At 38.8% G+C, this 288,358-nt stretch overlaps 1 protein-coding gene across 1 annotated transcript; it reads right to left on the reverse strand.

Moving 5' to 3' along the window:
- Window positions 1-10,203: 10,203 nt before the first annotated feature.
- AR (androgen receptor) lies at window positions 10,204-186,310 on the reverse strand. Its single transcript, XM_045538910.1, has 8 exons — window positions 184,103-186,310; window positions 86,641-86,792; window positions 42,667-42,783; window positions 22,801-23,088; window positions 16,744-16,888; window positions 12,445-12,575; window positions 11,428-11,585; window positions 10,204-10,657 (listed from the first exon to the last, which is right to left on the reverse strand). Exons 1-8 carry the CDS (start codon window positions 185,608-185,610, stop codon window positions 10,502-10,504), a joined length of 2,655 nt encoding a protein of 884 aa, XP_045394866.1. The 5' UTR covers window positions 185,611-186,310; the 3' UTR covers window positions 10,204-10,501.
- Window positions 186,311-288,358: the final 102,048 nt, after the last annotated feature.

The following is a 288,358-nucleotide window of genomic DNA, read 5'->3' on the forward strand; positions in this document are numbered from 1 at the left end:
TTGCCTTCCCAGCTACCCTCTCCTTTTGTGGAATTTCATCTCACTATTCAAGGCTGGAGTCAGATGTTACCTCCTCTAGGAAGGTGGAATGCTGTCTCTTTTCCTCTAGCATTTTTTTCTGATTTCCTGTTTGGATGAATGATGAGGTCCCACACCCACTGAGCACCAATTTGGCTTGCTTCCCATAGCCTGCACTACTCTTTGAGGTTATGGTACTGCTCCTCTCTGGGGTCCTCTGTCTGCTGTTTGGTGGCCCTGTGCTAGTGAGTGTCACCTCAGGAAGGCCATGGCAGGTGCCGGTAGGATAGCAGGCAATGCAAGCTGTCACCACAGAGACATTTGAATACATTCCAAGAGTTGCATTGCCAGGTCCTGAGGTCTTTGATTAGTGTAACGTGAGGAGACTGAGACTGGAAATGAGGAGGCTCTAGGTTTCTGGTTTAGACTTACGGCTACCAATTATTCAGGAGCAGCCCTTGGGAAAATCACTTCATCTTGCTAAGCCTCAGTTTCCCTTTCTGCAAAATGGGCCTGATCCCTGATGTGTCTGTCTCCTCAGGATGTTATGAGGTTCAGATGAGATCATGTGCCTGACAGTGTTCTGGGAACTGAAATGCTGGCAATGGCTTCTATGGCTCCCCTTTATGCTTGGGATAAAAGCCAAACTCTTTAGTGTGACATGTAGGCCCCAGCTGGCTTTGCTTGTGCCTCCTTCTCTACTCTCATCTCTCATAGCCAAACCCTTCTTCCAACCCTTCCTTCAGGCTAAACTGTTTGCTGTTGCCCTTATAAGGCTGAAGTTTCATGCCTGAGGAAGAATGCCTTTTTTTCATCCCTCAGCTCCATCTTCATTCAACTTAGGTCACTGAATGGACTTCTCTAAGAAACCTTCCTTGACCTTCCCACTAGACTGGGCTAGGCAACCTTCCTTTGTACTCAAACAGAACACAGAACTTCCCTCACCATAGCACGTATTACATTATATCACAGTTGTCTGTGTCTTTGTCTGGCTCCCTCAGGAAAGTAGGAGCTCCTTGAGTGCAGAGACTATGCCTGTGTTGTTCCTATACAGGATACGGAATGGCTACACAAACAAATAGTTGTTGAATAAAGGAAAGAACAAATGGATGAGGGGAACACTAGATATGATGCCCCTGTGAGGAGTCCCTACAGCCTTTTGAGGCACTGTGGTTCTCCCCCAATATAGTCCAACACTGGAATTAACCACCCTTGGCACTGTGTACACACATCAAACAGGACTGCTTCCTCTGGGGACAAGTATCGCTGCCCAGGTAGTGGGTGATGTGTCTCCCACAGCATCTGTTTGCTCTGCTGGCCTGTTTTCTGGTCTGAGAACTGAAGTACTCCAATAAGGGTGGGGGGAGGGGTGTTTGCATAGAGTCTGGCTTAAACCAGCCTGTTTGGTATGCAGCCTTGCTGGCTAGCAGCCAGACTAAGTTCTCTTAATGGCCTTCTCCTCACTTGAAGCCTCCTGGGGAAGCAGCTAAGGGAAGAGGAGAAGTGTTCCGAAAAAATGATGCAGGATAATATGAGGGTTTTAATCATCTTCATCTGTCTATTAATTCAGAAAGCCAAGTTCTCATACCTCAGTGTCTTTTAAATGTTTCTCATTGCTTCTGCAGTCCCTATTCCAGCTCCCCCAACACTTCTCTCCTTCTCTCACTCTCACTTGCAGAGGCATGAAGAAAACCTCTGGGAGTGGGTGGTAGGTGAAGTAGGTGCTGTAGTTAGGGTAGAGATCCTTGGTTTGTATATGTGGGAGCCAGACAGCAGTATGTAGAGGTTCTCTCCCCAGGGCCCTGAACCTGCATGCAAGGGGATGGTAGAAATTCTCAAGTGGCCCATCACCATAATCACCGTGGCATGCTGCCTGCAGGCACATGAGGGTGCCATGAGGTGGGTCTTCTTTTTAGCCTGGCATCTTCATGTAAAGAATGAGAAGTTTGGGCTAGACAGTGTCTAATATCCCTTCTAGTTCCAAAGGCAGCAATTCTAAAGTAGAGGTTAGCCCAATCTCTTTGGAGGGAAAGATGTGGGAGGGTTGGGATGGGTATGATAGGTTGAAGTCCCAGACTGATCTGGCTCCAGGCATTTAAGACTGTAAACTCACTGAAGGCACAGACAGTACATGGATTAGGGCTTATTTCTTTAACTCCTACTTATCTCTGCCATTTATGAGATAATCTAAATGGTAAATAAATTATTTCACTTTGGAGCCTTTCCCCCATCTCAAGTGGTTGATAGCATCTACTACACAGGACTTAACTGTTGTTTTGACCCTCCACCCCCTGTTGTTCTATAAATGTTTGTTGAGTACAAATGCAAGATTCTAAAATTGTGTTCTGAGGGTAAAGGCCTTTTACTTTTCCCCTTATGTCATGATTAAGAAAGCAATTGCTGTAACTTGCAATAACCATGGTGTCTACACTGGAAGGGACTTCCCATCTCATCTAGTCCTACTCCACAGCTTCCAACACTCGCTCACTTCACAGAGGAGAAAACTGAGGTCCAGAAAAGAGAAGAGGACTGCCCAGTGTCATATAATGGATAAGCAGGCCAGAATCCTAGCTATCAACTAGTTGTGTGACCATGAGCAAGTCACATGTACAGGATTCTCATCTCTAGGCTCTTTGCAACTCATGAGGTGTCCTTTGTGCTTTCCTACTCCTTGGAAAACCTATGGTAGAAACTGACCACCTTGCTTTTTCAGGCAGTGGTGAGTGAAGCCAAGTAGGATGGCTGTTAGAGCATTCACTGTACATGCAAGAAAAGAGGACCTAAGCAGTGGTTGTCAGAGGGGCTCTGACTTATACACACAAACCACAAATAAACACACTGTCTCTTACTTAGACACACACAAGCACACATCCCAAGAATCTCTTGTTTTCTTCTCTTCTCCATCAAGCAGGAAGAGTTTGAGAAATCCATCCACTCTGAGGTGGTCAATGATAAACATGGCTCGATGTGGGATCCTTCTCAGGAGTTCTGGCATTTTAACAGGGAGCAAAGCCAGAGCAAATAGCCACCAGCTGTGTCACATATGTTCCCACTGAATCTCAAACTCAGCCCAGAAAGGAGGCATTGTGACAACTCTGATTACAGGTAAGGACACTGAAGCATAGAGAATTTTCTTATTATTAATATTTTTTGACATGCCTGTCACACCTCATTGATGGCTTGTATCTCCAGCCCAGAAATTCAATTTGGAATCTCATAAGTATTCACAGTGAGAGGCAACAGGAAGAGGCCTCGTTTGAACTGAAGAAACCAAAAGGTTGACTTAGATTATACCTGGGTGGTTGAGGATGGTATGGCCACTGAAAAACAGTGAGGATGTGAACGTGCCCATTCCTTATCTGAAGCTTGCTTAGAATTGGGCAGTGAGGCTGCCATTTTATGCTCCCACAAGGATAGGGATGGCAGGGTGAGCAGCTGGGCTTTGTGTGGCTTTCCCCTGGCTGACAAGCTTGGACTTTTTCATGAGAGGTTGTGATGGGCTGCCAATGTCCATCTGTGCTTTCTAGCTCAGATCCTTTGTTATTTTGGTGGTCCCAGGTCAACCTACGATAAGGCCAACACAGGGCAAATTTATAACCCTTGTGCGAAGATTTTAAAAAAATATATGAAAGTCAAAGTAGCATAAAAGGCCACTGGGCATGATACCAACTCTTGACTTCAATAAAGACAGCCAATAAAAGGAGCTAATTAAAAGAACTCTGATGACATTCATCTGAAATTTTAGATTGTTTTATGTTTTAACAAATTAACAACGGTGATAAGAGGACATTAGCAGCTTTTCTCGGGTCTCTTTGTTAATAATAACTTGAGCCTGCAGCCACAACAGGGGCTGTGGCCAAGTTTTAGCTGGCAGACCAGCAAGCCAGTATTTTACACGATGGATGACATTTCTGAAAGCAGAGGAAGAGACAAACCCAAAGTCACACATGTATTTCAACAAACAAGTTTCTGCCATTTTTTAATTGTATTTAGAGCAACAAAAGATTCCAAGATTACAAAAAGAGAACAGAACACTAGCGCTTGGGGCTGATCCTGTTGCCCAGTGGAGGCCAAGTGCCACTGTGAGAACTTAGCCCCTTCAAAAGAAGTTTCAAGCAAAATTAATTTGTTTCTTTTTAAAAAATCTTTGTATGATGCTTGCTTTCTTTCTCTCTTTTTTTCCTTAAAATCAAAAATTAATTCTTATCTCTGGTTACATAGTCTTCTCACTCCTGCTGCCAGATTAATCTCAAGGAGGACAGCACAAGAATGTCATGTCCGAGGCACTCCCTAATCAACGTTCCAGTCTAGGGGAAAGCAGAAAGGTGTCAATGGGTGGTGAGGGGACTCTTTTCTTTTGCTTGGGTCATCTTGATGGTGGCTGCTCTCAGCACTCAAGTGGCTTATGGGATAGGACAACCCCATAGGCACTTAGCTGCAGGACGGTTAGCACCAAGGGCTAAGGTTGTGAGAGAATGCAAGCCTGGCCTCTCTGCTCTGCAGTGTACAGGGACCCAAACTGTGAGGCAGCAGCCAGGGAGGGCACCACCAGAGAAGCAGCAACATTTCCAAATTGTCTTTCCTTTGGGGTATGAATATGTGTGTGTTCCAGTCTTTGGTGGGCAATGGAATCTGTGGCTACATGACGGTCTTCTTAAACAGCTTATATAGGAAGGATTTCAGGCCCCATGGGCCACCCATTCCATAGCTTCTCATTTATCCCATAAAAGCCTAAAAGAAAAGTGGAGCAAGGAAAAAATGTAGCACTCTGGTCTACTGAATTTGGATTGGAAACCAGTTAATCCATATTACCTACTTTCTGGCCAAATCAAACAAGGAAAAACCAAAGCTGAGTTGAAGCTGTTTTCACTCTAAAACTCTATCTGCTAAATTCAAATATCTACTACTTTTTCTGGGAGTGGTGGAATTCCAAATGATTTGTCACCTCAGCTGAGATATCTAAAGAGTAGTGACTAATGTGGATTTTTCTGCCTTCACCTAGAAATGGTTGAGGGTTGGGAGGCTCTGGTCAACAGACCCCAGTGTCAAACTCTTAATAAAAAAAAAAAATCCCTACCTGTGGGCAGAGATGGACCTGCACCTACAGAGATACAACTTCTAGCACACTGACAAGTTTTAGCAGAGGAAAACACATTTTCATTTGTCAAAATCTTTACAGAACATATCCACAACCAGAATTAGAGCACATAGACACCCAGTAGCAAGAGCACCTCAATCGCAGGTGAGTGAATTTGTATGAAAGATGGAGCACTTGCTCCAGGTTCCCAAGTACAGCAAATTGCCCTTCTCTCACAAGGATGGTGAAGACCAAAGAACAGCCCTCCTTCTCTCAATGGCTCAGGTCCCATTAGGGGCCACTGGCCAATCATTTAGGTGGGCTTTTGGCCCCAAGGCTGGGCTGGGCCTTCCATATGGTAAATCCCAGTTAGTTCCAATGAGTCTTCATCAACCTTTCCACATTCACCTGTCTTGGACTAGTAAAGTGCAATGCATCATGTTCCCTACCCTTTACCCTCCTGTGCCCCTTTGCAAGGCCTGTGAGTCAGGCCCAACAGGGGAACAATCTCTTAGTTATCTGATTGATACAGGTGTCTTGTCCGTTCTGAGAGAGGTTCCAAAATGTAACTGCAGCCTTACTCTCACAAGTACATGCCATCAGGTATGACGTGGAAACAAATACAAAGGTGCAGAGAAAGGTAAAGCTATCAGAACACATTATATCTATATATATAATTCAATTCTGAAACATGGATACAAATACTCATTTACAATATATTTCAACCTTCTGCCTTAAACCACAGAGAACTTTTTGTGCCGTCCAAAGTGGGCAGAAATGAGAATTTCTGCCTGCTGTCCTTCTAGTGCAAAATCTAGTCCTTTAAATGCTCCCCTTATCAGTAAGGGCTTCACATCTTCACATAAGCTAACATGAGCACTAGCAAACACAGTGGCCAACACCAGCTCCATTTCCAACCATGCAATGATGGAGCTTCAAGAATTAGCTCAGCAACTACTAGAGAAAAGGAAAGCAAGTTCTGCTTATAAAATCACTTAGTGAAGGACCCATAATCCCATTTTTCCCAAATTATCTTCAACTCTTCTAAATATGTATTAATATATTGTGAGGGGGGGGGAAAGCCCCACAAAACTCTTATAAGTCAGTCACCAGCAAAGTCCTTTAGTCTATCTTTGGATAGCTTACTGAAGAGGCACTAATGTTTGCTCCCTCCCTGCCCTTAAAAATTTTGGCATCTTAGCAGATACAATGTAATCTTTGGTTACATAATGTGATGCTTTCATCTCTCTTTTTTTTTTCCTTTTTGTAAAAACTGCTTTCAAAGATTTTCAAAGAGATTAATGGTAAGAATAAATCTGCCTATAAAGGCATTGGGGTAGAAACTTCCTTTTCCAAGAAATTGCACATATTAAATGGTTTATTTTGACTTTAAGTTTAGGGTTTGATCTGGTGCTTTAGCATTCCTGATTCCCATGACCCCCTATGGTAGGTCAAGCAAGAAAACCACTCCCTTGGCCCAGTGCCCTCTCACCTGGGCAACTGGCACAGGATAATTAGTAGTCAGCCTCTAGTTTTTCCAGGGCTATGTAGGGGCCATGCAGGGATAGTTACTGGGCTGTCTGGAGAGAGTCTCCTCAAGTACAGCACTGGTGCAGGGCTGGGAAGGGGCAGAGGGAGTGGCTTGGAACTTTGTGCCCTGCTGGGTATCAAGGGGGAAAAGGGGGCAAGGCCATGTCTGTTCTGTGCCTAATGAAACAAACACTTAGAAGCTACTTGAAGCTCAAAGTTAGTTCACTTGTGTCAGTATCATGTGGATGGTAGACATATCTTTTTTTAAAGTACAAATAGAATGCAACTTGTGATATATACCTATATGTATTTAGAAGTACAGTATGGACAGAGAGGGACTCTAGCATCAGCACATTATTTCTCAACCTGGATAGTTACCTCAGCAACTACCCAAAGGACAGAGTGAAGTTCCTTTTTTTTTTGTTTTTAGTGCCAGCAAACATACACAAAAATATACGTATTACTGATTTTCTCTTTTCAAAGATATATGACAGAATCCTTCAAAATATCCCTTTCTCAGAGTAAGGTAATTTAAAAAAATAATGAACTTTCCAAGAACAACAGTATTGCCTGTGGCATAGAAAAACTATGGAACAAAGGATCCAATCCCCATGTCAGCTCAGAGGCCAGGCCCAGGTGAGCTGCCCAGTTAATGAGAGCTGAAACTGCCACACGACTCTTTTCTTTGACCACAGAGTTCGTGACCCTGGCAGCTGTCTGCTGCCTAGCACAGATGGGGCTTTCTCCCTGGTGCTCCTTCTTTTTCTCTTCCTCATTCTCCATCCCCATCAAGTACTGCCAACTTCTTTGAAGATGGTCCCCATGACTTGTCTGGTGAGTGATCCTCGTCTTCTAGCTCACCAGGTGAGTGGGTCTGGGTGGCCAGTCCTTCATGGGTGAGCACAGTGTACCAATCACACCAACTCTGTTTGTAGAGCAGAGTGCATGCAAAATGAGACTTCTGTCTGGAACATCAATGGACAAATGGAAAAAAACATCCTCCCCCTTTTCATGTGCGAGAGAACAGAGCCAAGCTTAAATCTCCTTTGCTCACTCAAATCCCAGCGCAGAAGCAGCAGGCCTAAAGCCTTGTTTAGGCCATTGCTCCCCTGGTCGTGCCATTTGGAAATCTGGAGTAATCCAGTTGTTGCTTTTAATTACATGCTGTTTCACTGATTTGGGGCTTTTGCAAGTGAAAAACATATATATTCATAAAGACAAGAGTCACAATTGGGAAATCCATAAAGATGAAAAATTTGATAGAGAAATGGAAAGGAGATCCTCTAGTATTTACAAGGAGAGGTATTAGAATGATATAATCCAGTCCATGTACCACAAAAGATGAAAATTGTTTCAAAACAGATGCAAAGGACCTATTAAAATGTAACCTAGTTTAACTGAAAAGAGTGGTGAATATTTTTTTCTGTTTAAAACAGCTAAAAGTAATCCTGTACATAAGCCAGATGGTGCTGTAACAAAGAAAACCAGAATTTGTCTATTCTACCCCAGAAAGGGAACCTGTCAGCTGTAGTTTTGTCCAGCAGTCTTAGACTGGCGTATCATTCATCTTAGGTTCCCTTCTTCCTTGTTATTTAAAGAAGTCGTTTTGCAGGTTCATTTGGCTATTAATATCAACACAGAAATCAGGGGAGGAAACCCATGTGGATCATATCATGTCACTCATAAACTATCTTCTCAAGAAGCAGAGTGAACCAACTAAAATGGACAGGTTGGTAACTGGGCCCTGATTTCTTGAGTTCAACAGGTGAGGTTAATTGCTAAGTGAGGAGGCAGTGGCCAAGATGAGAAAGTAGGTGGACATTCCCCCTGCACTCAGGGTTGGGGAACAAAGTCAACAGAATACAGGTGTGCCAAAGGACTATATGAAACCAGTGTCCCAGGAGCACACCCTGAATTCATGGGTGGCAGCATATCAGAGCCACACCAACCAGACCTTTCCAAAGGAAGCCATGGTTCTGCTGAAAGTCTCAATGGCTCAGCCTCCTTGCGACTGAGAGGCAGCAACAATGGTAGGGAATCTGAGTGAGTATGGCCAATGTCAGAGCCCATTATCAGCAGCAGAGGATGATGATGAGTAAACTCACCAGATGGTGCCCATCTGGCTTTAGGATTTGCCTCTGAACACTTTAATTTAGTAGTCAGAGTTCTCTTGGTTTAGTCTCTCTTCTTCCCGTGACTTCTGCAGGTGGATATGTTAGGTGCCAAGAAGAGCACTTGCAGGGTTTCTGGTTCTAGCACCTTCATCCTTCTTGATTGCAGTTTTTGAACTAATTGAGTTTTCTCTTCAACTCTGATCTGGGTAGCTCCTTTAGCTGCCCTGAAGAAGGAAGTGGGCATTTTTCCACTTGGTGGGAGGGTATTATCTCTGGGGGACAAGGGCAAGACGCCCAGTTTGTCCAATCCCAATGATGCCTTCCTTCTAGTTTGTCTGAGGGCGTCAGAGATCTGACAGTTGATGAGAGATATCTGGTAAGAAGTCTTTGAGACTACTGGCATCTGGAGATAGATGTCAGGGCTGCTGGCCTGGTGGCCTTCTTGGTGGTGGGGGCTCTTAGCAGAGAGTCTGGGAGCATGTCCAAAGAGGTGAACAAGCTTTACCACCATGGCTGAAATGCAGTGTGGTGAGTTTCAGGCCCCCAAAACACTGAAGTGGGGGTGGAAGGAGCTTGTGGCCACATGAAGTCTGGCAGAAAACTTCATTTAGGTCTTTTTAAGGTAGGGAAAATGTGATGGCAGTGAGAGATCAACTATTTAGTGTCGTAAGCAGAAGAACAGCCAAGCCATCACTTCTTTCTCCTTTGACTCCAGCTGCAAGCTCCTCCTTGGCTCACATATGAGAAAGCTGACCTGGATCCAAATGAGGCCTTCTAAAGGGTCAGATCTCTCCTCTCCTTCTTCTCACTAGTCTGACTCTTCAGGGGAAGTGGCCAAGTTTTGGCTAAAGAGAACATTCAGTTCAAAGCTCTTAGAAAAACTATTGAAAGTCAACTTGAGAGTGGAGGCAGAGGGTGAGAGAGGAAAGGGTTTGGGATGGGGGAGGCGTTCACATGCAGACAAGTTTTCAAACAAGAAGCACATTTTCAGTAAAATGAATTGCACTGCAGTTGAGCAGTCTTGCCCCCAGGGGCCAAGGCAGGCACTAATGATTCGCCCTCCTTTTCCTCTCCTCTCTCTGTCCTTCCTCCCCAACTCAGCCCTGGGATCGCCCTGCCCTCTAATGGCAATTGCCACTGGCAGAAAATAAAGTCTCCCGGGGAGGAAGGGGATGAAAAAAAGCTGTGACTCCCCATGGGCCTGCAATTTTCACCTTTTTTAAGTCACTATTGGCCTCTTTGGGGATTTCTGTTTGTTTGTTTTTGTTTAGTTTTTTAAGCAAAAAACCCTAGCAAGGTTTTTTTGCTTTTTTGCTATTTTTTTTTTTGGTTTGTTTTGGTTTTTGCTTTTTTCCCAAATACTTTTAGCTCTCTAAACTTCCCGTGGCATAAGGTAAGTAAATGTTTGTGTGGCTGGCACACAGCACAGTGCTGTAAACAAGCATAAGTTGACACTGGGCCATGTGAGGATCATCACAGATTTAAAGAAATACAACACCATTCCAAACACAGTAGCCACGACAAGGAGCAGAATTGGAAGGTGCCATGGGAGGGTCAGATAGGGAAGGAAGAGGAAAAAGAAAAAAGGAAAAGAGAGAAAAAATCCCAGCAAATAGAACTCAGGAACATGTTCATGACAGACTGTACATCAATAGAGGAAATTCCCCAAGGCACTGCAGAGGAGTAGTGCAGAGTTATAACAGGCAGAAAACATCTGAAAAGGGGAGTGGGGCTGAGGGGAGAAGTGGGGGATTCCAATGCTTCACTGTGTGTGGAAATAGATGGGCTTGACTTTCCCAGAAAGGATCTTGGGCACTTGCACAGAGATGATCTCTGCCATCATTTCCGGGAAGTCCACGCTCACCATGTGGGACTTGATTAGCAGGTCAAAAGTGAACTGATGCAGCTCTCTGGCAATCTGCAGGGGATAATAAGAGAGAAAAAACAGGTTTGACAAGGAGTTGGCTTCTGCCAGACTCTGCCCCCACCTCTGATTTCTGGTCCTTTTAGCCTTTTGTTTCCTCCCCCCAACCTTCCCTGTCCTTGGTCCTCCCCGAAAAGGTCGTGTGTGTGTGTGTGTGTGTGTGTGTGTGTGTGTGTGTGAGAAATGGTCTCCAGGGAGTCACTGAGGGCTTCCAATAGCTCTTTTATACCGTCGCAAGCTCTTTGACTCAGGACAGGGTGTTCCTCTTCCCAGAACACACACACACACACACACTCTCTCTCTCTATTTCTCTGTCTCTGTCTCTGTCTCTCTCTCCCTCACACACACACACACACACACACTCTCTCTCTCTCTCTCTCTCTCTCTCTCACACACACACACACACACACACACACACACACACACACACACACAGAGATAAACTCACATGCACATGACTCAGGGAAGAGGGGAAAAACGTCCAGGTCTGTTTTGTCTGCCTAGAGAACTCATCTGCTCTAAGCCCCTTCCCTGAGTCCCTACTCCTCTGTTCGCAACTCCTCCACCCCTTTCCCAATAGCCAGCTGGGACACTGTGACCCTTGTTCTTTCTTCTCCACTGTATTTTCTTCCTGGACCACGCTCAAAGCCAGAGGGGGATGGAAGCACCTCCCAACAGGTGGTGCCAGACCCTAGAGGAGCAGATTATCACTTGGATTTATCAGGTTTCTCTCCCTGATAAAGCACCCTCCCTCGTTTGCTTACAGGCTGCACAGAGTCCAGGAGCTTGGTGAGCTGGTAGAAGCGCCTTGAACAGGATGTGGGATTTTTTCTTTTGCATGCAATGATACGATCGAGTTCCTTGATGTAGTTCATTCGAAGTTCATCAAAGAATTTTTGATTTTTCAGCCCATCCACTGGAACTGATGTGGGATGAAGACAGAATGGGGAGGGGAAGCAGGCCCACGAAGGGGCATTAGACAAAGCACTGAATTTTCTGACCACAAACTTGACCCCCACCCCCACGGGAACCAGCTACTTGGCTTCCTGTCAGTTGATGTCTGAGTGCCTGTGGCCTTCAGTCTGCCAGGGAGATCTCAGGGAAAAAGATAGCTGGACCCTAACTGATGGGAGTCAAGTAAATAAAATTTACTGAACGTTTCTTTTTTCTAGTCTTCTCATGTCTCCATTTCTTAGAAGCTAAGGACTGTCATTCACAGTCCAGCTCTGATTTAGAAAATTAAAGCATATGGCTTTGAATATCAAATTTTGCCTCATTTCTCCCTCACAGATGCAAAGACAGCACTCTGCTTAGAAGAGACATTAAAGAAAAGTTCCTTGGCTGCTAAACGAACCCTGAGTTGCTTATGTAGACCTCCTCTTGTTGGCAGAAGAGGAAATTCCTTCCAAGGAGCAATTCCTCCTGCTCTATTGCCCTGCAAGGCAAACAAGGTGGTCCATGGCTGTTTCTATAGCAAAAGCTGTGGAAAAATTCAGAGACCTGCTTCAACCAGCCAAAAAGGCCTTGTCCCAAATAGAGAGTGGGAGTAGGTGGGGATCTAATGGGGGCTTAATTGTAGTAAAGAAATTGGTCTCTAGTCATGAAATTGGTCCTTTTCAGGAAAAATGATGCTGAAGGAGAGTGGAGGGGGACAGGCAGGGGGAAAGAAGATGGGAAGTGTCTAGGAACTGGCTTCTCCTTGATAACCCCTTAATGGCAAAAGTTGTCCCTTCTGAGCCTCTGTGTCCCCCAGAGCATTCCCTGTGCCTCCAGGAACTTACTAATGCTGAAAAGTAGTAGTGCTTTCATGCACAGGAATTCCTGGGGTGTGATTTGGAGCCATCCAAACTCTTGAGAGAGGTGCCTCATTCGGACACACTGGCTGTACATCCGGGACTTGTGCATGCGGTACCTGGGAAGGAGACACAGAGAGGAAGAAGAAGAATGAGTAGAGGCTTACAAGCCCAGAAGGAATGTCTCTGGTTGCCCTCCCTCTCCAGGTTCTCTAAGAAGAACTTGCTGTTTCTTCTTCTTCAGTGACAAGGAACAAGATTGTTCTTTTTTCCAAAATCCTCACTTCCTGATAACTACTCATCTTCCCTGGCCAGGATATGGGTGAGTGCATGGAATTTCCAGGTCTCCGTGCCCCTTCTGTTTCCTGAGGCAGGGACAGGAAAGCCTAACCAAATGAACACAATGTAGCAGGCACATGGTCTCTCTGACTACAGCTCTAATATCCCGGCTCCAGCCAGAGCCAGAACCTGCCTCCCAGGTGCCCAACATGGAGGATTTCTAGGAGAGAGGCCCTAGAAATCAGCTCTTAACATCAGGACACCAGGATTCACAAGTAACCCAAGTGTTTGGTCATCCTGCTAACTCCTCTGTGTCTGGCCTGGATTACTAGAAATTTAATCATTTCTTTAAAAACTCCCAGTGAAGGAGATTCCACATTGTCCTTGGAAAATGAGTTTCAATGCTTTTCAAATGTGCCCCGCAGGGGTGGGGAACCTTCAGCCTTTTGATTTCAAGATTCTTCTTTTTTAAGCACCAAAGGAAGCAAGAAAAACTCCATATTTCTCTGTTGCATCCCTTTTAGTAAAATGATTTGTTCTGTAAAATTTGGATTCAGTCAAAAGGCCACACTTAAGGACCTAGAAGGCCACATGTAGTCTTTAGGATGCCGGTTCCCCACCCCTGGAGGGGGAGCCTAATCCCTCATATGCTAGAGGTTCTTTACTGCAGTTTGGGAGCTTTAAATATATGTGAGCTGCTTTTATTATAATGTCTTGTGAACAGATCATCACATTATCACCTACAAATTATATGGAGAAGTGGCCAAGGCTTGGACAGCTTCTTAGTGGGGAGCAACCTCTTCATTGCATGACTGGCCATGGCATGCCTCTAAGAGAAGACAGAGCATCCTCCTGCTGGCAGGCCTTCTGGTTTTCAGTACTTCAGAAATCAAGTGAGTGTGTGTGTGTGTGTGTGTGTGTGTGTGTGTGTGTGTGTATGTGTAAGACAGAAATTGATTGTGTAGCATGTGGAGAAAGGAAAGGGAATTTAACACTGACTTAAGTGGTGAGGACAAAGACCTCTCAGATGGAGCCTAAAGGCTGTGGTTTGACATTTTGGTCCCCACCCAAGCCACTAGACTCATCCACAGGCTGAGCAGGCCTGGTATTGTCTGGATGGAAGCTCAGCACACTATCTCAGAGAGATCTTGGCTGCTCTGGAAAAAGAGGAAAAGGGGCAGATGGTGTAGGATTATTCAACTCAGGCTGAAGCCCAACTGGAAAGAGGAAGTGTTTAGATGGTATCACAAGTCAATTGACCAGAACAGTGTTGCTCCAAGCTTTTACTGTAGAGAATTTTTGAGTAAGATCTGCTAGCCCTGTGGCCTGGCCTTGCTCTGGTCTCCAATGTACTTTCATATCTCTGTTGATGACAACACTATACTCTTCTTACCACTGAAATCATGGTCCTGGCATGGAGGATTCCTATAACATTGCTGGAGGCCCCAGGGACAGAGAAGGTGGAGAATGGAGGCTAGAGAAAGGAGAAAGGCAAGGGGAGGAATTCAGAGGGGATGGGAACAAGAAGTGGGGAGAAAGGGCAAAAAGAATAGGAAGAGAATCAAAGGAAAGGGAGAGGAAAGTGGAAGGTAGAACAGGAGGGGCAGGAATGAAATTTAGGAGGAGAGCAGGGATAGGTGCAAATAAACAAGAGTGGATAAGAAGGGAAATGAAGGTTGGAAAACACTGAGCAAAGTGCCTGACACATAGTAAGTGCTTAATAAATGACATGTAGGAAGGTGCTATTATGATACTATTCACCATTATACAGATGAGCTCAGAAAAACTCAGTAATTTGCCCAACGTCACAGAGCTAAGGTTCAAGCCCATTATCTTCACAACATGTGCTCTCCAAAAATAAGGAAGTAAAGAAAAGAACAGGGATGATCATAAGGTTTGGTGTCAGAGAGATCAGCAAATGGGTTGGTCCAGCTTGGACAAGTTCCTATCTCTCTCTTTGGGTCTCAGTCTCCCCATTAATACCTTGAGGAGGCTGGCAGCAACAAGTAGCTCGCAACTGGAGAGTACTGCCTCCTCAGTGGGCGTTAGAAATGTAGGGGGTCAGTTTGGGCTGTCAGAGTGACTGGAATCCTATTTAGTATTTAGTGGGCAGGTGCCAGGGACACTAAGCATATTCCAATATGTAGCAATGTCTTGCACAATGAAAAATTATTCCTACCAAAATGTCAACAGCAACCGTTTTGACAAACACTGGTCTAGATGTTTGTAGGGACCCTGAGAACTTTAACATAGTGGGTTCCTATAAAAGGAAGGGAGGGCCTCTTGTTTCAGGAGCCCTGGGGCTTGGTGGGTCTAGGCCTCTGTCCCTGTGAAGAGACCTGTGGAGCCTTTTGATGAGATGGATGGGACTGGGCCAGGAAGCTGAGATGGGGTGTCACATGCTTACTCAGAGGTAGAGAAGGAAATAAGGATTTAGAAAATAACCAATCACCATCTTGCAAAGCTTCAGAGGTCCCAGGACTCTCAGGAAGGTGGGGCAGGTGCTCATGGAGTTGAATCAATCATGCAAGGGCAGGAGAGTTTTGGGGATGGGAGATGAACAGTTAGGGGGCTTTTCAAGGCCTGCCCCAGAAGATGGCATCATAAGCAACTCTTTGGAGGTCTGGATATGACAAAGCAGGTCATGCCAAAATCCCAGGGGTTATTCTTAGCTTCTGGTTACCAGGCTGGTTGGGTTGCGAGAGGGCAGCTGGGGACACTCACTCTCCCTTGCATGGCCCTGCTGTACTGGAAGGAACCACTGGCCTGCAGATTTTATTTTAAGGCTCTTCTGGGTTAGAGGGCTGGAGGGGAGAGAAGGTCAATTCCTGCCCTGACTGAAAGTATTCTGTGTGGTGACACTTGCTTAAGGTCCTTGGGAAGATTTTTCTGGCGTGGTCCACTCACAGTGCCATTGAGGGACCTTAAGCAGCAGACACAGAGAAGCCCTCTAACCCAGAAGAGTTTCACTACTAGGGAAAGGGCAAATCAGAAAGGGATTTCTTTTTGTTTCTTGCCTCCTCGGGCCAGACATTCCACATCCATTAGTTTTCAATTGGCTATCATAACAAACCATTTATGAAGGTTCTATTATTACTGACAGATGAGGAAACCAAGGGTCAGGGACGTTAAGGGTCTTGCCCAAAGACAATGATGTAGAAAATAGTAGAATAGAGATCTTAGTAGAGAAAAATGTAATTCTAAAATCTGAGCCCTTGGCCAAATACATAAAGGATAAATTGAGCTTGTGGCACTACAGGTATTAATTAAACCTATTTAAGAGAAGTGAAATGGCAGGGCTCAGGTCACACAGATAGAGAGTGGTAGGGCTACTCCTCTCCATCAGTCACCACCATGAGGCAGGAGAAGATCTGGGAGTGACACAGACATATATTTGAATCTTGTCTTCAACATGCACTAGCTGTGTGACTTTGGGTGTGTCACTTTATTTTGCTGAGCCTGACTTTCGCCATAAACAAACCCCATAACAAACCCTACGATTATCTAGAAAAAGGGGAGATCAGGTCACCATGAGGACTCAAGAAGAAAAGATTTAGAAAGTAGCACAGTCCTGGCACAAAGTAGTTGCTCGACAAATGGTGACTGATAGTAGCCCTCAGTGGTAGCAAAGGGACTGAAGGAACTTCAGCCCTCACAACCAGTCTCTCTGCCCCTTCCATATGTTTCCCTGAGTGAAGGGGAGAGACCCTTACATGAGGTTCTGAGATAAGCTACAAAGCAGATCAGAAGCATGACCAATATACCAGGATTAGGTCTTGGGTGGGAAAGGGATGGCCTCAGAAACATCCCCCTTGCCTCCCACCAGTTGGGCTCTCAGCAAAGGGTAAAGCCACCTCAGACTGAGCTGGCTGGCTGGGGCCCCCACTGCCACACCTGCAGGTCAGCTGAGCTAACCTTCATTGTCACCCCCATCACCATCACCACCACCACCAACCAGGGCTGGCAGGCTGCTGTATTTAAGTGAGGTCTGGGCCCAGGAACACTTACTCATTGAAAACAAGATCAGGAGCAAAATAGAGCATCCTAGAGTTGACGTTGGTGAAGGATCGCCAGCCCATGGCAAACACCATGAGCCCCATCCATGAATATTGAATGACTGCCATCTGATCGTCCACATGCAAGTTGCGGAATCCTAGAGAAGAAGGAGCAGAGACAGGGTCAGTCCGGGTGCTGATAGGCTGAGTCAAGTCTGGGCCTCTGCTGGGCTGAGACTCTCTGGCACTCAGGAAGCCCCTGAGGAGCCCCAGGGACCATCAGTGCAGGCCACTGAGGATGAGGGGAAAAGAACAAACTATATCATGGGGATAATATTCCTTGCCCCTCCTACTTCACCGAGCTGCTCAATGAGATGATGATGGAGGCAAAAAGGGCATTGTCAGTTGGAAGAGAAAAACACTCTAACACCTACTGAGTACTTACAATGAGTGAACTCTTTTCTAAGCACTTTACTTATATTACTTCATTTAATGTCACAACAGTGAATAAAGTAGGTACTATTATTATCCCCATTCGGTGAACCAGTAAAAGTGAGTCAGAGAGGTTAAGTTCATGTCCAATATCATATGGCTAGTAATTGGCAGACCAACTTCCAAAGCCAAGCAATCAGATTCCAAAGCCCATGCTCCACCTTTCTGAAGATATAGTGTAATAATCATTCTTCCCACATGAACAGAAACTTTCACTTTACAAAGCTCATTTCAAGCTATAATATGACTTGACCCTTCTAATAACCCTGGGAGAGGGATATTCCTACATATCAGCATATGGGGGTATGCCTTGACAGCCACTCCCTTCTCCTCTCTTTCTCTGTCCCACTTTCTGTCCCATACTTCCTCTCCATTCTTTTCTACTCAACAGGTACCCTGACCATGCTAGTTTTCTATCCTACTGCCATCCTCACCTTAGTGCCATTATTATACAAAATAGGCCCTAAATTATGACCTGCTTCCCTAGACTAATTTCTTGCCACTTGTCTTCTTGTAATTTAGGTTCCAGCTATTCTGATAAACTTACACTTCGCTGAACACATCATGCTTTCCCATGCCTCTGTAGCTCTGTTATCTCTGCACAGGCAGTTGCTTTTGCCTAGAATGCATTCTCTATCCCCAGGCCTTCCAGCTGATAAACACATGCTCATCTTTCAAGTCTTCACTCTGTGAAGCCTTTCCAACTCATTCAAGCAGAAAGCTTAACGATTCTTCTTTTACCTTCTCACTGCACCTTTTGTAGCCCCACACAATTACAGCACTCATTACACAGCACTGGAATTTATCTGTGTACATACACATTTGTCCCTTGGAGCTTCTTGAAGATAAGGATATATCTTCCTCTTCATCTTTGCCTCCCTAGTATATAGCACAGTCTATGTATTTGAGTGGGCACTTGAAAAATATTAAACAAATGGACTAAGGACCCTCAATTTCTTTTTCCACTTTGTAAAATGAGAATCAGGTGATCTCCTAATCACCTCCTTTAAGCACAGAAAACAGAGGCTCCCACAATAACACATAGGTAGAACAGATAGGTCCACATTCTGCTGGAGGCTTCCAAACAGTTGGATGCTTAAACTTATGAGAGCATTATCTCAGAGCTCATCCCTACCAACATCCTCTTTCTCTTTTCCCCAACAAATTCAGAATTATTTGAAATTTTGTCTTGCTATTACTCATAAGGAATGGTTCCCCCAATTTATATCAAGCTTCTCACTTTCCTGTTGATGACCTTATTTAACCCTCACAATAGCCCTAAGAGAGTAGGTGATGTGACACTTATTTTACCAACAAGGAACCTGAGGGCCCAGAGAAGTTAACTGACTTGCCCAAGGTCATATAGTCTATATGTGGCCAAACTGGGACTAGAACTTAGGTGTTCTGATTCTCTTCTCTGGTGCTTTTTCCACTCCACTGCTGAAGTTCACAGCTCAGGAACTACCAAGGTCACCAACTTTCCTCAGCCATAGGCTCAGGTCTGAAGTCTACACTATCCAGACACATTGTTCTGCTTGGTTGGTCCTTGCCCACCCACACATCCCCATTTCTCTTTTCTTTTCTTTTAGGTCACAAGCCTCCCAGACATTGAGGACCCTTATAGCACCATCCTTGGCTGAAATCTTAGTTCCCAGGCCAGTACCTCCCATTTTCACTGTACTGACATATTGTCAGACTGGCCAGAGCCTCAGACCTCAGAGTATTTCCTCTCTGTAGCCCTTCTGCAGCATGGAATGGCTAAGACTGACCCACCCAGTCAGTCTGGGCTCCAAGCATGTAGCATCCAAGGTGTTCATGGGGAAAAGGCCCAGGAGCTTAAACCCTGAACCTCTGGAATAGGAGGCAGTGGGGAACAAGAAAAGTCTTTGGCTGGTGAGCCTTGATCTTCTGGTGGAGTGTGTGAATTTGAGGGTACATGGAGGGGTGAGGATTGAGCTGTACAAGTATCAAGGAAACTGTCCATACTGACGTTTTTTTCTTTCCCTGAGATGCTAGGGGACTAACAAAGAGGAGAGAAAAGGGGAAGCTTAGTTTGGCTATAATTTTAATAACACTCCTTAGTGAGAGCTGCTTAGCACTCAAGACTAGTGACTGTGTACATATCAGTAATATGGCCAGCTAATTTTCCTATAGGTCTAATCTGATTACAATACCTAACTCTGTTCTCTAGTGCCCAGCCTTTGAAGTAGCTTACATGGCTATCAAGGGATGACTTGAGGAAATGATAGCTTCAGCCCTACAGGTTTCCTTAGGCATAGATTCACTCAACACCTATTGGCCACCGTCTCAGACTATTCGGGAGAAATAGAGAGGAGCAGGAAGCAGAGGCAGTGTCCTTGCGACTGTTTTCTCATTAGAATCTAATAGACATTATTATTTTTTTAGCAATCTTCAGTGGAAACTTGTAGTCCTATGTCTAGTCTGGGAGAATAGGCTCAAAGAAAGGCGTTTGGAAATATTTGCTGCTTTAGTGCATATGCCAGGCAAAGTCTTCAAAGAAGACAATTCAACCTTGGGGAACATGTAGGAGCTTCTAAGCAAAGCTGGTGGTAGCTTAAATTGAGATCAGTGAAAGCCGTGGCTTAGTACTCAAGCCTCATAATGATAAGCCACCATTTGCACAGCACCTATTATATTTCAGTTACTGTACAAAGTGCTCTTAATACATAATCTCTTTGTTGATAACAATTTGTAAGATAGTGATTGTTCTATCATCTCTACAAATGAGGAAACAGAAGCACAAAGAAGACATGTGATTTGCTCAAGGTCACACAACTAGTGCATAGCTAGGATTCCAAAGCAGATACATTTGATTCTAAATATACTGTGCACTCACAATCTATTCACTCACCCCCAATTAATATTTATTATTTATTAATGTGCCAGGTACCCTACTAGTCAATTTCCATATATCATTACTGTCATAGAAAACTCACAACAAAATTCATCTAACTATGTGCCTAGCACAGTGCCTCATACAGGTCAGAAACTCAATCTGTTGAGTGAGTAAATTATCTGAACTAGTAGGTGATTATTGATAATATGAATAACAGTTCTTATGAGTGTGGTAATTGGCTTTTTTCCAAGCCTTTTCTTTTAAATGACTCAGTGTCAGAGGTCATTTACTCTGGCAAGCTAGACAGTGAACTGATACTGCCTTGCAGACTTGTTAATGTAAGGAGAAGGAGGCTTCCCATCCTGGGGGTTGGGCCAAGAAATGCCAGTGATCCCCAGTCATATAAATTCTGCCGCAGCGATTTGTACAAGTTTATTGTCAAGACCACTGAATTAGAAACTAGAGGGTCTGAGCTCAAGTTCTGGCTCCATTTGTTAGGTGACCAAATGGAGTAAGTTAGTTAACCTCTTTGAACCTTGGCATGTATAATGGAAATAATAGTCCCTATGATTCATAAGACTGTTGTGAAGATTAAGTGGGATCATATATATGAAAAGGCTCTGTATCCTATAAAATGAGACAAGTTAAGTGTTTGGAAACTGCTTGGGAAGATTAAACTTTGAATCTCTGTCAAACACATGATATCAAGACATCCAGCTGAAAATGTGATAAGAATTAAAGCAACTCTCTCTTTTTTCTGTTTTGTTTTTCCTCTCCACGTGAACCCTCTGTTTTGGCACAGTGCATGTCCAGTCAGAGTCCTTGGGCCTCCTTCCCAGTGATCATATTGGCTAGTCAACCTCAGCTTCCCAAGCTGGGAAGGCATTAGGGATGGTTAGGGCTGCAGCTGAGCCTTGTGAGTCGGAAATACAAAATAGAGGCTTGGCTGGGCACAGTGGCTCATGCCTGTAATCCCAGCACTTTGGGAGGCTGAGGTGGGAGGATTGCTTGAGTCTAGTTCAAGACCAGCCTGAGCAACATGGATCCTGTCTCTATAAAAAATAAAAAATATTAGTTGGATGTGGGGGCACATGCCTGCAGTCTCAGCTACTCGGTAGGCTGAGGCAGGACGATTGCTTAAGCCCAGAAGTTTAAGGTTGCAGTGAGCTATGATGAGACCATTGCACTCCACCTTGGGCAATAAAGAGAGACCCTGTCACAAACAAACAAACAAACATAAAAAACAAACAAACAAAACAGGGGCTTGATGGCCAACATGCAATGTCTTCAAATGCAGCAAGCTCACCATATGACCCAAGTGGCCTTTGATGAGGTCTTGGCCCCTCACAGTAAAGCCCAGGGCTACAGAACTGCAGAGGTCCTACAGACTACAGGTAGAGTGAAATTAGGAGGGGATTTGGAATCAGGAGAGGACCTGGGCTCAAGTTCTGGTTCTGCTACCCTTTGGCTATGTAACTGTAGGCCAATCACATCACTTCTCAAAGATTCAGTGTCTTCCTCTGTAAAATGGGGAAAGAACCCGTATTTTACCATATTCTTATGAGGATCAAATCAGGTAATACATTCAGAATTGCTCTGTTCAACATAAATTTCCACTTGAATGGCAATTATTATTGGAAGGCAGGTTAATCTGTGACTCCACAAGAGGGGGTTTGGTTGTTGATATTTTAAAAGAATCTTTGAATCATATAATCTTAGGATTAGGAGAATGTTTAAAGAGTATATGCTTCACTGGTTTTCAAACTGTGTTCCCTGGAGCCCTCTGATTTTGTAAAAGTGACCTGAGGCTTCCCTAAGATAGTGAGGAAGAGGCTGAGATGGTGAGGCCTAGGCCACAGACTCTGGCTTTAAATCAACCAGCTCCATTTGTATCTGTATAGAATGCTTTTGAGAACTAAAGCATTCGGCTGCTAAAGGAAAGTTTATGAATTCTTGGATAGAGGATCTCTAAATCTTCCTTAAGCTGTAATATTTTAATAACTAGACTTGTTTAAACAACAGATGGTTCAGGGAGGAAGTGAGTTCTCCATCACTGGAGGTATCCAAGCAGAAGTTAGACACTTAGGAATTCTTTCACTATCACCTAACCTTTCCTCTCACAACAATTCCTAAGGTAGTTTAAAGAGCACTAACTAAGCATTTTTTGAAGCAAAATTTGAAAGCCATCAATTTAGTCCAAACTACCCTTAACGGTTATACATATAGAGAAATTGAGACCCAGAAGGGGAGGGATCACACAATAAATTACCAGTAGAGCTAAGATTAGAATCCAAGTGTTCTGACTCCCAACCTCATATTCTTTCTACCATACCACCTGAAAGTAACACTGAAGACAGAATGTCAAGCAGGCTCAGGATTATCTTTGGGGTAAGCCTGTGTGTGCACATGTAGAAAAGCATCCTAAGGCATATGTGGGTATGACTATGTGATTTGTGATTATGGGAAATTTTGCTCACCTTGTCTGTGAGTTGAACATGAAAACATATGGGAAACTCTATAATGCTGCCCTTCTCTTCACTTTCTAAGTCTCAATTCCCTTATGTTTAAAGTGAGGATTATAATGATCCCTCCTCCTCAGAGTTACGATGAGGACTGCCTGAGTTAATGGGCCTGAAATCACCCGACACAGTGCCTGGCCCGTAGGAGCATTCACTATATGTGATCTCCTTTATCCCATGCCCCCACTTTCCTTTTCCTTACCAGGCAAGGCCTTGGCCCACTTGACCACGTGAACAAGCTGTCTCTCGCCCAGTTCATTGAGGCTAGAGAGCAAGGCTGCGAAAGAGTCAGGCTGGTTGTTGTCATGTCCAGCACACACCACGCCTGGCTCAATGGCTTCCAGGACATTCAGAAAGATGGGCTGACATTCATAGCCTTCAATGTGTGACACCGTCAGCTTCTGGCTGGACTCATCAGTGGGGCTGGTGGCACTGGAAGCCTCTCCTTCTTCCTGTAGCTTCAGATTTCCAAGTTTCTTCAGCTTCCGGGCTATAGGGAAGGAAGACAAACTTGAATTCATCACCAGTGGCCAAACACACACAGTGCAGTTACCCTGTTGGAAAAATTGCCTGAGCTAAGAAAATAAAGATGTTCATTCTCCTTGGTCACAGACTCTAAACTCCTTAAGGACAAGTGCTCATTCAACACCTGTTGAATGAATGATTCATCATCCCAAATCCCTCCTAAACCCAAACTTTAATATCTTACTTACTCCCCTGATCTCTGTGCGAGACCAATCTAATATATTCTTGCATTTGACTCTGCCTTCAGTATTCATACCTGGGTCCTTCAATTAACTCATTTACTAATGCATTCATGATGCATTCATTCACTCAACAGACATTCGTTGTTAGACCTTTGCTTCTGGGTGACAGAAAGGACACAGGCCCTGGCCAAGTCTGGTAGAGGAAAAATAAATGCCCATATACAATTCTAGAAAATATCAAACTGGTAAATGCTACAACAGAAACATCAACAAAAGAGGAAAACAATAATCTCTGCTTAGATGCAGTTAGAACATGCTTTATGTAGAAGGTGGCATTTGACCTAGAATTTGAAGATCGATGAGGATTTCACCAGGCAGAGATGGGTGGAAAGGGCATAAACAAAAGCATTAATGAGTGTTTAGGGCAAGAAGAACTAAAGACCAGTGTGGCTGAAGTGTATATTGCATATGTGGGGAGAGTGGCTCTTTATGAGGTTGAAAATAAAGATGGGGCCTGATTTTAAATGGGTATGCATATCATATTACAATGTTTGGGCTTTATCATACACGTGATAGACAAATACTTAGAGCTGTAAATCAAACGAGAGATGTACATGTGCCTATGTCTAGCATGTCTAGCAGATAGCTAGATAAAGAGACTAGAAAGGCAGACCTGCTGAAGGACTAGATTTTTCTTTGGGTTCTTTTGGGTACCAGAAATTATAGTGACTTGGTTTTTAGTATTCTCTCTCTTTCTCACTCTTTCTCTAAGAGCCCACGTGTACACACACACACACACACACACACACACACACACACATTTTGATAGTTAAAGCTCTCTGAAGACAGAAAGCTTGCCAGACACTCCTGTCACTGGAAATGATCAGAAACTAGATGCATAAAGTTAAGAATTCAGGCATCATATGGGAATTGGGTTTTAAAAAAATAGCCCTGAAGATCCATCCCTTCCATCTTCAGACTACCAAATTCTATCATCCCACTTTGGGCTGAATGAATGGGAATTTTCTGGTGTTCCATTTCCCACAGAACACTACGAACAGCCTGAGATGCTTTTAGAATTACACCCACAGTTGAACATGCACTGTAACACACATATTGATTTTCTTCTTTTTAGCAAAGGTAGGGGAGGTGAAAGGTTGAAATATCCAATAGTATCAAACAAATGACAGAATGTCTCTGCCTCTACCATCTGTTTGTAAACTGGGAACCATGCTAGGAGGCAGCCATTACACAGAATGATAGCAATAACATTATTTAAAACAATCACAATAATCCAAAACTCAAACTTTAAGAATCATCCTTCCCACATGCTCACATATACAAAATTTAGATGTCTTTGAGCATCTCAGTGTTTACTTTGTGCTATTTTCCTTAGTATTTATATTGACAGAAATAATTGAAAAGTTCATAACTCTGAGGTCTAGCATAGGCAGTTGCACTGTAAGGACCATAAACCACTTTAATCTTTTTAAAATAATAATAATAAATAAAAAGGTATAAAGCAGAGAATTTGATTGCTCAAATTAAATGGATAAATACAACAAAACTACTATTCATCTGTTTCTGGCTTCTGCAGAGAAAGATACACATCTGGAACTGACTTTCAGCTCTAATTAGAAAAATAAGTGGTTCAATGCAAACTCCAATCATAGTGTCACTCAGTAAATTGCTGCAAGAATGGATCACATGTTTGGAACTAGGGTAGGGAAGAGGAAAATGGTAGGGTCAGTGGTACAAGAGGAACATAGAGAAGAACTCAGTGGAAAATAACAGGGAAGCCTGGAAAACCAACCCTCAGTGCAAGATGACCTTGTCCAACAATCATTTCTGCAGGGAGTGGGCACAGCCAGTAATAAGGAGATATGCACACCCACTGCCAACTCCCACTTCCCACCAAGGGCACAGACTGGAAGGTATGATCTGGGCCAAGCCCATCTTATCCCAGGGCTAGAGGCCTGCCCGCAACAATATCTTGTTATCTGGTGAATCCATTGTGAACATGGGTTCTTGGACACAGCTCTAAAGACTGGTAGTGCCTACAGAATCTGCTCCCTGCTGCAGTTCCTACAGGAAGACTCTGCCTTCCCCATTACAGGTGCTTTCTGGCTTTGAGCTCAGAAGTTTTCAGACCATTTAGTCCCCTTTCCAGCCTGGGAGAGGAGAAGAGGTGTAATTAGCCGTATGGGTGAGTTAACTAAGAGAAATAAGGGTAACTACTATTTTTTCAAGGCCTTCACTTTATGAACACATTACATTATTTAAATCCACAATGATATTAGGAGGTTAAGGATGTTTTTTATCCCTGTTTTGCAAATGAGTAAACTGAGGTAACACAGCTATCAAGAAAGAAAGCCCAATCATCTAAACTTGGTCTGCTGACTACAAAGCCCATGTTCTCTCTATTATATCATGCTGCCTCCCCAAAGAGTTTGAAGCTTTGAACTCTACTTTTAATCTAAAAACAGAGCTGATGAGAGGGGCTGGAGTTATATCTTGCCTGCCTCCCTCCTTTAAACTTGACTACAAACTTCAGCAACTAGCATCAAATCCAGAAGGGAAGATACAGAGCTATGAGAATACTCCAGTCATCTCCTCAAGCTGAAACAGATTTGGGGCACTATAGTGGCTTAAGATTCATAGCATGACAAAACAGGACTGGTTCTTAGAAATCATCTTATCCAGGGGTGACAGACTCAAAAACTTTCAGGGTCTATATAGGTAATACAGCACGGTGTGCGTGTGTGCATGTATGTGTAGAAGAATAGTTGGTACTCTGGCAAACTGGAATGAATGGCACACTTCACCCCACACACACCCCTGGAAGACATTCGTAATTTTTTTTATTATTTATTTGTTTTTATTTCAGTATATTATGGGGGTACAAATGTTTAGGTTACATATATTGTCTTTGCCCCACCCATGTCAGAGCTTCAAGCATTTTAAAATCTTCCTGAAACTTGTGTATCCCCAAATTGAATTCAGTCCTTGTCCACCATTTCAGGACTTTCGACGTCAGTCCAACCTTTCAAGTCAAAGATGGGGAGGCAGAAGCCAGAGAAGGCAAGGTTACCTAGTGGCAGAGCTAAGATCAGAAACAGGGCTCATATTCCTAATTCAGAAGTCACTGTGCCACACTGGCTCTCTTTTTGACTAATTCTTTCCTGTTCTATCTCAGTACATGCCTCTCTGAGCTCCTTCTAGATTTGTACTGTAGCAATTTAAATTTAAATTAATTAAAATTAAAAATAAATTAAAAATGCAATCTATCAGTCTCAACTTGTCACATTTCCAGTGTTCAAAAGCCACATGTAGCTAGTGGCTGCATTATTGGACAACACAGATATAGAAGATTCCCATCATCTTAGAAAGCTCTATTTAATAGTGCTGTGAATACAGACTGCTCTCTAGGGCAGCTGTCCTATTTGCAACACCTTACTAAAGCTACTGATAAGAAATGAATGCAAATAAATTATATGCTGGTAAATCCATGGGCGTTTTCAAAAGGTGGAGAGACATACAGAGCGTGATCAGTGAGATATATAATCTGTCACCTTGATTTTCCCTCCAGTGACTCAGATCTCAGTGGGGTGATGACTCCTGGACCTAAGCAAACTCATTATAAGCAAGATCAATACGTACAGAGACTGTGGGGAGAATCCATCAAGATGAAATAATTCCCCCTTTTCTGCATAGTGGCAATGAGAACTTACTTGGCTGGTATGTTCGCATCCTCCTCCCTTAGACCTATATGGCATCTGCTCAAGGAAGAAAAGCTGCATTTCCACTTGCCTCCAGGACCTCGGTAATATGCTGTCCCTGTGGCCATAGTGGCCCTAGCCGCACCAGGTGTTCTGGCCTCTCTGCCTGAAAGGGTGACTGTACTGAACGTAATTGAAATCAGATTCCATTTATTCTGCCGGGGGATCCTCTGTTCTCTCTCCACGGCAGAGGCCAGCATGTTGCTAGACGACTTGGAATGCTGGACAATAAGGCTTGCTAGCCTCAGCTGTTACTCAATGCCCAAGGCCTTGTTTTCTTCCATGAAGGCCGCCCCCACGCCCCTCCTGTCCCCTGCACCTGAGCCCCAGAGTCAAATCTAACTCTTACATGTGAGATACAGGCCAGCCAGCCACTGTGTCAAGGCAGAGACTCATCGGATTACTTAAATTGAGTGATGAAGCATGGAGAAAGGCATCTATCTCTTCCCTGTCTTTTTATCTTGGGCCAGAGCAGTGAAAAGAAAGGGCCATTGGCAAGGGGCTTTCCCATCCCAACCTGTTCTTTAGGGCACTGAACACCTAGTCTGATGTGATGCCTGGATCCTATAGGGAACTATCTTTTCAGCTCTGGAGCATTATACTCCTGTGGGGGTGTGGTCTCTACAGCACCAGAGAAAGATTTTTTCAAATCAGCTTCCATGGTGCATTCCTAAGGAGGAACAAATGTGATTAATCTGTAACTTCTCTAGCCTCTGTTACATTTAGGCTGCTCCAGTCTCATTTGTTGCCACCCCAAGATATAGGCCTTCTCACCCATGAGCAAAGGAGAGGCAAAGGTGAGGTGAAGTTTCCAAAGTCTTAGAAAGTTTGAATCTCTGCTTAAAGTCAAGAATGTTTCTCTTGGAATTTGGAACATAAAAGAATCACTTTTTGTGGTAGGCCGACTTCTAAGATGGCCCCCAAGATTCCAAGACTCTGGAGTACACACACTTCCTTCCAGTTATTCATTCAAACACTAATCTAGATGCAGTTGTGAAAGGACTGGGCAGATGTAATTAAGGTTCTAATGTAGTTGAATTTTAAGGGTGGTTATCCTTGATGGGCCTGACCTAATCAGGTGAGCCCTTAAAAGGGACTGGGCTTTTCCTGGAAAGGCATTCATGGAGTGAGAGAGATTCAACACAAGGAAGATTCTCTGACGCTGGCTTTGAAGGTGTTGAGATCCACATGGCAAGGAACGAGGGCAGTGTCTAGGAGCTGAGCATGGCCTCTGGCTGATGGCCAGAAAGGAAACTGGAATCTTAGTCCTACAACCGCAAAGCCTGTCAAAAACCCGTGAGCTTGGAAAAGAACCAAGCTCCCTGTTAGAACATGGCCCGGTTGACACCTCAATTTCAGCCTTGTGAGACCCTGGACTGAGAATCCAGCCATGCTGTGCCAGATTGCTGACTTACAACTGATAAATGGGTATTGTTTGAAGCTGCTAAATTTATGGTAATATATTATGCAGCAATAGAAAACAAATACACTTTCCTTACAGAAGTGTGATGTAAGGCAAAAGAATAGGCTCTGGAGTCAGACAATATTGGGTTCAAATCCCAGCTCTGTCAATTACTAGCCTAATAACTTTGATCCCTCTGGTTAGCTTCTCTACGATTCAGTTTCCTCACTTGTAAAATGAGGGTGCTGCTATATCCATCTATTAGAACACTGATAAGAAGTAAATGAAAGTGTGCTTGGCATATAGTGAGCCCTCTACAACGGCTTATTCACTCTCAATCCATTCCTAAAGAGTAAGGAGTAAATGGCTTGCAGGTAACCTAACTCAGGCATGGGGAAGGGCAGAAAGCAAGATCGACAGGGAAACAGATATTGCAGGGGAAGCAAGGGTGACACAGTATGAAATAAAAACAATAGCCTAGTTTCTTCAGCACATGACTGCCTATAAAACTAAATTCAGATCTGAAATGTAATTCTAAATGCTAAGTAAACATAAAGGTATGTTTGGTGCAGGGCCGCAAATTCCTTGTGAAACCAGACTAGGCTGTACTTATGTGAATACATGTGTGCATGTGTGTGTACAGTGTTTATATATTATAATGCTTAAATCTAAGGGTCATGAACTCAAAAGCCTTCACAAGTCAGGCAGATATATAAATGAGCAAATATGCCTGGCGAACATAAATAGGGAGGGTTGGGAATAGTGACATTGATCCATGCCCTGCCTAGGGGCAGTCTATGCCAATTTCCTAAACAAACACTATGTTGGACAAACAGAATTCTGCAGGTGAATTTTGGCCTGGGGAAAGGCAGTTTGTGGCCTCTGGCTTAAATCAGGCCAGTCATCTTTCCATCTACTAGCATTAAAGTCAGAGGATCTCACTGAATGACTTTAGGATTTGAAGGTCAGAGGAATACTCAATTAGGAGCCAGGGGAGCTCACTGTGGGACTTCAGGACTGTCTCTTTCCCTCTCTGGGTCTTAGTTTCTTTACACATGTATAAAGTGTATAAGTTAAGACCCAAGATTCTGGAGTCAGATTGTTTCATCTGTAACCCTGGCTCTATCGCTGACTAGCTGTGTAACTTTGGGCAAGAATGAGCCTCTCTGTACCTCAGTTAGCTCATTTGTAAAATGGGGATAATATCGTGTCTGATTCATAAGGTTGTTACAAGGAATATAGTGGTGGTGCCTGAGAGTAGAAAGCAGATTCTACACCACCAGAAGGACTCTCCAAGTTGGATGCATAGTGGAAAATGCACTCCAAGAGGCCAAATGCAATAATGACATCAAAGTTCTAAAATGCTATTCACAATAAAGGACTTAATATTATTGGTGGTGGTATTCAGAGTCTCATGAGATGTGTGACCTTGAACAAATCTCTTGATTTTTCCTGCTCCTCAGTTTTCTTGTCTATATAATGGTGATGATCTGGCCTGACTACTGCATAGGACTATTTTTAGGAGGAAGTGAGATGAACCCAGTGAAAGTGCTCTGCACTCCGTAAAAGTGTATAAAAAATAGGCAGGCTATGACTTTTTCCAATAATGGATCTATAGCTAGAAAACATTCTAAGAAATTGTATGGTGGCAAACTGAGAAGTATGGCCTTCCATCTTGGGCAAATGGTCTCTAGCCAAAGGTTGAGGACCAAATTGACAGGTTTCAGAATTTTAAGATAATAACAGGATCTATCTCACAGGGTTGTTGTGATTTTTCTGAACAGGGATAAGTCCCCAGTGCTTGGCACAGAGTAAAGTCTATAGGTCAATCAGTGATGGCCATTACTATTGCTAGTTACTGAGCTCCACGTTGCTCCACTTCCACTTCATACCTGTTATCCCAAGCAGGTGAACTTCTTTGTGAAAAAGCTAACTGATGAAACATAGACTTTCCACAAGGACTGAAATCTAATAGAAGAGAGAATCAGGGTTAGAAGAATCAATCTAGTACAGCAGCAGAACCCCAAGAGTCCTATAAGTTTCTTCAAGGGCCTCTGAGAGAAGGTAAAGTGGGCCTGAGCATGTGGCTCCAAGCACCCCACCTCCTTTCAAATAAGAGCAGCAGTGATTTATTCTGTACCTACATCTGGGACTGCATGTTAGGTTTTGTTTGAACTGAATCAAAGGCTCCATGTCCAAAAGAGAGCTTGAAGGCCTGAGATTATCTCTCCCTTCTTCTCCCTCTCAAATCAATCTTTAATTTTGACCATGAGGAGACTGAAGGCCAAAGATAAGTTGTGCCCAAGGTCACACAGCTAGATACTGGCAGAGCAGGAGTTAAAACCAGGTATACTCTCTTCTAGGGTGGTGGTATTCTCTGCATTTCATCAGGGTGAGTAGCATTTTACTGGAGAGAAGGGTCAGTGGTAGGAGTTGCAGATGGGTGGGAAAGAACTAGGACAGGGACAAGAGGCAGGGAGTATAGTCCGTCTTTGGCAGGCATGGAGTGAGAGATTAGTAGGGTGTGCAACCAAGTGGGATTAATAAATGTATGCCAAATTCCTTCAGGCAAGAAGCCTCTTTGGTCCTTCCCCCCACGTCCCCATTCTCCGTACAGTCCCAATTGTTGGTCAGAGAAACAGCCAGGGGAAAGAATATCAAATTTTATCTTTCAAGGTTTATGTTGGACTATTTAGTCTAATGTTTTTTAGTTCATGGAGGAGTAAATGTAATTAATAATAGAATGATACGCAATGCTGCACATCCTTGCCAAAGCACAGGATCCAGCAGCAACTATTTCCAAGTCTCCTCTCTCTGATTACTGAGCCAGAAGAAAGAGGCTCACTGTCCAGATGCCATCCTCAGTGAGGGGCACAAGGTTTTACAAAAAACCTGCTCATGGGAAATTGCAGAGCCTGGAAATGCTTTCGAATACCAGGCTTTTCCACTGGAAAAAGTAACTACATGAATTTAGAGCATACATGCTTTTACAATTACATTTAAACTGACATTAAAAACAAATGCGAAACAGTCTAAGCTGAACAGGTCAGCATGACCTGGAAAGCAAACGAGAGGGGGGAAAAAAAAGAAAAAAGAAAAAAGGCTCAATGTTGACAGCATTAATTCTGTCAGTCTGTTGTAAGTAAGAAAATACCATTGGTGTATTAATGGCTTTATTTAGGGAAAATTTGTCTAGCAGAAATATGCAACATTCAAACAAATGGAAAGCAGTTAAAAAAAAACCACATTAGCTTTTCAATCCACATTAGGGAGCTTCTTGTTGGCCTGGAGGTTAAAATTCTGCCCTGAGGAGGGGGCAACTCCCCTCCTGGAGTCTTTCCTTGGCTTTTCTCCAGAATGTTGCTGAGTCAGGGTTAAGAGAAAGAAGTATGTGCGTGTGTGTGTGTGTGTGTGCGGGGGGGGGGCACATGCCTGTGTGCCCACGCAAATGGAGACTGGAGAAGAAAGAGGGTGGGAAAGGCAGGCCCCACGCAAAGCAGGGAAAGTGCTTCTGACTCTCATATCTGTCTGCCCCTGGCCTCATAGATACCACCTCTCTCTCCACTGGAAAAAAAAAACTGGTTTTAATATGGAGGCTCTGGGGCAGAGAGAGAGCAAAATATTACAAATTCTAAGTGCCTCCTAGATATCATTGCAATGTTTGAGGCCGGCTTGGGAGAAGAACGAGGCCTCACACCTGACTGAGAGGCTAGCCTGTGATATGAGAAAGCAATGGGGGGCTGTGGGAGCACTAAGGCTAGAAGTAAGAAGAAAAGTGTGATCCACTTTCCTCCATTATCCTAACTTCAATAGGAAAGAAGGAAAGAAGGTACTGGTTTTCAGATTTTGCCTTCTTTCTCTTTATGAAAGATTCAGGTGTGTGTGAGCTCCTGCAAACAGAGTCACCTTGACTTTGGGCATAAGGAGATAACTGACTCTAGTCTCCTGGTGCGTTTGAAGAGTGGGGTTGGCTGGCTTCTCCTTCAGAAGAAGCAGAAATCTGGTCCTTGTTTACTGAACTTCTAATGGAGCCTGAGGCTAAGATCTAGGATCCAGGTTTATTAAAAGGATTTGTTCTGTGAAATTTGGATTCAGTCAAAAGTCTGCACTTAAGGATCTAGAAGGCCACATGTGGCCCCAAGGCTCTAGGTTCCCCACCCCTGACTAAGTCCTTGGCAGGGGTCCAGAAGAATGGAACCTAAGGGAAAACTCTATGAATTGCCTAATAAACAAGTAAAGATGGCCACAGTAGCCTCAGACAGGCACAGTGGCTTCTTGTTCAAGGTGGCACCTTAAGTCCCATTAGCAAAGCTTCTTTCCAGCAGTACACCATGGAAAGCAAGCGACTGAGCCCGAGCTTCACTGCATCCTCCTGAGTATCTGGCTCAGTACCTGGCTGCCATCCCATACAATGAAGAATAATCAAGAAGCACTCTGCCAATGCTAAGTTACATTACAGGAAACAAAAATCATGATCCTCACAACTACACGAATGGTAATTGCTACTACGTCTAGAGCTAGTCCTCACAACATCCCTGTGAGGTAGGGAAACACTGTTGGTCCTACTGGGGGGAGTTAGCAACCAAGAGAGTAGCCCCCAGCCCCATCTTCAAAATCTGTGTTGAGGAGCAAAAGCTTAAGCTCCTAAGCTTCAGATGCCAGGTTTTTCCAGGCTATCCACTAGAGCCCTGTGGAGCCCTCATTTTGAATGAGGCAGGTCAGCCTTTCTTCAGTGTCTAGTCATTTTGAGATGCTTGCAATTGCCAAGTGGGAATTTTTCTAATATGAAAGAGAGATACCATTGAGCATAGCAGCTTAGAGTTGGGTTTGCACCTAGCAGCCTCCATAATCAGATGCCCAAGTCAGGTCCTCTGTCATAGGAGGCAGCATGCCAAGTTGAGGAGAAGGGATGGTTGCTATTGATATTTTGGAGTGGCAGTTTCCTTTTGTCTTTTCCTATCTACTTGTAAGATAGAGGTGAGATGGGAAAATGGAAAATTGTTTACCTGGAGTTTTTTCCTTCTTTTTTGCTTTATTGACAAGTATACTAAAAAGCTTATATATGTATGTGTGTGCACTTCACACAGTGGGCAAGAATTGTGGGGCAGGAAGGAGGATGTGGAGGAAGAAATAAGGTAGAATTCAACAGTTTCATTACGGCCATTCAGAGACCAACAAAGAATCCTTATTGGGGTCTTCTGAATTTCTTGCAGCAGCCAAACAATCCCACAATACTACAAGCATTATTACTCATCCTGGAGATGAGAATGCTTTGAAATTAATGTCTGTGTGCCTACCAGCTCACTAATCAAAGCCTCCATGCCTCATTTTCCACCCTGGGGCGAGTCAACAGTCTTTTTTGGTTTCATTGTGGCCAGCCTGACACCTCACTGTGCAGGCTTGGGCTGGTGACCTTTCTTCTTGGTCAAGATCCATATTTTCTTCTTAGTTCCAAATGCCAGTCCAAGTTTTCTGCAGGTGCTCAGTGCTTAAATGTTTTTAATTGCTGACTGCTAGAAAGCTAAAATGTCCCTCAACAATCAGTTTTCACTTCAGCCACAGAAGCATTGGGCCAATAGGGTATTAAGCAAGGAAAAAGAAGATATTTCCATGCCTGGGTTAATAGATCTAAAAAGTATAGCAAGGATTAACTAGATTGAGGAAGGTGGAATCTGATTCCAAAAGAGGTAATCCAGGGTAGCAATGCTATTTCCAGTTTACTTCTAGATATCTGTTGTTATGGAAATATTATCAATAACAGACGATCTGAAGGCTCTACCGGTTTCTTAGTGGCTGTGTATTTTTTCCCCTTAGTTCTACTTCTAAATGACATGATCCCAAAAGGTGTACAAAAGTCTCTAAAAAAGCAGCATGCTCAGGTAAATTGTCAGTACAATAAGAAAGTATTTAAAATTTTTGTGATCTTAAGGAATATATCCTATAACTTATAACAATGGGTGGCACTCTTCTCAAATAAAAAATAAAATGTTTTCAAACAAGCAGTTATGCCATAAGCAAAAATGAAACTTTTTCACCAAACTATTATATTTGGAAAATACTTGCCTTTGTATATATGGCCTATTGTGTGCTGTGTACTCTTAGCTTTCTGCCTACTACCTTTGAAAAATACTGCCTATGATATCATTTTATTCTCTCAAAAGCAACTGAGGGATTTGGGAGCATTCACTGCAAAAGTAAACAACAATAAAATCTTTCTATTGCTATTACACTTTAAAAACTCAAGGATTTTAAGTGAAAATTTTATAAGTGAGTTACTCAGGTATCAGATATGGGGTATTATAAATTTTGATTAGAAAAAATTACTTATCTCTAACCATAGTTCTCTAAAAGCAAAAGCTCAGAGACAGGGTACAACATATATGTGTTGTCCCAGATAATTTGCTTTGGAGGAATTAAGAGTAAGAATCTCTGGTCTCTCCATATACACGTTCCCTTGAGAACTACAATTAGAGAGATGAATACCTTCTTCCCTCCAAAGTGTCACCAAATGTGTATGTAACCAACTGGGGAATGGCAATCTAGGCCATGAAGAGTAGATTTCAAGGGTTGATTCAAGGGTAATTCAGAGACCAAAGAACAAAGGAAAAAGAACCAAAAGCCACACTGCAATAGCAGAGAGAAAACAGGCCCCAGTGGTGCCTGGAAACACAAAGACCAATTCACATCCAAGAAGGGGTGGAGGGTACAGTGGATATTTATTGTGTGACTACTATGTACCAGTTTCTTTATATACTCACAACAATTCTGCAAGGAAGATTTTATTATTCCTACAGTGTAGTTGGAGAAACTGAGGCTCAGAGAGATGTAATGATTTGCCCAAGGTCATCAAGATAGAAAGGGGTAGAGCCATGATTAGAAACAGGGCCTGTTTGTATCTGAGTCAATCATACTATTTTCACTATATCACAGGACCTCTTAAAACAAAAACCCAAAAAACAAATAAACAAACAAAAAACCTAGGGGCTCCAAGTGCTGAGTCATACGTTGCTCATGTTGATGCCAAAATTTATAATTCTGCTCCTTTGTGCATGCCTCAGTCATGCAGATCTGTTGGAGCACTCAGGTATCTGAAAATTGTGTGTGGGAAGCAGTACTTCTCAGAACTAAGACTTACCACTTGCATCTCCAACCTGAAGACCTTTAGGGCTCTAGTGTAGAGAGTCAAAGGAAAAGGGAGGAAATCCCAGTAACTGAATCCCACATTGTTAATTCTTTATGACACTCTGCTTCTTGCTGAACAGGAGGTAGAGGCAATTGAGTCATTGGGTAGTTTCTACAAATCTGTGATTTCTAGGCCTCCTACTTTAGCAATGAGGTTATTTATGTGGTAGCACCATGATGAGGTTCTGAGTACATGTTGGAATGCTGGTTGGACAGTGTACAAAAGGACTATTAAACTCTAGAGTGGTATGTCTAGATATCCAAAATATTTAGTGATCACTCTGTGTTGCTAGAAGTCATATTTCTTAGGAAAAACTTATTTTGCATGATCCTTGAGTCAGGAATGTGTACCTGAGGCCATTAGGTGACTCAGACAATAACCATGCTTTGGCCTAGTTGAGTATGACAACAATGCTACAGACTCAACATTGTTTACTTTAGTGGCTTTAATAGCTATTGGTGCATACTCTTGAGATGTGGTGACTATGGTCTCCTCTTGATCATTAATGCATTCTTGACTGATTCTCCTGGTAAGCAATGACACACACATCTGCAAAATGGTAACCAGGGCTAGGGGTATTATCTGCTTACAGGAGAGTCTTTCCGTATCTATACCCAAGTTTTCTAAAGTGTATTCCTGAGAACAGTTGTTTTGTAGGATGTTAACAGGTGTTATGTGAAAAAAGGGGCCCTATGGTTGAATTAACTTTGGGAATCCTGAGTTAAAAAGCTCCTCAGGTTACTTTATTGCAGGACTCACCAGGGCCTGTGATATGCTAATACGCATTGTAAATATTCCTGAGCAGCACCATAATATTCAGGTTTCTTTCACTTATTCGACCATAGAAATCATTTTTCATGGAGCATGTCATGGAACTAGTTTTCTCAGAACCCATACCAGAAAACACTGGCTTAGACCAAGGCAACTGGCTTTTGGTATGAGGGCAGGCCCCTTATACAAGCCAGTTGCCTTGGTCTAGGCCAGTGTTTCTTCATGTACATGGTCAGAACTTATAGGTAGTAGCCCAAACAGAGGAAACTAGCCCCAGAAACCCATTCTAGACGTTTAGCAAAATTTGAGGCTAGAAATTTCTCTATACCTGGCCTACTGTCTCCCTTTTTAAAATGTAAGCCCTCACCAATACAACATTCATGCTGCTACTAATTTTCTTTAAAAAACGCAAATAAACAAAACGATACATGATCATCTCTGTCCCATGGTAATAGATCTTCAATTGCCTGAATCCCAACTTCTTAGCATAATAACCAAGCTCGTTTTCAGTGTGGTTTCAGTTTGACTTTCCCATTTTCCCAGCTCTGGCCATACTCAACTACTTGCTGTTTTTTAAACCCTCAATACACTTTGTTCATGTCTCTGTGCCTTTATTCAAACTGTGCCCTTTGCTTTGGATATCTTTGCTCTTCAATATCACTTAACCTCTTCTCAGTGATTTCCTATTTATCCTTTAAGGCTAAGGTATATTCATTATCCCTGTCTGTCTCCCCTTGTTTAAGTTCTTGAGGGCAGGGATTATATCTTATTCAGCTCTGCTTTCCCCAAATACCTAGCAGAGTGTCTAACACATAATTGGCACTCAATAAATATTTGCTAAATGGATAAATAGTGAGTAAATGGATGGAAAGATGAAAGCACTAGCTTCTTGTCTGGGTGGAAGGATCGATGGATAGACAAGATAAATAAATGCTGTGAAGAACCATGCCACGAATAGTATTTCAAAATTGAAATCACTCTCTTGCATCCAGGACATGGGATCTGGAGGTAGCAATACTGGGCTGCTCTTGAGCATGGAGAAGAATGAGACAGCTGGCATCAGGACTGGCTGAAAAACTGGAAGCTGTAAAGGTGTTCATAGTGTTCATGACGACATCAGACCATGGCTAGGGGCTCCCCGAGACATCCTCCCAACTAGAGAATTCATAGAGGTTGTTAAAACCTGTACACCTGTTAAGTTTTGATTCTCAGATGCAGAGTTCAGTTTCCTAGTAGGAAAGAGACTTCTCAAATATGCTAGAGGAACCTATGAAGAAAATGCCTCACAACTCAGGGTCTCACATGCTTTAGGTCTCCTTATTCCTTCTCCTCTTCTGGGTTTTGGCTGCTACCTGAAATTTATGAAAGGCCTATAATATTCCATGGTCCAGGAGAAGAAGGACTCAACAGGGGCCAATGCCATTTACTAAAAGCTGAGAACTCAATAGTTGCAAAACACAAAGATAAATAATGTTTGGGCAGAAATAGGAGGAAAAATGGAAAGCAGGGAGGGGTCAGGGAAATAAATGGCAGGAGGCACAATTCTTTCTTTTTCATTCCATCTTGGAAAGTAGGAGTGTACCCTTAGAAAGTGCTGAGAAAAGTGATAGATGGCTGTACATTTATTATCATTATGAGCTGTGAAAAAGCCACAGCTAGTTCACTGGAGGGAAGGTTCTTATCTCACACCTTATAAGAGTTTTCTTAAATGAAAAGTAGTCAAGGAAATTAAATTGCTGAAGCAATTAGCAATATGTGGTTTTCAAATGCAGCCAGAAATGAATCATGTATTAAACACAAAGAAAGGCCTATCTTTGTCGTGGATGGGCAGCTGAAAGCCTGGAGATAGTCTTTAAGGAAACCATCCTGAGACTCCAACCAGCCCCAAGATTCTTTCAGAAGCACCAAAAGCTCCTAGGAAGAGAAGTAAGAAACAGATAGGTAGGCCTGAAAGCAGGAAAGATGGGGCTATATGCATTAAGTATCTCTGAGTTGAAGGGATCCCATCACCAAACAGTGGATGGTACACTGTAAAGAAAGCCAGATTAGAGATCCTGAGGCCTAAAGACCAAGCAGCCATCAGCTGCAAAGTGCCAATTTCTTTAAGATATAAAGAGAGCCCTTCTGCCCTCCACTGCTTCAATAATCTATCCACCCAGTCTACTTTTAGACATACAATGTATCTTATGTTATCTTATGTATATACTGCGCGTCTAATGTAGGTGTGAATGGAGGTAGCTTTAATTACTATTAGTCAAAGCACTCAAGTCTCCACTATCTATACTTCTGGGAGCAGAGGACAGACAATCTAAGAAAGGGCTAAAAAACTTAAAATCTTTTCTGTGTGGCTTCATACATAGAATCACAAAATCTTAGTACCAGAAAGGTCCTTGGTCAATAAGAACAAAATTGGAGGTATTAATTTACCAGACTTCAAACTATACTACAAGCCTATGGTTATTAAATCAGCTTGGTATTGGCACAAGAACAGAGACACAGACCAATGGAACAGAACTGAGAATCCGAATATAAAACCATCCTGATATAGCCATCTAATCTTTGAAAAAGCAGACAAAAACATACACTAGGGAAAATGTTCCTTATTCAATAAATGGTGCTGGGAAAACTGGATAGCCACATGTAGAAGACTGAAACAGGACCCACATCTTTCACCTCTCACAAAAATAAAATCACAGTGGATAACAGACTTAAACTTAAGGTGTGACACTATTAGAATTCTAGAAGAAAATGTGGGAAAAACTCTTATAGACATTGGCCTAGGCAAAGAATTTATGAAGAAGACCCCAAAGGCAATCAGAGCAACAACAAAAATAAATAAATGAGACCTGATCAAATTAAAAAGCTTCTGCACAGCCAAGGAAACTGTCGCAAGAGGAAACAGACAACCTACAGAATGGGAAAAAATTTTCGCATGCTGTACATCCAATAAAGGGCTGATAACCAGAATCTATTTAGAACTCAGGAAAATCAGCAAGAAAAGAAATCAAACAACCCTATCAAAAAGTGGGGAAAAGACATGAACAGAAACTTTCCAAAGAAGACAGAAGAATGGCCAACAAACATATGGAAAAATGCTCAACATCTCTAATCATCAGGAAAATGCAAATCAAAACCACAATGAGATATCACTTATCTCCAGTGAGAATGGCCTTTATCAAAAAGTCCCATTCTACTAAATGAAGTATCCCAAGAATGGAAAAATAAGCACCACATGTACTCACCATCAAATTGGTTTCACTGATCATCACCTAAGAGCACATTTAGGAATAACATTGATCGGGTGTTGGGCAGATGTGGGTGGGGGAGGGGATGGGTGTACACATACATAATGAGTGCAATGCGCACTGTCTAGGGGATGGACACATTTGAAGCTCTGACTAGGGGGGAAGGGCAAGGGCATTATACGTAACCTAAACTTTTGTGCTCCCAAAATATGCTGAAATAAGAATAAAAAAAAGTCCCAAAACAATAAATGTTGGTGTGGATGCGGAGAGATAGGAACACTCATACACTGCTGGTGGGACTGCAAACTAGTACACCTCTGTGGAAAACAATATGGGGATACCTTAAACAGATACAAGTAGACCTACCATTTGATCCAGCAATCCCATTATTGGGCATCTACCCAAAAGAAAAAAAGACATTCTATGAAAAAGACATCTGCAGTCGAATGTTTATGGCAGTACAATTCACAATTGCAAAGATGTGGAAACAACCCAAGTGCCCATCAATACATGAGTGGATTAATAAAATGTGGCATATGTATACCATGGAGTATTACTCAGCTATAGAAACAATGGTGATATAGCACCTCTTGTATTTTGCTGGATAGAGCTGGAACCCATTCTACTAAGTGAAGTATCCCAAAGATAGAACTGAAACAAAAGCCAGTGCACAGAAGTTCTCAGCTGGTCTTCATTGTGTTGACCAAGCTCACTCAAGTTTGAGTAATCCCTACCCAATAAATCAATTTAAAAACTTACTGTACCATTCTCTCTAATAAATTTATTTACAAACTTGTGTATGACTACTCTATGGCACAGTGAAATTATCTGTTATACACAGGCTCCTTTTCAAAAGGTTCACTGTAATCATGTCACAGATTGCCTTATAATGGAGGATGTTGGCTGAGACAAAGAATGGAAAAACAAGCATCACATGTACGCACCAGAAAATTGGTTTCCCTGATCATCACCTAAATGTACATCGGGGAAGGGTACCAATTGGATATCAGACTGAGACGGGGGGTAGGGGGAGGGGATGGGTGTATGCCTACATGATGAGTGCGTTGTGCACCGTCTGGGGAATCGTCATGCTTGAGGGTGCTGACTTGGGGAGGTGGGGGGTAGGGGGAGGGGATGGAGGTATGACTACATGGTGAGTGCCAGGTGCACTGCCTGGTGAATGGACACGCTTGAGGCTCTGACTCGGGGGGATGGGCGGGACATGGACAATGTATATAACCTGAACTTATGTACCCCCATGATGAGCTGGAAAAAAAAAAGATTTAGAACCACATGTTATGAGGACCTTTCTTACCATTAAACTTTACCTGCATCAAAGTCGGCTTGCAATTCATATCAGTAGATGGCAAGCCAAGGGGTTCTGTACCTGGGCAGCCTCCATCTATTACACATAATTCACAGAAGGCTAAATAATTGAGAGCTGAGTGTATCAGAACCCTCGCCATGGGGTTGCAACATTCCTATGGAGAAAATTTCCTCTAGTTAATCCCTTTGTCACCTTTCCCGCATTCCTGTCTGCACTCCCCCTTCCCAGTCCTGCTTCTTCTCCCTGACTACAGACCACAATTGTTGGATTTCTTGGGAGCACACCAAGCAAACAAAAACAAGTTTGGTTTTTCTCAGATACTGAGTCTCATTTGATGTGGCTGCCTGGAAAGCCACTCACAGAGATTCTGCCTGTGATGTCTGGGAGTACTAGATGCTACTTGAGATGCTTCTTTTCAAACTGTCTATGATCGAGCCTGAGTCAATTCATTTGAGATACTTTAGTCTGTTTAAAGAATATTACCAGCCTGTGAGGAGGGGAGGATATAGTTATCTACATGAAGACCCACACATGGCTCTGCTCCAGGGTTAGAAAACAAGTTGGTGTCTATAAATATGCACATAGGCAGACAAGGTATTGAGCACCTCACAGAAAGCAGAGATAGACAACTTCTCTAAATTAGCCTTGAGAGGAGAAGGGAGAGGACTGGATTCTAGGCACTTGGGTTTTCCAGGATGATAATGAATAATCAGGTATGAGGCCACAGTTGTAGGGATTCAGAAATAGGCTTGCCTTTCTTCAAATTCCATTTCCAAATCAAAGTAGATTAATGAGCTTGCTTTTCTCATGAAAAAAAAAATGCATCTTTTTTGAAGCAGCAGGCAGCAGGGAAGACCCTGGCATTGAGCAGATGTAAACATGAAGAGATGAGGAATATGGAGAGGGAAAATATAAGTGTCAATCAACTGATGTCAACCCTTTCTGGAATGGTGACAAAGCTCATGGTAGACACAGACTCAGGGGACAGAGCTTTATGAGAGAAGCTTGCCCTTAAAAGAGCTGTATCCTCCTTCTATCAAGCTGCTGTGCTGCTGAAAAAATGGTTTTGGAAATTATCAATAGATTTGCAAACAAAAGGAAATGATTAAAATGCTTCCTCATCCTTGGTGGATGTAGGATAGGAAATTGGCTCTGTTTGGCAGCCTAGTCACAAGCTCAAAAGAGAAGAAGCTTCTCATTCCAGGTGGCTGGCCCTACAACATAGGCAGCAGTTAGCTGAGTGATATTCCTAGGTGTTCAGGGCCAGCCTGTGCCTGGGTCATCCTGCACCTGCGACTGTTCTGGATTCTTTAGTTCCCTTATCCTAGCTACCACTGAATAACATTAGGTCAGTACCATTAAGTCCCCTGAGGAATTCTGCCCAGTCAAGTGCACATTCACTCATCCTCTGTTTGCTTCCCACCTCCTGCTTTAACACCAAGCCTCAGAGTGGTGAGTGGCATGGTTAAGGATGAAAAAAAGCACCAGCTGGGTGATGGCCACATTGGATATGAAAGGGTCAGCCTGAATCTGGAGCATGGCTGGCTCCCTCAGAAGCATCAAAGAGGAAAATATGGTTTAAAGAGAGAACTAGAGATGAGGGAGGAAAGGGGAGAGAGAAGGAGGAGGAGAAAGAGGAAAAAAAGTCTCTTACCTCCCAGAGTCATTCCTGCTTCGTAGCATTTCCGGAGACGACAAGATGGACAATTTTTCCTTCGGAATTTATCAATGGTGCAATCATTTCTGCTGGCACATAGGTACTTCTGTTTGCCTGGAAGAACAAATACAAGAATAGACAAAGCTGTTAATGTGTTTTCAGAGTCTCTTTTTGTAAGTATTTCTAGGGCAGAAAAGGTTTGAAGATATATCCTACCAGCTGAAAGAAGTAGACAGAGAATGGCCCCAAATAATTTGATCACACAGAATCTATGAAAACAGGCTGGTTTAATTTTGTGTTATATTGTTTGATTTTCATATATATTTTTGCAGGGATGAACAATGAAGGTGCTGTTGATACCTTCATTATTAGGAGTACTCACTGGTTTTTAAAATAAAATGCTCTACTTTTAGTAAAAGCCAGAAATACCCATGAGAAAATAATCAATTGTGGAAATTGTCGCTCCTTTAGCACGGTACAGCAGAGACTTGGGCTTGGTCAATGTTTCCTTCTATTGATGCCTGCAATCATGCATGGGATCATATTAATACTTGAGCTAATGAGATGCTTATTTTTCATAATACCAGTACAGGTAAAGCTTCTATAAAAGAGAACACTACGAGATTTCTAATTATTTTTAAATTGCTAATGATCATGCCCCCAATCTTGCAGGGTATAAAAATCAACCACAGATAAAGCCCACTCTTTGTGTAGTAACTCACAGCCAGTAGAAGGAAATTCTCTGAAGCCAGCAGAGCAACAGAGATCACTGCCATGCATATGTGGAGTTGTCACAGATACACAGAAACACACATACACACACATTCTCACACCCAGAGGTCCTCAGGATCACAGCTGCTCAAAGAAAGATGCGAAGGTCCACTCAAAAACACATATTTTGTGCAATACTTTGTTCTTTTGTTCCTAGCACAAGCCTGGCACATGGTAGGCCCTCAACAAGTACGGACAGACTTAATGACTACACAAGTGGAGCAGAGAGATGCATAGGCCTGAAGAGTCACCAGCAGGAATAGACAAAGATACAGCCCTGGCTGCTCTGAAACATGGGCAACTTTTCATGCTCACAGCCCTGCTCCTGCCTGAGCTTGTGCATCCCCTCACTCCACTCTTTTCTTTCTCCATACCCCAGGTATTTTTTCCTCACATTTACTGCTATGCTTTGGGGTACTGGATAGACTAGGATTTTAGGGCAGCTTCTTTTGGCAGAGGAGAAATGTTTGTGGTGGGGAAAGGAAGAAAAACTAAAGAGTGATTGCCATTTGATTGCAGAGGGAGAAAAAAACCAAAAACATAAATTTAGCTACAGCTCACCTTTCTTCTCCTTTTACTAAACCTAAAATGTACAAATCAGGCACAGAAATACATCTATTATAGCTGGTTATTTTATGTAGTAGATTCAGTAGTAACCAGGTCAGTGAAGCACTGCTTTTACTTAAAGGGCTACTTGCAAGAGCATGGGATTAGTGTTATTGTAATAAAGGATTCTTTTTTCTTCTCTGTTTTTTAAAAATTTTCTTTCCTTGTTTATTCCCCCCTTTTTCTTTCTTCTTTCCTTCCTTTCTCCTTTTGTTAAAGGACTCCAAAATGCTAGGTTTGAAGGAACTGTTAAAAAAAAATCACACCAGTATAACCCTTTCATTCCAAGGATAGGTTCCAGGGAAGTGACTTGTGTGAAGAATCACACTAAATCAGAGGCCCCTGAAGAAAGAAAATTAACATTTATTTGGTACCAACTATGAACCAGGCCTGTATCAGGGGTTTTACATATGCTATTTAAATAAATCATCTCGGCAGTGCTTTGAGGTAGGTACTATCATCACCTTCATTTAACAGATGCAAAAATTAAGGCCTCTAGGCCAGTGCTCTTTCTACCATAGTGCAGGATTTATTTGCATAAGTAGAACACATAATTTGCTAATGGCTTTTTTCTGCTGCAAACTGAGGACTGCAATGTGTGCACAGAAAGGATGGCTCCTAGAAGGCAGGCCCTGTATCCAATTTCAGTGGGTTCAGTTCCACTGCCACTTGTGTTCTAGAATTCGGATACCCCCACAGTATGGGCACCGCTGCAATACTCAAGGCTAGCTTGTCACACTGATTACTGAAATAAGTTCAAGTTAGAGGTACTTGATTTCTTTGAGAAATCTCTTCTTCCACAGGAAAATGCTAGTTCCTGGTTCCCAGTTTGCCAAAAGAATGGTTGCCCAGCCAATGGAATAAGGCTCCCAGAGGAGTTCTATATTCCACTTCTGAAAGTGAATCACCCTATGAATGAGGGAGGTTACAGTGGAAAAAGCATGACATTGTTTTTTTTTTCCACTTTGGAACTCAGATAATTTCCTTAGCATAGTTCATACCTTTTCCTGGGGTGCCTCTTGGTCTAAAACAAAATGATCTAAAACACAGATGTTCTTTATGGATATGCCCAGGAATAAGTGTACAGCCCAATACAACCAGGGCCATTACATATTAACTTAACATTTACTGAGCATCTATTATATGCCAGGCACTGTACTAGGTGTTGATGTTACAGAGGAAAATCTCTGCTGAACAAAAATATTCAAGTACCAGATAAGAGAAAGAGCACTGGGCCAGAAGTCACAAGATCTGGATTGTTCAGCCTTTGTTGAGAGTTTTTATCATAAAAGGATGTTGCATTTTGTCAAATGCTTTTTCTTGCATCCATTGAGATGATCATATGGTTTTGGTCTTTCATTCTGTTAATATGGTGAATCACATTTACTGATTTATGTTGAACCGTCCTTGCACCCCAGGAATAATGCTAGTATTTAGTTGAGGATTTTTGTACCTATGTTTAGCAGGGATATTGACCTGCCTGGCATCATATCCTTGGTTAGATCCAAATCACAGTTTATAATGCTATGAATCCCACAGATTGGAACAAATTTTAAATTATTTGGTGGCGCCACACCCACTCCTCCATACAAAGCTTGAATCCCCTCTGTAAACATCCCTGCAAAGTGGCTGCCCTACCCGTTCTTGAATGTAGCTCATTCTATCTCTGGACTCTGTTATAAGACTCTTTTTTCCAGGAAACTCACTGTCTCTGTATAGCTCTAACTCATTGTGCCTAATTAGAAACACAGAATCTTTGGACTATAAAGTACCTTAAAAGCCTTCTAATAAAATTCCCCAATGTTATGCTTGACTCCTCAGTTATGAAAATGGACACACAGTATTGAAATGACATGTCTCAAATCACAGCAACTTGGTGGTAGTTCTAGAACAAAATTAGGAAACTGCATCCAAAGGAGAGTTGGTATGGGTGGTTGTTTGAAGACAAAGCATTCTGAGCATGGCAGGCATCTTTGCTCTTTGGCTAGGAAGTGTATGGCCCTGTGGGTACTTTGCCTGTATTCACTTGACAGAAGAAGTGTGTAAGTGCGATCTGGGCTTGCTCCAAGGGGATTCTAGAAGGTTTTCTGTTCCCGTGTGGTAGCCTAGGTAACTGAATAATTAACACAGAGAATACAAACACCTATCCAGCGCCCCTCCCCTCAAACACTACAAACATTATACCCAGCTCTTTGACACTGTTGACTTCCAACGGCAAAGTTATTTCCACAACCTATAATGAAGGTCTCACAAAAGGTCATTGTGAAATGACTGGCAAGATACAAAAATCCTCTCTCATGTTGAAGCAGGTAAGGCCACACTCTAGAGCTGCAAACAGACCACTTATTTAAATGCTTAATAACTGCCTTATCAGAACAACCCCAAACACTTGACTACTGTGAATAGTCACATAATGGGCTAGCATGAGGTCCTCTGAATGCCAGTTGGCTCTGAAATCCTTGACTGTTTCATGGTGTTCTGCGTTTTTCTTCATGGTCCTATTTTTCCATCATAAAACTTAAGTATGATTCAAAGCTCCAGGAGAAATAGAAGTCATGAGACAGCTTGCAGATATTTTCTCCACAGGCTTCCTATTTCTGCTGTTTTCTGTCAGCCCCATTGGTGCTGCCATGCGGTATGCATTGAGGTCAGTGTCTGATTAGTCTTGTTTCAATTTGTTCATTCTGAAAAATCCTGTTTGGAGCAGAGGAGATAAGGCAGGGGAGTTACCCAATATTAGTGGCATCACATCGTGCAAATGATGAAAGTGTTGAGTCATCATCTTCATTGTTAACCTATAGAGAAGACTGAAGAATGTAGGATTTCTCACACTTTATATACAGAGCGTTAATTCTGGACCTATGTGAACAAAACAAAAAACTTTATGGCAGTATTTAAGAGAAAATCTAAATTAAAGAGAATGATATCCCATGTTCTTGGCTGAGAAGATGCAATATTATAATCATTTCTGTTCTCTCCCCATGAAATCTATAAATTGAAAAAAACTCAGACAAAATCTTGACAAAATAATCCCAAAGTTTATCCGAAGGACTAAAACGTGATAATGCCAAGATATTTGTGAACAGCAAGAGTAATGAGACTTTCCCTGCTAGGCCTTTAAAGTACTATAAAGCCACAACGATTACAATGGTTTGATATTGGGTCTGGCTTAGGTTGATCAGTGTAACAGCCCAGAAAAGCCAAAAACAGATAGAGTATATGAAATATGTCATGCCAATTCATTGAAGAAAGGATGAATTATTCGCTAAATGATGTCAGAACAACTGTTTAAGCATCTAGAAAAGGGAATAAGGTTAAATTACTAGTTAAAATCAAAATAAATTCCAGATAGACTAAAGATGCCAATAAAAAAAAAACAAAAGGAAATCACTGAAGTACTATTAGAAAATATAGGTGAAAATTAAAAATTTTTTGAAGGCAGAAAAGGGGATTTCACAGGATGACAATGAAGAAAATGTAAGTGAAAACAGATTTGATAAATTTCACTAGAAAACATTTGATTTCTTATATAAAATAAACCTCCTGATAAAATTTAAAGACAAACCACAAACTAAGAAAAATTATTGGCATCAAATATGTAAAATTGATGGTCAGTATCTTTGATGTATAAAATGAACAGTACAATAGAAAACTGAGCAACAGCAATTAAAAGAAGAAATACAAATGATGAACAAACATATGAAAATTGTTTAATTTCACTAGAAATCACACAAATACAAATTAAGTATCATTTTAATAAGTCAGATTGGTACAGATTAAATACTAAGTATTGGTGATGAGGTATTGCTGGTGGGAATATAAATTTTTAGAAAGCAGTTTTGCAATATATTTTGAAAAAATTAAAAATATGTATAAACCTTTACTAGTAATTCCACTTCTAGGAATGTCGTATAAGAAAACATTGGTAAATACAAAAAGAAGTTCATGCCCATGCTTCAGCATTAGGTGTTTGGTGCACATGGGGCCAGGGAAACAGTGGATGGGTGGATTTTAATGATTTCCCAACCTGTCTCAACCTTGCCCAACCTTCTTCTTCACTCAAAGGCTTTACCTGGCCAGACCCAGGGATTCTGGGCATCCTGCGGGGATGAGCTGACTGAGGTCCCCTCCACACGCATCCCTCCCTGCACATGGAGCCCATCTGTAGAAACACTTATATCTGTGGACCCCGAATCCAAGTCTCATATTCACTAAATAGACTGCATTTGGGTTCATAGTGACCAGGGGAAGCCAGAGAATGGACTAAAGAGAGAAGTTAAATTCTGGCAATTGTTTCAAAATGTTGAAAAAGCGATGTTCAAAGCACATATCCCTGGCATCATTAAAACTGCTTTCTGGCTGGTCACAGTGGCTCAGGCCTATAATCCTAGCACTCTCGGAGGCCAAGGCAGAAGGATGGCTTGAGATCTGGAGTTCAAGATCACCCTGAGTGAGAGTGAGACCACATCTCTACCAAAAAATAGAAAAAAATTGGCTGGGCATGGGGGTGTGCACCTGTAGTCCCAGCTACTTGGGAGGCTGAGGCAGGAAGATTGCTTGAGCCAGGAGTTTGAGGTTGCAGTGAGCTATGATGATGCCACCACACTATAGCCGAGGCAACAGAGAGATTCTGTCTCAAAAACAAAAAAACAAAAAAAACCCTTTCCTTAAAAAATCAGGGAATATATTTCTAATAGAGAAAACAAGGAAAATATATTTGTTCTGAAGCACCCATCCCTCATTTAATTATCCCTCATGGCGAAGTGAATAAGAGCAGAGAACCTGGAGTCTGATGACCTCAGTGGTAACCTGGGCAGGATATGTATCCCTTCTGGGCCTTGGTTTCCTCATTTATAAAATAATAATAGTACTTGCCTCATAGTGTTGTTGTGAAGATTAATGAAGATAATACATGTACAGCATTTTGTAGGGGCCCAATAAATGTTAAGTACTACACTTATTATATCAAGTGCTGAGTCCCATAGCGGAGCATTGTGTGCCCTTATACTTGGTTCAGTGGACAGGGAGGGGTGGCAGGCGGGAGGATGGAGGGGTGGCAGGAGGGGGAAGGGCTTGGGGGCCTGGGTGAGTTTGTGCAGCTGGCAGTACTTGGGTCCTGGTTGGCTGGCATCCCAAAAGTGATGAGTGGGCTGTCATATTCCAAATCAAAAGTGATTTTGGTAACATTTAATAGAGGTTTTCTCTTTTTAAAAAGTCTATGCTTGTCAAATAAATTACATGTGTGTCAATCCTAAAAAAAAAAAAAAAAAACAAAAAGAAGTTCATTGTAGCATTATTTAAACAAGGAAAATTGGAAATGATTAAATAAATTATTCCCTATTCATGCAAGGAAATACTGTGCAGTTATTAATCATGATCTCAGTGTCTTGTTTCTAACTTATAAATATGTTCATCAAATACTGGTTTGTTAAAACAACAATAAAAATGAAGTTACTAAGCAATATATTTGGCTGGATCCCATTTTTAATACCTAAGGCTTTAGAGCTCATCTAACCAAGTTAAAAAAAAAAACTATTTGACAAATAACAGTTGCATATATTTATGGGGTACAATGTGATGTTTTGATATATTTATACATTGTGGAAAGATTAAATCAAAGTAATTAATATAGCCATCATCTCACCTACTTATTTTTTAACAAATATAACATTTATTTTTTTTTTATTCATTTTTATTTGTAGTGAGAATGTTTAAAGTCTACTCTTTCAGCAATTTTGGAATATACATTATTATTAATTATGGTCACCATGCTGTGCAATAGATGACCAAAACTTATTCCTCCAATCTGACTTAACTTTGTATCCTTTGACCAATATCTCCCCTTTTCCCATCCACTCAACCTACCCCCCAGACCCTGGTAACCATCGTTCTACTCTCCGCTTCTATGTGTTTGACTTTTTTCAGCATTATTCACATTAGCCAAGATATGGAAGAAACCTAAGTATCCATCAACAGATTAATGGATAAAGAAAATAGGGTACAAATGCACAGCAGAATACTACACAGCCTTTAAAAAGAAGGAAATACCGTCCTTTGTGACAATATGGATGACCCTGGAGGATATTCTGTGAAGCGAAATAAGCCAGGCATAGAGAGAGAAATACTGTATGACTTCACGTACATGTGGAATCTAAAAATGTCAAACAAATCAAGTTTTTTTCCTTCACAGTGAACTCCTTTTAAAAATAAACCATTACAGGCCATTCTCACTGGAGTTAGGTGATATCTCATTGTAGTTTTGATTTGCATTTCCCTAATGATCAGAGATGTTGAGCCCTTTTTTATATGTTTGCTGGCCTTTAGTCTGTCTTCTTTTGAGAAGTTTCTGTTCATGTCATTTGCCCATTTATTGATGGGGTTGTTTGATTTTTTCTTGTTGATTTTCTTAAGTTCTATATAGATTCCTGTTATCAGCCCTTTATCAGATGTGTAGAAAGCAAATATTTTCTCCCATTCTGTAGGTTGTCTATTCACTCTGATGACAGTTTCCTTGGCTATGCAGAAGCTTTTTAATTTTATCAGGTCCCATTTGTTTATTTTTGTTTCTGCTGTGATTGCTTTGGGAGTCTTCTTCATAAAGTCCCAAAACAACAAATGCTGGCTTGGATGTGGAGAGTTGGAACACTCTTACACTGCTGGTGGGACTGCAAATTATTACAACCCCTGTGGAAAGTAATTTGGAGATACCTCAAAGAGCTAAAAATACAAATACCATTTGGTCCAGCAATCCCACTACTAGGCATCTATCCAAAGGAAAAAAAGACATTCTATAATAAAGACATCTGCACTCGAATGTTTATAGCAGCACAATTCACAATTGCAAAGATGTGTAAACAACCCAACTGAGCATCAATATGTGAGTGGATTAATAAAATGTGGTATATGTATACCATGGAGTACTACTCAACTACAAAAAACAATGGTGAACTAGCACCTCTTATATTATGCTGGATAGGGATTGAGTTCATCTTTCAAAGTGAGGTATCACAAGGATGGAAAAACATGCACCACATGTACTCACCATCAAATTGGCACTAACTGATCAACACTAAGGTGTTCACAGGGTAGTAATACCCATTGGGTGCCAGTCGGGGGGTGGGTGGTGGTGGCAAACCCATAACTAATGGAAGTGGAGCATACTGTATTGGGGAAGGACACACTTGTAGCCCTGGTTTGGGTGAGGCAAATGCATTACATGTAACCAAAATATTTGCACCCCCATAATATCCTGAAAAAAAAACAATAAAAAAGAAATGATTACATATAAGCCTCATTTGTGAAAATGAGGTAAAATTAAACTAATCTGCCTGAAGCTGGCATAGGAAACTTAGAACTCCTCCTGCCAGACCTGTCCTTTTCTCCTCTTCTCTGTAGGCTTAGCCTTGCAGTATGCCTTACAGAAATTCTGTAGGACCCCTTCCCCAGGGCTTTGTGGAGAAGTTTAGAGACCTATTGATTTAGTTCAACTGCCACACCTCCTATTTTACAGATTGAGAAACTGAGACTCAGAGACTTGAAGAAACTTGTTTAAGGTCACGACATGAGCGAGTGTCAAAACAGAGACAAGAATCCTGTTGTCCTCACTCCCAGTGCAGCATTCCAGTGCTATTCTCACATGAAATAATAGATGGGAAAAATACCACACAAAGCATTATACATATCATATTTATTATTATTTAAGTAATAAACTCCTTGAATGTCAGAACAGGCAAAAACATCTGCAGAAAAAATTCTCAACAAAGTTTTACCAAACTAAATCCAACATCACATCAAAAAAATAATTCACCACGACCAAGTGGGCTTTATCCCAGGGATGTAAGGCTGGTTCAACATACGCAAATCTATAAATGTAATTCACCACATAAATAAAAGCAAGAACAAAGACCATGTGATTCTCTCAATAGACGTAGAAAAAGCATTGTATAAAATCTAGCACACTTGTATGATAAAAACCCTCAACAAAATAGGCATAGATGGGGCATTCTTTAAAATTATTAAGGCCATATATGACAAACCCACAGCCAATATCATACTGAATGGGGAAAAATTGAAAGCATTCCTGCTTAGAACTGGAACCAGACAAGGTTGTCCACTATCTCCACTTCTATTCAACATAGCGCTGGAAGTCCTTGCCAGAGCAATCAGACAAGAGAAGGGAATTAAGGATGTCTGAATGGGGGCAGAGAAGGTCAAATACTCTCACTCTTTGCTGATGATATGCTATTATACCTAGAAAATCCCAAGGATTCAGCCAAGAGACTCCTGGAATTGATAAACGAATTCTGTAAAGTCTTAGGATACAAAATTAATGCACACAAATCAGTGGCATTCATATATGCCAATAATAGTCAAGCTGAAAATTGAACCAAAGATGCAATGCCTTTCATAATAGCATCAAAGAAAGTTAAATATTTAGGAATATATTTAACAAAGGAGGTGAGAGATTTTATAGGGATAGCTACAAAACACTGAGAAAAGAAATTGTAGATGATGTGCACATATATAAATCCCTATCATGCTCATGGATTTGTAGAATCAATATTGCTAAAATGTCCATTCTACCTAAAGTGATCCACAGAATTAATGTAATCCCTATCAAAATTCCACCATCATTCTTTACAGATTTAGAAAAAATAATTCTACACTCCATATGGAACCAGAGAAGACCTCGTATAGCCAAAGCAATCTTAAGCAAAAAGAAAAAATTGGGAGGCATCAGTCTGCCAGACTTCAGTCTTTACTACAAGGCTATAGTAACCAAAACAGCATGGTACTGGAAGAAGAACAGAGACACAGACCTTTGGAATAGGATGGAAATCCCAGATATAAAACCATCCTTGTATTGTCATCTAATCTCCAACAAAGCAGAAAAAAGTATACATTGGGGAAAAGAATCTCTATTCAATAAGTGGTGCTGGGAAAACTGGATATCTACAGGCAGAAGATTGAAACTGGATCCCAGACCTCTCACCTCTCACAAAAATAAACTCACATTGGATAACACACTTAAACCCAAGGCATGAATCCTTAAGAATTCTGGAAGAAAATATGGGGAAGACTCTTTTAGACATTGGCCTAGGCAAAGAATTTATGAAGAAGACCCCCAAAGCAATCACAGCAGAAACAAAAATACACAAATGGGACCTGATCAAATTAAAAAGCTTCTGCACAGCCAAGGAAACTGTCCCTAGAGCGAATAGACAACCTACAGAATGGGAGAAAATATTTGCTTTCTACACTTCTGATAAAGGGCAGATAACAAGAATCTATGTAGACCTTAAGAAAATCAACAAGAAAAAATCAAACAACCCCATCAATAAATGGGCAAATGACATGAACAGAAACTTTTCAAAAGAAGACAGACTAAGGGCCAGCAAACGTATAAAAAAGTGCTCAATATCTCTGATCATTAGGGAAATGCAAATCAAAACTATAATGAGATATCATCTAACTCCAGTGTGAATGGCCTCTATCAAAATGTCCCCAAATAACAAATGTTCACGTGAATGTGGAGAGATTGGAACCCTCTTACACTGCTGGTGGGACTGCAAATTAGTACAACTACTGTGGAAAGTAATTTGGAGATATCTTAAAGAAATACAAGTAGATCTACCATTTGATCCAGCAATTCCATTACTGGGCATGTACCGAAAAGGACAAAAGACATTCTATAATAAAGACATCTGCACTCGAATGTTTATAGCAGCACAATTTACAATTGCAAAGATGTGGAAACAAGCCAAATGCCCACCAATACACGAGCACATTAATAAAATGTGATATATGTACACAATGGAATACTACTCAACTACAAAAAACAATGGTGAACTAGCACCTCTTATATTATCCTGGATAGAGCTTGAGCCCATCCTTCAAAGTGAGGTATCACAAGGATGGAAAAACATGCATCACATGTACTTGCCATCAAACTGGTACTAACTGATCAACACTAAGGTGTTCACATGGTAGTAATACTCACTGGGTGCCAGTCAGGTGGGGGGGTGGTGGGTGGTGGGTAGCGGGGGTCGGGGGGTAAACCCACAGCTAATGGAAACGGGGCACACTGTATGGGGGAAGGACACGCTTGTAGCCCTGGCTTGAGCAAGGCAAATGCATTTCATGTAACCAAAATGTTTGTACCCCCATAATATCCTGAATTAAACAAACAAACAAAAAAACCCCCAAAATCTCTGTAGAGATTATCTAATCCAACAATCTTATAGATGAGGAAGCTGACATCCAGAGAGCAGAATGTACCTGGCCAAGAAAACACAATGATTCAATAATAGTTATGGAACTAAAACTCAAGTTAATGCCCAGTATATTCTCTGTATTTGCTGAATATTTCCTTTATTACTTTGAAATCATTTTCATATTCATTATCTCATGGAGCCTTTCTTCAAAGTAGGGAGGATACAGGCCATTATTTTTAATTTATGTATCAGGAAACCCTAGATACAGGCTGCTTACTGATTCGAAAGAGTATAGCCCAGTTTCAATCCAGGCTACCAGATGTTTTTTACTTAACCACTATAACTGAGCAAATATTTCATTTGCCTCTCTCCTCAATAATCTGCCTTGTATTAAACATATTCTAAATCTACCCGTTGCCTCTTCAAAGTGACAAGAAGGAGTAACATTTCATTTGCTGGGGAGAGCAATGAAGACAGGGGAACCTATGGTGTCTTTCTTTGTACTCTTTAAGGTGGACTACAAAGATGTTACCTCATTTAATTCCTGCTGAAACTCTTCCAGATAGTTATAATTTCTATTTTAGAGATGAAGAAAATAAGGCTCAGAGATATTGAAATCTCTAGTCACCAGCTAGTAAGTGGCAGAATCAGGATTAGAAGTCAGGTCTGCATTACCTGCAATGTTGATGTTTGCCCTTATCAGTGTGATGTGTTCTCCCAAATGGGCTCTAGCCCTATGCTTCGAAAGACAGAGACAGTGCAGTGCAGAATAGCAAGAAGAGCCCAGAGCAGGAAGGTGGAAGACCCAAAGATCAGCCATGCTGCCTCAATGAGTCATTATGTGACCATATGTATATCTCTACTTCTCTTTTAACCTCGGTTCCACTGATCTATAACAAGAAAGGAATGTGGTATGCACCAAGGGAATATAGCCACCTAAGGAAGGTGGGTTCAAGAGTCTTCTATTCACACAGATTTTTTGCTGGGAGTCTCAGAGTATACTCGGGTGTGATTCAAGGAGAACTGAAGCCAGTCTGCATTCCTATCTTGTTTTTCCAGTCTCAACTTTCTTGACTCTAAGGGATGCTCCTGAAAAACAAAAACACTGCACTACAGAAAGGAGTAGCTAAGTGCTTCTCCCCTGAGTGATCTTTGCAGACAGAAATCAGCCCAAGGCCTGTTTAGCATCTTGTATCCTATGGACATAATATTTATGGGGTTGAGGCAGCCTAGAATATCTGGCCTACTCACTCAAGGGAACTCTTCTATGAAAAGCTTTCTCAAGCATTGCTGAGTCCTAGTTTCTCTCTTTTTTTTTCTCTCAGGATACCGCTCTTGGGCCTGTGGAACAAGCTAGACAGCTCTAGGTATATAGTCTGTCCTGGCAAAAGGCAGGTCTCCTGTGAGAAGGCCTTGCGAGACGGCAGAGTCCCTGTGACTCCAAAAACGTGACTATCCTCTCATCTGTTCCACCAACCTAGAAACAAAGGTGGTAGTTAACTCAGCACCATGGATGAGTCCTCAGCCAGGTCCCTCAGCTGATGTTCTACAGGGAGGCTCTTTGGGAATGGTCATCAAGCTATTATTATCTTTGTTTCTTTTGACCTTATGGTTAGCTCTAGTGAGAAAAACAGAATAGAACTCAAGCCCAAACTCCTTGGTTTTTAGTACCCTCTACAGTCTGGCCCACGCTCTGTACAATGGAAATTTAAAGAGCACTGGATTGGCAGTCAAAAGAGCAGGTGTTATATCCCAGCTCCACTGCTTTGAATTTAATTGGAAATGTGGGCCTTGCTTCCTCATCTAAAAATGGGGATAAAAATAATGGCATTGTCTACTTCAGAGAATCATACAAAACAAACAATATAGAACACATGTGAAAGTTATCTAGAAAAGGAAATATATTAAATATATTAAAAGGGTTGTTTGTAAAGTTACTTGGGTCTATCTTGTCTTCTATTTATCTCCATCAGTGACCTCTCTTAAATATGCTGCTCTCTTCATTTGCTTCTGCCCTGGCTACAAACATTCTGTCCTGTGTCCCCTGCCCCCAACACACAAACATATACACTTCTTCTCTAAAGCCAACACTGAAGTGTCCAGCTCCAGACCACCTTCCCTAGTAATTGCAGTTCATGCAGGCCTCCTTCTTCAAGAGGATAGGAAATGGAAGAAGATGAGGCTAATAAGTTATATGGTGGCTAGGCCATGAACAGCCTTGAATATCATGCTCCACAGTTTAAACCTGAACATGATGAAGTATTTGAATTCGTCACTGAGTTCAACCATAGATATATGCTCTGATGGTTAAAGAATAATCTTTGAGTATGTATGCTTACTATGCTCTAGGCACTATTCTGGGCAACTGAGGAAACAACTGTGAGCATTACAGTCAAAGACCTTGCCCTAAAGTTAGGTGACCTTTTGGTGGAAGTAGACAAACAATAAATGAGTGATAAATATCTACCCAAAGGAAAAGAAGTCATTTTTATCAAAAGTATACCTGCACTTGGATGTTTATTGCAGCACAATTCACAATCACAAAGGTGCAGAATCAACCTAAGTGCCCATCAATTCAGGAGTGGACTAAGAAAATGTGGTGTGTACACACACACACACACACACACATACACACCATGGAGTACTACTCAGCCATAAAAAGGAATGAAATAATGTCTTTTGCAGCAACTTGTATGAAACTGGAGACCATTGTCCTAAGTGAAGTATCTCAGGAATGGAAAAACAAACACCACATGTACTCTCTAATAATTAGGAGCTAATCGATGGGCAAAAATGGGCAACAAAGAGATGTAAAGGTAATTGGAAATCAAGAAGGAAGGGAGGAAGGGAGGGAGGGAGGGGTAAAAACGTACCTATTGGTGGAGTTCTACTTAGCCACAAAAAACATGGTGATCTAGCATCTCTTGTATTATACTGGATAGAGCTGGAATCCATTCTACTAAGTGAAGTATCCCAAGAATGGAAAAACAAGCACCACACGTACTCACCATCAAATTGGTATTAACTGATCAACACTTGAGTGTACATATACTAATAACATTCATCGGGTGTTGGGCAGATGGGAGAGGGGAGGAGGGGATGGATATATAGACACCTAATGGGTGCGGTGCATGGGGGATGGACATACTTGAAGCTCTGACTCAAGTACGGGTGGGGCAAAGGCAATATATGTAACCTAAACATTTGTACCTCGGTAATATGCTGAAATAAAAAAAAATTAAAAAAAAAGAAGTTGATACACTTAAAAATAAAAGTACCTATTGGGTACAGTGGACACTATTTAGGTGATGAGCATGCTAAGAGCCTCAACTTAAGCATCATAAAAGGTATCAATGTAACAAAAACATTTGTATTCCATTAATATGTTGAAATTTAAAAAATTAGATATTTTTAGATGGTGATATATACAATGAAGGAAATTAAACAGGGTGATGTGGTATAATGGGGGGAGGCTAATTTAGGTAGTGTGTTTGGGGGAAAGACTCTCTGAGGATGTGGCATTTGAGCTGAGAACTGAATAATAGGAGGGGCCAGATATGCAAAGAGGCAGGGGAGGAGCATTCTCAACAGAAGGAACAGCAAATGAAGAGGCTAGAAGTCATGAAAGAATCTGGTGTGTTCTTGGAATAGCAAGATGGCCAGTGTGCCTTGCACATGATGAAGGAGAGGTGGTATAAAAAGCTGATCAGATGGCAGCACCAGATTGAGCAGGGCAGTAATTCTCAACTTTGGTTGTAAATCAGAATCACCAGGGGACTTTTTACAAAATACTGATCCTAGTCTCACTCTCAGTGGTTCTGATTTAATTGATCTTGATTGGAGGTAAGGTGTGGACTCTGTGATATTTTAAAATCTCCCCCATTGCTTCTAATGTGTAGCTAGGGGAGAGAACTGCTGGTGTTGGACCTTGCAGGTGAGTTGATTACTTATGGAGTTTTGTAGTTGACACCAGATTAATAACAGGATGAATATTTGACACTGGAATAGCACCTGACAAACAGTTCGCAAAGTACCTTGCTTTTTATGTTGCTTTTGTTCCTCTGGAGACCAGTGAGGTTCACGCCATTTAAGTGAGGAGTATAGGGAGCACCAAATAGATGATTTTCTTCAGATGGGATCTGGATAGACCTTATGGGAGAAGTACAGGCTCCAACCTCACCAAGGAAAACACTATGAGGAATAGCCCAGCTAACCTCTGCCAAGGTCATCTGACATTTGGCCAGGCCCAAGTGTTGTGTTCTAAAGCTGCCTTTCCTTAGTTTCTGTCCAGTGTTGTGCTGGAGCTGGCTTGCACTAACCACAAAAAACAATTCTGAACATCTTTTTCCAATTTCATATTCACTGTCATCACACTGGTAGCTTGAAATTGGCCATGATCGAAATATCTACATTATGGAGACCAGCAAACACTACAAATCAGCCCTTACCACCCTTCCTGGAGAAAGCCAGTTTATTGGCATGCCACTGGCTCTGCCCTTGTGGTAGCTTTTACTCCCTTCTAGCTGGATCTGACCCACTTGTTCCTTTCTCCCTACACTTTCCTCCAGGCGCACCTCTGGGGTTTGGTAATATGATTGGAATCACAACCTTTATAGACTCAATTGCATTTTAGAAACATATTACCATCTTCACATGCTTTGCTCAATAGATGTGTTCCTGAACAGTAGTGTACAAATCACATTTCTTTAAACTGAATTCTCATTTAATTGTACAGTAGGGATTGATCATTTAAAGAATCTTTGTGTTGAATACTTATGCAAAGCCAAGACAATAATCCTTTTGTAAAATGAACAGTAACTATTTCATATATCAATTTCATCACATCCAAATTTTGCATGATAATCTTACAACCTTTGTGTAGAATAACTGGGCAAAAGCTTTCAAAATTAAAAAAAATATATGTTTTGACCCAGCACATGTTTGCATATTTGTGACAGGACATAATACAAGGACATTCACTGCAACATTGTTTATAATAGCAGAAGATTGGAAACAACACAAAGGCCCATCAATAGAGGATTGATTAATCTAATAAATTATGATGCAGCCATATAAAGCAGCCATTAAAAAAATGAGGTATTCTATCTTGGGCAAAAGAGCAAGACCCCGTCTCAAAAAAGAGGTAGTCCTATTATATTGACATGGAACAATCTCTAAGATATACTACAAATTAAAAAAAAATACAAAACAACACAAAACACTAAATGTGTGGGGAAAATTGACATATTTTTATATATGTTTACAAATGCATATACTATGTCTGCAGGGTACATAGAAACTAATAAATTATGGTTGTCTGTGAGAAAGGGAACTGCATATTTGAGGGATGATCAGAAATTATTTTTTGTTCTTTAATCTCAATTAGGGAGCCCAGAAATAAGCTCTCACATACATGGTAAAAAAACCATGTACATGTATTGCCTACTGTAAATATAAATTTAAATAGTTCCAGCTCTGTTACAAATGTGTCTGTGACCTTGAGATAAGTCCTTTTCCCTTCCTGGGCTTCAGTATCCCCATCTACACAGCAAGGGGGTTGGACTCTATAATACCAAGAAGGGCTGTTCCCATCCCATCCTAGTTCCCAATTTATAGAGTTACTGTTTACAACAAATATGTTGCCTATTCACCACACTGTGTAAATAGGGAAGCTGCTCTTCTAACAGGGTCTGAAAGGTTGTCTCTGTTATTGCCAAAAAGTATCAATTAGTCAGTTAACAAATGCCTGCTGAAAGCTCAATGGTCCGGACCTGTGCCAAAGTCTGTAGGGGCAAAAAAAATCATAGCACTTCCCTTTTGGAAGCTTGCAATCCAGTGGGAGATAACATAAATACATAGAAAGCTGTAGTAATGCAAATGAGTATATGAAAGTTCTCAAATCAGGCAAGGAGATCTAGGTCATGGCTTGACTCCACTGGTTTATTGTGAGGCCTTGAGAAAATTGCTGTTTTCCTTTGAGCCTCAATTTCTTCATATACAAAATGATGGGGGGGGTGAGATGAGATGAATTTAACAATCTCTCAATAAATTAATGTTCAACACAGAGATTAAGAAACTATCAGGCATAGATGGTAAAACTTCTGTTAGGTGTCCTTAGCTATTTATTAATTGGCAAAGCAGTATGATGTGGTAGCAGGATCACTGACTTGAGAGTCAGAGAGACTGGGCTATGAATCCCAGCAATGTCACTAACTAAGTGTGGCAAATAGCATAAATTTGGGCAAATGGCATAACCTCTCTGATTCTCTCTCCTCCTTTGTAAAACGGGGATCATAATATCCATCTTTGCAGAGCTATGACAATTAAAAACAACATATGTGCTTATTTTTTCCATTCTTGGGATACTTCACTTAGTAGAATGGGTTCCAGCTCTCTGGGGAATGGACACGCTTGAAGCTCTGACTCAGGGGGGTGGGGGGCATGGGCAATATAAATAACCTAAACTTTTGTACCCCCATAATAAGCTGAAATAAAAAAATTAAAAAACAACAACATATGTGAAGCATCTGGCAAATTTCAGGTACTTGGTAAACAGGAGCTAATAGAATGATGTGCATTATCCTGGAATCACATGAAACTCAACAAGTCCTGATCAAGGCTGAAGTGCCTGCTGAAATCTTTATTGTATAACACTCAAGGACTGTACTTAATATGATTTTTTTTATCTAGTGCTCCATAATAAAAAGCTTTAATCAAATTATTCAGATATTTCTTCCTATATAATTCTAAAGTAAGTCATCTGAGATCAAATTTGAAAACTGAAATTTAATCTGCAGCTCCAAAACACACCCACATTATGCTGTGCTTCTGGGTACTGTTATGATTTGATTTCCTGAAAATTCAAAAGCTACTTATCAAGATGATTATAGCATGCACCCTACCAAAACACTTACATACTACTTGACAAGATTACAGAGAGAGAGAGAGAGAGAAGAGAGAGGAGGAGGAGGAGGAGAAGAAAGAAGAAAGAAGAAGAAGAAAAAAGAAGAACAAGAGGAGGAGGAGGAGGAGGAGATAGGAAGGGAAAGGGAATAGGGAAAGGGAGGAGGAGGCAGAGAAGGGCAGGGGAAGAAGAGAAGAGAAGAAAAGAGAAAAAAGAGAAGAGAAGAGAAGACAAGAGAAGAGAATTTAGAAAGAAAAACTCAAGCTTGGGCCCCATTAAGGAAATATTGAGTTGTGTGACAGCTTCAAGAAAAGCTGGAGAAGATAGTAACAGGATAGGCAATGCTGAGCCCAGTGCCTATCCACCCATTGAGGGTAGAAGCACTGTTGACTGGGGGAAGTGGATATGACCCTGCATCCCAATTATTTCAGAGTCACCTTCTCCAAGTCTCTCCCAAAGACTGTTTTGAGTGACTTCCCCTTAGGTAATCACACTGTGATGGACCCAGAGAACTACGAGGCCAAAATTCCTGTCTGATTCTAGGAGAACCCCACGAAGGTGCCCAAAAAATGAGATAGGACATTCATAGAGGAGTCAGTGGAAACTATAGAAAGAGATAGGAGCCAGTATAGCATAGTCTGGAAGAAATGGTGTATTATCGTTTGACAGATTTGTATTCCAATCTTTGCTCTGCATCTTACTAGCTGCAACTTGGAGCAAGTTACTCAAATTCTCTTGACCTTAGTTTGGCCTGTTGTAAAATAAAGATAATAATACATAAATCTGCCATAATATTTAAATGAAATATATGGAAAGCAATTAACACAATGTCTGGCACACACAGGCCTTCACTAAATATTGAGAGAAAAATAGAAACAGAGGACTAGATGAATGAGTTTTTAAAGGCAGGATGTAGATGGTGCATAAAGAATTGGGCAAAAGAGGATAGCAGCTGTTATAAAATGTCATCTGAAAACAAAATAATAGAATGATAATAATCTGTACAGTAAGAGAAATTCTAACAGCTAGCAAATGTTAAACTCCTGAGATGAAAGAAGAGTTAGGAGAAGTTGTATTTCACAGGAGCGATCTTGATGGAAACACAGAATTTTACTAAAAGAACAAAGTATTGATAGGGCATTCCAGGCAGAAGGGATGATATATCTAAAAAGGCACAGAGGTTGGAAAGAGTCAAGATTGGCACATGACACAGGTTGTGAAAGTGATTCATTGGTCATCAAAACCTCCTAAATAGTCAAGCAGCCTTGATGAAACACACTGACTCTAACCATTTTTCTTTTTCTTTTCTACTAAAAAAACGTTTTTCTTTTTATAACTACCTTAAGACAGCCAAACAGGTTTGACTGTTCCCTCCCCTAACCCTGTTTTGGCCTGCCCTTTGGTGATTACTACCTGTTAGACCAGTTGCAGGAACTGATCAATAGGCGTGACCAGAGAAATGCCATCTGGAAGCTAGTTGGGCATTGTTGCTATGCTGAGTACTTTAGTTAAAGCACTCCTAGGCTTTTCCTTCCAACCATAAGAGCCTAAGGAGGCAGGGAGACTGCACCCATGGAGAAAGGTCCACTTATACCATCCATTTGCCATAAAGATAATGTATGTGCCTGCCATGCACTTGAGTTCCCTAAAAGAATTCTCACCAAAAATGTTGATATCAACTGATTTATGAACAAAAATTATGATCACTGACAAAATAAGAAACCTCTCATGGGTAACAGATTAAAATTCATCTATAATGTAGAAGGAATAAATGACTCCTTTTTATTTGTGATTTAGAAAGTCAGAAGAAATGAAATGTACATGTTGCTAGGTTTTCCTTGATAAAAAAACAAAAACAAACAAACAAAAAAACATACACAAAAAAACCCACCCTGGCCAACCTGAGGAACATCAGCTGACATACAGGTCTGCCTTCATCTGTTATTTTTTCACTGTCCCATGGGTCCCTAGGTATTTGAGAGAACATTTTCAGCATAAAGGCAACAGAGATTTTCTTGGAAAACTGAAGTCATCCTTGGCTCCAAAACAAGTAAGATATCAATAATTTTTAACAATCCAGAGCAAAAAGACTTGCAAAGTTCCAGTTTCAAAAAGGCCCCTCTCAAATATCAGGAATGTAAGATTATGTTCAACTACTGACAGCAATACTGATGTTATTCAGCCTTAGCCACTCTCACATTGAGTGTGCCCCTTCTCCATTTCCTAAACACGCACCCATAAGAAACAGTTCATATATATTCCCTTCCCAAATCATAAACATTTATATCACTTGCATTTGTGAATAGCTTTACAACTTATAGTGTTCCCATGAGTTATCTTCTTTGAACCCTCCACTAATCTATCGGCCATTAGAGGTAGTTATTATTATCATTTTACCTATGATAAAACTAAGGCTCAGAATAGTTAACAGAATTGCTTAAGCTCTCACAGTTAAATAAGAGATGAAGTTACTACCACATCCAGGTATTGTGACTCTTATTCTTATCATTTTTTTCATAACTTCAAATATCAACAAAAAATGTTAAATTACTGTCACTGTTGAGCTCTGGAAGGCATGAAAACCATTTTACCTATTTTATTAAGAGATACATAAAATTATTAAAACCTAGATTTTTTGGAGATTAGTTATCTGGGAAAGTTCATGTATGTGGAACTTTCGTTTACCTGACAATACTGGATAAATAAAGGGTTGGAAATGGGCATAATATTCATTATGTCATTCAGTGAAAAATTACTCAACACCTACTAAGTGTCAGAATCTATGCTAGACACTGCTTTCCATGCCTATAAAACAGACAAGATATTAAGAAAAATCTAGGTAGAATTAAGAAACTCATTCATTCATTCAATAAATTCCTATTAAATATCTACTCTATGCCAGGCAGTGTTCTAGGTGCCTAGTGGGATATATTAGTGAGCAAAGAATCAAAAATCCCTATTTTGAAGAATATCTATTTTAATGTATGGAGGTGGAGGAGGGGAAGAAGCAGGAAATAAGCAATAAAACTAATAAATTAGTAAATTAAATAGTATGAGAGAAAGCAATAAATGCTATGGACAAAAAAATTGGTAAAGAGGATAGGGAATGTGGAGGAGAGCAATTTTAAATTGAGTGGTAAGGGTAGGCTTCACTGAAGCGACATCTGGGCAAAAACTTGAAGGAAGTGAGGGAGCGAGCCACACAGATATATTAGGGAAGAGCATTTCAGGCAGAGGGAACAGCCGATGTAAAGGCCCTGATGCGGGAGTGTGCCAGCCATGTTCAAGGACTGGCAAAGAGATGAGTGCAGCTGCAGCAAGGGGAAAAGTGGTAGAAGATGAGGTCTGAGGGGCAACAGCAGCACATATCATTTGTGACCTCATGATAGTCCATTAATTTATAGATCAAAGACTTTAATTCTGAGTGAGGTGGGGAGATCACCTGTCTTCCCATTTGTCTAGGACACACACTAGTCCATTTTTTTTCTGGAAACTTTAGATATTCACTTTATTAAAGGTTGGGAATTGTGCAATCAGAAAAATTGTGGACTGAAGTGATGTCAGCAAAAATTCTCTTCTCCATAAAAGCAACGAGAAAATTGGTAAAAAAAAAAAAAAAAGTCAGAATCAACATTTTCAGAACTCTAGAAGTTAACCAAAGGCTTTCAGCAATTAAATGAGCATTTATTAAAGAAACATAGCCAAATCTGGATAAGAACAGCAAACTTTGTGGCATTTTAACTTGCCTTTTGCCCATCTCCCCTCCCCAGCTCCACAGTAGCCATGAAAACCAATGGCTTGCAGGTGAAATGGGGATGGTGCAAACCAGCAGCTTGGTAGCCACTGGTGGGGGCAGAATGGGGTTGGACTCCTTTAAAACCTCTTTTTCATTATTTGACTTATCTAGTGGTTCCCTGGAAGACTCCATTCTGAAGGCTGTGTTTATTTAACCTGACTTGGAGCTTGCTCAGTGTAAACAGCTTTTTCCCTGTTTGTAGAAAATAATCAGAGGCAAATGTTGAACATCTAGACTGGCTGAGTTGGTGGATAACAACTGAGGCAAACAATAGCTAAAAAAAAGACTTAAAAGGAGAAGACAGAAAATGATATCCATAAAGGGATTTGGAAAGCTTTGACATATTCCTAGGATCTGGAATTCATTTTACAAGCTCACTAAACAAGAAAACAACAACAAACAGCAGCAACAGCAAACCACGGGTCATGGGCATCTATGAAAAACCCACAGCTAACTGCACACTTAATGGTGAAGACGGAAAGTTTTCCCCCTAAGAACAGGAATAATGTAAGGTATCTGTTCTCACCATTTCTATTCAACATTGTACTGGAGGTTCTAGCCAGGGCGGTTAGGCAAAAAAAAGAAATAAAAGTCTTCAGACTGGAAAGGAAGAAGTCAAATTATCTCTACTTGCAGATGGCATTATCTTGTATAAAGAAAATTCCAAAAAACACACAACATAATTATTAGAGCTAATAAATGAGTACAGTAAGGTTGCAGTATACTAGATCAATATGAAAATATCAAGTGTGTTTCTATAGACTAGCAGTTAATAATCCAAAATGAAATTAAGAAAGCAACCCCACTTATAATAGCATCAAAAGAATCAAATACTTGGGCATAAATTTAACAAAAGAAATGCAAGATTTATACACTGAAAACTATAGAGTATAATTGAAATAAATTAAAGAACACCTAAATAAATAGAAAGGCATCCTGTATTCATGGATTTGAAAATTTTGTATTGTTAAGATGACAACACTCCCCAAACTGACCTACAGATCCAATGTAATCTCTATAAAAAAAAGCTGTCATTTTTTTTCCTAAAATTGACAAGCTGATCTTAAAATTCATATGGAAATGCAATGGTCCCCAAATAGCCAAAACTATCTTGAAAAGGAAGGACAAATTTGGAGGACTCACACTTTCCAATTTCAAATCTTACTACAAAGCAAAAATAACCAAGGAGGAATGGTGGTTGCATAAGGATAGACATATAGATCAGTAGAATAGAGTTGAGAGTCCAGACATAAAGTCATATATTTATGATAGATAGTTTCTCAAGCAAGGATACCAAGACAACTCTATAGAGAAACAATGCTCTTTTCAACAAATGATGCTGGGACAGCAGGATATCCATATGCAAAAGAATGCAGTTGCAGCCCTACCTTGCATCATATACAAAAATAAACTCAAAATGAATCACAGACCCTAATGCAACAGGTAAAGCTATAAAAATCTCAGAAGAAAGCATAGGTGTAAATCCCTGTGACCTTGGATTAGGCAATGGATTCCTAGATATGACACCAAAACATAAATAATAAGAGGAAAAAATAGATAATTTAGGAGTCATCAAAATTAAAGATTTTGATCTTTAATGGACACCATCAAAAAATGAAAAGACAACTTACAGAATGGGAGAAAATGCTCACAAATTATGTATCTAGTAAGACATTTGTATCCCGAGGTCATAAAGAACACACACAACTCAATAATAAAAAGGACAAATAACCTAATTAAAACATGGACAAGGAATGTTAATAGTTATTTCTCCATAGAAGATACACATATGAACAACAAACATACGAAAAGAAGCACAACACCATTAACCATTAGTGAAATGCTAATCAAAACTGTAATGAAATGCCACCACTTCACATCCACTGGGATGGCTATAATAATAATAATTACAGAAACAGAAAAAATATGTGTTGATAAGGATAAAAGAAATTAGAACTCTCACACATTGCTCATGGGGAGTATAAAATATTGCAGTCACTGAAGAAAATAATTTGGCAATTCCTCAAAAAGTTAAAGGTGGAGTTATCACATGACTCAGCAACTCACTCCTCGGAACAAAAGCAAGAGAATGAAAACATACGTTCACACAAAAACTTGCATATAAATGTTCATGGAAGTATTAATAATAGACCAAGAGTGCAAACAACCCAATGTACATCAGCCAATGAATGGATAAACAAAATGTAGCATATCCACACAATGAAATGGTGTGACACAATTATTCAGCCAGAAAAATGAATGAAATACTGGTACATGCTACAACATGGATGAACGTTATGCTAAATGAAAGGATCCAGATAGAAAAGGCCACATATTACATTGTTCCACTTATATGAGATGTCCACAATTGACAAATTTATAGAGACAGAATGTAGATTACCATTATGAGGAGCTGGGAATAGAGGGAAATTGGCAGTAAATGCTAATGAATATAGGATTCCTTTTTTTTTTTCCTTTTTTTAAATTTCAGCTTATTATGGGGGTACAAAAGTTCAGGTTATATATAGGATTCCTTTCAAAGGTGATGGAAAACCACCCGAAATTATAATAGTGGTGCTATTTGTGCAACTTTTTGAACATACCAAAAACCATGGAATTGTACAGTTTAAAATAGTGACTATTGTGGTATACAAAGTATATCAATTTTTAAAAAATCGTAGAGTGCCTTTTGATGCCAATGATTTTTAGTCTCTGGGAGAGGAGTCAGAAAAAGAAATCAAGAATGGTTTGTAAATTGTAACATAAATGATCTAATTTAAAAGCAGGCAGAGGCCTTTAAAGGCATTCCAGGTCATGAATGAAGGCAAGTCTACCTTTATAAAGTCCTATTAGCAATCTCATACATTTGTAAGATATGTTGCCATTGGCAAATCCCTTCCCATGCATCATCTCACAACATACCCATGAAGTAGAAAGGGCAAATCCCAGTAGCAGCTTTACAGATGCAGAAGCAGAAGTCCAGAGAGCCTCAGTGACTTTCTGGGGGTCACATGTCTAGCCTTCTTTTGTCTAGTGGTGCTTTTTGTCTGCCATGGTTCATAAAGTAGACTCTTTGCTAAAAGAAAATGAACTCTAACTCTTCCCAATTTCTCATCTCATTCATTTCATTCTATTACTCATTTTCTCTCTGCTAGTGACACCAATATTCTATTATCTGCAGGGCCATGGGAGGGGATTTCGAAATAGCCCTTTGAAACTGCAATCCCAGTATGTCAAAATGGAGCCTTGAGAGTGGCTATATTCATACTCAGTTCTTATCCCCTGGCCTCTGTCCACTTTTCATTCTTTCCTTTGTGTTATTACCATGTGAAAATATCCAGCAGTGTATGAAATTTTATAAGTCACTATAAATTGAAAGAATGGCTATCTTTCTCATTAGATTGTGAAAGAGACAAGAGTAAGAAATATTCCTTTCTGTAGTCCCACTGTCTGACACATTGAAAATTCTCAGTATAATTTGAATGACTGAATGATTAATTGACTGATCAATTGATCTTTTAATATGTTGTTGGCCAAGAGAGCTCTCTGTAATGTGCTTCTTAAAGAAGCAGCCCACGTCCTGGAAGATCATGTGGTTTCAATATTTTCCTAAAGAACATATAATAGTAGCATCTTTCTGGAGTTAAAGGAAATCAACAGAGAGAGTACTCTAGTTTTGAAAACTCTAAGTCTCACTCTTTCTCCTCATAATGGCTGTTCAGAATCCTGGTTTCCCTTCAGTCTCAGTGAGTTTGGTGAGGCCACTCTGTGGAACGCTGATTGGAGCCCTTTTGATAACAAATGGAATGGGTCAGTGGGGGCCAGAGGACAAAGCTCAGCTTGCTGTCATCTCAGTGTCAGCCCACCATAGACATTACTGCTCTTGGCAGCTTGGGTATCAAGAGTAAACACAGAAAGAAAAAGACTGTGGAAACAATTTCACAAAGTTCATGTGTCAGCCAGGCAGGAATGTCCATCTATGAACTCAAAGCAAGCATATTAAAGGCAGGGGAGAGAGCCTCATTGGGGAAAACAGATAAAGTTTTGAGGGTGACAGGATTGAAAAAGTCCATATATTTATAACTCACAACAAATAAATTCATTCCAACAATATCACCTTTCTTCCGCGAATGGCATACAGCAACTTAGGAAATTGTCCCATTGCCAAATGCCAGATCAAAAATGTCTGCTGGGTATTAGAAACATTAGACAATGAAACAAAGGCTTGCTCTTGGACCAATATTTGCTTTTGCCATAAACCCTGCAACTTATCTGCACAGGTGTTTAGTAACCTTGCAACTAAGACTCAAAGCTGAGTTACAATGGGAAGGCACTTCCCATGGTCTGTCTTGGTCATTTTCTGACTGCTACTCACTTGCTAGGCTAAGACAATAATTATTTCTATAAACTATAAAACTGTCTATTTTTGCATCATGCAAAAATGGTCAGACATATTATCATTCAATTTGGAGGTTATCTCTGCAATAGACTATTTTTTGGGGGATATATAAAATTTACTTTGAGGAACCCTGGGAAATACATCAAAGAGGTAATCATTCTGGTGTGACCGCAGATTGGAGGAAATGTGCCTTATGTATTAATAAGCTGTGTACAGAGAAAACAATGAAGTGGTTTTCAAGTAAAGCTGTTTCTCCTCTAGGAAATTCTTTGCAGGGATTCTGGGGTGGTCAGAGAGAAATAATTATTAATTTAAAAATAGACATGATTGTCCTGTACAATGGTAAGGAGACCTCCTAGAATCTAGAAACTAATACTCATATGACACTTTTCAATTTACACAATGTTTTCACAAGCATTATCTCCTTTGATCTTTTCAGCCATTATACTATTTCCACTATATAGATGAAGAAACTGAGGCTTAGAGAGCTCAAATGAATTTCCTAAGGCCTAAAGCTAATAAGTAGATTTTCTGACTCCAAGTGCCCTTTCCTTCTACCACATCTTAACTGCTTTAAAAATCTCTGAAGCTAGTCAGAGGAAGGCTTATCTGCAGGATCACTTCTCTGTACATATTCCCAGGTGTGAGTCAGCAAACTTGTAGTTATATCTTCTAGAACAGTGAGGGCCTCCTTGAGGCAATATGTGGATCACATTCTGCTCCAAGATTGGATCAAGTCACTCACTGATGTTACTAGAAAAATGGATGTCAAATGCTCACAGCATCACAGAAGGGCTTCCTAGTAGAGAGTGACCTTGTTATTATTGGATATGTGTGTACATCATTGGCATTTCCCTAGCACCCCATAGGAGCATAGTGGATGGGTTAACAAAGAAGAAGGGCTACCAAGTGAAGACTGGGCCAAGTTTACATGGCCAAAAGAGAGTCAATCACCTTGCGCAAAAGCATCTAATGCTCAAAGAAAGCTCTTCATTGTTTTATATGGGATTCTAAGGTATAGAATCCTATTTTTATTTTCTGTGCTATATTTTCAGTTTGTTCTCCTACAGGGTTCTATTTTCTATTCTAATACAGGAGGCATATTTTTTTTCTACATAGAACTTACAGTTCTGTAATAGATCTCACAATCTCCACTCAAAGAAGAAAAGATGAGTATGTGGAAGCCATAATCCTCAAACCTCATCAGTGAAGTCAATTAATTGTAAATATAACCACCTGCCTCCTTCCAATTTCCCGCATGCACCTACCATTCCTAAAGGTCTGCCCATCACACAGCAGGGACAACTAGCCTTTACCCCATATCAGTAGTCATAATCATGTCTGATGACTGTTGTGAACCTACTTATGTGTGCTGAGTCTGCCATGCTGCCCTGAGTTCTTCCCAGTTTTCTGACATCCAGAGAAGCTGACAAAGAAGCTGGAGCAGGATGTCCCCTCAGGACTTGACCCCTACAAATCTATCTAAAGCCAGCTATTAGTTGCTCAGAACTCACACATCTCTACCTAGTTTAAAGTGCTCACTGAGCACCTGTAGTCCCAGTAACTAAGGAGGCTGAGGCAGGAGGATCTCTTGAACCTAGAAGTTTGAGGCTGCAGTGCGCTTTGGTTACACCGGTGAAGAGCCACACACTTCAGTCTGGGTAACATAGCAAGACCTCGTTTGTAAAAAATAAAAAATAAAAAATAATAAAGTGGTCTTGCTGCTTCTGTTGTACTCACAGCCAAACACAATTTCAAGTTATTAATAAATGGGTGAAAGCTGTTAATTTCTCTCTATAACCTCTTCCTCTGCTTCCCTCTTCCCCTTCTGTTCTTTCATCTTAACAAGTGCTCAATGCTTTCATTTGACCCCTGGCTCCTCAGAGCTTGTGGCTTTGATGCTTTATCTAAGCCTTCCTATTCCGGATAAGCACCTCCTCTTCAGAACCTGTCCTGAAACCCTTACCCCTTTTAAAATGTGATATTGGTGTTCCAATTCCTCCAGAGTCTTGCTAAGGGACATAATGACAATCTAATGCCCAATATTATTCCCTGATGATGGCTGAATACATCCCAGGAGGCAAAGCTTTCCAAAACAATTCCACGTATGGTGGGAGTTTCAGACATTGTAACAGATCATGGGTAACAAGATACTTTCAGGTAGAAGGGCCTTTCAAAAATTCTTAAGTCATAACACATGATTGGCCGTCCATGGTACCATGCTCCCACCCTTAACTCCTGTCTTTGACCCAGTATTTCCACTGATGGATAATGATCCTAAAGAAATTTTAAAAAGAAAAAAAGTAATGTAAATGAATATGACCTAAGTACATGGAAACAATCTAAACCTGCAACAATAGAGGCATGAGAAAAAACAAAACAAAATTTAGATTCTATAAATTATGCATGCATGAGGGTTGGACCTAAAGGAAATGAGGATATATTTTAATCAGCTGTTGTGTTAGGGTAGTGTCAGGATGTGCTAGGGTGGTGGGCTTTTTAAAAAGCCACTAGTAGAAAGTGTAAACCTCCAGATAGGTGATGTCATTCCACATGTTTAAGATTAAAAGGTGAAGCCCACCAGACACAGTGCACTCAAGAAGAGGTTTTCAACGTGTTTAAAATAAAACCCTGGTTTCAGCAAAGAGACTTCCACTAAAGAGCTGAGTATAGTGGAGGAAAAAGATCAGTAAGTGCATTACTAAAAGATAAAGCAAGAAGTGGTAAGAACCACAGAGAGACACCCATGAAGTGCTATGGGAGGACAGGAGAGGAGGGGGTACCTTTAGATGGGGTAGAAGCTTCATGGAGGAGGAAGCATTTGAATGGAACCTTGAAGGAAGGCAGGACTTAAGAATATGGAGTTGTGGGAAAAAAGCACTTGAGGCAGAAGAGATAGCCTCAGTAAAGGTGAGGAAGGGGAAAAGTGTGGGCATGAATTGGGATAAATGAATAGTTTGTGTTGTAGTATAGCCTCTGGAAGTATTTTGGTATCCTTGAGTGGGAAACAAATAATGATCATCCATTTTAGGGATAGAATAAAAAATGAAAAAATATCAACTGAGCTAAAATAAAATTCAAAAACACAGTTTCTTTTGGGCTTTGATTTAATTCAATCAGTTGCCACATAATCTCTCCCATTTTGTTTTTTTCCCGTTTTTTTCTTTTTTCTTTTTTTATAGCAGCATATTATGGGGGTACCAATGTTCAGGTTACATATATTGCCCTTGCCCCACCCGAGTCAGAACTTCAAGTGTGTCCATCCCCTAGGCAGTGCACACCGCACTCCTTAGGTGTGTATATACCCATCCCTTCTCCCCTCTCCCATCTGCCTGACACCCAATGAATGTTATTACTATATGTGCACGTAAGTGTTAATCCTTTAATACCAATTTGATGGTGAGCACATATGGTGCTTGCTTTTCCATTTTTGGGATATTTCCCTTAGTAGAATGGGTTCCAGTTCTATATAGGATAATACAAGAGGTGTTAGATCATCGTTTTTTTGTGGCTGAATAGAACTCCATGGTATACATATACCACATTTTATTAATCCACTCATGTATTGATGCTCACTTGGGTTGTTTCTACGTCTTTGCAATTGTGAATTGTGCTGCTATAAACATTTAAGTGCAGATGTCTTTTTTATAGAATGTCTTTTGTTCTTTTGGGTAGATGCCCAGTAATGGGATTGCTGGATCAAATGGTAGTTCTACTTGTAACTCTTTGAGGTATCTCCATATTACTTTCCACAGAGGTTGTACTAGTTTGCAGTCCCACCAGCAGTGTATGAATGTCCCTATCTCTCCAAATCTACACCAACATTTATTGTTTCGGGACTTTTCGATAAAGGCTATTCTTACTGGAGATCAGTGATATCTCATTGTGGTTTTGATTTGCATTTCCCTGATGATTAGAGATGTGGAGCATGTTTTCATATATTTGTTGGCCATTAGTCTATCTTCTTTTGAAAAGTTTTTGTTCATGTCCTTTGCCCACTTTTTGATAGGGTTGTTTGACTTTTTCTTGCTTATTTTCCGGAGTTCTATATAGATTCTAGTTATCAGCCCTTTATCAAATGTGTAACATGTGAATATTTTCTCCCATTTTATAGGTTGTCTGCTGTCGTGATAGTTTCTTTGGCTGTGCAGAAGCTCTTTGGGTCTCTCCAATTGATCAGGAGTCCACCAGCACTCCGAGATGAAAGGGAGGGGAAATTTAACTGCTCCACCTACCCTTGTTGCTGGTCTCCAAGCCCCTCAGGGGCCTTTCTCCTTCCAGTTCTTCTCCGCAACTTATCCCCATGGAGTCTCCTGTATTTTCAGGCACCCTTCCTTCCGACCCTCATTTGATCTATGTTTGTCTGCCTGTTTATTTTATTTTTTCACTTTCTTCTAAAATCTGTCTTTCTTGCAGAGACACTCTGGTTGGCAGTTTTTCTCATCCACCATTTTGCCCCTCCCTCCCCATTTTGTACTTATGTCTCTTATCACAGAAGTATTTAATTTTTGTTTCCACATCAATATCTGCCCCTAAACTCTGAGATCTTTGAGAGGACTTGTCTCATTCATCACTGAGTTCCCAGCATCAAGCAGAAGGCCTGGAATATACCTGCCTCAGTGTGTGCTGTTGGTTGCTCCCACTGGACTGAAACTGTGCTTTACTCATCTTTCTCTCCTCAGCACCCAGCACAAAGCATGACATATAACATATACTTGTGTTTTGGAACTGAAGTGAATTAGCTGCCTTCCTGTTTTCTCAGTCTTCTGTGCCTCAGTTTCCTCATTTGTAAAATAAGCATAGTAGTAAGAGTATCTACTACCTTACAGGGTTGTTGTAAGGATTAAGTAAGCACTTAGTGTAGTGCCTAACACAGAAAATGTTCAGTAACTTTGGGTGCTATGACTATCATCATCATCACCATCGTCATCATTTTTATTTTGCTGTTGTTGTTAAGGCTTCCACAGCTGCTGATGGGGATAGGTCCTTCAAACTGTGCTGGCCTTGGTCAGGGCTGTCCCTCAGCCTTGAAAAGGAGGGGAGGGCTATGCCTATAGATTTTGCTCCCCTATGCCCCACCACATTGTTTCTGCTGCACATACATACATATTCTGTGCAATGTTTAAGCTGCAGCTGACCTTGAAAGGCAGGCCCACCAGACTAGAAGCTCCCTAAGCACACAGCTGGCTCACACTCATCTCTGGGTCCACACAAGGTCTGACATAAAACATGCTTGTTAAAAAAAATAAATGAGTCAAAGCTACTAACCTCCAGACTTTCTTCCTTGTGACTGGACCATGACAATACAAATGGCAATAGTCTGGAGTTCTCTGTAACTAGGGAACAGGGTCCAGGGCCCAGAGAGCTCTGTGCTGCCACCTTGCCATCATTTTAGCCAACTTTCTTTAATTTTTGGTACTTGGAAATGGACTCACCTGTAAGGCTGCAAAACTATCCATGTCTGAAAATAATTACTATCAAATTACTCATGTAAATAATAGATTAATTATTTGATTCACACTAGCATTTCCACAGTAACATTATTGGAGCCCTGGACATGTGCTGTAATTTGACGGGGGCTGATTTCTCATTTGTGCACTAGGAAGCACTATCAACGGTGTTTGGTTCACTTTATTTTCAAAAATCTGACATTATGCTAGGAAATTTCAAGTTGCCTTATCTCATGTTACCCTTATAAATTCTCTGGAGGTGGTTATCATTATCCCCATTTTACAGATAAGAAAACTAAGCCTCAGAGGTGATATCATTTTCCCAAGGTCAAACAGTTAACAAATACTAGACTCAAAATCAAGTCTGTTACCCCTATATCAGTAAGACTGCTGGGTAGAGAGAACTTGAATATCTCTGTAGGACTCACTAGGTAGGTGAGAAATCATTCCACATCTCCACACCCCTTTCTTTTTTTTTCCTACCCCATCTCTGCTCCCATGGAACCGTAATCTAAAACTTGCTGGATAGTCCTAGTCAAATGGCAAAAGAGACAGAAAACTCTTTCCAAGTGACATGGGCTACAGAGGGGTTTCTGGGGGAGTCAAGGAGGCTACACAAGTGGGGTGATGGAATAGGCCATGCAGGAGAGTGGGAAGTAGATGGAATTTGGTCATAAGCAACACAAATGAAGGATCAACCCTGTTTGTACTCCGAAGCTGAGCATATAGCTCAGGGACCTCAAGGACTGGATATCCGCTTATTGATGGGCCCTGAGGGCCATTGGCAGGGCCCTAACTCCCTCTCCTCACACAGAGTTTGGGCTATAGCTGAAGGTGGTTCATGTAGGAGTCAGAGATAAGCAGTACATACCTGCTGGTTTTGGTTGGCTGCTTTTTGAAAGGGTCAAAATTGGAGAATGGGTGGGTATGGAGGGGATATAAAGCCAGTCTATGAGAAGCAGAATGAATTCCAGTACATTGCCAGAGTTTCATTTTAAACACGGTAGAGTCATAGGCCATACCAAGACATTACCCTGTTTTTGAAAGAAATTCCCCTCCCCCTAAAACAGTCAAACAAAACAGTATCACTACAACCAAACCACATTCCTCCAAGAGGTCCAAAGCACTAGGAATGTAGGAGACAGTACTCTAGATAAAAGATAATCTGGCTTGGTTTTAAAAATATCCATCCGGCTTCAGGAAAAGAAGCCTTAAAAATTATTTACACAGGTGTTGGCTCAGGTTTCTATTGAATCTGGCCTCAGTATACTTCCAGACACGCCTCTGGCTGGACAAGAGAAACTAATGGCTGAAGAACATGGAGGATAATTTATGACCTTTCTCCTGGCCTGTGGCTTGGGACTTGAATTTGCTGGGGAGGCCAGACCCATCCTGTTGGGGAAAAAGATACACAGATAGCTCTGACACCTTCAAGATTAAATCCTGGAAGCCAGGAGAGGCAATGAACATGTGCTGGCTGAGCTGACTGGGGAATCTTATTCACAGTGTCTTAGGAAGCAAAGAGGAAAGAAGAAGAGATTAATCTTTGCTATATTCTCCTGCAAACACAATTGGCCTTTCTAGTCCCTAATTAAGTAACACTGAAGAAGTGCTTGGCTGGGAATCTTACACCAATCTAAGGTCTCTTTTACTCAGGGATCTACCACAGGTACCATCTCTCATCTTTCCTTTCTGCTTCTCCAGGGAGCACCATAAGTATATGTGTGTCTATGACCAATGCTTCACTCCAGGAGAAGGAGCCAAAACTTATTAGGCACCAGGAGCTGTATTAAACATTATTTAGTTCTTACAATAGCCCTGTGAGCTGTTATTATCCTCACAGAGGCACAGAGAAGTTAAGTGATTTGCTTGAGAAGTTACATGATCTAGTAAGTCTTGGAGTTAAGGATTGAACTCAGGTCTACCTGTTTCCCAAGGATGATGCATACAAAGTGAACAACTGGCCAATGGGCACATGTGGAATATCTATAAAATTTTAGATATTTACTATTAAAAATTATTATTGAAGATTTAGATTGTTATATATTTATTGCTAAAATCTTCAAGATTCTATAGTTCAACCATTTTATTGTTCAGATAGAGATTTTAACGTGTAGAGAGGGAAGGAAACATGCCTAAGGCCATGTGGTAAGTTGGTGGCAGAGCCAGAGTCCCATCTGGTGCTTTTGCACTGCATCATATTCTACTACCTGGATAGTAGCCTATTTCCAAAAAAGCCCAGAGACTAGCATAGGACAGCTATGAACAGTTCAGCATGGGGAGGAAGCCTGGCATAAAAGGCCAGCTGAAGACCTGCCAAAAGGTTTGCTACATCTGACAAGGTTCCCCACAATGACCTCCAGATTCCACAGTGTTCTCTAAATAAGTCTTCTGCTTTCACACCACCCTGTCTTTGCTCAGTCTGTTCTCACTTCCTGAAGTTCTCTTATTACTGTTTTGTAAGTAGTACAAACTCTTATGGCAAACTCTTATGCATCCCTCAAGACCCAGAGCAACCCTTAATTCTTCTGTGAAGTCTTCCCAAAGCTTCCAGGTAAAATAACTCATTTTCTCATTCTATTTGCTCAGAGGATTGTGCCCTTAACTTCCAGTACAGCATTGACCTCACTTTGTTATGTTGATAACTGTGTGTCACATTCACCCCACAGCCACTAACTAGTTGTATGACTTTGGGTAAATTGCTTATCTCTTCTGTGCCTCAGTTCCCCCATTTGTAATTTGAGGGTAACAATAATACTTACATCATAGGGTTGTTGTGAGGATTGAATGAGAAAATGTCTATAAAGCATCTAATGCATATTGAGGGCTCAATAAATATTTTTTGTTGTTATCTCGTATCTCTTATCTCTGTGCCTGGTAGAGGTCCAGTGTACACAATAAGCACTGACTATTGAATAAATGTATGCTACGTGGGAAAAGTGTCAGTCATCAAATAGCCATGTTGGATACCATTGTATTCAGCATACTCCCTTATGAGTTTATAAAGTCCTTATCAAAGACTAGACCAGTGTTCTATAATCTTCTCTGGGTTATAGAGCCTCTGAGACCCACATGAAAGCTACGAAAACTCTCCCTAAAAAAAAAAAAGCTCATCTCATACACATACACACAAATAACTTGCAAGAATCCTCACACCAAGAAATGTCTTACAGAGCCCTCCCACAACAGACCACTCTTATTACTTACTCCCCTGCTAGGAGAGAAGACACATATAGTTACAGAAGATGGTCTCACACAGTGCCAGAGTCAGAGAGGACTAACAAGGACTGAGCACTTTTGGGAGCCTAGGGGTGTGCTAAATGTTTACTATGCTGCTTCACATAATTCTTGGGGATTCTAAGGTAACAACTTTTGTGGCTCTTCTGATCGTCTTTGAGGTAGGTGATTCCCTCAGATGGGAAACAAGAAATGGTAAGGAGGCCCTCATTTCTTCCATTTACATGTAACATAAACCTAGAAAAGTCATTTCCTCTCTCTGGGCCTCAGTTTCCTCATCCATGAAATGGCTTCACCAGATTTTTAGATTTCCAAGTTCTCTTTCTTCACATCTTAAGAGATTATCACCATTTAAAGATCCTGTGATTCTGAGCACTGAAAATCTTTTAAATCTCTTCATTAAAGAACCTGTGACTAAATCAACTGTCCTGAAAGTAAACAAGCTTGTGATCTTTAGAAATGTGCTTATCTACCTTAAGGAACTGTGAGAAGACCAGTCTCCAGGGCCCACATCCAGACACCACAAGGAAATTAAGGTTCATTCACACAATGAAGTGTCCCAGGAGAGGAAGGAAGAACGGAATTTTAGAACCCTGATAGAGGGAAACAAAACGTTGTCTCTGTGACTTTTTAGTTCTGTCTGAAAAGATATTCTGTTTTCCGATAACAAAGAAGAGGGAAATCAATTTCTCTTTCTTTTGGCACCAGGGAAAACACTTTGTGGCATGCTTCTCTGAGAAGGCTCAAAGTAAGGAGCCAAGGAACCATAAGTCTACCATTTATTTCCATACATCCTGTCTCTGTGCTCTGCCTTTAGCAAAAGTCTCACAAGCACAAGTGTTAAATTGTGCCTCCTGTTCTATATTGTGTGAATTAAGAACTACCAGGCCTGGTTTCATCAAATCAGAACTTTCTCTCTGAAGAGTATGAGTTGGTAGAAGGAAGGACTATGGCCAGTATGTCCCTCGCCATATCTAATGAAGAATGTTGCTGATGAACTATAAGCTGTTTTAAGTTTTGGGGGCTTTCTTAGGAAGACAAGCTCCTTGTGATGTTAGTGCTATTCAGTGGCTCCTCAGTATCTCCCTACAGTGTTTATGTCTTTCTCAACTTCTTCTCTCATATTTGACTTGGTTGTTTCTCTTCACTGTTGACTTTCTTGTTTTCCCTTTATTTCTAGTATATTTATATATTTGGGGGGGGCAGGTGTGGTGTAGCAGAGTGAATGCTTTTTCTGACCCCAGAAGATGTGGATTCAAATTCCAGCTATATCACTTACTACCGGTAGATTAATTGGCAAAGCCTCAGTTTGCTCATATTTTATAAAATCAAGAGAATGAACTCACCCTCTGTCTCCGGGGGTTGTGAAGTTAAAATGGAGAGTGGATATGGTGACATATTCTACTGAAGAGATTTAAAGTTAGCCACATTTATGATCACTAGACTATAAGCTCCTTGAAGCAGGCTCTGTATCTTGAGTATGTCAACCCAATATCCTGCACGTAATAAGCACTCAGTTAATGTTTACTGACTGAATGCATGAGGAGATTACTATCAGGCCTGTTCTTATGAGGTGCTCTGTAGAGACAGACACTAGTCTAGCCAGGAGGTGTAATGATTTCACTGAGGCGCCTCAGTAGTCACAGCATAGATTGGTAGCAAAGGGGCTGAGAATTCTAATCCTTGTTGCCTTTTCAGGAGTCATTTACCTCCCAATCTCTCAATCCTAGTTCAATTTTCTGTCAGGTTTGCATGTACAAAGCTCACTAGCCTCCTTGAAATGCTGAAAGCAGATGCCTAGCTATGAAAGGACAGGGAACAAGCATGAACACTTGAATAACAGGTTCTAGAAGTATGCACACATGGCTATTAAGACTGAAGATGCAGATACTACAAAGCTGTGGTGCTTAAAACTGCTTGGTACTGGCACAAGGGCAGGGACACAGACCAGTGGAACAGAACAGAAAACCCAAATATAAAACCATCCTCATATAATCATCTAATCTTTGACAAAATAGACAAAAAAATACTCTGGGGACAAGAGTCCCTATTCAATAAATGGTGCTGGGAAAACTGGATAGCCACATGTAGAAGACTGAAACAGGACCCACAGATTTCACCTCTCACAAAAATCAAATCACGGTGGATAACAGATTTAAACCTTAAATGGGAAACGATTAGAATTCTAGAAGAAAATGTAGGAAAGACTCTCACAGACGTTGGTCTAGGCAAAGAATTTATGAAGAAAACCCCTAAGGCAATTGCAGCAACAACAAAAATAAACGAATGGGACCTGATTAAATTAAAAAGCTTCTGCACAGCCAAAGAAACAGTCACGAAAATAAACAGACAGCCTACAGAATGGGAAAAAATTTTTGCATACTACACATCAGATAAAAGACTGATAACAAGAATCTATTTAGAACTCAGGAAAATCAGCAAGAAAAAATCAAACAATCCTATCAAAAAATGGGCAAAGGACATGAATAGAAATTTTTCAAAAGAAGACATAAGAATGGCCAAAAAACGTATCAAAAAATGCTCAACATCCCTAATCATCAGGGAAATGCAAATCAAAACCACAATGAGATACCACTTAACTCCGGTGAGAATGGCCTTTATCAAAAAATCCCAAAACAACACGTGTTGGCGTGGATGCGGAGAGACAGGAACACTCATACACTGCTGGTGGGAATGCAAACTAGTGCAACCCCTATGGAAAGCAATATGGAGATACCTTAAACAGATTCAAGTAGACCTACCATTTGATCCAGCAATTCCATTATTGGGCATATACCCAGAAGAACAAAAGTCATTTTTTAACAAAGACACCTGTACCCGAATGTTTATAGCAGCACAATTCACAATCGCAAAGATGTGGAAACAACCCAAGTGCCCATTGATCCACGAATGGATTAGTAAACTGTGGTATATGTATACCATGGAGTACTACTCAGCTATAAGAAATAACGATGATACGACATCTCTTTGGTTCTCCTGGAGAGAGCTGGAACCCATTATACTAAGTGAAGTATCCAAAGAATGGAAAAACAAGCATCACATGTACTCACCAGAAAACTGGTTTCCCTGATCATCACCTAAATGTACATCAGGGAAGGATACCAATTGGATATCAGACTGGGATGGGGGGGTGGGGGGAGGGGATGGGTGTATGCCTACATGACGAGTGCATTGCGCACCCTCTGGGGAATGGTCATGCCTGAGGGTGCAGACCCGGGGAGGTGGGGGGGGGAGGGGATCGAGGTATGAATACATGGCGAGTGCCAGGCGCACTGTCTGGAGAGTGGGAGCGGACGCGCTTGGGACTCTGACTCGGGGGGATGGGCGGGACAGGGACAATGTATATGATCTGAACTTATGTACCCCCATGATGAGCTGAAATAAAAAAAAATATATTAAAAAAAAAAAAAAAAAAAAAAAAAAAAAAAAAAAAGACTGAAGATGCTGCTTTTTTGTTACAATGATGGTTTCTCATAGAGTTCAGCCATTCTTAGGGGCAATGTGTTTCTTGCTCTGGGACTAGAGCCCAGAGAAGTAAGACATACCTCTTATCTCTAAAGAGAAAGTGGGTCTAACACTTATCCTTGCAATAGTAGCTCACTGCAAAAATGAACTTCCCAGAGTCTTCCAGTCACTAAGAGATTCTGGCTGCAGAATATAGACAGGCACCAAAAATGATAAGGAACTGGAAAGTTGGTAAGTCATGGGGGAAGGAGGCAATAGACTCAAAGTATCTTGCAAGTGACAAAGGATATGTAAACATTATAGCTATTTACATTATGGTGCAAGTGCTATGGCAAATTCTTATTAATCCTTGTTTCATAAAATGCACAGGTTATAAATAAGCAGGCACAGGGTGCTGTAAAGTAGCAATGGCAAATTCTTGGCTAGGCTTACAAATTTGGCACTGATAGAGGCTTAGATGGGTATCAACTGCAATGAGTTACAGAGCTAAATTATTTATTCTGCAAGCTTGTGGTCTAGTCTTGTTATGGGGAGGTCCAGAATTCAGCTGGGAAATATTTGAAGAAAGAGAATCATGAGGTGATATATGGCTGATCCACAACTCAGTTGGCCACCTGGCCCTTACTTTCTATGAGACAAAATTTTACTATAACACTTGGTACCAGATCATCCCCAAAACCCTTTCTCTTTACCATGTGGAATATATGTGGCATCCAGCAAAACTCATTCATATATATTTCATAGTTATCCATATGCTTACAGTACAAATGTCTAGAAAATGTATGAAATGTTTTCAATTTCTTCTCTGGGTATTGCAAGGGGGAGTGATCTACTAGATCATCAGGAAAAAAATCATCCTTTTCCAGCATTTCTAGATTTATTTTTTTCTCCTGTATAGTGTAAAAGTTTAGGACCAAGAGGCCACTAGACAAGGTATTCTGTATAAGCAAGATATGCAAACTTTGGCCAATAGGGAAGAATTTTAAAAGTTAGATAATCTAGAGAGTTACTAAGATACCAGGAGACTGGAAAGAATAAAATTTACTATGCAGACTCCAAGCAAGAGGTAACACTCAATTCCACATGAGCTGAGGTGGGAAAGAATGGATTTAAAGGACAAGAGTTCAATGAGGATTCACTTACATTTCTTCCCTCACAAAATCCTAGGGCGAGAGAGAGAATCAAAGCCATACATATATAAAATTTGCCAAGGAAACTAAATTGGGACCTATTGTAAACATCAGTGAGGATGGTGTAATTCTTTGAGTTCAGAATGTAAACTACATTTTCAATTTTATGATGTGTACCAAACAGTGATCCATGTGTACAAAACAAATGGACATACAATCTCCAATGTTTTACTAGAAAATGTCTGAAAAATAGTAAATTCTTGAGCACATAATGCACATGATGGATTAATTAACCCTCTTTGAAACATGATGAGGTAGAAATGGGGATTCATATCCTGATTTTCCAGAAGAGAAAATGGAAAAGAAAGGAAGTTACCCAGCCATGGTCACCAAGGAGAATCTCAGAGTCCTGGGTTTTAACCCAGGTCATCCATAGTGCACTCTCTCAACTAGCTCTCTCCCCACCTGAAGATTGATTTTTAATTGATCAGGATCTGTGATTTGTCATCTTCTAGGAAGGCAAAACCAAAAGTGCATACTGGTATAAATGCATGTGTGTTTGCTGAAATAATGGTGATGATGTTTGTAATTTGTAGAACTGTCACAAAAAGTCTCAGCTGGAATGGCATTTTAGAAACATCTTGTTCAACTCCCCTATTTTACAAACAGGGAAAACTGAGGTCCAAAGGGCAAAATTTCTAATCTAAGGCTGCACAACTAAATCTGTCTGAGCCTTTACCCCTATGTATGGGCATTGCTTTCCTTTGACTTCCTGGCCTCTAAGGTAGCATCCAACATCCCCTTCACCTTCCCACTCATGCTACACATCCCTCAAGCCAGCTGTTTTTCCTCATGCTTGTTTCTAGCACACAGATCATCCCTTCAAACACACACACACACACACACACACACACACACACACACACACACACACACACTTTCTCTCTCTCTCTCTCTTTTGCTAACTTTCCCTCAACAAGATCAACAAGATTTTAGTGATTTTACCCACACAGCCTGCTATCATTACTTTTTCGCTGAAAAATATGCAGACTCTTCCCTGCCCAGCCTCACCCTCACTCTAACCCCTTAGCATCACTGACAGTGAGAAAATGTGGGGCTCTCTCCTACCCTTCCTCCTCCACAAGAAAACCTGGCCAGATTATAATTGTCTCTGTGCTGAGCCCTGCACCAATCATAGCATTTAAGCCTCATGCTTTATGAACCACCAAAGCTAGAATTATATTTGTGTCTTACATGTCAAGCTATTAAATCTTGTACTTGTGCCCAGTCTAGAGATTTCTGAAACTATGAATAAAGTGATAATCAACACTCTGAATACTCAGTCTGAGTTAACTGACAACAACAAACAAATGAGGGAGAGAAAGATTTGTGCTCCTACTCTGCCCAACACAGGTGTAATTCCAAATGTCAACAAGGCAGATTCAGAACCATCTTCAGAAAGGCCATTTGGGCGGTAAAGATACATTGTAAAAATGGGAAAAAACCAAAATCAATAAATGTTCTCTTTGGGTAACAAGACAGCCCTCTGCCTTCAAATAGGAATAATGATGGCAGTAAAATCAAGCCACCCAGCGTTACAGATGGGAGGAGAAAGAAAACATCGATAATTGTTTTTGCTTTTGTGTGTGCGTGTGTATGTGTATTTCCTAAACTGCCTTCTCCTGACCTAAAAGGGATCAAGACTAGAATCTGGGGTCCATAGTCCAAAGTAACCAAGGGGCTCAGAAGGTTCCCTCTTCATGGCTTTGCAAGGAATCCATTGGTAATTTTTCATATTTTAAGCAATCAAGAGCATTTGGCCCCATGAGCCCACAGAGGCTCATTCTCTCAAAGAAAATATCACTGAGTTTCCCTAACTTAAGTGACTCTAGGGTCTGGAGCATTTCAAGACCTTGCTGGACTTCTATGTGTTCTGTAAGTAGGGTGATTTCCTTCCTCTGCTATCTCTTCTCTTCTCTGTTCTCAAATGGTCCAGAATCCATGTCATTGCAGAGCTCCTCCCAGGCAGCCCTGCCAGTTGCCCTGCTGCCTGCCTTTCAACCTCCTTCAGCCCTAACTTCTGCAGAAAGCTCCCATGTGGGATGTATGATATGACAGCAAAATCTTCCTTTCCACAATGTGGTTGATCATTTCCCATTTTCTGCAAACATAAATTTGGTGACCCAAATTTGTAAAACCCAGAGGCAGCATCAAGTATAATCTAATCTATCTGACTATTGAATTTGCTTGTTTGCTTGCTAACTTGAACTCTTTTCCCATCTGATATGGCCTGTGGTGCCTGGGCTTGCTGACACATTAGCTCTAGATGAGTGCTCAGGTTCATTTTCTGCTTTAAAGACAGGGCCTGCTGGACTATAGGGTATGGGGCAGGGTCTGACTGGGGAAGATGGGGTGATCTGAAGTCCCTGGAGCTGCTCCTTACTTCCTTTTCTGACAGCCATCCTTCAGTGAGTACTTTGAAGAAAGGAAGGCACTGCTCTCAGGCTCTTTTCAAACTGCCTAGACCCAGGTACTGAGGCCCTAGACTTCATACTAGCCCAGCGTGAACAGTAGCAATGGGTCACTTGGAGGCATGAGTGGAACATGCAGTATGTTTTCAGTGATACCAAATGCTATTTGCCTCCTTATTGCTTGGGGGGCTGGAATAAAACAACATGATGGCTTTATGTTTCATAGGTATTCCTGCCACCCAGCCAAAATGATGAAACTACACTCATCATTATGATTGGCTATCAATGAGGAGGCCAGTTAAAGGACACCCACTTTCTACCTTTTCGCCACAAACTCTCTGGTGCTTCTGCCATCCTCTGATGAGTCTCAGAACATTCCTGGTAAATGATGTGGCTCTACATTCCTATCTTTTAAGACTGTCCTCCAGGTTTGTAGCCTTTAAGCAATAAAAGGTTCTCAGTTTTTGTTCTGCCTTGGAACTTAACACTTCCAGGCCAGTGAGAGGGAAGGAAAAAGGCCTTGTCAGGAAGTACCTCCCTTGTGGAAAATGGGGGCAGGGGTGGGTGCTGGTGTTTAACAACTAGGTCTGGTTCCAGAGTAGAGTATCTCTGTCTAGGGGCTACTCACCAATGTCCCTTTGAGAAGGAAGCCTTAAGTACAGGGTGGGGAGTGAAGTGGATGAATAGGAGGCTTAAGCCCAGGGTGGTTAGGAAGGAAGGAGAGACTAGACATCTGGAAATAGGAGTTCCTACTGTAGAGTGTAGGCTGAGCATCTCTGGGGACTGAGCAGACATGAGTTGTTCTAATCTAAATAAGACTAAGGAACCAGGGCTTGAGCCCATGTAGCCAGATATAAGATGCTATTTAGCTTAAGGTTCTGGACCAATGGGCAGGCCCCGAGGGCAGGTCTTTGGAGAGGAAAATAAAAGTGTTTCTTCACTCTGGGTTCTTACCTGCCTGGGAACTATTAATACAAAGGCAGGTCCAAGGAGGCAGCAGCAGAAGGGAGCAGGTGCAGAGACTGATGGTTTTATGAATAGTGAGAACACTTCCCTTCTGGTGCCGAGGCCAGGAAGACTTTGCTAAGGAACAGTCTCATATTCACCACACAGAAGAGGCTGGGGACTCAGTTGGAGTTACTCCACTTCTAACCTCTCTAATAAGGACAATTTTTCCCCCTCACTAGACAGCAGAGTGGAAAATAAGCAGGAAGAAAATTAAATCTTTTCAAATCATTATTTTTCTTTCATTTCTAGGACCCACTGAGCCCCAAGCACCAGCTGGGACCACCTTCACTGCCTACATTGCCTATACAACCAAGGCTGCTGAAGCCGGGGGGCCAGCAAGTCTGAAAATTTGCTTCTTTAGGCTCACAGGTTCTTTAACAAGGCCCTGCCAATGACCTTGTCTCTGAGATGATAAAATCCTGGGCCCTGGAAGGTTAGTGTTTCTCTCTGGAAAATAAAGGAGAAAGTGAAATAGAAGGGAGTGTGCAGGACCCTTTACCTTCAGCAGCTCTTTTGAAGAAGACCTTGCAGCTTCCACAAGTGAGAGCTCCATAGTGACAACCAGAAGCTTCATCCCCACAGATCAGGCAGGTCTTCTGGGGTGGAAAGTAATAGTCGATGGGCAAAACATGGTCCCTAGCAGTCTCCAAGCTGGAAAGACAAAAAAAGCAATGCAACACATGTCAGTGGGTGGCAGAAATATTATAAATAATATATGGGATAAAAGGCCCCTTGAACGAATACACAAGTGAAGGATTGTGATTAGTACTATTACACCAGTTTTCAATGGTTTTTTATCCCCATTCCCTCCTTTTCCTTAGAAGTCTCTCTACATCACATCCCCTCGCCACCATTCTACAACATATGCTAGCAGAATCCCTATGTTTGAGGCTTTTGTTGAGAAATGATGCACAGTGATGCCGGACATCTTTTAAGCTATCATCAACAACATGTGGCCATTAAAAGACTCATTTGTTCCAGAGCTTCAGAAGTCACCTTGTCTGTTTGTCTGTCTCCAAAAAGATATATGTCTGATTTCTTCCAGATGGACACAAAGCGGAAGGTCCAGAAAGCCAATCCTAAAACCTTCATGGAAGGGTAATTATCAGTTTCCCATTAATCAGTTAGGTAATTGATTCAAGTTTGAACAAATTGAATGTCTCTTATGACCCAAAGGTCAACTTTTGACTTTCCTATGTCCTATGTCTAAGCATTAAACAACACTTAAGTGACATCCTGGGTTAATTTGCATCAGATAGATGACAATCACCTATACCCTCATCCACAGGAGTGCAACTGCTATATTTTATTCTTACTTACTAAAGAGAAAAGGAAAATAAGCCATAATGGGAGCTTGTTTGTTGTGTTGGGTGATTTCAACACTTCACAACAACTCTGTGAGACAAAGCTTATCTTCTAATTATTACATCCATTGTACAGATGAAAAAAGTAAGACTCATAGAGGAGAAGTCCAGGACAATTGGACATCAAGCCCAGGACTATCTGACTCCAAAGACTCTAAGTCCAACACAGTTTCTACTACCCCATTGTCTTCTTGCTACTCATACTTACTTTCTACCAATGGCCATTTGGTTATCATGCTCAGCCCAGTCATGAGAATCCAAGAAAGCATGAAAGGTTATATCCTTCCCTCAACCCCAAGTGAGAAGCCCTGGCAGGGCAAGAGCAAAGAAAGCTTTCACTCAGGCAATACATTACAAGCACTTTATCTTCAAGACACAAATATCAGCCTTTATTCAAGTCCAAAATACAACAGAAAGCACTTGAAAAGTTCTGCTGATATGCAAACTCAGTGGCTGGCTGTGGTGGCCTATTTTTTCTCCCCGTAAGCTTTCCATCTCCTACCCTAACTAGAAAGCCAATAGGAGTCTGTCCACCAAATCAAGGCTAGCAGGGCTATAAGCTCCATAGGAAAGGAGCTGGATTCCAATATACAATTCAGCTAAATTCCAAGAATGACATTCTTTTGGTTAAAATTGTCATTTCCTTGAGTGAAAGCAGTGACCCCATCCTCAGTCCTGAAACAAGGAGAAGGAGCAGAAGTTCTTCACAAGGATCTTCCTCCTCTCCCCACTTTTTTTGACTTCTGTAACTAGTGCAAACAGTTCAAATAAAATCAGAAGGACATATATTTAGGCACTCTATGTGCCAGGCCATTTCATATACATCACCTCATTTAATTTTCCTAGTAACGCTGCCAAGTAGGTCTGTATCATCCCTATATTGCAGAAGAGGAAACTGATGCTCAGAACAATTGAGTAAACTTGTCCAAGACCACACATCTAGTAATTGGAAATTCCAGGATTCCATCCTAGGTAAGTCTGACTTCAAAGCGTGAATCTTAGTCACTGGCAAACCATGTAATGAAAATGAAGGTTGAGATAAGGTAGATTGATTCAACTCAACTCTTAGCACCTAACCCTGTGGACCAGGCATAGAAATAGGTGCTGGGGTATAGTGATGATTGAGATACCTTCCTTGCCCCTAAGCAACTACCACCTAGTAGAGAAGAAAAATAGAAAGGAAACAGCTGTAAAATAACATAGTAAATGATATAATAAGCAGAGTGCAGACTGATTCAGATGAGGGAGCATCTCAAAGAAAGGATTATTTTTTGAAAGACACAAAGGTATGTATGAGTAAATCAGATGATGATAAATGATAATTATTATGATATGGTTATGAAATAGATATCAGATAAACAAAATGGAAACAAGCAGAAAGTAAATAAGAGGTCCTTTTGTAAAGGGATTTTAAAAAATAGAAATGAGGCTCAATGGATATAAAGTTTAAGTTAAGGAAAATGAATAAGTTCTAGAGATCTTTTGTGCAACATTGTGCCTATAGTTAACAACACAGTATTGTGCACTTAAAATTTTGTTATGATGTAAACCTCATGTGAAGTGTTCTTATTTATTTATTTATTTGGAGACAGAGTCTCGCTCTGTCACTCAGGCTACAGTGCAGTGGTGCAAAACCATAGCTCACTGCAACCTACAATTCCTGAGCTCAAGTGATACTCCTGCCTCAGCCTCCCAAATAGCTAGCACTACAGGTACATGCCATCACTCCCAGCTGAATTTTTTTTTTAGAAGCTGGGTCTCACTATGTTGTTCAGGCTGGTCTTGAACTCCAGGGCTCAAGTGATCCTCCCACTTGGCCTCCAAAACTGTTGGTATTACAAGCATGAACCACCGTGCCCAGCCATGATGAATAAATTCTAGAGATCTTCTGTGCAACATTGTGCCTATAGTTAACAATACAGTACTGTGCACTTAAAATTTTGTTATGGGGGTAGATATCATGTTAAGTGTTCTTAATAGTAAAATATTTTTAAAGAAATAGAAATTTTAATCCATAGGAAAATTTAACATACAATTAAACTTGTTTAGTCAAATTTACAATCAATGAATGACTGAAAAAACTCATCAACATTTTGTTTATTATATATGAGTTTACTAAAGTGCATTTTGCACAAAAATAGCTATAATGGAGGAAGAGGAGAAAGAGAAATAATGAAGGAGATTTCAGGATCTGGACTTTTACTAATCACAACCCATTTTGACTAGAGGCTTGAGATAATAACTCTTGGCCTCACCAGACCAGTTTCCCCTTCCCCTCTGCCTCTCTCTGGCTAAATATTTTGGATAGCACTCTCACTGACTCTGACCTAGTGTGGACAAAGGGCATACACTCCATTTCTGACTCATGGACTGACCTTTGGGTATTGGAAATGAAAATTCTAACTGCTGTTTCTCTCCCAGGTTTATATCCTAGAGAAACTTATTCACATGTGTACCAAGAGGCAGGTACAGGAATGGTGATAGAAGTTTTGTTTATAAAATCAGAAATGATAAACATCCACTGACAGGAGAAAGAATAAATAAATTATGGCACACTCATCCAATAAAATACAATTCAGCAATAACAAGGACTGGAATAGAGCTACACATATGTGAATGTGACATGCTAATGTTGTATAGAAGACATAATTCATAATAGCATACATACAATATGATTCCATCACATAAAGTTCAAAAAGAAGCAAAAGCAATCACTACGTTATTTGGGAATGTATATATGAAAACCCATCAAAATGTGAGGGAATGATAAACCCTAAATATAGGACAGTGGTTACCTCTGAGGTGAGGCTGTGGGTGATGATATATGGAAAAAAGATTTATTTATGCATTTATTTAAAAATATTTATTAAAAAAATAAATAAATAAAATAAAAAGATTTATTAAGCTCCTATTACATATTAGCCACCATTCTAGGTCCTGGAGATACAGTGGTGAACAAAACTGACAAAAATCCATGCCCTCACAGAGCTTTCATTCTAGTAGGGTTGATGCAACGGTATTGTTAATCTAAGTAATCAGGGCTCATGAGTGTTCATTTTATTGTTATGCTGTATAATTTATATGTTACATACATTCTTTTATGTGACTATAACAGCACATAATAAAAGAAAAACCTCAGCAGTTTCAAATATCCACTAGATAACATACCAATTGCAAATACAGTAGAGTTTTGCTTTGAGAACAAGTGCAGAATTTACATGTGACATTGTGTTTCTTCCCACCTACCCTGGTTTACATGTTCACTTATCCCGAGGCAGAACATTTGCTTTTATGAGTCGGAAGCAAAAGCACTGCCATATACAATGGAAGGTTTCTGAACCAGAACACCCCTTGCTATTTTTCAATAGTTTCACAATTAATTAAATAAAAATGGATTACTAGAAGCTGTTGGCCTGCAGATACCAGTTCAACTATGGGGAAGTTGGGCTTAGGAACCCTCAGCACCCAGCTGAGATCTTCAACCTCTCTCTCCCTCCCCAACTCTCTCCTTTTTTCTCTCCCCTCCTCTCCCTGCTCCACCCTCCTCCAGCCTAACTTTCTCTAGGAAGGAGGACTTGGGAATACTTTGAAGAGTCTGACTCATTTAAGCAAGTCCCCCAAAGACTGTGGAACCAGGGTGAAATGCAAAAGCCACAGATCAGTCTTCCTTGTTTGGGAGGCGAATGTCAACTCAACAGGGCTTTGGAGCCAGCCAGACCTGGAATGGAATCCTGCCTCCACCACTGAATTTTGAGGAAAGTCATTAAGGCTCTCTGAGCTCCATTTGCCTCGTCTGGAAAGTTGGCAATACTTTCTACTCTAGAGGGTTTCTGTGAGAATTACATTAAATAATACATGCAAAGCCCTTCCCTCTTTGCCTGCCACATGGCAGGTGCATTGTAAGTTTTGATTACCTTAACTTTTTGTCTTACGATAAAAAAATAAAATGTCTAATATACTACTAATAAAAAGAGCATCCTTCTTGGATATACAGAGCTTTTAGAGAAAGGTAAATACATGAAGAGAGATAGAGATAGAGTGAGAGTCAAAGAGAAAGAGAGAGAGAGAGAGAGAGAGAGCACCTAGATGTGCAAAAGCATATCTTTCTTTCTTATACATTCTTTTCATACTTACCTCCTTTTCAAACTACAATGGGTTTAGGAAATCACCAAACATCTTTATAGAGTATAATACTTTTCCTGATGTTTAGTATTAATAACTTAAAATATTTTTTATTAATCATATGTAGAATATAATGACATCTTTATGAACTTTTTAAGATAAAATCAGAGAGTTCAAAATTATTCTCTCCTCATAGATCCCTTGTGCCTACTTCTTTGTGGTTACAAGGACTATTTTGGTGGAAAAGTTGGGGAAGTAAAGGCACATGACAGGTAGCTTCTTTCCCCGATGCCAACATGAGATTTTAATTTTTTTTTTTTGAGACAGAGTCTCACTCTGTTGCCCGGGCTAGAGTGAGTGCTGTGGCATCATCCTAGCTCACAGCAACCTCAAACTCCTGGACTCAAGCAATCCTCCTGCCTCAGCCTCCTGTGTAGCTGGGACTACAAGCATGCGCCACCATGCCCGGCTAATTTTTTCTATATATATTTTTAGCTGTCCATATAATTTCTTTCTATTTTTTTAGTAGAGACAGGGTCTCGCTCTTGCTCAGGCTGGTCTTGAACTCCTGAGCTCAAACAATCCGCCCACTTCGGCCTCCCAGAGTGCTAGGATTACAGGCATGAGCCACCGCGCCCGGCCGAGATTTTAAATTTGATGGCTGTTCATTCATTAGGACATCAGTGTTTTCTTTTAAAAGCATTACTCAAGTTTAATTCATAGCTCTCCAATTCTCTTCAATAATTCCTTTGGTTGAAGTGGAAAGACATATAGGTAGAAGATCTGGTTTTCATGCCCATCTCTTGCCACCTGATAACAGAATGACCTCGAACAAGTCATTTGCCTTCTATTTCTTCACATGCAAAATGAATAAAGAAATATAGACCTCATAAGACTGCTATGAAGATTCAATAAGGTTGTGGAGGTAACGCAGCCCATACCATTGCTGGCACAGTACTTAATAAATGTTCATTATTATAATAATCTCATGAGATAAGTGTAGAGAGGAGAGATAGAGATGAACTAGGTTCTGAAAGCTACCTCTGAGGTGGTATAATTACCTCTTTTTTGCAGATATACAAACTGAGACTTAGAGAAAGCAAATGACTGGTCTAAGCTCATACAGCGAATAAGTGGCAAAACCATAATTCATACCTGGGACTATCCCCCCTCAATCCATATTCTGTCACTATTCTAAACTGCCAATATAATATTTATGTTATAACCTGGTTTTAATTCAATTAGGTTGTTTTAAATTATTTTATTGAGATATAATTCACATACCATAAAATTCATCCATTTTATTATATTCACATCTATTACCAACAGATTAATTTTAGAACAATTTCATCACCCCCTAAAGCAACTTCATATCCATTAGCAGCCACTCCTCAATAGCCCCTCCTCCCAGACTCTCTTAACACTACTTTCCATTCTGTCTCTAAAAACATTTCTTTCATTAATATTTAATGTAAACAAAATCATACAATATATGGTCTTTTGTGACTTGCTTATTTCACTTAGCATGCTTTCAAAGTTCATCCATGTTGTAGCATGAATCAGTACATTTCCTATTATTGTCAGATAATATTCCATTGCATGGATATACCACATTTTGTTTTTCCATTCACCAGTTGGACATTTTGGTTTCTTCCACTCTTTGGCTATTATAAATAATGCTGCAATGAGCATTTGTATACAGGTTTTTGTGTGGACATGTTTTCATTTCTCTTGAGTATATATCTTGAAATGGAACTGCTAGGTCAAATAGGAACATTTGAAGAAACTTCCAGGCTGTTTTCCAAAGTGGGTGCATCATTTTATATTTTATCAGCTATGTATTATATAAGGATTCCAATTTCCCTACATCCAAGCCAACACTTGTTACTTTTTCTTTTTTACTATAGCCATCCTAATTGGTGTGAAGTGGTATCTCAATTTGGTCTTAAGCTGCATTTCCCTAATGACTAATGGTGTTGATCATTTTTTCATTTGTATATCTTATATGGAGAAATGTCTAGTCAAACCCTATATATGATTTGCAAATATTTTCTCTCATTCTTTGGACTTGATTTTCACTTTATGTTTTAATTTTTATTATTTTTAGAGACAGGGTCTCTGTTGCCCAGGCTGGAGTACAGTGGTGCAATCATGGCTCCCTGTAGGCTTGAATTCCTGAGCTCAAGTGATCCTCCTGCTTCAACCTCTTGAGTAGCAAGGACTACAGGCGCATGCCCCCATGCCTAGCTTATTTATTTATTTATTGTTTGTAGATACACAGTCTTGCTCTGTTGCCCAGAGTGGTCTCCCACTCCTGGCCTCAAGCAATCCTCCCACCTCAGTCTCCCAAAGTGTTGGAATTATAGGCATGAGCTACAATGCCCAGTGAATTTAATTTTCTTGATGGTATCATTTGCAGTACAAATATTTTCAAATTTGATGAAGTCCAATTCCTCAGTTTTTTCCTTTGGTTGCTTATACTTTTGGTGTTATAGCCAAGAAATCATTGCCAATGCAGGGTCATGGAGATTTACTCCCATATATTTTCTTCTGAGATTTATGATCTTAGCTCTAGCATTTAGGTCTATGATACATTTTGGTATCATTTCTGTGTAGGTTTGAAGTAGTCCAACTTCATTTACTTGCATGTGGATATTGAGTTGTTCCATTGTTGAAAAGATTATTTTCCCCCAATGAATAGTTTTGACAACATTGTTGAAAATCAACTGACCATAAATGTAAAGGTTTATTTTTGTATCCTCAATTATATTCTATTCATCTATAACTTGCTTATTTCACTTAGCATGTTTATGCCAATACCACACACTCTAATCAGGTTTGGAATCAGGAAGTGTGAGTCCTCCAACTTTATTCTTCTTTCTCAAGATTATTTTGACTATCCTAGGTTCTTTGTATGTCAATAACAATTTTAGGGTCAGATTTTTATTTTCTGCTACAAAGTTAGCTAGGATTTTGATAGGGATTTCCTTCAATCCTTAAGGAGTACTGCTGTCTTAATATTAAGTCTTCTGGTACATAAACATGGGATATTTTTCTACTTATTTAGATCATAAATTCCTTTCCACAATGTTTTGTAGTTTTCATTCTTGCACTTATTTTATTAAATTTATTTGTAAGTATTCTGGTACTTTGATGATATTGTGAATGAACTGATTTCTTAATTTCATTTTCAGATTGTTCATTGCCAGAATATAGAAATATAATTGATTTTTGCACATCAATCTTGCATTCTACAACCTTGTTGAACCTGTTTATTAGTTCTAATAATTTACTATGCATTTCTTAGGATTTTCTATATATAAGATCATCTGTGAACATAGATAATTTTACTTGTTTTCCAATCTGGATGTCTTTTACTTCTTTTTCTTGCCTAATTTCCTTGTCTTGAACTTCCAGTACAATAGTGAATAGAAATGGTGAGAGAACATTCTTATTTTGTTCCTGATCTTATAGGGAAAAACTTCAGTCTGGCACTATAGTATGATGTTAGCTGTAAGTTTTTCACAGATGTCCATTATTAGGTTAAAAAAGTTCCCTCTTCTTCCTAGGTTTTTTGAGTGTTTTAGTCATGAAAAAATGTTGGGTTTTTGCCAAATGTTTTTTTTTTTCTGTATCTATTGAGATGATCATGGCACTGTTGTCCTTTATTATCTTAATATGGTATATTATATTAGCTGATTTTCAGATATTAAACCAACCTTGTATTCCTGAAATAAATCCTACTTGGTCACTGTTTATAATCCTTTTTATTAATACTTGTTGCTAGTATTTTGTTGAGGTTTTTTATTTATCTACTAATACATTCAAAAGTGATATTGGTCTGTAGTTTTTTTATTGTGTCATATCTTTGGTTTTGTTAACAGGGTAACATTGACCTCCCAGAATTAGCTGGCAAGTGTTCCTGCCTCTTCTATTTTTTGAAAGAATTTGTGAAGGATTTGTATGAAAACCTCTTTAAATGTTTGATAGAATTCACCCATGAAGACATTTGGACCTGGGCTTTTTTTGTGAGTAATTTCTTAAAGAATTACTAATCTACTCTCTTTAGTTGTTATAGGCCTATTCAGATTTTTTCTTTCTTTATGAGTCAGTTTAGAAAGTTTGTATATCTCTGGATATTTGTCCATGTCATATAGGTTTATCTAATTTTTTTAGCATGCAGTTCTTCATAGTATTCCCTTTTGATTCTTTTAAAACATTTTCTAAGGTAGGCAGTGATGGCCCCACTTTCATTGTTTATTCTGGTAATTTCAATCTTCTCTCTTTTTTTCTTAGTCAATCTGACTAAAGGTTTGTCAAGTTTGCTGATCTTTTCAAAGAACCAATTTTTTATTTCATTGATTATGATGTTTTTCTACTCTATATTTCATTTATTTCCTCTGTAATCTTTTATTAAATGTTCTTCCTGCTTTCTTTGTTTTTAGTTTGCTCTTCCTTTTCTAGTTTCCTAAGGTGGAAGGTTAAGTTATCAACTTGAGATCTTTTGTCTTTGTTAATACAGGCATTTATAGCTATAAAATTCCCTTTAAGCTATAAATTTCCCTTTAGCTTAACTGTATCCCATAAATTTTGGTAAGATGAATTTTCATTTTCATTCGTCTCAAAGTATTTCCTCATTTCCCTTTCACTTTTTTCTTTAACCCACTGTTTATTTAGAAGCATGTTGTTTAATTCCACAAGTTTGTGAATTTCCAAAAATCTCCTTTTGTTACTAATTTCTAATTATTTCCATTGTGATCAGAGGACTTACAGCAGTTTTTCTTGAATAAATGCTTCTCAGATTGTTACAAGCCTTTGTTTCCTTTACAGAGTTCTGGAAAAGTTAATTTTTATAATTTTTGCTAGTGTTTTTATTGCTTTTATGAAAGGACAGATTTATGGAGGTCCACACTCCACCATTCTGTAAGTCTTACCTTCCAAGTCAGGTTATATTTAATGTGATATAAAAATCATCCCCCCATGTATACACACTAAATCCCCATGATAAAGGAAGAGAGAAGAGAGATTACTCATACTCTTCATTTATTCATTCATCCATTAATTCCTTCATTCAATAATTCATACATTATTAAGGGACAGTTCTGCTAAATTATGGGTATGAAGATGAGAAAGACACAGCCCCCTTTTCATCAAGGAGCTTCATGGCCTGTTTGGGGCTAAAACAAGCACACAAATGATTAATGCAAAATGTAGCAAGAGAAATTCTGTAAAAAGGGCCAAGATGGTGATTACTATACGAGGAGAAAATCTGTTTTGTCTGTAGGTACTAGGGGGTAATGCCCAACATGTACTTAGTCCTATTACTGATCATGCTAGACATTTTACATATTCATTAAATATTTACTCTGAACTCAATTTAAGAGACCAAATGGGGTGTCCTTTGTTCCAATGCATATTAGAGTCTCAAACTTTACATATAGACACAGCTTTGTATAACACACAAATATGAATAGAACAATTACTTGTCACTAGGCATTAGGCAGTTATAGCCCTACTAGTGATTTCCATTTTCTGTAGCTTACATCACTGACAAACATGCCAAGACAGCTGCAGGGGTGGTAGCAAGAATGTTTTTATCAGTGTATCCCACCAACATTACAAATCTGTCTTTTTCTCTTGGAATCACTCTCAGAAATGGGGCTGAACAGACAAATCCTTATTACTGTCATGTCCTTGCATTTCCCAGGCCACATTTGTTGTCTTCTGTGAGCCAAAAATTTTCCAATGGCCTCCTAGCCATCATAGCCAATTGGCCATGGAAGAACTAGCCAGATTGCTTTCTGCAGTGTCATCAAATCTTAGGGCTGAGAGCTGTTTTCACATTCTCTGTTTCCGAAATCCATTGCCAAGGAAAGAGGAAATGAAAGAAAAAAACAACTTGATTTTAATTATCTGTTAAATCTTACTGAACCAATATTTTTCCGAACATCCTCTGTTTGAACTTTTGATACTAGAGAGACTATTTACTGAGGGCTTACTATGTCCTAAGCATTGGCAAAAGTGCTTAATCCCCACAACTATTACTGCAAAGTACATAGTGTTTCTCCGTTTCACAAATGAAGAGCCAGAGGTACAGAGGCATTGAGTGATTTCTTCAAGATCACACTACTAGTAAGTAGCAGAGCTAGGATTTGAATACATGCCTGGCTAACTCCAAAGCCCATACTTTATCCACCTTGCTATATAGCATTGTCTCTTGTTGACTGTCAAAGCTGGATGACCCTTAGAGATCATCTAGTCCAGTGTTTCTCACCTTTAGCTATGCAAATAACTCATGAGGGAGCTTTCTTAAAATGCCATTGGCCCTCCTGGCATTCCCTATTCTAGTTGAAATGGGGTGTAGACTACGAATCTATTTTTTTCAAAGCTCCCGGAATGATTTTAATGTACTATTAGGGCTGAACCCCACTGAACTAGCTAAGCTCCTTCATCATTGTTCATGGGAAAATTTCAGGCCCAGAGAGAAGGAGAATTGAGCAGGAGAAACAGTTATTCAGAAGCAAGTCTAAGATTCAGAACCCAGGTGTTATGATTCCCATGCCATGGTTTTGTTGTAGAACAGTATTTCTCGTCGCATTTTGCGTATTTGATTCTCCTAGGGCTTAGAATCTGGAATGGACAGCCTGTGAAAAATCTATATAATAACTACCATCAAAGAGTCATTCAGCTATACTCTAGAATCCTTTTATTTTATTTTATTTTATTTTTATTTCAGCATATTATGGAGATACAGAAGTTTAGGTTACGTATACTGCCCTTGCCTCTCCCTCCGCCACCCCGAATCAGAGCTTAAAGTGGGTCCATCCCCTAGACAGTGCACATCGCACTTATTATGTATGTATACACCCATCCCCTCCCCCCTACATCTGCCCGACACCCAATTAATGTTATTCCTAAATATGCTCTTAGGTGATTATCAGTGAAACCAATTTGATGGTGAGTACATGTGGTGCTCATTTTTCCCATATTCTATAAAAAAGACATCTGCACTTGAATGTTTATAGCAGCACAATTCACAATTGCAAAGATGTGGAAACATCCCAAGTGCCCATCAATACATGAGTAGATTAATAAAATGTGGTATATGTATACCATGGAGTACTACTCAGCTATAAGAAATAATGGTGATATAGCACCTCTTGTATTTTCCTGGATAGAGCTGGAACCCATTCTACTAAGTGAAGTATTCCAAGAATGGAAAAATAAGCACTACATGTACTCACCATCAAATTGGTTTCACTGACCATTGTTTCTTATAGCTGAGTAGTACTCCATGGTATACATATACCACATTTTATTAATCCACTCATGTATTGATGGGCACTTGGGTTGTTTCCACATCTTTGCAATTGTGAATTGTGCTGCTATAAACATTCGAGTGCAGATGTCTTTTTTATGGAATGCCTTTTTTTCTTTTGGGTAGATGCCCAATAATGGGATTGCTGGATCAAATGGTAGGTCTACTTGTATCTGTTTAGGGTATCTCCATATTGCTTTCCACAGAGGTTGCACTAGTTTGCAGTCCCACTAGCAGTGTATGAGTGTTCCTGTCTCTCTGCTTCTGTGCCAACATTTACCGTTAGAATCCTTTTAAAAGATGTAAAAGCATTAAACAGTATAGCAGCCACCAAAGTGGATCTCACCCATTATGAAATTATCCTCTCACTGGAAAGAGATCATTAAATATTTATTGAGTGCCCTACTATGTGCCAGATGCTGTAAGAAGCACTTATAATATATTAGGGACCAAAAATACAAATATCCTTGTCTCCTATCCTAAGTCTGGTCTGAGGAGACTCACTGTCATTCAGAGTAAGTGTTACAGATCCCCATTTCTCACTTGAGGTAAAAGAGGCTCAGAGTTAAAGACATTTTATAGTAAGTTGGAGTGTCACAAGAGGAAAAGCAAATGGTTTGGGGTAGAGAGACTTGAGTTCAAATCCCACAATTACTGATCACTAGCCATATTACTGTTGGGCACAGGATGAACTTAACTTCCCCACTCATCAGTTTCCTACAAAAGAAGGAAAGTAATATTCTAGCCTCAACAGGGTGTTGTGACAAATGCATAAGAGAATACAAGGAAAACGGCCTGGCACACTCAAAATAAATGGCAATTTCTCTCCTTTTTCTCCATCTCACCCCCACTTCACCTTGGGACTAGAGTCTAGAGCATCTGACTCCCAGTCCAGTGAGCTCTGCAATCATCATGCTGCCTCTGCTGTCAGACACTACTGGTTAAGACAGAAAAGCAGCAGCCTCCATTCACCCTTACCCAAAACTTATACAAACACTAGGAAAAAAATCAGCCTATCTTTAAAGTCCTTTTGTGACTTTGTCTGAGGCAAGGAAAACAGATGATGTAGCTTATGAAATGTGAAAAATGTTCAGCTATGTGTCTGAGGGCTTCAGAAACCCAAAGAAGGAAGATAGCACCATGTCAGCAGACACAACTTGGGTATCAATGAAATGCTGATGAGATTTCAAGCTCAATCCACAACCAGAAAGCCAAGGTTAGACACTTCATGTTGGCCCAAAGAACCCACAGAAGCTAGAAAAACAGCCCCATTGAGATAATCAGCAAGAACAGAGCTTATCCTGATCTCTTAAACAGATGTACAGTGAGGTCTGGCCCAAGGCAAAACAAGGCCAGGTATTAACCTTGACACTTAGGAAAAGTGCCCTGCTCCCAACATAAGAGACTGATTTTCATTGTGGGGAAAGCAGTCTTTGGCAGAAACTAAGTGCACCATCTCATTCCAGTACACATCACAACATATAGCACAATAATAACAGCTGATGTTTGCTGGGCACCTGTGTGTCCCAGCTACTATACTACACTCTACATATGTTAATCTCATTTAATCTTTACAACAAATGCTTGAGGTATACATCATTATCCTCATTTTATAGGGGAACTGAGGTCCAAAAACCTTAAGTGTTCTGCATAAAATCCATAGACACTAAATGATGGCTTCAAAATTTTAACTCAAGTCTCTCTGATTCCAGGATCAACTATTAGACTAAATAGTTTCTCACATCGGATGGCAATCCCCAATGACTCAACCCAGAAAACTATGAGTCATTCTGGACTTAATGTTATACACTTCCTTAATGTACCCCACCTACAACTGCCATCCAATCAGTCAATCAGTGACTAATACCTGTTAATTTTACTGCCTAAGTAGTTCCTCTACACACACACACACACACACACACACACACACACACACACACAGCCTTGCCTTCAAAATAATTGAAACTGTCTTATTCAAGTCTTTCTTCTTCCTACTTGATCCTCTCCAGTCCATAAATTACACAGGACCTCAGAGGAATCCTATCTAAAACATCTGCTTCTGTATCTATCTCCTCTCCCTAACAGCTTTCAATAACCACTTATTGCTTATAGCAGTGGTCTTAACTCACTGATGATTTAGAATCCCCTGAAGAGTGAATTAGCAATATGGAGTACTGATACCACCTTGACTTAGTTTGGGCTCTTCTCAATCTGAAAGTACAAGTGAGACCTGAGGATCTGTAATTTTATTGAATAACCAAGTGAAAACCACTTGGCCTACAGGATACAAAGTCAAAGTACTAGCAGGGTGTGCAGAGCTTATTTCTAGCTCCTTATCGCACCACCTCCACAACCTTTTCCATATAACCTTCCAGTGATACCACCCTGTTTCACTTCTCCAATCTCACCCTGCTATTTCATTCCTCTGTGCCTTTGCTTACCCTGCTGCTCCCTCCAATTTGAACGGCCACACCTTGCCCCTAACCATCTATCTCCTTTGCAACATCATCTCATAATTCAGGTCTCAGCCTAAAAGGCCACCACCTATTCCATGAATCCCTTCCTGACTCAGTATCCCTAGATAGAATATGATTGTGCCTCCACTTTCAAAGAACCTATATTTTATATCACAACTAATCCATGTATGTGTCTGGTTCCCATCCACCATGTGACATTCATTGATGAATTTCTGGTGTCTAGCCCTGACACTTCGTGGGCACCTTTCCCTCAACTCTCCTTCCTCTTTCTTTCCTCCTCTACTCACTCTTAAGCCACAGACCAGAGTTTGAAAACAGCCATGTTACCTCTCAAAGAGCATCTTAATTTGAAGGCCAAGATGGACCATGAAAAACTTTTGAGTCCTAAATTAAGACACTGCTAAACTATATAAGACAAATGAAAACCTCGCTTTCTTTTCTCAAAAAATGCCAAAGATTTTACAATATCCATTTGATCACAGTATCTCTCATGTTTCAGTCATGAAGTTCTTCCTCATATCTAACTCAAATCTCTTAGATTACTTTTTTCCTCTGTCCTTGGTAGAAATGGAGAATAGCCACTTGCCATACTCCTACCTTACCTTACACTCTGTATTACAGATAAACACAGAGGTGAACAAAATGTAATCTAGGATAAAACCTGAGAAGGAAAAAGTGTCATACTTGGCATCTTTTTGAACTAGGTAAAAGTGAAGTGCTAAGAAGCTGGTGGAACTGTCATTGTTGGATAAACACAGATAAAATTGTTCAACTTGATAAACAAGCTCTTTCCATTCTGCAAAGTGGTCATGTGGTCTCTGGCACAGTACTTTCTGAGTTCCTCTTTGCCATTATGATGATGAGACAAGTTGCAGCCAGAGGGAGGCTGCTTTCGCTTATCCCTGGTCGGTGCCTACTCTTCTCCACTGCTCTGCTCTTCGATGTGCCTTAGCATACTAGACTGGAAGTTGGGAGCCTGATAGTTCATTATAAATTTTGACACTAACTCACTGTGTGGCCTTGGACCAGTCACTTTTTTCCCTGACCCTCAGTTTTTTCATCTTATGAAACTCACATTTGTAGAGCACTTCAAGCACATAAGGCACATTCACATGCACTTATCTTGTGGCATCTGCACAACGACCCTGTGAGGCAAACAGATGAGTCAAGGGAAGCTCAGGGAGGTTAAATAACTTGTCTAAAATGGGGGAGCTAGAAAGTAGCAGGGCTGTAATTTGAACTCATTTTATAATACACCAAACTGCCTTGTGATATCTATAAAATAAGGAGGTTAGATTAGAGGATCTTTCATTTAAGAGTTTGAACAACAACAAACAATATGTACAATATTTCATGAATTAAAAATACATTCACATTTATTATCATCCATTCTGTCATTAAAATTATATTCAGTACCTACTATAAGCCAGACACCATAGGCTGGGGATACAGTATTAAACAAGTTGGACAAAGTCCTATCTTAAGCGAGTTTCCATTGGGGTGCAGGGGGAATGCATGAAACACTCATACAAAAAGTTAAATAAAATAATTTCAGATACTTTTAAGTACATCAGGATAAGGGGGGATACTGAGTGACTGAGCAGTATCTTATTTAATCTTCCTAACATCCCTGCCAAGTAGAGATTTTCATTAACTCCATTTCCAGACAGAGCAAAAGAAGGCAGAGAAGCTAAGTGACTTAGCCAGCCAGTGAGCAACACAGCTTGGCCCAGATACCACAACTTCTGACTATATGTTTCATGCTTATTTCACTCTACTGCCTCGCTCCTGGCACTAGTTTTCCAGGAATCCATGACTTACTTTCCAAATGACTGATTCTTGAGTACTTGGTTCTATTAGGCCCTATTTCTGTGAGGAAGATGAGACTTTGGCTAGATACTTTGTGATCATGGGATTAGGAACATCAGGCACCTAGCCTTCAGACCAGGATGTTTGCTGGTTCACTTGTTTTTATCAGTTCCTTAAGAGTAAGTAGCCAACCAGCCTGAGCAAGAGTGAGACCCCGTCTCTACCAAAAATAGAAAGAAATGATTTGGACAGCTAAAAATCTATATAGAAAAAATTAGCTGGGCATGGTGGCGCATGCCTATAGTCCCAGCTACTCGGGAGACTGAGGCAGTAGGATCGCTTAAGCCCAGGAGTCTGAGGTTGCTGTGAGCTAGGCTGATGCCATGGCACTCACTCTAGCCCGAGCAACAAAGCGAGACTCTGTCTCAAAAAAAAAAAAAAAAAAAAAAAAGCGTAGCCAGGACTTGTTTTGTTCACTGTTCTATCTCCAGTGCCTGGCACATGGCTTGGCCTCTAATTAGTGTTTGTTAAATATTTATTGAATCTATGGATGAATGAATGGATGAATGAACCAATGAGAGAGCAAATTAACACAACTTGCAGAAAACTGGGTTGGTGTGTTTCTGGCAAAGGGAACTAAACTACACTCAGATTCCCTCTGGAAGCTTCAGCTGCTTTCTCCTGGAAACAAGCAGGTATGGCAAAGAGACAGGTGGGAGCTGGCAGCCTAGGGGGAGGAGAATGGAACATTATCATACAAGAAGCATACCCAGGCCAGCTGAAAATAAACTGCCCACCCCCAAATAAGTAATTAGGAGAGGACTATAACATGATTTTCTCCCTTTTTTTCTCTCTTAGCCCTGGAAAGCTATACTTTATTCCCTGTACTTCTTAGGCAATGAGGAAATAATGCATCTGAAACGTGGTGATTCTTGCCTTCTGCACATTTTGGAAACTAAAAAGGACAATATTCTGTCTGATAAGGACTACAGTGGTCTATAGATCTTTCTTGGGGCTAACAAATACTGGGCTTCCTGAGGCTCTTTGTTCCACTTTCTTTAAATGTCCTAGTCACAATTTGCCAACATGTGTACTATGCACATATAAAAATAGAGTAGTCTCTGAACACCTACAACTGACTTGGATGAAGAGAAGAATAATACTCATGGAAAGGAAGGAAGCTAAAATTTGTCTAATACTTGTCACACACCACCACTGTAGTACCTACAGTCATACTTATTGAGCAACTACAGTTTCCCATCTATGAAATGGGTACATTCACAATATCTACCTACCAGTTTGTTGTGTGGATTAAGTGAGCTAATCCATGTCAGCTGTTGAGCACGGTGCCTGGCATGTAATATATATGCAATGAGTAACAACATAAGTTGCCACCATCACCACTACCACCATCATTATCACCATCTATGTGCAGAGTTCTATTTTAGGAGCTCTCATATCAACTGTCATACAGTATCCTCCTCACAATATTGCATGGTAGAGGTTATCATCTCCATTTGATACATAAGGAAATCGAGTCACAGTGAAGTATATTAACCTTCCTAAGGTTCTGCCATAAAGAAGAAACACAGCATGAATTAGAAATTGTTAATAGATCCTTTGGACTAGTCCTTCATTGTATCACACAAGGCCAAAATAAAATCTGGCAACTAACAACTAGTCGTAAATACTAGGAAATCCTGATTGATTTACACTAATTACATCTGTACATCAATGTTGGAAGCGAATGTAATTATATTTTGAAACTCCATTTTTATTCCTTGATGAGCAAAGGGTGGTGGCTAAACCTGGAAAAAAAAAACATTAAAGATATTGTTTGGGACTTGGAAGGGGAAAAAAACCAAACTTTTACAAAATGTAAATCAAAATTGAGAGTGATAAGATATGCTAAAGCTAATTTATGCTAATAGAAGAAGCACATTTTCTACAATAAGTCCCTCTGACCATGAAACTGGTCTTTTATAGATTCACATAGATAAAACTGCTGTATTCTGTATCTGCTACAGCTCGTTGTTTTTACTAAAGTCTTCACATCCATTCAAAAAGTGGCAACACAGAAAGAGCAGGCTACAGACTTGAGTTTATCATAGGTAACACAGTTATTAAAATGTAATTTGAAAGACATTCACAAATGAGAATAATACAGAGTGACCCAGCTATAAGAAACAATGGTGATATAGCACCTCCTGTATTTTCCTCGATAGAGCTGGAACCCATTCTACTAAGTGAAGTATCCCAAGAATGGAAAAATAAGTACTACATGTACTTACCATCAAATTGGTTTCACTGATCAACACCTAAGAGCACATATAGGAATAACATTAATTGGGTGTCTGGCATATGGGGGGGTGGGGATGGGTGTATATATTCATAATGAGTGCAATGAGCACTGTCTGGGGGATGGACACGCTTGAAGCTCTGACTCAGGGGGGAGGGGTGGCAAGGAGAATATACGTAACCTAAACTTTTGTACCCCCATAATATGTTGAAAGAAAAAAAAAAGAATATGGAGGAGGGGAACAGTGTCCTTTATTGAGATATAATTTACATAACATGAAGTTCATCCAGTTAAAGTGTATAATTCAGTGATTTTTAGTGTATTTACAAAGTTATGCAATCATCACCACTATCTAATTCCAGAATATTTTCATCACCCACAATAAAACTGTATACCTTTAGTAGTCACTCCCCCCATATCCTTCCCTCCCTGCAGCCCCTGTGAACCTAATCTACTATCTGTCTATGTGAATTGGCCTATTCTGGACATTTCATATAAATGGAATTATGCAATATGTGGCCATCCATGACTGACTTTCTTCACTTAGCATGATGTTTTCAAGGTTCAACCATGTTGCAGTATGCATCAGTACTTCATTCCTTTTTGTGGGTGAGTAATACTCCATTATATGGATATACCACATTTTGTTATCTATTCATCAGTTCATGAACATTCAGGTTGTTTCTGCCTTTTGGCAAATACTAATAAAGCAGCCATGAACATTCATGTTCTGGTTTTTGTGTGGATATGTTTTTAATACTCTTAGATATATACCTAGGAATAAAATTGCTAATACTTTTATACCTAGATGTGAATTGTCATAGGGTGACTCTCTGTTTAGCTTTTTGAGGAACTCTCAGAGTGTTTTCCAAATCAGCTGCACCATTTTACATTCCCACCAGCAGTGTATGAGAGTTCCAATTTCCCAACATTCTTATCAACACTTGTTATTTTCCATCTTATTAATATTTATTATTATTAAAGCCATCTTATCGGGTATAAAATGGTAGCTCATTGTGGTCTTGGTTTTCATTTCCCTGATGACTAACGATATTGAGCATCTTTCGTTTGCATATCTTCTTTGGAGAAATACCTGCTCAAATCCTTAGCCCATTTTTAAATTGGGTTGGCTTTTTATTTTTAGTTTGTAAAGTTCTTTATATTAATGTATCCTGCATACAAGTCCCTTATTACATACATGATTTACAAACACATTCTCCCATTCTATAGCATGGATTTTCACTTTTTTGATTGTATAATTTGCAGCACAAAAGGCTTGTCTTATGGCCGATTATATGGTCTATTGTGGAAAATGTTTCATGTTCACTTGAGAAGACTTTGTGTTCTGATATTGTCAGGTGGAGTGCTTGATAGATGTCTGTTAGGTCTAGCTATTTTACAGTGTTATTCAAGTCTTCTATTTCCATGCTGATCTGTCTAGTTATGCAATAGATCAATTCTCTCTTGTTATTTAAAGTAGGGTATTGAACTCTCCAATTATTACTACTGAACTATTTCTCTGTTTCATGTACTTTAGAGCACTGTTGTTATGTGTGTATATATATATATATATATGTATATATATTTATAATTCTTATGTCTGCTTGATGGATTGACCCTTTATTATTATAAAATTTCATTCTTTATCTCTAGTAGTAGTTTTTTGTCTTATGACAATTTTCTCTGATATTAGTAGGAGCCACTCCAAATTCTCTTTTGGTTACTGTTTGCATATGATATCTTTTTCCATCTTTTCACTTTCAACCTATTTGTGTCTTAGAATCTATAGTGATTTCTTATAGACAGCATATACTCGTATCTTATTTATCCATGCTAACAATCTCTGCCTTTTGATTTGATTATTTAATCCATTCCCATTTAATGTTATTATTTGTATAGTTAGATTTATCTTTTTCATTTTCTTTTTTGTTTTTCAGATTTCTTGTTACTACTTTGTTCCTCTGTTCCTTCTTCACTAGCCCCTTTTTTGATTTTTATAATAATTCAACTTTTAAAATATTACATTTCACTATAAAAAAGGATAAAAACAGAAAAGTAAAAAAATTCAAAGTGCTCACATTAAACGTTTTTATGCTAATTCTTCCAATCTTTTCTCCAACACTCTCTCTTCTTTTTAAGTGGATATTTTATATTGAACAATTTAAACTATGTTTCAAACTTTTAAAAATATTTTTGCATAATATTCTTGTTGGTTACTCTGGGGCTTCTAACATATGTCTAAATTTTCAGATTCTATTGTCAGCAAACAGGGACAGTTTGCTCTTCTTTTCTGATTTGGATGCCCTTTATTTCTTTCTCTTACCTGATTGCTCTGGCTAGAATTTCTAGTACTATGTTGAATAGAAGTGGTGACAGTGAGCACCCTTGTCTTGTTCTGCTCACAATATGATCTTGTATCTAGAAAACCCTAAAGACTCTACCAAAGGACTCCTAGAATCAATAAATAAATTCAGCAATGTCTCAGGTTACAAAATCAATGTACAAGAATAAGTAGCATTGCTATCCACCAATAACAGTCAAGCTGAGAGTCAAATCAAGGACTCAATACTATTTACAATAGCTACAAAGAAAATAAAATACCTAGGAATATACTTAACTAAGGAGGTGAAAGATCTCTACAAGGACATGAAACAAACAAATGGAAAAACATCCTATGCTCACGGATTGGTAGAAGCAACGTTGTTAAAATGTCCACACTGTCCAAAGTGATTTACAGATTCAACACAATCCTCATCAAAATACCAACATAATAATTCACACATCTAGAAAAAAATAATTCCAAGCTACATTTGGAACCAAAAAAGAGCCCAAATAGCCAAAGCAATCTTAAGCAAAAAGAACAAATCTGGAGGCATCACATTATCTGACTTCAAATTATACTACAAGGTTATAGTAAACCAAACAGCATGGTACTGGTATAAAAGTAGAGACACAGATCAATAGCACAGAATAGAGAAAAAAATAATAGAGGCTGGCATGGATGCAGAGAGAAATGAACGCTTAAACACTGTTGGTGGGTCTGCAAATTAGTACAACCTCTATGGAAAACAGTATGTATATTCCTCAAAGAAATAAATGTAGACTCACCATTTGATCCAGCAATCCCAAAGAAAGATGTCATTTTATCAAAAAGACACCTGCACTTGAATGTTTATCATATCACAATTCACAATCACAAATATGTGGAATCAACCTAAGTGCCTGTCAATTCATGAGTAGTTAAAGAAAATGTGATACACACACACACACACACACACACACACACACACACCATGGAGTACTACTCAGTCATAAAAAGAATGAAATAATGTTTGAAGAAACCTGGATGGAACTGCAGACCATTGTCCTAAGTAAAGTATCTCAGGGGTAGAAAAACAAACACCATGTGTTCACACTAACAAGTGGCAGCTAAACGATGGGTACACACAGGCACAAAGAGATGTAAAGGACATTGGAAACCAAGATAGGGGGAGGGTGGAAGGGGGCTAAGGGATAAAAACTTACCTATTGAGTACAATGAACACTATTCTGGTGACAGGCACACTAAATGCAAACTGACTTAAGCATAATACAATTCATCCATGTAACAAAAACATTTGTACCCCTCTAATATTTTGAAATTAAAGCTAAAATAATCAGAATATATCTAAGATTTATACTAACTTAATTCCAGTATGTTATAGAAACTTTACTCCTCTATAGAACCTTGCTCTCTCCTTGTAAAATAACTGTTATACATAATTTACATATATATGTTACAAATAAAATAGCACATGTTTATAACTACTGTTTTTTTATAATCTTATATCTTTTAAAGAAGCCAAGAGGAGGGCAAAATTAGTTTATAGAAGTTTTTAATCTTCATATTTATCATTTTTTATTTTTTTCATTTATTTCTGTGGATTCCATTTACTATGCGATACCACTTTCTTACTCCAATTTAGTTAATTACCACTCCCCTTCTTTGCATTTTATTGTCAAATATATTACATTTTTATATACTATAGGCCCAAAATACAGTTTTACATATAGTGCTTTATGAAATTGATTTTTAATAACTTTAAGAGAAAAAAAACAATATATAATTGTATCTTTTTATCTTTATTTACACACTTCCCTTTACTGGAACTCTGTTTTTTCATGCAGATCCAAGTTACTATGTAGTATCACTTCCTTTCAGTGTTTCTTACAAGACACATCAGCTAACAAAAAATTCTCCCAGCTTCTGTTTGCCTGAGAATGTCTTTATTTCACCTTTACTTTTAAGAGATAGTTTTGCTGAATAAAGATTCATGGTTGACAGCTTTATTCTTTCAGCATTGAGAGTATGTCATCCTACTGCCTTCTGCTCTCTGTTATTTCTGATGAGAAGTTAGCTGTTAATCTTATTGTGGTTCACTTCCTATTTTTATCTTGCTGATTTCAAATTTTTCACTTTTTATTTGGCTTCAACATATTGACCACGATATGTCTGGGTATTTAATCTCTTTGTATTTTTAATTTTTTATCTTATTTGATGTATAAATTGTTTTTCATCAAAATATTTTAACCATTATTTCTTCAAATATTCTTTCTGCTCCTTTCTTCCTCTTCTTTTCTTCTAATGGTGTGACAATAAGGTATCCCACATTTCCTTGAGGCTCTTCAGTTTCCTTCATATTTTTGCTTTCTATCCTTCAAAATGCATAATGTTCATTGATCTATGTTCTGATTTGCTGATTATTTCTTCTGCCAACTCAAATATAATCTTGAGCCTTTCTAGTGAATTTTTCATATTTATTTTCAGCTCCAAATTTTCCATTTGCTTCTTTTTTAACTTCTCTTTATTGACATTCTATTTGATGAGAAATTTTCTTATACTTTCCTTTAGTATTTTGGACATAATTCCTTTTGTTTGTTTTTTGAATATTTTAAAAATAGCTCATTGAAAGTATTTGTCTAGAAAGTTGAACATCGGTGTTTCCTCATGGACAGTTTTTGCTGACTTTTTAAAATATGTATAATCCTGTGGATGGGCCATACTTTCCTCTTTCTTTGCATATTTCATAATTTGGTTGAAAATTTTAGAATATTTTAGATAGTCTATTGTAACAACCCTGGATATTCACCTGCTCTTTTCTGGGACTTGTTTTTTCCGGGTCATCTGTTTGTTTAGTGACTTGGATGAACCAATTCTATGAAGTCTGTTTCCTTGACATTGTGAAACCTCTGATGTCTCTGCTCAGAGGTTTCCTTGTTTTTATCTTTTAGACTCACTTCCTATTGGTCAACTCTGGATTTACATAAACCACTTTTTGATCAAAGGTTGCTCTTAAGCTCCTTTCGTCAGATTTTTGCCCTTTACCACTGGATGTGCATGTGGCTTGGAGACTACTTTCACAGTTCAGAGCCTTTAGAATTTTGCCACACATTCAGCCAGGGAAAAGTGGTTCAGAAATTCTCTCTTTAGTTGCTTTTTTGAGGGCACAGCTTTGGGCACAGTCTTCCCTCCCTCCAGAGACAAATGTGATTTTATTAATTAAGCCTGGCTTTGTAGGAAATACCCCCAGGTTAGAGTAGCATATCATTCAGGCCATGTTTGGTCAGAGACTGTGCTTAAGCCTGTTCAGCCTTAAGCCTTCTGCATTTTACTAATGGATCCATGTGTGTCTTGAGGAACACTTCAGAGCCTGCCCCACATCAGATTGCTCCTGAGTGAGTACAGTCAAGTACCCATGCATAATTTTCCACACACCCAGCATGAGTGTGATCCCATGAGGGCTCTTCCAAGCTCCCTCTTTCCCTGGTTCTCTGGTAACCTTCTGGTTGGCCTGCTGTTTTGTTTGTTGCTACTAGCATCATGAAGCTACTAACCAGTCTTGATTGCTTACCACCATGATCTCCATTATTTTTGACAATGCCCTTAGGTGTGAATTTCTCCATGCCCTATTCTAAATAAAATCAATCACCTCAGGAAGAGCCATGGAACTCTCCATCCTAACTGCCTGCCCCCTATTCCCCATTGGGCAGAACTTCTGTGACACTGCAATAGAGCCACGGACAGTGACATGTTTCTCCCTGGATGACTCCCCTCCCCTGTTCTACAAGTGGACACTGGGAACAATGGTAGTCCCGAGTCATTTTTGCTTGCCTTTCCTAGTATGAAAGCTTCAAACTGTATATGAGCTGGTGCAGTTATAATCAAGGCCCCAGTATTCTTGGCTTACCACCCCTAAGGCAAAGCCTTCATGAGTAGAAAGTGGGTGAAGAAAGGGATCTCCCATCCTCTTGGCTGCACCTGCCTAGTACAAGTGGCTCTGTAACACAGGGCTAGGGGTCATAGGAGTTGCTGATGGCTTGTCCCCCTGGGGGCAAAACTGTAGCCCTAAGGTAGGAGCTGGAAGGAGAAAAATACTTCATCTTCTTGGTTGCAACTGCCTGAAGAATACCTTCCATCACGTGGAGCTAAGGGTGGGGATGAGAGCTGGTCGTGATCCAAATTCTATAGACTCTTGATGTTTTTAGTGGTATTTAACAGATTTTCTTGAATAAATGTTTCTCTCTTTGCTGTATGCTCTCACGACACTTTTTGAAGATTTTAAATGGCTGCTTTGGTCATTTTTACCAGTTAAATGGTTGTTTTGCTGGGTACAGTGTCCACCAAGGTCCTTGATCTGCCATTCCAGAAGCCCTACCTATAGGAACACCTTCATCTTTGAGTAGAAAGATTGGAAAAGGTCGCACAGAAGTTACAGAAATAATGTTTACTTAAATTGGTTTTCTCAGGCAGGCAGATGGGTAAGAAAAAGTTGCCCCACACAGGGAAACAGCATGTGCAAAGGGAAGTGTAAATAAGACTGGAAGACTGCATAAGTGCTAGAGGTCAAGCAGCTGCAGTAAGTAAGTGAGACTAAGGAACATGGACCTCATCCTACCGGCAATGAGGAACCATGAGAAGGCCTTAGAATGGGGAATGATCTGGGCAGTTCTGCATTCAAGACAGGTCACACTGCCTAAGCGTCCAACAATTTAAAAGGTATTATATTTAATCCCAGACTTTTCCAAAGCAGGGAAAGGAAAGTGAGAGTGCAGTTACAGCCAAACCAATGCTTTTTAGTTCTCATATCTATCAGACCAAAAATTCACTTAATATATGTTAAGATAAATCCTCATTTCACATTCATAACTAAAATAGTTAAGAAAGTAAAAAAAAAAAAAAAAAAAAAAAAGGATGTGCTCCTTTGGTTAGAATATTGCACATTTGTTCAACTAAATTCCCAAAACACATAGGTGATTTTTGTTTAAATAGTACACATGCTGATGTATCCCTAAGTGAAAATTAATCTGAAAAATAAAAATAAATCTTTGTTTTAAAATGTGTTGTGTAGATTATTTAAAATAAATCCTATCTGTGAGTTCTTAAATAGTGTTTTTATTAAAGTAAGAAAGCTATTTTTGTGAAACAATCTGGTTAAACTGAATGACCATGGGAATAAGCATTAGGAGCCCAGACTTCCAGTCCACACTTTACCATTAGCTTCCTGTGGAACCTCTGGGACTAAATTTCTTTTCCTCTGCAAAGAAAAATCAAAAAGATATGAGGAAAGGAAGGTTGAATTAGGAAATCTCTAAGGTCCCTTCTAGCTCTAACATCCCTAATTCATGAGTCTTTTTGGCAAAAATATTTCCAGTGTGTGATTTAAATGAACCCCACCTAGAAAGACCTTTGAAGTATGGCCTCCAAACTCTAAAGCCATAAAGAAAAAGAGTGATAAAATTAACTCTATGATTTAAGACTGCTGGATAAGAAAACATAAACAAAGTCGAAAGATAAATTGAGAAAAGTATTTGTAACACACATGACAAGGAGTCCAGTTCCTTTATATACAAAGAGCTCCACAAATAAATAAGAAACAGATGAAAAGCCAAACAACAATAACAACAAATGGGCAAAGGCTAAGAACCGGGAGTTCACATGGAAAGAAATATAAATGCTTACTAATAAATATGTGAAAAGATACTCATTTTCACACAAAATTAAAGAGCAACAACTTAAAATGATGAAAAACTATTGTTTTTATTCATGAGATTTACAAAGATTAAAGAAGCTAGTAATATCCAATATTGGCAGACTTTTTTTTTTTTTTTGTAGGGAAAGGGGTAATATCCACCAGCACTTAAAATGTGTATACTCCTTTTATCCAACTATTAAACATCTAAGAATTTATCTTACAGCTATATGTGCAAAAGTATGCTAATATAGTATATAATTATATTAACTAAAATTATATAATACTTAGTATGGTACTTAATGTATAAATACCTAAGTTCTTAATATGCATCATTAACTCATTAAATCCTCATACCAGCCCTATGGGATACAGACCATTATTATCTCCATTTTTCACATGAGTGAGGCAAAGGGAAATTAAGTAGCTTGCCAAAGGTCATATAGCAAGGAAGCAGTGGCACCAATACTCAAACCAAAATAGTCTAGCTCCAGAACCATTCCTCTAAAGCACCATAAATACTGCCTCTTGAGGATGTTAATTGTAGCACTACTTTTAATACCAAAAAAATTATGAAAAAACTAAATATCCATTAGTAGGGTAAATGACAAAATAAATTTCAGTATATCCATACAATTGAAAACTCTGCAACCTTTAAGAAAATTAATTATAGATCTACATATACTGATGTAGAAAGGATTAATATATAAAGTCTACTAATTAAGTGAAGAAATCAAGTTGTAGAACAGTAATTGTAGTGTAATAGCATTTGTGAAAAACAATATGCATATATTTAACTATATAAGCATGTTTTTATATGCACAAAAAAATCTCTGGAATCAGACACAAGAAACTGGTCACTGTCATTACCTCTGAAGAGTGAAACTAGGGGTGTAAAGAATGGTTGAGGTCATGAGTAGGACTTTTAAATTTTCATACCCTTCTGTTCAGTTTGATCATTTTACCATGAGCATTAGCTTTTTATTGAAAAGTTAATAAAAAAACATCAAACCAACTTTAAGCACTCTACCAAAAGTTCCTATTTGCTGCTTTTCCTTCTACCAGGAGAAAGACCTTTGAGACAGGAATTAATTAGCATGATGTATAAAATGCTTTTATATTAACCTGCAATTCCACTGACTTCCCCTTTGGATCTCTCAGACATCAGGTCCAAGACCACAAAGGATTCTGGACTCGCTCAGGACTGTCCCCTGTGAATTAACACAAGCATGTTCTCTTGGGTGGTTACCTCAGGGTTTTCAGAAGTGCCCTAAGTAGAAGGAGCAGCCAACTAAACCTAAAAATATTAAAGTGCCAAGAGTTGCTAATTTTCATTATAGGTTAGAGAGTTGGGGGCACTTACAAAATAATGAATCCCTCCCTCCTTCTTGATCTGTAGAAATCTACATGTCTCCTGTTTTTCCCAAGGTTTAAATTGGCATGCCCTTTACTGGAAAATGATTTAATTTTTGCCTTTTTTATAGCCCTTAAATTAACATTTCAAACTGATATAAAAACAATCTTTTAAAAAAAATCTTCAAAAGACTTTGAATGGCAATACACTACAGGCTCTAAAAAAATCTGCTCATACTCTTTGACCCAATAACAGCACTTTGGAAATTGATGCTAAGAAATAATTCAGCCAAAGCAAATAGCTATGTACGTGAGTATACTCACTATCAAGTTATTCATAACGTCTAAAAATGAGAAATAAGTTAGATGTCCAACAAGAGAAAAATGGCTTAGTATAGTATGGCACATTCACTCTAGGGCAGTGTTTTCCAACAGAAATTTCTATGTTGATGGAAATGTTCTATATCTGTACTGTTTAAAATAGTTGCCATTAGACACTGTGGCTATTAAGCACTTGACTTGTGACTTATGAAGTTGAGAAACTGAAAATTAATTTTCTTTCATTTTAATTTGTTTAAACTTAACTCTAAGTAGCCACTTGTATTGGATAGTGCAGCTCTCTAGTATACCAGGAAGCAATTAAAATTTAAAAATACAATATAATATGTCAAAAGAAAAAAAAGCAAAACAAAAGAAATAGGCCATGATTAAAACTATGTTTTATATACACAGTATATGAAAACACAGGTACCTGGATAAATATAGAAAATTAAAATGGTTAAATATGCAAATGAATTTTGATAGGGCGGTCAGATAACTAGTGATGCATTTTACATGTTAATTTTCTATTACTTTGATTTTAAACCTTTTTAAAAGATTACACTGAATTTCAACTCTTATGGTACAAAGTTCTCAAATACGCATTAGATACACTAATACTGGCTTATTAAATCAGCCTATATAGCATTTCTTTAGACAATTCTAAACTTCTCTGCCAGGAGCAAAGGGATGAGGAATTACCTTCTTTCCAACCTTTCTGTCCTTAAAAATAACAGTGTAAAAACATGGCATAGTCCATGAAAATCAAAAGCCAGAGCATCTTAAGCTGGCTTCACTGAAGGTAAAATAAAAGAGAATGGAGGTGGAATAATTATGTAGCTAGCAACAACAAACTTCTGTTAATGAAATATATAATGGTATAGAAGATTATTCAAGGCCTCTTTCTCTTAAAATTTTGAGGGTAGGGTGGGAGCTGCTCTGATTTCTCACCATTATCTTCCATATCACAGATACTAAAGGCAGAATTTCCATGTGGCTGTTAACCCCACTGGAAATAGGAAACTGTGGTCTAGTCTGTCTGCTAATGTATTTCCATTGATCACAAGAAGTATGAAACTAGATTTACAGATCACATCTGGTTTCATGTTGATTGTTGGCCTATGAAAAACCTGTGGCCCTGCTGGGCATCAAACTTTAAGACTAGTGTGTCTGGCCAATTTGAACAGAAGGAAACTTGAGGTTTCTGTTGGATCTGGGGGCCTGGCTCCAAATTCAGCATGCACATAAGCAACAGAATTAGATGTGAACACAAGGTTGGTGGATGGCAGCTCACGCAAAACAGGTGTCCTGTCAGTTCCACAGCCAAAATCTGACAGGGGAGAAGCCAATGCACAGAATCTTTTGGCCCGATTTGATTGTGTTACATGTGGAACTCCAGCCTGTGAAAATTAAATGGAAGCTCATCTGCACAACTTTGAATGAGCACATGAGTCACAGTGGAGACAGAACATCTGGATGGAGAATGAATTGTTCTCTTTTACTATTTTAACTAATTCTTAACATTTGAGTCCCACTTTAAACAAAATGCTTTCAAATCCATTATCCCATTTGATGCTCACAACAAACCTGTGAGATAAGCACAATACTTAGTACATTAACAACAGCTGCCTCAAGAACTAATATTTGTATAGGACATTCTCTTTCACATGTATTATTTTACTTGTTCCTCATAGCTCAAGGAAGTAGCTAGAAAGTTTCAATTTCCAATTATATAGCTTAAAAACCCAAAGCTCAAAGAGCAAGACAATTGCTGTGGATTCACAACTACTTATGCAGTAAAGCTAGGGCCTGTACAACAGTGTTCTAATTCTGAGCTCACTGTTCTTTCAAAAACACCATGTGATTTCTTTGTATTCATATATGATGAAGATATGCACAAAGAGCCAACAGCAGGCTTAAACTTTTTTGCTCAAGTTCTGTGCATTTGTAATCCCGAGAACCAACCGATATATACTCTGCCTATCCTTTTCTGCCTAACTACTGCTCAGTTCAGTAAATAGACTCCTGAATGGTCTCACTATGTCTGGTTTTACCACTCTGCACATCACTCCCAAAGTCATCATTCTAAAATGCAAATCCTACTAGGATACATCTCTGCTTAAAATTCTTCTAAGGACATACAAACTAATAATTGCCAAGCCTCAATGAGGGAAACTAATATTGGAAAAGGCAATTTTCATTTTGTTTACAGTATACATAAGAAGTGCTCAACAAATAGCAATTTTTTAAATCCTTCTAAGACTCTGTTCACAGGACAAAGTTCAAAACTTTCAAAAGGCAAGAAGTTTCAGTTCGACAGGAAAAAGAAGTTTTTGAGATCTGTATAGTATGATGACTATAGTTAATAATAATGTACTGTATATTTCAAAATCACTAAGAGACTAATTTTGAATGTTCTCACCACAAAAATGGTAAGTATGTGACATGATGGATATGTTAATTAGCTTGATTTAAAAATTCCATATTGTATACATATATCATAACATCACATTGTACCCCATAGAAACATACAATTATAATTTGTCAGTTAAAAATTAAAAATAAGTTTTAAAAAGCCCCTGAGAATGATATTCAAGGCCCTTTGCAACTTAACACAGACTATTACCAACTAACTGTACTCTGCTGAAGCAATACTGGATTGTGTGCCATGCCCTGGAACTCAATGTACTAGCATACCTCTGTACTAGTCCCTCTGTCTGGGGTGCCTTTCTTTCATCAAACTGACTTCCTCTGAGAACCTTCCCTTATCACTCTTTTCTCCCAGAATTAAACACATATTAAGCACCTTATAAAACATACACCATGACATTTTTCTAAAATAGTAATTTGCTTATATATTTGTCTCCCCTGTTAGTCTGCAAACAACTAGAAGACAGAGATTTGTCTCATCTCTGTTAACAGAATGTCTAACAGTGCCTTTGCTGTGATAAGCACTTAACACATTTATTTTATTAATTTACTTCAAGGAAGCAGTACCAATGATCTGTCCATTATGCTACCTGACAAACAAAATATTACGTGTCCAGTTTGGGGCATATACAAACCAGTAAACCTCAGATTTCATGAATGATCAAGTCCAATTCATTCTCAGTTTCTTTTTTTATTTTTTTGGATAAGAATGTCCCTTCCTTTACTTATCTTTTTTAAACTTATGCTGCATTTTTTTTATTATTTCAGCATATCATAAGGGTACACATGTTTAGTTTACATATATTGCCTTTGCACCACCTCAGTTAGAGCTTCAAGCGTATCTACCCCCCAGACGGTGTACACCACACCCATTAGGTGTGAATATACCCATCCCCTCCTCCCATCCCACCTCCTCAACCCAATGAATGATACTAATATGTGTGCACATAAGTGTTGATCTATTAATACCAATTTGATAGTGAGTACACGTGGTGCTTCTTTTTCCATTCTTGTGATACTTCATTTAGTAGAATGGCCTCCAGCTCCATTCAGCATAATAAAAGAAGTGCTATATCACCATTGTTTTTGTAATTGAGTAGAATGCCATGGTATACATATACCACATTTTATTAATCCACTCATGTATTGATGGGCACTTGGGCTGTTTCCACATCTTTGCAATTGTCAATTGCACTGCTATAAACATTCTTGTGCAGATGTCTTTTTAATAGAATGTCTTTTTTTCCTTTGGGTAGATGCCTAGTAATGGGATTGCTGGATCAAATGGTAGTTCTACTTGTAGCTCTTTGAAGTATCTCCATATTACTTTCCACACAGGTTGTACTAGTTTGCAGTCCCACCAGCAGTGTATGAGTGTTCCTATCTATCTGTATCCATGACAACATTTATTGTTTTGAGACTTTTTGAAAAAGGCCATTCTCACTGGAGATAACTGATATCTCATTGTGGTTTTGATTTTCATTTCCCTGATGATTAGAGATGTTGAGCATTTTTTCATATATTTGTTGGCCATTAGTCTATCTTCTTTTGAAAAGTTTTAGTTCATGTCCTTTGCCAACTTTAGATACGGTTGTTTGATTTTTTCTTGCTTATTTTCCTGAGTTCTATATAGATTCTAGTTATCAGCCCTTTATCAGATGTGTAGCATGCGAATATTTTCTCCCATTCTGTAGGCTGTCTGTTTGCTCTCATGATAGTTTCCCTAGCTGTGTGGAAGTTTTTAATTTGATCAGGTCCCATTTATTTATTTTTGTTGTTGCTGTGAGTGCTTTTGGGGTGTTCTTCATAAATTCTTTCCCTAGGTCAATGTTTACAACAGCTTTTAGGTTTAAGTCTGTTATCAATTTAGAGTTGATTTTTGTGACAGGTGAAAGGGGTGGATCCCTTTCAGTCTTCTACATGTGGCCATCGAATTTTCCCAGCACCATTTATTGAATAAGGACTCTTTTCCCCAGTAAAAGTTTTTGTCTGCTTTGTCAAAGATTAGATGGGTATATGAGGATGGTTTTATATCTGGGTTCTCAGATTTGTTCCATTGGTCTATGTCTCCATTCTTGTGCCAGTACCATGCTATTTTAGTTACTATAGCCTTGTAATATAGCTCAAAATCTGGTAAAGTGATGCCTCCGAATTTGTTCTTTTTGCTTAAGATTGCATTCTCTATACAGGATCGTCTGTGGTTCCATACGAAGCATAAAATTATTTTTTCTAGATCTGTGAAAAATGATGTTGGTATTTTGATGGTGATTACATTGAATCTGTAGATCACTTTGGGTAGTATAGACATTTTAATAATATTGATTCTGATGACCCATGAGTATGCTATGGTTTTCCACCTGTGTACATTCTCTGATATTTCCTTCCTCAGCGTTTTATAGTTCTCCCTGTAGAGGTCCTTCACCTCCTTAGTTGAATATATTCCTAGGTATTTTATTTTCTGTGTTGCTATTGTGAAGGGTATTGAGTTTTTGATTGGGTTCTCATTTTGACTGTGTTGGTGTATAGGAATGCTACTGATTTATTTATGTTGATTTTGTAACCTGAGATTTTGCTGAATTTGTTTATCAATCCCAGTACTCTCATGGCAGAATCCTTGGGGTTTTCTAATATAAGATCATATTGTCAGCAAAGAGCAATAGTTTGACGACTTCTGTCCCCATTTGGTTGCCCTTGATTTCCTTCTCTTGTGTGATTGCTTTGGCTAGGACTTCCAGCACTGTGTTGAATAGAAGTGGTGCTAGCAGGCAACCTTGTCTGGTTGCAGTTCTAAGTGGGATTGTATTCAATTTTTCCACATTCAGTATGATGTTGACTGTGGGTTTGTCATATATGGCTTGTATCATTTTTAGGTAAGTCCTATCTATGCCTATTTTGTTAAGTGTTCTTATCATAAAAGGGTGCTGAATCTTGTCAAATGCTTTTTATGCATCTATTGAGAGGATCATATGGTCTTTGTTTTTGCTTCTATTTATGTGGGGAATTACATTTATAGATTTGCGTATGTTCAACCATCCCTGCATCTCTGGGATGAAGCCCACTTGGTTTGATGGATTTTTTTTTTTTTTTGGATAAGCACCTGAATTCAGTTTTCTAGGATTTTGTTGAGAATTTTTGCATGTAATTTTCTTGTTTGTTGTTGTTGTTGTGTCCTTTCCTAGTTTTGGTATCAGGGTGATGCTGGCTTCATAAAATGTGTTGGGGAGGATTTCCTCCTTGATGTTGTGGAATAATTTCTACATGATAGGCACCAGGTCTTCTTTGTAGGTGTGGTAAAATTCGGGTGTGAAACCATCTGGTCTGGGACTTTTGTTTTTAGGAAGACTTTTTATTGCTGGTTCAATTTCAGTATTTGGTATTGGTCTGTTCAGGAATTCTATTTCTTCCTGATTGAGCCTAGTGTGGCCATGTGCTTCTAAGCTTTTTTCCGTTTCCTCCACATTTTCTAGTTTATGTGCATAAAGATTTTTTAGTATTCATAGATGATATTTTGTATTTCGGTGGCATCAGTTGTAATTTCTCCTTTTTAATTCCTGAAGGAGGTTATTAGAGTTCTTTCTTTTCTGCTTCTCATTAATCTAGCCAGAGGCATGACAATTTTGTTTATTTTTTCAAAGAACAAACTTTTTGTTTTATTAATCTTCTGTGTAGTTATTTTATTATCAATTTCATTTAGTTCTTCTCTAATCTTTGTTATTTCTTTTCTTCTGCTGGGTTTGGGGTTGTTTTGCTCATCCTTTTCCAGTTCTTTGAGACAATTCATTAGATTGTTGATTTGTGAACTTTCTGTCTTTTGGTTGTAGGCATTTATGGATATAAATTTTCCTCTCAGGTTTGCTTTATCTGTGTGCCAGAGATTTTGAAAATGTGTGTCTCCTTTATCATTTAGTTCAAAGAATCTTTTGATTTCCATCTTGATTTCCTCTTTAACGCAATAATCATTCAGCAGAAGGTTGTTTAGTTTCCATGACTTTGTGTAGAGATGAGAGTTTTTGTTGGAGTTGATTTCTAATTTTACTGCATTGTGGTGTGAGAAGGTGCATGGTATAATTTATATTTTTTTTAATTTGTTGGGACGTGCTCTGTGGCCTAGTATATGGTCAATCTTAGAGAATGTCCAATGAACTGATGAGAAAAATGTATATTCAGTGGTTTTTAGGTAGTAATATTAGTCAGGCCCGTTTATTCTAGAGTTCTGTTTAAGTCCATTGTTTCTTTGTTTATTTTCTGTTTAGAGGATCTGTCCTGCTCTGTCAGAGGAGTGTTGAAATCTCTGGGTATTATGGTCTTGCTGTGTACCATTTTGTTTAGATCAAGTAGGATTTGCTTTATGAATCTGGGTGCACCTGAGTTAGGTGCATAAATATTTAGAATTGTTATGTCTTTTTATTGAATTGTACCCTTCACTATTACATAGTGACCCTCTTTGTCTTTCATCATTTTTGTTGATTTGAAGACTAAGTTATCTGAAATCAGAACCACCACACCAGCTTTCTTTTGGCTTCCGTTTGCTTGAAATATTGTTTTCCATCCCTTCACCTTGAGGCTGAATGCATCCTTGTGGGTTAGATGTGTTTTGTGAAGACAGCAGATAGTTGGCTTGTGTACATTTATCAATTTGGCCAGCCTATGTCTCTTTGGTGGGCAGTTCAAGCCAGTCACATTTATTGAAAGAATTGATAAGTGGGGCAGATTTCTGTTCATCCTGTTGAGTTGAACTTTGTTGCTTTGTTTTCTCTCTTGAGCCATTATGGTATCTGGTCTTTGACCTTTAGCTTTTGGATGGTTTTACAACGTTGAGTATTTATTGTGCTGATCCCTGTGTAAATCTTTTCTGAGTACTTCCTGGAGGGCAGGTCATGTCTTGATGAATTCCCTCAGTCTTTGCTTGTCTGAGAAGGTCTATTTCTCCTTCACATATAAAATTTAGTTTTGCGGGGTACAAGATTCTAGGCTGGGCATCATTCTGTTTGAGAAGAGTGAGAATGGGGCCCCAATCTCTTCTTGCTTGTAAGGTCTCAGTTGAGAAGTCTGCCATTATTCGGATGGGGTTTCATTTGTAGGTTACCTGCTTCTTTCACCTTACAGCTCATAGGGAGGCCTCTTTGGTGGTTATTTTGGTCAATCTGATGACTGTGTGTCATGGTGTCTTCCTGTTTGTGATGAATTTCCCAGGAGTCCTTTGAGCTTCTTGGACCTGAATATCTTCATTTTTAACAAGGCCTGGAAAATTTTCCCTTATTATATCCTCAAATAGCTTATCCAACCCTTGTGCATTTTGTTCTTCACCCTCAGAGATGCCTATGATTCTCACATTGGGTCTCTTCACATAATCCCACATTTCTTGTAGGATTTGCTTTTTTTCCTATTTCTCTGCTCTATCTCTGCAACTGACTTATTTAATTGAAAAGTGTTATCTCCAATCCCTGAGATTCTTTTTTCTATTTGCTTTATGTTATTCTTGAATATTTCCACTGTGTTTTGTAATCCCTTGAATAACTTCTTCATTTCCAGAAGTTCTGTTTGAGTTTTCTTTAACATTTCATTTAGTGAATTTTTCTTCCAAATCCTGGATTTTTGTATCTGTGTATGTGGTTTCTTTGTATTAGGTATCCATTTTCTCTAGCATATCATTGTTTTCCTACAATCCATGTTTGAAATTCTTCTGTTATTATAGTGTTCTGAATTTTGTTGATATTCATTGCCAGAGAGCTGGTGTTCCCCTTTGGGGGTGTACTTTCAGTTTGATTCTTCATATTTCCAGAGTTCTTTCACTGATTCCTTCCCATCTGGAGCAGCTGTTGCTTCTTACCTTTCGATTTTCGTTTAGATAATGACATGCCCAGTTTAGTCTCTGAGCCAGTAGGTCATGTTTGTGAGTGAGATTCAACCACACCCTGTATGACGAGTCAGTAAATGCAGTATCAGAGTGCGCAAATTGACCTCTCTGTCAGTGGGTGGCGCTTGCTGGAAGGAGCAAGCTGCAGTGTTGTTTTTGGTTACACTAGAGTGTAACCAACTCTAGTTCCTCTGGAAAGGCACTCTAGTGTCTCAGGTGGTGGGTGGGGCTCTGGGACTTCCAGGTGTGCCCTTATTCTCCACCTCAGTGGGGGCATGTGAGGGACAGGCTCGGTGGGGCTGGGTTGGGTGATCCTACCATCAAGCTCCACAAATGCTGCTAGCAGGGATCAGTCTGTTCTCCACTTCTCAGTAAAACTGCCAGGGAGGGGCTGAAATGACCCCACTCAGCCACAAAGTCTGTATGTAGAGGCGGGGCTGTCTGAGGCCTGCATTCTGGAGCAGGCCTTGATCCTTTCCACCCTCCCCTATTCTGCAGTTTCTTCTGGGCCTCTGCCAGCAGGCAGGACCTCAAGCCAGCAAATCTCCCCTGACTGTGATGCAAACCTGTAGGTTCCCTGCCCAGGATCACAGCCTGAGCTGGGAAAGTGGCCCTCCTGTGGGATGAGGGTTGCCCCTCAAGCATGCTGCAGCTAGGACCCACTCTTATCTGCCCCTGAAGACACACATACCTCAGTAGGCTATTTCACAAATATCTCTTCTGTGCCCCTTGGCAATGCGATTGAGACTTGGGTGTATGGGATCTGGTCTGCAGGCTTGTCCCCCAGGCCTCAGAGATCAATCCCTAACCCTGCCAGGGAGAAGAATGTTGGTCTTAAGTCATGGGGTGCCCAAGCTGGATGAATGTCTCTCTGCCTCGGGATTTGCCCTGCTCTCTTGGAGTCACCAGGTAAGCAGCACCTGGGAGGGCTGGCGGGTAGTGAGCTCACAGTCTAAGTACCCCTCAGTCTGCTTCGGGGCCCCAAAGGAAAAGTCCCATTTCCTGAAGATGCCTCTGGGTGGTGGCTAAGTTGTCTCTCTCAGCAGCCGTGGGTACGGAAGGGGAAGGGGAGCATGAAGCAATATGGCGCCTGCCAATCGGCTCAGGTCTGTGGGGCAGGAGGTGCTCCGAGGGAGTTGGGAGCCTAGTGCCCTGTCCACAAGAGGCTCACCGCTCACTGGCAGTAGCTATCTCTGGGCTGGTGTTGGCAGGTCTCTCCAGCAGCTTAGGAGCCCTCTAGCAGCCCAAGACTTGAGGGAGGGGAAATTTAACTGCTCTACCTACCCTGGTCTCTGGTCTCCAAGCCTCTCGGGGTTTATAGCCTGCTGATGCCTTTCTCCTTCCCATTGTCAGTTTCTGAATAGACATGGAATGCTATCACATGGCTTCTCTGAGTAACCCCCTCTGTTGCTTGGTAGCCATGAAGATAAGAAAAGGAAAAACTACTTTTTCAGACAAATAAAGAGGCCAGATGACCATTTCATAGCCTGCAGAGTGGCTGTAAAATAAAATGGCAAACCACTCAAATGCTTTCTTATAAAGAATGCTCCAGGGTACATGGCAAGCTGGCCTTCCAGAGAGTCTTTTCACAAAGAAAGTGGAACCATCCAAACAAAAAGGGTGAGTCATCTCACAACAATGCACACATCTCCTCTCAAGTTTGAGAGGCAATTCCAACTGTGTCCTCTGTAACACAGGCCACTCACTGGGAGACTCCTTTGGGAATACCTGAGTCTGAGACCTTGATTCTCCACAATGCATTGAGATTCCCACTGAACTCCTTCCCAGGGAAGGAAAAACCTTCCTAATTATTTTTGAACTTCAATTAACCAGCTCCAGACCATAAAATTCCCTTTCTCACACTGGTCACTGAGGGACTAACATGAAGGAGACTGTTCCAACAATGCCATGACAATCAACCTTGGAAAGAAGTTTCAAAAATACTCTCCAGTTACCATGACTAGGTCAAGCCTTCTCTTCTAGAGGAAGACAATGGCAGCCTGCAGCAAAAATTATTATACTACAAGCATAAAAGGTTCACAGAAGAGAGAAAAATGTAAAGAAAAATTTGTTCACTTTCCTAAATTTTTCCAGCCAATGGTAGGATAAACTACTATTAATGTTTTTTTTTTTTTTTTTTTTTTTTTTTTTTTTTTTTTTTTTGAGACAGAGTCTCACTTTGTTGCCCGGGCTAGAGTGAGTGCCGTGGCGTCAGCCTAGCTCACAGCAACCTCAAACTCCTGGGCTTAAGCGATCCTACTGCCTCAGCCTCCCGAGTAGCTGGGACTACAGGCATGAGCCACCATGCCCGGCTAATTTTTTTTTTTTGTATATATATTTTTAGTTGGCCAGATAATTTCTTTCTATTTTTAGTAGAGACGGGGTCTCACTCTTGCTCAGGCTGGTCTCGAACTCCTGACCTCGAGCGATCCACCCGCCTCGGCCTCCCAGAGCTAGGATTACAGGCGTGAGCCACCGCGCCCGGCCCACTACTATTAATGTTTACGTAGTGTGATCTTGTTACATTCACACACAAGTTGTTGAGAGCCAAGAGATAGAATTTTCAATGACAGTAGGGTACCTTATTTTTATTCTTCAGATAAATGGTCTATACTGGTAATTATCGAACAGGTGGGTGCAGGGGAATTATATAACAGAATCTGGGAGAAGGTGTCATTCAGAGAAACGTATTCAGTACCATAATTGCTTTGATATTCTGGCACAATGACTAATTTATTTGGGGATTTCAAACATTAAAATGGGGAAAGAAACTTTCATGTTTATTGAAAATGTATCTGAGCTTATTATAAATGTCAATTCCTGAGCCTCTGTAAGTCTGAAGAGGGCCTAGGAATCTGCATTTGTAACTGGCATTGTTTCCCATCCCCACCACCAGGGACTCTATATACATAGTCCTGGGATCACACATTACAAATATGGCTATCCTATAAATGTTACTTATTTCCACAATGGACCAGTTTATGTATGCTAGGAGTCTGAGAGTGACAATCAGAGAGTTGGCAAGTCTTTAGAATAAACTTAGAACCAACAAATGTGGACTCCAAAAGCAACCTTCATGCATAGTGAAATGGGATCGCCCTGTTTGCTCAGAGGAACATGAGTTTGTAGAATGTGACTATGCCTGGGAAACTGACCTACACCTTTAAGGCCTCTCCTTGGAGCAGGTGAGTGGTAGCAACTCACAGACCCTATTGCAGTTGGCCTTGCCTAATCTGGTTCCCATCTTCATTCTCAGAAGTAGCATATACACACACATAAACACACATACACACACACACACACACATACACACTCACATTTTAACCCCAACTTCTAACCCCTGTCAAAGAGAAGCTGCAGGGTAGGATGGGATTGCTGTTCCTATAATATCCTGTGTAAAACAGCTCTTTCCCCTAATACTCTTGCTCACCCTCTCAGGATTGTACTGTAATGGGTAGGCATGAGATCTAGAACCAAGCTGTCTGGGTACTAATCCTGAATCGTATACTTCTTAGCTCTGTGACTTCAACCTATCTCAAAATCTTACAAAGCTATTGAGCTTTGCCTCCTTGCCATGCCAAACCCACTTTCTCTGTGACACCCCTAAAACATTTCCCCTCTTCTTTCCCAAAACCACTTTCCTAAGTCATGTCTTTATCATCTCTCCCTTTCTTTCCCTCTTAAATGGTCTTCCTGTCTCCAGTCTCTGCTTGACCACCCTCCACACTTCACTACCAACCCTTTTCTACACCACTGCTAGAATTTTCTTTCTAAATCACAGATGTAATCAGTTCATCCCTCTGTTCAGAAACACATGTTAATGTCTAAACTCCTTAGCCTGGAAATCAAGGCCTTCTATGATTGATCTCAATATGTCCTTTCAAACTCATTTCCGATTCCACTCATTTTAATGCATCCTATACTTGCACTGTACTGAAATACTAAATTCCCCCATATGACTTTCAAGATTATCTATGCCTTTGCTTGTGCTCTTCCCTCTAACTGGAATGCCTTTCCTTCTCCATCTCCTGCTATTCAAATCCTAACTATTCTTCAATGCCCAGTTCACAGAAACGTCCTCTGAATTCTTACCAAAATTTTTCCAACTCAAGGCATCAAGAACTTCCTATGTAGCAGAGTTAATGTGTCCCATACCTTATCTCTTCTACTACATTATGAGAGAGACACTTGAGGGCAGAGGCCATGTCTGATTCCTTTCCTCTTTGTACCATCTACAGAGCTTACTACAATGCTAGGTACAGAGTGAGCTATCAGTATGTATGTGATGCAAAGGGAAAGTTTTCCAGGCTCCGTATTTTCTCTGCTATAGTAGAATGGCAGGCACATGACCTGGGTATTCTAAGATCACATTGTGGAAAAGTCTACCTAGGACTCAGAAGTCCTGGCATGTTTAGCTGGGTTCTCTACATAGTGTCTAATAAGGTCAACCAGGCTTGACTCTTATATGGAAGTTATGAGGGAAGAATCCACTTCCAAGTTCAAGGTTACTGACAGAATTTACTTCTTTTTAGCTTTAGGTCTGAGGTTCACATTCCTTGCTGACTATCAGTGTGGGATCACTCCTAAAGGCCACTCTCCAAGTGCCCCCCCATCTTTAGGCTAGTATTGATACATCAAATCCCCCTCAAACTTCAGATCTATGATTTTCTTTTCTGCTGCTAGGTGAAGAAAATACCTCTGCTTTTAAAGGGCTTGTGTGATTAGTGTTTTTTTAAAGTTAACTGTGCCACATAACAAAACCTATTTATGGGAGTGATATCATATTCACAATTTCTACCCTTACTTAAAGAGGATGTAATCATAAGGACAAGGTAATATGGGTCATTTTAGAATTCTGCCTGCCACAGTAAGTTATTAGTGCAAGTAGAATTTTAACTAGGTGGAGAAAAGAATTCTTGAAAAAATATAAAAATTCAATCTGGGTGAAATATTTTTTGTATTAGAATGGACTGGGTAGAGATAGTTGAGTTTGTTAATCTAAAAAGTATACATACATATAAAATAAGAATTATCCTCTCTAATTATACATTAATTAAAGTCATGTAAACTTTCTAGAAAAATTTTATAAAGAGGTTATGGCCCTGCCTCCGACTTAATTTACTGCCATATTTTTAAAGACATATTACTGTGGTCAAGCCATAATTGCCAAAAGGGATCTGACACTCGTGCAACTATCAGCACGGGATAGCTCAGTAAAATGGAAGGCAGGGGACCTAATTAGGTTCACCACTGACTTGCTGTGTGACTTTGAGCATGTCTCTTCCTCTCTGTGAAATTTGGTTTCCACATCTGTAAAATGGAGAGTTGTACTGAATTGTCTACAAACTCCCATGTACTTGAAACAGTCTGTAAAGTGGTTCTACTTCACATTCAACCCTCTATACTATTCTACTGGGTTAGAGGTGAACCTTGAAAGAATCTGTATTTGCTGATAGGAGCTGAAAAAAATAAAGCCAATGAAGAAGTCAATCACATAAAGACTTGAAACTGAAAGGGACTTTTTAAAAAGTTTTCTCCAGGTTTGTAAAGAATAAAATAATAAATCTAAAAGTACCTATTAGGCATTAGGGACTCAAAAAATCTTCCTTCTGAATAATTCAATAACTACATGAGGGCCTACTCTGAACTTAGTCTTTCCTACTGTAAGGGGATTTCAAGCATCAGAAGACAGGTTGGGCTGTGAAGATGGCATTAAGATTTCTTCTAACCCTGAAATCCTAAGATATATATTCTAAGATACAAGTTACATAGCATTTACTATCAACCAACTTACAACTGTCCTGGAGAGATGGGGAATTGTCTGGAAAGTATGTGGGCCAAACTGTGGTTTTCTTTTCCAGTTTATAAATAAATAATAAGAAAAAGGTACAGACTGTTAGCTGCTGCATAACCCATTATCTCATATGTTTTCATGATGATACAGCTACAGTAATTCCTTTAATTTACTTTAAAAACACACACAATTTACACTGAAAACTCAACTAAATATATAAACATACATCTTTTTGCCAAAAAAACCCACATGTGCTGTCAGAAAAATTACCAAAAATAGGTAAGCAGAGTTTGAAGAATCATCTTTTTCAAGTGACTATTTCTGAACTAATACACAAAGTGTCCCACAAATATCCAATTTAATTGGAGATAATTTTCCTCCAAATTACTTTTATTTTGTTTGAAACTTTATTTTTAGTACCACTCTATTTTTATTATCAGAATTTTAAAATAATATTCTTAAAAAATCATAAAAGTAATTGCTTTAAAAAAATCTAACAGTCCAAGGGGTATATAAGGTAACAAATCTCAGTTTTTATCCAACCTCTTTTTTTTCTCCCTCCTCAGGGGGATACATTTTTATCAACCTGAGGTATATTGTGCCATAGCTTTTTCTATGGTATGTACATGTACGTGTATGCATACATGTATTATACACCCAAATGTATGATTTCTTTTTATGAAAGTCAGATGACATTAACAGAGTGATTTGAAACTTACTTTTCTCACTCAACTATATAGTATGGCAGTATATACACATTTGCCTTATTTAATGACTGCATTGTATTCCATACTATGAACATGCAATAATTTATTTAACAATTTCTCCAGGCAATGACATGTAAAAATCATAAGTTTCAGCCTAAAAAATAAATAAATAAAAACAATTAATAATTCAGCTTTGTAATTTACCTTAAGATTTGTTTTGAAATAAATTAATCAATACTGTGAAATCTCCAAAAACAAAATCTACATGCAGTTCTAAGTAGTAAAAGCTGACTTTAAACTTGTATTCATTTGTCAAATAATAAACATTGTAGGCTTCTATTTATTTGTACCATAGAATCAATATTGGCTGAACACCTGCTTGGTGCCAGGCACTGGGCTAGGCACAGGAGGAGAGAGACAGGTGTACATTCATAGACTAATAAAACTCTTCTCTCCCTCTTCAAGGAGCTTAAATTCTTGTAACTGGAAGACAAATATAGGCTTTAACATTCAAAACACAACGTTGGTGGTTTAATAATTGCCCAGAATGGCCTTTCTGAACTAAGTGGCCTGAGTCTAGTACTTCCAACCAGCCCTTTAAGTCAAAACCATTCTCAGGGTCTGATTTCAGTGGTGAACTCACTACACCACGAATCTATCTACTAAACATCCTGTACTTCCCATGCAGCAAACAGACCAAATTATCCTCATTGGCCTGTACTCTTATGGATGAGTAGGTATTCAATCTACACTGCTGAAACATGATACACAGCAACATTAACTACATAACTTAGAGCTGAGACTATACCCACCAAAGCCACAGCTAAGTAAAAAAGCAGAGAATATAGGAGCAAGTAATGCCTCACATACCACCCCTATCCTCTTAACTATAAACAGGGCTCTTCTCTAATAAATATCAGTTTCTTGTTAATTTGGGTACCTTCCCCTGGCTAGTTCCCTCCACTTCCTACCCCCACCTCACATTTCCACTTGAATTAGTGACATTTCAAGTATTCAATAGCCACAAGTGGCTACTGGTTGCATGTCAGCCAGAGTGGATTTAGACTGAACTCTCTTAGGGCAAGGATTCTACTCCATCCATCTCACAGTTGGACACTTAGGGACTACTTGGTGAATAAATCACCATAATGCTTGTTTTAAGATCACAAGAAGACATTCTTTGCCTCAAACTTTGCCCTGAGTAGAAAAAAGTGAAAAAAATTGAGGTGAGGGCAGGGATAGGGGTGGTTAAGAAGAGAGTTGTGGCTAAGCTGGAGCCAAATAAGTCCATATTAATAAAATAACACATGAACTAATAGTCCAGGGGCAAACAGCTTTCCTTATTATGGGTAAACTCAGCAAAGAGCCAAACAAAACCAAGGATTACTTTTCTAATCAGAATAAAAACTTCTCGCTACAAAGTGCTAAAAAAAATCAATAAGAGGTGCTTATTTTAGCAATGAGTTTTTAGCACTTTTTGTGCTGCTGCCTCAATGACTCTCTAATCTCAGTTCTTTCCACATCTTCTTATGGAGCAGCGTTGGGCACTAAAGTACTTCCACATCCATTATCTCCTTCAGTTCTCTGCAGAATTCAGAGAAGTATTAATAATTATGATTACAGGTATTATCCCCATTTAAAAGATGAATAACCTGAGGCTCACAGAGGGGAAGTGACTTGCTTAAGGCCACAAACACTGTGGTTGAATTGGTAGTGAAGGCAGCCTGAACTTCAAAATCTTATCCAAGTGTTCTGCCCCTGCAACAGGCTGCCTTTCACCAAAAGTATAGGTGAAATAGTCACTTCTAAGGTGAATTTTATCCCAAAAGAATCAGTGTCTAATTTTACAGCAGCAGTAGAATAATTCTACTTTTTCTTTTTTTCTAACCAGTCCTGCTGAAATACATCTAAAAGCAAGGGATGTCTATAATTTCTAGGCCATGACTAACAAAACACTCTATTAGGACAGGTGAGGCACTCACTCCCCTGGAAAATAGTTGGCAAGGCAGTGAGGAGATAGTTCATAAGCTAGTATGGGCCTACTGTTCTGCATTCAGCATCATACTCTCTGGAAATTCTGCTTGTGAATGACACCCAAAGGTGGCAGCTGGAAGGGAGCAAAGTAAAACAATGCCAGGCTATGGTGAAAAAGTTCAGGAGATGAATATCTAGCTATCTGAGGATTCCAGGGTTATAAATATACTCCTACTGAAAGTATCTAATGTAATTTTGAAATTGGCTATGCTCTCAGAGGATGAAAAGAAGGGCAAATGGAGATAACAACTGGGGTCATGGGACCTTAGGTAATGTTCAAGAGCTGGGGTGAGGAAACTATAGCCCAAGAGGCAAATCCAGCCTACTGTCTTTTCTGTAAGCTTGTACTGGAACATACCCATATCCATTCATTTCAGGATTGTCTATAGATACTCTTGCACTACAGCAACAAAATAGAGCACTTTTGACAGAGACCATATGGCCCACAGAGCCTAAAATATTTACTATCTGGGCTGCTACAAAAAAAGTTTTCTGACTCCTGCTCAAGAGAAGTGCCAGAAGCTCTTTCTACGTTTCAATGAAATGACTTTCTGAACAAGTTTCCACACTGACCAAATCACTTCCTAGCTATGTAATTTGGGGCATGTCACTTAGCTCTGTTCCTCTCCCGATGAAATGGGTGTGAAGTAGGCTGTAAGGCACAGTATGATACCTAGCTATTGTTTCAGCTACTGTTTGACATATTAGGGAGAGAGAATTAGAACTGCTCCTCTTAAAGGAATCTTTATTTTTGGTGCAAATCAGGGACCACATTATTGCTTGAATTGCCTGAGAAGACATCATCACATGTGTCTTTCCAAGTGAGAGTCCTGCAGCCATGATCCAACCAGTTTCTCTAGAGAAATGACATGTAATATGTGGTGTTCACTAATATATGTATGTTTAAAATGAAGGTGCTATCATTATGTGGCATGATAATCCAATTATCCATCTGACTAGCTTTTTATAGTGTGGGAGAATTGAATATACAAAGCCTAAACATACCAAGAAAGGCAGAATCCTCAAAGCAAACAATATGCTTAAAGTATGTTTCATGTTTAATTGCATATGGAGGCCGAGGTATATTTTAAAATCATTTTAAAAATCAGATAGGCAAAATGATCTAAAATGAAATTTTAATCTCAACTGCTTTGTGTAAACTAGTTCTTTAAATGCCTATTACCTATGTGTTAGTTTAATTTAAGAGTAAAAATAAATTGAAAACCAAAGTAAATACATTATCTGGAAGGATATACAAATAAGAAAAGAAGTAGAGTCACCAAGGAAACACTCTTTCTTATAGGAAAGAGACCATAATGATATTTCATAGGTTTATAAGCTGATTTTCATGCTGGGAAATTCTTTAAGATCATGTGATACAATCTATCATTTTGCATATGAGGACACTGAGAGCCACAGAAGTGCTAAATGACTTGGTGGTTAGTGGTAGAGTTGAGGCTAGATTCCAGCTCTTCTGGATTCTACTCTACCAGGATTTCTCAATCTCCACAGTATTGACATTTGGGGCCAGATAACTCTTTGTCGTGGGGCCTATCTTGTGCATCATAGGATGGTTAGCAGCACCGTTGGCCTCTATCCACAGAGAAGCCAGTAGCATTGTCGTCTCCATTCCATGTCAAGTCTTGAAAAAGATGTCCCCAGACACACCTAAATGTCCCAGAAATAGAGGGCCCAAATCAAACCCAGTTAAGAATTGCTGAGCCACACTATTCTAGTAATAAATTAATAATGCATTTTAGTCCTCTTCTTTAAAATGTTTTGCCTCAGAAAAATTAGAAACATTTTTGAAAAATCAGTGTATGCAGAGCAAAAGAGAAAAGAGTAAATTTCTCCAGATCCCTAAGATCAGTAAAGCACAAGAAAAGGTAAAATTTTGCCCATAGTAATCAGAATAAACAGACAATTAAAGGGTTCTGCTGCTTGAATTTAAGTAGACAGAATAATCATCTTTCTGAAATCCATTGCCAAGTCAGAAACTTCATGACCTAAAGATGTAAGAAACCTTTCTAATGAATTTTGTGAATTCCGCAGGAAACCTATAATAAATTAATAAAGAGAAAAAGATCATTCCACCTATTTACGTGTTCTGCAATTTCCTTCCTCAGTGTTTCATAGATATCTCTATAGAGATCCTTTACCTCTTTAGTTAAATATATTCCTAGATATTTTATTTTCTTTGTTGCTATTTTGAAGGGTATTGAGTCCTTAATTTGGTTCTCCCTTTGACTGTTATTGGCATATATGAATGCCTCTGATTTGTGTGTATTGATTTTGTAACCTGAGACTTTACTAAATTCATTAATTAATTCCAGGAGTCTCTGGGTTGAGTCCTTGGGGTTTTCCAGATATAACATAATATCATCAGCGAAGAGTGAGAATTTGATCTCTTCTTTCCCTATTTGGACACCCTTGATTCTGCTCTCTTGCCTGATAGCTCTTGCAAGGACTTCCAATACTATGTTGAAAAGTAATGGGGACAGTGGGCAGCCTTGTCTGGTTCCAGTTCTGAGTGGGAATGCTTTCAATTTTTCCCCATTCAGTATGATGTTGGCTGTGGGTTTGTCATATATGGTTTGTATCATTTTTAGGTAGGTCCCATTTATGTCTATTTTATTAAGTGTTCTTATCATAAAAAGGTGTTGAATTTTGTCAAATGCTTTTTCTGCATCTATTGAGAGGATCATATGGTCTTTATTTTTGCTTCTATTTATGTGGTTAATTACATTTATAGATTTTGTATGTTGAACCACCCCTGCATCTCTGGGATGAAGCCTACTTGGTCGTGATGAATTATTTTTTTAATAAGCACTTGGATACAATTTGCTAGGATTTTATCGAGAATTTTTGCATCTATGTTCATGAGAGAAATTGGTCTGTAGTTTTCTTTTTTTGTTGCATCCTTTCCTGGTTTTGGTATCAATGTTATACTGGCTTGGTAAAATGTGTTGGGGAGAATTCCATCCTTCTCGATATTGGAGAATAGTTTATGTAGTATGGGCACCAGTTCATCTTTCTATGTGTGGTAAAATTCGAGTGTGAACCCATCTGGACCAAGGTTTTTCTTTTTGGGAAGGTTTTTTATTGCTGTTTCAATTTCAGTTCTTGATATTGGTCTATTCAAGAATTCTATTTCTTCCTGATTGAGCTTGGGAAGGCTATGTGTTTCTAAGAAATTGTCCATTTCCTCCACATTTTCCAGTTTGTGTGCATAAAGATTTTTGTAGAATTCATAGATGATATCGCGTATCTCTGTGGCATTGGTTGTGATTTCTCCTTTCATGTTCCTGATGGAAGTTATTAGAGATTTTTCTTTTCTGCTCTTGGTTAGTCTAGCCAATGGTGTGTCTATTTTGTTTATCTTTTCAAAGAACCAACTTTTTGTTTTATTAATTTCCCTTATGGTATTTTTGTTGTCCTTTTCATTTAATTCTGATTTGATCTTAATAATTTCTCGCCTTCTGCTGGGTTTGATGTCAGTCTGTTCTTCTTTCTCCAGCTCTTTGAGTCTATTCATTAAGTTGTCTATTTGTGGGTTTTCTGTCTTTTTGAAATAGGCATTTATGGAAATGAATTTTCCTCTCAGGACTGCTTTAGCTATGTCCCATAGATTTTGATAAGTTGTGTCTCCTTTGTCATTTAATTCAAAGAATCTTTTGATTTCTGACTTGATTTCTTCCTTTATAAAATAGTTGTTCAGGAGAAGGTTGTTTAGCTTCCATGACTTTGAGTAGGAATGAGAGTTTCTGTTAGGGTTCATCATTACTTTTATTCCACTGTGATCTGAGAAGATGCATGGTATGATTTCTATTTTATTAAATTTTTTAAGACATGCTTTATGTCCTAGGATATGGTCAATCTTAGAGAATGTTGTGTGAGCTGATGAGAAGAATGTATATTCAGTGGATTTCGAGTAGAATGTCCTGTAGATGTCAGTCAGGCCCACTTGTTCTAGCATTCTATTTAAGTCTATTATTTCTTTGCTTATTTTCTGCTTGGAGGATCTGTCCTGTACTGTCACTGGGGTGTTAAAGTCTCCAGCTATTACAGTATTGTTGTCTATCATTTGGTTCAGATCAAGTAGGGTTTGCTTTATGAATCTGGGTGCGCCTAAGTTGGGTGCATATATATTAAGTATGGTTAGGTCTTCTTGTTGAATTGTGCCTTTCACCAGTATGTAGTAACTGTCTTTGTCTTTTATTACTTTTGTTGGTTTAAAGACTAAGTTATTGGAAATTAAAACTGCCACACCAGCTTTCTTTTGGCCACCGTTTGCTTGAAATATCGATTTCCATCCTTTTATTTTCAGTCTAAATGCATCTTTGCAGGTTAAGTGAGTTTCCTGAAGACAGCAGATACTTGGTTTGTGTTTCTTTATCCATTGGCCCAGTCTATGTCTCTTGAGTGGGGAATTCAGGGCATTGACATTTAGTGAGAGAACTGATAAGTGGGACAGATTTCTGTTCATCTTGTTGGGTAGAACTTCATTGTTATGTTTTCTGTCTTGAGCCATTGTGGTGGCTGGAATTTGATCTTTAGCTCTTGGGTGGTTTTACATTCGTGGTTCTTTCTTGTGCTGATCCGTGTGTAACTCTCTTTTGAGTACTTCTTGGAGGGCTGGTCTTGTCTTGGTGAATTCCCTCTGTCCTTGTTTATCTGAGAATGTCTTCATTTCTCCTTCATATAGAAAACTTAGCTTAGCTGGGTACAAGATTCTAGGCTGGGCATTATTCTGTTTCAGAAGAGTGAGAATGGGGCCCCAACTTCTTCTTGCTTGTAAGGTTTCAGTTGAGAAATCTGGCATAATTCTAATGGGCTTTCCTTTGTATGTTACTTGTTTCTTTCTCCTTACAGCTTGAAGAAGGGTCTCTTTAGTGGATATTTTGGTCAGTCTCATGACTACGTGGCATGGTGTTTTCCTGTTTGCTATGAATCTCCCAGGGGTTCTTTGAGCTTCTTGAACCTGTATATCTAGAGTTTTAGTAAGGCCTGGGAAATTTTCCTCTAGTATGTTTTCAAATAGCTTATCCAGCCCTTGCTTATTATCTTCTTCACCCTCAGGGATGCCGATAACTCTCACGTTAGGCTTCTTCACATAATTTCACATTTCTTGTAGACTCTGATCTTTTTTCTTATTTCTTTGCTCTATCTCTGTGACTGACTTATTTAATTGGAAAGAGAACCATACCATACTCATGGATTGGAAGAATCAACATTGTTAAAATGTCTGTACTACCCAAAGTAATCCATAGATTCAATGCAATCTCTATTAAATTACCAACATTATTTTTCACAGATTTAGAAAATATAATTATACACTTTGTATGGAATCAGAGAAGACCCTGTATAGCAAAAGCAATTTTAAGCAATAAAAACAAAATGAGAGGTATTAATTTGCCAGACTTCAAACTATACTACAAGGCTGTGGTTATTAAAACTACCTGGTATTGGCACAAGTGCAGGGACACAGACCAGTAGAACAGAACAGAAAATCCAAATATAAAATCATCCTCATATAGCCATCTAATCTTTGACAAAGCAGACAAAAACATACTCTGGGGACAAGAATCCCTTTTCATTAAATGGTGCTGGGAAAATTGGATAGGCACATATAGAAGACTGAAACAGGACCCAAAGATTTCACCTCTCACAAAAATCAAATCACAGTGGATAACAGACTTAAACCTTAGGTGGGAAATGATTAGAATTCAAGAAGAAAATGTAGGAAAGACTCTTATAGACATTTTCCTAGGCAAAGAATTTATGAAGAAGACCCCTAAGGCAATCACAGCAACAACAAAAATAAATGAATGGGACCTGATTAAATTAAAAAGCTTCTGCACAGCCAAAGAAACAGTCACGAGAATAAACAGAAAACCTACAGAATGGGAAAAAATTTTCGCAAACTACACATCAGATAAAGGACTGATAACAAGAATCTATCTAGAACTCAGGAAAATCAGCAAGAAAAAATCAAACAACCCTATCAAAAAGTGGGCAAACGATATGAATAGAAATTTTTCAAAAGAAGATATAAGAATGGCTAACAAACATATGAAAAAATGCTCACCATCCCTAATCATCAGGGAAATGCAAATCAAAACCACAATGAGATACCACTTAACTCTGGTGAGAGTGGCCTTTATCAAAAAATCCTGAAACAATACATGTTGGCATGGATGTGTAGAGACAGGAACACTCATACACTGCTGGTGGGACTGCAAACTAGTGCAACCCCTGTGGAAAGCATTATGGAGATACCTTAAACAGATTCAAGTAGACCTACCATTCTATCCAGCAATCCCATTATTGGGCATCTACCCAAAGGAACAAAAGTCATTCTATAACAAAGACACCTCTACCCGAATGTTTATAGCAGCACAACTCACAATTGCAAAGATGTGGAAACAACCCAAATGCCCATCAATCCACGAATGGATTAGTAAACTGTGATATATGTATACCATCGAATATTGCTCAGCTATAAGAAATAACGGTGATACTACATCTCTTTGGTTCTCCTGGAGAGAGTTGGAACCCACTATATTAAGTGAAAGTATCCAAAGAATGAAAAACAAGCATCACATGTACTCACCAGAAAATTGGTTTCCCTGATCATCACCTAAATGCACACTGGGGAAGGATACCAATTGGATATCAGACTGAGATGGGGGGTGGCAGGAGGGGATGGGTGTATGCCTACATGATGAGTGCGTTGCGCACCGTCTGGGGAATGGTCACGGTTGAAGGTGCTGACTCAGGGAGGTGGGGGGTGGGGGAGGGAATGGAGGTATGACTACATGGTGAGTGCCAGGCGCACTGTCTGGAGAATGGACACGCTTGAGGCTCTGACTCAGGGGGATGGGCGGGACATCGACAATGTATATAACCTGAGCTTTTGTACCCCCATGATGAGCTGAAATAAAAAAAAATAAAAAGAGAGAAAAAGATCATTTAGATTTAAAATAATTTTCATCTATGTTAGACTGAAGTATAAACTAAGTATAAACTAAAATTATACTATCCATTGTACAGTATTTATAGATAATATAGTCCTATAACCTTTCTAAAAAGGTTTTTAAAACAAGCCATGGGAGGCCATGATTTTTTTCTCAAGCTCATTTTGTTGCTTAATTTGTCAATATTCATTATGAGGGTTTTCTAAACCTTTAATTACTAAAGAAGAGTTAGTTGTGACACAGCACCCATCAACAATTCTTCCATAGTGCTCTCTTAAGTGCTCAAACTAAGACTTTTTAAGTAACCTGTTTGCTCAGAATGTTTTAAGAAAGGCAAGTTCAAGTACTGGTGAGGTCCACTTTGATGTAACAGCTATTCAAGTCTAGATCAAAGCCATAGCTTCTGAAGATCTCAAATGGTAATTGTCTTCCTTTGGAATCTATTGCATTCTATATTGGAATGTTATTTAGGAACTGAAAAAGCAGAGAAGTTTTTTATTTCCTAATTACCAGTAGATAGGAAGTGGTATTGAAGACTGAGTTGGTCCCATAAGCCAATATTTTTAGTTTTTCATACTGATTAGGATGAAAATTTATGGAGTGGTTTTTTTGTTCTAACTGTTTTAAAAAACAACCACCACTATAAAGTTTTTGTTTGGTTTACTTTGTTAATGCTAATGTACAGATGCTTGCCTTGTTAAAACATTTGTTTGTTATTCATGATAAAAGTAATCTTTTCATTTTATTAAATAAAAATATTACAAAGACTTGTTTGTTTGGAGAGAGGCTGTTGTTTACCATATATATTATGGTAAAAACAGCTCCAAATATCCATAATTTATCCATTACATTGGAAATGGTTCTCTTCTCAAAGCTTGACAAAACTTTAAAGTAACCAAATCATTCCTCAGTTCTTCTGATTAAAGGCTTTTGATGCCTGGGGTTAAGTGAATAGACAGAAACAGTCACTTTTCTGAAACATTAATCTGAACAAATTAATTAACCACTGCTTTAAATTTATTATGTGCCTTCTAAAAATGAAAATCACACCTATTTATGAGTTGTAAAAATATGTTCAATGTTATAAAGACATTAGACTTCTTTAGGAAAAGATTTATAATTGAGGAAAAATCCATGTATACTTGTCATTGTTTTATGAACTGGTTTAACATTCTGTTGTTTGTCTGACAAAATAGCCTGGAATTAAAAAAAAAATCACATTACTAAGAAATCACCTAAAACTTATTACTGGCACTAATTATGGCAGACCTAAAGCAGCCAGGTATAGAAGTTCAGGAATGCAAGTAAGGGAAAGATTCCAGAGAAGAAGCTAAAGATAAAGGTCTATTTCAGAAAAGACCATTTAGGCTTCAATAAAAAGGTAAAAAGTTTTAAAAGAAATCAAATGTGAAGGAGGCCAAAGGAATTTAAGACACTGTGCCTTTTAAAAACTAAGCTGAAGAGTAAAACAATAGTGTTAACAGTGATGAAACATTGGAGCTTTGATTCCTAAATCAGCTGGGTGGGAATGGACTGAAGTAGATAGATTTAGAATAGCATTATCAAAGTAACAGAGTTACATTGTAGATTTTTGGGGTAGTTAGATTATATTCTTTTTACTTGGCACTATTTTAGCTGTTTTTTAAAGTTAGAAATGCTAGAGTGGCATTTCCCCGGACTTTCTTGGTTTTGCTCTTCTAAAACCTATTCACACTGCTATGCTATAAAAACAAGAGGCACCAAAAACGTGTTGCTAGCAATGAGTCATTGCCACCGTTTCTAGAGGTAGTTAACTGTTCCTCTTAGGATAAACTCAAAGGTCTACAGTGATAAGAATATCACAAAAATCTTTATAAGTAGTTGATATTGGCATAACTTAAATAGATTCCTCTTCAGTCTCACCTATCATACCTAGTAGATAAAAAAATGTTTTCCCTAGGAATTATTTTATTACTAAAACAAAAAAAGAAATCATTAGGGAACATGATGTAATGATGTGCAATCATTTCATTTTACAAACTCTCAAGAATAACAAATGTATGAAGGGAGGGATATCTTCCTCTGTAAGTTCCAGAATTTTGTGTTTTTATACAATAGACATACTCCTAGAAAGGTAGAAATACCTTAAACGTATATAAATCAAACCATATTTGAAGTGTATTTAGGGAACTTCTTATTTAAAAGGCACCTTATTCAAAATCTTTTAAGGAGGTGAATATGAGGGTAATGGCTCCCAAATTAATCCTTTGTGTAAACCTGGATTGTCCTATATTGTGTTTGCTTAGCATGTGAAATATCTGTAGAGTTTATGCTCTTACCTATTGTTTAGCCCAGGTTTCTGCCAGCTCCAACCTGCAGCAGAGGCTGCAGTTGATGGACACAGATCCTCACATCCCCATACAAACCTAGCATGGCTGATTTCAATGAACACTGAAACTACAAGATTTTTATTAATAAACCTACAGTCAGTCAGAGATAACAGTAAGGTATTCAGTGGGCTGTACATCAGCAAAGCATCACTCTTGAACACATCACCTTAGTTTCACATATAGACATAATGCCTTTTAAATTCACCATGCATCTCAGCTTGATTATGCCTCTTTCCACATCCTCTACTCTACCTCTGTGAAGAGAATCATCCCTTAATGAAGAAAATACTCCCACTGAGGTGTCTTCTAGAGAGTTCTTCATTGGTTATTTAGAGGATTATATGTCTTGTTCATTTAAGGGAAGAAATTATTTTACAAATGGTGTCAGCAGTAGGAACAAAGGAGGGGTGCTGACAAGTGTGAGGGAAATTGGGGAATGGCACTGCTGCAACAATGTCCTTCCAGCCTGGGGTTTTCATCTCACAGCTCTTCCCTAGGCATCCTACCAAGCCACTTGGAGGAATTTATGTTTGGTTAATCAATTCTAAGACATGGCTTTTCTTACCCACCTTCACTTGATAGAAATTTATCCTCAGGAGCTTGCTCCCTTGGAAAGCCATTTTGGGCCTTACTGGGGTTGCAGAGGGGGCACAGTGCTCACCAAGGGGCAAAACCTACCCATCTTAAGGATTCAGCTTTCATCTGCCATGGGAGTGGGAGAAGGGAACCAAACCTGAAGCATTTGGAGTTGAAAGGAGTACTTAGCTCAAGAATATATTCAGAAGTAAAAATCTCTAGTTTATTTCTCACACTCTAACATGTGATATCCTGTTATCTCTAAATTCATTTTTTTCTCTTTTCTGAGTGTTTTCTTTCACTTTCTTTTTTCTCAGCCTTACAGAGACAAGTATTTTGACCCTATTCTCTCCTACTCAGTCAATCAGCTTAATTTTCCAGCAACTCGTCCTACACTTACTGGTGTCAACCATGACAAGTTGATAAATCACTTTTCCAGGGCCAGAGTTGTAGTCTCAAATTCTGTTTTTAGTAGCATGCTCACTTCTTGCCCACAGCTTTGACTTTTTTCCCCTCAGACTAATTTCTTTTAGGCCCACAGCCCGTGCACATACACACGGTTGGCTTAAAGTTTAATCTGATACCTGGAAGAAACCCCAAATAAAATGCACAAACGGAAGAAGAATCCTGGGACAAGTGTGAGGTTGCAGAAACAGCAAATCAAAGGTCACAGTGACCATTACAGGCTTATTGTTACTTCAAGTAAAAATAGGATTCAGAATACAGCCAATTTCCTGTCATTTACATTTTACTATTTATTTGAACAATGGTCAGACACCAGCACTTAATGGAGGAGCACTATCTCCAATTACATTTTAAGAGACATTATCAAAATTGATGAGTTCCAGATTTCTACTCTGTTTTAAAAGATGATTTTCTTACTTGGGATAGTCTAGAAGGGGAGAAAGCATAGTTTACAAATTCCTAAACTGAAGAGACCTTAAGAAGTCATTTAGTCCATCCCTCTGTCCAGAGTCACATCTAAATCATCCATGCTACACAAAAGGCAAGAAAATGGAAGTGTCAGGAGAATAGAGAGTGAAAGGAAAATAATAATAGCATTTTAGATCATAATATCATTTTATCATTTACAAATTGCTTTCCTATCCCTTACCTGACTGAATTCTCTCCCTTGTGAGATAGTAATTATTATCAGCCCCTGTGAGGTAGTAATTATTGTCATCATTTCCATTTTACAGATGAAAAAAACTAAAGTTTAAAGAGGTTAAATCACATGCCTGATATCATTAAATGGTATACCCAGGCCCTGACCCCAGATCTTCAGCTGAGAGAGACTGAGCAATTGCTATTACATCAAAGAACTAGTCTTTGCCAGTGATGTATGTGACAATTCAAGGCTTTCACTCTGAGATCTAAGTTCTTTCTGCTTAATCCCGGAAGGAAAGAAACCTTCACCTCCCCCACTTCAACCTAGTCTTTGAGTTCCCACACTCTTTTATGGCCTAAACCAAACTCCTGGCCAAGGGGAGAAATGATGAGGCTCCTGCTGATCATCAAACACCTGGGAAGGTGGAGAAAATAAAACCGGAAGGAAAGATAAAAGAATAATAGTGTTGGTAATTTGGACTGGGTAGCTTGAAAAGCTCAAAAATCAACTATAAGGGAAAGCACAAAAAAAGGTTTCTTCAAGTCCCCAGTTTCTCTTTTTAAAATATTGAACTTCAAATGGGAGTTGCAAACTAGATGCTAATCTTCTCGGTTGGACTGTATCAAATAGTTACTCAGCCAGGGCCAGGAACCACTGGGCATACTCGAGGCTATAGCTCCTACCCTGAGGCTCAGCTCCACCCACCATTGTGTAAGCAAAGGAGGAAAGAAAGGAGAAGCTGGTTGCCTGTATCCCATCCACCTGCACATCAAAAACACAGCTGCCATGTCTAATTTTAGGCTTCTCTGCCTTGAGAGTGTTCCTATAATTCTCTTTTTAGCAAGGCACAAGCAATGATCTCTGGGAGGCGGATAGGGAATGCTCAATCTACTCAGGTTTACTCAGGTTGAGTCTGCCCTCAAAATGTTTATCAATGACAAACTTTCCTCTGTGGGACCCCCATGGGACACAGAAGTGAATACATCAGAAAAAAAGGACTCTATTGACAGTGAGGACAAAGGCCAATGCAAATCTAGTCTCAAACTTTTACCAATTAGAAGGCCTAGGGAAGGCGAGTTGATTTAATTTTAACATACACACTCGTGGAAAGGCCTTGAGCTAAAGTTTCCTGTGGGGCATATGGAAATGAAAATAGGGTAACCTACAAATAGAGGGGTAGGCTGCTTACAATCAAGGCAGGAGATAAGATACTAGCAATGAAGCCCTTAAATATTTAATTTATAGTTAACAGGCATTTTTTGAGAACTTGCTATATGCGCCTTCCAGGGGAGTGAGCAAGACAGATATGGCCCTTCTCCTCATGAAACTTAGTGGAATAAAAGAGAAAAATTTGAACACTTAGTTACAAGCACGTTGAGTGCTACTTGAGGGAAAGAAACCTAGGGTGTTATTTTAGTTTCACTTCCAAAATTTTCCTTGCTGGTATGATGGCGATGAATGCGAAAAGTGGACAGAATAGGGATCATCCTAAAATGACACACTGTCCCCCTCTTGGTTGACCTCTACCCAAGAACACACCAGAGATGGGGAAGGAGAAAGAAGAAAGGAACATAGAAAAAGAACGTAAAGGGGAAAAGGAGGTGGAGAACAAAAACCAACTGTGAGGCCAAGCCTACTTGGTCAATGTCCTGCGGCGTCAGCCTGGCATCAGCTTGGCACCATCACATTCTGTTCTTTGATAAAGAAAATTCTTCTGAGCTGGTTATTCAGGTGAAATTTGAAGAGCCAAGGGCACTTTCACAAAGGGTACATGGGGGAATTGCCAGCTAACATTCCCTCCCTCTCTTGCTCTTCCAATAAAAACAGGCTTGATGATCCCAGGCTGGGCATGACTAATTGTGAAGTGCTGGGTGGCGGCTGCTGTACTTGCCTGTGTGGCCTCAGCACTTGTCACATTGCCTTGCAAAGTGCTTTGGAATACCTTGAGGATGGAAGGCACCACCAATCACTCTGATTCTAGTCTATATAAAGCCCAAAGAGTTTGAAGCACCTCCTTTTAATCAAATGGTATGGGGACACAGGCAGCTTGGGAAATCTGCTCCCAGGACAAGTCTGAGCCTGGTCTTCTCACCCTTGAGATGGATTTGGGTACAAGAAACAGTGCAGTGTATGACGCATATATGGGCTCCAAGACCTGGAGTGTGCCTTCATATGGAGCGTGTGCAAAGAGCAGTTGGGAGTGCTGGCCAGGAGATTGAGTAACAGCCTCTGATGCGCCACAGAACATTCTGTACCTGCCCACTTTGGAAGCCCCCAGAATTGGGAGGGTGGGCAGAACACAGGGGGCCTTGGAAGAAAGAAAAATAGATAATCAGTCCTTGCGAGGAGCTGTGCATTTCAGTATAGAGCAGTAGGCAAACTCCTAAATGCATGCCTGTGGGTAACTAATGGCTGGGGGGACAGAACTGGGGAAAGGGGAAGGAAAGAAGTAATATTTACTGAGTGGCTTCTATGTGCCTGGTGCTGGATCTCATTTTCATTCTCACAACAATCAGAAAAGATGGCATATTTAAATTCCACTTCAAAGGATAAGAAAAGTAAAGTTCAGAGAAGTCAAATAATTTTCCCAGGGTCACACTGTGAGTGACTATAACCTAAATCTAACCAGTTTCAAAGTCCATTCTTTTTCTTCCCATTATACCAGGCAGCCTTTCCAGAAGCATTGTAATAGAATTCCCTCATATGCCAACTGTGGCTATGATGCTCAAAGACAGCATCTAAATCAGAAAATATTCTAGGACTCACACATGTTTTCAGCGGTTCTTTAGAAAATGTCTATCCATGTAGATGCAGTAATAAATAAAAGCTATACTAGAACCATCTTTTATCACCAAGAAGTGTGTTTTTCAAACAGGCAGCCTAACTCTGAAGGAAAGCACCCAAACTTTATGGCTGTTTGTCTGCACTTGCCCTAGCTTGCCTTCTCCTTGGAAAGCTTATGGGTAGCCAAATACATAAAATGAACATTACTGAATACTTATCCAGCATAAATCATGGCTGGCTTCCACCAAGTATGCACACATTTAGGCAAACATAATACATGCCACCCCATTCCCCACCTGATTTTACTGCCTCCTGTCTGATCCAGTGTGTTCCAGTAGACAGAGCAATGGAATAGGGCTAGAAAGACTTTGGTTCAACTCCTGCCTCTCTCACTTCCTAGCTGTATTATCTTAAACAAGTAGTTTCACCTAGTTTAGTCTTAGTTTACTCATCTGGAAAATGACAATGCTTATTTTATAGGGTTGTTCTGAGTATTAAATATGATAATAGGAAGGACGGATCTTATAAGTGGCAGAGCTACAGAAAAGTGCAGGGGTGCTAATATCCTCAACAAGCCAAGGTAATCAACAAATAAACTGAAATTGATAGTAGTGAATCTTTACCCTTTTAACAAGGCCCAAACTAGGGAAGTGTCATTTCTTTTTTTTATTTCAGAATATTATGGGGGTACAAATGTTTTGGATACATAAATTGCTTTTGTACTGTCTGAGCCAAAGTTGAAAGTATGCCTATCTCCCAGATAGTGTCATTTCTTAGCCCAGTCTTAAAAAGAAGCAATACCGCTGGGGCCAACTCTATAACAACTGGGTCTGGAGTGGGTTTTAACTATGAGGCCCCTCTTACACTGCACTCAACTGATACTTTTACACAAGGGAGTAATTTCTCACTGCTGAAGTGATCCCAGTGAGGTTACTGTGAATTCACATCTTCCAAAATTGGAAAAGAACTATAAAATAATGCTGCTCACAGTCTAACCCAGGAAGGAGTATAGCTTAAAGGAGAAGGATCTTCTCTATCCAAAAAGAATTAGATAATTCAGCCTTACAAACAAAGAAGCCTAGGAGAGTTAGAAGATAATATGAGAAAAAAATAGGAATATGCCTTTTTGTTTCTTACGTTTTCCCTGAAGTCTCTACCTCCTGATTCCTGAGGAAGGTTTATCAGCGGTTCACAACTTAGCCAATGAGGGGGGTTCATCTGGCAATAGAAAAGCAGGGCAGATAATTTTCCTAGATTCTAGCATTTACTGAGTGCTGGGATCCATAAACCATCTTATTTAAAAACAGTCCTTACTCAAGTTCTTATAAATGGCAAAGCCAGGAGTCAAATGTAGATCTGTCTGAATCCAAGTCAAGTACTCTTTCAATAGTCAACACATTTAGGATTTCCCCCTGGATCAAGACTCAAACCTACTTTTCTTCAACCTTATCTCCAGAAGTATTTACTTGAGATCTCCTCTAGAACCTATCCAATTCACTTTCCTTTGCAAAGATCATGGCCAGTCTTTTCTCTGGACCTTCTATTACACCTCTTGCCTTAAAATCCAACTCCATCTTTTAAGATCTAGCTCAAGTTCTCCCTCATACATGAACTGTCCCCTGGGTCAATGAATGTAGAGAGTAATGGTGATGAGGATTTTCTGAGTGAGGAGGAGGCCTCAGTGAACAGTGTACATAGACATTACATATTTTTCTCCAGAACCCCCAGTAAGATACAAGAGTTTATGAACACTCAGAAAATATTAATGGAGTGATTGTACAAGAGAATCAGCTCCTTTCCCATTTGTTTTATATCTGCTAACTCATTTCCCCATTTGCTGCATGAAGATGCACAAACTAGCAGTAGTCTGTGGGGGCATATACTAACCATTAAGATAAAAGTGACACCCCAAAAAACTCCAAGAGGATTGTCTAGGGGTCTGTAAATATTCAAAATTTACAGGTCACACGTGTATTCTTAAATTCTATCTGCCAGATGTAGGATGCAGCAACTAAAGAATACACTCTTCATGTCTTCTTGGTAGTGGGGAATTATATACCACCAATGATTACACTCTGAAACAGTAGTTGAGCCCTAATTTTTTCCTTTGTGGTTGTTCAATACATCTGGTATGTACCATGTTTATGCAGCTAAGTGCATAAAGACTTAAATCTGAGTTTGTATCTATTTAAAGAAGAACCAGAGTGGCTAGCAGAGTGACCACTGACAATCAACATTCAAAATCAACCTCTTGATTCAGAGTAGAGAACTACCTCCTAAATCACTCTATCAGTACAAATACAGACTCATCCATCAACAACAAACAAAATAACAAGCACTCACACAGTTTTGCAGCCCCATGGAAATGTAATGGCCACACAAATATCAAAGAGCTGTTGTTGCTAGCATCATTTCCATTCTATGATTCCTGACCTTTGCAACAGAACTGGATGTCACTGTCTTATAAAGAAACACCACTTAAGGAGCTTGGGAATTTTTACATAAATCGAAATGAAATGAAGCATTTATGCAGAATGTGATTATTCTGGAGGTATCTACAATAGAAAAAAACTATTAAGTGGCTCTATTGAAGAACGAAGTAATTCTCTTATTTTTCAAGGCCTCTAGCTGGGAACAGAGATTTCTCAGTGGTCTATGGCTCATAAGTAAATCACCTTTATAGTTAAAACTTTCTTTGTAAGCAGAGGGGTGTATCAAGGGTTCTGCACAAAGGAATTCAAAGTTAATAAGCACCACTTCTTTTCCTTTCATACATGGGCACTGCTGTTTGCAATGACCAAAGATGAAACTGCCATTTCTCTCCTTGGGGAAAAATATTCCAAGTCCTAACTGCTTTCATATATTTTAAGTTTTTCTTCCAAATTCCCTCCATGTGGAAATTCCTCACTTTTTACCCATGTTTTAATATTCAAATCTTATCTATCTTTTGAGGCCCATATTAAATGTCACCTTGGGGAACTATTGCAGGAATTGGGGGAGTAGACAAATTCAGCCACAGGTTTTAAATTATAGCCATATATCAAAATTACTTGAGTAAATTTAAAAAATACAGATTCCTGGCCTTCATGCCAGACCAAATGAATCATAATTTCCAGGAATAGGAACCAGTATAATTATTTTGATTCTCTAGGAGATTTTGAAGCACACTCATTACTGAGAACCAGCACCTTCAGTTTTGTGTAACAGATCACAAATACATAAAAAGGCTTAAAGTGTCAGTTCCCTCAGAATGACTTGGGTATGAACAATGACTGAAACAGATGAAGTTAAAGGCCATTCTGTCTACTTATAGTTGAGTCCACAAGCTTTCCTTTGCCAAAGCCAACACATATCAAGCACCCTTTTTCTATGAAAAAAAAAATATCACCTTATCCTTCCTGGTAACCAGCAGGGAAGTTCCCATCCAAGGGCTCTGGAGATGCCAGGTCTCCTGATCAATGAGATGCAGGGATGATGTTGGAGCAAAATAATGTTATGTGCTGCTGCTCTGGTCATCAGTCAAAAAGAGAAAGGACAAAGATGAGGAAATTTGGTCCTTGGATTGGTAGTATATTGAACCTTTCTTCCAAAGAGCCTACTATATTTGCATAGCCAAGAAACATCACAGTCAAAATAAGAGATGCTATAGATAGGTAAATGTACATGCATTTATCACTAGAGTTTTGCAAAACAGATATTATCCTAAAAAGTTATAGGGAAAGTAAATTTTAACTGAATCTGTTCTTGCCACTAACTTAAATTGGAAGTGCATTTTAATGATAGGGAGAGGATCTTTCAAACAAATGAGATCAAGATTTGGGGTAGCAAAAGATTCAAGATGAGTGGTCTAAACCCCAAGGCAAGCTAGGTATTGGTACTTTTGCACCCACTCCAGTACCTGGGAATCGTACCTTTCACATTCTCCCTTCCTGGAGTCTTATGGAATTGTACTATCTCATTAACGAATAATTTCTGTCACCTTTATTGTGCAGGGTAGAAGGGAAAAATTTATGGAGGCTGCTTTTTATTTTCCTCACACCTCTCTACCCTGATCTAAGCTTAGCCACTTACTGACTATGCAAACTAACTTCTCTGAGATCAGTTTCTTCATTTATCAAATGGGGATAATATTAACTATCTTGAAGATTGATTGTGAGGATTACTACAGAATGCCTATCACAGTGGCTGGCATATAGGAGGTGCTCAAAAAAATATAGTTGGTATCATTAGTAATATGTACCATTTTAAATGAATAATAATAACAACAATCCTGTCCCTACAAAGGGCCAAGATGAGGCCTGCAGCCACAGACAGTACCAGGGCTGAGAGCTACATGCTGGAAACAAAGCCTGAACATGACATAACTTCATAAGTTTGGGCATCATGTAAAATTTTGTATTTGTGACTCTATAAATACTCAATAGTGATTTTTTTCTACATTGAAATTTCTTACAATGACTGATGCCTCTTAAGATCTCACACTCTATAAAAGGTACACGAAAACTTCTTGAAGGCAATTTGGCTCATTTTCCATGATAAACCCTGGAAATGCCATTGTGAATTAAAGGTTTGTTGGTGCTTGTAGCTCTGATTTGGGCAGTGCAAAGGCAATTAATGTAACCAAAGCATTTGTAACCCTGTAGTATTCTGAAATTAAATAAAAAAAGGTTTGCTGGCCATACTAAATCTTGAAACTATGAGAGAAGAGAGGGCACACGTGGGGAGAGGAGAGGAGACGAGAGAAGAGAGCAACTGATTTTGACATCGATTGATACTAACACTCAGTGAGTGCCTGTCATGTGCCAAGTGCTTTGCTAGACATTGAACCTACAATAGTTCACGTAACCAATGTAAATAACACTGTGAGTTATTATTATTTCCACTTTACAGGTGAGGAAACTGGAGGCAGAGAGAAATTAAGTGACTTGTCTAAAGTCATACAGCCAGTAATTTAATTTTATACTGTTTAACCAGTGGTTCATAACTCTGGCTATGTACTAGAATCACATATAGTCCTTTAAAAAATATACATGGTCAAGTTTAGACCTGGAGATTATGAAAGAATAGACTGGGATAGCCTTGCCATTTAAACGACCATTAGTGATTCTCATGTGCAAACAAGGTTGAAAATTCCTGGCTTAGACTTATTCAACTAAGAGTTAAAATATGAACTCTTCCTAATGATTTATTCATTCAACAAATATTTACTGAGTGTCTTCTATGTGCCAAACACTCTGATAGTACTGGGAATGTATACAGGAGTGAACAAAATATCATTGTGTCTGCCCTCATAGAGTTGACAATCTAGTGGAGAAATGGATAATAAGCAACTGGACAAACTCATACATGATTACAAATTGGATTAGGCACTTCAAAGGAAACAAACAGGATGCTATGATAGGAAATGATGGAAGAACCAGCTTGAAACAGAGTGGTCAGGGAAGGCCCCACTGAAGAGGGGGTTTTTAATCTGAGATCTAAAGAGTCAGAAAGACTAGCCATGGGAATAGCCACACAAAGATGTTATCTTTAGATTCAGCAAAAAGTACAATAAACATTCAGGTTATAGATGAGTAACCAGGGAACAACTTTCCATCTCATGGGCAGAATAAAGGCTATTTTATAAATTTCCATATAATGCAACATAATTATTGCAAAATTAATACTCATAGCTGTTCTTAATCCATAGCTGAATGAATGGATATAATAAGGAAATCCAAAGTTCTGTATACTTTTGACAAGGTACACACATTACTGCTTGTAGAAGTCATTATTGTGTGCAATTATTATTATTATATTATACATCTCCCATGTAAACACTCGAAAAGGAAAATGGAAGGAAGGAGTTTTTTGGTTATGGTTTGGGAGGATATCTCTGTCAGGGCTGTGAGGAACTAAATTTCCCCTGGAGATGCTTTCCTTTCCTTGGGGATCTTTAAGGAAAAGATAGTCATCTGCTTAAGATGAATTAAGAACTCCCGTGGAGTTGAGGAAGCAGTCTCTAATAAATATGTGTGAAAACTGATGAGTGGTCACTGAAGAAAGGCCAAAAAAAGACAAACAATGGCCATGCCGTTAGTGATTGGGTTTTAGAGTCACGTGCCAACTGGGAGAAAGAGGAAAAAACTGACAACCTATGGCACCACTCACTCAAAGAAGGAACCAGTCCAGCTCCTTCAACCTTCGAGGTGCTGCTTTTGTTTTGCGAACAAACAGATGAGAAATTGGGGCAGAACCAACAGATGAGAAATTACAAATGTTTGCATTGATGACATCTGAAGGAAAACAAACCTACTTACTGATTTTAACCAAAAAGAAAGAGAGCTTGTGCATGAGAGAAAAGAGAGAGCAAGAGAGAGCAAGCAAGCCAGCGAGAGTGAGCTTGAAGCAGATTAAATACGCTTTAATAGCTGCATAGAAATCTGAAGCTCATAAATTTTCCTTCATGTGCCTAGGACGACAGAGAACTGAAGATTTATGAGCTTCATGTTGGAAATCTGTAACAGTATCTTCAACATTATACAACACTTATTGAAATAGCATTCCGAGGACTGCTTGCTTGACATTAAAGAAAATAATGCAAGATGATCACCTACCATATTTTCTACTCATGCTCACAGCCCTTCCTTCATTCAAAGTACCTATTTTGATGGTCACGATACTCTTCTGAAGTAGTGCTTTTAAATAATACAAAGTAGCCTTGCAAATAGAGAGTTCAACAGAGAGTTGACCATCCCTGAAAGTGACTGGTGTCTGCCCACTTAACCTTATGCAGTCTTTTACACAGTTTTCAGTGTCCCTCTGAAGGCAAAGCTGCTCCTCAGGACCATTAGGAGTATTAAAATATTCAGTGACAATGCTGTAGGCACAGTAGCAGACATGAAACCATGAAAAACCTTGCCAAAGGTAAGCCACTTAAAAAGACTTTCAAGATCAAAAGCTGGTAAAAGAATACATTCCCACTGTGCATGACATAATGGGGGAGAAAAAGAGCTATGTTGGGAGAGAAGACTGGGCTCTGGTTCAGACTCTGTCACTGAAATGCTGTGTGAATTGAGACAAGTAACTATATGTCCTTGGGCCTCAGTTGTCTCATCTGAAACATGGAATTGATGCTGACTGCATAAGTGCTTTGGAGGATATTTATGAAAAGACAGTGAAATAAAGAGTATTAAGTATTAATAGTTCTCAAGGCACAAAATAGTATATAAGTATAAGAGATTATTATTACAAGAAATTTCTGCTAAGTAATAGTCTCTTCAAACAATCAGATAGATGATCAGGAGAAAAAACTATTAATAATTAACAAGCATTTTATGCCTAGATAAAGCAGAAAATACATGCTCAAAGTCCTTTCATTTGTCCAGCCCATCCTGTCTATGGACTCTCTACTATCACCCCAGGTTTAGCTGTACCATTAATGTACAGTTTCATAAACCCACTTGCCCCTATCCTCAAAGACAAAATAGTAACTAGCTTACTGAGCACCTATCATCATAGGTGCTCATTGACAATAGGAGTACCATGGACTTTATGTTCATCATTTCTTTTACTACTCATAACAATTTGTGAAGGTGGATTTTTATGTACCTCACCAATAAAGAAATGGAGACTCAGAGAAGCAAAGTAACTTGCATAACGACATGCCGCTAAGAAATTGCAAAACCACTATTTGAAACTCAGGTCTGTGAGATTTTAAAACCCGTTCTTGTTCTTTACATGAGGTCATGTGACTTCTCACTTTGGTGATTTATTTTTAAATCACCAATATAAATTGCTAAAAAATCACTGCATTTAGTAGTAACATTCATCAGGTGTCGGCAGATGGGAGAGGGGAGGAGGGGATAGGTATATTCACACCTAAGGGGTGCAGTGCGCACCGTCTGGGGGATGGACACACTTGAAGCTCTGACTCAGGTGGGGCAAAGGCAATATATGTAACCTAAATATTTGCACCCATGTAATATGCTGAAATAAAAATAAATAAATAAAAAATAGGATAAAAAAGAAGAAAAAAAGGTAGGGAAAGGTATTATTTATGCCCACTGTTTCACACAAAATACGTAGAGACCAAACATAGAGTAAGCATACATTGGATATGTCTTGTCGGTACTTTGAAGTATCCCAGAGCTTCAAATGAGAAATTTCTTCAGTCAGTTGACCCACTGGCTGAAGAACAAAGGTCAACATGAACATGCTGATATAAGTAAGGCTTACTCACTATTATATCACAGTTTTACATCCCCTTCCTCCCCTGCTCCTGCTTAGGCCTACATAAGACAAAACAAAAAGGTCCCAAACCAAACCAAGCCAAGGTAAAAAGTAAAACAGCAAAACATACAGACCTTTAAATATAGATTCCTCTTGTTTCAGATAAGGGTGGGGTTGGGGGGCTTAAATGGTAAATTTCTGATACATTTCTGATAAATTTCTGCTCCTAGGCTGCATTCTCAGCAGTGAAGCCAAGGTCACTCAGATTCTGCTGGCATTCATACCCAGCAAAGCAGCTAATACAGCTAAAATATGTAACATCAATAGAATGACAAATGCTTGCTAGAAAACATCATATACTATAAATTATCATCCTTAAAAAGACAAACATATTTAAAATATATTTTAAAATCTTACAACTTAATAATAAAAGGACAACCCAATTTGGAAATGAGCAAAGGATCAAAAAAGATATACAGCCAATAAGCACATAAAAAGATGCTAAACATCATTATTCATCAGGGAAATGCAAATCAAAAGCACAATGAGATCTCACTTCGTATCTACCAGGAAGGCTATTATCAAAACAACTAAAAAAGACAGTAAAAATAATGAGTATTTTTTAGGATATGGAGAAACTGAAATTCTCATATACTTCTGGTGGGAAAGTAAAATGGTTCAGCCGCTTTGAAAAAATCTGGCAGTTCCTCAAAAGGTTAAACGTTAAGCTACCATATGACCCAGCAATTCTACTCCTAGGTATATAACAAAGAAAAATGAAAACAGATGTTCACACAAAAACCTGTACACAGCAGCATTATTTATAATAGCAAAAAAGTGGAAACAGTCCAAATTTCCATCAACTGATGACTGGAAAAATAAATGTGGTACACTTCTACAATGGAATATTATTCAGCCATAAAAAATGAAGTACTGATACATGCTATGGTTTGCATGAACCTTCAAAACATCATGCTAAGTGAAAGAAGACAGATGCAAAGGGCAACATATTACATGATTTCATTTATAGGAAATGTCCACAATAGGCATATCTATAGAGACAGTAAGTAGAGTCATGGTTGCCTAGGGCTGAAGGGGATGGGAAGACATGGGGAGTAACTGCTAATGGGTATAGGCTTTCTTTCTGGGACAGTGGAAATATTCTAAAATAGATTTGGGTAATGGTTTCAGAACTCTGTCAATATACCAAAAAAATTGAATTTTACACTGTAGATGGGCAGTATTTATGGTATGTAAATTTTATAACAATAGAGCTATAAAAAGGACAATATGGCACATATGAAAATCTATTACCAATTTTTTTTCCAGAGAGAGAAGACAAATATAAAAGAAAATAAGGGTAAAAGGGTCATGCAGCTAGGAGCTATAAGGAAGACAGAACCAGAGAAGGAGCACTCTTGCCATATCCACCAGTAACCATCCTCCTTTGGCACATCTGCCTGAGTAAAGCCCTTTCTACCAGCTCTCAACACACTAGCTTCAAACACCAAACTCTGAAAAATAAAATTCTCTGTTGTTGGTGGTCATGTTACTGAAAGCATGACCTCTGAGGTTGATACCAAGGTATGTAAACTTGGATAAGTGTATCAGGAGGAGGGTGATTGCCAGCCTGTCTTTCTTCCTTCATGTGGTTTTCTTTTCAAAGAAAATTTTCATTAAGTGAGGGAAACAGCAAATGTTTAAACTGTAGTTCCCAAGGTACCAACTCATAATTTGATTCATGAATACAATTCCCTGGTTTTGTTGTCCACACATTCAATATGGTAGCTCCTCCACAAGCACAGCAGAAAATGGGTATAGTGCCAAAGAAGTTAGGGTTGTGTTCAACTAATTAATAGCAAACAAACTCTATTTGTATATACAATGGAACCAGATGGAGCATTCCATGGGAAAAAGAAAATTTAGAAGAGTACCACTGAGGACCTGAAGTAAAAGCTTGATCTGATCTGACAGTCCCAAATACCCATATTCCAGCTCATCATGAAGACATCGTGGTCTTCAGCCATGTTGCTAACATGGGAGCACAAACATTTCTCTTTCCGAAGAAAGAATACTTTTCGACATATATTCTAATGTTCCCAGCCTCAGTGGTTTGGCAGCCAGATGACAGAGTATATTTCCTGTGTAATACACATAAAAGCCCACAGGTTTCCTGGACTTTTCAAATATTTCTTTGATTCTTTTTTCTTTTTCATCACTCTGTTTCTGACAAGGTATTTTTCTGTTCTTTTGTCTTGTTTTGCCTTTTCCATGTTAAACTTGAATAAAGCTGAAAAATGAGTTAATTGACTTGAAAAATAAGGTAATATTTACCGAAATAAAACACACATCTGTTTCCTATGAAAACAAAAGCAAACCAGCTAAACAGAATGACTAGTAACACAACCAACCCCCAAATAGATTCCCCAAATGTGAGAGGTAATAGCATGTGAAGTTACTAGCAAGCTAAGATGTTAGATTACATTTCTGAGATGCTAATGGAATATTCTTTTCAGTCTGACTTATAGGGAGAGGAGAGATGGTTGCTCTTCCATATTGTTTCTCCCATAGCCATCAGCCCTTCTCAGTATCTCAGTATAGTTCTTAAAGTCCGAGTTTCTGAAAGTCTTTACTGCCTTCCATTAAGTACCTGGCCACAAGCATTTCATTTCTTCTTCTAAACAAAGAACTATTTATTTTAGAGCTATTCCATTTTGATAACCCAGGGAGTCTTGGTATATATGCATATCATACAACTCCATATAGATCCTAAAGGCACAGTACAAAATTTCTGACCACAGCCAGGGCTAAGCTACCTACAAATTATTTCTACACACTCTCAATGTTTTGCAATAGAAAAGAAAGTTCTCTGACCTCTACAATTGTCATGGGGAAAACAAACAAACAGACTCTTATCACTTTTAAGAAGTCAAGGATTTCTAAGGATTTTTGGACCTCTTTCAAGGCTTCTTTTCAATGGATGGATGGCCCAGTTTTTTCTTTTCTCTGTCCCTCTCATTTAAAAAAATAAATTACAAATACTTTTTCATTATCCCCATGCTGTCCCCCACCATTTCTCAGGAGGTTTCTTTACGGAGCTTTGCGAATGTGTTAATTCTTGGCCCAATTCTCATACCCTCAGCAGGCCTGTCTTTCTCCTCTACATACACTTGGTGCACTTGAAAGTAGGCCCAGATCCCATAAGGACTCTCTGAGTACATTCAGCAGAGATCATAGGTGCTGCTCATACATTTTTAGAGTTGAAAAACCCTTCCCCTTATCTTTCTTAATGTCACTAGTCAGAAAGGCATCCCCAAAGAAAGAAAAAAAATGGCTCTATTATTTGGGTTAATCTTTGTGGTTTCCTTACTTTGCTTAATACTGTTCGGTGCTGCCAGAAAGTCAGCAATTTAAGATTATAGTCTGAACCTCACATTGACAAGTAAAAAACATCCAGCTTTGAGTTTTGTTAGTAATCACATGGCCTTAGGCTAATTGTTTCTTTTCCAACACTTGCCACACCTGTATGAAAAAAGGAGAGCCTACTGACATCTCTTTCTTCGCTTGGATTAATTGTAGCACCTCTCTTCTAGAAGAATTTGTCTTGTAAAGGCTAAGGAGCAACTGGAAGAAATCTAGGAAACATTACATTTGATTCAAACTGTCTTTGACTCAACACTACTGCCAAGGTTCTGGGAATGAGAGATTAGGCTTTTGTTGCAAAGCTAATCAATGAAAGCTGAGAGGCAACAGAGTAAGATGCCATGGCAGTCATTGCCCTAGGCTCCACTGCTGGATGACATATGGCAGGTTAGGGAGTGGGCCTAAGCCAAAACTGAGAGCACAGAAAATGCACACGTTCAAACTAGCCCACTGGGTCATTGGGGCACTTGAGTATATTTCCATTTGACATAGGGCGTTTTCAGGAATATAGTCTTATGGGAAAGTGTCTAAATGGGTGCTGCCTCTGTTGTTTTAGAGGGTGGGTGGAGAAGGGGAATGAAAGCCAAATCCAACTCTGAAAAAAAGCTGGAACTCATCACCTTCTAGAAGATATGTCAGGAAGAAAACACACTTAGTCACTAGTATTTTTTCAAACTACCCTCTATGGGTGGTGTCCCATAGGCCTTACATAAATTTTGTCCTCATCAATAGCTATAAGACCCAGAGCAATATTAACCCAATTGTGAAATGTATGCTACTGGTATGATGATGAGATGAATTTAGGTGATGCTGCAATAAACTTTTGTTTAATAATTATGCATTTATTTTAATCATCAGTTCTACTTCCAATTAATTATTATTTCCAAAGCTTTCATAATAAACTAAAATGCTAGGAGTAAAACCATGTGTTCTACAAATTCAAAATTGATATTTACTCTGAAAACAACTAGCTGTGTGGCCCTGGCTAAGTTTCTTTGCCAATCTGGGCCTCAATGGCCCCTATATACAATGACAGAGTGTCAGTACTACCCTCAAATTGTTGGTCAAAGAATAGCAAGGCAGGAGCCCCAGTCTACACATTCAGTGGGTCAGCTTGCAGTCTTGCGTTGTTAGTCACAAAGGCAACAGAAATGTATCAGAAATGCAGGCTTTGAGACCAGATGATTCTGAGAAAATGTCACAGATCTGAAGGCTTAGGAGAGACTTTTAAAAGTCAGTTAATGCAGCTCTCTACCTAATACCTCAGAAAACCAATGTATTTGTGCCAAATCTGCTGTCCCCAAATGGATAAGCTTTAAGGGGCCATTCAGAACAAATAGGACGGTTGGCCCAGACATTAAAAGAGGAAGATAAATAAATGCCAACCCAGGGAAGAACTGCTTCCTCCATCTTACTCTTCCTTTCTAACTGAAAGTCTAATTATTTAAACTTAAATGATTCACAAGTACTTTCTGAAGGTATCAGTATTTTAGTTGTCTCTGATTGCTTTTCTTTAACTTGAATATTGTTATGGCCCTCAAAAAGTGTACATAGTTCATTTGAATGAACTTCTAGTTTCTGCTTTGTAGAATGGTTAATCTCAGGGAGCAGTGACTAAGGTTGGTCAGTAAACTTCTATATAATCATAAAATGAATATTTATAGGAAGATAACTATGTGCTAAGTTCAAATCCTCACTCTATCAAATTCTAGTGGTAGGACCCTAGCCCAGTCAATTTATGTCTCTGAGTCTCAATTTCTTCTTCTATAAAATGAAGATAAAGATTCCTACCCACGTCACTGGGCTGTTGTGAGGATTAAAATGTCAGAGCACTTTACATGTACATAATGGCTTTTCAATAAACCTGTATTGGTCCTGGAAAGCACTTTAAGCACAATAGGACAATTTTTAGAATTTTTATTTGGGTACATAACTATTTTTGATTACGCATGATATACTGAACTAGCTAAATACCAGGCAAAGTTTCCTACCTGAAAAGTGATGTATTTGATAGACTGATTGGATTATTATATTTTTATTCTTCAAGCCTCAAGGCCTACCTTGTAGTCTAATGATCTTCTTACAACTTGAAATCCAGCTTCCATCACACCAGAAAATGGAAAAAAAGACTGAATTGGTATTTCATAGAAAAATCACAATAAACTCCAAGAAATTGTCTCTTTTCTTTTATATACTAGAATTTTATTTTATTTTATTTTATACTAGAATTTTAAAATCTAATATTCTAACAATAAATGAACCAATATCTAGGACCTCCACTCTTTTAGAGAATATAAAAAGCACCTTTATGAAAACATTTGTTGTGATATGATATTACCTGACATCCTGATTTAGATTTAAAATTTTTAAAAATTTGGGGTATTTTAAATATCCCTCCTGGCATCTTATAGGAGGATCAGATTAAAATACTCATGGAATCTTTGTACTCTTTTTATTGAGCTTAAAGCAGTGAACTTCTGGATAAATGTTCCCTTAGCAGAGTACCACATTAATTTTCTATACCTAGGTAACTTATATGTTTCCACTGAAACTAGTCCTTTATTAGTGACCACTTCCTTCTCAGGGACTACCATAATTGAGAAAGAACTGTACTCTTAAGAATTCTGCGTACACACTAAACACTGATATTAGAGACTGACATCAGAAAAGTCATGGCTGCCCTCAATAAGCATCATAGATACCCGGGGAAGGTTGCAGAACTGGCATAAAAGGCCCCTACTTATATCAGTGGATCAGCTTGTACAATGGTTTCAGTGACATTTAACAATCTCTCTTTAATATCTTGCAAAGAAACAAGTACAATAAATGGGTGAGCCACATTTGGAAATTTCCTTCTTGCTGTGGCAAAACAAGAACAGAAAAGAATATGATCAAGCAAAGAACGAAAAACCAAACTAAGTTTTAAATACAGGAGGTAACCTTCCACTAGGAAGAAAAAGGAGAGCTGGTCTCCTCATCCCTGCGCCTCCTCTGCTGCGTTCCTTGCATGGACACAGCAGTCCAGGACAAGGAAAGATGGGGCCCTGCTAAGCTTCTCTTCATAACCCTCATCTCTCCATTTCCTGTGCACTCCATCTTGAGACCCTGGCTGACTCCATACCGATATCAAACATGCCCATCTCTCTGTCATTTTTCATTCTCTTTTGTGTCTGTATTCCATGTGCTCTAAGTCAACCTCAGAGCTCTATGTCCCTAAGATGCCATTTGTAGTAACTCTTCAAAACAAAAAGCCAAACTAAACCAGAAAAGTAACACCTTCTAACCGAGCAATGAACATCACAAATAAGACTTCACAATACAAATAAATGCTTTCTCCACCATTAATACACTGAGTTTTTGTAAGAGCATATATCTTACATGGCTTGTGCCCTTCAAATTTAATTCACTGACATTGTGAAATTAACACAAAAAGATTTATAATCCAAGCATCACTCATTTCCCAACAATTCTCCACACACAACTGTCCTGTTAATAAAGACACAATGTGTGAATTCTTAACTGATTCTTCTGACATCATATATGAATAATTATGTGCACCTAAGTACCAACATACACCAAAGTACCATGGCAACCGGCAAGCCAGAAGACAAGGAGGAAAGTAAAAAACAAGACATGTGAAGCATCTCACAAAATAATCCAGTAGATTCCTCAGAGAGAAGGTGGGCTTCTGGTAAGATCAATAGACACTTATGAACAGATGTACAGCCAACACAGAAACAGACAGCAGCTCACACACAGAGACAGTACATGGAAATATCTAGTCACAGAGAAGTAGAAAGATACATAGATGGGTACTCATACAATCAGATGCATATACAGGGACACACACAGAGACAGCCAACACAAGTGATCGCAAACATGGACAGTTCTGCTTCTCAAAGACACAGTTTTATGTGATCATGCAAACAAACTAAAAGGAAGGAAGGCACATGCACAAAAAAGATGAACAGGCCAATTCCATCAGATATATACAGAAGCATAAATAAGTTAAAAATGACAAAAGTCTAGAACAGCAAGACAGGGATACATACCCAGAAAAACATGAATTAAGATTAAGTAAGCAAATGCATCAAACCTACACACACAGAGACACATGGAGACAGAGGATCTAGGGCCAAAGAAAAAAACACAAAGAAGCAGACACACAAAGAAGGGGTAATACACAAACAGAAATAGTCACTCCAAAAGAGGCCTGCATACATACACAAATAAAGACCAAACCAGACATAGAAATCCACACATGGACAGAAAGAGACAGCTATAAATACAGATAGAGTGACACGGGGGCCTAGAGTGAGAGATGTCCACAAAGACAGAGACATGCCCAAACTCAGAGGAAAAAACTTTACAGTAAAGCACAGAGACACAGGGACAGAAGAGCTGGTAAAAAGAGACAGGTCATAATGACTTAGCAAGATACGTAATTACAAAGAGACACACGTACAAAAGAAGACACATGGTCCCACTAGCAAAGCACACAGAATAAGACACTGTTTCTGGATCTCTGTGTGTCAGAACTGCTAGGAAATGGATTAATAATGACAAACACATACTCTGGTATACAATCACATACAAACATCAAACCATGACACATATGCAGAAACCCACAGCTGTTCCTTGCACAAAGGCTGAAAACTGGAAGACACCAGGTATGTTGTTTACTGTCTCGAAGGGTCCTTCAGGTAGGCCAATCTGCATGAAAAAGGTAGCCTTGGTATAGGGGATTAACGACTTTTTTCATGTTAATAATAATGAATTGCTCAAACCTTCCCACGCACACACACACACACACACACACACACACACACACACACACACACGCGCCCGTGTCCACACATACACACATACAACCCCCTGCAACATAGTCTGCCCCAAATTACTCAACGTGCTAAGATGTTCAAGCAAGCTGGTCTAGATGCCTAACAGATAATGCCATAGCTGCATCCTATTAGGTCATAGTTCAAAGCTTACAACACTCACTACCCTAGAAACTTGAGTTCTAAGTTTTCAAATGAAGAACCTCCCACCTGTGAGGCCAGAGTATCATATCATGGGAAAAAGTGACAGGGAGTGTCAAGAGCACTCTCCATTCATTTCTCTGGTGCCCTGTACAAAGTACTGTACAAAGCCAGTCTCCAGCAGCTTGGAGCAGGCTTTTGAATAGGCAGGAAGATGAAGCAGATGACCTCTGTGGAATCCCTTTCTACTCTGAGCACCTACAGGAGAAGAGAGCAGCTTGGCAAATCAGAGCTGATAAAACATTCTGCTATGCACACTGGGTTGGGAGTGGGAAGAGGGGGCAGATAGCAAACAAATATATCCTCCCCATCCTAATCACTGTTTCGTCAATTGGCAGGATTCACAATGTAATTTAAGTAAGGACAGTGGTGTGAAAATATTACACATGGAAATCACACTCCCTCTGCCTGCCAGTCCCCTGGAAAAAACCAAAGGGGGAGGGGAGGGCACATATTCCCACTTTAGTCAGAGTTGGGACCTCAGAACCCATCATCCCCAGTGTATGGTAGGAAGAGTCAAAATCATTGAGCTCAAAAGACATCTGAGCTGGAAAGGGCATCTAGAACTAACCTGGGAGCAGAAGCCCTAGACTTCCAATCTGAACATGCCAGTTATGTGCTGTATGAAATTGGTCTAATATCCTTTCTTGTCTGGGTTTCAGTTGCCCAATCCATACGAAAGGGGACTGACCTTTAGGGTCCCCTCTAAATTTTGACCATCTCTGATTTTTTGGTATAAGCTTGCTCTCTTTCAACCCACTCTTTTGAATTCATGTCTAGAGGAGAGGCACAATTAGTCCTCAGAAATGAAGAGTAACACTTTTAATCAATGCCTGTTACATACAAAGAAGCAAAAAAGCCCAGACACCGACATTATTATTTGAAATGAGCTTCACATGTTGAGTATGAATAAATAAGAGGGACTTTGGGGCACAGGAGGAAGATTTGGAGGGGCTGTTCTGCCTGCCATCTGCTGACCCCTAAATGCATAACCCTCTTTTCACATTTGCTCAATACAGAAGCAAGGCCACTGCCCTCAGCCCAGTTACTACAATTGCAAAGTGTCTGGTACAGGGGCAAAAGTCACCCCTTAAACCACACATGCTCAGGCTTTTAGGAAAAACAGGACAAGGTTTCATCACTGAAGTATAGCACTTAGTTTGTGATAATAAAAACAGCTACACTTTAAATCCATAAGACTTTTCTGAGTTTACAAAATACTTTTAGACTTAATGTTTCATCTATAAAATTAGAATTTATATTACAATCTACAGATGAGGAAATTCTGACTCAGAACTGATGACTTGCCCAAAATTACACAGATAGTAACCCACAAAGTCTAGACACAAGCTCCAGTATTTTTTAACCATAAGTCCACTGCTCTTTCAAGTACCCCAGCCATCTTCTTCACTCCTGGTCCTCTTGGGAGCCATTCAACTTCTCCTCCTACCTCAGTCCAGCTAGAGGGAAAGAAAGCCCTGGCATGAACTAAGGGCTGAAAGGAACCCATGCCTAACTCCCACCTCCATCTCTGCACAGAGAACAGAGAAGCAGGGGGAGGTGTGGCACTTGGCTGAAGGACTCTTGGAAAGGAAGGGAAGAAAGCCTTTCCTCATCATCCCCATTACTCCTAGTCCTCAGGGAATATTGTGGGTAAGTTTATGAAGCTAAGGAAGTAAAAAGGAGATGACTAGTTGCCCAGGAAATTGACATCCCAAACTCATTTTTCCTGAATTAGCTGTGACTTTGATTTTCCATTTTACAGTTAACCAAGGCACTTAAGGGCCTGGATTAAGAGTCTCGGCTGCAGTATCCAGGACGGCTGTAAAATCTTTTCAGAGGATTATTAGGAACATACTAGAGAAGAGTTATGTTGAAGGGAGGCAAGAGTCTTTGGCTAATGGAGAGTACATTTAATGGCCTCTACAAAAAATAAAGCTGAAGTGGTGTGGAATAGTGAAAATAGCAATGAGGCCACCAGAGGACAAAAAATTGAACAGTCAAAATTCTAATTCCAAGCCACCAAATTATTACTGTATCGTCTTGAACAAGTCATTAAGGTCTCTGGGGTTCAGTTTGTCACCTATGAAGTGGAGAATTATCTAGGATTAAAGTAAAGATTAAACAAGAAAACAGAGAGACATCTAATATAGCACCTAGCACTGAGAGGCAAATGCTAAAAAATGTAATGTTTGATCAAAAACAGTTTACCTATTCTAGGAAAGAGCCTTGAATGTCACATTTTCAAAGCCAAGTGGAATGATGATGCTCCAAGTCTGCTGACCCTTTACTTGAAGCAAATCTAAAACCAACTCTTATGCAATAATTTTTGTCACTCCCCACCCTCTATACAATACATACACAGAGGGCTGGAACTCACCAGAGTCCCCCATAGATCCTACTTAGCAATCCCCCAGTTCCCATCCACCATTACACATCCAACCTTTACAAACACAGAGGCTAAAACATGTCACTTCTGTTCTTAGGAAGACAAAATTAGATTAAAATTCAGTTACTCATAAGGCTTCATCTTCATGTACCCCAAATAAAGGACACCTCTATTTTTAGGATGGCCATACTTACTATGCATGAGGGATATAACTTGGGATTTTGCTAATGGCATTTCATAAGCAGCTGCTAATATGTTTACTACTGAGATGTAAGTCTCCAGTCTGTGAGATATTTGAGACCTGAGATAATATCTTGTTTCTCTTTGTATCCTTGGAATCCAGCACAGGATTTGGTACAAAGTTGGTACTCAGGAAATGTATTGACAAATAAAAGAATTAATTCTTGAATTAATGAATAAAATATTAATCATTTAACCAGACTGATATTGCCGAGAATGAAAAAGATGCTCCACAAAGGATGGGAAAGATGTTTAAGCAAAAGCTGGAAATAATGTTCCCAAATCACACATGTAGTCTTTCATTCATCTGTTAAATAGCAAATCTGTGCATTGAACTTGAAAAAAATTGGGCCTACCATAAAAAATTCATGGTCTAGATCTTGGTTCTGCTACTTATTGTCTGAGTTACCTTCAGTCTCAGTTTCCTCATCTGTGAACTGGGAATGTTGATTCCTCCTGTGCCTACCTCTCAGTTGGTTTTGAGAAGCAAAAGAGACAATGTGCCTGGAAGTACTTGGTGAACTTTCAAGGACTTTATACTTTCTAAGGATGGTAATAATTTAGTCTCAAACATGTTCAATGGCTCCATTCCCATTTTCCAGTCCTCCACTATTTCTCATATCCACTGGCTATAACAAAGCCAGTCATCAAGTCCTCTGAAAACCATCCATAAAATGAATGCAGAAGAGAAAGGAAGGAAGAGAACTTGCCAGCTCCAAGTGACTTTTAGCTTACCTGATTCCTTTTAGGTCCTGAGCATGGCTGTTTGAACATGTCAGTGTTACCACTGATAAAAGATCTTAATACTAACCTTTTAAAGTCATCCTGATGCCTCTGCCCAGAAATGGTTTCAACAAAGTGAGGGGCTGTGAAGGTTTTGATGGCAGGGAGATGGCACAGTGAAAGTGGAGTGGGAAGCTGTAGCAGGCATGGGGGACAGACTGAGGAGCTAGAGATGGGAAAAGTAGATGAAGCAACTCACCAGTGGGAAGACAAAGAGGAGGGCAGTTGTCTCGAAACATCAAGGAACTTGGAGTTTGTGGAACAGGGTTCAAAGAGGCCAGGCCCAACGAGAAGCTCTGGGTTTTGCCAACTTTCAGAACTATAGGTTTACAGGATGAAAACAAGGAGGATAACTGGCTCTAAGGAAACCCCAATGTGTACCTACAATGAACACTTGCTAACTGATAATTTTTCCACTAATAAATTCAGAAGTACAGTGGAGAATCAAGTAGAAAGAAATATATATCACTTTACACCAACTGCCATGTGTCATGGTAACAATGCATGTGACCAGAAGCTGAAAAGGAAGGAGGGAAATGAGCACATCAAGCTGATACTTCCATGCTACTCTCAGCTACCAACAGCAGGGACATACAATTCCAGACAGCAGACTCATTGGTACAAGTGCACCCTCTCTCTCTCACTCTTACCCTTTCATAAATTGAGGAGTCCAAAGGTGATATAATAAGCAGCTTTAACTGATGCTCTCTAGAGTCCTGGGGGTTAGAAATGGGTCACCTTGTCTGTCCCTATGGGAGAAAGCCAAACAGATTTCACCTCTCAACTTACTCCCCCATAGACTGGGGTATAGTCCTTCCCTCTTGTGATCTGCCAGCCTGCTCTTAAATGACTCAGCAGATCTTTAAATATACCCAGGCAAGGAGCTGCTCTGAGACACAGCTTGCCGTTTAAAAAAAAAAGTGTTTTACTCTGGGGTGTTGAAAGGTGATCAGGAAGGTCCTTTTTTTTTTTTTTTTGAGACAGAGTCTCTCTCTGTTGCCCTGGCTAGAGTGCCCTGGCGTCAGCCTAGCTCACAGCAACCTCAAACTCCTGGGCTTAAGCAATACTTCTGTCTCAGCCTCCCGAGTAGCTGGGACTACAGGCATGCACCACCATGCCCGGCTAATTTTTTTCTATATATATTTTTAGCTGTCCAAATCATTTCTTTCTATTTTTAGTAGAGACGGGGTGTCGCTCTTGCTCAGGATGGCCTCGAACTCCTGACCTCAAGCGATCCACCCGTCTCGGCCTCCCAGAGTGCTAGGATTATAGGCGTGAGCCACCGCGCCCAGCCCAGGAGGGTCCTTTTTAACATGAGGTTCCCAGGCAAATTCAGCACTGCTGTGAAGCTCTCTCTCTATCCTAAGAGGCTTGTTTTTGTTCTGCTGTCTGCCATTTGCCAGATGTGTGGATCACGAGAATGAGAAGAGGGGATGGTTCCAGGCCATGGAAGGAGTCGAGAATTCCTGCCCAATGATTCTCTGGGGGAAGGCAACCAATGTGTACAATGGAGTGACTGGTTTAAATTTAGGGTCCCCCAAATCACCAATGACCCAGACTTTGTATTGAGTCATTCCATTCCCTATGGAGGACCATCACCTCTGGCTGAGAAGAGGGGTCTTCTCACTCTCCCTCTCTCCTCAGACCAGCTCAGTCTTGCACTCTGAAGTGAACATCAACTACTAAAAGATTTTAGCTGGGCTGAGGGAAGTAACTTAATAACTTTTATTACCAAAGCAAATCACGCTCCCCGTTATCGGCAGTGACCTCACACTTACATTCCAGCCAAAGCATTTTGAAGACTAGGAGCTTTGTGGAAGGGAGGGTTAAGGCAGCAGTGGCCTGGGGAAAAGCCCATGTACTTCAGCCACAGTCTAGCATTTTCCCAAGCTCTGCTTGTCAGGTATAATAATAATAATAATAATAATAGTTACCATTTATCATGCTTTTACTATGGGCCAGGTACTGGGCTAGATGTGTTTGCATTCATTATCTGACTTACCTTCACAAAAGCTCAATGAGAGAAGTATTAGTATCGTCATTTTAGAAAGGAGGAACTGAAACTCAGAGAGGTGAAGTGGCCCAGGACTCACAGCTAGTAAGAGTCAGGGCCGGGATTTAAATCAAAATCTGTCAGATACCAAAGCCTATGCCTGAATGTCAGTCAACACATTATACTTCAGCCCTGACCCTAGCTTCTTCCTCAAAGACCCTTCAGCCTGTCTGTTACTTATTAAAAATCCCTAACTATACAAGGTATGCCTAAAATCATCCAAATAGGCATTTTCAAGTCATTTATAGGCTTTTAAATTGTTGGAAAGTGACTGTGGAAATCATTTACTCTGATTCCAAATCTCTGCCCTATACATGGTTCCTAATAGGTCAAGCCTCTTCTGGAATGTCTTTAGTAAGGGTAAATTTACTGTTTATGTGATCCTGCCAATAGACAGACAGATATAGTGTGATGAATAAGAAGAAGGGGACTAATATTTCAGTACTTACTAAGTGTCATGCCTTTTATCTTTGTTGTATTCAGGTCTCATAATAATTCTGTTACGAAAGTGTTCTACAGATGAAGAAGACTTGAGGTTCACAGAGGTTAAGTTACTCACCCGAGGTGATACAGCTGGTAAACAGCTGTGCCAGAACTGAAAGCAAGGTCTGATCTGATTATGGGGCTGCTTGTGCATTTCTTTAGCTCCTCCTATATGAAGAGCAAAAGCCCTTGGGTAAGGAAGGCTCTCAAGACTTGCCTAGTTCCCTGATCTGACTGGGATGGCAAACTCAAATTCCTGGAAGAGTCAAGCGGGTAACTTAAATGAATAAAGCAGGTTGCCAGTGCCTGGGCAAAAAGGAAAGCATATGCCCCATCTAGAGGAGTAGCTGTTTTTCACCTCCAGTTGGTCATTGCCATGCAGGAATGAAAACTTGATATTGCCGTATCTTCATTCCCAAAAGTGGAAATCTGAATTTTAAAGTGAAATGTTAGCAAGTAATTCAATAAACACACATACACACACATACACCATATAGGCCAAACTAAACTCATATGGCCCACGTTGATAATTTCTGATGTGGGTTGAAACTATTCTGAGAAAAATTTTTCTTTTACTTAACTGTCATCTGTCCTCAGTGGTTTCACCCTTTGAGGTACTACCGAAAAACATCTAACTTCTTTATTTCATGACAATTCTTCTGATATATTGAGGCAATAGTTATGGCCATGTTCCCTTCCTCTCCAACCATATTTAACCTAGCATCTCAGCAACTCCATGCTTTACCAAAAAAGATGCCCCATGAATACTGGGATTGAACACCACATTGCAAACATGGTCTGACTAGAATTTAACAGACCAAGACAATCACCTCCTTTATTCTGAATCCCATACAGTAGTCCCTTGGTATCCGCAGAGGCTTGGTCCTGCCCCTCCCACCCCCCACAAATACCACAATTCAAGGATGCTCAAGTCCCTTATATAAAACTTATATAAAATGGCATTGTATTTGCATTTAACCTATTGCATATCCTCCCATATACTTTAAATCATCTCTAGATTACTTATAATATCTAACACAAAATAAATGCCATGTAAATAGCTGTTATACACTATTATTTCTTATTCATATTATTTTTCATATTATGAAATATGAAATATATATGAAATATATATTTCATATTCTTATTCATATTATTTTTATGGTTGTATTGTTATTATTATTATTTTTTCAAATATTTTCCATCCTTGTCTGCTTGAATCCACGGATGTGGAACCCATGGATATAGAGGACTGACTGTATTTTTGTTAATGGAATTTATGATCCATCAGTTGTTTTTGGCAGTCACTTAATACTACTGACTCAGAATCATTTAATAGATACTTATGGAGTACTTAGTATGTACCACACCTTAAGCTATATGCTTTGGAGATGTTATATATATCCAAAGGAACAATCTTTGCAGAAATATCAAAGAAACAATCCCTACCCTAAAAGAGAAGGATGTTTGGAAGGATATTTAAAAGGATGTATCAGACATGCACACAAATAATTATAATTTAAGGGACTAAGTACCATATCAACGGAGAAGGAAGAAGGGGCTAGGTAAATCTAAAAGACATTAAGCACAGACTCTTGACTTGTGTCTAACATCCATCATCTCATCTGATCCTTTCCTCCCAAAATCTTATAAGCTAGAGATTTCTAGCTCTGGTTTACAGATGGGGAAACTGAAGCCAATATTCTTTCAACCACATAATGTCACAGATGTCACTTCTTCTTGGGTTGAGAGGATGAGAAAACTCATTTTGTAGGAGGCTGTATTTGAGCTAAGCTTAGAAGAATGGATAGTACTGAAATTGGGATAGCTTTCAAGGCCAAAGGGATAATAAAAAAATAACACGTTCAAAGAACGAAGGGTGAGGATGATTTAAAGTGACAGTATCTAGATCCATTTGGCTGTATTTTAAGACTTCTGTAAGGAAATTATAGCAATGCATGCTGGAAAAATAAACCAGATCATAAAGAGACTTGAACACCAGACTTAAAGAATTTGAACTTTAACATATAAGCAAATGGGGAGGAGCTGAAATTTTAATCATGCATTACATAAATACCCAGCAAGGCTTCCTCTGTTCTAAGCACTGAGAGTAGGGAGAAAAATTAGACAGGACTTCCACCCTCAAGGAGCTTATAGACTAGTGAATGTTTAAAGCAGGATAATGATAAAATTGGAGCTAAACTGGGAAGATTTAGTGCATGAATACCATACAAATTAGAGAGTAGCAGAGAGAGCTGGAGAGAGGGAACATGAGGTCACTGCACTAATACAGGCAAGAGGTGATAAGGATCTGAATTTGGGTAGAGGGAATGACTAAGAAGGCCTTAGGAAACACACATCCCTTCACCATTCTTAATTCCCAAAGCCTTCAGCTTGGCTTTTCCCAGACACTGTGAGGTCTTCTCTGATGGGGAACTTTGAACCTGGAAGGGTAAAGAAGAGTCCACCCTGTTGAATTCCACATATCACCTGGCATGTTTTGAGTCAATCCAGCACCTCAGCAAAGCCCAGCAAATGTCCAAAGCAAACAACATACCATCTGAAAATATGAACATGTTTAAAATTTTTGGACTATTATTAGATAGTTGATGACTGAAATATCTCAGTCTAAATTGGTCTTTTTTATTTAACAGGCTGATCAAATTTCTCAGATGAACAATTGGAAACTCCCACAGACTACACACTTGATAACCTTGGTTTTTAAGCAAAGATGAAAGAGAAGAAGGAGTGGGCAGTGTAAACAGACCCAAAATATGTTTTGGAATCCCTTCTACAACTAAACATCAAACACCAAGTGTTTCCACCTTAACTCCGAGCTCTTGGTTTATGCAATCTCCTTGTCTAATTAGAGATTGGACAATGCTTCACAGAGGTGGCCCAACACCACAAGTTTGGAAAAATACTTTCTCTAATGCACTGCCAATTTTCAAGAGAAATGTTTAAGAAGTTATCGTTTATGTGAGTGGCAAGATTGCACCTTCTTTAAAAGAAAACTTGGAGAGAGACAGACTCATGAAGTAGCCTGCTTTCATTTCCACAGTAACAAAAAGGTTATCTGAAAACCACATTCATGACTTCCTATGGGATCCTGCACAACCCATTTGGGCCCAAAGGGTTGGAGGCAGCATCTAGTCAGTACTGGGAAGTTCTTTTTCTTAGTGTAAATCCCATATGCTGGCATTTCTTTCTGATATGTCATTCCTTTTGACCAATTTCTGCAAGGAGATCGACTCTGCTCATTCTCCCAATCGTCTGTCCAATCTTGTTGATGGAGATAGATAATTTTTTAAAAGGTGAGAGGTGGGCAATACTGAAGAAAGAATGGAAGGAGACAAGTCAGTGTGAGAAGGGAGCCAGAATGATAGTGTGGAAAGAAGTTTGGCAGTCTGGAGTCACAAGTTCAAGCTCTGATTCTGCTAACTTACTTACCATGTGACCTTTGGTCAGTGTCTTTTCTTCTGTGAGCCCTTAAAAGAAACTGGTGTATAAGGACAAGATTTGCTAAATGTTCAAAGTTCAGGCACAATGTTTTTGCATTTTAAAAACTTTCTGTAATATGAGTAGCACCTTTTTCACTAAATGTAGTAGGAAAGAACATAAGTTATGGAGCTGGACTGCCTGGATTCTAATACAGGTTCTTTCACTTGTTTTATAACTGTGGGCATGTTACCTAATTGCTAGATGATAACAGTACCTACCTCATGGAGTTATTTGGAGGATTAAATGAATTAATAAATTTAAAGCACAGGAACAGTTCTTGACTCCAAAAGTTGGCCATTTTCTTTTTCTTACTTGATACCTCTCCCATTTAAACAGTCATTGAATTCCTCAGGTTTGTAGCAGGCTTTGAGATTTTCAACTTTAGTAGGCCCTTTTCCATAATTCCTATAGTCCTGATGTCCAATCTCTATCATAAGTTATCAACTTCTCACCACCTTTTTCCATCCTTCCACCCCTATTTTAACCTATAGACCATTCAGCTATTTGGTGAGGATCAGTGGACTATAATAGGGGCAGGGCGTAATGAAGTCACTTCAGCTCCAGTCTTTTTGGACAGTAAAGGTGAATAGCTGGGTAATATGAGAAGCTGCTGGTATTGCACAGTGGTTAGAACTTTGTGGTTAGGAGCCAGACATTCTGGGGGTGCACACAAGTTCTGCTACTTAACCTCTGTGGGCCCACTTCCTAAAGTTGACGTGGGAATTAAATAAATTAATTCCTGTAAGGAGTCAAAGTTTAGCACACAGAAAACAGTAAGTGCTTACACATTATTATTATTATAATTCTTTGTTCTGAGTAGAATCACTTTTCCAATATAGACTTTTTCAAGGAAGCAACATACAGCTAACCCTCTGAACAGGCTCCGACTAGGCTTAGGCACTAGCTTGCTGTGTGACCTTGGCCAAATACCTTTCCATCTCTGTACCTCAGGCACCTCACCAATAAAATGAGCTAGCTGAACAAGATAGTCTCCCAGTTTCCAGGAACTCTAATATCCTAGGATTTTAGACCATTTCTGTTCAGGTTTCCTATAGATTCCACCTTTGATCAAAGCTCAGTAGCCTTTAAAAGTCCACTTACTGTATTTTTCTGGGATAAATTATTTTTGTATGTGGTTCAGTAAAAACATAATAATAATATTTCAGTTTGACTGGCGGCAGCAGCCAATTTGTGTGATTTTTCAGTTTTTGATTTACTATTTAGTTTAATTATCTGGTTTAAAGTTTGGGCAAGAAGGAAAGCCCCACTCTCTCCCCTAAATGAGGCCTCATAATAACACTGAGAAAAGAAACACCGAGTTGGAATCCAAGAGAACTGAGTTTGTGCCCTAGTTCTACTGCCACCTCCTTTCACCTTGAACAAGTCCCTACCCTTCTCTAGGCCTCTATAAACTAAAAAGGGAGAGGGGAGGGAGCACCGGTAGTCTAGGTGATCTCTAAGGTCCCTCTTAATTTCCTGGGAGAGCAGGAAAGCTAAAGGCAATGCATGAAAACTAACTGAGAAGCCATCATAATGTTCACTGGGTAATTCAAACTTTATACATCCAAAATTAAACTCTTGATTCCTATCCTTCTCCAGGTGCCTGCTCTACATACAATCTTCACCATCCCAGCAAACAGCAATCTCATTTTTCCAGTTGCTCAGACCAAAAATTTGGCAATAATCCTGGTCTCCTCTCTATTTTTTCACAATGAATATCCAGTCTGTCAGTAAATGCTGTTGGCTGTAACATCAAAACATATCCGGAATCTAGCCACTTCCTATCTTCTCTTACCAGTACCACCTTAGTCTGAGCCACCATCACCTCTCACCTGGATCCCTGCAGTAGACCCACCTCCATGCTTCCCCCTTGCTCCCACACTTTCTCCTCCACACAGACAGTAAGTAAACAAACAAATGTATAATATATCAGAGAGTGACAGATGTTATGATGAAGAGGATTCCTGTTGAAATGTAAGTCAGATTGTGTTATTGTGCTTAAAACTTTCCAATACTCTCCATCTCAAAGTAAAAATCAAAGTCCTAAGAAAGACCTATGATGCCCCACATTAACTCTGATCTCACTCCTATCACTCTCTACTAACTTAAACCAGCCATACGGGTCTCCTTGTGTCCTCCACCACACCAAGTGTGCCCCTGCCTCAGACTCTTTGTGCCTGTGGTTTCCTGTGCCTGGAATATTGTACCCCAGATATCCATATGGGTCACTTCTTCATTTCCTTCAGGTCACTTCTCAAATGTCATCTTCTCAGTAAGCGTTTCCCTGACCAACACATATAAAGTATTCCCTTCCACCTTCAACTTCTATCCCCCACACTCTGTAAGCTATTGTCCATAATACTTTTTACCCTCTGATATATTCTACATATCTCTTCTCACTAAACTGTCAGCTCCAAGGAGGGATTTTTGTCTGCCTTGTACATTGCTACATCATCTGTGGCTAGTACAGTATAGTAGGTGCTCAGTAAGTACTTGTAGAATAAATGCAGTCTGTAAAATAGAATGGCAAGGTTATTGACACCAACATCTCCCACACAACCCAATCCATCAGTCTGGTGGGTGGATAAGAGACCTAGAAGTCTTAAGAGCTTCATCAATTTCTATTATTGATATCAGTGTGGTTCTTTTGCCTCTCTGGCTCTCATTTTTCCTATCTATGAGGTAAAAAAGAGCTGTGGGATAAAAGCAGAAACACATGATTTGGAGAAGAAAGAGTGGGACTGAAATCCTAGCTCTATCACTATGACACTGTTTGACTGCAGACATGTTACCTAACCTCTCTGAGCATAATGTTTACAATGAGTATAATATTGTAATAGTATGAACAGTATCATAATACTCTAAACATTTGCTGCTTGTACAGGGTAGAAATGAGAGTGAAATGTAATAATGGCATATGAAATCACTTGATAAACTGTACAGTGCTACTGGAATATATCCAATGTCACTGTTCTCTGTTCCACATGCAAAAAAAAAGGTATCAAGGAGTCAAAATATTTGGCACTAAAAATGTTTGGCACTTCGGGAAAGAACATCCCAGATGAAACACTAAGTACTACGGTAGCTTATTTACTGTCTGGTGCTAGGCAGTTCTGGCTCAAGTTATCCTGTGATAGGGCCTTGGCTGTGTGTTGAAACCACCAAAGGAGACTGACCACTGTTAGGGAAATCCTGCCACAAGACACTTGCAGTCCCCCCAGCGGCAAGATAGTGGGACTACACTTCCACAAACAAGGAACCTACTTAACGTGCAGAGAACAGAGCCCATGATTAGGAGGGCCATTTCAGAAAGCTACATCATTTAATTCAACAAAGCCCCAAGTGAGTGCCAGGCGCACTGTCTGGAGAGTGGGAGCGGACGCGCTTGGGACTCTGACTCGGGGGGATGGGCGGGACAGGGACAATGTATATGACCTGAACTTATGTACCCCCATGATGAGCTGAAAGAAAAAAAAAAAAAAAAGCCCTTATAAGAATGTTATTTGTCCCCTTACTCTCTGAATTGTTTGATTTGTGCTTATCACTTCTCTCCATTAATCAACACTCTGAAACCCCATTTATGTAGAACCTCAAAGCAAGCTATTAGGACTGATGGAAACTTTGAGAACAGAAAAATAATTCTTGATCTGACTACCACACTGGGCATCTTCACTGGCTCGTAAGCCAAACTAAGACCCATTAATCACCCTCGATTTTATGCTAATTCAATACTCATATTACTGCAGACTTGTCAGGTCAAAGACATCAAAAACACGTTCCCAACAAGTGCAATGATATAGCCAAAGAAACCAAGGAAGGAACTAGTAACTAACTTGAATGGGATGGCACTACTGAATAATAAGAAATAGATTTCAACTCTTTGCTCCGGTTCACTTTTTATTGTCTTTCCAGAGGTACTACCTCCTATTGTTTGAAATATCCATCAGGATCTGTAAGTGGTTGCTTGAGTTCAGTCCTGCTCCCATCTACTTCATGAAGGATTAGAGGCAGCCACAGGTAATACTGTTGGCCATTTCAGCCTATATTTATCCATTTCCTTTTGGAATGTGTACATTTAAAAAATTCATAGCATGCAATCCAGCATGTTTTCATACTGGCATCATGGCATTGTGGTGTGGTGCTGCTTTTATGAGTTTTTTTAAAAAGTGGCTATAAGCTCCTTGAAAGAAGAAGATTCTCTCTGAATTATGTCCTCTTTCCCCTGATCTCCTTCTTGTACATGCTGGTGCATAGCAGGTGTTTAATGAGAGAAGTGGTTGATTGATAGATTCTTTTTTGAAAAATCACTTTATTAGGGTAATCTCTAAAGCTAGCTATTATGTTACAATAGGACCTTTTGCCAGGTGGCCTGCAGTTCACTTACCATTATCCAGACATGCAACTGTAGCTAATTAACTATGACCCTTAGTGTAGAGGGTAATGAAGCCAAAGTTCAGTGCCTGTATAGGTGAATTTTATCTTTGCTTTGTGGTTATGGAGGACATACCTAAAAAGAAGCTTAAATTATATGAGAGTAAATGGACCATTTCCCCATCTAGAAATAAACACCAGAAGGAGTGTTGTTGGCATTTACTTTACCCAAAGGACAACATGTAAAAACATAAAATTATGACTTCAGCTGCTTATGCAAACCTAAACATAAGCCAAATATAGCTAGTGATTTCTGTGGCCTAGTTTACATTTGTTACCTATTCATGTTAGTTTTCTATATAGAAATGATTATTATTCCTTAGCCCCTTGCTAAGAGCTCCCAAATTGAAATTCTAAAAAAAAAAAAAAGATTATGAACTGCATAAAACTTATTAGGCCTCTTTCCTGCTGTTTTTTAAAGAGATGAAAATTTAGAAACATTCTTCTCTTCATCCAGGAAGGAAATGGCATTAGTAGTTCCAATTCACAGCTGAGTAAAACTGACAACAGTGTCACTATGCAGCATTAATACAGGATGAAATGAAGTATGCTTTCACTTTCAGGGCAGCAGCAGAAACCCTCTGTCTCTTAAGTCCCAGAGATATTCAAAACTTAGGTACTTTCAGCAAGGTTGCAGGATGCAAGGTCAATATACAAAAATCAATTATATTTCCATACACTAGCAATGAACAATCTGAAAGGAAAATCAAGAAAATTCCATTTATAATAGTATCAAAAAATAAAATGCTTAGGAATAAATTTAACAAAAGAAGTGCAAAACTTATGCTCTGAAAACTACAAAAATTGTTGAAAAAAGTAAAGAAGACTAAATAAATAAAAAGACATCCTATGTTCATGAATCAGAAGGCTTAACACTGTTAAGATGGTAATACTCCCCAGATTGATCTACAGATTCAACAGTACCTACCAGAATCCCAGCTGGCATCTTTGTAGAAAGTGACAAGCTGATCCCAATTCATATGAAAATTCAAGGGACTCAACAGTAGCCAAAACAACCTTGAAAAAGAATTCACACGTCTTCATTTAAAAGCTTACTAAAAACCTATAATAATCAAGAGAGTGTAGTACTGGCATAAGGACAGACATATAGATCAATGGAATATAGTTGAGAGTCCAGAAATAAACCCTTACATTTATGGTCAACTGATTTTACACAAAGGGGGCAGAGACAGTTAAATTGGTAAAAATTCAACAAATGATGCCATGATGACTGGATATCTACATGCAAAAGAATGAAGCTGGGCCCCTACCTCACATCATATATAAACATTATGCTAAAATTGATCAAAGACCTAAACATAAACAGCTAAAACTATTAAACTCTTAGAAGAAAACATAGGTGCAATGCTTTGTGACCCTGAGTTAGGCAAATCCTTCTCAGATATGACACCAAAATCATAATCCAAAAAAAGAAAACAAATAGATAAATTGGACTTCATCAAACTTATAAACTTTTGTGCTTCAATGGATACCATCTAGAAAGTGAAAGAAAGTAAAAAAAAAAACCCACAGAATGTGAAAATCATTCACAAATCACAATCTATTGAATATTTGTAAAAGACTTGTATCCAGAATATCTAAAGAACTCTTAAAACTCAATAATAAAAATGACAAATAACCCAACCTAAGCATGAGCAAAGGATCTGAATGGCTCTTTCTCAAAAACAAACAAACAAAAAAAGATATACAAACAGCCGATAAGCACATGAAAAGATGCTGAAAATTATTAGTCATTAGGGAAATGCAAATGAAAATCACAATGAGATACCACATCATACCCACTAGGATAGCTATAATCTAAAAGACAGATAATAACAAGTGTTGTCAAGGATGTGAAAGAAATGGAACCCTCATACATTGCTAGTGGAATTGTAAAACAATGCAGCCACTTTTGAAAACAGTTTGGAAGTTCCTCAAAAGCTTAAACACAGAGGTACTATCTGATCCAGAAATTTCACTCCTAGATACACAGTCAAAAGAACTGAAAATATATGTCCACAAAAAAAACTTGTACATGAATGTTCACAGCAGTATTAGTCACAATAGCCAAAAGGCGGAAAAACCCAACCCTAATGTCCATAAACTGATAAATGGATAGATAGAATGTGTTATATCCATATAATAGAACATTATTAAGCTATAAAAATAATGAAATATTGATATGTGCTTTAACATGGATGAACCTTGAAAACATTATTCTACGTGAAAGACGCTAGTCACAAAAGACTACATATTGCATGATTCCATTTATAAAAAAATATTAGAATAAGCAAATCATAGAGACAGAAAGTAGATTAGTGGTTGCTCAGGATTGGGGGAGTACTGGGGGATGACTGCTAAGGTTTGCAGAGTTTCTTTTGGGGGTGATTAAAATGTCCTAAAATTGATTATGGTAATGATCACACAACTCTGAATGTACTGAAAACCATTGCACTATACGCCTTAAATGGTTGAATTATATGGATTGTGAATTATGTCTCAGTAAAGCTTTTATTAAAAAATAAAACTTAGGCATTAAGTAATCTAAATTAACAGCATTCTCAAGTGACCAACACTTTAATGCTATAAATTTAATTAGATGTACCACTCTCCACCCTGGTGTGGCTCACAGGTTGCTAGCTGGAATTTGTGTGAGAGAGAAGGGGTGGCACCTCTCATGATTGTGAAAGTAATAATTCGTGGACTATTATCTCTATGTAGCAGCCACTGAGACTAGCCCTTACCAAGCAACAACCTAAAGCATTATCTGTCAGATGAGAAGCTTCAAGAAGAAAAAGCTGGGAAGTACTGATCTAGAGAGGTTTCCCCACATGGTAAACAAAATATAAAATGCAACTATTTCTGCTCCCTCAACTAGCAAAGGGGTGATCACTAAGCACCCTCCTGGTCTACTCAAACTTACATAAGTGCAGTGAATAAACTGAAAAAGCTGGGTCTTTTCTTTTGTAAAATAATTTCTATGTAAATATGAGATTTCAGAATTATCTTCCATATGATGGAGGGCAACCAATGCTGGTAACTGTGCAGAAATTCACAAGCAATTTATAAAAATGTCAGCTCTGTGTTTAAAACGAGGATAACTTACTCTGAGTTTAACATTCCAGGACTTGATAAAATGCTGTCAGGGGAAGTATGAGGTAGAATACTCTCTTCAATATCTTTCTTTGTTTTCAAATGATTAATTTTCACATAATCTGAGCAGATTAGCTGAGCTGGACACTTCCAGCAAGCACCCTCATATGCAGATTAGTTACTGCTTATGATAGCGCTGCTGAGGTCTGACCCAGACAGAAGTGTCTGGGAAGGGAGAGGGTCCAGTTATTCTCAGGTTCTGAGAGAAGGTTGCTAACATGGCCAGTAGACGGAAAGAGGCAGAGATAAAGAGAGAGAGAGAGACAGCAGCTGGCAAAATACTTTATTAAATTGCCAAGACTTCAAGCCACCTTGTTCAGCTCCCCCAGCAACTGTTGAATCAGGCTCTAATCTCAAGGTTAAAAAGCTTGGCTATTCATTTTGCAATCCCCTCATGTCATCTAGTCTTAAGAGAGAGGTGCTGGCGTTGATCTGATCTGTTATTCTCCAGATATTTTTTTTAAAGAAATTCTTTAAGAGCATGCCACAGGTCTAATGAGAAAAATATCCTGAGAAGTGGAAAGAAGAGTCTATATTTCAATGTCAAAAGCATGAAAGGAGTGGAATAAAAGAAAATCAGGGACAGGCAGCACTTGAGGAAGCTGCAGACAAAGAGAAAATGGTGGAGGTTCAGGTTGGAGAGAGATTTCCTTTTCCCTCTCCAACCAATCTCACAAAATTTGATTTTTCTGTTTGCTTTTTATTTTTCAGAATTATGATTTCAGGTTTGGCTATAAAATAAGGCCGTTGCTTTGCCGCATCCAGCCCACACTCTGCTCCCTGCTTGTGTGGGCTTCTAAATGAAACTGGTGGTCTTGGTATCACCATTAAAAAAATAATAAAATTGTCCATGTTCCTAACTCCAACTCACATAATCCCACCAAGAGCAGCCACAATACATGTATGAATCAAGAGACCAAATAATTATTTGTTTTAAATGCTATTTGTGTACACCAGATGAGAAAATTACTACAGAGAGGAAAAACACTTAACAAAGAAAATTAAGTGTACCAGAAAATCCAATATATTATTTGAAAGTTTACAGCTCAGAGAATGAAAGTCTGATAATGTAATATTAACAGTGGCAAGAAAGCACCCCAAAGTGACTCTGCACTGGAAGGCTGCAAACTTCTACAAAAATCTCTCTCACCGATGTTAACCTTTGGCCGAGCTGAGCTGTAGACAAGCTAGAGGGCTACATCCTGTGGATATTTCCAAATGGGGTGCCATTCAGTGTGATTATTTTGTCCTCAGGTTCTGATTATTGGGATCCAGACAGACCTCACCAGCTATTTGCTGACCACAGAGAAAGGATGCTTCTTCCCAGTATACCAACCCTCAAAGCCTATGGACAGAAAGAACTAGTCTGTCTTGGTCCCAAAGCAAAATTCTGCTTTCCAAGACAAACTGCTTCTTGTAAAAGTGTCATAAAAGTTTTTTGATAACTGAGGAGGAGAGAGGAGATGGAAAGAGGCATTAATAAAATGACTGCTTTTGAAAAAACTAATAGAGAAAGACAGGACTTGCCAATTTCAAAGCACTACTAAAATACTTCCTATTATGGAGACCAGAACAAACTACCAAGAGAAAAATTAAAATGTTGTTTTTGCATTTGGATAATTTCTCTACACCCCAATTCTGTATTCCCCCTCCGAGGACCCAATCCCCAAGTATAAATGTTTGCCATATTATTGTGCTGCCTGCTGGAAAATAAGGGGCCTTACTTCTGTCAAGTGGGCCAGTGGTCAATTAACAAAGCTGTCTTGTTTGATCTTGGAGAGAAGATAGCTCCATAAAATATCATCAAGGTTGCATACAAGCCCCAAAATCACTTTTTATTTTCCTTCTGTTCAAACCACATAGCAAATTAAGAAAAATAGAAAATGATCACCTTTGGCCTCTCTCCTTTTCTCGGCAGAAATATTGTAAATGTATAAGAACACAGAGTTAATACAGACATTACTAAAGTTAAAGAAATTCCCTCCACATAACTAACTAATGTGCATAAACACAAACGCAATCGGAAAAGGGAGGAACCCAGCAGGTTATTGTAAGCCTTTAGAATTTTGAGCTTTTTAACTGAAAGTTGGTACGTAATGCATGCAATACAGAGAGGGTAGAAGCTCTGGATTTAAAAGTCCCTTGACCTTCACCAAATTGTGCCCCTACAGAGTAAGGGCAAGAAAGAGAAAGTAGGAAAATACATCCACTTTTAGATTGGGATTGGTTACAGTCTGATGAAATTGATTCATTTTCAATAAACTGATTCAGGGATTTTATATATCCTAGAAAGGGAAAGTCTTTGTCAACCCAAGAGACAGGAATACTTGTTTTCCCTTTCACTAGACTCCTCATAACCAGCGCAGCAATCATAAACCAGGGAAGATTAAATAATCTTGGACTTTCTCAGGGTACTGCTAATTCGCATTAGTTGATGTCATTAATTTAAGCAGAGTGTCAAGGAGGCATCAAAGAATGATAGTCTGCCTACTACAGAAGTTGTTTGTTGTTTTGTTTTGTTTTTTTTTTTCCATTAAGACCTGGGATAAAATCACCAAGCTGGCTGCCTACCTGATTGGAAGAACCTTTTGCTCTCTATAGCCACTCCCTGAGAATTTTAGTTTTTTCTTCAAAGACATATCTCTTAACAAATATGTAGAACCATTAGTTTCCTCCCTGTTAAGTGAGTAAGTTGGGGCGGCGAGGGGAGCATGCCGAAGATGGAAAGTTCCAGTGACTGCGACTGGGTTTGGCACCATGGTAGGTCAAAAAGTACCTTAGACATCCCCCCCACCAGAAAAGTTTACAAAAGAAGAAGGGCTTCACTATCTAGTGACATCCCTAGAAAAAAGTTAACCCTACCAAGTAAATCTGTTCTCATAAAATGACGACATTTTATCCTATGGTATAAGCCCATTACAAAAATAAACACTCTAAATTAAGTGGAAAACACTTTGACAATATCAAATGAATGCTTTGAAAATCCTGTAAGCATTAAAAACCTAATACAGTGTAAAGCCTAATAAGAAGCTGTTTCTTCAACAGCCCAGAAAAATGATATTTTATGAAATTCTATCTTCCTCTTTCTGTCTTTACTGATATTATTCTATCAGCCTTCCAAGAGTGAAAGCATCAGCGAAAGAAGGCAAACTGTTGGGTTTAGGTCACCAAACAAAGATATTAAGACTAACAGAGAAATTTTGGAAAAGTCACAGATAAAAGAAAATAGCTACAGAAACACAGAATAAAATACAAGTCCACAGGGACATCAGGCCCCGATTGACCTGAGGAATTAATTCCCCAAATCAAGTCATCCCCCTTCACCAGATAAACCAATATCTTAATTTGCTGGGGGAAAAAATCTTCAACACAGTTTCCAAGAAGCTCAACAACTGTAGTGAGGAAGAATTTTTAATAAGCAAGATGAAATTGTCTACCATTTTTCTCATGTCTTAATTAAAACTCTGGGGTAAGATTATGGCTCGTAGGTCACTAACAGTTCTTACTCAATTTGTTAGAGTGAACAGCGCATGTTTTAAAATGCAAACACGTCCTTAAAATGAAATATAATGAAGAACCCCACTCCTCCCTCCCCAGGGCAGATTTCAGAGCACACTGGAATAGTAGGAAATGCTTTACAAAAAAAAATTTTTTCCAACTCTTTTGTAAGTCAGATTCAAGCCTGATTAAATTGTTCATTAAAAGAACATTCTTCCCTTTATAGATCTGATGTAAACCTGAAATGGGGCTGTGGACCTGTCATAACCCACAGAGAAAATAAACACTTTGGAAGAGAAAACGGACCCAAACAACCACTTTTAACGTAGTCAACCAACGCTGAGAAACCTGTGAGGGCAAATCCTGCCCAGTCTTTACCGAGAAAGTTGCCCCTTTGTCCATTCTAAAGGTGCCTGATTGGGTTCTCTCTGCCAACCTCCAACTCTGGAGCAAGTCCCCAGTTGCTTTCAGGGAAGGAAATTCACCCGTTCACACAGGGGCCCTCAGGACCCAGAGAACACTTTCTTTCCCTAACCCGGAATTCCATTCTATTTCTTTGGAGGAGAGGGCTGAGAAAGGCTTGGGCCAGTCTTTTTACCTTTAATCTGCCGAAACCCGACACAGGCTGGAAGGCAAATTCTAACAGATTGGAAGTGGAGAAACTGACCAAATTTCTGATCCAGGTTCTGCGACGTTGAGGAGGGGAGAAAAAAGGGCTTAAAGGCTTTATTTCTCAAGGTGGCCCATACAATCGGATTTAAGTTTGGAACTTGTGGGACCTGGAGTCCCAAGAGGTAGGATTTGGAGAGGCTGGGGAAGTTGCCGAGGAATCTGTAGGGGCACAGATCAGCACCCAGGGCGTGCGGCACAGATTCGAGGCGCTCAAGTTGAATCTTTGGTAGGCCAGGAGTCCCTGGGAGAACTTCAGATTTAGAGTAGCCCCTCCTATGGAACCCTGCTGAGCTATCCCAAGGGCATCTGAGGGTTCCCTCGGGGAAGAGTGACTCTATGTCCTGGGCCAAAAGGTGACATTTCTGGGAGGAAAAACTTACCGCACGTCTCCGTAAGGTCCAGAGTAGCTCTCCATCCAGGGGCCCATCTCACTTTTGACACAGCTGGGGCTGGGATAGGGCACTCTGCTCACCACGCCGCCGGGATACCACACATCGGGTGCAGGGAAGTCGCCTTCCTGGCCCGCCAGCCCCTGAGGTGGCCGAGAGTAACCATAGGGGGTTACGGCCCCAGCCTCGCCTGCGCCGCCGCCGCCCCCACCACACGGCCCATACAACTGGCCTTGTTCGGCTGTGAAGAGAGTGTGCCAGGAAGAGGCGGCTGCGGCTGAGGGCGAGCCGGAGCCGGGTCCCGTTGCACCCCCGCCGTGTAGGCTAGCCAGGTCCCCAAAGCGGCACTGCGCTGCCGCGGCTGCCCAGGAGCTGCCGTAGTCCAGCTGGTTCTCCAGCTTGATACGAGCGTGGGGATGAGGAGGAAGCGGAGGGGGTGGCGGCCCAGCCAGGGCCAGCGGAAAGTTGTAGTAGTCACGACTCTGGTACGGTGCGGCCTCCTCCAGTGCTCCGGACTTGTAGAGAGACAGAGTGGAGGGCAGCTCAAGTGTCCCGGAGCTCCCTGCTTCGCTGCTGCCAGAGCAGCCCAGGCTCTCGCCTTCTAGCCCTTTGGTGTAACTTCCCTTGAAAGGGGTATACTCAGCAGGCTCTTCAGTGCCCTTGTCTGCACTGTCATCCAGCAAAGAACCTTTGCATTCGGCCAGTGGGGCACAGGGAGTAGGACGCACAGCGGGTGGACCTCCCAAGAGCTGGGCGTACATGCAATCCCCCCGAAGCTGTTCTCCAGGACTCAGATGCTCCAACGTCTCCACACCCAAGCCCATGGACACCGACACTGCCTTACACAACTCCTTGGCGCTGTCAGATATGGTCGAAGTGCCCCCTAGGTAACTGTCCTTGGAGGAGGTGGGAGCCCCAGCGGCCTCCCTCGCTCTCCCGCTGCTGCTGCCTTCGGATACTGCCTCCTGCTGCTGTGGCTGAAGTAGTTGCATGGTGCCGGCCTCGCTCAGGATGTCTTTAAGGTCGGCTGAGCAGCTGCTTAAGCCCGGGAAAGTGGGGCCCAGCAGGGCCAACGTGGATGGGGCAGCTGAGTCATCCTCGTCCGAAGGTGCTGGCGGCTGCTGCTGCAGCCCCTTGCTGGCTGCCGCGGCGGCTCCAGGCTCTGGGACGCAGCGTCTCTCATGGTGGCACTCCAGGGCTGACTGCTGTTGTGACGGCTGCTGTTCCTCGTCCAGGGCCAGGTAGCCTGTGGGGCCTCTGCTCTGTGCTTGGGGAGAGCCATCCTCACCCTGCTGCTGCTGCTGCTGCTGCGGGGGGCTGGTTTCCTGCTGCTGCTGCAAATGAGCGCCAGGAGGTGCCGCGCTCGCGGCCTCAGGGTGCCTGGGGCCCGGGTTCTGGATCACTTCGCGCACACTTTGGAACAGATTCTGGAAAGCTCCTCGATAGGTCTTGGACGGTGGCCGGGGGTAGACCCTCCCCAGCCCTAACTGTACCTCCATCCTTGAGCCTGGCTGAATCTTCCACCTAATTCCCGTACCCCGCCTCCCCTTCTCTTGCTAAGAAGAGTTCAACAGGCAGTGATGATGCGGTAGTCGGTGCAGCTAGCTGCCCACCTGCGGGAAGCTCCAGGGAAGGAAACTTGCAGGAACAACCACGCAAAAAGCGCTCTGACAGCCTCACAGTCTCGTGCAGAGGAAGACACAAGGTGGACAGGATCTGCCCTGCTAGGCTCACAGTCTGTTCCTGAATACTTGAAGGGTAGATTCAAAAGATGCTCAAATCTTGAAAGAAAAGCAAAATCCTCTGCCCCCTAAATTCGGTGTCCACTGAAACAGGTGCAAATAAGAACTGAGTTTTTGTTGTTGTTGGTTTGTTTTGGTTTTGGCTACTGAAGCCCTGCCTGCCTTTTCATCTTTTGATCTCTGGCTCCACACTAGCGGTCGGGGGGAGGCAGGAGGAGGTGGAGAGGGAGTAGGGGGAACCAGGGGGCCGTTCCCGCGTGCAGCCTAATAAGCCAGGTCGTGCTGAAGCCGCTCCCCAGTTGCTCGGCTCCCAGGAGCCTTCTTTGCAACGTGAAGCTACCTCACCCACTCGCAGCCGAAAGGAGTTAGCTCTCTGAAAACTCCGGCTGGCAGCGCTGGGCCGACGTGGGGTGGGGGGAGAGGGTTGTGGGGGTGCTGGCAGAGAGTAACAGGCAGAGGCTGCTGCCGGAGAGGAGACCTAGAAGCGGGGGCGGGGGGAGCGGGACGGGGGAGCAGGGTGGTGGGGAGGAGGACAAAGGCAGCCGTCAGTCCTACCCGACACTTTCCTCGCTTCCTCTGAGTCTCTAGCAGCTTTTAAAAACTTCACCGAAGAGGGAAGGGCAGCTCCGGGGCAGTGGCTTCGAAGCGGCCGCGCTACAAGAGGCGTTGGCTGTCGCCGGAGCCGGGCTGGGGCTGGCGTGGTGCGTCCCTTCTGCTCCGGCACGGCACTGGAGCCACTAGCTCGGTCGTTTTCCCTCCGTCGCCTCCTCAGCCTCCAGGCTTGCTCCGGCCCTCCTGCTCTCCCAGCGAGCTGGCTCCCCGGGATCTCCAAGGGGGCGCTGGGAGGTGGAGAGCAAATGCAACAGTTTGCGAGTCGGGTCCCGCCCCCGCCGGGCCGGCCTCCTTGCCTTCCCACCTCCTTTCTCCCTCCCCTCCCTTTCCTTTTTTCTCCTCCCCTCACCGCTGCGCTAACGCCTGGTGGCTTTGGAGAAACAAGTGCTGGCGCAGCGTGGGTGAGGGCAAGAGAAAGCTCGCTCTAGCCCTGTAGGACCCCTGGTCCCTGAATATCTATCTCCTGTTGCTTTCCTAAACCATCGTTTAGGCGCCATGGCTGAAGCTTTAACCTGGATCTTTATTTTGAGGACAGGGCTACCGGATCTCCCGGAGGACGGCACTCACCAAATTTGGTTCCGAAGCCCAATCTAAAAAACAGATGGTGTGTGTTGGGGGGCGGAGGAAGGAAGAAAGGGGTGTTAGGAGTACTTGCTCCTAAAGGCTGCCAGGGGTTCTTTTCAGGACCGATGAAGACATGCAGAGATTTCTACAAACTGAAGAACAAGCCATGGCCAAGCCAGCCACTTGCTGAAACCTTTGAGATTCTTCCATAGGGTTAGATAGGGCCTGGTGGCACAGTGCCATTTGCTCTGGGAACCCTTGGCCCCAGGAACCAGAGATCATTTCTACACTCTTCTGAGCTTTTCTTCCTGTCTGGAATTGCCTCTAACCACCCACTTCTCACCTATTCAGACGTGCAAAGGAAAAATCACCCACACAAGCAGGCAAACACACAAACACCAGAAACACTTGCCATGTGCACATAGGCCATAGATTTTGTTCAGGGTTTTGCAAACGTTTGCTTTGTATACAGGCCCTTGGTTTTCCAAGTTGCCTTCGCATATTTTAAACTTTCCAACTGGAACTATCCAAGGATAGAAACTATATAGGGCTTCTTTTCTCCTCTTGATGGACAATCGAGAGTGGAGGGTGATGTGGGTTACTACAACTGCTCTTTTGTGGAGGATGTCCCATAGCCACTGTGTAGAGAGGAGAGGCAAGTGGGAATGGAAAGGTAGAGGAAATGGAAGGGGAGGGCCCTGGGCCTAACTTTTAAGTTCCTTAGACCTTTGGAATTGGGCAGGGTCTCTGTCCCAGAAAGTATATGGAGATCTTAGTCCAGGCCTCTTCTACTTTTTATAGTCTTATACAGAGAAAAGAGGGATTGTTGTTTTATCTTGTGCACAGCCAAACATCAGGGGAATTTACTTACGTTGGCCAAAGGAGGTAACTCAAATCTAAAGGCAGGGAAGAGTGGGCATGATCAGCTCTATTTTACCGATGAACAAGCTGAAGCATGGACATAACTTGTTCTATGTTCCACATTAGTAGAACCCAAATTAGTCTTCCATCCCACTGCTATTTTAGCTAGACTCATCAATCTCATGGGAACTTGGGAAATGAGTACAAATGAACCTTCCAGAATAGAAAGGCCTGAGGACCCTTTCACCTGAAGAGGTGAAAAATTATTCCCTGAGATTTTTAATGGCTGCATCCCTACTTGGACATAACCCAACCATACCCTCTTTGTTGGTGAGGAATCTCACAAAACACTCCTTATAGTAAAGAAGCAGTCTTATTCTTAGAAATGTCAAACTGTAGCATGGCTAATTGGCAATAGCCTAAGGTAATGGGAAGCAGAAATATGGAATCAAAATACTTAAATACTTTGAAAACCTTATTTGTTTTTTTTAAGATAATGCATTTTTAATTAGCTAGACTTAACTATTCCACAATGTATATATACTTCAAAACACCATGTTGTACATAACAAAAACATACGATGTTATCCATCCATTTAAAAAAATAAATGAAATAAAAATAAAATACCCAACCACTAATTCCCTCTAAAATGTTTAATATATCACAGGAAATAGATAGATAATAACCTGAATTGGTTAATTCTTATTGGTCTACTGTAACTGACATCAATGAGGGTTACATGTATGCATGGTAAGGAATAAAGACCAGTAATCCTTTTTTTCTTACAGCTTTATCAACATATATAGCACATAACATAATATTCACCCAAACCAGTAATCCTTTTATATCTAACTAAAATAAATGAAACTGCAGACTAACTTTAGAAAATAAGCAATTTAAAAACATGTTCATTCAAACTCATTTAACAACTATAATCATAAGTTAAATTGTTTATGAGTTCACACATCTGGTACCCAAGAAATGTGTTTGGCTCAAGATACTAAATGTTTCTGAGAACAGCCTTCACCATTGCACTCACGAAATAGTAAAGCTGTTTGACTTGTTTCATTCATTCATACTCAGCTTTAACATGAGCCCTTCAGTAAAACTAGTTTCTCTTCAATGACATCTTTCACCTAGAATCAAAACATCTTTACTAACTCCTTTTATACATCTCTATATTTAATATACTTTCTCAATGGACTATCTTACAAAGGTCTCATTTATCAGCTTCTACATGACTTAATAAAAGAAGAATAACTTTGGTATACTTATCAAATCAGTACCTTCAAGGTATAAAAGATATATTTTCCTCAACATTAGATTTCATTAGCTCATTCTCTTTGAAAACACTTCCAACCACAAGTTTAAAAAGTCAAATATCAGTCGTATAGCAAATTTAAAAGTTCAACAACCTCCATGTCTTTCCTTTTAATGTTTTCCAAAATACAAATAAATAAATATCTGAATCCAGAGATAATTTATGAAGTGCTCCTATGTATATAGAAAAAAAAATTAGTCACTATGTAGAAGAGAAAGGAGAAAGCTTGAAAGTAAATAATCAACTCCTTTCCCAGTTTGATAGGTTCAAGTTCATTCGAGTGGTCCACACTTACGTTTAAGTCATATACGACTCCCAGATAATAACTCTAAGGTAGTGTGAAAACCTTATTTGAATAGTCATTACAACCTCCAATCCCACCAAAGATTTTAGCTAGCATTGCTCAAAGGGAATTGAGTTTAATGGCAGGATGGTAGAATGGAATGAACATAGGTCTCAGAGCCAGAACTATTTGTTTACGGTCTGACAATGAAGGGGGTACAAGTAACAGTGAATGAACAATGGGTAGGAGTGAGGAAGGTAGTTAGAAACAAAGAGGTCTGAAAGAGATTAAGAAAGAAATTAAGAAATAAAGCTCTGAAGTTACCCTTTAAATAGATGACAGCCTGATAGACATTCAAATCCAGGTCAGAAGGATTCCAAAGTTCATGTTGCTTCCACAGCACCAGAGTTGTCTTCACAGTTTCCTCATCAGAATATTGTGGCCAATAATACCCTCAGAAGGGTGATATAGCAATTAAAATTTAGAATCATGTGTATAGAACAAATTTGTAAACAGGAAAGCATTCTACAAATCTGAAGAATCACTTCATTATTTTTTATTTTTAAAGATAATGCTATCAACAATTATATCATTATCAGGAAATGTTAATTACTGTGAGCATAGTAGGAGCATATACTTTATTGGAAGTTTAAACTGATTGCCCATCTCAAATCTTATTTTCCTCCCATTTCTTTTTAAGAAAATTAAGAGACAACTGTTGAAAAGTATTATATAAATTCAATGCTTGTACCAGCTTTCTTCTTCTTCATCTGCCCCCTCCTCTTCTTCTTTGCAATTTTTATCCATCAATAGAACCAGTGATGTTTATGGTATGGGCTTCCTCTGCAACTTCAAGGGGGCTTTGTTAATGGAATCTTCCCTAGCTTCTCACCCTGGAAAGCCAGGATGAACTGATCTTTGGAAAATAGTGTCAGGTCCATTGGATTTTATTTCCTAAATATCTCACAAGTCTGCCCACTTTTCTTCATCTCCGCTGCTGCCAACCTAGTTCAAGGCACCATCCTTTCCCACCTGGTCTCCCTCCTGCTCTTACTTTCCTAGAGTCAGTTCTGCATTGTGCAGCCAGAAGGATTATTAAAAAGAGCCTTATTAAAGTATAATTGGCATATACAATAAACTGCATATATTTAAAGTGGTACAAATTGATAATTATTGACATATACATATACTCATGAAGCCATCATCCCAAAAGTTTCTTTTGTGCCACTTTGTACTTCTGTCTGCCTCTCCCGCATTCCTCCTCTAGATACCAATGATCTGCTTTCTGTCAGTATAGATTGGTTTTCATTTTCCAGAATTTTATATTAATGGAATCATATAGTATAATACTCATTTTCTTGGTCTTGCATCTTTCACTGAGCATAATGCCCTTGATATTCATCTAAGCTGTTATGTGTATCACTAGTTCATTCTTCTTTATTGCTGAACAGTATTCTATTGCATTGCTGTACCACAGTTTGTTTATCCATTTACTTGTTGATTGACATTTGGATTCTTTTGGGGCTATTACAAATAAAGCTGCCATGAACATTCATACAAATGTTTTCATATAGAATTATGCTTTCATTTCTCTTGGAAGAGTGGGATGGGTGGGTCACAGGCTAGGTATATGTTTGCCTTTTGTGAGAAACTGCCAAACTGTCTTTCTAAGTGGATGTACCATTTTACATTTCCACCAGCATATAAGAATTCTGGTTCCTTCACCATCCTCACCAACACTTGGTATAGTCAATCTTTTTAATTTTAGCATTCTAATTAGAGGTGTAAGTTTTTCCCATTTAATTTGCATTTCTCCAGTGAATAATGATGTAGAGCATTTTTCATGTGCTTATTTTCCATTTGTATACTTTCTTTGAAGAAGATTCTGCTCAGGTTTTTTTAACCTATTTTTTAAACTGATCTGTTTGTATTTTATTATGGAGGTTTTCTATATTCTAGACATGAGTACTTTATCAAAAATATTATTTAACAATTTGCTCTGTCTTTAGTTTGTTTTCATTGTCTTACTGGTGTCTTTTGAAGAGAAAACATTTTTAATTCTGATGAAGTCCAGTTTTTCAATTTGTTCACTTGTTTTTAGGGTCAGATCTAAGAAATCATTTTCCAACCCAAGATCACAAAGATTCCCACCTATGTTTTCTTCTAGAAGTTGTATGGTTTTCAGTTTTACATTTAGACCTATGATCCATTTTGAGTTAATTTTTGTATGTAGACATCCAGTTTTGTATATAGATGTCCTATTGTTTCAGCACCATTTGTTGAAAAGACTATCCTTTTTCCACTTAGTCACCTTTGGAACTTTGACAGTAATCAATTGTCAATATATTTGTGTAGGGGGTTCTTTTAGAAAGTTGAATCTGGTCATATTGCTCCCCTACTTAAATTGTGTCATTGGCTTCACATTGCTCTTAGCATAAAAGTCCAGATCTTTAACCACACGTTAAATGGTCCACCTCTCTGACCTCTTGTTATACCACTTTGCCTCCTATTTTCTGAGCTTCAGTCACACTGGCCTTTATTCAGTTCCTCCAGTGACCTATATAGTCTTTCCTGCCTTTGCATATGCTACTCCTTCTACCTAAAATGTTGCTTCATTCCTCTCCCTATTCATCTAGTTAATGCATATGCATACCAGAACTTCTAAGAAGACTTCCTCAACCTCCTAGGCTATCTCCCTCACTCACCCACGTTTTATTATCTTTTAAAAACACCAGTATTTCTCCTTCAGAGGACTTCTTACAATCTGTTTTCCTCAGTGGACAGTCAGTTTTCTGAGACCGGGAATTGTACTGGTTTTTGCTCATCATGCAATCCTTAAGACTCAGCCTGGTACGGCACATGGTCATTTCTAAGTGCACATTTGTTGAATAAATGAATGGATTTTATTTCCACAGAATCAAAATTCTATTTCCAAAGTGGAAGTTTGGTTTTGGGGGTCTGCAAAATATCCTGTGGATTCAGTATGCTTAGGAATCTAATAAACTTTTATTTCAACCTACAAGGAAAGTAAAGAATCTCTCCAATTCATACATTGAATGAATATTGGTTAAGCACCTACTATGTACCAGGCTCTGTTCCAGGCACTTGATATTCACTGATGAATAGGACACTGTAGACCCTGCCTTGAGGAGCTCATTCACGGTTCAAAAAGGAGAGTGAAGAACCATTTAAATAAATACATTTGAGCTGGGCTGGAGACAAGGAGTGAGGTTTATGAATAAACCTGCAGAATTCTTCTTTCTACTGATTTGTGGACATCTGCTATTTCCTCCACATAGAGGATTACGAAGGACTATTTTCTCATCTCATTTGTTCTTCCTGCCCCTCAGTGTTGGAGCCTTTATATCACCTAATCCTTTCCTGTAGGTCCACTTCTAAAATCTCCCCTGGCTGCCCTCTTCCAGGTTATCTTCAACAGAGTAAGAATCACAGGGTTCTTTCTAAAGAAGACAACTCTGAGAGTATCTCTCTTCTCCTCTGTAACTTTTAATCACCTGCACCAGGAGCTTCAAATCCAAATGCCTCCAAAGTAATACTAGGCAAAGAGCCTGGTATTAGAGAGACCACTAGGGGAGTGCATGTAAAGTGGGCAGCCACCACTCAGCTCCAACTGATTGTTACCAGGCAGAAATGTGGCTTCAATGTTCCAGATATTCCATTATTTTTAAGATCAGCAGTGTTGCAGTTTTTAATGTGACATCTCCTGATTTTTTTTTAATGTTGGCTACTAATTCAGATGGTTTAAAAACATTATGCAGGCCAATCCTCTGCAGGCCAAACAAAACATGTCTGTTGATAATAATCAGTTTGTGGGCTGCCAATCTGCAACCACTGGCCTACGGATTCAAGTCCAAGTTCCACAGCTTAGCCTTTAAAGTCCATCACAGTTAGGTCCCAGTCTTTCTCTACAGTCACTTGTCCCACCTTTTTCTCCACCTCTTTAGCTACATATGACTTTTTGGGTTCCCTCTGCACATAGCCTCACTCCCAGACCTGACTACATTTGGGCCATGCTGTTTTCTTTTACTGAAATGTTATTTCCTCCTTTCCTTCATGACTAAATTCACCTTATCTTTCAAAACACAGCTCAAATATTAAGTTCTTTGAAAGGCTTTTCTAGATTTATTACTTATAATTAATTTATATAATGCTTTATTCTTATTTCTTTTAAAATACTTATCACAATTAGATATGTATTTTAATTTTATAGATGTAGATATAGATCTTCCTCCTCCACCAGGCAGTAGCCCCTCTTTGTGGATTGCCATTCATTCATATTTTTATTTGTTCAATCAATGTGTGGAGTTTCTACTCTATGTCAGGTACTCTGGTAGGCACTGGGACTAAGAGCTCTAAATGTTCCATTTAACCAAAATATAGGTATAAAATGTTAAATGCAAGTATATTACAAAAGTGGTATAAGAAAGAGAGAGATTTTTCCACATCTCTGCTATTTTACTGCTAATGATAATTCACTAGGAATCCACTGAGATTTGCTGACATTATAGGGCACTGATAATTACTTTGCACAAGAAACCAGGTGAGTAGGGATTATCCCTACTTATAAAGGGGGCAACTGAGGCTCAGAAATATTAAGTAATTTGCCCAAGGTCAGCCAGCAGATAGGAGGCAGGGCCAATGCTATGAACCTACATGTTCTATTAAAAGCAACTAATCTCTTATCACTATATCTCAGCTGCCTCTCTGATGCTGTGGTGTGTTGCCCTGTCCATCCGTAAAATATGGGCCAGACATTAGGTGAGCAGGGGCATTATCAAATCCTTGCTATAACAAGGTATTTTGTAAAAAAGTTTTACAGTTAAATTTGGTGAAAAGTAAATATACTTTCCACTCCTATTTATGTGCCATGTTACCTCATCCAAAGTGGTTAAAGGAAAGATAAAAATCTTTTTGTTACTTTGGATCTTGTTTTACTTTTTTGTAAAGTTGAGGTAACAAGAGTAACTTTCTTCTTGATGATTTGTTGTGGAAAACCAAGTAAAATAATGAGTGCAAAGAAAATGTATAATGAAGATTATTGTAATTATTTGTCCATTATGTGACAACATTATATTATTTGTAATCCTTACAACATCTCTCCAAGGGAAGTATCATTGCTTGTTATTACTCCCGTTTTAAAGATGACAATATGGAGGCAGAGCTAGAGCTTGGGGCTTGGTCTGTTTGACACAAAACATAGTATCATATTGCCTCTCAGGCATTATGCAACAGTTAATTACTGGTATCATCTGTATAGTGCTATTTACTTTTCAAAATGCCTAAGGATATTTGACCCCAAGTTCAGGTGTCAGGGATAACGTTTGGGATTCAAAGTTTAAACTCCACGTTTAAAAGATTTCAAAATATGAAGCAGAGGTCAACAGTTGAAAATCAGTTTAGCAAGACCTCTCTTCCTCCCCACCCACATTTCACCCTTCCCTAGCAAAAAGGCTGTATCCCATTCTACTCTAGAAATTTCCTTGGCTGCATTCTTTGCTGAAAAACATGTTTGTAGATGGCAGCATATGGGAAATTTTGGCTCATATTTATTTCAGCTCCACTAAGGAGGTACTGAGGAGGGAATCAATAGCTGCCAAAAGGAAAAATGACCACCAATCAGAGAACATATATCACTATGGGCCTTTAAGAATGGAGTGTTCTGGGGAAATCAGAATGAAGCCAAACATGCAATTGAGACCAGTACTATCTTTCATAGTAGCAGAACCTCCCTGTAGAGTTCAAAGCTACTGAATGACTGCTGCCATATCCGTATTATTTGTCTGGATTAACAAAACAGGGTTGCCTTCACCCTGTCTCTGCACCTTTTCTCCTTGGCAGCAGTAATACCACCTGGCCTTTGTGCAAGGACCCTGCGGTTGACAAAGAACATTTACATATAACACCTCAGTTAGTTTTCATAGCAACTTTTGGAGTTAAGCAGAGCATGTGCTGTTAACACTATTAGTTCTGCTGGACTGAAGAGGAACCTGTGCCTCTGAAAGCTTAAGTGACTTGCCCAAAGTCATCTAGCTGTTCAGATTCAGAGAAATATGGAGCCAGCATTCTCCTTTGTCAGAGTTCTTTTTTCTACACCAGGCTTTTCAGGGATTAGCACCACTCAACAAGTGATCCCTTATCCCCAGAGACACAAATTGTTTTCAGCTAACTGCAATTTGGTTAGGGTTGGACTAGGTCTGTCTTGATTTCAAGAGAAATTCTCTATAGTCATTTCCTGGCAGCTGCTTCTAGAAATGGGTGACAGTAAAATCACAAGGGGGTAACAGTGAAAATGTGTTCTAGATGGAATCCTACAGTTCCTTGCTACTGCCTTCTTCTAAATCCCTAACCCCCAGAGAAGTATCACATATTTCACAAGCCCCTGAGAAAATGCCCGCACCCCCTTAGTTCCACCGTGATCCAGGACAGATAACTACTTGGAATATCATGAATCAACCTGTGAACATAAAAACTTTCCTTAGTTTCTGGCTGAGTTGAAATGTAAATCAATGAAAGGAAGGGGCATCATTCTCTCATACCTTGGAAAATAGAGAGTTATCTGTAGGAATTCTTACACTTTACCTAAGGTACACAAACAGTGCTCTGATATTTGTCAGTTGAAAATCTGTTACTTTATTTAGATAGATGATTCAAGCTTGTGTATACTGAAATTTTGAATTATTATGATCAAAACCATAGAGAAAAGCAAACAGTATTTTCCAACAGACTCAAACTGATTACATTCTCATAGAATTGCATAGGATACCAATTCTGGCTATTTTCCTTCCTAGATCAACCTAAATCTGGGAATAAAGCAGATTAAAATACAGTGATCAAATGCTAACTTCATCTCCCTTTGTCTCCTCTTCGTCTCCCATCCAGTATTACCATTCCTTAGTCACTTGATTTTCAGTTCTGGCAAAAATGCAATTGTGTATGCTATGGCAGTGCCCAGAAAGCTTGCATGCAAAGCTGTTAAAAGCAGTTACTTTCACAGATAGCAAACCAGCACAGGGATATGGATACAAAAGTAACACAGTATTGCAAGAGCATTTAGATTGTGTGATCAGATCAAAATGAAATGGCCTCATCAAGGAATAACTAGGTTGTGACTCTGTTATCCAGGGTATATGGAATAGACCATAATAACTGCTATCATTTTTTTTATACTCTTACTATGTGCTAATCATCCTTCTAAGAGCCTCACATGAACTAACTCATTTAATACGAAGTGAATGAACTCATTCAAGCCTCACAACAATCCTAAGAGAGAGGTACTATTATTACTCTTATTTTACAGATGAGGAAAGAAAAGCTCAGAAAATGTAGCAACTTGTTGAAGGTCATACAGATAGTTAGGAGATAGAGTCGGGATTGGAACTCATGGAACCTGGCTCTAGAGCTTATTCTATCCTTACTACTAAATGATATTTGTATATCAACTGTGTGGGCCTTTTTTCATTGTTAAAAGGTACTTAACTATGTGCTAGGCATCTTCTCAAGAAGTTCACAATATAAAGTGAAGAACTAAGCTCATCATTTCTCAACATTAGTAGAATAGACTTTTATTTTCTTGAAAAATCAGAACAACTGGGATATGTATAGCATTTTAGAGTTTTCAAAGCCTTCCCCCTGGCCCCCATATCTAATCCTAATGTACTCTGTTCAGCTGGAGAGGGTTTTTTTTGTCATTTTCTGTTTTTCTCTTTTCTAATTCTTCTCTCCTTTCCTTTTTTTCCTCTTTCTCCTAATACACACTTTTTTTTTTCAGTAAGGGGAATACTATGATATCCTTATAGCCCAACCCCTATAGACCCGACTCCAGGGCCTCCTGTTAAAACCACTGTAGTATCAAAAGTGGGACCTGTTGTGTGGTTTAGGAACTGTAGAGGCCTCCTGGGACCTCCAGTCTGTTGTGCTGATGCCTGATCTTTTGGTTCATTTTGGTATTGTTTTGATTCATCTTCCTCTAATTAGGGAGGCCAGGGAAGTCCTCACTAACTCTTTGTCTGAGAACTCTGTATATGCAAACCTTTTGGGATGGTCTCTAATTTGTCACAGAGTATGGTAACACAGTTGACTGAACCACAATTGTAGCTCCCTTAACTTCCCAGCTTCTTCCATCTCCCTGACTTGAGCTCTGGGTTCTCAACAGAGCTTTTCTCTAGGGTCACCCTCTAACAGTCCTGGCTCATCCTGGCTGCTGGAAGCTCCTGAACTAGGTCCAGGGTCTCCTCTTTAGGCTCTGGCTCCAGGTCAGGCCCTAGCAGCGGCCACTCAAGCTCCAGTTCCTCAAACTCCAGGCCATTCCAGCAGTTTCCCACGCCACTTCCCTGGCCTCCTCATTAGCCCAGCACAAAATGACACCTCTGCTGCTGCTGTCCCAACCCTGAGCCCAGACATAGACAACTCCAGCTGCTGCTGCCATCCTGGGAAGGTATTTTTATTCTCATTTCATAGGTGAGAAAACTGAAGTTCATAAGAGTTTAAGTTACTTGCTCAAGGCCACACAGCTTGAAAATGATAGAGATAAGTTTCAGATATTTTCTGACTCCAAAGCTTGTGCTCTCTTAATTACTGCATGAAATGAATGTTTTCACCACCTTGGACTCAGAAGGGCCATGTTAAAATACCATGACATTGGCTTTAAGCCTATAGTTTCTGTCACTCAGTTGGTTAGAGGAAACATTTTGGTTTCTCTAACCTGCCGTCTTTATCAGTGAGATCACTAGTGCAAGTTCAAGGCTTTCCACATTGGGCTGAGACAACAAAGATCATGAATAATCCAAAATCATAACACCATGGTATGTGTTCTGTTCTGATAGTGACCCTTGATAAGTCTTTGCACTGCTTTGTGCCTCAGTTTCTATAGGTCTCTTAACCATGGAAATAGCACCTGGCCTACAAGTTCTGTCATTAGAAAATCAGATGTGAACAAGTAATAATATAAATTAAAGCAGAAAATACTTGTACAGTTGTAGGATTGTGTGAAGATAAAAGCTCACTAATGACTTGCCTTTGGTTTTGATAAGTATGGGACTTTATTAATTAGGAGTCTTAGTTGCAAGTAAGAGAAGCCCAGTTGAGCTCACTTAAGCAAAAAGAAATTCAATAAATTAGCCTACAGAGCTATTTATAAGTAAGCCTACAGGGATGTCTCTCAGACCCAGAATTCTGTGGGGCCTCAGAAACAACTAGAAGAAGGGACTCAATGCTGTCGGGACTGTTTCTTTCCCTCTGTTGTCTCTGCTTCCCTTGGCATGTCTCCTCCTTCTCCTCTCTCTACAGACCACTTTCTCCCTTTTAAGTCCACATGGGAGAAAATGGCCATTGCTAAAATCTCTGCAGTTCAAATTAAAAGCTAAACTAAGCTAAAATCTCTTGGTCCAAAAGTCCAGGTGAGGACTTATTGTATAAGCTTGGCTCAAGTGTGCATCCTTTAGCTGATGAATTGTCACCAGGGAGTAAGATCTTATTGTAGGAATATTCTAGCCTTCAGCAACCATGTGAATGTGGGGATTTCTTCTGGAAAATGTGAGGGACAGCTCACTTCAAAGGGAATTTCTGAGAAGGCAATCAAATAAATAGAGTTCTTCTACAGAGGCAGAAAGTATAAATTTTTGCCAACTAGTGCAGCCTGAGGACCTCACTAGTGAGATTTGGAGATGGGTTTCTCTGCATGATCAACAGATCTGTGCCCTCTCACCACCCTCACAATGGTCCCTAATAGGTCTGTGCTTTGAGGTTGCTAAACAGCATTTCCAGGGATATTGACCATCGCTTCTCCATTCTCTTCCTTTGCAGAAGAATAAATGAATGACTAGTGTTCTAGGGAACATAATTTGAGAACTCTTTTAGCACTGACATTTTATAATTCAATTATTGTAAGTCTTCTCTAAGGGCACCATCCTTCATCTACCTGGTGTGATTTTAGAGGAGCCCAAGTTTCACTGTTGTTCCCTAGAATTCTACCATTAGCTGTCTGCCTGACTTAAGGCTAAGCCCCCAATTCAGTGCCCCTTTCCTTAGGAGTGGTAATCCATGAAGTCTTTTCAGTCATTGGCACATAAATATGAATGAGTTGACCAGATCATTTCCTTAGAGTTGAATCTGATTAGAGGAACCTCTTAGAGGAGAGAGCAGGGAGAAAATTGAATAGTCAATGACAATATAGGCTTTCTGGCAGGGAAAACAGAGAAGTTGAGCACAAGAAGGAATGACTCAAGGCCAAAACAATGAAGTCTTTCTCCTTAACCAATACAGAGAACCAGACCTTCCTGGATGTATAAAGTGCCTAGGTACCACCAGAAGCTGGGCTGATGATGTTGATGACATTCTTGTATTTACTCCAATCTGGCCAGGCTCCTGGTGAAGATTCTGTGACAAGATGCTCTCTAGTACCTACAGCTAGCAACTCATGACTTTTAGCCCCCCTCCCCCTTGAGATTAAATAGGAACACAGCTACTAATAATTTCATCAGTACAGTAATTTACAGTTTATAAGATTCCTCTATGTATATTATCTAATCTGATCCTCACTTATTTTGTTTTAAGGTTTTAAGTATTTTATTTACAAAGTTCTTACTAATACAACTACTTTTAAAATATAGCAAAGGGTGATTTACTATTCTCAGAAGTGGCAAATATATGGCATAGAAAAAATCTATAGTCAGTTAAACTATTAAAGAAGATAATAGAAAATCAAGTGACAATTAAATGTTTGTAGTACTCCCTAAATAAGTAGGAAATAAAAATGCATTTATTCATAGGTACTTGATTATTTTGGATTACTGACTATACAAAAAGATTATTGTGAAAGATAACATCAAGTTTTGAAACATATTTTACAATAGCAAATACATTTTAAATTTAATTATAAGATCACAATAAAAAGTTGACCATACATATATCTAAGCATTTTACAGCAGATTAGTAAAACTGATGGCAACTTAAGAATTGTTTCATAAAAGGTATAAACATTCTTTACCACAATTTTCCCATAGTCTTCTTATCATTTGAAATAAAATTCCATACATTATCAAACTAAGTCAAGATTTGCTAATGGCTAACATCACAAAAAATACACAGAACTGTCTCTGAAACAGCTACAAATATATAACAATATCTTATTGTTGCAAAATATATAATGTTTTTAAAACTTTCTGTCCTTATCTCAATTTGCAAAAATATTTTGGAACAATCTCCTTTAAATACTATTCTTATTAATTAGGGTAAATCTTTTAAAATTCACATGCCAGATCTTGAAAACACTTGAGAAAAAAATAAGCTGCAAAAGGAGCAGTTAAATACTTCAAACAGCACATGTGAAATAAGACCCCACTATTTAGTCAGGAATCCATGCAAGTTTTTTAAATCTAGTAGGTATTGCAATATCATTTAAAGTATGTTGGAAAATGACTTATTCCACTGAGCAAACTGTGGCTCAGTGGAATTAAGTATTACAGGCACACAACTAGTATATGTCAAAAGGACCTTGCTTGCACACTCTACAAAAATAAGGATCCTGTTTACTTTATTTACTGCTCTATCTCTAGCCCCTTACATTGAGCCTGACATTTAGGAAGAACTCAATTGCAATTTGTTGAATGAATGAATGAATTCCCTTCACTTGAGCTCATATCTTCTCTGACTCTCAAACCTAAAATTCCAGGGAAGCAAATAAAAACTGATACTTGAGGAACACCTTAAATCTTATATATACTATTTTATTTTATTTTATTTTTTATTTATTTATTTTTTTTTGAGACAGAGTCTTGCTTTGTTGCCCGGGCTAGAGTGAGTGCCATGGCGTCAGCCTAGCTCACAGCAACCTCAAACTCCTGGACTTAAGTGATCCTACTGCCTCAGCCTCCCGAGTAGCTGGGACTACAGGCATGTACCACCAAGCCCAGCTAATTTTTTCTATATATGTATATTTTAGTTGGCCAGATAATTTCTTTCTATTTTTAGTAGAGACGGGGTCTCACTCTTGCTCAGGCTGGTCTCGAACTCCTGACCTCGAGCGATCCACCCGCCTCAGCCTCCCAGAGTGCTAGGATTACAGGCGTGAGCCACCGCACCCGGCCTATACTATTTTATTTAATCTTCAAAGTAGGGATTATTCTTTCTTTATTCAGAGAGGTATAAATTCTCACAGCTAGGAAGTTACAGAGTTGGTATTGGAACTCAGGCATCTTGGCTCTGTAGCCCTCGAGACTGCCTCCATGTAAAATTGCAGTTCTCCCTATTTTCCAGAGTCAGAATGAGAGGAAGATGAATATATTCAAGTCATCAAAGGGATCAAAATGCTGTCCAAAGTGAGATACAATCATGAATATTACTGGCTTATTCTGTCAAAGGTTATTTGTTTTTCCTTAATAAAAATCTACTTTTCCCAAACCCATTTCTTACAAGAAGCTCACCCTAAGTGTGAAGGACTAACAATGCCTGGAGTTACCCACCTGCTTACTCTGGGCCTATCTGAACTTCCAATAAGCTCATACCAATGTGAGATCGAAGAAAGTTTTCAATTTGTATATTTTGTTTCCAAAGCCTTTCTAGGCAAAGGTTATGCCTTTGATTGGTTTATAGAAATGGCTACCACTCAATGAGGAAACTCAGTGATCAAATAAAACCATTTACTCTATGGTAGAATAGCAATACTAACAAAAACAATAATCAGTTCTATGTGCATTGTGCTTTACAGTTTATAAAGTGCTGTCACCTCCAGTAACTCATTTCAGAACCTTGCTTTCTCACTCTCATACCTCTTTATCACATTTTTTTAAATCCTCAAAACCAGCTGTGTTTTCACTTATCACATTTTGTTCAAAGGTTTGTATCTTACTATTGGGCCAAACCAGCAATGTCCAACCTGGTTTTGTAACACCTTGGGAAGCTTTTGTTCACATTGTTTCCTCTCCTTGAAATGCCCTTCTTCCTTTCCCTGCTCTTTTTATCAAAATTTTGCCTGTCTTCCAAGGATCAGATCAGTTTACCTTTCCTGTGAAGCATTCCAGTTCCACCCCAACTCAGAGTACTCTTGTCCTCCTCAGAAGGCCTGGGATATTCTGAGGACATTCACTTGGCACTTAGCAGAATATGCCTAATATTATTAATTTTTTGTATACATCCAGCAAACAATTGATGTCCATAAATGCTTGTTGATCATATTGCTAATGATCCCAGTAATATACTATGAATTTTCCCAAATGTATGGAAATGTAATTTATTTTATTTCATTTAAGAAATATTGAATGCTTACTCTTGGGGAGATACAGCATGTAATAGAGAGAACCTTGGATGTATAATGGTAGGCCTGAGTTGGACCTCTAGAATAGTCATTTTTTAGCTGTGTGAACTTGAATAAGTCCCTTTACCTCACAATGTTTTTTCAGTTTCCCAATCTGTAAAAAGTATCTAGAAATGCCTTCCCTGCACTGTGCCTGGCAGGTAGCAGATCCTCAATAAATATCTTGTGAGATGGAGAATCAATACTTTATTTCGCAGGGTGGATACTAAGGTTCAAGTGTTTTTGTTCCTTCCAAAATTCATGTTGAAACTTAATCCCCAATACAACAGTGTTGGGAAATGTGGTCTTTGGGAAGTGATTGAGTCATAAGGGTTTTGCCTTAATGAATGGGATTAGGTGCCCTTATAGCAGAGTTTGATGGAGGGATTCATCTTCAGAGGATGCAGTGTTCAAGGCACCATCCTGGAAGCAGAGACTGGACCCTCTCCAGACAATGAATCTACCAGAGCTTTGATATTGAACTTTCTAGCACCTAGAATGATGAGAAAATAAATTTCTGGTCTTTATAAATTACCAAGTCTGTGGTATTTTGTTATAGCAGCACAAAATGGACTAAATCAGTGGATGTGACTGTCAAATGGGATCATGTATTAGGGAGTGCCTTGTAAACTATATCTGTAAAGAAAATAATTAATGATCACAATTACACAAAGGAAGAAGGCCTGGTATAGGACACTGCCAATTAAAGAGCTGACAAAGTCCTCCAAAGAGATGAAACCAATACACACAACATAACAGCTAGAAAAATGCCAAATGAGTCAGAGTACTATAAAAAAAGGCTTTATGGAGTGGTGGGACTTAAGCAGGAATGGGAGGCAGGCTTCAACATAAAGAAAGGTTTAGAGGAATGCTGAAGATGGCATTTGATGTGGTACAGATTGTACAGAGGGCACACTGGCTGGAGAGGAGGGTGGGTAAAGGCAAGCTGACAGAAAAAGTTGGCTGAATAGGACAGTGACTGATTATGGAGTGTTTTATAGCAGTTTAGGAAGAATGAAATGGAATTGATATGAGAACAGACAGGAAAATATTACAGATGTTTAAGCTGTGGAGTGATATGATACAGTTGGTCTTCAGAAAGATATGTTAGTCAAAAATTGGAATGTGCAGGAAAACTGGAGTCAATGAGACCATTTAGGTAGATCTTGATTTATCCCAGGACTAAGGTCCTTCTATCTCTGCCATATTTCACTATCTTCTAATTGTTGGTTTTCTAGCTTCATGAAAAACTAGTCCTAGTTTGCCAAGGATTTGAGATATTGGGTTTGGTCCTGAAACAGGCAACCAGATACCCAAATAACGAGCATTACCACCTACAATTTCCACCAGCTCCTGTCGCTGGCTTTCTCTTTTTTTCCCCATTTACACTAATTAGGTGCTAATCACCCCACTGTTAGCTGCCAGGAGCCTGAGGTCATAACATCTCACTAATTGTCACCTATGCGGGATATTGATGTGAGTACCTGTGTTTCTGAAATTCTATGGTTTTCTCATCTGCAAAATGAGGCATTATAGTATAGTGGAAGATTACACCTATTTTGTAATGAAGAAGACCTGAGCTCAGATTCAAACTGCTGCTTTCTAGCTATGTGACCTTGAGTAAGTTATTCAGCCTCTTAGAACCTCATCTGTAAAGATGAGGAAAGTAGTACCTTTCTTCAATAAATAGTAATTATGCACCTAATATGTGCTGGGCCCTGTGTTAGGTGCTGGAGATACAACAGGGAGTATATTAGTTAGGGTAAACTAGCTGGTATAACACACAAACCCTATAATTTCTCTGACTTTACATAAGTTTATTTCTTGCTCACATGAGAACCCAATAGAGAGATTTCTGCTCAGCAGACAGCATTTCTCAACATAGTGTTCCAGGGGTCCAAAGGCCATCTCTATGCAGTCGTTCTTAACTTTGGCAACCCATTAGAATCTCCTAAAGAGTTTTAAGAATACTGAGGTCTAGGTGTCCATTTCCAGAGATTTAATTGGCCTGGGGTGCAGCAGAGCTGTCAGAATACTTTAATAATTCCTGGATAATTCTAACATGTAGTCAAATTTGAGAACCATTGCATCAGAAGCCTCTACACCTATCAGGTGAAGTAAAAAGAGAGGTTGAGGAAGGTGCTCCTGCTTTTTAACTGCTGTGGCTAGGAAGTGACGTACACCACTTCTATGCATATTGCATTGGTAAGAACTTATCATATTACCATGTTCCCTCTCCCCAGATGTTAGGAGGGCTAAGAAATATAGTCTCTGGCTAGGTAGGGTAGCCACTTCTCAGCAATGATTTTATATTATAGAGATATATTAAATAATCATGATTGCTCATATAAAATTGCAATTATGATAAGAGAATCAAAGAAAGGTAGCAGTGCTCTCAGTGTGTAACAGGTAGACTTGCCATGGACAGTGAAATTAGAAGGGGTTTCCTTAGTAAAATAACCACTGAGCTGAGATCTGAAGCATTAGTAGAACTAGGCAAAGATAGGTAGGAAGAACTGTCCAAAAAATGAGAATGGTATCTGTAAAGGTCCTGACTCACTAGAGCATGGTTATTATAAGAATAAATTAAGATGATTTATGCAAAAAAGATTATAACAGTAAAGCATTGTATAAATGCTATCATTTTAAATTATCTTTATGATTTATTTTCATACTCTCTTCTGGAACCCTACAACTCATTTCTCTGGGTTCAGCCAACCCAATGTTTTCTAACCTTGAAAGAAGAAATGGATTAGGGTTATAGAACTTTGAAGGTAATGTAACTGAGTCAGAAAAGAACCCAGGCTCTGCCTTCACATTAAATGAAAAACATGCAAATTAAGTATTCACTGACATGTTCTATTAGCCATCATTTTTGTAAATGTTGTTAAGCTTTTCCCCTTTGCTGTTAGCCAGCTAGGAAAGGTCCTGGTAATATATTTAATTAATACACACACACACACACACACACACCCCAGACACATACTTTTTCTTACCTGGCTTGTGCCATTTTTGCTTTGGTTTCACAGCAATATATTTTGGGGTATGAAAGCTAGAAATGAATGAATATGTACCCTATGGAGTTTAACTTATAAGGCTCACTCTGTGGAATCTTTTGTGTGGGCATTCATGGTCTATTGAGGCTAGGAAAAATCAAGTCAATGCAACTCACAGTGTCTTTGTGGTCCTCCTACTGCCCCACTCTTTGGATACCCAAATTAGAGAGAAATTCTGTGTTTCCATTCTGGATGAGTAGGCCTAAAGTGTCTCTTAGATACCTTTTGTAGTATTCATCTGAAACAGAGACTTCACATTTCTTCTTCTAGACACAAATGCTTTATACACTCCTTTGCCATAGCCTCTATACACCTCTAGGAGCTAGGAATGTGGACCATATGACTGACATAATCCTAGAGAATTGGATCTTGGATGAGAGAAAGATTGATGATCTTCTAGAAGATTAATTGGTTCAATATATAGCTTGAGAAATTGAGGCCCAGAGGTAGGAAAGGATGACTGTAGTAAGTCAACAGCAGGGCATGGACTGGAATCCCAAGTCTTATTTCACTCCCTACTCCCCAGCACCCCAATGGGTACTCTTTCTACTACACCCCACTCAAAAGCAATTAAACTTTACCAGTGTCAAAATGACTAGAGTAATCTATTTTCTAGCTTCTATTTCAATCAGTTGATCCTTAGACTCTTTCAGCCAACATTTATTTAGTGTTGACTATGTGAAGTGCTGGGAATGTAGAAACAAATAAAGCATTTTTTTTTTTTGCTTTCAAGCAACTCACACCAAGTGGCAAACAGTGGGGGAAACAGAGACATCACAGCACTGTGTGATAAAGGCTATAAGGTGTTAACAGAGTGCTATGGGAAAGGAGTAACTAGAGGTCAGGGAAGGCTTCTCAGAAAATGATAATTGCTCTTTCTCTCAAAGAATGGTTGAGCTTACCAGAGAAGGTAAGGGGAAAGGGACCAATTTGGAAATAGGGAATGGGATGGGCTTTAAATGAAAAGTGGAGAAGAGTGAGTTTTTTTTGTGTCTAGAACACAGAATGAGTTGAAAAGAGAAGTTTAGATTACAGTAGCTTGTGTAGAACCAAACCAATGAATTCTGGCTTTATTCTGTAGGCTTCTGGAAAACACTTCACATTTTTAAGTAAAGTCATGACATAGATTTGTTTATTCATTCATACACTTGCTGCACTCCAAGGGATCTTTCAACTGACAAACCTTCCTTGCTTAAAACTTCTAACTGGCTCCCTATTAACTTTAGGATATAAATAAGCTAAGCTCCTTAATGTGGCATCTGAAACTCCAATGACTATGTCCCCCACCCACCTCCTTTTCTAGCCTTATCTCCCACCACTCCAAGGTGCTCTCTAAGATTTAGTTATCCTGACTCATAGTTTCCTGAGTATAGAGTGATATTAGATACTCCCTTTGCTCTTGCTGTTTCTTCCCTGGCATTTATTCCTTACTATTTTCAAACTAACTCCTTTGAACTCTACCTGGTGACCCCTCCTACAGAAAGTTTTCTCTGATGCCCCTAGACTGGGTTGTATGCTCCTACTCAGTGCTTTCAAAGCATTCATTCTCATCTCCAGCCTATCCTTAATCACATTATATTGAAATCATCTGTTTATTCCTCTGGCTTTGTACATTACCAGGCTGTGAGCTCCTGAAGGGCAGGGACTAGGCCTCAGTCCACTTTGTCTTCCCAGTTCTTGGTACTTGCCTGGCACAGAGTGATTGGCTCAGTAAGTGTATGTTGAAATGGACTCAGAGTTGGCCAGTTTGAAGCCTTTGGTAGGCTATCTATGTTCCTATGACGCTTTGAAATCACTTCAGGTCTCCCATGCCCCAGAGCTAAGGGCCAAAGTCAATATAGGACATCAGGCCATGCCTGAGGAGCTTCTGAAATCAGATTATTTTAAGAAGGTCGACTGGTTATGGTTAAGAGAAGGCTGGCAGCCGAATTTTAACAGCATGTAGGCAGCCAGATACAGCTAAAATCCAAGGGTGAAGAAATACCTTATCTCCCCTACCCTTTGTCCCCATTCACAAATGTTGAGGTGGCCTGGTTTAGCCAGGCCTATAGACTGCCTGGGAGGCAGGTCAGGGAAGTGGAACCAGCTGTGGAGTTGGCTGCAGAAGTTCCCGGTCCCAGACTTGGGCTGAGGCTACAGCTCCAAGCTAAGCCCAAGCTGATTCGCACTGCTGCAGCTCTCTGCCCTTACAGTGCTACTGCAAAGAGGGACATTTTGAACAGGCCATAGTTATACCTGATGTGAAATTAGAAACATAGACCCCCCCAACTCCCTTTAAAGGAAGAAGGTGGAGCTCCCTCAGAAGCCCTGGCAAAAATAAGCCCAGAACCAACTTCTTCCTTTCTCCTCAACTTCCACTTCTATCTATGGCTTTCACATAATCAGAATAACAGGATAGAAAAATGGTGACAAAATCAGTTATGTTGCCCTAGAAACTAAGTGTATGTGTAGAACTACAGTGATTTTTATTTTTTACCTGTGTCTGTTTGCTTTTTCCGGATTTCAGTCAAACAGGTTTCTGTGTATAGACAAAGTCAAAATGCTGGCCCCAGACAGGGTACTGCTGAGCATACTTCCCTGAATAGTATGAAGTGTTTCCCTGCTAATAAAAATCATATCTAGAGTGTTATGTGTGTATAGGTGAGGGGGTAGAAGGATAATGAGGGCCAGAGAGATGAAATAGAAAATTAGACAATACCTCTCCTCTAAGACAACCTGGGCATTCAGTATTGAAGTTGGGCAAAATCCCATCAGATGGTATAGCCTCTTTCTTTGGTTTTTGCTATTTCACAAAAAAAGAAAGAAAGAAAGAAAGAAAAGTCCAGCCACTCTGCTAACACAAATCTGTCAAAGATCACATTCTATGGTGTTGGCAGTTCTGGGAGGAGGCCCAGACCCCATAATCCCCTGTTCTATCCACATCCAGTGTTTCCTCTACTCACTAAGGATTTAATTTTCAAAGTACTTTTATAAAGATAAACCAGTGAAGGCTCTGACTTGACCATGTGGGTTGAGAGCAGCAGTCACACACTGATCTAGTGAATAAATGTGAAGTGTCAAGAAGCCAAGATGGGTTGTTAATTTTGGCAAAGGTGATCCAGGACTTTGTCAGGAGAGGTCAATGAATATAACAAAAATAGTGTTCTTTTTAAAGATGGATGGAAGGTCAAAAGTCATTCCTCTGTCCTTTTAGGCAGTCATCCCCTAAACAAGTAAAATCCTCTAATGGTTCTTTAGCATCATTAGATGACTTTTGTTTTCTCTTCCTGCAGCACTCCACAATGTAATCATCACATAGGGGATTACAGTATAATAAGCATTAAACCCATCTGGTTTTCAGTCATGGGACAGTTTGCATTTGAGAATCACCAATGTGTTCTGGTCTTTGGTTGAGCTGGGAGCAGGGATGGCTTCATGGGCAAGTAATCTGTGCAGTCACACAAAGCCCCATGATTAGTTAAATTATCTGTTATCCCTATCATGAAATGTTACTGATTTTTAACTAGGGGCCCATATTTCTCGTTTTGAACTGAGCCCCTGGCAATTTATGAAGCTGATCCTGGTAGCTTTACATCCTTCCTGACCCTTCACGTCTCTGCATTTCTGAAAATGTATACTTCCAATTCTGAGCCCATCTAGAATGGGAAATATAAGAAGTATTATGAAACTTTAAAGACATGTCTGAGGACATTGCAAATCTGAAACTCTTCTCTCAGATCACATGCTGCAGAGAGAACAGGTGTTGTTGGCGATTTCAATTTAGACACAGCTTAGGGAAGTTGTGGCCAGATATGAGGATCTGTAAAAAACTACCCCAGTGCCTCATTTTAACCTTTAGCCATTCCCATTTTGAACTCCTCAGGGTACACGTTGAAACAAGAAGAAGCACCTAAGTGCCAAGCTCTTAGGTCCCACCAGGCCTGCAGAAAGCACATGTGACCTTTTCCCCTTTGTACCTTCATTGGTGGGAAATGTTCTAGAAACTGATGCTGGCAGAGCTTTGGAGTGGTGCAGGAAGCAGAACCTAATCCAACTCACTCTTTTCACAGCTGTCCTGGCTCCTGACAGCTGCAAAAATTTGTTTTGGGGAGGTATGCAGCTCTGACTCCAAATAGGCCTCAGAAGAAACAGGGCCCTTGGAAGCCAATTGCATAGTGTTTAGATCCTGACCACAATCCTTCTTGATGGCCCATAGTTCTTTATGAGGCAATGTTCATTCTAAATGTAACAATTAAACTGGTGCTGCCTGGCTTGTTCTGTGTGATAACAAAGCCACATAAGGGGCTAGCGACAAGGCACAATTAACTGCTGTGGAGGTTTGAAGGCATTATTCACTTGGAGTGGATGATAGAGGCTTTCTTTAGTCTATGCACAGGAGAAGGGGAGGAGAGTCAGCTAGTGCTTTCACTTTTTTATAAGCCTTAATTTATAGCTTTTATATTTACAAACTTGTCCTAGATAACCTTGAGAGTCTTTTCTGTCTATGCAACCCTGATACTAGCTATAGAAAATGATAATCCTGAGAAAAAAACCTAGCTACAGAAGTCCCTGAATCCACACCCAAGCTTTTCTGTTTGGGTTCTAAGCCATATCTAGTGTATGTTCAGGGCTCTATGGTCATCTTTACAAAAGTTTTGCTGAAGAGAGAAATCTTAGAGCTGTTCATCTTCCAGATAGAGTGAAAAGGAGAAACAGAAGACCAGGCTTGTGTCTGGTCTCTTCCACATAGTGACTGTGTGATCCTTCAACTCTCAGAGCCTCAACTTTCTTATCTATCAAATGGGAATGATGATTCTTGTTCTACCTGCCACACCAGTTGTTGTGATGATCAAATATGATCATTAATTTTTTTCAATAGATTTTTACACCTGAATGTACAAGATACTAACTTAGAAATAAAGGGGCTAAGGCCAAAGAATTATACAAGTAAAGAGCTGTGAAGCTTCATAGGAGAGAGAGCTTCCTGTCAGCTGAAGAGATCCTGAAAGGTTGCATGGAGCAGGGGCATGTGAGATGACATTCTGACATTGAAGAATGGTCAAATTTGCCCAAGAGGAGAAGAGCAGCAGGTGGGGACTATGGGAAGAGCAGGTCTAGCATCAGCAAAGACAAAGGCTTTAGTAAAGTGCAGATTGTGCGTGCATGTGTGTGTGTGTGTGTGTGCATGTGTTTGTGTGTGTGTGACAATGGGCAGTTCAGATAGAATAGAATACAAAGTGAAGGGTCAGACCTGCACAAAGTCCTAAAGCAAACATGTCAGAGACTCTGCAAATGCCCGGCTCTTTTCGGTCTTGCTGCCTGGATCCCTGGCTTTAGAGAAAACATGAAGCAGTAGTAATCTTGTACCATCCCATAATTCCTATTGTCATCAGGCCTTGTCAGTTTTACTCAGGCCTGGCAGAAGAACCTGCCTGGAAACCACCAGTTCCTGGCTGCTATGCCCACAAGGAGGCAAAAAGCCAGATTGGGTACTAAGATCTGTAGTTTCTTAACATCAAGTAAAAAATGGACATTCATTTGGGAACTTGGTGGGTCCCAGAGAGCCACTGGTTTCTTCTTGGCAGCCTTGGGCCAAATGTTACCCTTTGGCATTCTCTGCAAATGTACTGAGCCGTCTCAACTTACCTCTAATTTATTGTGAACTCTTGAGCAGAATACTTTGCCTTTCTGGGTTTTTGTTTCTCATCTGGAAATGTCTTGCTAAATAAAGTAAGAGAATGGTTAATCAAGGAATCCTATTTACATCTAAATGCAAAGAATCTGTCAGTATATAAGAATGTGTATGCAGAGTTGAGACAATAGCAGTGGAAACATGGAATTCAATTCAGTTTTTTACTGATTATTGGGTTTTGAGTAAATCCCTTTCTCTCTCTGAGCCTTATTGCCCCCATTGTAACATTGGAGTAGGGCCAGATTGTGTTGAATTAGAGAATATCTACAAACCTTGCAGCATGAGCATCCTGTGATTTTATGCAGTAATGTTACATGAAGAAAGAAGATCATAAAATTCATGCACATGAATAAATCTGTAAAGATGTATGTGTGAGCACTGCCTAAAATCAGAGGAAGACTCAGACTGATTTCAATAACTATGTTAAAAGTAGTTGAGACTTTTACAATAATATTTTAAAATAATAAAATTGAATATCTATGGACAGATTTGTAAAGGTTTATCTGGTTTTGATATTCTAGGATTTAATCCTCTAATACATTTCTTTGGTAAAAAAATGAATTCTGTATATGTGTGTGTTTGTGTGTGTGTGTCCTGATAAATTTTAATGCCTCTTCTACCTTAAACCCTCTTTACTGTTGGACTTCTAATAAAACTTTTAATGAAATAGCCCAGAGGTTGGCAATTTTTTTCTGTAAAGGGCTCAATAATAAATATTTTAGGCTTAGTGGGTTATTTAGCTTCTGTTTCAACTACTCAACTTTGCCAATGTAATGCAAAGCAGCCAGAGATAATACATAAATAAATGAGCATGGCTGTGTTCCAATGAAGCTTTATGTACAAAATCAGACAGTGGATGTAGGTTTCCAACCCCTGAAATAGTTGATAATAAAATCCAGTAATATAGAATAGTTAGCAAAATATTCAATATTTATAAATACCATCAATGTCTTTGAGTTTTAAACATTTAAAAGGGGAAACACAATATGTATAGTTTTATAGACAATTCCATATTGTAATCAAGTTCTTTTCTAACAAAATTTTTCAACTGCTGCAGGGTGCAATTTATGGTAAGGTTCATATACCCATACCAGATTTGACTGGTGTATTATGACACTTCTGTCACTATAGGTTGTAGCATATGAGAGTTACACAGAATGCTTTGTAAAAGTCAAAGGGAAAAAAACACATTTTATAAAAGTCTTTGGCATTTCCTGGTGCCCATTCATGCAAAGTAGCAATGCTATGCTTTGTATTTTCTGATTGAAAGGCTCACCTAGGTCAATCAAAGAAGTCACTTGTGAACTTACTCCACAGTAAGTAGAAATAAGATTATCAATGTATGTGAGCATATATGTATCAGCAAAGTTCTGTGTGACTTTGAGTGTGAGAGAGAAAATTGAAATATTATTTGAGAGATGTGGTTTATATGATAAAATACTTAAATTTCTGCAACATTTCAAGGGTTTACAGAGACATTAAGACAGACTATTTGCTACCAGGGTTATCCTGAGTAGCTCTAGTGACACAGAGTATTTATATATTGTTTTATATGTTATTTAGTCTTTTCCAAAAAGCTGTAAGTCCTTTGAAGGCAAAGATGGTGTCTCATGCTTCTTTTATACTTAGCATAGTGATTAGCACTGTGGTATGCAGAGAGTGGGTACTCAACCATTATTTTGGAGTTTACCGAATACCCGAACTAGCCCACTGCCTGGCACATAGTTGGGCCAGTTTAGATAGACAGTAGTCAGACTGTCTCTGAAGCCAGACAACATGTATTTTAATTGTAACTCTATAATTTCCTAGCTGTGTGATCTTACACAAGTTATATAACTTCTCTTGTGACTAAACTTTTTTATCTTTAAAAGTATTAAAATAATAGCACCCATCTCATTGGGTTGTTAAGAAATAAATTAGTTAATATGTGCAAAGTACATAGAATGGTGCCTAGAAAACTGTAGGTGCTATATGTATTAGCCATTATTAATATTTATTGAACAAATAAATGAAGGAATCATACATATAGTCTCTAGTACTTGTGAATTTGACATCAACCCTGTAGAGATTCATTGTCTGTTAAAGGGTATGAATTAGCAATGACTTGAATAACATCCAAATTTATCAATGAGAAAAATCATTTAGTCCAAGGATTCCTCAGGCTTGATTGACTTACATTTCCAGAACCTGAGTTGTGGCCTACTGAGAAACAGCAAGTCGGATAGAGTGGATTGGTTTACACTGATCAGAAATGATCAGAAATGAGGAAAGGGAAAATGTGTGTGTGTGTGTGTGTGTGTGTGTGTGTGTGTGTGTGTGTGAGAGAGAGAGAGAGAGAGAGAGAGAGAGAGAGAGAGAGAGAGAGATTCTTGGAGCAAAGAACTGGGACAGTCCAACCGTGGAAGATACACTCTGTGAATGCCTGTGGCTATCTCATATGCTCAAAAGACAAAAGACTTCCCAGTTGCTCAAAAGACATTTTGTTCACCCAGGAAGGGCAGTTATTCTTGAAAGTGTTGTAATTTATTTTCATTTAAAGCATGAAGGGTAGACGCATGTGTTCTCTCTCCCTTTTTCCCTAATGGACTTCTAAATGACTACCTTTACATTTGTCTGGGAAGCAGGGTGGTTTAGTGGAAAGGCCATGGACTCTGGAATTGGGTTTGAATCCCAGAGCTGTCACTTACTGTCACTTACTTGAGCTCCCTTGTGCTTTCTGATCCTCAGTTTTCTCATCTATATAATGGCAATAAGATGACTCACTTCATAGATGTGCTGTGACAATTGAATGTGATGTGACAATTAACTACAATATTGTATCTATATTACACAGGGTAGTGGTTAATAACTTTTGATTCAGATATCCAGGCACTGGGAAGAATGCTTTATAAATATCTTATTTAATCTTCTTAGCAACTCTATAGGAGAGTGCTAATATTTTTGCTATTTTACAAAGAAGTAAAGGATATTGAAAATACTAACTTATAAAAGTGACAAAGCAGGGGGTGATTATTTACTTTCCTAAAATAGGTCTACTCATATGAAGAAGTGTAAACATGATCATTATATGAACCATGCAATTTCCTTCTTGGAGGGTGGGACCCAGAACCAAGCATATGACGTTGGTATGGGCAGATTAGTGCAGAAGACATAAGTCTCTCATTCTAGACACTCAGTTTGTGCTAAAGGCCTAAAGTCATATTACATTTGCTGGCAACAGCGTATTGCTGACTAAAAAGGAGGGCGTTTACCATTATTGACTTAAACCACAAAGCCTTTTAATATGCACTTATGCAAAGCATAATTTCCCTGCCTTCTCAAGTTGTTAATTATTTGGAACCCTGGATAGAACAATACAGTTATTCTAATTAAGTTTAATCTTATTAGATTTAAACTTATTTTTGTATTCTCATTAGGTGATATATCTATTATCTGTCTGTCATCTTTCACCTACTTAGATGTCTCCTTTCTTCTTTCTATTCATTAACATTAATTGAGCACCTACTATATGCCAGGCACTCTTGATATGGGTACTTGAAATCCAAGAATAAATTACTTATCTATTGTCCTCAAAGACTTCCTACAGTCTTGAGCAAGACTGATTATTAATTTGAGAAAACAGAGGTAGGAATTGCTAAATCTGCCCAGGGTAAGGTGTGGGGTCAGAGAAATTGTCATAAAGCAGACGATTTTTGAGACAGACTTTGAGAATGATAATAATAGGTACTATTTATTTATTCACTATTCATTCAATAAACATTGATTTATCCATCTAATGAACATTTATTGAACATCAACTATGTTTTTGGCACCATGCTGGGCATTGGGAGATACACTGGTAAATCACACGGACCTGGAATTTACATGATTATAAGCCATTAAGTAATTTATTACAGGTGAGGAGGAACACAGTATAGTGCTTAAGGGCATGGATTCTCGGGCCTGACTGCCTAGGTTCAAATCCCTGCTTCCACAACTTACTAGCTGTATGACCTTGGATAAATAACCTCTGTGTGTCTCAGTTTCCTCATCTGAAAAATGGGGATAAAAAGAGCACCTACTTCATAAGATTGTTGTGAGGATTACATTGGACAACAGGTCTAAAGTGCTTAGAATAGTTCCTGGAACACAGTAAGTGTTATATAAGTGTTTGTTACTGTTGTAAGTACACAGAGTATAGCAAAGAAGAAATACTGGAAGCTTTGGAAACATGTAGCATATAACAAAGAGGGGGGAGCAACTTAGTTTGAGAATTCAGGAAAGGCTTCCTGAGGAAGTGACCAGTAAGATAAGAGCTGGATCAGGAAAAGCTTCTCAGAGGAAGGGATATCAAAATTGACAGATCTATTAGGTTGGTGCAAAAGTAATTGCACAGTTTTCCTTGTCACTGTTTAACAGAGGTAGAAGGAATTAATGTCTCATATTGGCTAGTTATCTTCCAGAAGAGAGCAGTGCCCTGAGTGGTAAGATGGTATAACAAGTCTGCAAAAGCTCTGAGAATTGTCTGAAATGGTCTACCAGCAGGATAGCTGTTAGCTCATACAACACTTTGTATGCAATAGCAAAAGCCCTTTCTTTCCAAACCCTGCCCTCTGCACTGCAAGCAGACCCATCACTGCAAGAGAAAGATTTGATGAATGGACTATGTCTTTCAGCAAATTAGCAAAAGATGGTCCTTCTTTGGATAGATGCAGCTTGAAACCAGGGCACATAGACAAATGAAATGAGTTGGATTTCAGCTCTCACTTGTGCTCTCCACCAGGCACCCTTGTGCGGTGAATATTCTGCAAAACTGCACAGGGTAGGTCCTATCTGTGAGGGTAGGAGGAAACACCAATAGGAGTGTAGATCATAATTCCAAAAGACACAATTCTAAACACCATAATCCCGAATATTGAAATCCCAAAAGATCAAATTCCCTAAAGTTTAAAGAAATCCCTAACATCTACAATGCCCCAAATCATAATTATTGTGTTTTTGGTTGTATGCAGGATAGTTGCATAGTGTTAGTTGCTTCATGTTTGGTAGAACTGTTACCTTGTTATTGTCTTTATTTGGAAATTAAGTATGGTTTAAGGAGATGTGTATGGGTGCCAAGTTGACAAGGGGTGCACTTACGGACTTAATTTTAGGTGTCAACTTGACTAGATTAAGGAATACCTAGAAACCTGGTAAATCATTATTCTGGGTATGTCTTTGAGAGTGTTTCCAGGAGAGATTAGCATGTGAATCTCAGTGGACTAGGTGGGGAAGATCTTCCCTCGGTGTTTGGGACGTTTTCAAGATCATAGAAGAAGTGAAAATGCAGGTGAAAAATACAAGCAATCTGAGCCATGCCAAATTATTCAGTTGTGTACTTCTGCCCCTTCACATGTAGCGCCATGCTTGCCTTCAAAAAACTCCTTTCATCAGAGAATAAAAAGAATCCAACAAGCTCAATGACCTTCTGAACCAGATACTGATATTGAAGTTTGTCCAGTGTTACAAAACACAATCAATGTGAACTATTCTTGATTAGGGATTTGACTGTCAAAGAAGGTAGACTTCTTATATTTACCACAAAATCTAACATAGAAAAACTAGCATATGCTTCACTTTGGCTAAAGGATGGCACCTTCAAACTTGTCCCCACTGTTTTTTTTTAAATCAACTATATACAATTCATGCCCCTATTGGATCTGAAAATTCTAGAACTTATCCACTTGTTTATGTATTAATGACTGCAAAATATAAATGCTTATTTAAAAATTTGGTGGATTTTGCAAAAGAAAATGGATTTCAGTTGAATCCCCAAACCAAGACAGATTTGGAATAAAGTGCAAACAAGATTTCCAAAATTGAATTTCAAGGTGTTACTGATAAAGTTTGTTTTATTCATTCAGACCAATGCATTTGGCAGGAAATTCAGATGAGTGGGTTGGCCACTTGATAAAGGCAACAACAAAAACTTCAGTTTAAGAATGCATCATTTGCCTGCATTGGCTTTCTTTCCAGGTGATGACATTCCAGGAACATTTAATGAATTAAAGCTTCATTTGTATGAAGAAGGCAGTGAAAGCAGTTGACTGATTGGTAAATAATTATGTGCATGGTAGGAAAAGAGCACATTCACACAATGGTGTTGCTGTTCAATCACCAGAGTTGTTTCTCTCAAATTGAGGTCTGTGTATGAGTACATTCGGAATGTATTTCCATGGACCTAAAGCAATATAGAAGCATGGTACAGAAGATGGGAAAATTTAATAGGAAATGCTAACACTGGAGTATCTTGAATCATAGAATTTCAAAAAGAGTAGCCCACGTAAAAAATGAATGTGAACATATTCTCTAAGGAGAGCCATGTCTTAAAGAGAAAAAGCAGCTATTCATTGTGATGCAAAACTTCAAAATATAGTTAATGATTGTGAAAGTCAGCCAGCTCTTATGGACTATCTCTGTGTAATTGCCCATAATCTATCCCTGTAATACACTTTTTTCATATGTCGAATTTTCTTTGCAATCTTTTTGTTTTTTCTTTCCTTTTCCTTTTTTTCTCAGTATTTAAAATTGTCAGCACTATTTTATTTTTTACAATTTGCTATTCTATGTATTTCATCTTTGCATCATTTTCAATACTGGAGGAATAAATTGTGTGGAGAGTTTTAGAGGGTTCTAATCAGTTTTATGCATTTTTTTTTTTGCAAAATTGACTTCACAAAAGGGTAAACTGTGAAGAGTCCTATGAATGTATAAAGCAATATTGGCAAATAAGGCAACCAGCCTGAAAATGGAAAGAATAAACAGAAAAGTGCAATTAAAACTAAAAAGCTACAACATTTGTTTTAAAATATTTTATTACTTTAAAAAATCTGTAAGTGAAAAACAATTAACCTCTACAGAAACCTGGTAAAAGTGTAGAAACGTATACATTGAGATGTTTAATGTAACATTCATTATATTAATATTTCTGAAAAATTGGAATCCTCACAAATGTGTATTAATAGGGGATGATTAAATATTAATATATGTCTCCACAATGATATACTCTGCAGTCATCAGAATGAAATGACATTATATGTGTTGACAAGAAATGATGTCCAAGATATAGTCTTATGTGCTAAGAGTAACTTGTAAAACATTGTGTAAAATCATACATATGTAAAATATACAATAATATAGCACATAAGCATATATAATGCATAAAATCTAAAATATGTAAAATATTACATATATGCATATACATATATGTAAAAATCAAGAGCTCATTGACAACAGACCATGAGCCAAATTCAGCTCCATCACCTGTTTTTGTAATTAAAATATTAGAACACAACCATGACCATTTGTTTATGAATTGTCTCTGGAAGCTTTTGTGCTATGGCACATAAAGCCTAAAATATTTACTATTTGATTCTTTATAGAAAAAGTATCTTGACCCCTGATCTAGAGAAATGTATACTTTACCATTAACAATAGTTACCTCAAGGTGATGACACTATGAGGGACATTCACTTTCAAAGCTATGGTTTCTTCAAAAAAGGCTGTACTTTTCATCCAGTTCCCTCAAATGTTTACATCTTATATATTAGTAATTATAGTATAATATCAAAATGAAGAATTTCATATTGGTAGAATGTATTATATAGTTCTATGTTATCTTATCACATGTAGATATGTGTAAATATCACTGCAATCAAGAGTCCATCACCACAAAGATCTCCTTTGTGTTACCCCTTTACAGCAACATCTAGTCCTTTCCCCACCTCCACCATGAGGGAACTACTAAACTGTTCTCCATATTTATGTTTTTTTTTTAAATTTCAAGAATGTTATATAAATGGATAATATAGTATGTGACCTTTTGAAACTGGCTTTTTTACTTAGCATAATTCCTTTGAGATTTACCGAAGTTGTATATATGCATGATTCACTTTTTAAAAATTACAAAGTGGTCTTCTATTGTATGGATGTGCTGCAGTTATTTATTTACTTACACATTGGAGGGCAAAATGTATACTTAACTTTTCCAGTTTACTCAAAATTGATATTTTACCACTTCAAGTGCAGTGTAAATACCTCATCACCATATAGGTCCCTTTACCCTTCTTCTTTGTGTTTTAGATATCATATATACAGCATCTATATACATTGAAAACTTCAACAAATAATGTTATTTTTTGTTTACACTCATCATACATATTTTTATTGATACATAGTAGTTGTACATATATTGGGGATACATGTGATATTTTGATACATAAATATAAGGTATAACCACCTAATCAGGGGAATTGGGATATCCATTACCTCAAAAGTTCATCTTTGCTTATGTTGGGAGCATTCTAATTCTTTTCTTCTAGCCATTTTGAAATAGAGAATAAATTATTGTTAACTATAGTCACCCTACTGAACTATCAAACACTAGATCTTATCCCTCCCATCTAGCTATATTCTTGCATCCATTAATCAACCTGTCTTTGTCTCTGGCTCCCCCTACCCTTCCTAGACTCTCATAACAGTCAATCTACTCTATCTCTATGAGATCTACTTTTTTAGCTCCCACGTATGAGTGAGAACATGTGATATTTGTCTTTCTGAGTCTGGTTTATTTCACTTAACATAATGACCTCCAGTTCCATCCATGCTGCTGCAAATGACAGGATTTCATTCTCTTTTATGGCTGAGTAGTACTCCATTTTGTGTGTGTGTGTGTGTGTGTGTGTGTATGTGTGTGTATACCACACACCACATTTTCTGTATTCATCTGTTGATACACATTTAGGTTGATTTCATATCTTGGCTCTTGTGACCAGTGCTGCAATAAACATAGGAGTGCAGATATCTCTTCAATATATTGATTTCCTTTCTTTTGGATATATACCCAGCAGTGGGATTGCTAAAGAAGAAATAACAAATGCAACCCTATTTACAATAGCTACAGAAATATACAATACATAAAAATAACTTTAACCAAAGAAGTGAAAAATCTCTACAAGGAAAATTATAAAACACTCATGAAAGAAATTGAAGAGGACAGAAACAAATAGAAAGATATCCCATGTTCATGGATTGGAAAAATTAATATTTTAAAAATGGCCATACTTATTACCCAATGCGATTTTCAGATTCAGTGCCATCCCTGTCAAAATACCAATGATATTATTCACAGAAATAGAACAAGTAATCCTAAATTTTGTATGGAACAACAAAAGGCCCCAAAGTTACAAAGCAATCTTTACCAAAATGAACAAAGCTGGTGGCATTTCACTACCTGACTTCAAAATATACTACAAAGCCATAGTAATCAAAACATTATGGTACTGGCATAAAAACAGATACTCAGGAGAGTGGAACAGAATAGAAAACCCAGAAATAAATCCACAAATGTAAAGCCAACACATTTTTGACAAAGGCATCAAGAATATACATCGAGGGAAGGATAGTCTCTTCAATAAATGATGCCTGGAAAACTGGATAACCATATAGAGAAGAATGAAACTGTATCCCTACCTCACCATATCCAATAATCAAATCAAAATGGGTTAACGACTTAAATCTAAGACCTGAAACTATGAAACTACTAGAAGAAAGCATTGGACAGACACTTAAGACACTGGTCTGGGAAAAGATTTTTGGGGTAAGACCTAAAAAGCACAAACAACAAAACCAAAAGTAGGCAAATGGGATTACATCAAGTTAAAAAGCTTCTGCACAGCAAAGAAAACAATCAAAAAAGTGGAGAGACAACCTACAGAATGGAAGAAAATATTTGCAAACTATTCATTCAACGAAGGATTAATAACTAGAATATATAAGGAACTCAAACAACTCAATAGCACCCATAACAAAAAAACCTCAAATAATGGACTAAAACTGGACAAAGATCTGAATAGATGTTCCTGAAAAGACGACGTACAAAGGGCCAGTAGGTATATGAAAAAATGCTGAACGTCACTAATCATCAGATAAATGAAAATCAAAACCACCATGAGATATCATCTCACCCATTAAAATGGTCTTTATCAAAAAGAAAAAAAAAAAAAACCAACCAAACAAAAAACAAACCAGATATTGGTGAGGATGTAGAGAAGGGGAAATTCTCGAACACTATTGGTGGAAATGTAAATTAGTATAACCACGATGGAAAATAGTACAGAGGTTTCTCAAAAAACTAAAAAAAAAGTACATATTTTAAAAAACTTTTTTTAATTTCAGCATATTATTGGGGGTACAAAAGTTTAGGTTATGTATATTGCCCTTGCCACCCCACACCCCCATGTCAGAGCTTTAAGCATGTCCTTTAAGCATGTCCATTCCCCAGACAGTGCGCATCGAACTCATTATTTAGGTGTACACCCATCCCCTCCCACCCTACATCTGCATGACAGCCGATTAGTGTTATTCCCAAATGTGCACTTAGGTGATGATCAGGGAAACCAATTTGATGGTGAGTACATGTGGTGCTTATTTTTCCATTCTTGAGATACTTCACTTAGTAGAATGGGTTCCAACTCTATCCAAGAAAACATAAGAGATTCTATATCACCATTATTTCTTATAGCTGAGTAGTACTCCATGGTATACATATACCACATTTAATTAATCCACTCATGCATTGATGGGCACTTGGGTTGTTTCCACATCTTTGTGATTGTGAGTTGTGCTGCTATAAACATTCGTGTGCAGATGTCTTTTTTATAGAATGACTTTTGTTCTTTTGGGTAGATGCCCAATAATGGGATTGCTGGATCAAATGGTAGGTCTACTTGAATCTGTTTAAGCTATCTCCATATTGCTTTCCACAGAGGTTGCACTAGTTTGCACTCCCACCAGCAGTGTATGAGTGTTTCTGTGTCTCCGCATCCACACCAACATTTATTGTTATGGTTCTTTTTGATAAAGGCCATTCTCACTGGAGTTAAGTGATATCTCATTGTGGTTTTGATTTTCATTTCCCAGATGATTAGAGATGTTGAGCATTTTTTCATATGTTTGTTGGCCATTCTTCTATCTTCTTTTGAAAAATTTCTGGCCAGGTGTGGTGGCTCACACCTGTAATCCTAGCACTCTGGGAGGCTGAGGAGGGTGGATTGCTCGAGGTCAGGAGTTCAAGATCAGCCTGAGCAAGAGCGAGACCCCGTCTCTACTAAAAATAGAAAGAAATTATCTGGCCAACTAAAAATATATAGAGAAGAAATTAGCCAAGCGTAGTGGTGCATGCCTGTATTCCCAGCTACTCGAGAGGCTGAGGCAGTAGGATCACTTAAGCCCAGGAGTTTGAGGTTGCTGTGAGCTAGGCTGACGCCACGGCATTCACTCTAGCACTCACTCTAGCTCGGGCAACAGAGCAAGACTCTGTCTCAAAAAAAAAAAGAAAAAAAAAAAAAAAGAAAAGAAAGGAAAAAAGAAAAAAAAAAAGAAAAATTTCTGTTCCGAACTTAAGAGAATTTTTTTTTTAATATTTACACAGATCTTTATCTTTTTGCTGCTTTTCCTTCATCCCTGATGTTCCACATTACTACTGGAATTATTTCCTTTCTATTTGAAGAACTTCCTTTATTATTTCTTTTAGAACCAGTCTGCTGGTGATAAATTCTTTTATTTTTCATTCGTCTGAGAATGTCTTTAGTTCGGCTTCATTCTTAAAGATTATTTTCACTAGGTATAGAATCCTAGGCTGACAGTTGTTTCATCACCATCCGTTTTCTCTGACTGCTTTCAAGATTTTTGTTTTTTACCTTTGGGTAGAATTATGATATATCTACCAGTTTGATTATGATATCTCTAGATGTGGATTTCTTTGAGTTTATCCATTAGTGATTTGGGTGAGCTCCTTGGATCTGTAAGTTTATTTTTCACCAATTTTGGGATGTATTCAGCCATTATTCCTTCAAATATTTTTGTTTCCACATTACTTTTCTGCTTCCCCTTCTAGAACCCGCTGAAGTGAATATTAGAACTTTTGGTATTGTCCGACATCACCTGAACCTCTGCTCATTTTTTTTTCTCTCTTGTTTCTTCAGATTGGATGATTTATATTGATTTATATTGTCCCATCTTCAGGCTCACTAACTCTTTTCTCTGTTACTTCTAATCTGATATTGAGTGCTTTCAGTGAATGTTTCATTTTAGTTGTATTTTTTAGGTCTGAAAGTTCCATTTCATTTTATAATAGCTTCTATTTCTCTGCTAAGGCTTTCTATCTCTCCATTTAATTCCATAGTGTTCTTTTCTACTGCTTGGTTATAAGAGCTATTTTAAATGTTTTTCTATTTTAAAATATAGGTCATCTCAGGGTGGGCATATTTTGATTTTTTTTTCAAATGCAAGTGGTTGAGATTTTCCTAGTTCTTTATATGTTGAGTAATTTTTTAATTGTAGACTGGATACTTAAAATATTGTTATGAAATTCTAGGTCTTGCTCTAATTCTATTGAGAATGTTAATAAGTTTTTCTTTGTTTTGCAGGCTTCTGTGCCCAAGTTCCATCCCACCTTCTGTGGGCTGTGGTTCCAATGTCAGTTCAATTTTCAAAGCCTTTTCAATATCATTTAAATCTGTTCCATGTACGCACCACTCAGAGGCCAGTCTGGAACCCAGGCAATACTCTACTCTGTAATTCAGTTCTCAACGTCTTTCGTGTACTTTTTTAGGTTGTATCCACACATGTACAGCTTGGGAGTAAGGTTACAAATTCATAAACAACCTCATGGCATCCCTTTTTAAAGCTCCTTTCTCTTTGTGGTTACTCTGAAACTCTCCAGATTTCAGGGACTCCCCTTCCTGGTTTTCTGGATTAAAAAGCCAGGGATTTTAAAGTCTCCCCACTATGTTATTTGCTTTCTGCAACTAGTTCTGCCTCCAAGCTAAGGCTTGGGAAGATAATAGTAAGAGAAAAGGCAATAGAGCTTCCTCCCACATTCTTCAGACCAAAATTGTTCTGCTTAAATTGAATGATTCCCCACTCTGAGAATTTGTTTCCTGCTTAGCTATCATCACTGTTGCCACTACCACAACTTTGCATCTTAGAGGCTGGGCTTGCCTGGAGGATAGACTCAGAAAGAAAGAAAAATAAAAACACCAGGGGATTTTCTCCACTATCTCTGTCTCTGTAGGTATTTTCATTCCTGGTCCTTGTACTAAAATGGTTGGGCTTCCCTTGGAGTTCTTTCTGTCAATACCTGTTTTGCAATTTTGAACTTTACACCACCTTTGAATCAGGATAGGGGATACAGCAGGAAAATAATATAGAAAATTCACTGATGGATTGGTTATACTTCAAGATTTGGTTTCCTTTCATAATTCATTTGTTACCATTTACTTTTCAGAATTCTCAGATAGTTCCTCCATGCATCTTGTATGGGAATTTTTTTAGTTATATTCACTGGGAGAGACAGAATTAATGGATTCCATTTCAGCATCTTAACTAGAATGAGAAATTCTCCATTTTTGGGTTACTTCTTTACTACTACGAATAAAAAGCAGAAATAACCTAAATATCCAACATAACTAACATATGGGGAACCAACTCAAAGGAATATCATGCAGCCATTAAATTTTAATTAGGAAAACTGCAATACTATGAGAAAATGCTTCTGATATGACATTAGGCTTTTAAAAAGTGAAAGAAAAATTATACATACACTAAGATTAGAACCCTGTAAAATATGTATAGACAAAAAAAGATACAATTTTTTGGGAGGGAATCAAAGGATTATGGTTTTATGTCAATGCTTTTCGTTTAAAAATATCCTGTTATGTTGTTAGAATGATAAAAATATGATTTCTATGTCATAAATTAATAATATATCATGAATCACATGAACCATAATATGTAATAAACTATGTTTATTTTAAAATTTAATTATTATTATTATTTTTTTAGAGGCAGGATCATACTGTGTTGCCCACACTGGTCTCAAACTCCTGGCCTCAAGTGATCCTCCTGCCTCAGCCTCCCAAAGTGCTGGGATTACAGGCTTGAGACACTGTGCCTGGACTTCAACATTGATACTTGGCTTAAACAAGACCCTACTCTCTCAGGATTACCACTTCTTCACAAGCCCTGTGGGATAAGCCCTTGGCAGTTGACTACCACAAATACAAGTTGATGATTTTGTAGACTTTGAGTTGTGGTTGTCAATTGTTATGTACCACTTTGGGAATATTTGTTTTCTCCCCTCCCCGTTAAAATATCTCATTCAAAGAATATTAATTTTGTAATTAAGATGACTAAAACAAAAGCTACGAATAGCCATTCTAGAGATATGCTACAGTTCCTTTGCAAAAATAAAATTTTCCAACCTATTTTTTTTCCAAGAAGACGTTTTTGTTAGTTTTGACTTGTTTACATTGTTTTGTTTTGTTTTAATAGGCATCAGTTACTTAGTTTTATTTTCTTCTTGTACAAGATGCTAGCCTTATTCTAGTTTCTTAAGGTATAGACATTTTCAAATTCAGCATATCTCAAACTGCCTTCATCTTCTCTCTCAAACACGGGGGCTCCCAGAACTTGCCATAGTCTGCCTCAATATATTTATCATGTTTCCCATTTCTTTGGGAGCTCTTTTCAGATAGTACTGTACCTTACTGCCCTTGGGAACACTAGACACTTCATACATGTTTACATGGGGAAGACCCATTTGTGGGTTTAGGTTAACTTAAAATTTTTTAATAGAATTAATTAATTAATTTTATTTCAGCATATTACAGGTGTACAAATGTTTAGCTTATGTATATTGCCCTTGCCCCACCCGAGTCAGAGCTTCAAGCGTGTCCATCCCCCAGACAGTGCTCACCGCACCCATTAGGTGTGTATATACCCATCCCCTCCTCCCCCCTCCCACTCGCCTGACACCCGGTGAATATTGTCACTATATGTGCACTTAAGTGTTGAGCAGTTAAAACCAATTTGATGAGGAGTACATGTGGTGCTTGTTCTTCCATTCTTGGGATACTTCACTTAGTGGAATGGGCTCCAGCTCTATCTAGGATAATACAAGAGACACTAGATCACCATTGTTTTTTGTGGCTGAGTAGAACTCCATGGTGTACATATACCACATTTTGTTACTCTACTCATGTATTGATAGGCACTTGGGATGTTTCCACATCTCATTTAATAGAATTAATTTTAAAAACTATTTTAGATTTACTGAAAAATAGAAAAGACAGTACAGAGAGTTCCTATATACCTTACACCAACTTTTCCCTATTACAACTTACACTAGTGTGGTACATTTATTACAAAGAAAGAGCAAATACTGATATATTATTATCATCTAAAGTCCACAGTTTATCAGATTTCCTTATTTTTTATGTATTTTTTTTTCTGTTCCAAGATCCCATCCAAGATGCCTCATCACATTCAGTGTCATGTCTCCTTAAACTGGCTTTGACAGACTCTCAGGAGTTGTTTGTTTTTTATGACCTTGTTAGTTTTAAGGAGTATTGGTTGGGTATTTTGTAGAATGTCCCTCAATTTGGATTTGAAAAACCATGTGGTTTTTCTCAGGGTCAACCTGGAGTATGTGTTTTTGAATAAAGACCACAGAAGTAAAGTGCCCTTCTCAACTGTTACATTTTTTACTTTTTCTATACTATTCTTTCTGGAAGTAGGTAAGTATGTGTAGCTCATAGTAAAGGAGTGGGGAGTTATACTCTACCACTTTGGTGTGTGTGGGATACGGGGAAGTATATTGGATTTTAACCCATAGAACAAAATTTATATCCATTATTCCAAACTTATATAAATAAATAGTTGAATAAATAGGGAAGAGAGGCAGCTCTTTTTTATAGTAAAATTCCAATTAACAAATGTAGAAAGGAAGAGGGAAATAGAACGTTACTATTTGGAAAGCACCACAAGTAATAAGTGTTGCAGACAAGATCCACTAATGTATGCTAAAATTAGTGGGTGAACATTTGAGGGAAAACAAGACTTGTGCAGCCTCAAAATATCTTCCCCTCAAGACAATTATCAATTGCAAAAGGAGATATGGTAACATCATAGTGGATAAACCCTGCAGACATCACTAAACCAACTGATTAGGGTAAACACCACCAGTAATAAGACATATTGACATCATGAACCTCTTGATATGATACACTGAGAAGGAATTTTTAGGATTCGTACTTATTTTTTGGAATGTTTGGGATTTTCTGCATAGACAATCACATCACCTGCAAAGACAGTTTTATTTCTTCCTCCCAAATCTGTATACTTTTTATTTCCTTTTCCTGCAGTATTGCACTAGCTAGGGAATGCAGTACAATGTTGAATAGGAGTGATGAAAGGGGGCATCTTTACTTTGTTCCTGATCTAAGAGGGAAACCATTCAGTTCTCCACTATTAAGTATGCTTTAGCTATTTCCTTAGATATTTTATTTTTATCAAATTGAGAAAGTTCCTAGTGTGCTGAGAATTTTTTTAATGGATGGATGTTGAATTTTGTCAAATGCTGTTTCTGCATCAATTTATATGATCATATGATTTTTCTTCTTCAGCCTGTGGATATGGTAGAATTTATTGACTGTTTTTCAAGTGTTGAAACAGCCTTGTATACTTTGAATGAATCCCACTTAGTCAAGGTATATAATTCTTTTTATAAATTTTTAGATTCAATTTTTCTAATATTTTGTTGAGGATTTTTGCATCTATGTTCATGACAGAAATTGTTCCATAGCTTTCCTTTCTTGTAATGTATTATCTGGTTTTAATATTGGAGTAATGCTGGTTTTGTAGAATGAGTTAAAAAAGTGTTTCCTGTGCTTCTATTTTCTGAAAGAGATTGCAGAGAATTGGTGTGCTTTATTTCTTACATATTTGGTGCAATTCGTCAGTGAAACCATCTGGGCAGGGTGTGTTTCTTATTAAGGTTATTAATTATTCATTTTATTTCTTTAATAAATATAGGCCTATTGAGATGATCTATTTTTCCTTGAGTGAGTTTTATTGTTTGAGTCTTTCAAGAATTGGTCCATTTCATCTAAGTTATCAAATTTGTGGGCATAGTTGTTCATAATATTTTTATTATCTTTTAACATCTATGGAATCAGTACTTACGGCCCTGCTTCTATTTTTGACACTAATAATTTGATCTCTCTTTTTTTCTTGGTTAATCTGGCCAGAGTTTGAAAACTTTATTGATCTTTTCTCTGTTTTCTTGTTTTCAATTCTGTTGGCTTCTTGCTTTAATTTTTATTATTTCATTTCCTCTGCTTGTATTATGCTTAAATTACTCTTCCTTTTTTAGTTCATAGGTAGAAGCATAAAGCATTAATATTAGATATTTTTTCTTTTCTTTTTTTTTTGAGACAGAGTCTGGCTCTGTTGCCCGGGCTAGAGTGAGTGCCATGGCATCAGCCTAGCTCACAGCAACCTCAAATTCCTGGGCTTAAGCGATCCTACTGCCTCAGCCTCCCAAGTAACTGGGACTACAGGCATGCACCACCATGCCTGGCTAATTTTTTCTATATATATTTTTAGTTGGCCAGATAATTTCTATTTTTTAGTAGAGATAGGGTCTCACTATTGCTCAGGCTGGTCTTGAACTCCTGAGTTCGAGCGACCCACCCGCCTCAGCCTCCCAGAGTGCTAGGATTACAGGCGTGAGCCACCACGCCTGGCCAATTTTTTCTTTTTTAATTTATGCATTTAGTACTATAAATTTTACTCTATTTGTGCTGAATCCCACCACTGTTCATACATTGTATTTTCATTTTCATTTAGTTCAAAAATATTTTAAAAATTATTTGGAGACTTCCTATTTGACCCTTACATTATTTAGAAGTGTGTTGTTTAATCTCCAAATTTTTTAGGGTTTTCCAGCTGTTTTCTGTTGCTGATTTCTAGTTCAATTCCATTGTAGTTTGAGAACATACTTTGTATTATGTCTATTATTGTAAATTTGTTAAGGTGTATTTTATGGCCTGGAATGTGGTCTAGCTTGCTGAATATTTCATGTGATCTTGAGAAGAATGTGAATTCCATTGTTGGATGGAATGTTCTATACATTTCATTATATTTGGTTGATTGATAGGGCTATTAAACTCATCTATATCCTTATTGATTTTCTGACTGCTTAATGTATCAATTACTAAAAGAGGGGTACTGAAGTCTCAAATTATAATAGTGACTTTGTATATTTCTCCCTGAAGTTCTATCAGTTATGCCTCAAGCACTGGCATATCTTGTTTCATTGAGCTTTGTAGATGTTGCATTTTTTACAAATTGAAGATTTGTAGCAACCCTGTAGTAAGCAAGACTATCAGCACCATCTTTCCAACATGTGTTCACTTCATGTCCCTTTGAGTCACATTTTGGTAGCTCTCACAATATTTCAAACTTTTTCATTATTATTAAATCTGTTATGGTGCTCTATGGTCAATGATATTTTATATTACTATTTTAATTGTCTAGGGCACCACAAACTGCATCCATATAAGATAGCAAAGTTAATTGATAAATGTATGCATTCTGACTGGCTTAGACCAGCCATTCTTATGCCTTTTTCCTTCTTTTGGGGCCTATTTTCTGAGACACAACAATATTGAAATTAGGCCAGTGAGTAACCTTGCAGTGGTCTCTAAGTTTTCAAGTGAAAGAAAGAGTTGCACATCTCTCACTTTAAATCAAAAGTTAGAAATGTTTAAGCTTATTTAGAATCCATGTTGAAAGCCAAGGTAGGTTGAAAGGTAGACCTCTTGTACCAAACAGTTAGTCAAGTTGTGAATGCAAAGGAAAGTTTCTTGAAGGAAATTAAAAGTGCTACTCCAGTGAACACATGAATGATAAGAAGGTGAAACAGTGTTATTGCTGATATGGAGAAAGTTTTAGAGGTCTGGATAGAAGACCAAACCATCCACAACATTTCCTTAAGACAAAGCGTAATACAGAGCAAGGCCCTAACTATCTTCAATTCTATGAAGGCTGAGAGAGGTGAAGAAGCTACAGAAGAAAAGTTTGAAGCTGGTAGAGGTTGGTTCATTAAGTTTAAGGAAAGAAGTTGTTGCCATAACATAAAAGTGCAAGGTGAAGCACTAAGTGCTGATGGAGAAGCTGCAGCAAGTTTTCCAGAAGATCTAGCTAAGGTAATTGATGAAGGTGGCTATACCAAACAACATGTTTTCAATGTAGATAAACAGCCTAAAATTGAAAAGAGATACCATCTAGGACTTTCACAGTTATAGAGAAGTCAATGCCTGGCTTCAAAGTTTCAATGGACAGGCTGACTCTCTTGTTAGGGACTAATGCAACTGGTGACATTAAGTTGAAGCCAATGCTCATTTACCATCCTGAAAATCCTAGGGCCATTAACAATTAGGCTAAAACTGCTACCCAGCCTATGTTTTAGAAATGCAATAACAAAGTCTGGATGATAGAACATCTGTCTACAGCATGGTTTACTGAATATCTTAAGCCCACTGTTGAGACCTACTGCTCAGAAAAAAAATTTTCAAAATATTACTGCTCATTGACAATACCCTGGTCACCTAAGAGCTCTGATGGAGATATACAGGAAGATTCATGTTGCTTTCATGCCTGCTAACACAACATCAATTCTGCAGCTCATGGATCAAGGAGTGATTTTGATTTTCAAGTCTCATTATTTAAGAAATATATTTCTTAAGGCTATAAATGTCATAGATCGTAATTCATTCCTCTGATGGAGCTGGGAAAAATAAATTAAAATACTTTTAGGAAGGATTCATCATTCTAGATGCTATCAAGAACATTTTTCATTCATGAGAGGAGGTCAAAAAAGAAGTGGAGTCTGCAGATATCACTGAATTACTACAATGTCATGACAAAACTCCAATGGATGAGGATTTGTTTCTTCTGAATGAGCAAAAAATGTGTTTTCTTTAGATGGAGTCTACTTTTGGTGAAGATGCTGTGAGCATTTTTGAAATGACAGCAAAGAATTTAGAAGTGGAAAAATTCCTAGAAACATACAACCTCCCTAAGTTCACCCAAAAGGAAATAGAATTCCTAAATAGACCAATTTTCAAGCTCAGAAATTGGAGCAGCAATTAAAAACCTTCCAAAACAAAAAAGTCCTGGACCATATGGCTACACTTCAGAGTTTTACCAAAGCCAGGAAAGGACACAACAAAAAAAGAAAACTACAGACCAATATCCCTCATAAATATAGATGCAAAAATCCTCAACAAAATTTTAGCAAATAGAATTCAACAGCATATCAAAAAAATAATTCACCATGACCAGGTGGGCTATATACCAGAGATGCAAGGCTGGTTCAACATGCAAATCTATAAATGCAATTCACCTCATAAGTAAAAAAAGCAAGAACAAAGACCACATGATTCTCTCAATAGATGCAGAAAAAGCATTTGACAAAGTCCAGCACACCTTTATGATAAAAACTCTTAACAAAATAGGCATAGACAGGACATACCTTAAAATTATCAAAGCTATTTATGATAAACCCACTGCCAATATCATACTGAATGGGGAAAAATTGAAACCATTGCCACTTAGAACCAAAATCAGACAAAGTTGCCCACTATCTCCACTTCTATTCAATGTAGTGCTGGAAGTCCTTGCTAGAGCAATTAGACAAGAGAGGAGAATTAGAGTTGTCCAAATGGGGGCAGAAGAGATCAAACTCTCACTCTTTTCTGATGATATGATATCTAGAAAATCCCAAGGATTCAACCAAGAGACCCCTAGAAGTTATAAGTGAATTCAGTAAAGTCTCAGGATACAAAATCAATACATACAAATCAGAGGGCTTCATTTACACCAATAGCAGTGAAGCCAAAATTCAAATAAAAAATGCAACAGCTTTTACAATAGCCTCAAAGAGAATTAAATATCTAGGAATATATTTAACAAAAGATGTGAGAGACATATACAGGGAGAACTACAAAACACTAAGAAAACAAATTGTAGAAGATGTAAACAGATGGAAAAATCTACCTTGCTCATGGATTGGTAGAATCAACATTGTTAAAATGTCCATATAACCTGAAGTGATCTACAGAATTAATGCAATCCCTGTCAAAGTACCATCATCATTCTTTACATATCTAGAAAAAATAATTCTACTCGTTGTATGGAACCAGAGAAGACTTTGTATAGCCAAAGCAATCTTAAGCAAGAAGAACAAACTGGAAGGCAGCAGCAGCCTACCAGACTTCAAGCTGTACTACAAGGCTATAGTAACTAAAACAGTATGGTACTGGCACAAAAACAGAGATATAGACCTTTGGAACAGGACTGAGAATCCAGAGAAGAAACCATCTGCATATGTTAGTCTAATCTTTGACAAAGCAGACAAAAAGATACACTGGGGGAAAGAAACTCTTTTCAATAAATCGTGCTGGTAAAACTGGATAACTACATGCAGAAGATTGAAACTGGATTCCCACCTCTCACCTCTTACAAAAATCAATTCATGATGGATAACAGACTTAAACATAAGACATGAAACCTTAAGAATCCTAGAAGAAGATGTAGGGAAGACCGTTTCAGACATTGGCCTAGGGAAAGAATTTTTGAAGAAGACCCCCAAGCAATCACAGCAGCAACAAAAATAAATAAATGGAGGAAATGATCATCAGAGCAAATAGACAGCCTATAGAATGGGAGAAAATATTTGCTCTCTACACATCTGATAAAGCGCTGAAGCAAGAATCTATCTAGAACTTAAAAAAAAAAACCAACAAGAAAAAATCAAACAACCCCACCAATAAATGGGCAAAGGACATGAACAGAAACTTTTCAAAAGAAGACAGAATAATGGCCAGCATATAAAAAAATGCCCAGCATCTCTAATCATTAGAGAAATGCAAATCAAAACCACAATGAGATATTACCTAACTCCAGTGAGACTGGCCTTTATCAAAAAAACCCAAGACAACAAATACTGGTGAGGATGTAGAGAGACAAAAACACTCTTACACTGCTGGTGGGACTTCAAATTAGTGCAACCTCTGTGGAAAAGAATTTGGAGATACCTCAAAGAGCTAAAAATAGAAATACAATTTGATCCAGCAGTAGCACTATTAGGTATCTACCCAAAGGAACAAAAGTCATTCTATAATAAAGACATCTGCACTCGAATGTTTATGGCAGCACAATTCACTATTGTAAGAATGTGGAAACAACCCAAGTGCCCATTAATTAATGAGTGGATTAATAAAATTTGGCATATGTATCCAATGGAATATTACTTAATTATAAGAAATGACGATAATCTAGCACCTTTTATATTTTCCTGGATAGAACTTGAGCCCATCCTCTGCAGTGAGGTATCACAAGAATGGAAGAATAGGCTCCACATGTACTCGCCATCAAATTGGCACTAACTGATCAACACTGTGGTGCTCATACGGTAATAATATTCTTCAGGAATTGGGGAGGTAGGGGTGGGAAACTCACAACTAATGGATGTGGTAAGCATTGTAGGGGCGAAAGGCATGCCTCAAATCATGGTTTGGGTGTGGCAAAGTCATAACATGTAACCAAAATGTTTGTACCCCCATAATATCCTGAAATAAATAAAGAAATAATTTTTTTAATTTTCAGCTTATCATAATGGGGGTACAAAAGTTCAGGTTATATATATTGCCCATGTCCCGCCCATCCCCTCGAGTCAGAACTTCAGGTGTGTCCATTCCCCAGACAGTGCACATTGCACTCATCATGTAGTTATACCCCATCCCCTCCCCCCACCCCATCCCCCAAATTCAACACCCTTTTATGATAAGAACGCTTAACAAAATAGGCATAGATGGGACCTACCTAAAAATGATACAAGCCATATATGACAAACCCACAGCCAACATCATACTGAATGGGGAAAAATTGAAAGCATTCCCACTTAGAACTGGAACCAGGCAAGGCTGCCCCCTGTCTCCATTACTTTTCAACATAGTATTGGAAGTCGTCGCAAGAGCTATCAGGCAAGAGAGCAGAATCAAGGGAGTCCAAATAGGGAAAGAAGAGATCAAACTCTCACTTTTTGCTGACGATATGATGTTATACCTGGAAAATCCCAAGGATTCAACCAAGAGACTCCTGGAATTGATCAATGAATTCAGTAAAGTCTCAGGTTACAAAATCAATACACACAAATCAGAGGCATTTATATATACCAATAACAGTCAAACGGAGAACCAAATTAAGGACTCAATACCCTTCAAAGTAGCAACAAAGAAATAAAAATTTTAAAAAACAGTTTAGAATATTACATAAACTTAATTGATAAAGCAGCAGCCCAGCTTGAGTGGATTGACTCCAGTTTTGAAAGAAGTTCTACCATGGGTAAAATTCTATCAAACAGCATCATGTGGTACACAGAAATCTTTTGTGAAAGGAAGAGTGAATCAATGCAGCGAATTTCATTGTTGCCTTATTTTAAGAAATTACCACAGCCACCTCAACCTTCAGCAATTATCAACTGATCAGTTAGTAGCCACCAACATTAAGGCAAGATCCTCCACAAGCAAAAAGATTATGAGTCACTGAAGGCTCACATGATGGGTAGCCATTTTTAGCAATAAAGTATTTTAATTAAGATATGCACATTGCTTTTTAGACACAACTGCACACTTAATAGACTTCAGTATAGTGTAAACATAACTTTTGTATGCACTGGGAAACAAAAAATTTTTGTGACTTGCTTTACTGTGGTGTTTTGGAACCAGACCTGCAATATCTCTAGGTATGCCTGTACTTTGATGCTGTTTTGGCAGGTGCATATACATGAAGGATTGCTATGCCTTCTTGGAGACTCAACTCCTTTATCATTATGCAGTTTTCCTCTCAGTCGTTGATAATTCTCCTCATTCCAAAATCAGCCTTGTCTAAAACCAATTTAGCTACTCCAGCTTTCCTTCTATTTGTGTTAGCACGTTATAACTTTTTAAAAAAAAATTTCAGAATATTATGGGGTTACAACTGTTTAGGTTACATATATTGCCTTTGCCATGTCCAAGTCAGAGCTACAAGTGTGTCCATCCCCCAGACGGTGCACACCACACCCATTAGGTGTGAATATATCCATCCCCCTCCTCTACCTTCTCACCTGCCCGACACCTGGTGAATGTTACTACTATATGTGCACATAAATGTTGAGTACATGTGGTTCTTGTTTTTCCGTTCTTGTGATACTTTACTTAGTAGAATGGGCTCCAGCTCCATCCAGGATAATACAAGAAGTGCTAGATCATCATTTTGTTTTTGTGGCTGAGTAGTACTCCATGGTGCATCCCTTTCCTTTTTTTATTATGGTCCTATACATGCAACATAACATCACAATTTTAATCATTATAAAGTGGACAATTCAGTGGCATTTAGTACATTTACAGTGTTGTGCAACCATTGACACTGAGTCCCAGAACATTTTCATTACCCCAAAAGGAGAGTCTGTACCCATTAAGCAGTCACTCTTCATTCCCCCCTCTTTCCGGTCCCTCGAAACAACTAATACACTTTCTTTCTCTACGTATTTGCCTATTCTGGATTTTTCATATAAATGGAATTATACAATATGTGGCCTTTTGTGTCCTCCTTCTTTGATTTAGCATAATGTTATAAAGGCTCATCAATGTTGGAGCATTTATCAATACTTCATTCCTTTCTATTGTCAAATAATATTCCATTGCATAGATATACCACGTTTTACCCATTGATCAGCTGACAAACATTTGGATTGTTTCCACCTTATGGTGATTGTGAATAAATGCTTCTATGTACATTTGTGTACAAGTTTTTGCTTGAAAATCTGTGACATTGCTGAGTCATATGCTGAGTTTAACTTACTGAGGAACCACCAAACTTTTCCACAGCAGTTGCACAATTTTTCATTTGCACCAGCAATGTATGAAGGTTCTGCTTTCTTCACACCTTGGCCAATGCTTGTCATTTTCAATTTTTTTGTTATAGACATCCTGGTGTATGTGATGTGATTTTTATTTGCATTATGGTTTGCATTTTATTTATGATAATGATGTTGATTTGCATTTTATTCATGATAATGATGTTGAGCATTTTTATGTGCTTGTTAGCCATTTCCACCTTTTTTTGGAGAAATGTCCATTTAAGCCCTTTGCCCATTTTAAAATTGGGTTGCTTGTCTTTTCATTTTTGAGTTGTAAGAGTTCTTTATATATGCTGTAGACCAGACCCTTATCAGATATAAAACTTGCAAATATTTTTCCCATTCTGTAAGTTGCCTTTTATTGTTCTTGATAGTGTCCTTTGTTATAAAAAAGTATTTAATTTTGATGAGGCCCAATTTATCTATTTTTTCTTTTGTTGCTTGTGCATTTGTTGTCATAACTAAGAAACCATTGTGAAATCAAAGGTCATAAAAATTTATCTCTATGAATTGTTTTCTGAGGGTTTTATAGTTTTACCTCTTATTTTTAGATCTTTGATCCACTTTAAATTAATTTTTGTATTATATGGTATAAAGTAAAAGTCTAACGTCATTTTTTTTGCATGTGGATATCCATTTGTCCTAACGCTATTATTTTTGTAAGAATTTTGTGGTTTAAGCTCTTATATTTAGGTCTTTAATCTATTTTGTGTTAATTTTTATATAGTAAATAGTAAGGATATAGCATCATTCTTTTGCATGAGTATATCCATAAGCCCTAACATCATTTATCTTACAGACTATTCCTTCCCTTATTGAATTGTCTTGGCATCACTATCAAAAAATCAAGTGACCAGAGGCATATGATTTTACTCATTGGCTCTCAATTCTATTCCATTGACCCTATGCCAGTATCATGCTGTTTTGATTACTGTAGCTTTGTAATAAGTTTTAAATCAGGAAGTGTGAATCCTTCCAATTTGTTCTTCTTTTTCAAGATTGTTTTGACAATATGAGGTCACTTGCAATTCCACATGAATGTTAGGATCAGCTTTTCAGTTTCTGAAAAACATTTTGTTATGATTTTGATAGAGATTCAATGCAATCATTGAATTTGTAGATTTCTTTGGGGAGTATTGTCATCTTAAAAATATTGTCTCCTAATCCATTTCCTTAGGTATTCTTTAAATTCTTTCAGCAATGTTTTATAGTTTTCAATCTTGTGCCTCCTTTGTTAAATTTACTCTTAAGTATTTTATTATTTTGATGCCATTATAAGTGGAATTGTTTTCTTAATTTCTTTTGCGGATTGTTCATCACCAGTGTATAAAAGTACAATTGATTTTTGTGTGCTAATCTTGTATGCTGTGACTTTTGCTGAATTCATTTACTGACAGTAATAAGTTTTTTTTTTGATGTGTAGAATTTTTAGAATTTTCTATATATAGGATCATGCCATACATCTTTCTTTCAAACTTACATGACTTTTATTTCATTGTCTTACTTAACTGCTCTGACAAAAACTTCCAGCACAATGTTGCATAGCAGTAGCAAAAGTGGGAATTATTGTATAGGTCTTCATTTCAGAGGGAAAATCTTTCAGTCTTTCACCAGTGAGAGTGATCTTAGCTATGTGTTTTTTATAAATGCCCTTTATCATTAGGAGGAAGTTCCCTTGTATTCCAGTTTTCTGAGTGTTTTAATTATGAAAGGGTGTTGGATTTTGTCAAATGCTTTTTCTGTGTTAATTGAGGTATTATGTGTTTTGTTTTCCTTCCTTCTATGGTTGCATATTATATTAATTGATTTTGATATGTTGAACCATCTTTACAATCCTGGGAGAAATCCCACTTGGTCATGGTTTTTCATCCTTTTAATATTCTGCTGGATTTGGTTTGCTAGTATTTTTTTGAGGATTACTGAATTTGTGTTCATAAAGGATATTGGTGTGTAGTTTTCTTTACATGTGTTGCTTTGGTGTCAAGACTCATAGAATGAGTTAAGAAGAATTAATAAAACCAAAGAACGGCTCTTTGAAAAGATAAAAACATTAGTGAACATTTAGCTAGACTCACTAATGAAAAGACAGAGAAGATGCAATTAGCTAAAATCAGAAATGAAAGTGAGAACATAAATATGAACATTACAGTCAATCTAGCTAAAGGTTGGTTACTTTGTTTTTGATCTTTTCAAAGAAACAATCTTTGGTTCCTTTGATTTTCTGTATTGTTTTTATATTATCTGAATATTTAATTTATCTTCACTTTAATTGTTATAATTTCCTTCCTTCTGCAAGATTTGCATTTAGTTTACTCTTCTTTTTCTATTTACTGTAGGTATAAAGTTAGGTTAATGTTTTGAGACTTTTAAAAACAAAATTGAAGTAAAATACATATAGCATAAAATTTATCATCATAATTATTTTATGTGTACACTTTAGTAGTGCTTTGTACTAATCTCCAGAACTTTTTCATCCTTCATCTCTATACCCATTAAACATCAACTACCTTTTCCCCCATCCCCTAGCCCCTGGCAACCACCATTATATTTTCTGTTTCTATGAGTTTGGCTACCCTCGATACCCTGTGTAAATAAAATCATACAGTATTTATTTTCGTGTGACTGGCTTATTTCACTTAAAGAAAGGTCCTCAAGTCTCATCTATGTTGTATCATGTGTCATAATTTCCTTCCTTTTTAAGGTTGAATAATATTCAATTATGTAAATATATCACATTTTATTTATCCATTCATGTATCCATGGACCTTTTTGTTACATCCACCTTTTGGCTATTGTGAATAATGCTGCTATGCACATGGGTGTACAAATATCTCTTTGATATTCTACTTTCAAAACTTTTGAATATGTACCCTGAAGTGGCATTGCTGGGTCATATGGTAATTATATGTTTAATTTTTTCATAGTGGTTACATCATTTTACCTTTCCACCAACAGTGCACTCTCCATTCTCATAAGCACTTTTTCTTTTCTTTTCTTTTTAATAGCAGGCATTCTAATGGCTGTGAGGTTATATTTCACTGTGGTTTTGATTTGTATTTCCATCATGATTAGTGATGTTGAGCATCTTTTCATATATTTGTTGGCCATTTGTGTATCACTTTTGGAGAAATGTTTCTTCCAGGTTGTTATCCATTTTTAATAATGTTAATTTTTTTGATGTTGATTTATAGCATTTGTTATATATTCTGGACATGAACCTCCTGTAATATATATAATTTACAAATATTTTCTTCCATTCTGTAGGTTGCCTATCCACTCCATTAATTGTGTCCCTTAATATACAGTTTTTGATTTTAATATAGTCCAATTAATTTATTTTTACTTTTCCTGTCTGTGCTTTTGGTGTCATATCCAAAAATCATTTCCAAATCTAATGTCATGAAGCTTTTCCCATATATTTTCTTCTAAGAATTTTATAGTTTTGGGTCTGATGTTTATGTCCATTTTGAGTTAATGTTGTATATTATGTAAGGTAGGGGCTCAATTTCATTTTTTTGCATATGGATAGCCAGTTTTCTTGACATCATTTGTAGAAAAGACTATAAAGACTCTCCTGTTGAATAGTTTTGATAGCCTTGTTGAAAATCATTTGACCATAGACAAAATGGGTTACTTCTGGGTTACTTTATTTCATTGATCTCTATGTCTCCCATTATGCCAGTACCATACTGTTTCAGTTACTGTGATTTTGTAATAAGTTTTGAAATCAAGATATGTGAGGCTTTCCACTTTTTTTTCTTTTTCAAGATTGTTTCTGCTATTTGGGGCCCATTGGGATTCCCTACGAATTTTACAATGGAGTTTTCCATTTTTGCAAAAAATGCCATTGGGATTTTGATAGAGATTGCTTTAATCTTTAGAATTTGATATCCTTCTCATTTTCTTTCCTGCATATTATTTATTTTTTCAGCAGTTACTATATGGATTGGTATTAATATCCTAAATTCATAGCATTCTAGCTTGAACTGATACTGTCTTAGCTCAATATCATGCAAATTATCAGCTTCTGTACAGCTCTGGCACTTTCCATATGGTTATTATTGCAAATTATGTTTTTATACATTGCGTGCTATTATCATAGATTTGTAATTATTGTTTAGTGAATTTCTCTTTTAAATCATATATAAACAGGAGGAGTTATAAACAAAACATAAAATATTTAATGATACTGGCTCTATATTTATCTCTGTAGTTACCTTTACTACTATTATTGTATGACTTCAAGTTACTGTCTAATGTTTTTCATTTCAGCCCAAAGAACTCACTTTAGCATTTACAATAAAGGCTACAATAGGGTAGGTCTACTAGCAAAAATTTCACTCAGCTTTTTTTATGAGAATATATTAATTCTCCTTTATTTTGGGGAAATGGTTTTTCCTGATATAGAATTCTCTGTCTCTCAATTGGTGTATTTAGACAATTCACATTTGAAATGATTATTGATATAGCTGGATTAACATCTACTACATTTGTAATTTATTTCTATTCATTGCTCTTGTTCTTTCTTTTTTCCCTCATTTTGCACTTTCTCTGATTTTAATTGAGCAGTTTGTATGATTCCATGTTCATTCTTCTTATTATATCAATTATACATACCTCTTTCAAAAAATTTAGTAGTTTCCCTAGAGTTTACAATTATACATTTACAACTAATTTAAATCCACTTTCAAATAACACTATTCTGCTTCATGGCTAGTGTAGGCATCACATAGCAGAGTATTCGCAATTCCTCTCTCCCCTCCCCTTAGAACATTGTTGTTATTGATTTAATTTATCCTTATGCTATAATCACTCAATACATTGTTACTATTATTATTTGACCAATTATTCTATTAAATCAGTTAGGTATAAGAAGAATAGAAAATTTTATTTTACCTTAATTTATGCATTCTCCAATGTTATTTTTATGTAAATCCTATTGTCCGAAATATTTTTTATTCTTCCCAAGGAATTTCTTTTTTGATATATAATATTTGTACGTATTATGGGGTTCATGTAATATTTTGTTATATATAGGATGTGCGATGGTCAAGTCAGAGTATTTAGGATATCCATCAGTTCATGTATTTATCATTTCTATGTGTTGGGAACATTTTAAGTCCTCTTTTCTAGATATTTGAAATATAAAATACATTGTTGTTAACTGTGCTACTGAACATTGCATATTATGCCTTTTATCTAACTATCTGTACCCATTAACCAACCTCTCACATCCCCCCAACACACACTTCCCCACCTCAAGTAACTACCATTCTACTTTCTACCTCCATGAGATAAATTACTTTTAGCTCTCACATATGGGTGAGAACACGCAATGTTTGTATTTCTGTGCCTGTCTTATTTCTCATAACGTAACAACCTCCAGTTTCATCCAGGTTGCTGCAAATGACATAATTTCATTCTTTTGTATGGCCAAATAGTATTCCATTGTGTATATACACCACATTTTCTTTATCCATTCATCTGTAGATGGACACTTATGTTGATTCTATATCTTTGTTATTGTGAATAGTACAGCAATAAACATGGAAGTGAAGGTATCCCTCTGATATACTGATTTCATTTCCTTTGGATAAATACCCAGTAGTGGGATTGCTGGATCATGTTCTAGTTCTATTTTTAGTTTCTTGAGAAATATCCATACTGTTTTTTTTATAATGGTTGTGCTAATTTACATTTTCATGAACAGTGTATAAGAATTCCCTTTTCTCTGAATCCTAGCCAGCATCTGTTATTTTTTGTCTTATTAATAATGGCCATTCTAACTGGGGTAAAATGTATCTCATTGTGGTTTTGACTTGAATTTCCATGATCATTAGTGATGCTGAGCAGTTTTTCATGTACCTGTTGGCTATTTTTATGTCTTCTTTTGAGAAATGTCTATTCGGTTCTTTTGCCCACTTTTTAATGGGATTATTTGTTTTGCTGTTGTTGAGTTGTTTGAATATCTTGTATATTCTGGATATTATTTCCTTGTTGTATGAATAGTTTGTGAATATTTCCCCCATTCAACAGGCTTTGCCTCTTCACTCAGTTGTTTCCTTTGTTGTGCAGAAGCTTTTTAGTATAATATTATCTCACTTGTCTATTTTTGTTTTTGTTGTCTGTGATTTTGAGGTCTTAGCCATAAAATCTGCCTAAATCAATGTCCTGGATTATCTCTTCTATGTTTCTTCATTGTAAATGTACTATTTTATACCCTTTATAATTAATAAATGTTTTTGAGGAGTCTCAGTTCTATACGTTTTTGCAATTGCACAGAGCCAGGTGCCTACTATCACAGTTCCTTACAAAACAGTTCCATCACTCTATAAATTCTCTAATTTTCCACCTTTGAAGTCAATCCCTTCTCCCACCCCTAACCTCTGGTAACCATTGATCTGTTTTCTTCTAGTGTGCCATAGTTTGGGGTACTATGTGTAAGTCTTTAATTCGTTTTTAGTTGATTTTTGTGTATAGTAAGAGAAAAGGCTCTACTTTCATTCTTGTGCATATGAATATCCAGTTTTGCTAGAACAATTTATTGAAGGGAGTGTCCCAAGAAACTTCTTTTACCATTCCTTGCAGGGCAGATATGCTGGTGATGTATTTCCTTAGTTTTTGTCTGAGAATGTCTTTATTTCTCTTTCACTTTTGAAGGATAATTTTGCCGGATATAGAATTCCTGATTGGTGTTTTGTTTTGTTTGGTTTTATGTTCAGTGCTTTAAACATATCACCCCACTCTCTTCTTGCTTGAATGGTTTTGACAAGAAGTCCAGTGTCGTTCTTATTCATCTTCCCTCCTCCCTCTTACTTCTTTCAAGTTTTTATCTTTTTTCTTTTTATTCTACAATTTGAATATGATATACCTACATATAGACTTGTTTGGTATGTATACTGCTTGGCACTCTTTGAACTCCCTAAAACTGTTGTTTGATATCTATTAGTCATTAATTTTGAAAAAATATCTGCTATTATTACTTCAAATATTTCATCTGATTTTTTCTCTTTTCTTTTTTTGCTTCTGCTAGTCCCATTACCCATATGTCAAACTTTTTGAAATTGTTCAACAGTTCTTAGATACTTTGTTATGCTTTTTAAATTATGTTTTCTCTTTTAGTTTCAATTTGGGAAGTTTCTATTGACATATATTCAAGCTACTCGATTCTTTCTTAAGCTGTGAATGGTTTACTGATGAGCCCATCACAGGATTTCTTCATTTCTGTTACAGTTTTTAAGAAATTTCTAGCATTTTTTCATTTTTTCCCTTGGAGTTTCCATATCTCTGCTTATATTACCCATTGTAATCGCATGTTAACTATGTTTTTCATTAGAATCCTTAACATAGTAATCATAGTTATTTGAAATTTTCTGTCTAGTCATTTTGAAATGCAAGTCATATCTGAGTCTGATTCAGATGTTTGCTTTGTGTTTTCAAACTGTGATTTTCTTTCCTTTTAGCGTGCCTCCTAACTTTTTTGTTGAAAGCCAGATATAATAACATGATAACCAAGTTTCTATTAGGTAATAGAAACTGAGGTAAGTATAACTTTAGTGTGGAGTTTCATATTAATCTGGCTAGGAGTGGGCTGTGTTTAATGCTTGCTATAGCTGTAGGTACGAGAGCCTTCATTTTTCTCTAGTATTCTCATTTTGCTCTCCTTTATTGTCTTTGAGTTTCCCTAAGAATTCCTTCTTAAATAGAGTTAGAACCTTGAACTTCTTTCAGCTGTAGTCCACTATTATTTTACAGAAGTCCTTTGATGTGGTAGGTAAATGTGGAGAAGGGGAAGTTTTATAACGCAATGATTACTTCTTATTCTATTTGTTTGTCTATGTTACTTCACAAGTATTTCTTAGCTTTTTTTCCACTTGTAGATGAGACAAGAAGGTTAGAGAGGGCTAGAGTTTGATACATGCCCTTCCCTCAGGTTGAATAAGATTCTGGCAAAGTCTTTTCCCCCACACAGAAGGCTCTTATTACTGAAAATACTCTGCATATATTTAAAATTGTTGGTTTTCCCTTTCCCTACCAGAAACAGGAGAGGATTTTTCTTGATTCTGTACATTAAGAACCTGGTGGGTTTCCTGTTAGTATATCTGATGAAAGTGTGGTGGCCCCATAAGAATGAAGCCCCCAGGAGTTTCTCACTCTCATGATAGCTCATACTCAGCCTCCAGAAACTTGTCAAAATTGTCATTTAAATGTTTTTACTGATTTATGGCTTCAATGGCTTCTGTTTCAGGTAAGCTCTGATTTTCTGTGTTCACCTGACTTTCTAGATTTTGGGGTGGTTATTTTCCCTGAGACCTCAACTCTCTGGGAAGTTCAAGAAAACTCATTGATTATCAGTTTGTTCAACTATTTTCTTGTAGTAAGGATAGGAGTGATGACTTCTAAGATCTTTACACATCAGAGCTGAAATCAGAAATTTAACTTTTTTTTTTTTGAGACAGAGTCTCCTCTGTTGCCCGTGGGCTAGAGTGCCATGGTATCAGCCTAGCTCACAGTAACCTCAAACTCCTGGGATCAAGCAATCCTTCTGCTTCAGCCTCCCGAGTAGCTGGGACTACAGGCCTGTGCCACCATGCCCAGCTAATTTTTTCTATATGTTTTTAATTGTATGGCTAATTTCTTTCTATTTTTAGTAGAGATGTGGTCTCACTCTTGCTCAGGCTGGTCTTGAACTCCCGACCTCAAGTGATCCTCCTGCCTGAGCCTCCCAGAGTGCTAGGATTACAGGAGTGAGCCACCACACCCAGCCCCAGAGGTTTAACTTTTAAAAAATATTTTGTTTTGAAATAATTATAGACTTATAGAAGAGTTCAAAAGATAATAAAATGTTTTCATATAACTTCACCTAGCTTATCCTAATATTAATCTTATAATACCATGCTATAGTAATTGAAACTAAAAAATTACGTTGTTGTACTAACTTTACTAGAGTCTTTATTTGGATTTCTCTAGTTTTTTTTTACTAATGTCCTTTTCCTATTACAGTATCCAATTCAGGGTCCAATATTGCATTTATTTATCATATATACTTAGTCATTTCCATTCTGTGACAGTTCCTTGGTCTTTCTTTGCAGGACACTTTTGAAGTGTACTTATTCGGTAATCTGTAGATAATCTATCCTTCAATTTGTTCTTCAATTTGGGTTTGCCTGATGTTTTTTCATTATTATATTGGATTTTAGGGAATAATACTACAGAGATAATGGGCCTTTTGCAGAGAATCATATCAAGAGAAACATTATGCTGATATGCCTTTATTGGCTGTTTTATTATAGGTTGATCACTTGATCACTAGCTTAAGGTGGTGTCTGCTAGGTTTCTTCATTGTAAATGTAGTATTTCATACACTTTATAATTAATAAATATTTTTGAGGAGTCTCAGTTCTACAGCTTTTGGCAATTGCACAGGGCCAGATGCCTACTATCACAGTTCCTTACACAACAATTCCATCACTCTACAAATTTTCTCATGTTTCATCTTTGAAGTCAATCCTTCCTCCCACCCCTAACTTACGGTAACCACTGACCTGTTTTTCATCTCTATAATTTTACCTTTTCCAGAATGTGATATAATGGAATCTTCCAACAAGTAGCCTTTTGGATTTCACATTTTTCATCTAGCAAAATGCATTTGATATTCATCTACTTTTGATTAGTACTCTATCATATATATGTACCACAGTTTGTTTCTCCATTTCACGTTAATTTTACTGTTGTTGAGAGTTTATGGTCAGTTCCTGGGAATGGCAAATTGTCTGAATCTCTATACTTCTTTCAACGTCGTGATTTAGAACAATGCTCCACTATTCTGAGTCTTTCAGATGGGCAAACCTCCCTTCCAATCCTTAGGCAGGACAGGGATTATTAGCCCCACTTTACAGTTGAGGAAATCATGGCCTAAAGATTAAATAACCTGCCCATCACAACTTAGCAAGTTAGTGGCAGAGCCAGTATTTTGATCCCAGATTTTCTGATTCTTAGTACAGTAATGGAAAGCATTTGGGGAGAAGAATTAATATGACTAAAAGGCTGGAAAATAGGCTCAAGAAGGACTAAATTTTTAAAGTTTTTGGCCTGAAAAAAGAAGGATCTTAGAAAAGACTCTACAAACTCTTTTTAATCACATAAAGGGTTTGCAGCTGAGGTTAAAAGAAGACTAGATTGTCTTTAAGGACAGCAGGACAGAGTGCTCAATAGACCTAAGATGTGAATGGGAGGCCTGGAGTTATTTTGTCTTTAAAAGTGGATTGAGCAAAGCAAGAATATGTTATAGAAACCCACTTTTTCCAGGCTGTAGACCAAAGACTTAGAAGAGTTCCCAGGAGAAGTCTGTGATTCACCATCTCTGGTTTACTGAGAAGGTTCTAGAAAAGAAATGAATGTTTTCATTGATCCACAATTGTGTGTAAAATCATAGATGCATAGAATGTCAGGGCTGGAAAGAAACTTAAAGATCATCTAGTCCAATCTCTCTATTTCAAGTATGAGGCTGCTGAAGCAAACTGATGGGAAGTTAATTGCACAATGTCTAATGAGGGGTTGGAAGCAAGGTCTCCTAACTCTCAAGTACTCACATTGATGTGTTCTTAAGATCATCATCTAGAGACCCATTCATTTGATCATCACTTCATTCTACAAATATTTACTGACTAATATCTGCCAGGGTCCTGGATTTCTTTAGGTTTCACCAACTTGTGATATCAAATATGAACACATAAATAATATGGTAATATTATAAATTTTACTGGTTCTTGATCACACCTAATTAAAGACTCTCTTGGAAGCCCATCTTTTAAATATTTCTAGAAATTTCACATATCTTACTTGTATTTGTATCTACTTTTCCTCTTCACCACTCCTTTCTGCCTAACCTCGCAATTTCCCTTGTGTAACATCACTAGAGCCCTCGTTATGCCAAAGTTACTAGGTGGCCTATGTCAAAGAAGGGGGAAATCCCTTCTTCTAGTTGCATTCTGCCTTGTCAGAGATATCCCTAATCAATACTAGTTGAGCTCTTAATCATTCAGTTTTCAGAAAAAGAGCTTTTTCACAAAGTCTTCAAACCTGCCACCTTCTTTCTTCAGGCTGAATCTTGTCTGAGGAGGCTCTCTGATCCTCTGTCACAGGCCTCTGGCAGACACACCTACCAGTTTATCAGATATTCCTGACCTGTCTAAATTCCAATTAAAAGTAAAGCTGTAAACTCCCTGATACCACTTTCCCCTTCTTCCTCACCCAGGGTTGAACAACTGACACCTAAATGAAGACATAAGCTCACCTGGGCCTCTTATAATTCCACATGGCTAGCACATTGCATTGTATTTTGATGTATTTTGAGGTCAGTGGTTCTAAATGGGGGCAATTTTGTCCCTCTCACTGGGAAAATTTGGAAATCCTGGAGACATTTTTGGTTGTCATACTGGGGGAGGGAGTGCTATTAATATATAGTGGGTAGAGAGAAGAAATGCTGCTAAACATTATACCAAGCACAGGACAGTCTCGTCTTCCAAACAAAGAATTTTCCAGAACAAAATGCAATATTGTCAAGGTTGAGAAATGTTACTTTATAGTATGGTCAGGGTTAAGACAGGTCTAGCACTCACTCACCCATATACTCTATGATCTTTGAGTTATTCAGAAAAATTGCACTTGAGCTGAAATTGCTGAGAATATATTTGTTAATAACAATAATAGGTAATGATTAAACAGCAATTTTTTTGTGTTCCAAGCACTAATCTGAGTGCTTTACATAGGTTATCTTATTTAATCCTCACCTTAACCTTATGAGGAAGTTACTGTTGTTAACCGCATTGTACAGTTGAACAGAGAGAAGTTTATAGAGGTGTAATGTAAGATCCTGTCCTAACTTGGAGGTCAGTCAATAAATACTCATTTATTAGAGAAGATCCTATACTAGATGTTAGTGTTACAGAAACAAATGAGACCCAGCCCTTTGCTGAGGGAAGTGTGGTCAATAAAGGGCTGTTTGCAGTTAAAATATCATCCAAAGTCTACAATAAGGCCTACATGATCTGACCCCTGACTAGCTGCAGGATTTTTTCCCTCTTAGGGTCCTAGTTTTCAACAACATAACATGAGAGGTGTAGACTTGGTAGTCTCTTGCTCTGATGTTTGAACATTTTATATTATTTCATCTGCTTATGTCAAGTGTTATCTGAAATGGCCTATAAGTCTCTATGGGGAAGGGACTTCAGTATTAATTTGGCACAGATCCCCCACACAGCTAGTTTCTGTTTGCAGTTTTTGGTGATAACAGAAGCCAAGTAGTGAGTATATATCAAGCAGTGAGAGAGTTAGGGAGGACATGTAGGCAAGGAGATGGCTAGTGAGAGTGGACTGACTGGAGTTTGGAGGGGAATATTTGGTAAGGCTTCTCAAGTAAGTCCTTTTGTGCCATGTGAAATCTATTTCTATATGTCTGGTTGGAGTTTCAGCTCTCTTGGAAAAAGGAAAGTGATTGTAAGTAAGATTGTTTTCCTTGGCATTACTGGGAATTGGGTAAGGAAGAAAAGAAAAGCTGGAAATAAAATGGAGTGAGACAGAAGAGAAGAAAGAGCAGAGAGGAGATGAAGGAAAGGGAAGAAGGTGAGAAGGATAGAAAAGAAAGGGAGGAGACAGATGAAGAGGAGAAGACAACAGAGATGAAGAGTAAAAGAAGAAGAAAGAAGAAAAACAGAGAAAAGAAGATGAGAAGTTGAGAAGTAAAAATGAAAAGAGAAAGAAAAAGGAGAGGAGTGGCCAAATGGAAGAAAAGAAATATAAATCTAGTCATTTGTAACTGAATTTGTAACCACTGGGTGCCTAGAGAAAAATGCTAAGTATTGTTAGTACTCTCAGACACTCACAGCTCCATGGAATAAGGTCTTGTTGAATTTTACACAATTTCTCATGGAATGAAATTGGTCTTGGCAATACACTGTGCCAGAGAGAGTGGCAATTCATCATCAAGGCTTTTAAATGTATCTGCATCCTTCCTTGCTGGAACAAACACCATGGCTCAGATAGATAAACATGAAGCCCTGAGCAGCTGCATGTGTGGTACATTTTCCTGGAATAGTTACAAAAGCTTAAATCTCTCTCTGTGTGTCAGTATTTTGTTTTAAAATTTTAAATAAGTCACCTCTTCAAATATATTCACCATCTTCTCATTCTAAATTACTCAGAGCACAATCCTTTTTGTGTCTCCCGTGTGTTTTATACAAGTCATATCCCTCTCTTAAGGAAAGAGTGCCTAGGGTTCTGGTCATGTGGAATGAATGAGAAGTGAAACTCAAGTTCTTCAGGATGCTTTGGTTCCAACTTCCAAATCTTAATGATTTAGGACAAGCAGTTCTTTGACTCATAGAACATTACTGCTAGGAGAACACTGAAGATTACCTCTTTGAATATCAGCCTGCTTGCCCTCAATATGCATACAACCTCTGATTTCACATAGATGGGAACAGACTCACATAGGCCTCCTGACCCCTGGTCCAGTTTCCTTTTCTATGGCATTATGTGCTGCCACTAATGTCAAGATCAGGTACAAGAAAATAGACAAAGCCTATTAGAAATCAGACTAAAAGTTTGGCCTACTGAATGGGCCTCAAGCTTCTCTTGTTCTATCTGCCATTGGCCAAGTGGAAGGATTATATTGCAGATACTAGGGGAATAGAAGTAGACCACGGAATAGAGGAGAGCCCTCTGTATAGGAACTCTGCTAATCTTCAAGCATGGTGAAAAAGTGGCCCAATGTGAGGCATCCATGGGAAAAAGAGAAAGTGGAGAGGAAGATGGGATGACTCTGATACTGTCCAAGAGGCTAAGTATGTATTATGTGTCAGATGCTTTACCTACTTTATCTCTTTTAGTCTTTACATCAATTCTATAAGGTAGGCATTATTAACTTTAATTTTACAACTGAGGAAAGTGAGGCTCATAAAAATGAAGTGACCTCACCAAGGTCCCAGAGTAGTGACAAAGGTGAGATTTAATTTCTAGTTCTTCTGACTTTGAAAGATTTCTTTCTTTCTTTCTATTTACACCACTAGATTCTCCTTGCCCTTTAAAAGGCTGGTTTGTTTGAGTTCTCAAATATTGGATGAGCTACAATCATAGGACTGTGGAGTGTCATGGATGAAAGGGACCTCTGAGACCACCTAATCCCATACTTTTATGACATTCTTACCACTAAGAACCCTTTGGATTTAGTTTTTCTCTTCTCCTTTGATATCATTTGTCTTTTTGATAAACAACATTTGTTAAGCAATAATTAACTTGTGTTCTCATTTTTATTAATCAAAGACATAGATGGGATGCACAGGGGACTTTGTTGTTCTATGAGTTGAGCACAGCCATTACTCTGAGCTGCCATTAAGCTTTTCAGAAGTAGACCTTGACAATTTCCTCAGTACCAACATGGCTATCATGAAAAGCTCACAAATTAAATCCTATCTCTCATTTTGCAGACGGAAAACTGAAACTCAGAAAATTCAAGTAACTTCCCTGGTATCAAACATCTAGTTAGTGGGCAAATAGTCACCAGATCCAGGTTTTCTGTCTCCCAGTTCTGACCACCTTCACCTATGCCAGGCTACCTCTCTCCTCAAGCATTTTCTCGCAGTTTGTTTTCATATTGAGAGTGCTGTATTTTCAGGGCTCCACTATATCCTCTGATAGCAGATATTTCCACTTGGGTAGTTTTTCCACAATGTAAGTTTATTTGGTTCTGTCTCTTGAGGAGAATAGCAAAAGTGTTTAATCTTACTCATTACCTTGCTGCCACTGAATGGGTGGTGTGATAGAAAACAAGGAGAGTGGAAGAAGACACTGTGACAACAGCCCTGTTTAGATGAGAACTAAGGACTGTGAGGAATCCAAACAGAAAAACCAAAGTTCTACTGCTGAAAAAATCCCTCTCTAGCTGAGGTGATAGTAATCCCACCTAAAACAACTCAAGATTGATTACAAATTATCAGAATACTCAATGAATTGTGTTGTTTTCCCCATTAAGGTAACTTTACTAATTAATTGGAAAATATTTTTTGAGGGCCCACCATGTGCTAAGCACTACTTTAGGCCAGTGATAGGTAAATGTTTTCTGTAAAGGACCACATAGTACCTGTTTTAGACTTTGTGGGCTATACATCTCTGTTTAAACTACTCAACTTTGTTATTGTAGTGTGAAAGTAACCATACACAATACATAAATGAATAAGAATGTCTGTGTTCTAATAAAACTTCATTTCCAAAAAACATGGTAGGCAGATTTGTCCTGCAGGTCAGTTTTCCAGCCTCCATTCTAGATGTTGGAGACACAGCAGTATATTAATGATAAGGTCTCCATTTGCAAGGAACTTACAGTCTAGCAGAGAGATATATACACTGAGCAAATCATTATAGGAGTTAATGAGAAGAGAAGTCTGAGAAGGAGAAGTCTGATAAAAAGCATATGATGCTATGGGAGCAAAGAATGAGGAGATTTAACTTAGTCTGTGCAGTCAAGAAAAGCTTCCTTGAAGAGGTGACATTCAAACTGAGGCCTGAAAAATAAGTATGAGTTTTCCAGGTAAAAGGGGGTAAGGAGAATATTCTAGATCCAGAGGCAAGAGATATTTAGTTGTCATGTCTCCTTAGGCTCCTCTTGGCTGTGACAGTTCTCTCAGACTTGTTTTGATGACCTTGACAGGATTGAGCAGTGCTAATTAAATATTTTGTAGAATGCCCCTTTATTGGAATTTTTTGATGTCTTTGTCATAATTAGACAGGGATTATGGGTTTGGGGGAGGAAGACCACAGACGTAAAATGCTATTCTCAACACATCATATCAAAGATATATACTATAAATATGACTCATCACTGCTGATGTTGGCCACGGCCTCCTGGCTGGGGTAGTATTTGTAGAGTTTGAACTTAATTTTAAGTGCAATGAATATCAAAGTTTCTGTCTTGAGCAACTGCTAGGATAGAAGTGGCATTTAGTGAATGAACCAGGGGCACTAGAGAAGGAACATATTTAATTTGGGGGTGGGTGATAAATTGGAAGAGTTTGATTTTTAACGTGTTGAGTTTGAGGTGACTGTAAGACATCCAGTGGTGATGTGTAGTAGGCAGGTAGATATACTCATTTGAAACTTAAGAGATAGGTTTGAATTTGAGGAATAGATTTGAGAGGAATCAGCATGTGAAGGCCATGGCCATGCATGAGGTCATTAGGGAAAATGTGTAGAGTTAGAACAGAGGAATACACAGGGCAGAGTCCAAGCTGTCCATTATAAATACTGGTAGAAGAGGAGATACTAGTATTAGACACTGGAAAGAAAAGGCAGAGAGATAAGAGGAAAATCTAGAGTACATTGGCACAGAAGCCAATGAAAGGAAAAGTTGCAAAGCAAAATGTTAAGATCATTTGACAATTTGGGAAAATAAGGCCTGAAAAGACAACACTCATGCATTCCACAAATATTTATTGGGTGTCTACTTTGTGCCAGACACTGTTCTAGGTACTGGAACCAAACTTGAATAAGATGGACAAAGTCCATTTCCTACTTTGAGAAGGAAGTCATTTTTCATCTTAGAAGGGCAGTTTTGATGGAGTGGTGTGGGTTGACACCAATCGAGAGTGGGTTGAGGATGGCATGGTGGCTCATACCCTCTGGGAGACTGAGGTGAGAGGATTGCTTGAGCTCAAGAGTTTGAGGTTGCAGTGAGCTAAGATGATGCCACTGCACTCTACCCAGGGTGACAGAGCAAGATTCTGTCTTAAAAAAATAAAAGAGTGGGTTGAAAAATGAGTGAGAGGTAAGAAAACAGAGATTATAGTCAATTCATTCATGAAGTTTAGCTGTGAAGAAGAGAAGGGAGGGTAATAGCAGGTGTGTGACATAGAATGTAGGGATTTTTAAAGATGGAAGATTAGCATGCTTCAAGACCAATGGGTAGTCTATAGTGAGAGACTCTGAAGATGTCTAAGAAAAAGAATAATTACTGGAGTGAGCCTCTGGGATAATGAAAGAGGTGGATTCCAGAACGCAAATGGAAAGCTTTGCTTCAGATATCAGGCTCTCTGAGCAAATTATAAGCTTCCTGAGGGAAGACACTTGTTCTCATTGTCTTTGTTTTTTCAGTCTCTAACACAGTACTTAGGCACTCCAAATTTTTGTGTAATAATTGAATGAAAACAAGAAAAGAAGGAAGGATGAAGAATGGAAGGAAGGAAGGGAGGAAAAGGGAGAAAGAGAAAAAATACAGAAAACAGGAGGAAGGAAGGAACGAGGGAGGGAAGGAAAGAAAGAAAAAGTAAGAGAACGAAGCAACAAAAGAAAAGGAAAGGAAAAAGTAAAAAGAAATAAAGAGGGAGAAGGTGAGGAAGGAAGAAAGGAAGGAAGGAGGGAGGGAAAAAGGAAAGAGGGAGAAAGGAAGAAAAGATGAAAAGAAGGAATAAAAGAAGGGAGGAAGGGAGAAAGGAAGGAGAGAGAGAGGGAAGGAGGGAGGGAACGAAGGAAGGAGAGAGAAGGAAGAAAGGGAGGAAGGAAGAAAGGAAGGAAGGAAGTTAGTTTCTTTTTTAGGAGAACCTGACTAGGATGTTACAGAAGAGGTTCCTCTGTTAGGTGAGAAGTTGCAATGGTGTTGTAAGCTCCCTTCCTCTGCTTAGAACACTGAACTGTTAAAACCCTGCAACCTGCTGAATTGGAGGTCAAAGCCTTATATGTGGAGGATAGGAATATGGGCTTGAAAGAGGATCTAGAAGATTCAGAAGTCAAGGCAGATATGGTCTCTGAGGGCCAGAGATAAGTTCATTTTGACTCCTTAATTCTCCAGCTTCTCTGTGGATAGACTGGAAAATGAACTCTATCCTGGCAGGGTGAAACAGTCTGGGTCGGTCTCACTGGGGTCTGTCTCATGTGGAAAGGAAACAGTGCTGTACCTCCTTAAGCCAGAATTGTTGGATTTCTACTATATCTGCCTGGGTCCTTCTGGTAGACTAGGCTGCCTGGCTCTGAGAAATAGGCAGGAACATTAGTGTGTGGGGAGCCACCCACCTATCCAGGTCAATGCAGGGCCTGAGGAAGCCCACCAAGTTTCTTTGGCAGAGCAGTTGTTGCTATGATTTGTTGAGATACTAACTAGCTAGATGAGAATGGTAAGAATGGCAGGGAACTTTCTCAAACTAACTTATATGAGAGCTCAAATTCAGTGATTTGTGTTTCGCAGAAGTCTCAGGCCCTAAATGACACTAGTGGATAAAAATACCACCATATTTATATAAGTTCTTCACCATTCTTGGGTTTAGCAATCTAGACTTTGGAACACAATTTCAACTCAACTTGAGAAACATAGGGTTGGGCCTTAAAATCCAAGATAGGTTCCACAAGGCTTTTAAAAATTACCTAATCCTATCTACTCATTTAAGATGGTAAAATAGGCCCAGAAAAGGGAAGGAAGTTGCCCAGTGTTACACAGTTCATAGACTCATGAATTGTCAGAGTTGAAGACTTCATGAAAAAATTATTAAACTTAAATGGACAAGGAAGACATGGATTTAAGACTACTGACTCTGGCAGTTGCTACCTGTATAACTTGGGGCTTGTTAGTTAAGCTCCATGATCCTTGGTTTTCTTAAGTGTAAAATCAGTATGTTAATGATACTAACTTCATAGGGTTATTTTTATGGGTCAAGTGAAATGACATATGTTACCACACTTTCCCTTTAAAACACTATATACCATACACTTTAGATGAGAGACTTGAAGCAGAGTGACTTATTGCTCATTGAAATATCAGTGGATATTCTGGGAAGCAACTAGGCTTCCATAACCAAATGAATTGTGAAGCTACATGTACATTCAACCAAGTTAAACATGTTTATTTACTGCAGGACATGTTGGAGCCTTTTATATGTTAATGTGTGCTGTGACTCTTCAAGAGATAGAATTAAAATAAAAAATAGAAATAGTATTTACCTCAGAATGTTGTGATGTTTAAATAACAGTGCCTGACACTTAGTAAGCATTCACTTAGTTTCTCTCCTTCCTTTCTTCTCTCTCACTGGCCTATGCTTCCCCTGAAGGTGGACTGTAAAGGCATGCCCTAGAGATGCCCTAGCAATGTGTAATTCATTATTCTAGCCAGAATACAGGATTCCCCCATATGAAAATACTGCCCACTAGCAGAAAAGTACGACACTGGATGCTTTGTGACCTCTGTGGACTCCTTGATTTTATGTGGTTCCAATTTGCCAACAGTCATTGGCAAGTAGTAAGGGCCCTTTGTGCTCAGGTTATAGTACAGCTAAGTCTTTTCCTTTTATGGAGAATAGGCTTCCTGAACTGATCATCTATTCCAATCATCTCTCTGGAGTGCTAACAAGAAACCCATTTACCTGCCCAACCCAAACAGTAACAACCCACCTATCTAGAAGTTAGTAGACCTGGCACACCGACTCTCTTGTTCAGGGGTTGGTATCTGTCTGAATGACTTTCTGAAGACACTGAAATTTCTCTTTCTCATCCATCTCCCCTCCCCTCCCCTTTTCTTTTTCTCCTCTGCCCTTATGAAAAAGTAATGCCTGTTTTTGCCCACTGCATAATCACAGGGCAAGTCATTCCAGTGAGTGGGCATAATTACAGCCAGTCCAAACTTGGTAGTTGTCACTCTTGAAAGGGCTCTAATTAGAGGTGCCTTTTGATTGGTCCACTGGCTAGAGTACCAGAGAAGGTATGCATCTCCCATATGCTATCTGACATTAGAGCAGTCTCAGATACTGTTTTCACAAATTTGGCTCAGACTTCCTGATATCCTCCAGGCACTAACACTTCATTCTTATCTTGATACCTGATCTGAAATCTTTCTCAGGTTCCTGAACCCTGTGTTCTAAGCATGGTCAGGAATGTCCCCAGAACTCTTAGAATCCAAACTCTATGCCTGAGAGTAGGAGAAAGTAGGCTCTGGACTTAGTTCCTCTCCAGCAGCCAGAGCCTTGAAGGTCAAACCCATAACACCTTAGGAATAGTACTATCTGGAGACCTTGAGGATACTTAATTTATTCAGTCATTCTCTAAAATCTTGCCTACTCTGTACCAGATAGCTTATTTTACATATCTATATATCTATATGTAGATACATAATATATCTTCATATACCATTATAAATTGAAAGCTTTCTTTTAATCTTTTAAATTTGTTTTTGTCATACCTGTGTTCATCTTTGAAGTATTCCAAATGTATCACTCAAAATTCTAGTATTTTTAGAAGTCTGCCACAAACACTAAGTATTTGAGGACATTTAAAGGACATTTGCCAACCTTCAGCATGTTTCATATTCAATTTTTCTCTTTTGCCTAAGAAGGATGTGAACAAGGGAGGTAACCACTCTCAGCCTCCACCTATCATCATGTCATTTAATGCTCACTATGAGGAAGGTATAATTATTAACATTCTATAAATGCAGAAACAGTCAGAAAGAAAAGGCGGAGCCATTATTTAAGTCATGCTCCAAAATTCAGATGAATGTGTAGTGAGTGGGGATAAATTGGGATAGAAAGGGGTTTCGTACATTACTGAAGCATCCTGGCAGCATTCTTCTAATTTTTTTCCCCAGTATTCTGTCATCTGCCACTAAGAAATTAAAAATTAAATGAAAAACAAAGTGGCTCTGCAAGTATCAAGGAGGATTAGCAAATTACAGTTTATTCCCAAACTAACAACCTGGAGGGATTGACTATTCCTTAGTCAGAGTCATTGCTGTTCAGGTGGCAGAATGACGTGGCATTACTATGAGTGGAGGTTTACGAATAAACAATCATGGGTTAGAATTCCGGTTCTGCCTCTTAGTCTGCATGAACAGCCTTGAATAAATTTCTCAATTTCTGAAGCTCAGTGTTCTCATCTGTAAAATGGGGCTAATAAAGTACCTACCTCATAAGGTTGTTGTAAATATTAAATGACATAATTCATTTAAAGCACAGTATGTGATGTATTGTAATTCATTGACTAAATATAATCTGTCATTATTATTTTGAAGCATGATGATGATTGTGATGAATATGATTATGAAAACAGACATTCCATTTCTGTTGTCATATTAATGATAGTATGGAATTCAATTACTTGACAAAATAATTGTAAAGGGAAATCAGGATTCAGCCTGTGTTTTAAGGGAAAGAAGATAGAATGCAGGCAGGAAGCCAGAGTTTGAATCCTGAATCTGCCACTAGCTACTTAAATTACCCTGTTACCTCTCTGGTCTCAGTTTCCTTGTCTATGGAGTGGGTATTCTTGGAAAGAATAAATGCAAGCATGGATATGAAAGCACCTTACAAAGAGATAACCAAAAGGGAATTAGTTATTTTTAAAACGCATAAGGGCTGGACTATATGACCTCAATTCTGAGATTCTGTGAGTCTCTAAGTTTCTTTCAATCCACAACTCTCCCTATCTCAGTGAGGGCATGGACCTTGGTATTGAAACAGCTTCCTTCCCCAAAGGAGAAGGATCATACTATTGCATCAAGATCTGTGGCCCAAGTGGAAGAGAGCTAAGAAGTTAGGAACGAAATATCATATTACAGAAGCAGAGGCAAATGTCCTGTGTAAAAAGGACCCGGTTTATTCACACACATTACTTAATTTAATCCTCCCAATAGTTCTATAAGGTACTATAGAAATCTATAGACCATTTTATTTATTTGGAAACATTTTTCTTGTTGTTCTTGTTACTATTATTTACACTGGTGGTCCCCAAGCTTTTTGGCACCAGGGATAGTTTTCATGGAAGATAATTTCCCATGGACTGTAGGGTGGGGGGATGGTTTTGGGGTGATGCAAGCACATTACATTTATTGTGCACTTTATTTCTATTATTATTACATTGTAATATACAATGAAAGAACTATACAACTCACCATCAGTGAGAGCCCTGAGCTTGTTTTCCTGCAACTAGACAGTTCCATCTGGGGGTAATGGGAGACAGTGACACCCAGTGTGTTGCTTATGTCCAGTCTACTCTGTAATCTCATTTTGATTGCTGTTACTGCAGAAAACTCTGCTTCACAAACATAGGATGTTGGAAATGGAAGCAGGCTTTTCAGTGCTTTTGTGGCAATCTCAGGATATTCTGCCTTGACTTTCATCCAGAATGTATGGAGATTTGACGTTGTCTCAGACATACTTTTAAGGCAACAATAATTTGCAATCTCAAGCAGTTGATCCTCTTCTAGCATGGACAAAGTCAATTCACCTGGGTTATTCACAAATGGGTGGCAGATCAATTCCTTCCCAGTTCAGGGGTCTTTTGTCATTGGGAAGTAATGCTTGAATGAGATAGGTGATCATGCACTAGCTGGGAGAAAGAAGGTCCTGGCTCAGTCTCTTTCAAAATCTCTGCTAATGTTTGAAACATATCAAAAATCCCAGTGTTCACTCGTCACCACCATAATTCCAGTTTGGCTTTGAATACAGCCACTGTATCTGCCAACTTGAACACAGTTGTCATTCTCCCCTGAAGTGACAGATTGAGTTGTTGAACAGGTTGAATATATTACACAAGTAAGCAAGTTTTGTGACCCATTCTGTGTTACTGAAATGTGCTGCCAGTGGTGACTGTTTTTATAAAAGGAATATCTGAGGAGACAGATTCTTCTCTGCATTGGCAGTTCTATATTTCTGCCCAGGCACCTGATGTAGCTTCATGAGAGCCTTGAGCTGAGAAACTAGCTTCACGAGGTAGAAACATTAGATAGAAAGACCTCTAAGTGGATCCTGGAATAAAATATTCAAAAGATGTAATTAGAAGAATTTTCCTTCTGTCCCAGATGTGATAAAGTCATCTTGCTACACTGGAGCTGGTGAGAAAATTCCTCAGGGGATTTACTTTACCTTTCAAACCAAGGGAGTCCCTGAGATTTGTCTATAGCTAATCCTATTGGCCACCACTAACAAACTTAAATGCACTGGTTGATAACAGCAGGGACTCAGATACAGAGTCTTCTAGAATCCTGAGGAACTGAATCCTGAACCTGAGAACTCCCCCTGGCTTTGCAGGGCCTGGTGCTGGCAAACTAATTATGGCTTAGTGATTTACAGCAAGGTGGATTAAGGCAGTCAGCCACATCAAAACAATTCCTCAAAAGGCTGATTTTCCTTCAATCATATAAGACAGAGAAGGAATATTCCCCCTTTCCCCACCAGCCTTTCATAGATACACCAACTTGAATCATTCTGTGGCACAATTCTAATTGTTTCAGAGTGTCCTTCCGGCTTTTATGATAATCATGACATCTGAGAGTACAAACTATTGGACCATAGCCAGGCCTCTTGGCTGGAAGATATGCTTTGTGGGCCATATAATTGTTCAAACTACCCTATGGAGGCATAATGGATGTACAAGAAACTGTACATACTTAAAGTGTACAATTTGATAAGTTTCAACATATGTATACACATAGGAAACCATGATCACAATTAAGATAAGTATTTTCATCATGAGTTTTCTCATGCTTATTTATAATCCATCTCTCTGTCCACACCATCCCTAAACAACAACTGACCTACTCCTGTCAATACAGATTTGTTTGCATTGTGTAGAAATTTATGTAAGTGTAATTGTACAGTAGGTGCTATTTTTTTGTATGGCTTCTTTCACTTAACATCATGCTTCTGAGATTAAATCATTTTGTTGTTAAAAAAAATCTCTAGAGCAGCTCTCACAAGTAAAAAACTGGCCACTGATCTACCTTTAGAAAGCCATCTCACTTCTGTGTATAAGAGAAGATGTGTGTGCTCTGCATCCATCTCCTCACAGAGCTGCATGAACAGATGTAAGTTAAGGGCACGTACTTTATTGTGGTTGATAATTTTAATCACATCCTGCAAAATGTTTAGTTCAGGTGACCTTTTTCGGCTAGCTAGCATTTCTCTACGGATGACACAGTGCGTAGACTCACATCAGAAGCAACCTCCTTGACCTTAGTAGTGAAACCAGAAAGCTGTCCAGTCATGGCAGCTGCTCCGTTAATGCATATACACACACAAAATGATCAATTCACTTTTCCTGATATGTAATCATTCAAAGACTTGAATAGTTCTGCAGCTGTGGTGTTAGTTGGCAACAAAAGTGCACATAACATATACTCATGCACATCCTCCTGAAAAATATATTGCACAAAAATAAGCATTTTTTCCTTATTGTCAACATCGGTAGACTCGTCAAGCTGGATTGAGTACCACCATGACTCATTAATTGTGCCTCAGTATCCTCTGCTATTTCATCAATTCATCTAGTTATGGTGCTAGCCAAAAGGGGAACATGTACCACGTTTTGAACTGCAGCTTCTCCTAAAAGTTCATGACAAATGTCCTTAGCAGCAGGCAGGATTAACTCTTCACCAATAGTAAAGGGCTTCTTAGCTTTAGCAATGTGGTTAGCCACTAAGGATGATGCTTTCAGTGCAGACACATTTGATGAAATGGTGGCCTTCAATAATTGCTCCTGTTCTTTGTGTTCATGTTTTCTTCTTTTGAAAACCTCCAGAGGCTTCTATTTTAATGTGGAGTGCTTGGTCTCCATATGGGGAAGCAGTTTTGAAGGTTTCATGGCTTGGTTGGATAGCTGGTTGCCACATATTATACACAGTAGGCTTGGAGAATGTGAATCACCTGTTTCAATGAACCCATAATTTAGGTAGGAGTCTTGGTATTTTCTTTTAAATGCAGGTTTAATTTTGTTGGCAGTCTTAGAGTCTTCTGCTGTCTCATCATTGGGTCTTTCCCCCTTTCCAAAGAAGCTCTCCAACGATGTTTGTTTTTTACTCATTTTTGCTAGGGTGAGCTCGTGAACTTTCCAAAACTGCGACTGAGACAAATGTGCAGTGTGGGAAAAAGGGGTGGATGGAAGTGGTAAATAAAATAATTGGCAGGCCATGCACAGACTAAAATAAGTGTCAGATTCTGACTTAAAGCCTGCCACCAGATGCAGCTATACAATTGAAGTGCATCAACTCCCTTGCCACTATAAAGCCTGCCACCAGGTGCAGCTTTACAATTGAAGTAAGATGCTCACTTGTCACTATAAAGCTTTCTGCCAGATGCAGCTTAATTGTCACTTGCCACTCACTGATAAGGTTTTGATATGAGTCTGCAAGCAATTGATTTATTAATATTATGGTCTCTGTGCAGTCAAATCTCTCTGCTAATGATAATCTGTATTTGCAGCCACTCCCCATTTCTAACAATACTGCCTCAATTCCACCTCAGATCATCAGGCATTAGATTCTCATAAGGAGCACACAACCTAGATACCTTATGTATGGAGTTTACAGTAGGTTTTGCACTCCTATGAGAATCTAATGCCATTGATGATCTGACAGAAGGCAGAGCTCAGGCAGTGATGTGAGCAAGGGGGTGTGGCTGTAAATACAGATGAAGCTTGGCTCACTTGCCCACAGCTCACCTCCTGCTGTGCAGCCTGGTTCCTAACAGGCCATGGACCAGTACCGGTCCACAGCTTGGGGGTTGGAGACCACAGATTTGCACAACATATACCTGAAGTACACATGCCATCCTATTTCCAAATTAGGGAAATTTTTTCCTGCTGCTGCATTCCTTTGGGGATACTGGTATTCTTCAGACATAGCTATTAGTAATATTGTATGTCCTTTGATAAGAACATCCCAGAAAGAGGAGGAAATAGAAGGGAAATTACACCAATTCCGTCACCTCATCATGGCTACTTTTAGCATGGAAATGCATTTTCTCCCAGCCTTTTTGGTCTCGAGCATTTTCACTTAGTTTTAATCATAAATATCATTTTAAGCTCCACTATAAAAATTCAACATTATATTTTTCTATGTTGATACATAGTTTTCATATTCATAGTATTAATGGCTAAAGAAAATTTCAACAAGAGATTGTAGTAAAATTTTCGCATGCTTTCCCTATTGTTTATTATCCTCACTTGCTGTACACATGAGGACAGTGAAGCTCAGAAGGGTCAAGCAACATGCCAAGGGTCACATAGTTAGTGACTAAGTCACAACTTAAAGCCAGATGTTTGGTTTCAAATCCTACTTTCTTTCCAGTAGGACTCTGCCTCTTTGTTTCAGACAAAATTGAGGGATGAGAAATTGTAAAGAAATATGCATATTATCCTACAGAGAAGGGAAGAGGGAGGTTGATGGGGCAGGATTTGGAGAGAAGGATACTCAAACACACATCTGGGCAATGACTCTGGGTTTCCCTCTATAGGAGGGGCTTTCATCCTCCTTAAAATGCCAAAATATTTCATTTAAAACTATTTTACTTGCCCTCTGGTGTGATGTACATGAATTGAAAAAAACTCTGAAATCCCATCGATGTATTAAAGGCACTTTTATTTTCCCCTTTTTATGGGAAGATTATGGTTGTATCCTTTGACACTCAGACCTCAGTCTCACTAACCATTCTCAGCTATGCCAAGGTTGTCTCTTGGATTTCAACAAGTGGATGTCTTGGAAGACTTGAATGGATAGAATTGGAGGGTAGCAGAGCCTTAGGATTTGGAGATTGAAGTTCCTTCTGAGGATGGAGATAAGCAGGAAGATGCCATCAACAGGTCAGGCTGTGAGTCCAATTTTCTGGGTGGAGCCCATTCACAAAGTGTGAGGAGTTTGTTCACAGAGCAGTTGCTCTAGGCTAAACCACTCATCTTCTTCCAGGGGCAGAGAGAATTGGGCAGATAAAGAATCTTTAATCTCCTACCTTCTGCTTTGTTTTCAAGAAATATAATTCAGCCGTGCAAATAACTACTTGTTTTTTGCCCAGTCAAAAGAAATGCATTACAAGCCTGTGGTGGGAAAGAAGTAAACTTTACTTTCTTCCCACTGGGAATCCTAAAATATCAGAGGTGATAGAGTCCTCTGATACTGTCTAGTTTCCACCTTTCATGTTATATACAGGAAGACTGAGGACTAGACAGGGAAATTACTTGTCTAACTTTACATAATGAGTTAGCTGTAGATGTATGAATAGACTTTAGGTGTCTTGAATTCTAGTCCAGTGCTGTCTATATTTCACCATAGGCACATTCTTCATAGATCTTAGTGGGAGGGGTGGGAAGATAGGCAAAAATAAGACTGACATTACTCTGTCTATACGATGCTAGGAACTTTACATATATGATCTCATCTGTTTTTTACAACCTATCATCTTTAAATGGAATGATAATAATGTGTACCTTAGAGTTGTTGAGAGAGTTAAGTGGCTTAATATTTGAAAAGCATTAAGAAGAGAGCTTAGAGAGTGACAACAGCAAAATGGTGGTTTAGGAAGCTCCAAGCTCTTCTTCTTCCACATAAAAATCAAAAACAAAACAAAACAATAACCACAGCTCTCATAATTAGCCTTATAGGAGCTCTGGAAAACAGTAAAAGGTTTACAACAATCAAGCAAGTGCCCAAATCAAGAAAAAGGAATATTAAAACCAGTAGGAAAGTTTTGTGGTATTTTTATTCAACTTTGCTGTATCCCTTCCTTGGTGCAGTGGTCTTGGTCTTGAGCTGGTGGCAGACCAGTTCTCAGCACTCTGCCTCTGGAATTACAGGGAACAGAGCAAACTTTACTTGCAAATTATTATGTTCATTTTTTAACATGTATGGGGAATACCAAAAGGACTGATGCAAAGTGCTTATCTCTCTTCCGCATAACTCAGAACACAAGTGGGAAAGTGGCAGGCATGATTGTAAAAGATATAAGGTAGACTACAAATCCACAGACACCTGGGCCAAAAGATTATGGTTAGAGACATACAATAGACCATCTAAGACCTGAATAAGAATCACTTTTTGGGAAATCAGGACATTTAAAAGCAGCCATATATATGGGAGAATTTAGAAAGCCATGAGTGTGCCCATAAAAGTCCTGAGAAGACCTTAATCTTTTACTTTAGGCTGATCTCTACTCAGAATAAGCCTTACTAAGTGGTGAAGGAGTCCCCTGAAAAAAACAAACCCATAAAAACTTGGAATTTGTTATTCTTTCCATTTTGCTTTTTTGTTTGTTTGTTTGTTCCAGCTCCTAGATTTTAAAGAAATCTCTGTCAAAAATTTAGCTGAAAGTAAACTAAAGAAACAGAGACTTAAATGCTCACCAGTAACAGCAATAATATTTGAAAATATAGTTTAAAAAAAATCTCAAAATAAGTGGCCTACTGGCGTTTTCAACAATATTTTAAAAATCAGGAAATACTAGGGAAGCATGAAAAATTGATTTCTAGAATAATCACTTTATAATGGTCAAATGCCCGTTTCAACAATAACAACAAAAACAAATTACAAGTCATACAAAGAAACAGAAAAACACAGATCAAACAAACAAATCAAGTTGACAGAAAAGGTTTGTGGCAAAGCCCAGACAGTGAACTTAGTAGGCAAAGACTTCAAAAAATTGTCTTAAATATGCTCAAAGTGATTAGGAAAACCATGGATGAATATCTAAAGGAAAACAGGAAAATTATATATGAAAAAAGAGAAATTATAAATTAAAATGAAAAAAAAAACCAGAAATCCTGGAGATGAAAAGCATAATAACAAATAAAAGTGAATAGAGATGTCCAACAGTAGATTTGAGCATATAGAAGAAAGATTCAATGAACTTATGTATAAGTCAATTGAAATTATTGAGTCTGGGGAAGAGAAAAAATATGAAGGAAAGTAAACAGAGTCTAAGAAACTTGTGGGAAACCATGAAGCAGAACAATATTACACATATTGTCTCAGATTCAGAGAAAGAGAAATAAGGAAAATTATTTAAAGAAATAGTTACCAAAAATTTCCCAAATTTGATGAAACACACAAATATACAAATCCAGGAAGCTCAACAAACTCCAAGTAGGATAGTGTCAAAGAAAACCACACTGAGACACATTATCAGAAAACTATCAAAATCCAAAGACGGAAAGAATCTTAAAATCAGCAACAGGAAAGTGACTTATGTACTAGCAATCCTCAATAAAAGTATCAGCCAATTTCTCATGAGAAACCATGGATGCCAGAGGCAGTGTGTTGATATATTTAAAATACCGAAATAAAAAAATACTGTCAACTGATAGTTATGTCACTGAAAAAACTATCCTGCAACTATGATGCAGAAATTGTGACGTTACCAAATGAACAAGAGCTGAGCAAATTCAATACCATTAGACCTACCCTACACAAGACACTAAAGGAAGTCTGTCAGGATTAAATGAAAGGATGGTAGAGAGTAACTCAAAATCATATGAAGATATAAAGTTTGTCAGTAAAGGTAATATATGGGCAAATACAAATCCAGTATTATTGTAATTTTGATTTGTATCTTCACTTTTTATTTTCTATAGGATTTAAAAGACAAATGCATAAAATATTTATAAAACTAAGTTACTGATCACACAATGTATAAAGACATAATTTGTAACATCAATAACAGAAAGGAGGAACAGAGATATATAGAAGTAGAGTTTTTTGTGCAATTGAAGTTAAGTTTATATTGATTCAAATTAGATTGTTATAACAATAGAATGTTAAATATAATCCCCATGGTAATCACAAAGAAAATAACTATAGTAAACATGCAAAATGAATAATAAAAAAATCAAAATGTGTCACTACAATGAACATCTAAACACAAAAGAATGCAATAACAGATTAAATGTGGGACAAAAAAGCTATAAGACATAAATGAGTTGAAAACGGCAGTAGTAAATCCCAACTTATCTGTAATTACTTTAAATTGACAGTTTAAATGGATTAAACTTCCAATCAAAGGGCATAAATTACAAGAATAAATAGAAAAGCATGATCCTACTATATTCTATATATGAGACTCTTTAGATCTGAAGACACAAATACGTTGCAAGTGAAAGGATAGAAAAAGGACAGGTGCAGTGGCTCACGCCTGTAATCCTAGCACTCTGGGAGGCCGAGGCAGGGGGATCGTTTGAGCTCAGGAGTTTGAGACTGGCCGAGGAAGAGCGAGACCTTGCCTCTACTAAAAATAGAAAGAAATTATATAGACAGCTAAAAATATATATATAAAAATTAGCCAGGCATGGTGGTACATGCCTGTAGTCCCAGCTACTTGGGAGGCTGAGGCCGGAGGATTGCTTGAGCCCAGGAGTTTGAGGTTGCCGTGAGCTAGGCTGACGCCACGGCACTCTAACCTGGGCAACAGAGCGAGACTCTGTCTCAAAAAAAAAAAAAAAAAAGGAAAAATGTTCCATGGAAATAGTAATCAAAGGAGAGCTGTGGTGGCTATATTAATATAATAATGAATAGCCTCTAATTGAAAGAGTGCTACAAGAGACAAAGAAGGGCATTATTTACTAATATAAAGGTCAATTCTCAAAGAAGTTATAATAATTATAAACATACAGGCACCAAACATAAGATCCCCCAAATATATGAAGCAACCATTGACAGAATGAAGAGAGAAATAGACAGTTCTACAATAATAGTTGGAGACTTTAAAATCACTTTCAATAGTAGATGGAAAAAACAGACAGAAGATCCATAAGAAAATAAGACTTGAACTAAATGATAAACCAATTAGACCTCACAGGTAAATAGAGAACACTCTATCCAACAATAACTGACCACATATTTTTATCAAGTGCACATGGAATGTTCACCAGAATATACAATATGTTAACCCACAAAACAAGTCTTAATAAATTTAGAAACACTGAAATCATACAAAGTATCTTTTCTGATCACAGTAACATGAAATTGGAAATTAATAACAGAAGGACAACTGGAAAATTCATAAATATGTGGACATTAAACAGCACATTTTTAAACAACATACTTTTAAACAACCAATGGGTCAAAGAAGAACTCATAAGGGAAATTAGAAAATACCTTGGGGTGAATCAAAATGAAACTGTAATGAAATAGCAAACTTCTGGGAAACATTTAATGCAGCAATAAGAGGAAAATTTAAAGCTATAAATTTTTACAATAAAATAGCAGAAAAATTTCAAATCAGCAACCTAACCTTAGAAAAGGAAGAGTAAACTAAATGCAAAGCTAGCAGAAGGAAGGAAATAATAAAAATTGGAAAATAGATAAATAATGTAGAGATTATCAAAATAGTGAAGAAAAATATATTCCACAACACTGAGAAGGAAGGAATCCTCCCCAACAAGTTTTATGAAGCCAACATCATCCTGATACCAAAACCAGGAAAGGACTCAACAAAAAAAGAAAATTACAGACCAATACCCCTTATGAATATAGATGCAAAAATTCTTAACAAAATCCTAGCAAACCGAATTCAGGTGCCTGTCAAAAAAAAACCCAGCACATGTACTCACCATCAAATTGGTATTAACCGATCAACACTTAAGTGCATATATAGTAATAACATTCATTGGGTGTCAGGCAGATGGCAGGGGGCAGCAGGGAATGGGTATATACACATCTAATGGGTGTGATGTATACCGTCTGGGGGATGGACATGTTTGAAGCTCTGACTTGGGTGGGGCAAGGTCAATATATATAACCTAAACATTTCTACCCCTGTAGTATGCTGAAATAAAAAAAAAATTAAAAAAAAATTCCTTCACGACCAAGTAGGCTTCATCCCAGAGATGCAGGGATGGCTCAACCTATGCAAATCTATAAATGTAATTTCCCACATAAAGAGAAGCAAAAACAAAGACCATACGATCCTCTCAATAGATGCAAAAAAAACATTAGACAAGATTCAGCACCCTTTTATGATAAGAATGCTTAACAAAATAGGCAGAGACAGGATTTACCTCAAAAAGATAAAAGTCATGTATGACACCCCACAGCCAACATTATACTGAACAGGAAAAATTGAATGCAATCCTGCTTAGAACTGCAACCAGACAAGGTTGCCCTCTATCACCACTTCGATTCAACATAGCACTGGAAGTCCTAGCCAGAGCAGTCAAACAAGACAAGGAAATCAAGGGCAGCCAAATGGGGGCAGAAGAGGTCAAGCTATTGCACTTTGCTGGCGATATGATCTTATATCTAGAAATCCCAAAGATTCTACCATGAGACTACTGAAATTGCTAAATAAGTTCAGCAAAATCTCAGGTTACAAAATCGATGTACACAAATCACTAGCCTTTATATACACCAACAACAGTGAAACTGAGAACCAAATCAAAGACTCAATACCCTTCACAATAGCAACAAAGAAAATAAAATACCTAAGAATATATTTAACTAAGGATGTGAAGGACCTCTACAGGGAGAACTACAAAACACTGAGGAAGGAAATAGCAGAGGATGTAAACACATGGAAAATCATACCATGCTCATGGGTCTGCAGAATCAACATTGTTATAATGACTGTACTACTCAAAGTGATCTACAGATTCAATGCAATCACTTTTAAAATACCAACATCATTCTTCTCAGATCTAGAAAAAATAATTCTGCATTTTGTATGGAACCAGGGAGGACCCTGTATAGCAAAAGCAATTTTAAGCAAAAAGAACATTTTGGGAGGCATCAATTTACCAGACTTCAGGCTATACTATAAGGCTATAATAACTAAAACAGCATGGTCCTGTCACAAAAACAGAGACATAGCCCAATGGAACAGAATTGAGAACCCAGGTATAAAGCCATACTCATATAGCTAACTAATCTTTGACAAAGCAGACAAAAACATACACTGGGGAAAAGAATCTTTATTCAATAAATGTTGCTGGGAAAATTGGATAGCCACAGGCAGAAGACTGAAATAGGATCTGCACCTTTCACCTCTCACAAAAATCAACTCATGGTGGATAACAGACTTAAACCTAAGGCATGGCACTATAAGAATTCTAGAAGGAAATGTTGAAAAAACTCTTATATACATTGGGCTAGGCAAAGAATTTATGAAGAAAATCTCAAAGGCAATCACAGCAACAACAAAAATAAATAAACGGGGGGACCTGATCAAATTAAAAAGCTTCTGCACAGCCAAGGAAACTATCACAAGAGCAAACAGATGACCTACAGAATGGGAGAAATTATTCACATGTTACACGTGTAATAAAAGATTGGTAACTAGAATCTATATAGAACTCAGGAAAATTAGCAAGAAAAAAAATCAAATAATCCTATCAAAAAGTGGACAAAGGACATAAACAGAAACTTTTCAAAAGAAGATAGACTAATGGGCAAAAAACATATGAAAAAAATGCTCAATATCTCTAATCATCAGGGAAATTCAAATCAAAACCACAATGAGATATCACTTATATCCAGTGAGAATGGCCTTTATCAGTAAGTCCCAAAACAAAAATGTTGGCATGGATGCGGAGAGATAGGAACACTCATGCACTGCTGGTGGGACTGCAAACTAGTACAACCTCTGTGGAAAGTAATAAGGAGACACTTCAAAGAGCTACAAGTAGAACTACCATTTGATCCAGCAATCCCATTACTGGGCATCTACCCCAAAGAACAAAAGACATTCTATAAAAAAGACATCTTCACAAGAATGTTCATAGCACCATAATTCACAATTGCAAAGGTGTGGAAACAGCCCAAGTGCCCATCAGTACATGAGTGGATTAATAAAATGTTGTATATGTATACCATGGAGTTCTACTCAGCCACAAAAAACAATGGTGATCTAGCATCTCTTGTATTATCCTGGATAGAGCTGGAACCCATTCTACTAAGTGAAGTTTCCCAAGAATGGAAAAACAAGCATCACATGTACTCACCTACAAGTTGGTATTAACTTATCAACACTAAAGTGCATGTATAGTAATAACACTCATCAGGTGTTGGGCAGATGGGAGGCAGGAGAAGGGGAAGGGTATGTACACAGCTAATGGTTGTGGTGTGCACCATCTGGGGGATGGACACCCTTGAAGCTCTGACTCGGGTGGGGCAAAGGCAATATACCTAACCTAAACATTTGTACCCCTGTAATATGCTGAAATAAAAAAAAGTAAAAACTGAAAGTTGAGTCTTTGAAATGATAACCAAAAGGACAGACCTGTAGCTAGATTAAATCAAAAAAGGACGACTCAAATGAGAAAGGAAACTGGTGATATTATGACCAATATTACAGATATAAAAAGATTATAAGGCAATGGAATGGACATTTGTACACCTACAAATTTGATAATGTAGATGAAATGGACAAATTCCTAAAAACACATAGTCTACCAACATTGAATCATGAAGAAATGGAAAATTTGAATTTACTAGTAACTAGTAAATAAATTGAATAATTTATCAAATATCTCCCAACAAATGATAGTCCTGGAACTCATTCCATGAGGACAGCATTACTCTGGTAACTCTGGTTACAAAGGCAGACAAATATACTACATTAAAAAAAATGACCACAGACCAATAGTCCTTGTAAATATTGATGCAAAAATCTGCAGTAAAATACTAACAAAAGGAATTTATCCACATATTAAATAAATTATACACAATGGTAAATTGGGACTTATTTCCATAATACAAAATATTTCAACACAGAAAACTCAATTAATTTAATATATTACATTAATAGAATGAAGTGGGAAAAAACATATTTTCATCTCATTAATGCATAAAGTGAACTTGACAAAATTAAACACATTTTCATGCTAGTGACCCTCAATAAACTAGAAATAGAAGAAAACCTCTCCAACATAATAAAGTCCTTATATATGAAAAGTCCACAGTGAGCATCAAACTCAAAGTAAAAGACTGAAATATGATTTTCTAAGATTGGAAACAAGGCAAAGATGTCCGCTTTCACCACATCTTTTCAATGCATTACTGGAAATTCTAGGCAGAACAATTACGCAAGAAAAAGAAATAAAATATATTAAAATTGAAAGGAAGACATAAAATTATCTTTGTACTCAGATCATATGATCTTATAAAAAGAAGACCATAAAGATTCTACAGAAAAACTATTAAAGATAATAATCAAATTTAGCAAATTTGTAGGATACAAATTCAACACACAAAGAGTTGTGTTTTGTATAAAAGCAATGAACAATTAAAAAAAGAAATTGAGAAAGTAATTCCATTTACAGTAGTATCTGAGAGAATAAAACAGGAAAAAATTTAACCAAGGAAGTGAGAGACTCATGCACTGAAAACTGTAAAACTATTTTGAAAAAAAAAATAAAGAGCTCATAACTACATGGAAAGGTATGTTCATGGATTAAAATATTTAATAGTGTTAACATGCCAATACTACCTAATATAATCTACAGATTCACTGCAATCCCTATCAATGTCCCAATGGTATTTTTTGCAGAAATAGAAAAACCTATCTTAAAATTCATACATAAACTTAAGGAACTCTAAATAGCCAAAATAATCTTGACAAAGAACAAAGTTGGACGTCTCATATATCCTGATTTCAAAACGTATCATAAAGCTGCAGTAATCAAAACAGTGTGGTATTTTCAGGTCCAGCCTCTTGGCAGACTGTTGTCCTGGTTCTTTGGCCTCTTGCTTGGAAAATTCACAAGCAGGGCCAGTGTGATAAAGTGACCACAGACAGGAAGCAATTCCACAGAAACAGCATTTATTGCAGACAATAGGCAGCTACACAAAGCGAGAGTACATTCCAGAGAGAAATAGATCAGTCTCCACAAATGGAGAAAGATGTTAAGAACATTAAGGTGGTTCCCTTTTATTGGCCTGGTCCTGGAGATGGCTTACAGCAGGTGTAGGATGTTAACAGATGATTGATATACATGATTGACAGGTATTCTTATAACAAAGTTGCAGCTCCACCGGTGTGTATGCACCAAAACCTCAAGTTCCTGCTCTTTACAGTTGTTAGATGTGTTTGCCTGTAGTCCCTTCCTCAGCTTCTCCACCTCCGAGGAAACACCTTCCTGGCCTGTATCTGCCACCTGCAGATTTGGTCCCTGCCTAATAGTACTCCAATTAATAAAATGGGCAAAAGACCTGAACAGACATTTCTCAAAAGAAGATATAAAAATGACCAATATGTTTAAAAAAATAATGTCACTGATCATCAAGGAAACACAAGTCAAAACCATGAGATACTACCTCACACCTGTTAGAATGGCTATTATAAAAAAAAGACAAAAGTGTTGACGAGGATGTGGAGAAAAATGAACTCTTGTACACTCTTTAAGGGCATGCAAATTGGTAAATTGGTAAAGCCATTATGGAAAACAGCATGGAGGTTGCTCAAAAAAGTACAAATAGAACTACTATATAATCCATAAATACCACTTCTGGATATCTCAAAGACATATCTGCACCCCTATGTTCATTGCTGCATTAACAACAATAGCCAAGGGATGGAGTAATCTAAGTGTCCATTGATGGATGAATGGATAAGGAAAATGTGGTATACAGACTTCAAACTATACTACAAGGCTGTGGTTATTAAAACAGCTTGGTATTGGCACAAGAACAGGGACACAAACCAGTGGAACAGAACTGAGAATCCAGATATAAAACCATCCTCATATAGCCATCTAATCTTTGACAAAGCAGAAAAAACATACTCTGAGGGCAAGAATGCTTATTCAGTAAGTGGTTCTGGGAAAACCGGATAGCTACATGTAGAAGACTGAAACAGGACCCACACTTTTCACCTCTCAAAAAATCAAATAACGGTGGATAACGGATTTAAACCTAAGGTGTGAAACTATTAAAATTCTAGAAGACAATGTGGAAAAAACTCTTATAGACATTGGCCTAGGGAAAGAATTTATGAAGAAGACACCAAAGGCAATCACAGAAACAACAAAAATAAATAAATGGGACCTGATTAAATTAAGAAGCTTCTGCACAGCCAAAGAAACTGTCATGAGAGCAAACAGACAACCTACAGAATGGGAAAAAATTTTCTCATGCTACAAATCCAATAAATGACTGAAAACTAGAATCTATTTAGAACTCAGGAAAATCAGCAAGAAAAAATCAAACAACCCTATAAAAAAGTGGGCAAAGGACATGAATGGAATTTTTTCAACAAAAGACAGAAGAATGGCCAAGAAACATATGAAAAAATGCTCAACATCTCTAATCATCAGGAAAATGCAAATCAAAACCACGATGAGATATCAATTAACTCCAGTGAGAATGGCCTTTATCAAAAATTCCAAAAACAATAAATGTTGGCGTGGATGCGGAGAGACAGGAACACTCATACACTGCTGGTGGGAATGAAAACTAGTGCAACCTCTGTGGAAAGCACTATGGAGATACCTTAAACAGATACAAGTAGACCTACCATTTGATCCAGCAATCCCATTATTGGGCGTCTACCCAAAAGAACAAAGGACATTCTATAACAAAGACATCTGCACTTAAATGTTTATAGCAGCACAATTCACAATTGCAAAGATGTGGAAACATCCCAAGTGCCCAACAATACATGAGTGGATTAATGAAATGTGGTATATGTATACCATGGAGTACTACTCAGCTATAAGAAATAATGGTGATATAGCACCTCTTGTATTTTCCTGGATAGAGCTGGAACCCACTCTACTAAGTGAAGTATCCCAAGAATGGAAAAATGAGCACCACGTGTACTCACCATCAAATTGGTTTCACTGATCATCACCTAAGAGCACATTTAGCAATAACATCAATTGGGTGTCGTGCAGATATGGGGTGGGAGGGGATGGGTGTATACATACATAATGAGTGCGATGCACATCATCTAGGGGATGGACACACTTGAATCTCTGATTCGGGGGGAAAGGCGTGCAAGGGCAATATACATAACCTAAACTTTTGTACCCCCAAAATATGCTGAAAAAAAGAGAGAGAAAAGAGCCAGGCATAGAAAAATGATACTGTATGACCTCACTTATATGTGGAATCTAAAAAGTCAACCTCATAGAAGCGGAGAATAGAATGGTGGTTGCCAGAGGTTGTGCGGTAGAAAAAATCGGGAGTTGCTGATCAAAAGTTACAAAGATGAATAAGTTCTGGAAATCTAATGTACAATATGGTGACTATAGTTAATAATACTCTTATGTACTTGAAATTTTCCAACGGATATTATTGAGTCTGGTCACCATGATTTGATCATTACACATTGCGTTCCTGTATCAAAACATCACAAGTAGCCCATAAATATGTACAACTATTATGTATCCATAGTAACTGAAAATGTAAAAAAAATAAAGAAACACCCCCAAAATTGCTGAAGGGTAGATCTTAAGTGTTCTCAATGCAAAAATATAACTGTGAGGTGATAGATATGTTAATTAGCTTGATTGTATTAATCATTTTATAATGTATTTATATATCAAAAAATCACCTGGTATACCAAATATATATACAATTCCTATTTGTCAATTATATCTCAATAAAGCTTAAAAAGAAAGTAAGAGTGGTACTGGCATAGGGTCAGATATGTGGAACAATGAAATAAAATAGAAAGCCAGAAAATCCCCACATATATGATTGATTGATTTTTGACAAGGGTGCCAAGACCATTAAATGGGAAAAGGACAGTCTTTTCAACAAATAGTGTTGGGAAAAATGGATAACAACATGCAAAAGAATGAAGTTGTATGCTTAACTTACACCATACATAAAAATTGACTCAAAATGGATTAAAGACCTAAATGTTATGCCTAAAACTCTTCGAAGAAAACATAGGATAAAATCTTCATGTGATTGAATTTGGCAAGGAGTTCTTGGCTGTGACACCAAAAGCACAGAGAAGAAAAGAAGAAAATCGATAAATTAGACATCATCAAATTAAAAAATGTCTATGTATCAAAGGTTGCTAGCAAGCGAGTAAAAAAGACAACTCAGAATAAGAGAAAATATTTGCAAATTATATATCAGATTAGGAATTAATATCCAGAACATACAAAGAACTACAACTCTACGACAAATAAACAACCTATTTATAAATGGACAAAGGACTTTGAATAGACATTACTCCAAAGGAGATACACAAATGTCAAAAATTCACATGAAAAGATGGTCATCATCATTAGTCATCAGGGAGATGGAAATCAAAACCACAAGATCCCACTTCATATTAATTATGATGGCTATTTTTTTTATTTCAGCATATTATGGCGGTACAAAAGTTTAGGTTATGTATATTGCCCATGCCCCTCAACCCCCTCCCCCCCCGAGTTAGAGCTTCAAGCGTGTCCATTCCCCAGACGGTGCACATTACACTCATTATGTAGGTATACATCATCCCCTCCCCCCGCCACATCTGCCCAGCACCCAATTGGTGTTATTCCCAAATGTGCACTTAGGTGATGATCAGGGAAACCAATTTGCTGGTGAGTACATGTGGTGCTTATTTTTCCATTCTTGGGATACTTCACTTAGTAGAATGGGTTCCAACTCTATCCAGGAGAACATAAGAGATTCTATGTCACCGTTATTTCTTATAGCAGAGTAATACTCCATGGTATACATATACCACATTTTACTAATCCACTCATGTATTGATGGGCATTTGGGTTGTTTCCACATCTTTGTGATTGTGAACTGTGCTGCTATAAACATTCGGGTGCATATGTCTTTTTTATAGAATGTCTTTTGTTCTTTTGGGTAGATGCCTAATAATAGGATTGCTGGATCAAATAGTAGGTCTACTTTTAGTTCTTTGATGTATCTTTTGGCACCCTCCATCTATCCTCAGGTGTGTCAGTATGTCAGTTTGAGAAGTATGGACATGGTACATAGTAGCTGTAAAAACACTAGTTTTTTTTTCTCTTCCTTGCATTGGCAGCTCTCTCAATTACCAAGCATTTTTTTTTTCTCTTTTCCTCCTGAGGTAGCAACAACTAGGGGCAGCTTTGAAGGGAGGATTGAGTTTGAGGGGCCTTTACATGATACTAAAGCCCTAAGGGAAAATGAATGAATCCTCAGCTCTGGGGAACAGACTGCCAGGCTCTCTGGAATGTGTCTCTCTGTCTATCTGTCTATCTCTCTCTCAATAGGTACAAAAAAGGAAAGACTTTATTGATTCTAAATTTGGAATAAACTCAATCTTTCTCCACAATGTATAGCACTGCTGAGGCTCCACGTGGGAAGTCTCACTCTTCCCTCCAAAATTGTCTCCCGATGGCTATGAAAGCAAGGGCCATGGCCACCAGTACTTCCAACATCACAGCAATCACTGTTGGCTATTCCCATGTCATGCCCACCCCTCCCTACATCTGGACCTGTTTGACTAATTTTTGTTTATTTATTCTCTTGTCTTTCCTTTTCAAAGTAATGTGTGTTCATTAAGGAAGATTTAGAAAGCACAGAAAATTGTAAAGCTACAGAAAAAAAGTCATCTACAATCCCACTAGCTACAAGAAATCACTGTTAGCATTTTGACCTTTCAACCTCATTTTGATTCATTTTTCATAATAGATATGTAGTATTAATGCTACAATTCTGTAACTTGCTTTTTGGCTCAGTATTATAATTATTTCCTTATGTTATTAACATTTAAAGTTCCATTGTATTGATAGACCACATTTTTAACTACTCTCCTAATAATGGAGTTAAATGGTTTCTTTTTCCTCACTTTTGAGAAAAGATATATCATCTTGTGACTATCTTTATGCATTAAATCTTTGTGCACATTTCTGATTATTTCCTTAAAACTGATTTCCAGAAGGTGAAAAATGGAGTAACAGTATATCATAGTGTTAATGGCATGCACTATGTGGCCAAAATGTTTGAGTTCTAATTCTAATTCTACCACATTCCAAGTGTGTGACCTCAGAGAAGTTAGATAGTCTATCAATACCTCAATTTCCTCAATGTATAAATTGGAAAGAATAATCCTAACTATATCACAAGATTGATTTTAGGATTAAATGAGATAATATACAAAAATACTTACTGTCTAGCCCATAGTAAGTGCTCTGTAACAATGTATACTATTATTGTTATCACTGAATCAGAAGTGTAAATATTTTTAAGGCCCTAATTCATAATGGCACAATACATTTCAGGATGATTGGTCCAATTTACACTTCCTTCAGTCATGTATAAGTACTATTTTTTTCATACCTTAACCAGAATTGTGAATGATCATTGTTGGTAATCTTTTCTAGTTTAATGGGCAAAGAATTGTATCTTGCTTTAATTTATACTTATTGAGTTAACAGGGAGATTAAACTATTTTTTAAGAACGCAAAAAGATTTATATGTCCTCTACTCTAAATGGTATTTTCAACATTATTGAGTTACAAATTTTTTATTTATGATTATGAAAATAGTAAAATCTCATCATAAAACATTCAGAGAATATATAAAAATGAAAGGCTGCAGAACCATAGGGTGCCGGGCGGCTCCCCAGTTGGTTCCCTCCCCTAGTCCGTGAACCCACGCCAAGAGCTCTGGCTTTGTATGAACTCTGTGGACAGGATACATCAGTGGGAAACAGCTTAGACTCTAGGGGATCTCCGCGGGGACTCAGCGATTAAAGGGAAAGGGGCGGAACTGCGCTAAGGCAAGGGGCCGGGAAGGGTCGCGGAATTACAGATTTTTTTTTCTTTCTTTCTTTCTTTTTTCTTCTTTGGCAGCCCTCTAGCTGGGGAACTACTGTGGGCTCCAGTGCTTGCCAGGCCCCCGGCCCTGGTGCCTACCGGACTCTGAACATTCTCCCCCAGCGCCGGTGATCTGTAGGCACGCGGTCGCCATCTTGGGGTCCACAGCCTAACGGCTGCAGAACCAAAAGGTGCCGGGCAGCTCCCCGGGGGGCTCCCTCCCCTAGTCCATGAACCCACGGCAAGAGTTCTGGCTTTGTATGAACTCTGTGGACAGGACACATCAACGGGAAACAGCTTAGACTCTAACAGATCTCCACCGGGATGCAGCTCTCAAAGGGAGAGGGAAGGAACTGCGCTAAGGTGAAAAGCAGCGAAAGGTCACCGAATTACAGATTTTTTTTTCTTTTCTTTCTTTTTTTTCTTTTTATTCTTCGATGGCCCTCTAGCCGGGGAACTACTGCGGCCTTCTGTGCTCGCCAGGGCCCTGGCCATGGTGCCTGCCAAACTCTGAACATTCTCCCCCAGCACCAGCGATCTGCAGACGGGCAGTGGCCATCTTGGGGTCCACAGCCTAGCTGCTGCAGAACCATAGGGTGCTGGGTGGCTCCCTGGGCGGCTCCCTCCCCTAGTCCGTGAACCTGCGCCAAGAGCTCTGGCTTTGTATGAACTCAGTGGACAAGTGACATCAACGGGAAACAGTTTAGACTCTAGGGGATCTCCGCTGGGATGGTGCTTACAGGGAGAGGGGCGGGGCTGCACTAAGGGGAAAGGCAGGGAAGAGTTCCAGAATTACAGATTTTTTTTTCTTTTCCTCTTTCTTTTTTGTGGCCCTCTAACCAGGGAGCTACTGTGTACTCCTGAGCTCACCAGGCCCCAAGCTCTGGTGCCTGCCGGACCCTGAACATTCACCCTCAGTGCCAGCGATCTGTGGGTGGGCAGTCGCCATTGTGGGGTCCAGGGCCTAGCTGCTGTGGAGCCATAGGGTGCCAGGTGGTTCCCCAGGTGGCTCCCTCCCCTGGTCCGTGGACCCTCTCTGGGACCCCCGCCCATGTGTCAACACTGAATGCTTCCCCAGATGCAAGAGTGTGGAGCCTGGACCTTGGGGACATTAGGACAGGGCAGACCTTTGCCCATGGGAGCTGCAGGAGTTGGGTCACTGAGCGAGCCAGGGCACCGCCTCCTCCCCCTAGCCAGTGTCTTTCCTGTGGAAAGAGACAGAAACCACCCCTCTAGAGGAAGAACCAAAAAACAGGAAAAAAAAAAGAGAGACAGAGACAGAGACTTTCTGCCTGCAACTACTGTGAATCCTGCCTGCTAACTGAAAGTCCACAACACAGTGACTTAACTTGCCAAACTGGTCTTAGGTCAAACCAATCCTCTGGGGCTGGACCCATCAGAAGCAGCCCCCCAACTGAGATAGAAAAAACTCTAAACAATATACAACAGTCTCCCTCTCTGGACAAAGGAAGCAAAATACCTAGATTGTTTCACAGCCTAAGAACAGAGTACAAGGCGTATTGCTAGCCAGACTAAAGCTGTGAGAAAAGATCTAATGATAGATCCAGATGGGAAGGCTCAGCGGAAAAATACGGGGAGCACAAAAAATCAAACGGAAATCTCGCCCCCAAAGAGAAATACCAGCTCTCTACCAATTGACACAAACCAGATTTAAAATACCAACATGTTACAGGAAGAATTTCAGTTATGGATTATAAATAAGCTGAAAAATATACAAGAAAAAAAAGGATAACCAACACAAAGAAACAACAAAAAAATCCAGAATTTGGAAGAAAAATTCACTAAGGAAATTGAAATATTAAAAAAAAACTGAACTCCTAGAAATGAAGAATTTATTCAGGGAGCTACAAAACACAGTGGAAAGTCTCAAGAGCATGGTAGATCAAACAGAAGAAAGAATCTCAGAGATTGAAGATAACTCTTTCCAATAAAATAAGTCGGTCACAGAGATAGAGCAAAGAAATAAGAAAAAATATCAGAGTCCACAAGAAATGTGGGATTATGTGAAGAAGCCTAACGTGAGAGTTATCGGCATTCCTGAGGGTGAAGAGGATAATAACCAAGGGTTGGATAGGCTATTTGAAGACATAATTGAGGAAAATTTCCCAGGCCTTGCTAAAACTCTAGATATACAGGCACAAGAAGCTGACAGAACCCCTGGGATATTCATAGCAAATAGGAAAACATCACGCCACGTAGTCATCAGACTGACCAAAATATCCACTAAAGAGACCCTTCTTTGAGATGTAAGGAGAAAGAAACCAGTAACATACAAAGGAAAGCCCATTAGAATTACGCCAGATTTCTCAACTGAAACCTTACAAGCAAGAAGAATCTGGGGCCCCATTCTCACTCTTCTGAAACAGAATAATGCCCAACCTAGAATCTTGTACCCAGCTAAGCTAAGTTTTCTATACGAAGGAGAAATGAAGACATTTTCAGATAAACAAGGACAGAGGGAATTCACCAAGACAAGACCAGCCCTCCAAGAAGTACTCAAAAGAGAGTTACACACGGATCAGCACAAGAAAGAACCACGAATGTAAAACTACTCAAGAGCTAAAGATCAAATTCCAGCCACCACAATGGCTCAAGAGAGAAAACATAGCAATGAAGCTCTACCCAACAAGATGAACAGAAAACTGTCCCACTTATCAGTTCTCTCAATAAATGTCAATGGCTTGAATTCCCCACTCAAGAGACATAGACTGGCACAATGGATAAAGAACCACAAACCAAGTATCTGCTGTCTTCAGGAAACTCACCTAACCTTCAAAGATGCATTTAGACTGAAAATAAAAGGATGGAAATCGATATTTCAAGCAAACGGTAGCCAAAAGAAAGCTGGTGTGGCAGTTTTAATTTCCAATAACTTAGTTTTTAAACCAACACAAGTAATAAAAGAGAAATATGGTTACTATATACTGGTGAAAGGCACAATTCAACAAGAAGACATACTATACTTAATATATATATACCCACCTTAGACATACCCAGATTCATAAAGCAAACCCTACTTGATCTGAACAAAATGATAGACAACAATACTGTAGTAGCTGGAGACTTTAATACCCCACTGACAGTACAGGACAGATCCTCCAAACAGAAAATAAGCAAAGAAATAACGGATTTAAATAAAATGCTAGAACAAATGGGCCTGACTGACATCTACAGGAAAACCTACCCAAAGTCCACTGAATATACATTCCTCTCATCAGCTCACGGGACATTCTCTAAGATTGACCATATCCTAGGACATAAAGCATGTCTTAAAGAATTTTTAAAAAATAGAAATTATACCATGTATCTTCTCAGATCACAGTGGAATAAAAGTAATAATGAACCCTAACAGAGACTCTCATTCCTACTCAAAGTCATAGAAGCTAAACAACCTTCTCCTCAATGATTATTTTATAAAGGAAGAAATCAAGTCAGAAATCAAAAGATTCTTTAAATTAAATGACAAAGAGCCACAACTTATCACAATATATGGGACACAGCTAAAGCAGTCCTGAGAGGAAAATTCATTTCCATAAATGCCTATATCAAAAAGACAGAACACTTATAAATAGACAACCTAATGAATAGACTCAAAGAGCTGGAGAAAGAAGAACAGACTGATCCCAAACCCAGCAGAAGGCGAGAAATTATTAAGATCAAATCAGAATTAAATGAAAAGGACAACAAAAATACCATCAGGGAAAATAAGAAAACAAAAAGTTGGTTTGAAAAGATGAAAAAAATAGACACACCTCTGCCTAGACTAACCAAGAGCAGAAAAGAAAATTCTCTAATAACCTCCATCAGGAACATGAAAGGAGAAATCACAACCAATGCCACAGGGATACACAATATCATCTACGAATTTTACAAGAATCTTTATGCACACAAACTGGAAAATGTGGAGGAAATGGACAATTTTTTAGGAACACATAGCCTTCCCAAGCTCAATCAGGAAGAAATAGAATTCCTGAATAGACCAATATCAAGAACTGAAATTGAAACAGCAATAAAAAACCTTCCCAAAAAGAAAAGCCCCGGTCCAGATGGGTTCACACCCGAATTTTACCACACATACAAAGATGAGCTGGTGCCCATCCTACATAAACTATTCTCCAATATCAAGAAGGATGGAATTCTCCCCAACTCGTTTTACCAAGCCAATATAACATTGATACCAAACCCAGGAAAGAATGCAACAAAAAAAGAAAACTACAGACCAATTTCTCTCATGAATATAGATGCAAAAATTCTCAATAAAATCCTAGCCAATCGTATCCAAGTGCTTATCAAAAAAATAATCCATCACGACCAAGTGGGCTTCATCCCAGAGATGCAGGAGTGGTTCAACATACGTAAATCTATTAATGTAATTCACCACATAAATAGAAGCAAAAATAAAGACCATATGATCCTCTCAATAGATGCAGAAAAAGCATTTGACAAAATTCAACACCCTTTTATGATAAGAATGCTTAACAAAAGAGGCATAGTCGAGACCAACCTAAAAATGATACAAGCCATATATGACAAACCCACAGCCTACATCATACTAAATGGGGAAAAATTGAAAGCATTCCCACTCAGAACCAGAACCAGACAAAGCTACCCACTATGCCCATTAATTTTCAACATAGTATTGGAAGTCCTTGCGAGAGCCATCAGGCAAGAGAGCAGAATCAAGGGTGTCCAAATAGGGAAAGAAGAGATCAAACTCTCACTCTTCACTGACGATATGATGTTATATCTGGAAAACCCCAAGGATTCAACCAAGAGGCACCTGGAATTGATTAATGAATTCAATAAAGTTTCAGGTTACAAAATCAATACACACAAATCAGAGGCATTCATATATGCCAATAACATTCACTTGGAGAACCAAATTAAAAACTCAATACCCTTCAAAATAGCAACAAAGAAAATAAAATATCTAGAAATACATTTAACTAAAGAGGTAAAGGACCTCTATAGGGAAAACTATGAAACACTGAGGAAGGAAATTGCAGAACATGTAAATAGGTGGAAAACCATACCATGCTCATGGATCGGAAGAATCAACATTGTTAAAATATCTATACTACCCAAAGTAATCTACAGATTCAATGCAATCCCTGTTAAATTACCAACATCATTTTTCACAGATTTAGAAAAAATAATTATACACTTTGTATGGAATCAGAGAAGACCCCGTATAGCAAAAGCAATTGTAAGCAATAAAAACAAAATGGGAGGTATTAATTTGCCAGACTTCAAACTATACTACAAGGCTGTGGTTGTTAATACTGTCTGATATTGGCACAAGTGCAGGGACACAGACCAGTGGAACAGAACAGAAAATCCAAATATAAAACCATCCTCATATAGTCATCTAATCTTTGACAAAACAGACAAAAACATACTCTGGGGACAAGAATCCCTATTCAATAAATGGTTCTGGGAAAACTGGATAGCCACATGTAGAGGACTGAAACAGGACCCACAGATTTCACCTCTCACAAAAATCAAATCACGGTGGATAACAGATTTAAACCTTAAATGGGAAACGATTAGATTTCTAGAAGAAAATGTACGAAAGACTCTTATAGACATTTTCCTAGGCAAAGAATTTATGAAGAAGACCCCTAAGGCAATCACAGCAACAACAAAAATAAATGAATGGGACCTGATTAAATTAAAAAGCTTCTGCACAGCCAAAGAAACAGTCATGAAAATAAACAGACAGCCTACAGAATGGGAAAAAATTTTCACATACTGCACATCAGATAAAGGACTGATAACAAGAATCTATTTAGAAATCGGGAAAATCAGCAAAAAAAAAATCAAACAACCCCATCAAAAAGTGGGCAAACGATATGAATAGAAATTTTTCAAAGAAGATATAAGAATGGCTAACAAACATATGAAAAAATGCTAAACATCCCTAATCATCAGGGAAATCCAAATCAAAACCACAATGAGATATCAGTTAACTCCAGTGAGAATGGCCTTTATCAAAAAGTCCCAAAACAACACATGTTGGCGTGGATGCAGAGAGAAAGGAACACTCATACACCGCTGGTGGGACTGCAAACTAGTGCAACCCCTGTGGAAAGCATTATGGAGATACCTTAAACAGATTCAAGTAGACCTACCATTTGATCCAGCAATCCCATTATTGGGCATCTACCCAAAGGAACAAAAGTCATTCTATGACAAAGACACCTGTACCCGAATGTTTATAGCAGCACAACTCACAATTGCAAAGATGTGGAAACAACCCAAATGCCCATCAATCCACGAATGGATTAGTAAACTGTGGTATATGTATACCATGGAGTATTACTCAGTTATAAGAAATAATGGTGATACGGCATCTCTTTGGTTCTCCTCGAGAGAGTTGGAACCCATTGTATTAAGTGAAGTATCCCAAGAATGGAAAACCAAGCATCACATTTACTCACCAGAAAACTGGTTTCCCTGATCATCACCTCAATGCACATCAGGGAATGATACCAACTGGATATCAGACTGAGGCGGGGCGTGGTGGGAGAGGATGGGTGTATGCCTACATGATGAGTGCATTGCGCACCGTCTGGGGAATGATCATGCTTGAATTTGCTGACTCAGGGAGGTGGGGGATGGGGGGAGAGGATGGAGCTATGACTTCATGGTGAGTGCCAGGCGCACTGTGTGGGGAATGGACACGCTTGAGGCTCTGACTCAGGGGGATGGGCATGACATGGGCAATGTATATAACCTGAGCTATTTTACCCCCATGATGAGCTGAAATAAAAAAAAAAGAAGAAAAAATCACTAGTAATCCCCATTAAGAAATGATCACTGAAGATTTTGGTATATAACCTTCTAGAACTTTCGAAATGTATATGCACACATAAACAAGCTTATGCCATATACGCAGGTTTATAACTTTTTTCTTATTTATCTACACAAAAACATTTTACTTAATGAAGTAAAAGAAGATATGAAGAAAATGTCTCATCAAATACAGATTATAAGTGAAAAGATAGAAATTTTGAAAAAGATCCAAATGGAAATTCTGGAGTTAAATATTATAATAACCAAATACTTATTGTTTCTTTTGGTTCTTTAAACATACTTATAATGGCTACATTGAAATCTTTGTTATATCTGACATCTGTTCCTTTGTACAGGTAATGTCTCTTACCTGATTATTTTCCTTTTGTATGGGTCACATGTTCCTGTCCCTTTGCTAGTTTTGTGCCTTTTTGTTAAAAAACTGGGCATTTTAGGTAATATGTTGCAGAAACTTGGATAGTAATTCTCCTCCCCATCTTTGGGGCTTATTCTGTTGTTTGCTTTTTTATTTCTTACATTCCTAAACTATTTTAGTAAAATTGGTTTTCTCCACATTGTGAAGACTTTGGTGTCACTTTTCATAGCCTACAATCCCAGGTGTGTCTACCATCACCCTAGGATTACAGTGATTTTATGAGGGATTTCTTGAGCTCTGTTTTCCTGGTCTCTCTATTAAGGTGTCTTCTTCATTTGGCATTATACCCTGCCTCTTAGGCCCACTAATTACCAATTGATTGCTGTATTGTCTTTGACAGTGCCTAGGCCATAAATTGCTCGGCAGTCTGATCCAATTAAATTCAGGTCAAGATAGTTTTTGAAGCTGGTTTGTGATGTTTGTTCTGACACCAGGAGGACTCTTAGCTGTCTCTTTCTCTAATTCTTTCTGATGAACTTACTGGCCTATGGTTTTGCTTGCTGCTCTCAACTGAGAGGAACTATTTTTTTTGCAAGAGTGGCTTTAGAATTAAACTTCCTTAATACTATATTTTAAATAAAGTCAATTACTTTGGGGAGAAATCAGGAACTCTTTTCTTATAGACTGCTTTCCCTCAGGGCAAACTCTCTGAGCTCTGGGTATGGTGGTACCCTCTGATTATCTCAGCTTGCATTTATCAATGAGCTTAAGCAAGGACAATTAAAGCCCCAATATCTTAACCATTCATGCTTCTGGTAGAGCCTCCATCCTATGGGTAGAAGTTGGTGGAGAAAGGGAGACTCCAATCACTTGGCCACACTCACCAAGAATTTAGACTCTTCCACTTAAAATTGAAGGGAAAGAGAAATTCTGGCAGCCTTCCCCTTCTGGTGTGATTTGGTAACCACTAATTTGTAGCTAAGGGGAGGAGTCCTGTCTTCTTGCCTACATTTGCCCACAATGGAGGTTCATAAAGCTGACCTGAAAGAGGTAAGGGAGAAAGTGGGCTGTGGCTCAATTCTGTGGATTCTGGCTGTTCTTACTGACTTTTAGTAGATTTTCTTGAATGTATGTTTTCTCCTTTGCTGTTTGCCCTTAGGTCAATTCCCACAAACTTTAAACAGTTCTTAAAATATTTTGGAGAGTTTGAGGGTCCATGAATTTCCTCAGGCTGTAATCCAAAAACAGGAACTCTCATTGTGGTTTTGATATTCATTTTTCTAATGACTAATGATGTTTAGCATTCTTATGTGGTTATTAGCCATTTGTATGTCTACTTTGGAAAAATGTCTATTCAAAAGATTTGCCTAATTTAAAGCAGTATTTTATATTTTTCATTATAGAGTTATGAATTCTTTATATATCCTGGATACAAATCCCTTATCACATAAAATCTGAAAATATTTTCCTCCATTCTGTGAGTTGTCTTTTCACTTTCTTAGTGGTGTACTTTGAAGTACAAATTTTTCAGTTTTGAAGATATCCAATTTATCTATCTTTATTTCATTGCTTCTGATTTATTATTGTATCTAAGAAACCATTGCCTAATGTAAGTGTACAAAAATTTTCTCCTATCCTTTCTTCTAATTTTTTTATGTATTTAGTTCTTTCATTAGCTGTCTAAACCATTTGGAGTTTGGAGTTAATTTTTGAATATGGTGAGAGAAAGGGGTCTAACTACAGTCTTTTGTGTATAGTCTCATTGAAAAGAATATTTATTCCTCAAATCAATAATTTTGGCATCCTTGTCAAAAATCAATTGAGCATAACAGTTATAATTTATTTCAGGTTTCACAATTCCATTCCACTTACCTATATGTCCATCCTTATATCACTATCACACTGTATGAGTTACTTTAGCTCTGTAGTAAGTTTTCAAATTGGGTAGTGTGAGTCCTCCAACCTTGTTCTTTTTAAAAATTATCTGTGGCTATTTTGGGTTCTTTTAAATTCCATATGAATTTTAGGATAAGTTTGTCAATTTATGAAAAATGGGCACCTGGGATTTTGATAGGGATTGCTTTGAATCTGTAGATCAGTTTGGGAAGCATTGCTATATTAAAATATTGTTTCCCAATCCATGATTATGGTATCTTTTATTTAGATGTTCTTTTGTGCTTTCAATAATAATTTATACTTTTCTGTGTATAAGTCTTGCACTACTTTGAAATATTTTTTCCAATGTGTTTCATTCTTTTAATAGTTTATAAATAAAATTGTTTCCTTAATTTCATTTTTGGGTTTTTATTGCTAGTGTATATACAGCAAATTGATTTTATAATATTGACCTAGTATCCTGAAAACGTGTTGAACTTTAGTTGGTTTATAGTGTTGTTCAAGTCTGCTATTTTTTTGGTGATCTCCACCTTGTTCTTTTCTTTACCAAACTGTGATATTAAAGTCTCCAAGTATCATTATTTATTTATTTCTTCCTTCAATTCTGTCAGTTCTTGCCACACACACATACACACACACACACACATATATATATATATATGATTGTTATATCTTCCTGACCAAGTGAACATTTAATCATTATAAATGTCCTTCTTTATGCTAGTAACAATTTCTATTTTTATTTTTATTTTTATATTTCAGAATATTATGGAGGTAAAAACGTTTGGGTTACCTATATTGCCTTTGCCCCACCTGGGTCAGAGGTACAAGTGTGCCCATCCCCCCGTGTACACCGAACCCATTAGGTGTGAATATACCCATCCCCTCTTCCCCGCTCCTACTTGCCTGACACCCAATGAATGTTACTTCCATATGTGCAAATAAGTGCTGATCAGTGAGTGGCAATACCATGGTGAGTACATGTGGTGCTTGTTTTTCCATTCTTGTGACACTTTACTTAGTAGAATGGGTTCCAGCTCTATCCAGGATAATACAAGGAGTGCCAGATCACCATTGTTTTTTGTGGCTGAGTAGTACTCCATGGTGTACATATACCATATTTTCTTAATCCACTCATGTATTGATGGGCAGGTGTGATGTTTCCACATCTTTGCAATTGTGAATTGTGCTGCTATAAATATTTGAGTGCAGATGATTTTATTATAGAATGTCTTTTTTTCCCTTTGGGTAGATGCCTCGTAGTGGGAATGCTGGATCAAATGTTAGTTCTACTTTTAGCTGTTTGATGCATCTCCACATTACTTTTCTATAGAGGTTGTAATAGTTTGCAGTCCCACCAGCAGTGTATGAGTGTTCCTGTCTCTTCACATCCATGCCAACATTTTTTGTTTTGGGACTTTTTGATAAAA

This window comes from Lemur catta, chromosome X (assembly GCF_020740605.2).
Source record: "Lemur catta isolate mLemCat1 chromosome X, mLemCat1.pri, whole genome shotgun sequence".
NCBI lineage: Eukaryota > Metazoa > Chordata > Mammalia > Primates > Lemuridae > Lemur > Lemur catta.

Bases quoted from the DNA above. Each gene is read 5' to 3' on its own strand.
- AR (XM_045538910.1), bottom strand. From the start codon at position 185,610: ATGGAGGTACAGTTAGGGCTGGGGAGGGTCTACCCCCGGCCACCGTCC. The intron at 42,784-86,640 runs GTAAAGGGTCCT...TTGTTCTTCCAG, and splicing joins CTTCAAAAGAGCTGCTGAAG to GCAAACAGAAGTACCTATGT. The intron at 12,576-16,743 runs GTAAGTGTTCCT...TCTCCTTCCCAG, and splicing joins CCTGATCTTGTTTTCAATGA to GTACCGCATGCACAAGTCCC.